This window comes from Trichosurus vulpecula, chromosome 8 (genome assembly GCF_011100635.1).
Source record: "Trichosurus vulpecula isolate mTriVul1 chromosome 8, mTriVul1.pri, whole genome shotgun sequence".
NCBI lineage: Eukaryota > Metazoa > Chordata > Mammalia > Diprotodontia > Phalangeridae > Trichosurus > Trichosurus vulpecula.
The window spans coordinates 114,199,901-114,488,258 of NC_050580.1; the positions used below are offsets into that span (position 1 = coordinate 114,199,901).

The 288,358-nt window shown below is 42.3% G+C and overlaps 7 protein-coding genes and 1 long non-coding RNA gene across 14 annotated transcripts; 4 read left to right on the forward strand and 4 right to left on the reverse strand.

Moving 5' to 3' along the window:
* Window positions 1-49,541: 49,541 nt before the first annotated feature.
* Window positions 49,542-61,170, reverse strand: HIF1AN (hypoxia inducible factor 1 subunit alpha inhibitor). Its single transcript, XM_036735686.1, has 8 exons — window positions 60,960-61,170; window positions 60,079-60,329; window positions 57,577-57,725; window positions 56,000-56,145; window positions 54,924-55,030; window positions 54,430-54,493; window positions 52,101-52,211; window positions 49,542-51,162 (listed from the first exon to the last, which is right to left on the reverse strand). The coding sequence occupies exons 1-8, from the start codon at window positions 61,143-61,145 to the stop codon at window positions 51,118-51,120; spliced, it is 1,059 nt and encodes a 352-aa protein (XP_036591581.1). The 5' UTR covers window positions 61,146-61,170; the 3' UTR covers window positions 49,542-51,117.
* Window positions 61,171-70,672: 9,502 nt separating this feature from the next.
* NDUFB8 (NADH:ubiquinone oxidoreductase subunit B8) lies at window positions 70,673-77,658 on the forward strand. Its single transcript, XM_036737288.1, has 5 exons — window positions 70,673-70,816; window positions 70,986-71,112; window positions 74,340-74,439; window positions 74,926-75,081; window positions 77,475-77,658. The coding sequence occupies exons 1-5, from the start codon at window positions 70,732-70,734 to the stop codon at window positions 77,565-77,567; spliced, it is 561 nt and encodes a 186-aa protein (XP_036593183.1). The 5' UTR covers window positions 70,673-70,731; the 3' UTR covers window positions 77,568-77,658.
* Window positions 77,659-82,765: 5,107 nt separating this feature from the next.
* SEC31B (SEC31 homolog B, COPII coat complex component) lies at window positions 82,766-109,802 on the forward strand. Of its 2 annotated transcripts, XM_036736382.1 has the most exons (27): window positions 82,828-82,918; window positions 84,083-84,169; window positions 84,426-84,549; window positions 90,564-90,759; window positions 90,973-91,068; window positions 91,629-91,637; window positions 92,056-92,199; window positions 95,112-95,254; window positions 95,853-95,952; window positions 96,190-96,351; window positions 97,042-97,194; window positions 99,091-99,315; window positions 102,241-102,315; window positions 102,740-102,835; window positions 103,123-103,222; window positions 103,909-104,087; window positions 104,323-104,449; window positions 104,706-104,851; window positions 105,211-105,384; window positions 105,505-105,672; window positions 106,143-106,314; window positions 106,493-106,819; window positions 107,095-107,153; window positions 107,357-107,503; window positions 107,798-107,917; window positions 108,335-108,406; window positions 108,536-109,802. In XM_036736382.1, the coding sequence occupies exons 2-27, from the start codon at window positions 84,091-84,093 to the stop codon at window positions 108,719-108,721; spliced, it is 3,579 nt and encodes a 1,192-aa protein (XP_036592277.1). In that variant the 5' UTR covers window positions 82,828-82,918; window positions 84,083-84,090; the 3' UTR covers window positions 108,722-109,802. The 2 variants fall into 2 exon arrangements, with proteins under 2 accessions (XP_036592278.1, XP_036592277.1); XM_036736383.1 differs by lacking the exon at window positions 91,629-91,637 and having other exon boundaries at window positions 82,766-82,918; window positions 92,059-92,199.
* Window positions 109,803-112,871: 3,069 nt separating this feature from the next.
* LOC118828151 lies at window positions 112,872-174,626 on the reverse strand. Its single transcript, XR_005008935.1, has 4 exons — window positions 174,504-174,626; window positions 127,843-127,933; window positions 120,426-120,528; window positions 112,872-113,174 (listed from the first exon to the last, which is right to left on the reverse strand). It is a non-coding gene; the product is annotated as an uncharacterized LOC118828151 (long non-coding RNA).
* Window positions 174,627-186,077: 11,451 nt separating this feature from the next.
* On the forward strand, window positions 186,078-229,188 carry ZSCAN2 (zinc finger and SCAN domain containing 2). Of its 6 annotated transcripts, none has more exons than XM_036734570.1 (9): window positions 218,234-218,310; window positions 219,263-219,785; window positions 222,333-222,540; window positions 223,172-223,248; window positions 223,770-223,896; window positions 224,106-224,864; window positions 225,275-225,733; window positions 226,484-226,591; window positions 226,992-229,188. In XM_036734570.1, exons 2-9 carry the CDS (start codon window positions 219,384-219,386, stop codon window positions 227,999-228,001), a joined length of 3,150 nt encoding a protein of 1,049 aa, XP_036590465.1. In that variant the 5' UTR covers window positions 218,234-218,310; window positions 219,263-219,383; the 3' UTR covers window positions 228,002-229,188. The 6 variants fall into 6 exon arrangements, with proteins under 6 accessions (XP_036590467.1, XP_036590469.1, XP_036590468.1 ...); XM_036734571.1 differs by lacking the exon at window positions 218,234-218,310 and having other exon boundaries at window positions 218,523-219,785; window positions 226,992-228,049; window positions 229,040-229,188; XM_036734569.1 differs by lacking the exon at window positions 218,234-218,310 and having other exon boundaries at window positions 218,523-219,785.
* Window positions 229,189-232,938: 3,750 nt separating this feature from the next.
* HYI (hydroxypyruvate isomerase (putative)) lies at window positions 232,939-238,141 on the forward strand. The gene is made up of 2 exons (XM_036734764.1): window positions 232,939-233,025; window positions 234,948-238,141. Exon 2 carries the CDS (start codon window positions 235,106-235,108, stop codon window positions 235,931-235,933), a length of 828 nt encoding a protein of 275 aa, XP_036590659.1. The 5' UTR covers window positions 232,939-233,025; window positions 234,948-235,105; the 3' UTR covers window positions 235,934-238,141.
* A 4,772-nt stretch (window positions 238,142-242,913) lies between these two features.
* On the reverse strand, window positions 242,914-251,373 carry WDR73 (WD repeat domain 73). The gene is made up of 8 exons (XM_036734763.1): window positions 251,282-251,373; window positions 250,688-250,755; window positions 250,280-250,365; window positions 248,197-248,285; window positions 247,052-247,116; window positions 246,122-246,286; window positions 245,141-245,509; window positions 242,914-244,027 (listed from the first exon to the last, which is right to left on the reverse strand). The coding sequence occupies exons 1-8, from the start codon at window positions 251,320-251,322 to the stop codon at window positions 243,792-243,794; spliced, it is 1,119 nt and encodes a 372-aa protein (XP_036590658.1). The 5' UTR covers window positions 251,323-251,373; the 3' UTR covers window positions 242,914-243,791.
* A 1,448-nt stretch (window positions 251,374-252,821) lies between these two features.
* On the reverse strand, window positions 252,822-257,718 carry NMB (neuromedin B). The gene is made up of 3 exons (XM_036734349.1): window positions 257,553-257,718; window positions 255,988-256,160; window positions 252,822-252,857 (listed from the first exon to the last, which is right to left on the reverse strand). Exons 1-3 carry the CDS (start codon window positions 257,716-257,718, stop codon window positions 252,822-252,824), a joined length of 375 nt encoding a protein of 124 aa, XP_036590244.1.
* Window positions 257,719-288,358: the final 30,640 nt, after the last annotated feature.

Genomic DNA, 288,358 nt, shown 5'->3' on the forward strand with positions numbered 1-288,358 from the left:
GAGCTGATGTAGGGGTTTAGGGGGAGGTAGAGAGGTGGAGAGCTTTCTGAGCACTCTCCCTAGGGTGCCAGTGTCAGCATGCCAACCCCCCTACCCCCACCCCTGGCCAGGCCTACAGCGGGAGGGAGTATCGTGTGAAGGGAGAGGCCCCCGCCTGCCGCACTATGACAGATGATTGACTCGAAACAATATCTAAGGCGATCAGGATAAAGTGCCGGCCATTTCAAGGCTCAGCAGAATTCAGATTCTAATTAGACTTCTCACCACATTCCAAATAAAAATGGTTCCCCTGGTATCCTCTTTGCCTATCAGGTGTCTCTCCCTGATCGCTGGAACAAAACGCATAAAGAAAGTGATTAAAGCCATAACAAAGGCATAAAATTGGAATTATCGCTGCCACCACATCTGGGAGCACGGAGTGTCACCACACCGCCCCCTCCCTCCCCTCCTTCCCCTCCCCTCCCCTTCCTAAATACGCACATGCTCAGGAACACGCATACCACCCCATCACCATTTACCCCTTCAAACCACCCCACAATCAAGCTCCCTCTGATCGGACTAGTGGGAGGGGCAAGAGGGCTGGGGGCTGAGGAACTGGAGGTCAGAGACTGGGGGATGAGGGGTTTGGGTGAAGAACAGGGAAGCAAGGAACAGGGAGGTATGAAACTGGGGTGGGGGGATGAGAACCAGAAAGAGAGATGACGGCCAGTGCTGGGTGGTAAGGAGGTGAAAGATGGGCTGAAACCACTGAAGGTAAGGGATAGTGAAGTGAGACATGGGAGTGAAGGGGTAGCAGGCTGCGGGATGAGGATTTGAGGTGAAAGAGAGGGAGGTGAGAAGCTAGGAACTGAGAGAGTTGAGGGTGAGAGTAAGGGAGGTGAGGATCAGGGAGGTGAGGGCAAGGGGTGAGGGCTGGGGGCTGAAAGGTTGGACATTAAGGCATTGGGTGAGGAACAAGGAGGGAGGGGGCAAGTCTTGGAGTGGGCAGGTCTACCAAATAATCCAAAACATTTTTTAGCCACCTACTCTGCACCAGGCACTATGCTAGGCACTGGGAATACAAATGCAAAAAAATAAAACAATCCCTAACAACTATAGGAAGTAGACCTTTTCTTATTTTTTAAATAAAGGTGTTGCTGAGGGACTTTGGTCTGGGCTTCTCCCATTCCTCCCACTAAGAGCACATGAACGCACATATTCCCATGTAGTTAGAACCATAGAATTTAAGGGGTGGAAGGGGCCTTCCAGTCCAGGCCAACCCTCTCATTTATGGATGGCACAGACCTATAACAGGATAATGACTTCTCCAAGGTCAAATGGTGACTTTTTGACAGAGCCAGAATTCAAAACCAGGTTTACTTGATTTAAATCCAATGTTCTTTTCTTTATGTTCCTCTGTTTCTGTAAATATATGTGAGTACACACCTACAATCTGTATCACCAGTGTACAAGACATGCAGCACACATGAGCCACCATCTTGGTGTTGTATCCCCAGCTGAGCGAGGCATGACCCCTGACAGGATCATGTGGTCATTCCTCCATATCCTAATCAGCCAAACAAACCTGCTCATGGACCTTAATTAGGAACTTCATATATCTCTCTTGTCCCCTCAATGCAGAGCATACCCATGGCGAACGCAACATGTTCCCACCATATATGTGCACACAAACCTTCCACCAACATACACTCAGCTGGATATGCCTTTAACCATATACACAGACAGAGACACATTCGGATCCCTATCCGGGCCTTATGAAGGTTGCCCCCACCCCCCACTCCCAACAACCCTTCCCAGTGAGATGCCCTATGGCAGTTTTCCTGGATCTGTCAGGTTGTCCCTCCAAAACTTACTGCCCTCCAATACGAGTCATCGGCTCCTAGCCCTGAACCTTACCTACCTCCCCAACTAGGCCTAAGGCTCGACTCTAGCCCCCCTGGTACCTGAGACCCCAAGAGTTAGTCCTGATTTCCTGATTCGACATCCTGCCCTCCCACTCAGCCTTGGTTCTTTGGTGCCTTGTTCCTCCCCCCATCCTCACTGGACTCAACCCTCTGTCTCCCCCCTCCAAGTTCCGATCCCCAGCTCTCCTGGTATTCTGGGTCTCCTAGCCCCCCCAGCCCCTGATGCAGGGCAGGCTGGCGGGAGGCAGGTCCAGAGGAGGGTGAGAGGGAGTGGGAGCGGGATCAGGAGCGGGGACGATATAAAATTAAAAGGTAAAAAGCAGGAACGCAAATGGAGGGTGCTTTCAGCTTTCACATTATTAATGACTCTTCAAAAAATCGGCGAGTTTTCCAATCTTCTCCGAGAAGCGCTTGAAGGAGCTCACAGATGAAACTGACCTTCAAAATGTTCTTTGGTCTTTAGTTAAGAAATTCGCTCGCCATTATGGCATCATTAGGGAAACAAGGATAAAATTACTCCATGGTTAATGACCTATAGTATCTCCCCACCAAAATTTGTTTCAGATCTAATAAAACTGTGCTTAACACACTCGGATGAGTTATGAGGACTGTTCTGCAGGGTATTAAAATGTGGAAAATAGATTTTCCGAAGCTGGGGGGACTGGACTTTTTGAATCAGATAGCAGAATGGAATTTTCTGGGCAATAAATTCTTCCATGTCTCAATTTCATCTCGCTCTCTCTCCTGCCTGCCTCTCTCTCTCTCTCTCTCTCTCTCTCTCTCTCTCTCTCTCTCTCTCCCTTTCTCTGCCTCACTATCTCTCTCTGTCTCTCTCACTGTCTTCCTCTCTTTTTCTCTCTGATTCTGTCTTTTTCTCCTCTCCTTCTCTCTTCTCATCTCTTCCTGAAATATTGAACCAACAAGAAAATCTTGATAGCCCAGAGTTCCTGTGTTAAACTCTGCCAAGCCTAGACAAAGAGGGTACTAGGTACGTGTCCCCATGTTTCATGAAGGGACCTGAAGAAGAGGTGACATACTCTGGCTCTCTGTCTATATAAGTATCACAGAGAGGTTGAGTGCGGAGGGGGGAACATCAAGGAAGGATTCTATGCTCTGGCCAAGCTATGGTTCAAGAAATAGGGAGGGCACCGGAGTGCTAACTGCACACACACACACACACACACACACACACACACACACACACACAATGGTCTGTGAGTGAATACCCAAGGATGCCAAGCTCCATGTTGGGGTGATGGGACGAGTGCATGACCCCCACAGAGCACTATGGTCATCTTGCCTTGCACACACATGTGTGCACATAGAGCAGAGCACACACAGCTGTCCGGGCCCGGACAGAGCTGAGGCCAGGGGTCTGCGAGGGCCGGATGCTGCCGCTGCCGCGGAGAGAGGTGGCTCTGGAGGTAATGGCATTTTGCTCTCTTTAAACTTTAATCTTTCCTATTAATTCCCTGCAACTGGAGAATGTGTGAGAGTTAATGTTCCGTGAACGTGTTCCGCACTCCGCAGTCTCTTCGAGCTAATTACCTTCAGGTGCTAAATGGAGGGAAATTGCAATCCATTTGGATGTGAAAAAATTTCGCCTTGGCGTCCCCTGTGAGACATCCTTTTTCCTGAGTGCTGCAGAAAGAATGCTCTCTGGGCGGGAGGTTTTTCCTAATGTTTTTGTTCCCCCCCCCACCTTCTCCAAGAGACCAGGTTGTGCAGGACGGAGGTGAGGGTGTATAGTCTGAGAAAGGCCCAGAGTATCAAGCCTGGGGCCTGGAGGCAGAAATGGGGACAGGGATGATGAGGAGGACACAGGGGCCCTGACTTTGGGGGACACTGGGGCAGGGAACCTGCCACATACCCTCCTCCTCTCCCTCAGCCCCTCAGAGGCTCCAGAGTGGAAGTGTATTGACACGCTTAATAACACGCTTATTACCAGCATTTCTCAGCTGCTGGGCTTTGAATACAGATATAATAGAATTTTACAAGCCACATAAATGCTATCCTCTTCCTAGACCCCAAGCTGGGACATCCAAGAGAATGGGGATGAAAATGAAGGATGAAGATGGAAATGAAAAATGGGAAGAGCAAGATAGGGATAAGGATAGACATGAAGATGGGGAATGGAAAATGAAGATAGCCATGGGAATAGAGATGGGATGAAGATAAGGGTGAGGAATAGGGGTAGGAATAAAGATGGGATGAAAATAGGAATTGGGATAGAGATAAAGAACATGGAATAGGCTAGGAATGGGAATAGAATGGGTATGGGAGATGGATAATATTGGTATCAATTAATCAATAATTATGTATTAAGTGCCTACTATGTGCCAAGTATTTTTGTATGTACTGGAAATACAAAGACGAAGTTCAATAGTGTCTCCCTTCAAGAGTTTACTAGCTATTGGGGAAGACAGTGTGTGTGTGTGTGTGTGTGTGTGTGTGTGTGTGTGTGTGTTTGTGTGTGTAACCCAAGTTCCAAAGTCCATTGCTCTGGGATTCTCCTCATGGGTAAAGCTCAATGTTCTATGCCTGCATAAAGGGCAGGATGGAGTTGGTGGCTTCAGTCTCTTTGGGTCTCTTGATTCTATTCAGGCTCTACAGACACTTTGGATGTTTCTGGCTTCCAGCTTCAGATAGAAGATGGAAGGTGCCAACCTCACTTGGTTGCTGAAGTCATCATTTGAGGAGCTGGCAGTCTCTATTATGTCCCTATCCCCAACTTGCTACACTAGAGATTTCGGGGAATTTCATCTGGAATTCTCTCTCTTGGTTGAGCTGAGTTACCTTGTTCCCAGTGGGAGGCTCCTTCCCTCTCTGTTGTCTGGTATATATTCTCCTGTGTCTATTTTCTCTGATTTCTGTTTTCATATCGACTTGAATAAATGGGCTTCTTTTCACCTTGCTATGCATGTTCATTGTGGGACTAGTGTTCTGAAGGAAGGAAGGAAGTCAAGCTTTAGATATAAAACTGTTCCCTGTTAATGAACAATGATCAGAAGGTTAGTTTGAACTTGAAAACTACTTCCCCTAGGCTAATATTCAAGAGAGCAAATAGATATCACTCTAGTCCAGTCTCCTCTCTCTCTGAGGAGAGCAAAGTAGCCAAGCTTCTGTCCCAAGCCTCTACTTCTCTTCTTGGCATAAAGTCTCCCTTGGAGAATGGTGGAGGGAGAAGAGGCTGGGGAGGGAGAAGAGTTTCTTTGAGCTACACAATATCCCCATGTGACATATCTGAGGGATATCCTTGCTATAGAGATAACTGTAAAATAGAAACAAGGTGCTTTTGTTAGGGAAGGTACTGGCAGCTGTGGGATCAAGAAAGAAGGTATAGAATGTGGTGCTTGAGCTGTCTTGAAGGAAACTAGGGATTGCAAGAGGCAAAGGGGAGGGGAGAGGAGAGGTAGTGAATTCTAGGCATGGGGGATGGTCAATGTAAAAAAAACATGGAGATGGGAAAGAGTGCTGTGTATAAGAAACAAAAAGACTAGAATGCCTGAACCTTAGGGTGCATGATATGGTGCGGATCATGGAATCTTAGAAACTGAGAGAACTTAGGAGTCAACTAATCCATCCCCTGTCCCTAACAAATGGTCCCCCAGGCTCTATTTGAAGAACAGGGAGCTCGCTACCTCACAATTTGTAGAAGCTCAAATTATGACAAAGTTCTTCCCTATATTGAATTTATATCTGTCCCTCTATAATAACTTCGCCCTCTGGTTCTGTTCTCTGGAGCCAAATCTAATTCTTCCAGATCTAAATCTATGTGATAGCCTTCTTACATGTCAACCTTGCACACATATATATGCATATATCTATACGCATACTTGTAAGAATTCATATGTGTATTTAATATATGTATAAATATATACGTATGTATTATAATGGATAGCCAGATGGTTCAGTGGATAGAGTGCTGGGCCTGGAGTCAAGGAGACCTGAGTTCAAATCGGATACTTACTAGCTGAGTGACCCTAGACAAATCACTTCACCCTGTTTGCCTCAATTTCCTCATCTGTAAAATGGACTAGAGAAGGACATGGCAAAATTGCTCCAGTATCTGCCAAGAAAGCCCCAAATGGGGTCATGGAGAGTAGAACAACAACTGAACATATTCATGTACATATTGTTTTATATCATTTTAGTATAATTTCCATGTAGGCAATGAGTGCTTCGCTTTTGCCTTTGTACCTCTAGCACCCAACATGTTTTTCAATTGGATAGAATGGAATTTTACAATGGAGAAACCAAGATCTAGAAAAGTCTAAATGATTTCTCATAGGATCATAGATTTGAAACTGAAAAGAACCTAAAACATCATCGAAAACTGATGCAAAGTGAAATGAGCAGAACTGAGAAAACATTGTATACAGTAACAGCAATACTATACTATGATTAACTGTGAATGACTTGGCTGTTTTCAGCAATACAAGGATCCAAGATAATTCCAAAGGACTCATGATGAAAAATGCTATCCCCCTCCAGAGGAAGAACTGATGGAGTCTGAGTGCATATTGAAGCATACTTTTTTTTTACTATATTATTTTTGGATTGGGTATTTTTGTCTACATTTTCTTTTGCAACATGACTAACACGGAAATATTTTGCATGACTGCACATATATAATCTATATCAAATTGCTTGCCTTCTCAATGAGGGGGGAGGGGAGGGAGGGAGAGAATTTGGAACTAAAAAAATTTTTTTGAGGCAATTGGGGTTAAGTGACTTGCCCAGGGTCACATAGCTAGTAAGTGTCTGTGGCTGGATTTGAACTCAAATCATCCTGACTCCATGGCTAGTGCTCTATCCACTGTACAACCTAGCTGCCCAGGAACTCAAAAAAATTTTAAATGAATGATAAAAAATTTTGTTTACATGTAATTGAGAAAAAAACTAAATGTAAAAAAAATAAGTTTTCAAAGGACTTTCATACAAAAAAAGGTCATCAAGTCCAGCTCCTTTATTCCACAGATGAGGCAATCCAAACACAGAAAGTTCAAGTGACTTGTCTAGAGTCACACAGCTGGTAAGCATCCAAGGGAGGATAAGAACCCACGTCTTCCTGATTCCAAGTCCAACACTCTATGTAAGTGAGGAGGCTGAGTCTCAAAGGCCCATCTTCTGACTCCAACTCCAGGGTTCTCTCTAGAAGACCACATTTCCTCCTGTTGTGGGAGGTATTCTCTCCTACAACATAGTTTTCAGTCTCCTGGGTATCCCAGGCTTGTTTTTCTATAGAAACTCCAGCAGGCCAGCATACCTCCTATCATAGAGTGCCCAGAATTGATGGCAGGATTACAGATGTACAGATGTAACCTGACCAAAGCAGAGTGCAGCTGAACTGTCACCTCCTTTATTCTGGACACAGCATTCCTATTAATATAGCCCAACTTCAAATCTGCTTTTTGGACTACCATCACGGTGTTGACTCATAGGGAATTTATCGTCCTCTAAAATCTCCAGGACTTCTTCATGTGTTCTTCTGTCTAGTCAATACCCCTCCATCATTTCCCAGCCCCACCCTCATCCTTGAAACACACAGGTACCCTCCTGGCCTAGGGCACTGAATTTTTTAACCCAGATGCAAGATGTTGCATTGATCCCCATTATATTGCATCTTATCAGATTGGGCCTGTCATTTCAGGCAGCCAAGATTTTTTTGGATTCCATCATCCAACATTATTAGCTATGCCTCCCTATTTTAAGCCATCTGCGTATTTGACAGGCATGCCATCTATTCCTTCCCCCAAGTCACTACTAAGGGTATTATAGAACAGGGTGAAACACAGAGCCTTGTAGCACACCATGAGATAATTCTTTCCAGGTTGATATCAGAACTTGGGATCATCGATTTAGATCTGAGAAGGACTTTAGAAGTCATTGACTCCAATCCCCTCATTTTTTTTCAGATGAAACTGGGCTACAGAGAGGTAAGTGTCTGAGATAGGATTTGAACTCAGGTCTTCCTGATTCCAAACCCAGTGCCATCTCCACTACACCACATTGCTTCTCTAATTAATTCATTAATCACTATTCTATGTCAACCAGCCCTGAGTCTATCTTACTGTACTTGCCTCTTGCTCTCCTGGTAGATCAGCAGAATGCAAGAGTCTATCTTGACTTAGGAAAGCATTTGACAAACTCTTTCATGCTATCCTTGTGGGATAGGGGAGATATTTAGATGAGGGTGGGAATGTAATTGATGGGTTACAGAGTAAGAGCTAAAAGAGTAAATGGGGGAACAAGAGGCCTGATGAAGTAGTAGTAAAAAGACTGCCCCTAAGTCACAGGCGACATGCTCTCTGAGAACACAACAGAGTGGACTGAGGTCAGACATGAGGAGAACTTCTGAAGACAGGATGGATGGGGAGTAAGGCTCCTTGGGAGAGGAGTGGGTGGAGACACTTGGAGTCTCTTTTTCTGGACACCTGTAAGAGCTGATGAGATTTCTCTAGAACAAAATCACTTCAATTATGATGTTGGAAGTGTAGGAACTCAAGCACTACAGTGTCCTGGGCATCACCCAGGACCAAGGAGGATGACTACTCTCAGCCACAATTCCTGACCAGGTGTCTCTGGGGAAAAAGAAAGGGCATTCCTGATCCAAGAAAGGGAGGCAGATCCTTACACATAAATATATATAATATAATATACATGTAATAAATAAATATGATATTATATATAATACAATGTACAAACAAGTACACACTTGTACACTTACACAAATGTATACACATCTTTCTTCTTCCGTGGGTCTCTACCACTTGATAAATACATACATATATACATATGAGCATTCATAAGCATACATATATGTATACATAAAATTCCTTACTCTAACTTATGACTCTATCATTTGACTGAATCTGCTTTCTCCAAGAGCACCTATAGCCAAATCCAGTGTTCTTTTTCTTTGTTGTTAAATTCAATGATATAAAAAGTACATAACAGAGAACAAAAGAAAACCCAGAAGGAAGCAAAGAAAAGCTGGGTTGTAGGATTATGTGTAGGATTTATTACATAGGTTTTTGTGAAATAGAAATTTATAGTTTTATATTGAATCCTTTCCTGTGCTCTGCTGTGTACATGGAAATGCTCTTTTTTTCCTTTTCTGGTTTTGTACTTAAGTTTACAATGAATAGAAAAATGAATTCAATAATATTTCTCGCTCTTATCTTTCGTGACCTCTCTCTAGCATTTGACACTCTTGATCATCTGCTCCTTTTCCATAATCTCTTCTCCCTTTGCTTCTGACACATTACATTCTTCTGGTCCCCTTCCTATGGCAGAGAAAGAAAAGGAAGCCGAACGGTATGATAGGAAGAGCTGAGGTCCTATTTCTCTGTCTTCTTTTTAGTCTCCTTCATTGGTTCTTCTTTTTATCCCCTACCTATACATTTCCTTCAGTATTCTTTCCTCAGTCCTAAATATGCTCTTCCATCTGCAATATTATCCATTCATAAAGACAGAATTATCACCTATCTATATATATGATTCCTAAATCTATATCTCCAGCCCGGACCTCTCCCTCATATCTCCAGGTGCCTGTAGGGCATCTCCATTTGAGTCCCACCCCACCCCCAGTCCCTCAAATTCAATGGATCCAAAGAAGCACATTACTTACCCTGTCAATGGCACTGTCTTCCCCCATCTAGAAAGTATGTGTCATTTACCTCTCTACTTCAGAGGTGTCAAACACAAAACATTCTCATGCGCAGCCAGAACCAGACAAAAATGTTATTGGGAAATATTTAACAGAATAAAGATACGATAGAACATAGATAATGTTAATAGGTGGTTTTCTAAGTCAACATGCTGCCTAAGGGATCCTTATGTGTATGGTTTAGTTTGTATTTGAATTAGACAGCGCTGGTTTTCTGGACTGCATCTCATCTCTCTTTTCATTTCTCCCAATCATTTACCACAATACTTTGTGTATTGTAGGCATTTAATAAATGTCTGTTAAATTCAACTGAAATGAAGTCCATCACACAGGTACACACATATCATCTATGTTGAAATCGCTTTAAACATGTTTTAAAATCTTGTTTGCATTTTTTGTTTTGTTTCGGATTTGTGATTTCATTGGTAGTTGAAATTCCTGGTGAGAAACTCCATCTACAAATGCAAATTAGCACCTATCCTAAGAATGTACAGTTTGAACTGCACTGGAAATGACAAAACAAGAATGGCTTCTAGGGAACTGATACCCAAAAGAAGAATAGAGATCCCATGCTCTAAATCACTACTGATTAGAGAAATGCGAATCAAAACAACTCTTAGGTACCACACCTCTCCTGTCAGATTGGCTAAAATGACAAAACAGGAAAATGATAAATGCTGGAGAGGATGTGGGAAAATTAGAACATTGTTACATTGCTGGTGGAGTTGTGAACTGATCTAGCCATTCTGGAGAGCAATTTGGAACTGTGCCCAAAGGGCTATAAAAATGTTCATACCCTTTGACCCAGCAATGCCACTTCTAGGGCTGCATCCCAAAGAGATCACACAAGTGGGAAAAGGACCCTTTGTACGAAAATATTTATAGTGGCTCTTTTTATAGTAGCAAAGAATTGGAAATCAAGGGGATGCCCATCAATTGGGGAATGACTGAACAAGTTGTGTTACATGAAGGTAATGGAATACTATTGTGCTATAAGAAATGGAGAAGATATGGACTTCATAATAACCTGGAAAAACCTACACGATATAATGCTGAGTGAGTGGAGCAGAACTAGGAGAACATTATACACAACCACAGATATATGGATTCTGTGATGACTGACTCTGATAGACTTCTCTCTTCTCAGCAATACAAGGTGCAAAGACAACTCCAAAGGACTCACAATGGAGAGAGCTATCCACATCCAGAGAAAGAACTATTAAGTATGAATGCAGATTGAGGCACACTGTTTGCTCTCCTTTTCTTTCTTTTGTTTTTCTTTCTCTTTTGTTTTGTTTTTTTTTTGTTCTGTTTCTTCTTTCTCATGATTCATTCCATTGGTCATAATTCTTCTTTACAACTTGACTATTGTGTAAACAAGTTCAATGAGAAGCTATATGCAGAAGATATATCAGATTCCATGCCATCTTGGGGAGGGAGGCGGGGAGAGGGGGAGGAGGAGAAAGAAACTCTGAAACTCAAAATCATGCGGAACTGAGTGCTTAAACTAAAAATAAAAAATCTTAATTTAATAAAAAACAGAAAAAAAGAATAGAGATCCCCCCAAAATTATCCCCCCAAAATGGCAGTCATAATTGCTTAGCCACTATGAAATGAGATATTTATAAAGGATGTAGCACAGTACCTGACACATAGTAGGTGCTTAATAAATGCATGTTCCCTTCCCATTTCCTTTCTCCTATTTGAAAAATCTTAGAGAATGAGAGACATGCTACAGGACTGGAGAAAAGCAAATGTTCCCATTTTTTTTAAAAGGGGAAGAGAATATAGAAAGTAGGCTAATGAGCTTGGCTGATTCTTGAGAAATTTTTTAGAACAGCTCACTAAATGGATGATTGGTGAAAATCTAGAAAAGGAAGCAGTGATTATAAAGATATAGAATAGCATCACCGAGAATGAGAAACTTACTACTTCCTTACCAGACTCACCTTGCCAGACTTACTACTTCTTTTTCTTTAAAGCAAGGTTGAATGCCATAGAAATAGTTTACTAGATTTTAGCAAAGCCTTTGATAAAGTATCTCATATTATTCTCAAGGAAAAGAAGAGGAGATGGAGACAAGAGGGTACTACAATTAGATAGAGTCTTCACTGGTTGATTGGCCACACTCAAGGAGTTAATGGCTCCATGTCAACTTGGTAGGAGTTCTCCAAAGGATTGCCTCAAGGCTTTATGCTTGGCCTTGTGCTGTGTAATATTTTTGTTAATGATTTGGAAAAAAAGCGTGCATTTTCTGCTTATCAAATTCAAAATGACAAAGTTGGGAGGGATAGCTAACACACTAGGATGAAAATTAGGATTTAAAAACATCTTAACTGGGCTTACTCTGATAAGATAAAATTCAATAGGGACAAATGTAAAGACTCATACTTAGGTTCAAAAAATCAACTTCACAAGTACAGGATGGAATAGGCATGGTTATAGAGCAATTTGTCTGAAAAAAATTCTGAGGGTTTCAGTGGACCACAAGTTCAAAAGGAGTTAGCAACATGATAGAGGAGATGAACAAGTTAATTTGATCTTGGACTGCATGAAGATCATAAGATCATAGATTTAGAGCTAGAAGGAACCTTTGAGGCAACTGACTCCCACCCCTTCATTTTACAGATGAGGAACCTGAGGACAAGAGAGTTTAAATGATTTGCTCAGGTTCACACAGCTACAAATGTGAATGGTAGGATTTGAATTTAGGTCTTCCTGACTCTTGACTTCTTGACTGTAGACATAGCTTCCAAAATTATGGAGGCGATAGTCCCTTTGTACTCTGCCCTGGTCAGACCACATCTGTACTATTCTCTTTAGTACTGGGCACCAAAATTTAGGAAAGATTTTGAGGAGTATCCAGAGTAAGGCATTTAAGATGGTAAAGAACCTTGAGTTGATGTCCTATGAAGACTGGTGAAAATACTCAGTATACTTAGCATAGCAAAGAGAAGAACATGAGGAGATAATAGCTATCTTCAAGTGTTTAAAGTGTTCGCACAGAAAAGAGCTTAGACTTATTTTTTGGTTCCATAGAGCAGAACCAGGAACAATGGCCAGAAGTTGCAAAAAGGAAAATTGAGGCTTAATTTCAGTGTAATGGGGACAAATAGAGGACCCCAACCTCACCTTCGATCTGTGGGACCCGGCATCACTTCCAAAAAATCCATCTCTCATGATCATGGTTTGATCGCCTATGCTCAGGAAAAAAAAATATAAAGCAGAAGAGGTAGCCAGGGGCCCAAGGCCTGGGATCAGACTCATCTAGACAGCATAACCCTATTTGCTATGGCTTCTAGCAGTGGAGATCGGGGTGAGGGTGGAAGGATGGGGAGAGGGGTGCTCTCCTTTTCACCATGAGGAGTTTCAGAGAAAGAAATCCATGCCATATGAGCCAGAGAGAGGAAGAAGAGAGAGCAAAAGTTCTTCCTCCTTTTAAAGAGCAGGACAGCTCTTCCTGCCTTAGTGGTCAATAAGGGGATTACTCTGTCATCCCAAAACCCTCAGACTTTCACCACTGAGGCAGGGAGCATGTGGTCACCAGAAGTGACCCAGGGCTTATAGCTCAGGGATACTCCCCTATTTACCTCTATTGCGCTGTCCCCCAGGGAAATATTTGCTGTCCTCAACAAATCACCTGGGGTATATTTAGCACATTAATCCATAACAGCAGTTCTGGAAAGTTCTTGAGGGACCCGGGGAGGCTCAAGTATTGTCCTTTCCAGTGTCTTCCCCAATGGTTGGCACTAAAGAGTCTCAATAAAGTCCATATGGCACAGTTTTTAATGGCCCCCTAAGTGTCACATAAAGAATCCCAATCAGTCTATTCAGCACAGTTTTTAGGCAATCCCCAAATTTACAGTTGTTTGTGAGAGCCCAGGATGACTATAGTTAGTTCAATAGTCAACAAATATTTCTAAAGTGCCTACTGTGTGCCAGATACTATGTTATGTTCTGAAAATACAAAGAATGACAAAAAACAGTCCATGCCTTCAAGAAGCTCATATTCTAACGGGAAAGATAATGTGACAACAATTATGTACATTCAAAATACAGACCGAGTAAATTAGAGGAAATCTCAGAGGAAACCCATTAGTATTGGGGTGACTGGGGAAAGTCTTCCTACAGATGGTAGATTCCAGGCATGGGAGACAATCAGTGAAAATACACCAAATTGGGACAGCCAGGAAATCAGTGTCATTGGATCATAGAGTGCATGGGTGGTAGTAAAGTATAAGAAGATTGAAAATGTAGGAAGGGCCTAGATCTTGCAGGGCTTTAAAAACCAGAATATTTTATATTTAATTCTGGAGGTAATAGGGAGGCATTGACATTTATTGAGTCAGAATGCAGGGTAATATAGTCAAGCCTGTGCTTCAGGAAGATCACTTGGTTAGCTGATGGAGGATGGACTTGAATAGGGACCTGAAGAAAGGAAACCACCCAGAAGGCTGTTGTGATAGGCCAGGTATGAGGTGATGATATTCTGTATCAAGGTGGTGGATGTTTTACAGGAGAAAGGGGGACCTGTATGAGAGATATTGCAAAGGCAAAAATAACAGGACTTAACAACAGATTGGATATGTGATATGAGAGTGAGGACTCAAGAAGAATACCTAGGTTGTGAACTTCTGCTGCGGGAAGGATGGTGGTATCCTCAGCATTAATAAGGCAGTTTGGAAGAAGAGAGGGTTGGGAAAGTGTAAAGATAATGAGTTCAGTTTGGGACATGTGGACTTTTAAGATGTCTATAAGACATCTATTTCAAGATGTCCAATAAGCAGTTGGAGATGCCAGAATAGAAGTCAGAGAGAGGTCAGTGTTGGCTAGATAGATCTGGAAATCATTTGCATGGAGGTGATAATTGAATCCATGTGAGTTGATGAGATTACCAAGCAAAATAATATAGAACAGGGTCCAGGAGAGTCTTGAGGGACACCCATGTGCAACCTGGATGAAGATCCACCCAAAGAGCCAGAGAAGGAGCAATCAGAATGGCAGGAGGAAAAACAGGAGAGGGCAATGTCATGAAAATGTAGAGAGAAGAAAATATCAAGAAGAAGGTGATGAATCCAATTATCTTCTCTATGAGGGTGATCCTCAGATCAATATTCCGGTCACACTGGCCTTCTTGTTCTTCCTCACAAAGGACACTCTTTGAATTTTCACTGGCTGCCCCCCTCCCATTCCTAGAATGCTCTCCCTCCTTATCTCCACTCTGCTAAAATCCCACCTTCTGTAAGAAGGCTTTCCCCAATCACTTCCAATGCTAATAGCTTCCCTTTAAGATGACCTCCTATATATACCCTATATATACCTTACATGTATATTTTTTCACATCTTGTCTTCCCCATTAGAATGTGAGCTCCTTGAGGGAAGCAAATGTTTTTTTTCCCTTTCTTTGTATCCCCAGAACTTAACATAGTGGCTGGCACATTGTTAGCGCTTAATAAATGCTTGTTGACTTGACTGCCACAAAGTATTAACCTACCCTAATTATGGGGGCAGCTAGGTGGTACAGTGGATAAGGCACTGGCCTTGGAATCAGGAAGACCTGAATTCAAATCTAGCCTCAGACACTTACTAAATGTGTGACTTTGGGCAAGTCACTTAACCTGGTTTGTCTCCGTTTCCTCATCTGTATAATGAGCTGGAGAAGGAAATGGCAAACCACTCCAGGATCTCTGCCAAAAAAAAAAAACAAAAAACAACCCAGTCGTATAACTGAAATGACTCAACAACAAGTGTAAGGATACCTGTGGGGAAATACTACATCCTTTTGAGGGCTGGACTTCTAATATAAACATAACTCACACACAAAGTAGCAAATCAATAATTGATGATTTATTTTAATTAGTTAAAAATAAACATAACTCACTGTAACTACATATGTGCTATTGGCCCCACTTAAGAGAGCCCTACCCACTGGAATTTAATTTGTAGGTAGTTTGTGTATATTTTGCATTTGCTTCCCACACCTCTCCCCCAATGGAATGTAAGCTCCTTGAGGCCAGGGAATATTTGGGTTTTGGTTTGGTATTTCCGATACTAGCACAGCATAGCATGTAGTAGCAGGCACTCAATAAATGCTTGTTGATTTCTTTTCTAACAGACTAGAACATGCACACTGATATGAATAGCCCCTCCTTCAAAGGAGTGTCCATTGTATGACACACATTTATTTCATCTCATTCACTGCTTGGAACATTTCTGGAATTTAGTGATTCTTTGGGAACTCTTTGGAGTCTTACTTCACTCACTCTCTTTTGAATATCCTTGATGGTGGCCAATCTTTGTCTTTTGAAAATAGGTTTAACAAGCACATGAATGCACTGTTGCTGGAGCTGTGAATTTGTGCAGCTCTTCAGGAAAGCTATTTGGAACTATGCCCCAAAAGTCACTAAACTGTGCATACCCTGTGAGTTAGTGATACCTCTCATTAGGCCTATACCCCAAAGGGATCACAGAAAGAGAAAAACATATATATGCACAAAAATCTTTATAGTTACTCTTTTGTGGTGGCAGAGTAGAAGCTAAGGGAGTACCCATCACTCAGGGAATGGCTGAACAAATATAGAGGAATAAGATGGAATTCTATTGTGCTGTGAGAAATGATAGATAGGCTCAGAGAAACCTGGGAAGACTTGTATGAACTGATACAAAGTAGAGCAAGCAAAAATAAGAGAACAATTTATGTAAGGGCAAAAATGCTGTAAAGAAAAACACTTTTGAAAGACTTAAGAACTCTGATCAATGAAATGACCAACCATGATTCCAGAAGACTGATGATAAACTATGTTTCCACCTCCTGTTAGAGAGGTGATAGATTTAAGATACAACATGAGATTTTTTTTCTTTTTTAATTGAAATTTATTTTAGTTTCACAAAGATCTGCCTTCTCTACCCCTCCCAAGAAACAAGAAAAAACTAAATCTCTGTTACAAACACATATGGTTAAGCAAAACAAGTTCCTACATTAGTCATGGGAAGAGAGGGAGGGGGAGAGAGACAGAGAGTGGGGGGGGAGAGAGAGAGAGAGAGAGAGAGAGAGAGAGAGAGATTTGAATATAGACAACGTGGAGATTTGTTTTGATTAACCATGTTTTGTTCCATAGTTACAAAGTTTGTTACAAGATCTATTTTTTCTTTTTTTCCTTTCAATGAGAGAGGTGGACAAGAGAGAAAATAAATGCTTATTAATTGAAACATTAAATTAAATAAAAATAAATCATCTAAAGGGTTTTGGAACCAAGGATAGGAAATGAAGTAGAAAATGGATTTGGGCAATGGTGCTTTGGTCAAGAATGTGTTGTGGTTATAAAGTGATGAGACTTCTTTTTCCATCATGATTTCAAAGGTAGTTCCCAATGAGGAGTTAGTCTTTGGAAGTACTCTGGGCTGAAGCAGCTTCGTTGGAAAGATTGCAACTTTCCAAGGTTTCTCCTTCAAAGATTTCTCCTTAGTAGATCTCAACTCTTCTAGAGTTGATGTAGCTGATGTACATGCAATCAGCCTGATGATAAGCCTCTCCAAATTCAGCTAGATCCTCAGATTGAATACAGACATGCTGTCCATATCTGGACTTGGTAGGACCTGCCAGAATTTGTGTTTTATTCACATAGCCTTTGAGAACTCCAGGTCACCTCCATGCCATTATGAGACATTGAAGCGAGACTTTAATGGAGAATTTTATAGTCATACCTAGGGGAAAAAATGATGATAGAAATAAATGTCACACATGACATCTGGCCAAAATGGCTCCCACTGCCTAGTTCCCACAAACTTATTCCAGCAAAAATCTGAAATTCACACAAAATAAAATAATGATCAAGAAATTCAATGAGGAATTACAGCAACTTCTTTGACCCTAGAAATGAGCAAAAAGTCAGCCAGAAATCCAGAAGCAGTAAGAAGGGGGATCACCAGAAAAACTGGCATCAGCCCAGGCAGAAAGCTAGTAGCTTCCCAGCAAAATCAGAGATAGCCAGAGACATAAATAGCCTATAGATGTCTGTCTGGAGGCAGCAAGAGTGGGTAGCTCCCCCTGAGAATACCCCAGGGTGGTCAGAAAGCCCCAGAACAATCAGAAACCCATAGTGTTCCAGAGTGGCAATGACCAGTGCCAGTGTAGCAGCACTCAGATTTGGAAACGCCAGGATTCTGAGGTCTTTTGCATTCTGTCCTGAGATGACAAAGGGGACCCTGAAGATTAAGCATTCTGAACTTCAAAGATATAAGGAGGCTTAACTCAAAGAGGTGTGGGTCACCACAGGAACCCAAGGGACCCAAGGTGAAACCAAGTAGGGCCAACCACTCTATGGAAAAGCACAGTGGAAGGAGTAGAGGAAGGGCTTGGCCCTAGCACAAAGCATCAATTCAAGAACTAAAGCTGGTATGAATCTATTCAGCCATGTTGGAAAGCATTTTGGAATTTTTCAAATTGAGTAACTAATGTGCATTTCCTTTGACCAAGAGATTGTAAAACTAGACTCATACCCCAAAGATTGTAATACTAGACTTATACCCCCAAAGATAAGAAGAAAGACCCCATGTACACCAAAATATTTATAGCAGCTCTTTTTGTGATAGCAAAGAATTGGAAACAAAGTAGATGACCATAGATTGAGGAATGGCTAAACAAAATGAATATAATGTAGGTGAATATGATGAAATATTATTGTGCTGTTAAGAAATGATGCACGTGATGAATACAGAGAAGCATAATATAATAAAAATAAAAGTCAGTTTTACTGATTTTTTTCCTTTTCTAATTGTTTCTAATTGTTATTTGGGTTGGTTCTCTGGGTGGGGGAGGGGGGAATGCTGGGGGAAATTATAGTAATATAAAAATTATTTTAAAAATAACTAAAGCTGGAAATAGGAATAAACCAAAGAAGATAGAGACCAGTATAAACAATTATTGTAGATCTAGAAATGCTCCCCCAAACAAATCCAGCCTAGAAGAACAAACTCCATAATAACTGCAAGCAGAGACTCAAAGGAAAAAACGAATTTTCCACAAAGATTACATAAACCTAGGAGAAATGAAGCAAGAGATAAAAAGTGAAATAAAAGTTCTGGAGGAAAGAATTGGAAAGAGAATAAATAGCTCTGAAGAGAATGTGATAAACTTTATCCACTTAACAAACTCCCTGACAAGTAGAGTAGACCAAAGAGAAATCAATGATTCCATGACACATCAAGAAATATTATAACAAAGTCAAAAGAATAAAAATTAAGGAAGAAAATGTCAACTATCATATCAAAAACAACTAACCTGGAAAACAAGTAAGGAATAGATAATTTAAGAATCACTGGACTCCCTAAAGACATGATTTTGAAAAAAGGTCTGATCTGCGATTTCAATAAATCATAAATGAAAACTTCCCAGATCCTTGACAACCAAAAGGAAAAGGCAAGGCCTTAAGTATCTACAGACCACCTCCTGAAACACCCAAAGGAAAAAATCCAGGAATGTCATCCAAAATCCAGAATTCCACATCAAAGAAGAAATACTGTAAGATCAAGAAAGAAGCTGTCCATATACTAAGGAATGACAGTTGGGATCACATAAGACCTGGCAACTTTTACTATAAAAAGAGAAAAATGTGGGATAAAATTTTTAAAATATAGACATACTACCAACAATAATTTACCCTGCAAAGCTAAGAATAATCCTTCAGGGAGAAATTTCCACTTAATGGAATAGAGGACTTACAAGCATTTATGAAAAAACCCAACAACTTCAAAATAAAGGTAAATTTATTCAAGCATTTGACTTCGTATGAGGGGTTGTATGAAGATATAGTGCTAATATTATAATGGGGAAGAAGGTACAATTATTTCTTGAGAGGCTAAATGTCTTCAAATGATATTAAAGAAAATAAGAAAAGTAGAGGACCCTGGGGTAGTTAGACTCTGTTCTAAGGGTTTTAAGAGGGAGAAGAGAAGGATGCATAAGAGGAATACACTAGTGGTAGAAAAGAGGATGAAAAGAATAGAACTTTCTGTGGCTCATCATTGAAGTGTGTGAAAAGAGCATACAGACTGGGAGGAAAGAGTTGAAAAAGCAGGCATCAGCTGAACCTCACTCTTATCTTAAATTGACAAAGGAAGATTGACTACAAATGCACTCACACAAACAGTTTGGTGTAGAAATACATCAGATTCAACAGGGAAATAAGCAGGGGTGGGACAGGGTTAAGAGGGAGTATAACACCAAGGAGGAAATAGTCACACATACATATACCTTTACCCATCTTCACATCCTTTCTCACTGCAATGTGAGAATACTGGACTTGGAATCAGAAGATTTAGGCTGGGGTCTGTAACAACAATGTTACTAGCAGCTGCTATGTGGGTATAAGACCAGTAACACCAGCACACAGGAGGGCTGTGAGCACAGGTTCCTTGATCTGCTTTTCTAAAGGAAAGCAACTTAAAAGGGGTTGACAATCTTACTTTAATCAAACATACATATGTCATTCACTTATTTCAGGGGAAGAGTCAGCACCCTGAACTTCAGAGAAAATACAAACAGAAATGACAAGCAGAAATTATATAAACAGAGCAAATACAAACAGCAAAGACCAAGAGACAGGGCTTCCAACTGTCTGACCGGAAGCAATACATACATAGTTACCAGAGAGAGAAGCACCAACACCTGGGTTTTTTCTTACCGGCTACCCAGAGTCTCATCTGGCTACATCACATGAACACTTCTCTCATGAGTGAGCCCCAAGGCAAAATGCTAACCTCAGAGCATATATATGCTTCTTCAGGGTCAGAGGGCATCACAACCTTTGTGACCCAGGCTCATGTGACTTAGGCTTCCATGTGACTTAACCAGGTCACATGGGCCTATTAATGGATGGGAAAGAGCTTCCCAATAAGCAAAAATACATTAACAATACAGGGTCCTGGCTCCATCACTTGTCAGTTGTAAGGCCTTGGACAGGTTCCCTCAAATCTGAATTTCAATTTCCTCAACTGTATGTAAAAAGAACAGTGATTTGGGTGGGGCTATAGAAATGCAGAACAAACATCACCAGTACTATTCTGATGCCTCCAGTCTGGGTACATGAAGCACCAAGGTCTTCACTTCACTAATCTGCCTGGACCTGGTGATAGCTGCCAGAGGCATGATGGAATTTTAAAGGAATTTTAGTCATCTTAATTGAAACAGCAGACAGGCCAGAGGAAGTTGATATGGAGACACAGCACAGCAGTTCAAAAGGCAGGTTCTACTTGAGAGGATCTCTGGTATAGAAAAGTCACCACCACCACCCTGCTCCTCTCCTCCAAAAAAAAAAAAAAAAGCTGAAATGGTCCTGAAGCTACGGGCTACACTCGCAAAAAAGAAGCTATCACCACATATCTGCTGAGAAGAGAACAAATAGCTGCTGCAATTCCACAGAGAACCAGCAGGGGCGACAGTGCAACAAAGAAGGTACTCAACATCTGTTGCTGTTTATCCTTCCTTCTCAAAGAGGACCGTGGCATCAGGAAGGTGATGCCATGACTTGCATGTGAATTGGATTTGACTGAGGCAGGACTGTACAAAGTCACCAGCCTCACTTTCTCCTCAACATCAGTAGCTCTTTAAAGAAGGAGCAAGGGGCTACTTTAAAAGCAGGGGGAGTGCTAGCTGGGACCTAGCACTAAGAATGGGAGTTATCTGAATTTAGCTGTGCCCCACACTTGTATTCTCCCTTGCAGTCATTCTCCCCTTCTCAATGGTGATCTGAAAATCTGCAGAGAGCGTCCCCCTGCGTTGAAGGAAGAGATTTTCCTTGTTAGTTACTTTGCTATTCTGTTTAATTAAATGCCTTTGCTTTAAGTTTATGTGTCTTCTGGTTTGTTTGTTTTTTGTTTTTTTTTTAAAAAAAAGAATCGATGGACAGTGGGTTGTGAGCTGTGGTTTCAAATAGTTGCTTACTAAAGCATACCTTGAACCTGGGTATAGCTTTCAGCAGCCCATATTTAAGGGGTTCCAGGATGATATATATATATATATATATATATATATATATATATATATATACATACATATATATACATGTACATATGTATATATTGTATACATATATATACACAAATATACTAATAATATATGCAGTACCTACTACAATAAAGATGTTGTGAGAATAAAATTAAATAACATATGTAGGTTTTTTTATGATCATAAAATTATTATCCTTTTTATCCATAGGTGTATCCCAGGCAAGGGTTTATGGGGAGCAGAAGAGCTCAGCACAAGAGGTTCATTTTGATATGTGTCTCTTGCACGTATCCAGGGCTCCATGTGATCCAGGTCATGAGAAAATGAGGCATTTTGCTGAAGATAACAAATGATGATGTGGATGATTTCTCCATTTTGGGGGTGCTCAGTTTTCTTAATATGTAACTTCTATCCCTGAAACTGAGGTTTTGGGAGAGTGCAGTGAACAGAGCAGTTACCAGCATTTCCACCATGATCCAACTTGAGCTCTTGGCCTCCCCCAGTACCTCACTGTAACTTTTTTCTCCTCCCAGTCTTAAAGGAACAACCTTCCTCTTCACTAAATGAAAATTTTCAGTTATTGCTGATGTGTCTGTGAGGTGTCTTTTTCTTTACTTCAAACTTTTAGTGACAGAATTCCAGTAAGTCATTTCCCTTGGGATAACACCTGAATGAATCATCAGGAAAAGTCGGTGAAAGTGAATAGGAGTGATAACCTAGTTTGGGAAAGTCCTGGATAGGCTCAGAACCTCTAGGTCATCTTTGTTCTGCACATGAGCTGAGAGCCAGAGAGATCTTATAGACCAGAAATAGAGACATAATGGGACGTCTGACAGGGGGGCTTGGACTTTGAGACAAGAAGAGACAACAGTATCCAGCAACTGGAATGGAGTGTATTCAAATGAATTAGAAAATAATACCTGTGATACCTACCTCAAGAAATTGTTGTGAGAAAAGCATTTTGTAAATTGTTAAGGGTGATACAAGCATGAGTTATTATTGCCCTTTACAAATGATTATCCAGAATCTACATGAAGACCTCCACTGATGGGCCACCCATTGCTTCTTTGATCCACTGTTGGACATATCTAATTGCTAGCAAATATTTCCTTATATTAAGTTGTAATCTTCTTTCCTGAAACTTCTAATCCATTGCTGCTGCCTCTGGCTTCAGGCCCTTCAGTAGCCAAGAAAAGCAAGTCCAATCCCTCTTCCATGTGAAAGTCCTTCAAATGAAGAAAGTTATCAGAGCTCCCACTAAATGTTCTCTTCTCCAAGCCAAATATGTCCTGTAAATTCATTCAACAAGCATTTAAGCACCAACCATGTGCTGAGGGCTATTGTTCTGGGTCCTGGGGGTATAAAGACAGAATAAACAGTCTCTGCCCTCAAGGAACTTATATATACAGAGAAGTTCCTTCAATTTGTTGCTGTCTAGTATAGTTTCTAGTCTTTGTTGTTTTTCTCTTAAGGCCCTAGAGCCTGTCAGTTTTAAAATGTGTTGTCCAGAACTGAATAGAGTATATGTAGACATGGATTGTTTAGGACAGTGTGCAGTGGGACTATCACCTCCCTCATACTGGATACTATGACCCTCAGTGAAGCCTAAAAGATGGAGCTCTCTTGGGCTGATATGTTACACAATTGTCTTATTCTGAAATTAAATTTCCACATAGTTTCCACATGAAATCTTGTCTACTCTGCTCCATCTTGTATTTATGAAATTAACTCTTTGATCCCAAATAATGACTTTCTTTTAATTCCTGATAAATTCCATGTTATTAGATTCAACCCATCATTCAAGCCTATCCAGATCTTTGTATCCTGACCTTGCTATCCAGTATGTCAGTTATCTCTCCTCATTTGGTTTCATCTACACATTTCATGAGCATACATTCTATTCTTTTACCAAAGTGGTTGATAAAAATGTTGAACAGCTCAGGACCAAGGACAGATCTCGAGCTATTCTGCTACCAAATTCACCCAACACTAACATTGATCTACTAATGACTGGCTACTCTTTGGGTACAGTTATTCTCCCAGTTCCAAATCTACCTAACTATACTGTCAGCTGATCCATATCTCTGAAGCTATATAAAAGGGTAGCATGAGAGACTTTTGTTAAGTGATTTGCTGAAATCCAGGAATCCTAGATCTCCAATATTTCCTTGATCTACCAGTCTAGTGGCCCTGTCAAATGGGAAATGAGGTTAGTGTGACATGACCTGTCCTTGATGCTAGCTCTTATTGATTACCGAGCTCCCTCTAAATGCTCATAAACCACCATTTTAATAATACATTCTAGAATTTTGCCAGGAATTAATGTCCAGCTCGCTAGCTCTGATTCAAAATCTGTACTCTCCTCCCTTATTTGAAAATCTGCTTACCTCCAGTTTTTTTCTGCACCCCTCCTATTCTCCATGATTTTTCACAGATCATTGATAGTGTATTAGTAATAACTTCCATCCATTCTTTCAGGCAACACTTTTGTATATGTATCCCCAGCAGTTAACACAGTGCTTGGCACATAATAAACCCTTAATAAATGCCTTTTCATTCATTCATATTCTAGGACATAGTTCATCTGGGCCTGGTGATCTGAACTCAAATAGGACAGCTAGGTCAGCACAGGATGGCCTAAAGCCTCAGGGAAGGTGCCAAATAGGGGGAAATGGTCTTTTTCTGAGTGCTGGATCATTCACTTTGATGGACCTCAGTTTCCTCATCTGTAAAATGAGGGGGTTGGGCTATGATCCTGTAATCCTCCAATAAACCATAATAGGACTGAGATGAGGAATGAGAGGGAGTTTTGGGGTCCATCAGTTGAGCTAGCCAGGCCCACTTAGGGCCAGAGTTGCATAAGTACACTTTGTGCTCAGTAACCTTTTCTGATGTTCAGGTTTTCATGGTTGTTTTCTCTCACCTTAGTTCTTAGAAAGGCAGTAATGCTATAGTGAAGCAGATAGAGGGCTGACCTCAGAGAGGAAATGAGCTGGGTTCAAGTTCTTCCTCCAACTAATACTGCCTCTGTGACCCTGGGCAAGTCAGTCAGCCCCACAGTGCTCTCCACCATTCTTTATGATGAGATGGTGTCAGCTTTCAATGACAGGGTTTCCTATATCAGTGAAATCACAGCCCTAATCCATATCCCTAGCTCTTTTTAATAAACTGCCTTTTAAAAAATACAAGTAGAGAACCAGCATGACACATTGGGTAGAGTGCTGGACTTGAAGTTAAGAAGACCGAGGTTCTAGTCCCATCTCCGACACTTACTAGCTATGTGACCCTGGCCAGATCACTTAACCATTCTGAGCCTCACTTTCCTCATATATGAATTGGTGATAATAATAGTGCCTCCCTCAAAGGGTTGTTTTAAGGATCAAATGAGATAATGTTTGTAAAGTATTTTGAACCTGAAAACAGTATATAAATAACTAATTTAAATAATAATAACTAAACAGTACTGTCAAAGTTATTAATAACTAAAATGTGAGGTTTATCTTACACTTCTGACAGGATGGACAAGTGGATCAAGGGCCCAGAGAGACAGGTCTGGGGGTGTTGGTAGTTGTTCCAGCTTGGATCAAGAAGATTGTGTAGAATTGGTACAGAGAGGGAAAGACTGAGAAGGTAAGAGCCAGAGATTGGCACCTGTGGTCACTGCCCTCTTCCTGCCTGAGATTTTCTCTCATATCTACCAAAAGGACACCCACCCATCCTGTATACCACAAGTCCAGAGGGCTGAAGATGAAACATGATACTTACCTCCTGTCAGGGAAGATGGTGGACTTAGCCACAGAATGGAACAAATATTTTTGGCTATGCCAATGTGGGGATTTGTTTGCCTGGATTATGCATATTTCTTGTGAGGGTTTTGTTTTTCTTTTCTTTTTTTTTTCTTTTTCAGTTGTCAGGGGCAATGGGAGGGAGGGATAATAAATACTTACGAAAAATAAAAGAAATGGGGGGAAGGAAAAAAGAAAAAAGAAAGAAGAAAGTTACATAATAACTTTATTATATATTTAAAAGGAATAGCAAGTTATACATAATAGATTTGCAGTTTCATATACAATTATCTTTTTTCCTAATCTAATATGTTGTGGAAATGTTTGTTTTATTTCTTAAGTTTGGAAAAAATAAATAATTTTTTTTTAAAATAAAGAAATGGGTTTTTGTTTGGAAATGTGAAGAAAACAAAATAAACTAACAAAAAGGAGACCCATCCCAGATACTCTCTGCCCAAGCAACACACCTCCACTAAGTCATATTTCTAGGGTAGCTCCAAGAGAAACTATTCTTCTTTAGGGCAGATATTCCCCAAAGATACCTTTGTCAGCCTTAGTAGGGAAAACTCTTACCCTTCTCCCCAACATGCATCTGATCACAACTGTTCCCACATCTGTCTCTAACTCCTCCACTTCTGCTCAGACTCCCCCCACTTCTGTCCCCAACCTTGCAACATTTCCAGAACCTCTCCATATCAAACTCCCATCACACCTGACTATCACCTAAGAACCTGAGAATCTCCCCTGCCTTTATTCTCAGCCCTGGATCAATAGTCTGACTGGAACTCCTGAGGGGTCATGGGGGAACCACATTATGTTTAGGGAGTAATCCTTGAGCCACTCTATCCACATAGCTGCTGCAAGAGGATGAGAGGAGGCAGTCCCATGTCTTGGGGGAGGATCAGTGAGAGGTGCCCAAGGACCCTAGAATCCCCTTAGTAATCATCTCCAATTGTCAGTCTAGAGCTTTGGGATTTATCTTTCTAGCCATGGATTCTTGCCCTCTTGGCATGAATCTTTCAAGACTAAAGGGGCCTCATGGATTTTGTCCATCCCCCCAAACCCTCCACTCTCCCACATTCCCCTCCTTGGTTATCAGGGTTGTATGTGCTCCAGTCAGCGAGTTGTCACTTGAGGTGTGGTACCAGGGGAATCTTACAGGCTGGATTCCAGGTGCTTAAAAGGAACAGAATGTTTTCTGTTTTGTTTCCTATCATTTTCCTGCTGGTGGACCCCACTATGAAGGTCTCTACAGCTGAAGAAGTCCCACCTTCTTATTCTTAGGGCAACAAGGTATTCTTCCTCCTCCTCCCCCCATTACCCTTCCCCCGCCCCAGTCATCGAGAGCTTGAAGGCAATCACTTCTAAGGATAGGTCCAATTTTTTTTTTCCCTAAATGCATCATACTTCCCCCTCACTGCTGTTCATCGAACATGCTGCTCCCCACGCATAGGGCCTCTCCCTGCAGCTCAGCTCCTGAATTTCACCACCTGGAACAGCCTAGTGAATTTCACCACCTGGAACAGCCTAGTGCTGGCTGATTGATTAATCTGCAAACCTGGAGATCTTCCCACTCTTCCTCCTCCACATCAGGCATTCATTCCTTCACTCAACAAACAATTCTTGGGCACTTAATACTTTCATGGAAAGGCCTTATGCTTAGCCTATGGGTGTAGGGATGGGAGCAGGATATAAGGTCCCTGCCCTTGAGAAGCTTACAATTTAGTAGGAGAACTAAGTCAGTTTGGAAAGAAGATTTTAAAAAATAGAATGAAAAGGTACTTTAGAGATAATCTAGTTCCACCCCTGCATATTACAGATAAAAAAAATTGAGGCCCAGAAAAGTAGAGTGATTCTCCCAGAGTTGCTCGGGTAGTACTAAGTAGCAGAACAAAGCAGGATGTGATAAAATGCTACAATATTAGGAAGGAACAAAGATATTTTTTAAATATATTAATTAAATAGAGTATACTTGAAGAATCCTACTATTTATACTTTTTCATCCAGAGAAGTGCTCATTTATCCCCACATTCCACTCAAGGTCACCAAGTCAGTTTCTCACAGAATGACAGAGTTGGAAGAGACCTCAGAGGTCATCTAACATCTCCCACAGGTTTGTGGAGGAAGAGGAAAGGCGTGTGAGGAGGGGAGAAAAGAGGAAGAAGACAGCATCCAGAATGAGGCCCCTCTTCTGCACAAGGCAATAGCCTCAGATACTTCTGTCAATGGCTCCTAGTTAAATACCCAGACATGCATGCAAATCCACCCACAGATACATGAACACATGCGACATACGAGTGCAAACATGTACATGAGCACATTCTTCTGTCTAAAGGGATGATCTCATACTCAAACTTTCACTTCTGGGCCTGGGAGGCCAGGGTGCAGGCAAGTCATTTTCTCATTCAGTATCTTGGTGGTGGCAGAATTGAGCTTCTTAGAGGGGTGATTCAAGGTTGGGGGTACTACTAGAGAAAGACATGCTGCCCCCTAAGTCCCTGGGTGCATCCCTTTTAAATGGAGAGGGGGGAGAAATACATTATAGCACCAACCCCTCTCCTCTCATTCATTGATTTGGTCACAGCTTCTTAACCAGATAATTAATCTCAGAGTGGCCACAGACCCACCACAGGGTCGTTAATATGGTGACTCTTGATCTCCTCTGCTACTGTCGTGACACCCCCCACCTCCATCACCCCGAAAACTGACTCCTTAAGGCTATAACATTGATTTCCAATGGCAGGGGGCTGGGAGAGTGGTATTGACTGGGCATCAGACACCATAACCATATTTATTCTGTAAAAGGAATTGACTTGGCCTCAGAAGATACAGGATTTAGAGCTGGAAGAGACCTTAAAGGTCATCTCAGCTGAACTGTACATTTTATAGATGGGGAAACTGAGGTCCAGAGAGGTTAAGTGACTTGCCCACAAAGGTCTTAAGTGGAAGTGTCAGGATTTGAATGCAGGTCTTACAGTTCCAAATTCAGTGTTCTTTCACTACCTCTTAGGGATAGACCTTGGCTCTTATGCCCCCCCAACCATAAAATTCAAACTTTTGTAATTTAGACCCTCAATTCCTGAATCCCAGACAATGAGCTTTAAGTTCCCAAATCTTGAATTCCTGAACCCCAATCTCAAAGCCTCAGCTCCAGATTCCCAAATTCCAAATATCTGGGACCTGAGAATTAAGCATCAAGTTACAAACCTCTGAACCCCCAGACTCCAAATTCTCAAATTGCAGAAATGTGAACCCTCAAATTCCAAGCCCAAAACCTTGAATCTCCAAACCCGAATCCCTGCAGATCTAAATCCCAGATCCTAGAATTCATGAATTCCAAATCTGGAATCCTCACAGTACTCTAGGGCTGGTGTGCCTTTGAGTGTATGTGTGCACTAGGTAGGGGTGGGGTGAGGCATAGAGACCATTAAGGAGGGCATCCTGAACATAGTAATACTCTTTATCTTAGTGCTAGAAGGGCCCTCAGAGGTCACTTAATCCATTTTTTTAAATGTGGGGAAGTATGTGAGGAGGTGAGGAAAAGCAATAATAGCTCTCATTTAGATAGTCCTTTGTTTACAACTGTGTATTATCTTGTTTGAATCAGATCATCGTATTTGATCGCATGATGTAGGTGATATTATCTACCCCATTCTACATATGGAGAAAATAAGGTTTAAAGAGGTTAAGTTACAGCCAGGAAGTGTTTGAGGTAGGATTTGAATTTTGGTCTTCCTGACTCCAAATTCAGTGCTCTAACCGTGATTCCAAGATGCCTCTTTAGGTCAGGAAGAAGAGAGAGTTGGGGAGAGGCAGGAGCATGGAATCTGTGGGAGCCTAGAACCTAAAGAAGGAAGAAACAGGTGACAGATAGACCTGAGGTTGTTTGTACCATGTTATCCTGAATGACTTTGTAAATATTCTTTAGTCATTTCCTATGTCCGTTCCGTCTGCCACCTTAGATCCAGCTTCAGGATTGCCTATGGGCTAGAACGGCAACACCCCTCCCCAATCCATAGACACCTCTCAGACCAGGGGTTCCTTCACAATGGGAATATGGGTTTCATTGTACCCTCCCCTCCCACCTTCTCCTTGGTGCCCCCCCCCAAAAAAACCCAACACTTACAAAGAAAACTCAGTTCTGAATATTTAAATTGGGGACAAAGAATGAGGATTATAAAGCACAGAAGTTCTTGAACTTTTGGGTCTCAAGACTCTTTTACATTCTCAAAAATTATTGAGGAACCTAAAATATCTTTTATTTATGTGAGCTATATCTATCATTAGAAATTAAAACATCTTAGTATTATTATGAAAATCACTTTGGCCTCGCGACAGGGATCCCTAGGGGTCCCTAGACCACACTTTGAGAATCACTGCTGTAGCAGAAACACCCCCTACCCTGGCCCTCTCCTGCAACTGCCTGTCCCTTTCACAGGATTAAGAGCTGAATGCCTAGGGATGGTCTAATCAAAATGCTCTCATTTCACAGATGAGAAAACCAAGATCTCAAAAAGTAAAGTGAGTAGCCAAGATCAAAGAGGTAAGTAGAGTTAGCATTTGACTCATTTCTCCCATCTTCAAGTCTAACACTGCCCACGACTCTTCTGTCATGAACCATAGAATCTCAGAGGAAGAAGAAACCATCGCATCCCAATGGTTAGGCCACGGAGCCTAACCTATACCTGAAGAGGAATCTCCTTCCCTGACAAGGGATCATCCCACTTCTCCCTGAATACCTTGAGTAAGGGAGCATCCACCGCCTCCTGGAGAAGGAAGCCCAGTGCACTTTTTGGAGAGTTCTATTTGTTACTGAGGTTTTCCTTATTAAGCCAAAATCTGCCTCTGAAACTTCTGCTTTCCGTGGAGGGCTTCATTCCTCTTATAAAGGACAGTCCTTCAACACTTAAGAGACTTGATCTGTGCTAAGAGCTGACATACAAAAAGAGACAAAATAAAGCCCCTGCCTGCAAGGAGGTCACAATCTAGTTGAGGAGACAAAAAGTAAAATCCACACAAATAAGCTGTATGCAGAAAAAATAGAGAATAATTAAAAGACGGAAGGCATGAGAATTAAGAGGGGGGGAAAGGCTTCCTATAGAAGGCGGAATTTTAGTTAAGCTCATATGCTAAGCATCAGAAAATGTTTATTAAATTGAAATATCTTTGTGCATATAGATGCATCTATTGCTCCGTGTGGGTGTCTACATTTGTGTTCATTCATTCAATAAGCATTGATTAAACACCAACTAGGTGCAGAACTCAGCCTTGGGAACTAGGGGGCAGGGCAGATTGTTGATAACCCAGATGACTAAGGCTCAGCGTGGTCCTTAAAAGCACTTAGCACCCAGTTAGGAGGGCTGAGGCAGGGGCAGAAAGAGTGAGAACACAAAGATACCAAAGGAGGGGAATGAAGAACGGGCACAGAAAGTGCCCTGAGATCCGAGGGCCTCATTTAACCGTGGATGTGTCTGTGCATGAGGGTGTAGTGTGGCTCTCTGTGGTTATATGTTTCTGTGTCTATCTTTTCTTGTGTCTCACTGTCTGTCTGTGTCCCCAATCTGTCTGTGCATATGTGCTCCTGTATCTTTGTGTGTGACTGTGCCCCTCTGTGTACATGAGACTGTGTCCCTGTATGTGTGTGTGAGAGAGAGACTGTGGGTGCCTGTGAGAGAGGCTCCCCTAATATGCTGAACGGGCCATTACCCCACTGCAGGCGGGGCTGGGGGAGGGGGAGGCAGCAGGATTCTGTAAGAACATTAAATCCCAAATAAAGTAGAAAATATTTTTTAAAATTACCGACTTCCCGTTTTCTCCGAAATGGAGTGAAACGAGGCTGGTCCCGAGGCGGGCGGGCAGGGGGGGCTCCGGGGCCAGCCACTGGAAAGGGGCAGCAGAGCTTTATTTTTTATTTTTGTAATAAGAGGAACTGAATTAGAAAAAACGGGGAAGGAAGAGCGGAGTCAGATTGTTAAAGGATTCAATGAGGTGTGGCCAATGTATTCCAAAGGTGCTTAAGGCAGCAGAGCCGCTCACCGAGCAGGGGCACACACACACACACACACACACACACACACACACACACACACACTCAGATACACGGACAAACAGACTCATGCATAAACAGTCACAGAAACACACAAACACTCGGAGAGACACAATATATGTAGTTACAGGCAAATACAGATAAAAACACACAGACAAAAAAAATCCGTGCAGAGACACAGAAACGCAGGCACATACATAAACACACACCATACAAAGATGCATACATATACACTCCCATACAGACAACACAGGTGGAAGCACACAAACGGTAAACATACAGACACATAATATAAAGTACTCCAAGAAATACAGAAAGGCACTCCTACAGACACTTAAAGACAGACCCATCAAGATCCACCCAGATACACTGAGACACACAAGAGGTGTGTCTACAGACCCATATACACACAAGCAGAAACACAGACACACCCCAACAGAACTACACAAACAGGCCACACATTAACACAGCTATCCTGACACACCCAAACACTCGCCGTGATAAAATACACTCATTCACGCCGGAGACTCACATAGACTCAGTCACCACCCAAACACTGAGAAGAACGCAGGCCTACACACAACTGCCTCCACTCCTTGTTGCTTCCCGAGACGCCCATAGGCGATCACCTCCCCACCCCACCCCCCGGGAAAGATGATCCCCCTTTACTCTAGACAACCCCCGCCCTCGGGTAACCGATAGGACATTGCAAAGTGCTGACAGGGCACCCCAAGGGGCCAGGCTAGCCACCTGCCCCCCTCCGGGCCCCGCCCCACCAGCCCCTTTCATCTCCAGTTGCCTCCCCCAGGTAGGAACCTTTTGATTAACTCTGACTCGGCCTGGCTGGCCTCCCTCCCCCCACCTAACCCCCTCCCCACCCAACCACCGGCACCTCCCCACGTCATCCTGCTCCGCCTGCCCTAGGTCCCCTCTTCCTCCCCAAGCGCAGCCTGCGGGGGAGACCGCAGCTCCCCAACATCAAGGAGCCGGCGGCGTCTCCACTCCTGGCATCAATCATCCCTTTGGCTGAAAGCAAAGTTCAGAAAAGTCCAGAGAAACTCGTTCTCCCCAGATTTACTGCGGAGACAGAGAAGCTGATCAACCTTCACCCCCACCACCATGCCCAGGCACACAATGACTCAGAGAGAGAGCGCACACGCGCGCACACACACACACACAATCATGGTAGACAGAGCCGTGGTGAGTCCTGAACAAAGTTGGCCGATTAAGCTACCCCTACTCCCAGCAACTGAAAATTCGCTTCCCAGTTCACTGGAAACTTTGAACCTTTACTATAATACACGAAATGAACAGCTAGCTGCCCTTGAAAAGCAGAATTTTCTGGTATCCAAATCCATGCCTTCCCACCCCCTGGTGCCCCTACGCAGCTGCCTTAGCTTGCCTACTCCTAGTTCAGGATTGGAGTCAAACCCTTCACTAGGAGGGACAGCTACTATACACAGCCACGCTGATGCAGAGACACACCCTAGAGCGCAGATAGACCACAAAAAAAAAAGTGGAAAACTAGACGAGCTGTGATTAAAATCTGTAATTCAAATAAGCCCAGATGGGAAATGCGTGGAGCCTTAAATACAATGGGGGGGGGGGGAATCATTCTTTCTGTTGTCCTCCATCAATGTTCATGGAGCCCCCTGATCCCAAGAGTTGAGGGGAGGGCACAGGCCAAGAGGAGGGCACAGAATGACCCTGGGAACCCATAATCAAGCTGAGGAGAGAAGATCCAAGTGCACATCAGGAAGCACCCTGAGAGTCTTGATAGAAATATGACAGCTCCTGAAAGAACATTAGGGTCAGTGTAACCTCCTGGTTCCAGTATGAAGCTGGGACTTGGGAAACCTGGCTTCTAGTCCTGCTTCTGCCTCTCTCACTAACTCAATATATGACATTGGGGAAGTCCCTTTCCTTCTTTATGCCTCGGTTTGCTCATGAATAAAATGAGTGGGTTGGCCATAGATCCCTTCCAAGGTCTCTTCTAGCTCCATATGCATAATAAGATGTGAAAGCATGGTTACAAATGAACAGAATGTAGTGGTACATGTGCCCTTCACAAAGAGGATACTTCATTTGCACATGTACAAAAATGGAAGAGGTATAAATCCCAGAGGTAAAAGGCAAAGAGAAGTCCCACGTAGACCAAAATATTCATAGCCACCTTGTGTGTGTGTGTGTGTGAGATAATGGAGACCTGGAAATGAAGTAAGATTCCATGGGTTGTTGAATGACAAAATAAACTGTGGTACATGAATGTAACGTAATATTTCTTTGCTATAAGAAATGTTTTTGCAATAAAGAATGCTTTTAAAAAAATGGAAAGACTTATATGAACTGATGCAGACTGAAGTAAGCAGAACCAGGAAAACAATGGGTGTGGAATCTTGTACATGGTGTCAGACAGAGTGATGTGTCTGTTTTGCTGAACTGTTTTGTGTGTGTGTGTTTAATCTTTGTTACAAGGGAAGGCTCACAGGATGGGAGAAGGAGGAATATCCTTGGAAATGAATGTGATATAAAAACAAAACGCATCAATAAAAAATTTAAACACTATTAAATGCTGTTCACATCATCTCCAGTGCAGTATTCTTTCAATTGGCTTTTAGAATTTAAACACCAATAAAAGAGAATGTTTAAATGGACAAAAAGTGGCAAAGATAAAAGGAATGATAAGAATTGGAAGGGAAGGAGAGGAGATACTTAAGAGCATCAGAGGGACAGAATTTACAGGGGCCACAAAATAGAACAAGGAGAGGAACTAGACTTGTTATTTCATTAATGTAGAGAATTGTCAGGAAATTCTCCCTATGAGACCACACATGGCCCTCTAGGTCCTCAAGCACAACCCTTTGATTGAATCCAAACTTCACAGAACAAATCATTTTATTAAGGGGGCTCTGTTCTGTGAAGTTTGGATTCAGTCAAAGGGCCACACTTGAGGACTAGAAGACATATGGCCTCAAGGCCAAAGGTTCCCCACCCTATACCAATACAGGTTGGCAACTTCTCTGCAACTTAAAGTCTAAAAGAGTTACCTAGAGCACAGAGAAAATTATGATTTGCCTAGGGTCACACAATCACTGTGTTAGATGTGGGACTAAAACCCAAATTTTTCTGGCTTTGAGGGCATCTCTCTATACTCTTCATACACCAACCATGCTGCTTCTCAAAATCAAGCGTAAGAGCCATTAGGATACATGGAGTTGAAAAAGACTTTGTGGTCACAGTGGTCCACAAATTTGTTTTGGAAACCAACATGATATTTGAGGTCAATAAATAGGGACCCAAACAGTGATGCTCTGCAGAAGGATGCCTAGTTTTTTCTTGAACAAACGAGGGTTTGGGATGGAGATGAGTGTTCTTTCCTTAAGGGATTGGGGTGAGGAAGAGGAGGAGAAAGAGAGCTTAGAGACACCCTTCGTTGTCTACCTTAGAGAGGGAGAATCTGTGAGAATTTCTGCTAGGAGGTACCCTGAGACCCATGCCCTTTCTTTGGGATCATGCCACTCACCTATTCACCTATTGGCTACATTCTCAGGTCTCCCTTTCTTGGGGAGGGGAGAGAGAAGTATTCTTCTTGATTTAGCTGCCCCATTGAGTTACTGTCCCATCTATCTCTCAACCTGTTAGCAGCAAACTTTTAGCATCATCTGCACCAACCAACACCAATCTCTCCATCTACTGACTCCTCAGCCCCTTGGATTCTGGCTCCGTTTGCCATTCCATCATGAGCTTCTGAGAGTAAGGGATTGTCTTTGACTTTCTTCGTATTCCCAGAGCTTAGCGCAGTTCATGAGAGGCATTTAATACTTGTTGACTTGACCTCTCTACCAAAATTCATCCAATAATGACATCTTCATCACCAAACTTCATTTTCTTCCTCTTTGATCTCACTGTGATATTTTACACTGCTATTCACTCTCTCTCCCTCCCTGCTCTCCTCCCCTCCCCTCCCCCACCCCCACTTCCTAGATAAGCTTTTCTCTTGGCTTCTGTGTCTTCATGTTCTCTTGGTTCTCCAGCTCTCTCTACCACCTGTGCTTTACCTCCTCCTTTCTCCTACTCTCTAAATGTGGAAGACCCAGTTCTCAGACCTCTTCTCTCTATGTCCCTCTCTCAGTCATCTCATGCAGTCCCACCACTTCCACTGACCTCTTTGCCAATGATCAGAATATGTCTCCTACCTTGACCTCTTTCCTTAGCATCCATCTGCCTGCCAGGCATTTCTCTATTTTATTTCTTATCCACCACTTCAGCCAGGCCAACCTGCTTGATATTTCTAAACGCAGGAGAGGCTAATTCTTTCTTCTTTCATTCACCTTAACCACCACCAGCTAGACGACACAGTGGATAGAACGCTGGGCCTGGATTCAGAAAGACCTGAGTTCAAATCTAGCTTCAGATTCTTAGTAGCAATGTGTCCCTGGGCACGTCAGTTAACCATTGTCTACCTCAGTTTCCTCCACTGTAAAAGGGGGATAATAATAGCACCTACCTCCATAGTTAAATGAGACAATATTTGTAAAGGGCTTAGCATAGTACCTGGCACGTAGTAGGCGTTATATAAATGTGTATTCCCTTCCCCAGGGTTGTTGTGAGGATCATACACTTAGCCTGGTACATAGTAGGTGTTTAATAAATGCTTCTTCCCTTCCCTTCTATTCCTCTTCTACCTGGAATGCCTCCTTAACTCCCTCCCTTCAGCCTAACCAAATTCTAGCTATCTTTCAAGCTCCACTTCAAATTCCTCTTCCTCCATGAACTTTTCCCTCATCCCCCCAGCCCACACCACTTGTTCCAGCTTATAGTTTTCTTTGACACTTAGCCTACTAGCAAATATTGATATGTGGCTTTAAGGTTTACGAAATGCTTTCCTCACAACTCTGTGAGGTGGGTAGCAAAAGCTTACTATGTGCCAGGCACTGGGCTAAGTGCTTTACAAATACAACTGCCCTGGAGATAGGTGCTATTATTATCACCAATTGACAGATAAGGAAACTGAGGCAAAGGGAGACTAAGCAACTTGCCCAGAGTCACACAGCTAGTAAGTGTCTGAGGGCAAATTTGAACTCAGGTCTTCCTGATGCCAGGCCCAACACTCTACCCACAGCACCACCTAGCTGCAGTATCATCTTCATTTTACAGATTAAGAAATTGAGCAACTAGACGGCAAAGTTGATAGGATGCCAGGGCCCAGAGTCAGGAAGATGTATCCTCCCAATCAGGCCCAGATACTTCCTAGCTGTGTGACCCTAGGTAAGTGGCTTAACCCTATTTGCCTCAGTTTCCTCATCTGTAAAATGAACTGGAGAAGGAAATGGCAAATCACTCCAATATCTTTGCCAAGAAAACCCCAAAAGTGATCTCAAAGAGTAAGACATAACAGAAAATGACTGAACAACAACAAACAGGCTCAGAAAAATTAAGTGATTTGCTCAAAATCCTGCAGAGAGCAAATGAGAATCAGGTTCCCGAACTGTATCTCCTGATTCCAAGTCCAGCACTCTTCTTTCCCTTTACCAAACTTCTAAGCCCCTCAGGACCCTGTCTTGTTCTCTAAACAAGTGTGAGTTCCATCCCTCCACTCCCTGAAAGTGAGTTTCTCAAAGGCTGTCTTCTCCACAGCATAGCCCAGTACAGGACTAATGGAATGTGGTAGGATGAGGATTTTGAAGAGTTGAACCAGAGAACCTTGATGGTCCCTCTAGTTCTAAAGGTCTAGGGTTTTAGTACCTTTTTCTGAGCCTGCGGAAGGGGCTATCTTTGAACCATTTCAGGGGTTCTTTGAAGGGTCTCCTTAAAATAGCCTCAAGGGAGTCTCATAACTTCTCTTTCAAATTCAAATCAACAAACATTTCAATGTTTACTATGTGCAGGGAAATGGGAATACAAAAACAAAAAAGAGAGATACCTAGTCCTATTCAAGGAGCTTATATTCCACTAATTTGCATTTACTTTTTCCTCTCTTCAATTGACCCCTTGGGACCCAGTAAGGGTGGAGGGACAATCCCAGATTTTCATCAGGAAATCAGGCCATAGCCTTTGGGAGTGCTACAACGAGGCTATGTTGCCTCCCACCTTCTTAGAAAAAGAGAAGTTCTGCCGGTACCTCTCAAAGCACACGCATGTGCTCGCACGTGTACACACACACACACACACCACACACCTGCCCATTTCTTCTTTTCTAGAAGAGAGACCTGGATGTTGGACTTCTTCCAAAATGGAAAACATAGCTGTCCTCATAGGGCCCCACTGAGCACAGTGGACTCTGTCAACCATTGCTAACATATGACCATCACCCCATTTTCCACAAGCAGATTGTCCCTCCTATCCAAAAAATAGGAAAACATGGGTCCGGATGGTGCCAGGCTGATGTCCATCTCCAGTTATGGAAAGCCGGCTCAGAGCTGGAATGCTCAAGGGCCACAGGAGTATCTGGAAGAAACCACACATAGCCCTTAGATTTGTACAGGATATATAACCCCCGTGGCTCTGGGCTCCACATGTGCCTGGAGAGCCACATAATTTCTCCTCCCTTGTAATCAATCTGTGGCCAGTCCATTGGGGGCATTAAAATGCTGTCTCCTTAAATGTAAGGATTGCTTCTTTCTTTGTATCCCCAGTGCCTAGCATATATAGGAATAAGGACAAGACCAGAAATTTCATAGGTATAGAAGACTCCCAAGTAAGGAAACTCCTTTTAATAAAGCAGACTGCCAACACATAGTGTTAGAGAGCTGTATAGAGCACTGAGAGGTTAATTGCTTGAGTCAAACAGTATGTCACAAGTGAGACTTGAACCCAGGTCTCTTTGACTGCAAGACTGGCTTGGTTTCCAGTATTCCACTGCTGCCTCTCACCAGGCACATAGTAGAAGTAGGCACTTAATAAATGTTAGCTGGTTAATTAGCTTCTCTATGTGGGCATCTTCTGTGAGTCTAGCCTCTGGGGTGTTTCCTTGAACTTTATAAATTGAATTCTGTATGACCATTTTTATCCTCATGTATTTGGGTATGTACTTGAATCCACTCCTTTTTCTACTGTGGCTTATTCCTAGCTGGACTGGTGGCTGGCTCTGGCTCTGTGCATGGAGCTAGGGCGCCATGATGTGGCCATTATGAGAACCGCAAATCCCTCTGGTAGTGCTTTGAAAAACAGGGTCCTCAACTGTGTCCCACCTACCCCTCACTAAATCCTGAAACCTTAAAACTAGAAGGATCTCAGCTTTCACAATTTTACAGATAAGCAAGTAGGCCCTGACTTGCCCAAAGTACCACAGGTGTAACAAAAGTGGAAGCCACCCATTCTAGTTTGGGGCAGCTTTGAGGACCAGAAAGTTCTTCCTCAGTCATTGGAATATCCAACAAACCTTTGTAGAGTATCTGCTGTGAGCAGAGCACTGTTCTAGGCACTGGAGGGCATATGAGGTTTAGATAATAAGACATGGTCTGGCTCCCCATAGTTCCCCCTCCTCCTTTGTTTTAGTTTGGCCCTCTGGGGCCAATCTAAATAAACAAATATGGTTTCCCCATGAAAGCCCTTCAAATTGTTGAAAACCTTATGCCACCACCTCCTAAGGCTCCTCTTCTCCTGGCTAAGTATTGCCAGGTCCTTTGACCCATGAGACACAGTTCTGAGTGTCCTCTCTATTCCAGTCACTCTTGTCTGAATCCATTCCAGTATGGTGCTTAGAACTGAGTATAATACTACATATGAGGTCTGACAGCAGACAGAGTGCTTCTGACCAGTACAGAACAAAGAAAGGCTCTACCTTGGATATAGGAGACATCTTTGTTCTATACCTCTGTTGAGGCATCTGAGATTGTGTTACTTTCTCCATTTGACACGTGGAGAAACTAAGGTTCAGAGAGATCTGACTTCTTTTTGTTCACATGGCTAGTGTAAGATATGGGATTCAAACTCAAGTTTCTCCAGATTCCAACCCCAAAGTCTTTCTACTGTACTTACCACACTGCTTCAAAGTGCCTCAAATTTAATCAATTAACCAACCAACATTTATTAAGTGCTTCCTGTGTGGGTTGTGTCCCAGGCAGTATTATAGGCCTTGAGGATACAAAAACAAAGAAACGAAAACAATCCTTGCTTCTATACAAAAAGTGGGGGGACTACTTCATCATAGCATCAGCAAGTACTAGGTTTTTAAAGAGGAGGTCAGGAGGGGCATATGTGAAAGCTCTAAAAGGTTGTATCACATTGAGAAGGCGTCAAGCATGGGACTGACAAAAGAACGTCTGCTGTCTGAGGAGCAATCCGTGAAGCAAAGAAAAATACAAAAATGGGTCTCGGTCTTGGGCAGCACCTTTCCCACTTCTGCAACAGTGGTGACAAAGTAGCAAAAAGGAAGCAGAGGGTGCTAAGAATCAAGCTGTTTTTGGAAAGAGTTTCAGACTTGAAATTAAGACACAAGTTCAAATGCTGCTTTAGATTACACAGGGACGGTGTGATCCTGCACAAGTCACAACTTCTGCATGGTTCAGTTTCTTATTTGTGGAATGCCGGCAATAATAGCACCTACCTTACAGGGTTATTGTGAGAATCTAATACAAATAATATATGCGACAGACTTTGCAAACCTTAAATCCCTGTACAAATGAGTTATTATCATTGCTGTTGTTACTGTAAGGCAGTGTGCTATAAAGAGCTGGCCTCCACAAATAGAAACACCTGGATTCAAGCCCTGCCTCTGACACATACTAGCAGTAGGGTTCTGGGCAAATCCCTTAATTTCTCAGCGTGCTAGGCAGTTTTTGAAGATCACAAGTTGCAGAGAAAGTGTCACCCTAGATTGGTAGAGGGAGCTGCTTCTTCTAGGAGTTCCCAAGTTTACTATTAGAAGCATTGATGTGGTATTCTAAATGTTAGACCCTTATCCAATGACCAACTTGATGACATACTACTAGAGAACCTGGATCATATAAACCTTAGTATTAGACCCACTTAATCAAGATCATTTGAGGACAAAACTGAAAGAACAACAAAAAAAATGACAAAGATGTGCCAACATTCTAAAACCAACTATTTTCTTCATCAATGATTCTGAAGCCATCATCATCAGACTCTGACCTCACAATCCCAGATGTGTTGCAGGTGATGGAGGGGTGAGGGAAGAAAGGGAAGTGGGCCTGGATGGGGTGCTACACACGAATAAAAACAAAAACAGGAATAATAGCTAGACCAGGTCAAGTTATACACCAAGGAGTTCTGTACTGAAGGCAATATGGTTTTGAGGATAATGAAGGACTAAAGGTCTCATGATAACTGAAAAAAGAAGATGACACTGAATAATTGGGGGGAAATCGTAGATAGATGTTCAAGAAAAATAGCTAACTACAGATTTATATGCCTACACATTCTCATCTCTGCAAATCTTATACGGTTGGTATGTATGCCTATAAAGAACATCGTTGATGAGACTGAGAACGAAACACTATTACAATGGACAGTCTATGGCAGACAGCATCTTTACCGTGGTATAAATGATTGAAAGTTGCTGAGAATACAAGATCTCTTCGTGATTATCTTTAAAAAAAAAAAAGCACTGACTCTGAGTCAGAAAGGCTCTCTTTCAAGGAGGTGCTTCCCATGCAAATGTTAAGATAATATAAGATTCATTGATTGATGCAACAGGGATCACTTTAATAGCACTATGCAATTGTGAGTTATTTCCTTGATGATTGCCTGATTATTAATGTCAATAAAGGCATAAAACTGGGAAATATATTCTACCCAAAGGTGCTTGTCACTGTCATGGAGGATGTCTGATGAGTGAACATTCCACCTGGAAAAGGGATTTATGGAGAATAAGGTCTTCCAAATGCACCTGTTTCCTGATGAGATTGTACAGATTGCATCAAACCTTGGAATACTACAGAACCTTCTAAATGAGGTTCACCACCACCCAAGAGAGTTCAGCCTGGGAATTCACATATCAAAACCAAGTAAATGAAGAATGAGCATGGTGCAGACTATGAGCTGATCCTTTGGTTTTCTGATATCTTATATTCATCTATATCTATATAGATATATCAGAAACAGTAAGGTGAACAATGAGATGAATTCAGAATTAACTAAGAAAAGAGAAGACTAGAATAAAAAGAAACTCATTTTAAAAAAAAAACTGTCTCCCTGTCTCTGGTGTATCAGCCATTCCCATGGCATTCCACTGAATGGCATGAAGTCTTTGACCAGCTCTTTTCCAGCATGTTCACCCCTCCTTAGGCAGTCTTGTGGGCCCTGGAACTGGAGAGGGGCTCACTGTATTGGTGCTGAATTTACTCTTATAGTAGCTCAGGGACTCCAGAGCTCAAGCAATCCACCAGCTTCAGTGGTAGCAGAGACTGTAGTAAAAACTCACCTTTTTAACACTAATACTTTTCTGATAATGCAAGTCATGATATCACAGACTCCAAAGAATTGCAATTGTGGGTTACCCAAGGGGCAACAGGGAAACATAGCGTGGGTGCGAATAGGCTGCAAGAATATTGCCAACAATAACATACCTGCAAAAAGTGGCATAAAATTACATCTAAGAGGTGCATGCTAAGAAAAGGAGGTGGGTTGTTCCTATATTGAGATCAATGGGTAACAGATGGACAACTCAGGTGCTGCACCAGTACCTACAGGATATTAAAAGATTTAGGGAGCCTGAGGCATGTTAGACTGATAGCCACTGGAGCATTCAGGACTCTGACAAGAGTCACAAAGTACCAAAGGTGGTTGCATTGTGATCTTTGTTCTTGTGAGGAATCCCCAGAGCAATGAGATCACAGGTCTCTTTAAATTGTGAAACACAAAATCACACTGTCTTCACTGGCTGTCATAGCTCACAGTTGACTCATTTTAAGATAATGACTAACTGTTAACCAAGGTCCTTTTTACACAAACTGCTCTCAAGCCACATCCCTCCTGTTCAGTATTTGGGCAATGATTTGCTTTTAAACCCAGAGCAGGCTTCTATAGCTATTTCTATAAAATCTCATCCTTGTAGTCAAAATCTTTTCATATTTCAATTCTGTCATCCAGCTATGCTTCCTAGCTTCATATCATCTTTGGATTTGAGAAGTATGGTTTTTATGTTGAATGCCTTCATCAAAGTAATTGGTAAAAATGTTGACCAGAACATGGAACACAGTGTGAACAGAGTACTGAACTTTGGGGTCAGGTGATCTGAGTTCATGTCCCATTTAGGACAACTGCTGTATACATATAATTATGGTAAAGTCATGTTTCCTCTTAGAGCGTTTTCTCATTTGAAAAATGGGTTCCAGAGGTAGAGAAGTGGGTGATGATTCTTGTTCTGTCACTATGCACAACTCCCAGGACATAATTATAAAAAACAAGCTTGGCCCCAGAGAAGAGTTAAGAAAACGCCCTCTCTTGCTGAAGAGGTTTACTCTTATAGTAGCTCAGGGACTCCAGAGCTCAAGCAATCCACCAGCTTCAGTGGTAGCAGAGACTGTAGTAAAAACTCACCTTTTTAACACTAATATCGGTATGGAATATTGTATTCATTCTCAGACATAAGGTGATGTGCTGGTTTGCCGAATTGCTTTTTCTCTTTTCTTTTTAAATCTTTACTAGAAGGGATGGGGGGGGCGGCGGAGTAAATACTTGGAAGTTTAAGTGAGGTTAAAAGCAAAATATATCAATAAGAAAAAAAGTAAATGTTACATGTAAGCTATTATTAACAGAGTTGAGGCAGAGTCCTGTGATATGCCACTAGGAGCCTCCTTCTAGACCAACATACTCCTTAATCAACACTTCGGGTAAGATCATTCAGGCAACTCTGAATCCACTTCTCTTATCCAGCCTAAGCTTCCTACGAGGAGAAATGGACTTTGTCAAGACAAGTGTGATGGCACACGCTACTGGGGAGGCTGAAGCTGCTGATTTCTTGAGCTCAGTAGTTCTGAGCTGTAGTTAGGGTTAAAGTGTATCTGGTGCCTGCACTGAGACCAGTGTCAATGACAAGTACCTAGAAGATGGGGAGGGGCACACCAGCCTGCCTAAGGAGTGAATTGGCCCAGTCTCAGGTAGAAAATGGAGTACATCAAGATTTTCATGCTGATTAGCAGCAGGATTAGGCCCACGAATGGCCGCTGAACTTTCAATCTGGGCAAGACAAGGAGGAGTTACTTTCATAAAAACAATTTTTAAAAAACTGATCTTGCAACTTCTCTGAGAATGAAATGGTCTGTTCAGGAGTTCCAGGTGGCACAGGACTTGGATTTAACAGCTATATGGTCTTTGTGAACCAGCAGAAATTCACTTGTGGGGTGACAGGCCAATACATTCAATAGTTTAGTCATTCAAGTGACATCACAACCTTTAAGAGAACTGGGACACCACAGTGGGACTTTCAGCCACAAGGTCTGACTGACATGTTAAACAGGATATGAAGCCCCTCCCCAGCTCCCACTACCTAGGCAGCTAAGTAGCACAGTGGACAGAGTGCTGGACCTAGAATTAGGAAGACCTGAGTCCAAACCCACTTTGGACTCTTCCTAGCTGTGTGACCTTACTCAATTTGCTAAACCTGTCTGCCTTGGTTACTTCATCTGTACAATAGAAATGGGGTTGTTGTAAAGATGAAATATTTGTAATTAGCACAGTGCATGACACATAGCAAGCTGTAGGACAAGGGTTGGAAAATGTGATTTCTGGTTTCTGCCCCTAGTTCTTCAATTCATCCCAAGGGCTTCAATATATCCTTTTCCTCTTCCTCATCTCCAGGAATGGGTGCATGCGTGCGTGCATGCATGTGTGTATGTGTGTTGAAACAGAGAGAATCTACAGTTGAAAAAGACTTCTAGCTTCATCTATTCCAAACTGTACCTGAACAGGGACCACCTCTATGGTATCTTCTGACAAGAGGGTCCTCCAGCACCTGGTCTCAAAATGTGCACCTATCAAGCATATTCTGGTCATGTTTCATGCATATGTCCTCTCCCCTACCCACAGTATGGGAATATGTGGGAAAATGTTTGGTAGGGGGAGGGTGTTAGTATCTTTCTTATCCTTTATTTTGATATTCTATTTGATTCTATAGAAAGTTCTAATTGACAGTAAGTTTTACCCCACCAATCCACTCTAGAGCCATGCAGTAGACTAATCCTAAAAAGAAGAAACATCTTACTCTCACAGCGGGTTAAAAAAATTTTTTTTCAAAGGTCATCTACTTTTCTTCCTGACAAAGCATGCACTGGCAAATAAACCTTGGAGCCCCAGACTAGAATGAGGATGACCAAGAGCCAGGTTGTGCTAAGGGAGTCTTGCACTTCACAGGACTTATACCAGGTAACCAGGTGCAGTAGCTTGAGTTCCAGGATGGAGCATGAGCACAGTAGGAGCTGCAAAGAGCCACCCCAACTTCCCAGCTACAGGGAAAAACCTTGGTGATATGGCCATGGATGGCAGAGCTAGTGTGACTTTGCTTGGCCCATCAGCAAGTGGAAATGGAAAGTTGGCCCATTTCAAGGTGACAGTAGGGCTGGGAGGATAAGGTAGGCCATTAACTGGAGTAAATAGAGGCGAGATGGTATCCACAGATATCCTGAGGACAAGTGGTAGCCTTTCCTCCAGATATCACCCAGTTTTTGAGAGGTCTATCTGTAGAAGGAGCAATAAGCTCGAGGGCAGAGATGAACTGGTTCCCTTATGTCTGTCTCCTGAATAAATGTTTGTTGAATTGAGAGGGAATAATCAGAAAAATTCCAGAGATTTCCCCCATAGGACCTGCCTAAACATGTAGCAGGTGAGGCCACTTCTGAGAAGGCAGGAACCACGTCCCATCTTTAAACAAGATGTGACTAAAGTATATCCAGGGGCATATTTGCCAAAGGGCCTCGCAAAGTTTTTATGTGTGAGAATAGACACTACAAAGTGATTGGGCCAAAGTGATCAACAAAGATCTTTCAAGGACCAAGAAAGCAGCCTGGCTCACTAATGATGTAGACTCGGAATTACTTTGTTCAAGACTATCTTGTTTTTATCTTTGTATATCCAGCAGCCTGGACCTGTGATTTCACTGTCCCTGCAACTTATAGTTGCTTAGAGCACGGAGGGGTTAAAAGGCCTACCCAGGGTCACACGGCCAGCATGTCTCAGACATGGGGCTTGAACCCATCTCTTTCTGAAGCTAGCTCTCTCTCAACGTTCATTGAATGTATGTCGGGTGGAGCTGCAACACAATGGGTTGATGGAACATGGGTTGATTTATAAGGCAGTGGGAAAGAGTGGGGGTGAGGCGAATGGTAGGACCATTCTTCCTAAACACCGTAGAATTTGAATGAGTTTATGAACTACAACACTTCTGAGAGATCCTCCAATCTCAGATGAGGAGGGCTCTCTATCAGCCAAGTAGGTACTTGAGTAGCCATTAGACCTCATTAGACCTCTAGCAAGTCCAAAGGAATGAGCAGCTAGCCAAGATGGGTCAAGGATCCTGCACCTGGAATGCCTCCAATGTTTTCTCTACTCTAATGTAGAACTGAAGATGGCCAATTCTACATGTGGAAGGGCTACACAAGTTGGGACCTTGAACTCCAAATCCAGCACCCTTTAAATTTTACCTTGTCTCCAACTTGCGTGACTCTGGATGTCATGTTACTTCTCAATTTCCCATTTTCCTCTTACCTATAAAATGAGATTGGATTACATGCTCTCTAGTCTCCTCTGGTTCTAAATCTTTGATTCTTACTGAGCTACAGAAACCTTTAAAGTTAGAAATCAAACCTCCCTCCCAAATCCCCAAGGATTCATCTTGCTTGTAAGTAGAACAACCTGATATCTAAACTGGAGCTCTGATACTACCTAATGTGACATCAGGGCAAGTCATTTTAACTTTGCCGGGCCTCACTTTTCTCATCTGTAAAATGAAGTTGGGTTGAATGGCCCTTAGGATCCCTACAAGATCTATTAAAGTTACACTAGCTGAAAACAGGGCCTCAATGGCCACTTCTCCAGGAGAGGATCATCATGACAACCATCTTCTTCTTGGCATCATTTAAAAAGAACAACAACTAATATTCATGTAATTGTTTAAAGGTGTGCAAAGTGCCTCTACAAATACCTCATTGATCCTCTCTGTTGGTGATTTGCCCAGGGTCACATTGCTAGTACCTGAAGCCAAATTTGACCTCAGGTCATTCCAGAATCCAGGCATGGAGCACTATCCCAGCTGCCTCTTATTGCAAAAAGAAGACAAATTATGGTCATAGCTGTGGACTGAGGGGAAACCTAGGTTCAAGTCTCAGCTTTACCGCTTACTAGAGGTATGGCCTAAAGCATATTGCTTCACATCTGTCCCTCTGCTTAAAAAGTGACTGTATTTGATTTCAAAGATATCTTCCAGATTATTGAAGTAAATCCCCAAGATACTTAAGACTCTACATGTGTGGTTATAGGCTATTTCTGTAATGTATAGGTCCAAGTTGCTTTCTAGAACAACACATTTGGAAAGAAATATATTCTGCCAAAAATTAACATCCAGGTTTTCTGTAAGCCAGATTTGGGGTACATTCAAATCATTTATAAAGCCCCATCACCTGTGAGGGTTTTTTTTTTCTTTAAATATTTTTTCTAGCAATTACCGCAGAAAACAGGAGAAAGATACTTCAATGATGACAGAAGCACAGTGGCCCATTCAGCCTAGCTTGCTATGGATCCAAAAACTATGTTCTATGCTTAAAGGAATAATTATTGGGGGTGGGTACAGTTAAGTCTGAAAACACTTTCCCTAAGTACTTGAGAAAGGAGATACATCACAGACACTTTCATTTCTTGTGGAAAAGGTGTTATTGCTATGTGTATTTTTCTATGAACTTACAGGCAAAGGATTCTGGAAACCTACTGCCCTAAGGCATCTAGGATAGCCCTTAAAGGTCAGATAAGTTCTTGGATTCAGGAGATGTCAGTCATATATAGTTTGCCAATGAACTGAAAGCAGGAAGGATTTAGGAACTTGAAAATTCTTAAGAGGGCATCAGTTTTGGAAAAAGAGTAAGAACTCAGTTAAGAAATGTGGGAAGAACTACTCCATTGCAGGTAGAAGATTTAACTGTAGGGAGGTCTGAGTCCACCACCCCATTATATGGTTACTAGGTACAGATACAAGCTTTGAACTATAAGTCGTCAAGCTTCTCAGAGGTAAAGAACTAGCTAGCCTGATTATGCTTCAGGCAAACTACTCCAAATAGCCAAGGGAGAGGGTGGCATCTTTGGACCCAGATACAGGACATCTATGATGACAGAGGACAGTGCGGAACCAGTCAAAAACCAGAACCTCTTCTTTGGAGTAGGACAGGGAAGTATCTTCCTCATTTGAGTTCTATATTAGTTTAGGGTGAGAAATAGGAACAGGAGGTTGGGTATCCTAAAAGCTGTACTCATCTAGGAAAGATCAGGATAAAAATTATAATCTCACATCTCTATATAATCCTTTTGTTTCCTTCAAAGGCAAAAAAGGTTTGTGTACCCTCAGTCAGGATAATTCAGGCATATTTAAAGCTGGAAGTAACCATATTGGTTATTTAGTCCAACATGCTCCCTTTATAGATGAGAAAACTGAGTCCAAAAAGACTGACCTGCCCAAAGTTACTGTCAATGACAAGAGGTGGATCTGAACTTGGGTATGACACAGGATATACTCTAGGATGCAGCTTGTACAACAGAACTGAGCCCTACAGAATAGCTGGAGATCCCAGCACAAATATGAAGGAAACGGTCCATATAGGAGACAAATTATATACCTTTGGGTTTTATGTCTTACGAACCATTTCCAATCCTTTTATGTCTATGCCTCCTAGCAAGTAATCAGAGCACTGAGAACACACTCTCCACAGACCACAGATGGCCTTGAGTACAGTGAAGAGACCTGTTTCCAGTCTGAAGAGATACCATGCTTAATGTGGCCAAGCCAACAACCACAAATTGATTGGATATAAAGGGGAAAAAGGTGGCAAAGGATTGAAGGAGAGCTGAATTTCTTAACCTAGCAGGTCTTAATCACTACCTACAAAGTCTTAAGTCTGCTTCATATTTCTCATTTGACTTTTACGTAATCATGTATCAGGAATCCTAACCGGAACATCTACCTCATACTAGGGCTGGACCCATGCCCACCTCCTTTGCTCTCTCAAGTATAGGGGCCCAGATCCCACTTTGGAGGTATATTGCTGCTGCCCCTTGCACAGGGGGCAAGGCCTGCACCTGGGTCAGTCTTGCTTATCGATGAGATCCTTCCCCTCTGTCTCCTAACAGATTCAGATTAATGATTGCTCATTCCTAATTGTCAAATTTCTTTTCCTTCATCCTGTGTCTAATCACCAGTGACAGAAACCATTACGCAAATGAGCAGACGACTTTCCCCAACTGTTCCCGTTGGTAAAAACCTTGTAATTTAGAGCTCTGATTTGTAGGGGAAGCTGCATCTCCCCAAGGCGTCCTGGGCATCTGCTTCACTTTTGTGAAGAGCCACCCACCCCCAATACAGAGCCCCCAACAAATATTTGACTTTGCATAATTAATCATAATTTTTGTTGTATCTGTGGTGGAAGGCAAGACATAAGAGTTCTCACCTGCTGGCCTAACAAACGCCATTTACACTGGCCAAGAACCCTATTTTATACATTCCATTTCCTTGTGTGACCAGTTAGCAGACACCATGAAGAGTACTGCTTTGTGTCAAGTAAGGATTTAGATAGTGGCATCCACAGCATGTGTTTCATACAGGCAACAGAAGGGGATCTGCCCAAGTTCAAACTCTCTGGAGCCAATATAGCTTGGCAATGTCAAGGGAATAGAGCAGTGCTAGCCAGGAGATGGGAAGAGGCTAACACTCAGATCCCAACCCAGTCGTGTTTTATAAAATGCCCTCACAGCTGGGTCCTCAGATCCAAACTGAGCAGCCCTGACAACCAGCTATGTGTCCCTCCTGTCCTAAGGCTTGTGAGGCTTGTAAGGCATGAGCCGCTGCTGACTCATTACTGAGGGTCTGAAAGACTGAGTTAACCCACCAGGCTTGGCTTTCCTTGTCCTTTTTCTCACCATAGTCCCTCGTGTAAGGTGGGAGACCAAGAAGGGACACACACCATAGCACTCAGGTCATTTCCCAACAATGGTTGTTATTGAAAGAACTACACTAGAGAAGGTACCGTGTCTTCCACACTCACACACACCCTGTTCCCATCAGAGAGAACACCAGGGCTGGCAAAGAAAGCACAGGGATTTACAAAAGTAAACACCCCCTCCCCTACACACACCAGTCTATCAGTGCATTATAAGCTGAGCTTCTGGAAACAAAGAGTCACTGCTCAGACACTGAAGTTAAACCTTTGGCAAAAAGGAAAAAAATAAAACACATTTCCTCCCACCTTCCTCCCTCACTCCTTCCAGGGAGACTTCTTGCAGGAGGGCAGTCCTCAAGTCACTCAAGACGACCAAGGAAAGGCCCGTCCCTGGTGGCTGCAACTACCTTGACTGGGGGGTGAGGGTAGGGAGAGCACTTTTCAGAGGTTTGGAGCATCTGTACATTCAGAACTAGGGATGATGGCAAGGGCTCTGGCTCATCTCCCCAAGTGATGGACAAGGGAGCAGCCCCAGTCAGCTGCTCCCATCACTGAACTATTTGTCAGTGGGGGTGAGCAGTTGACTCGGAGCAAGAAAAACAGAAAGCTCAATCCCAAAGGAAGGGGGCTAGAAAGGGGATTCCTGAGCCCCAGAGGCTCTACCTAATAAACCTCAAGCTTGTTGCAACACGGCCCAACCAATATAAATAGGCTAAAAACCAAATTAAAAATCGTCTTGGTTGGCCAGGCGGCAACTTCCCTGCAGTAGTACCCAGTGGAAGTGGACCAAGTCAGCATGTGGAGTGTTGACAGACTTCAGCCACAGTGTGGCCATCTGAAGAGTCACACCCAGGCCAGGAAGCTCCTTCTCCTGTAGCACAGACAGTCTTGGCAATCAGATTGTGGAGAGTGTTGGTAGGCAGATCCTGGCCAGAGTATGGGAACAAAGATGTACACACACAAGCCAGACAGCTCCTTTCTTCTTGTGGTACCCAGGATACACCCACACTGTACAAAAATCAAACTGGACTGTTGGTGTACAGGCAGAGTATCTAGCCAGAATGCGGACAGGAAAGGCTGAAAAAACTCAGGAGTTCAAGAGCCTGGGAGACTAGTCATCAGGTCAACAATCTCCCTTCAAAGATGCCAATATGATCCAGGTAGACTTGGCTCCTTCCCTTACCCAGACAATGGCAGTGAGGCTGTAGGATATCATGCCAAGCGACAAGAGCACCATCACAGCCTCAGGGGCCTGGGAGGAAGGACGCATAGACAGACAGACAAACATACAAACACAATGACACAAAGCTGGAACTCCACACTGAATGCAGGACTTGAGGGCAAAGAGGGAGGGTGAGTAGGAACATAAGTGGAGAAGGAAGAAATCACTCAAGATGGGAGCAGAGGAGAGTGGGTCGCTTAATTGCCCCACCTGACCTCACACTCCTGCCCTGGGAGGCTGGGGCAGGAGCCCACTCTGTTAAGTGCTGCGTGCAATTACTATCACTCTGCATCTTCCAGTCCTCATCAACGAAGCAGCGTGGACCGGACGAGATGGGATGGAAGGGTTGGCAGTCACCCAGAAGGAGGCCTCAGCCTCCAGGCAGGCTAGTTGTATCGACCCTTGATCATCGTGTTCAACAAGGGGCCCACCTGTGCAGAGACAGGAGGATCCAGTCACAGAGTTACCTGCAAAAATCCCACTACCACCTCCCTGGCCTCTACAGTTGGAAAGAAGAAATGTAAGACAAAAGGCAGCTGCAGAAGACAGTGGACAGGTATGGAAAATGAACTATCTTTTAGACAAAACTGAAGTTTTATTTACCCTCTATTCCCTCCCTTCTCCACCGGAAGAATAGGGTGGAGACCACCTAACATTATAGGGAATGGCCAACACCCTCTGGAGTCTATTTTGCATCAACTCTCTCCCACAATGCCCTGAAGCATCATGCTGTGCTGATCTGATAAACAGATGCCATGTTCTCCCCCAGGGGACAGAAGAGCTGATCTCTAAACAGACAACTGACACACATGTGCATATTTCTGCAGGCTCTGCAAAGAACTCTGTGGATGCCATGTGTCCCTATCAGATCATGTGCAATTAAAGCTAACATAAACCTAACACCCACCAAGTGTCCTTGGGGCACTGAATATGGCACTGCCCCCCTCCATAGGTAGGAGACAAGTTTTTCACAACTACTAGACTCCTCTATGCTGTGAGTCACTGAAGCACCTTTCTGAGAATCAGCTCTCAATAATTTCCAGAGCTGCCTTGGCACAGCTGTGAGCATACTGGCAAATGCTTTACTGCTCTCTCCCCAATCTTCAAAAAATCCCCTGGAGGATCCCCCAGACAGCACACTAGCCCCGCAGGGAACATTACTGCCAACACAGAACAGGTTCCATAGATCTGTTGGCCAAGCCTGGCATTCATTAGGTAACAAGGGTTTTCTAAAGATGCCTGTAACCATCATGGAAAATACATTAGTTTCCAAAATAAGTGGAACCAGGGTTGACAATAAATTCTGTCTTTGCCCATCCACACCCCTGCCCACCCAACGGCTAGAGCCTCAACCCAGGGCTAGCCATACCTCTTGTGGGTTTCCTAGGGCCTCTCCCAGCATCTTCTCAATGTTTCTCATTATGGCCACTTTTTGATGAGCCTTGAGAGGATATTCAATCCTCTTAGGGGTGGGGGCCCCCTGTAAAAGAAGCAGCAGTTCAGGAAGTTATCCGTATTGGCTAACCTCCAAGTTAACCTAAGTCCTTGTACAGAGAACAGGCAAAACCAATGGACACTGGGAAATACCTACATTATCAAAGGTATTCATTGGGATGAAAACTTAAGATCCTGTGAGCGCAGATTTGGAGCCAGAAGGGACCTCAGAAGTCACCTATTCCAAACCACTCAATTTATGCTTGAGGAAAATGAGGTCCTTAGAAGTGAAGTGGCTTGCCAACATCACAGAGCTACTAAGCAGCAGCCTGGATTTATAACACAGAGGACCTGGACTCAAAATCTAGTGCTCTCTCCATCTGGGTTTTTTTGTATTTGGGGAGCTGTGCTGTATTCTATTTTTTAAGACAATGCATTATACTTGTATTTCCTTTTGAAAGAATGAAAGGATGGGGTGAGTACAGGTAAGGGAGGCTTCCTGAGGCAGGACACTTAAGCAGGCCTGAGATAGTGACTAACCCAGGGCACTCAGGCTGACAAATCCCCAGTGAACTATAGAGTGTTCTGGGAGGAAAGACAACATTCTCTTGCAGAGGTGAGGAGGGAACTGAAAGCTCCAGAACTAAAAACAAAACCAAACAAAACCAGGTCAAGCCAGGCATAAGGAACTATATGGTGTAGGGGGAAAAGCCCTGGAACTGGAGTAAGAAAACCTGGATTCAGATCTTAGCTCTGCTACTTACCACCTGTGTCACCCTGGGCAAATAATTTAATCTTTATTAGATCTGATTTATATAGATATCCTCATCTGTAAAATGAGGACACTGAATAAGATGATCTCTAAGATCCCTTCTGCCTTGAAATCTTATGATTCTTTGAACTATAAAAAGAAGCTTAGAAAGTTAGGGCACCACCCTTTCAAGGACTGGATAGTTTTGAGGGTTTGGTCTTTTTGGTGTATATACGTACACATATGTGTGTGTATATGTATGTATGTATGTACGTACATACTTTTAATTACTTTATCCTGGCATATTATTTCTGAATTTGTAGTCCTTTCCTCCCTTGAAAATAAAAAACCCCAGAAAATGTACACCCTGCAAAATTAGACTTTAAAAAAACCACTGTGGGAATTTGCTTGACTATGATTACTTTTTGATTTGTTTTCCTTTCCTTTCCTTTCCTTTCCCCCTCCCCCCCTCCCCTGCAATGTGAGCAAGGTATGAAAGAGAGAAAATAGATTGTTAATTAAAAAAAAAAACAAAATTAAAGAATTTTTTAAATGAACTCTTATAAAAAAGAATATATGGTGGCAGAAAAGAAGAAAAGCAGGAGATAGTGAACTTGACAGTGAGTCAGGAGAGGCCTAGGATAAATCTTGACTTGGATGCTAATTAGCCATGTGACCTTGGGCAAAGTCTTATTTTATTTTCTAAGTCTCAGTTTCCTCATCCCTAGATAAATGAAAAAAATATTAGAGTACTTCACAGTGTTGTTGTGAGGCTCAAATTTACTACTTCATATACATAAAGCTCTTCTATAAACCTTAAGTGCTATACAGTTACGATATAAAACAGCTGTCGGTGCCTTAGATAAACCACTGGATCTGCAATCACAAAGACCTGAGTTCAAATATGGCCTCATACGCTTACCAGAGTCGGGCAAGTCATTTAACCTTTGTGCCTCGGTTTTTTCAACTGTTAAAAGAGGACAATGACAGCACCTACCTTTCAGGGTTGTTGGGAGGATGAAATAGGATGTTTATAAAGCATTTTTGCCAACCTTAAATCACTATATGTCAGCTATTATTATTTATAAATGTTTACTATTACTGTTGTAGCAGAAGGAGACAAAAGGGGAAAGGTAATTAGGAAGCAAGAAGACTTGGGTATCAACAAGGTCTAGGAGGCTTAGTGACCTTAGGGTTTGGTCCTTGGCGAAGATTTAGAAAGCCACGAAAGAAGTAGGGGCAAGATTCTCTGGACCTCTTCTAAGAAATAACTAGTACCCAGGGAGCCTCCCTGAGCTCAGCAAAGTCTAAGTCATTCCTTGCCAGGGCACCTGAACCTCCCTCAGACTTGTGCTACTTCACCTCCCTCTGCCCACAAGGAGACCTGAACCATGAAGTCATCTTTTCACTTGTGGAAACCCTTCACTTCACCAGGAAAACTAAGCCCCAGAATAAGCACATCATAACCTGACTTCCTCCCATCACCACCCTTACCCCAGGAAGATATATTCACCTTGTACCAGAAGTTCACAGTGATGGTGGTTCCCCCATTCAGTAATGACTCTATGTGATGCCACCTGCAACAAAATAAACTAACATGCTCCAGTTCTGCCATGAGTATTTTTCAGAGTGGAATGAGAACTACACAGAGCACAGGGTGAAAATACAAAGAAACAGCTAAGTGACTGGTCATCACCTAAAACCACTGAGGTCAAGGGCACTGAGACTTATTTCAATCTCCAAATGTCAAAGAAACAAGATCAACAGACCTTCTGGGATTTTTATTGATAAGAGGAATGAACATTACATTGCCTTTGTCAGAAGAGAGAACTGTCATTCACTTGCCAGGTTTAGTGATCACCCACTGAGGATTTGCTAGCAAAACCAAAGAGGTTTCAGCACCTCCCACAGAACACAGGTACTTCTCACCAGGGAATACAAGGGAAATCACACCAAGTCACAATATGAGGCCACTTTCCTCACCGCCCAACTCCTATCCCTTCTTACCAGTACATAGGGATGTAAAGAACATCACCAGGGCCAACCACCGTCTCATAGCCAACCACATTCTGGAAGTTCGGGAACCTTTCATAGTCAGGATTGTCAAAATCCACCTGGCAGATCCAGTGAGAGAAGAAATTTGTCAGCCAATAAGTATTTACTGATATCTAAGCTAGCTGTTACCTGCATTGACAGAAGAAATTTCCTTAACTAGGAGTTCCCCACACCAATGATATCCTAGGTCTAATCTCTACCCCTGTGCTAGATGTTGGGAATTAAAAGAAGGTAGCACAATATTATGAAATTTATAGCCTACTTGGAAGGCAAAGCTAAACATATGAAACAATTGGCTAATAATAGAACAAATCTAACCATGAAGGATCCTAAGAGCAGGTACTCTGGGAAATTGACTGACACAACCTAAAGGTTTGGGAGCTTATCCTGAAAGTTTGAATGTTGGGAATTTTGGAACATGCTGTTAAAGCACAATCAAAAGTATTCTAGTGGGACAAGAATTCTATATGTGATAGGTCAGAAATCACTTTCTGTAGAAAGCCAATAATACCTCCCTGGCTACCCACAGTCAGTCATGCCCTACTATGCCTAGGACTTCCCAGGATAATGTATACAAGTTATCCTGTTCTATACGGGGCATAATTCAATGACTTAACAGAACAATCTCAAAATCCAGAGAACATGGGAAGGTCTGGATCTGAGTCTAAACTTTTTAGGAGACTGTAAAGATTAGCCCAAGCACACCAGCCCAGTCCAAGACAACATAAGCTATAGTTTAAAAAAAGGGTAATGAAATAGAGGTGAACTTCAATGAAAATGAAATTAAATAGAGGTAGATCTATACAGGCACAATTACCCACAGGCATCAAAAACATCAATACAAAGGTCTTCGGAATTGGTGACAAGTGAGAATTACACAATAATTTTATATGCTAAGATATAACTGACTTATCTGCAAGGTAAGCTACCTTTATTTCAAGATTCAACACAACAGTGCCCACTCCCCCATGAAAGAGAAATATTATGAATGAGTCTGAATTGCCTTCTTCCATAACCTATTAACTCACCTGACTCTGCCTATCACAGGGATGGTGCACAGGGTAAGGATAGAGGCACTCAAACTGATCTGGAGGAAACAGGATGCATCGCTTATAGCCCTTGATCTGAGCAAAGAAGTTTTGTTGTTCATCATAGTGAGCCGGTGTCACATTTCCTGCAAGGGTGAAGCTATTGTCATCCACAGCAGAGCTATATGGAATAGGCCAGAACAGGGGTCTGACAAACTATGGTCCAAGGTCCAAATCTGTCCTGCCACCTGTTTTTGTATATCCCCATGATCTAAGGATGGTTTTTACATCTTTAAATACAATAAGATTTTATTTAAAATGTAAAAATCGTTCTTCATTCAGAGTCTGTAGAAAAACAGGCATCAAATACAAGTGGCTGTAGTTTGCCACCCCTTCAGCTAGAGTACAGAATCCAGGAGAGGCTGCATGAAAGTACTGAAGGGTCAAACATCTTTGATGTTTGGGAATCCCCAATCTTTCCACCCACCCATGGACCCAAAGTCATCAAAATTACAAAAATATATATGAGCTAATTCTAAGCATGTACAATTACAAGTTCCAGTAAAATATCTAAGTAATAGATGTTTAATGTGCAAATAATTCATTAACCATTAAGAGCCAATCATAAAATAACGGACTGTGCTAACAATGGCTCTCTCTTTAAGAGTAAGCTAACGTACCGATGGTTTTGTAATTTTGGCAAAAATGGCAGATTATACTCATTTTTTTTTTGGTTTCCAAAGCTATTAAGAACATTCTAAAAAGTTCATTTGAAGACCTTTAAATAAATCCATTAAGAAACACTGAAAACAAAGGAGCAACACAGGCATTCCACTCTTGGATGAAACCAGACAGTCTGAGCTGTATGAATTGGCACTTGCTCTGCAAAGTTCTTCTGAACAGCTTTTAAACTTCTCACAGTATGTGCTCAAACCCATCCCAATCTTTACCTCCTCCACTCAAGCCAGGTGCCATAACCTTTTCCAGAATCTATACGGAGTATTACATAGAGGACATTACATTTAGTACACATTCCTAAGTGACAGAAATTAAATCTTCTCTGCAGCTTAGAACCGTTTCCTCAATGGTAAGGGTTCATAAATACCTCTGAAGATGAGACGATCTCCACTGCCCACCACTGGCAGGCAACCAGGAAAATAAGAGTCTATGTTAACTCAAATATGAATTTGTTAGGTCAGCAAAGAGCAGGTGTGTGTCAGCTTAAGAAAGAAACTGTTTCAACTAAAACTGACCTGTGACATTAAGTCAGGTCATAAGAAATCAGAACCTGCTAAAGAAGTACCCAGAAGGGCAGGAACTGTTTCAGAGCCCAAATCTAAGAGACCGAAATACTCACTAAGTGACTGAAAAGACACTCTCTCTCCTGAAAGAAACCAAACATCTTGTTCCAGATTAACACTCTTCTGGGCATGACAAAAGCCTGCTAAAGCTTAATAGTACTTCAGAGAAGCTCTTGAGGTCTAGATTGGTATGGCCCACAATCAGCTGGGGAGATTATTCTAGCACTGGGTCACTGAAGTCTACAACCACTTCTAGATTTTTGCTTAGTTTCTTACCTTCCATGCCAATGAGCAGCAGGTTGGAGGTCAACTGCCCCCAGCCACGCTTTCCCTGCTGTTTATTAATCCAGTTCCAGTTAAAACCCAAGAAGTCCATGACAATCTTCCTGCCTACTGTGTCATTGAGAGTCTGCTGCAGATACAACCTATATTTCCCAAGAAGAAAGTCTCATTAGCACACATTCAAGCCACAGCCTCCCCACATCCTGAAATACAAAACCCACACCCAAAGCTGGCACAACCCCCACAGGGAACAGCTGCAACAGCCAATACTAATCTGGGAAATTTAAATTCTTTCCCCTACATCTTTAACATCAAACCTATGCTTTTAGGAACTCCTGAGACTGAAGAAGTCTTATTATGCTTTTCAAAGACTCCAGCTTATAGCAATTTTCTAAAATAAAGCACAAGGCTTTTGTGAAGATTCTCTCTCCCAGTCAGGTGTTACCCACAGGATATGGCATCTCAGATGAACTTGGCCAAATCACACACAAAGCCAAACATGGCAGTGACATTCTAGGAGGAGCCTAGAAGATTATCAGTCACCTTAAGGTTGCGGTAATATTTGAACTATCTCAAAAGTAGAGTCAAACAACAAAACTCATGGAATATGCTTTGTAAACAAAGTGTATGTCAACTATGACTGTCACCAAAAAAATAAAAACACGGTAAAATAGCAAGAAAATTCTATAGGAAACAATTCAATCCTTCAAGGGCCTAAAAGGGATACTTACTCCCATCAGGAAGGCAGTCACATCTCCTGGGCCTTAACAAACATAAAACCTAAAGCTCGAAGGGGCTTGAGAGGTCAACCCAGTCTAGTCCCCACACTTTACAGATTTGAAAAAACTAAGACTGAAAAAGATTAAGTGACTTGGCCAAAGTGAAATTAAGGAGCTGAGCCAGAACTTTAACTCAAGTATTCTAGCTCCAAGTTCTTTCCAATATACCATACTGCCCTTAATGATGGGAAACTACCAAAGTCAAACTAAACACAGAAGTTCTAGGAAGGAGCTAGGAGCCCTGCATCCTGCGCCTCCTACACTGCTCCTGCTACATCTGACAGACATAGTGAACAGGCTCAGAGGAAAAGACCTGTTTTCTCCCAAAACCACAGCACAACAATTAATGGACAGGTCTCCAGAAAACACTCAAGATAACACCAAAGCAAAAATCATGGTAATATTCTATGAAAACCCAACTAGTTTTCTAACCACAAAAAAGAAATTTAAGCTCCTCAGGCAATGAGATTCCTAAGATATCAGAATCCAAAGGGAACAAAGTACCATGAAGAAGAAACTATCCCAAGTCCATGGAACATGGTGCTAGGAAGACCAGGGAAAGGCTGAGGTTGGGAGTGAAGGGCCCAAACAAAGATAATCTAAATGACAAATGATAATTTCCATGAGACAAGAGTTTCTGGGCAATTAATCAATTTATTAATTAGGCTAGCACATAATCAATAAATTGATAAGTCTTGGTCTCTCTTGGTAACCAAAAGATCCCATCTTGGAGAACAATGAATGCCTAAAAACCCTTGGAAAAGTGGGTGCCTCTGAAAGGCAGAGATCAACCCAGACTGGTGAACAATCAATGAAGGAGTAGAAGACAAGGTGGACAGAAAGTCTTTAGCTTCTCCTGCTGAGAGCTTGACTAGATCAGGAGACTCAGCTACCTCCAGCTATCTGGACAAAAGAATCTCTACCCAGACCACTTAAATAGAACTCAATGGACTGGGAATTCACTTGGATTAGACTCTCTTTATATTTTAATCAGAAATAAGCTCTCCTAGGTGGGTAGGGTCCAGCCAACCTCATGGGCAGCCTGGTCCTTCAGAGACTTCAAAGACTGGTCTCTAAATGAGGAAACAGGGGAAAAAAAACCCTGGAAGACCACTTTTTAGTAATTGGCTATTAATAATCATTTCTCTCAGTCACATATCCATGTGCAAAACTACTCAAAGAAAAGATCAACCCTAGGTTAGAACCTAGAAAGAGCTGCTTTAGGAAGAGAAGTGAATTGTGCGAGCCAAAAGCACTAATAAGCTGCCAGACCCACACTAGGCAATGATCAAGTGAGAGATATAAGATGAGGGGTCAAATTCCCACACACATGCACGTACATGACCTAGAGGTGTATGACAATTCAGTGTACGTACAATAATGGTGATCCTCCTCTGGACCAATGGAGACTGTCCAAAAGGTTGCACCTACAATTCACTCTTCCCTTCTAGAAAGAAGGACCATGAATCACAAGCAAAAAGCAACCACCTACCTACCCATCAGCCACTTCTCTGATCCCAAGTTAACTGGACTGGCCTTGGCTGCCACACCAGAAAACTTAAAAATCTAAAGTCATCAGAGTACTAAGGATTAAGTCGGGGGAGTTCTAAGATGGCAATTCCTGCACTGTGGCCTTTGACAGGGTTTCAGAAGGAATAAGAGATGAAGTCTATCTTCTCACTGACCCTCACTCCAGCACAGCTCCTCCTCAGCTTACCTCTCTTCACTGCCCCGTTGCTGTATGTCCTGCAGCTTCTCTACAAACTCATGGAACTTCATCTCTTCCCTGCTGGACCTTGGTTTAAAAGTTTGGAAGTTAGCCATCTTTTTCTCATCATAGTACAGGAATTTGTGGGTACTGGCCCTATACACTGAGAAATCTCCATTGCCAATATTCTCTTGTAGATAATCGAGGTCCCATTTCAGGGCAGGATACACTAAGTTTGTGTCAGTCAATACCACAGGCTCCTGAGGAAAGAGCACCAGGCAAAAAAAAAAAAAGAGTTGGAGAACAGTCCTTCAAGCTCCCCTCCTGCGAGCCACAGCCCAGTACTCTATTTTATTCTTTCCAGTGCCCCCACCGATCCATCCTAGGCGCAGTCCCACGTCACAAATGCTCCTGAGGCAGCTCACCCCCTGGAACCTTATCCCCACTCTTCGCTTCTGTTTCCCGCTCTTAAGACGACTCCTTAACAAACTCCTCTCGAACTGCTCCAATTTCCCTCAGACCCACCACACCACTTCCCTTCATAACACCCCTGCCACTTCACTCTCAAAACATCCCCCTCCGCCCAATCCCCTTTAACTCTGCATCTCAGAAATTCAGAAATCCCGCCTCTTCCAAACCCGAGGGCCGGACTAGAGCCACTCCACTGTCAGTAAGTTCAGGCACACCAGACTTCATCAAATGCTCTTCCCACTTTTCACTCAAAGCCCCGGCCCTTTCTTTACCCCTTTCCCTCCCTTGCCTCCCGCCTTGGTTCCAGGACCTCCCCTCGTATGTTCCCCCGACCCTTCCCCTCTACGAGGTTCTCTCGGAAAGCCCCTAGGGGCCGTCAGACCTCCCAGACTCGGTCTTCCCCCTCCCCCCGCCTCCACCTCACTCTCGATGAGCTCCTCTGCCCGAGGATCGCTCTGGCTCAGGCGCGGGATGGGCTGGGTCCGGAAGCTATAACTGCGGAGCTGGGACTCATCCCAGGGCAGGCTCGGGGCCTCGGGCTCCTCTCGAGGGCCCCCAGACCCCGAGGCTGAGGAGGCCGCCGCCGCTGCCGCCGCCGCCGCCATCTCCGCCGCCAAGCCCGGCTCCACCGGAAGCGGAAGCAACGCCCCCCCCCGCCTCTTCCGGAAAAAACCACAAATGATACCATAGCGATGCGTAGACAAGCCAGAGGGCGCGGCGGGGAAGCAGAGGGCACAGCGCCCCCTGACCTGGGGGAGTGGAATCGTCGCTGGAAGGGCTTTGGGGTTATCTAGGCCCAACCGCTCCACGCTCTACACGTAGGGAACGTGCGCATTGTAGGCTAGCCTTGGAAAAAGACTCGTTTTCCCACAAAGCCATCGCCCCAAGGTACGGGCGCCGATTGGAGGGGAACAGAGCCAAGGCTGCTGAGAGGTGAAAGAGCGGCCGAGGCTGGTTGCTCCTTTAAGAATAAAAGAAGCTGCAGGCCTAGAGGTTCTGAGCCAAGCCGAGAGTTGGACGGCCGCCGACTGGCTGCGGGAGGGGGTGGGGAGAAGACTAAGCAAAGGAGGTGAGACTCCAAGGGAAGAACTCTGTGCAGGAGCGTGGCGTTAGGCGAATATCCTTAGAGTCCTGTCTATCTACTGCTGCCAATAAACAAGCCGGCGTAGGAGAGCGAAGTAAACTGCAGTTTATTCATACACTGAGTATACGCACACGTACATTCATACACGCCACCGGCTGAGGTGGCAGACAGCAATTATGTCCCGTAATTCGGCAGAGAACATTTACATATTCTTCCCCTCCAAAGCTACGCGAGCCCGAGACAGTTACGAGAGTCTCTGACAGCACTTTGGACGGAACTGGTACAGCTGGTGACTAGCTACTTAGTATAACAAAAGAAGACGCTTATATTGTTACAAAGGAAAGAATGTGCCCTGGGGTGGCGGAGCCACTTGCGTTAGACGGGAGAAAACGAAACCTTCTTTATCAGTCAGTAAGTCTTCGCTAAGAGCCTCCTAAGTGGTTTTATCTGAGAGAATTAAGGGGAACCTCCCAAGAACCTTCCCTGTCCCGAGTTCTCTTTTGTTGTGATTAAGAGGGAGATTTTGAAGGACAGCGACGTTTTGTTTTCCTGCAGTACATGCTGGGACATCATATGGCAAAAAGGAGTTACCTTCATCAAAGTTCCCACCTCCACTGCCAGTTGTCAAGTCATTTATTTGTTAAGTACTTATTAACTGTATGCCAGACAATATGTCATGTGCTGGGTACAAAAGGGAAAGCACAGTCCCAGTTCCCAAGGCGTTCACGATCTAATGGAGGAGACAACTACATACTGTAAACAACTACTACGTACAAACAAGAAACTGTTGAAAGTTATGTTGACTCAGCATCCCACGGTTCCCAGCTGTGCTTATCTACCAGTGTTGGGAGAGGCTCAGGTGGGGAAGGAGATACCTAGTCTGCAGCTCTCTGAATCACCTACTTTTTGTCACGTACACAAATTCTCACGTTCTTGGTACCTTAGGAAGTGAGATGCAGGGGCCCAGCCTTTTTGCCGAGGTGGACCCACCTGAATTGTCTTAAAGTTACCTTCAGTGATCAGCCTATCAAAGTGTTGTTACCTTCACGTAGTTGTAATAAAATCCTTTTAATTCTCTTTATCCTAAGTTTTGCCATGTTAATCAGGGTGGAAGCCTAAATGAATAATTTTCATTTCAACAATATATATATAGAATAAATTGGAGATGGTCTCAGAGGGAAGGCACTAGCATTAACAAGTACCAGGAAAGGCTTTTTCTGGCAGAAGATAGGATTTTAGCTGAGACCTCAAGGGAAGTCTGAAGGTGGAGAGGAAGGAAAGCATTCCTGGTACTGGGGATGGCCAGTGAAAATGCACAGATGATGAACTGTCTTGTGGGAGGAACAACTGGTATGCCAGTGCCACTTAGATCCCAGAGGACACAGAGGGAGGGAAGTAAAATGTAAGGTTAGGAAGGGCTCTGAATGCTAGAGAATTTTATATTTGATCTTGGAGATGATAAAAGAGTTTTGAGTTGGGGGTTTAACATGTTCAGACCTATAGTTTAAGAAGATCAACTTGACAGCTGAGTGGAAAATAGACTGGACTAGGCAGAGAGTTGAGAACCAGAAGGCTACTTAAGTAGTTCAAGTATGAGGTAATAAGAATCTGTATCAGGGTGGTGGTAGTGTCAGAAAAGAGAAGGTAGAACCAAATTGTCAAGTCTTAGCAACCAAATGGATACTGGGGGTAAGAGTGAGGAGTCAAGGATAACACCTACATCGTGATCCTGGGTTACTGGGAAGATGATGGTATCCACACTAATAGGGACTTTGGGGAAAGGAGAGGATTTGAGCTAAAAGATGATGAGTTCAGTTTTGTTTATGTTAAATTTGAGATGTCCAGCTGGCAGATGGAAATCCAAGACTGGAGATCTCAGGAGAGGTTAGGACTGGAAAAACATGTGAGAATCATCTGAATAGAGAAGATAACTGAATCCTTGGAAGATGATGAGATTACCAAGCAAAAGAGTATAAAAGAAGAGGGCCCAGAACAGGGGCTTTGGACAGCTAAAAGGAAAACCAGGAGGGAGCAGTGTCTGGAAAAACCTGGAAAGAAGAGAGCAGCATGTGGCAGCTCCATCCAGCACAGCTTCAGGACTCTCTCCAGCTTCCTTCATTAGCACTAGAATAGGAGTGAACCCTGTGGATGGTTGGAATAATCTAAGGCTGAGAGTAGACAAGGAAGGATCTTTGATGTGGCAAGGGGGCAAGGAATTTGAGAGGAAAGAACTGTGCAGTTGGACTGATTCATTAAGGAGTCAAAATGGGGAAGGGAGGAGTATAATTAGGACTAGGGTAGAGGAATTTCTCCTATTGGTGGTATAAATTCATTTATGTCAGAGATTGACCTCTGAAGAGTCTGGGGAAGGATAAAAACCCCATTCCTTTGTCATTGGGGCTTGGAGATAGGCCCCATTTTTTTTAGCCCTTGGAGCCTTTATGTGATATGTGGCCTCAGGTTCTAGAAGGACTGGGTTCAAATTCTGCTGCTGATACATACTGGCTACATGACCCCTATAGATCACTTAACCTTTCAATTGCCCTAGGCAACTCTCTAAGGCTATAAATTGCAAGGCATGTGTAAGTCTACATTTTCTCAAGGGGAGTTCTCTATATCAATGAAATCACAAATCCTATGAAAAAAGTATATGTATACATGTATGTATAATATAACAATATAATTTATGCTGAAATATTTACTAGAAGCTTCTTTTTTTCTTTTTTAGCTTTTATTTAGAATTTTATTTTTCCCTAGTTACATGTAAAAACAATTTTTAACATTAATTTTTAAAATGTTGAGTTCCAAATTCTCTCCCTTCCTCCATCCTCAATGCCCCTCATTAAGAAGGCAAACAATTCAATATAGGTTATACATATGTGGTCGTGCAAAACACATTCACAGTAGTGATGTTGTGAAAGAAAATACAGATGAAAAAAAAACTCAACAAAAATAAAGTAAAAAAGAGTACCCTTCAATCTGTATTCAGACACCATCAGTTCTTTTTCTGGGGATGGATAGCATTTTTCATCATAAGTCCTTCAGAGTTATCTTGGATCGTTGTATTGCTGTGTATAGCTAAGTCATTCACAGCTGATCATCTTACAATATTGCTATTAATTTGTACACAGTACACTTTACTTTGCAACAATCCATGCAAGTCTTTCCAGGGTTTGCTTTGGTTTTTTTTTTTTTGAGAGCATCCTGCTCATCATTTCTTATAGTGCGATAGTAATGTTTAGTACATCATAATCACATACCACAACTTATTCAGCCATTCCCCAAGTGATGGGCTTCCCCTCAACTTCTAATTCTTTACCCCCAGAAAAGAGCTGCTATAAATATTTTTGCATATATATATTTTTTCCCTTTTTCCTTTTTGTTTTTATCTCTTTTGGGATACTGACCTAGTAGTGGTATTGCTAGGTCAAAGGATATGCATGATTTTATAGCCCTTTGGATATAGTCCAAATTGCAGGAGCTTGTTTCTTGTAGGTGAACTGGAATGCCTCAAGGAACATACAAAGAATAAGCCAAATTCAACTGTTCCTGAACTGTTTATCTGGGTGATAGCAACTCCATAATGCCAGATCCCTGACTGGAGAGGGGAGAACAAAAGATCCTCACCTCTCTCCTAGATTATTGCCAAGGCCTCTTAATTGTTCTCTTGGCCTTAAGTATCTTCCTACTCTAGAAGATGTTATAATTACTGCCAACTAATTTTTCTGATGAGTGTGTCACTCTCCTATTCAACAAATTATCCTACTGTCTCTAGGATAAAAGATAAACTCCTCTGTTGAGCTTTTAAAGTCCTTCACAGCCTAGCCCTAATTTATCTTTCCAGTGCACTATTCTCCATCCTACACTCTTCAGACTAGCCACACTGACCTTCTCTCTGATCCTCACTCAAGATACTCCATTTCCATCCCCATGCCTCTCCACCAGCTGTCCCACATGCCTATAATGTACTCACTCCTCACTTTCACCTTATAGAATCTCTCACTTCATGATGTAGCTTAAGCATCACCTTATACATCAAAGGTGTCAAAGACCACTGAAATATTCCAGAGTACAATGGGAACCAGATTAAAATTTAATTGGAAAATAGATAATAATAGTATTGGTTTTCTAAGTCAATATGCCCTGGCAAGGATCCTTATGTATGGGTTTAGTGGCCCTGTTTATATTTAAGTTTGACACCACTATTTTTCATGATTCTTTTCCTGATCGCAACTGTTAGTGCCCTCCCCACCAAATTACCTTGTATGACTATTGATAGCTTTGATTTCTTCTTCTGAGGCTTTCATCAAAGAAACTTTTTGTAAAATTTTTTTCCCAGTTTCCTGCTTTCTTTCTAATTTTGGCTGCATTGGATTTGTTTGTGCAAAATCTTTTTAATTTCATGTAATCAAAATTATACATTTTACTTCACACAACCTTCTCTATTTCTTATTTGATCATAAAAACTTCCTTTATCCATAGATCTGAGAGGTAATTTTTTTTCCATGATCCCTTAATTTGCTTTATTATACTAAATCACATACCCATTTCAACCTTATCATGGTATATGGCATGAGTTTTTGGTCTGTGTTTAATTTCTGCCAGACTACTTTCCTGTTTTCCTAGCAGTTTTTGTTAAATAGTGAGTTTTTGCCCCCAAACTTGAATCTTTAGGTTTATCAAACACTAGGTTACTATAGTGCACCCTAGCACACCCAGGATGGCCTGGTAGCACAGATTCTTTGATCTACTTTTACAAAGGAAAGACAACTTCAAATGGGTTAACAATCCTGCTTTAATTAAACAATGCAGACTTTAGTCTATCTAACCTTCTCACAAGGGTTGCTGAGCACCAACTCCTACAGCATTCCCTAATCACCGAAAGGGGCAGGGCAACTCCCCCTAAGTCTCACATCAAGACAAGCACAACTCCTGCATTCCCCTAAATCCCCTCCAGCCTTAATGAGAGAGCCAGTTGAGGCAAATGCAGATTACCCCCCAAGCCTTGATGGGGGCTGATCAAGGCACACACAGAATCCTAGCTTGTGCATTTCAACCCTAAGGTTCCCCATTCACTAACCAGTGCCCACTTGCTTTATACTCACAGTCCACCCCTCCAGGGTCCTGACCTTTACAATCTAAAGAGGTGACACCTGGCCTTTACAATCTATAGGGATGTGGTGGAGATGTTTTGAACCTCAGAGCTCATATTCAATACCTGGGAATAAGAGATTGTTATGGCTGTGGATTCTGGAAAACCAAACTCCAAGAAATACTAACAAAAATCCACTCTACTTATGCTTACATATCTGTATATTATGTATCTAATCTGTTGAACTGATCAACTACTCTATTTCTTAGCCAGTACTAGACTGTTTTGGTGATTACCACTTTGTAACATATTTTGAAAACTACTGCTAGGCTACCTTTCTTCACATTTTTCGGATTCCCTTGATATTCTTGACTTTTTGTTCTTCCAGATGAAATTTGTTATTATTTTTTCTAGCGCTATAAAATAATTCCTTGGTAATTTGGTATGGCACTAAATAAGTAAGTTAATTTAGGTAGAATTATCATTTTTGTTATATCGGCCCCAGCTACCCATGACCAATGAATATATTTCCAATTATTTAGATGTCTTTATTTTTTTGAAAAGCATTTTGTGATTGTATATGCCATTGTCATATGCTGTGACAGATCTCAAAAACAAGAACTAACTATTTGACAAAAACTGCTGGGAAAACTGGAAAACAGTGTAGTAGAAATAAACCAATATCTTACACCATATACCAAGAAATGCTCAAAATGGGTACATGATTTAGACATAAAGACCATAAGCCAATTAGGAAAAGAAGGAATAGTTTACCTATGAGATCTATGGAGAAGGAAGGAATTTATAACCAAACAAGAGATAGAGAGCATTAGGAGATATAAAATGGATAATTTTGATTATGTTAAGTTTAAAAGGTTTAGCACAAACAAAACCAACACAACCAAGACTAGAAGGAAAGCAGAAAACTGGGGAAAAATTTTTATACCAAGTATCTCTGATAAAGGCCTAATTTCTCAAATATATAGAATACTGAGTCAAATCTATAAGAATATAAGTCATTCCTAATTGACAAATGGTCAAAGAATATGAACAGGCAGTTTCCAGAAGGAGAAATCAAAGCCATCTATAGTCATATAAAAATGCTCTAAATCATTATTGATTAGAGAGATGCAAATGAAAACAACTCTGAGGTACCACGTCACACCTACCAGATTGGCTAATATGACAGAAAAGGAAAATGATAAATGTTGGAGGGGGATGTGGGAAAATTGATAGTGGAATTGTGAACTTATCCAACTATTCCAAAGAGCAATTTGGAACTATGCACAAAGCGCTATAAAATTATGCGTACTCTTCGATCCAGCAATACCACTACTAGGTCTGTATCCCAAAGAAATCAAAGAAAAAGGGGAAAGGATCTATTTGTACAAAGATATTTATAGCAGCTCTTTTTGTGGTGGTAAAGAATTGGAAATTGAGGGGATGCCCATCGATTGGGGAATGTCTGAACAAGTCGTAGTATATGACTGTAATGGAATATTATTGTGCTATAAGAAATAACACGCAGGATGGTTTCAGAAAAACCTGGAAAGGCGTACGTGAACTGATGCAAAGTGAAGTGAGCAGAACCAGAACATTGTACACAATAGCAGCAATGCTGTTCGGTGAACAACTGTGAATGACTTAGCTGTTCTCAGCAATACAATAATCCAAGACAATTCAAAAGGACTCATGATAAAAAAAAAAGTTATCCACCTCCAGAGAAAGAACTGATGGAGTCTGAATGCAGATCAAAGCACACTATTTTTCACTTTTTTTGTCTGTGTTTTCTTTTACAACATGAAAATGTTTTGCATAATTGCACATATATAACCTATATCAAATTGCTTACCATCTCAGGGAGGGGTGAGGGAAAGGAGGGAAAGAATTTGGAAGTCAAATTTTTTTAAAAGGATGTTAAAAAATTGTTTTTTACATGTAATTGGGAAAAAAACAAAATTTTTTTTCAAAAAAATTGTATTCATATAATTATATTCATATAATTTCTGGGTAGATTCCCAAATATGTTATACTCTCTGCAGTTATTTTAAATGGAATGTCTCTTTCTATCCCTTCCTGCTGGGTTTTGTTGTTAATGTATAGAAATGCTTGGCGATTTATGGGAGTTTATTTTATATCCTAAAACTTTGCTAAGGTTGTTAATTGTTCAACTAGTTTTTTAGCTGATTCTCTAAAGTTCTCTAGGTATAGCATCACATAATCTGCAAAGTGATAGTTTTGTTTCCTTGTTGCCTGTTGGTATTCAACTTCTCTTTTTTTGGGTGGGGGGGTCTTATTGCTATAGCTAGCATTTCTAGGACAACATTGAATAGTAATGTTGATAACAAATGTCCTTGCTTCACCTCCGATCTTATTAAGAAGGCATCTAGTTTACCCCCATTAAAGATACAAATTACTTTTAATTATCTATTTTGTATTTGTAGTATTTCCTTTATATTGATTCTGTATATAATTATTTATGCATTTGTCTCTCTTATTAGAATGTAAACTCTTTGCGAACAGGGATTATTTTATTCATTGTATTTATATTCCCTAGCACCTAGAACAGTGCCAGGCACGTAATAGGAGCATAATAAATGATTGATTGATTAATGTGATTACAAGTCCCCTCCCTAAAACTGATCCTCCTCCACTACCATGTATCTGAATACCCCACTTAACACAGGTTATATGCAGATAAGGAAACAGAACCTGAAAGGGGAAATGAGACTCAACTCACCAGGACTTCCACTCCAGGGATCTTTCACAGTTCTCATACAGTGGCAAGCCCGCGTCACTGGTGCAACACTCCCAAGGGTGGCCTGAACCAGAATGTAACTGCGAAATATTTAACAAACTAAAAAACAATATAACGGAGCATCAATAATGTGAATATGTGTGGTTTTTTTCAGTCGTTATGTGGCCAGCAGGGATCAGAGTAGTGGCCCTGTTTCTATTTGAGATCACTAGGCTACACTATGCTGCTTCTCTCAAACTTTGCAAAGATGAGGTGTCTTATTTTCTCTTCCAGTATGGAACAGCAAAAGCTAGAAACAAGAATCAGTCAACTCAAAGATGTTTGCTAAGCCTCCCAGGCAGCCTCTGCTGCCTCCCAGGAAGAGATAGAGCAGTAGATGAGACAGGCTTGCCCTTAGGAACTTACAGTCCGGTTAGGAAAAGAGATTAACCATACACATGATAAGATCATCTTGGGGAGAAGGGAGAAGAAATTGAACGTGACTACAATGTATCTAACCTGAGCAACTGGGAAAATGTTAGCGCTGCTGATAAAGAACCTCAGGTAGAGGAGCAGGAAGGGGAAAAAGGTGGGCATCATGAGTTTTTTCCCTTGGACAATTTTAGTTGGAAAAGGCTTCTGCACCCCCAGGAGAAAAAGAAAACTAGAAATGCATTTCTGGTCCAGCTCGAGAAGGAGGTCCGTTACGGCTGGACAGATGTGGCTCTTCCTTGCAGAGGCGATAACAGAAGCAGGGAGACGGAATGAGAGGGCAGACGGGGAGAGGGGTCGAGAAGATGCTACCCTCGGGTTTTAGGGGCACTGGAGGAGAGGAGCAGGACTGCGGTAGGAATCCGGGAGCGGCGAGAAGGGGAGAAGCACCAGGGCAGCGTGACCACGAGTTTGGGGGCGGCCCGCCTCAGGTCCCTAAAACGGCACCTCCTTGGGGACATTCACCTGCCTCGCCTACAAGAGCCAATGGACCGAGCCCGCCTCGGACTGGCATAAAAGTCCTCGGTCACCTGGCCTCAACCCCTTCCTCAAGTCTTTCAACCCAGGAGTTCAGTAACTGAGGCGAGGTCGGGGGGTGGGGGGCGGCGGGGGGTAGGGGGAATGTGCTTCAGTTCCGCCAGTGTTTGGGTCCCTGAACCTGACGCTCCGCCCTCTGGCACCTGCACCACTTGAGCACAGCCCCCTTCCTCGGGACCCTTTTAGGCTCTTCTCGGCCGCCGTAGAACTGGCCTGCGCCTGCGCGGTTGCATCTTGGAGAAGGTTAAGATGGCAGCCTCCATGGCTATGTCCCGGGGAATCCGGTGGTTGGGGACGGCGGCTCGACGGGTGACCCCTCTGGGGGCCCGAGCAGGTGTGAGGGGATTTGGGGTGTGAGGACGGGGCGGAGCGGAGGAGCGAGGGGTCAACGGGGTGGGGAAGGTTGTGTAGGGCCGGAGTAGGGGGTGGGGGGCGGCAGCGGGGTAGCGCCGGGCCGCCAGCCCCGAGTCTGGGATCTGACTCCCGGCGTCCGCTCTGCACAGCCTCGGGCCTCAGCAAGGACATGCTCCCGGGACCGTATCCCCGCACGCCGGAGGAGCGCGCCGCCGCCGCCAAGAAGTACAACATGCGAGTGGAAGACTACGAGCCCTACCCGGACGACGGCTTCGGGTAAGGGGGCTGCCCGGGGGGCTGCATCCGCCTCCCCAGCCGGAGCTGCCGAGGCTTAGTCTGTCACGGACACTGGTGGCCTTTATCAGCGGACGGCGAAGTTTTCGCTTTATTTGTTGTGGATAAGTAGTCACCGGCCTGGACGGGAGCCGGGGCAGCTGCCGGGCCCTGGGCGCCTTTGGCCTCCACTGTGACCTCAGCTGCCTCCTTGAGCTTGAGCGAGGCTTCCCGAGGATCCTTCGACCCTGATGGGCTCAAACTCACTTATGACCGTGACAGAGCCCCTTCTCCTTCCTCCCAATCCCTCCCCTCTGCCCAGTTTCTCAGTGACTGTCCAGGGGAACTTGGGTGTCACCCTCAACTTCTTACCTCCACTCACCCCCATACCCAGTCTGTTGTTGCCAAATCTTCTTTCTACTTTGACAACAGCGCTCATTCGCGTGTGTAGATATATGTGTAAATATAGGTATATATATCCCTTTCTCTTCATTCACACAGCCAATAGCAACACTGGCACAATCTCCCTTTACTCCATGCCTGGTCTCCTGGGATTTTCCAGGGCCTTCCAGTCTCAAACCTCTCTCTACCCAGCTGCCAAGGTATTTTTCCCAAAACAAAGGTCTGACCCTGTCATTCACCTCCTCAATAAACTTCCATGGTTCCCACATTAAATCTTTTGACTTCTAGCTTTTCAGTCAGCTCACACTTTCCTCCTCTCTGTGTGCTCTGCTGTCTAGCAACACTGACCTACTTGAATTTCCCCTCACACGATACTACATCTCTCCATTCCTTGCCATTTCACAGGCTCTTCCCCTACCTGGAATGCCCTGCCTCTTTCTCTTTCTCCTGTGCTCGGTGTCTTTCCTTAAGCCTTAGCTTAAATCCCACCTTCTGCAAAAGGCTTTTCCTGGCTCCCCCATTGCCTCTTCTCTGAAATTGCTTCCCAGTTACATTATCTATATCTTATATGGACATAATTTTTTGCATGTTGTTTCTCCCATTACCATGTGAGCTCCTTGAGTGCAGGGACTGTGTTTTTTTCCTTCCTTGTATCTCCAGTATTTAACACAGTGCCTGGAACATAGTCGGTGTTTAATAAATGCTTGTTGATCTTTAGTGCTAAGTTCTGTGCTTTGGTAAGGGCTGTTTGAACTGTTCCAGCCCCAATGAGGGAAGGCTTAATATTTATAAGACCAATCCACAGAATCATAGAGCTAGAGTTAGAAAGCTCCTTAGAAGTCATCTAGGTCAACCTCCTCTTTTTACAAGTAAGAAAACAAAGGCCCAAAGACAAGGTTTGCCAAAGGTCACACAGGTTAGTAGCAGAGCTGGAATTTGAACTCAGGTTTTCTAAGTTCAATACTATCACCTAAATACCCCACTGCTTCCTACACAGAGGTGTAGAGATGACATATGCCTCACTTTATGTGGCTTTTGCTGTTCTTCCGACTTTTCTGTGCTTTTCTAGGCTGGGTGGTATCTCTGTGGTCATCATAATAATTGTTGAATAGATCGGATGCAACCAGTATCTTACCCTTACCTGATTGAGTCAGTAATTCAACAGAGATCAGGCACTGTAATCACTAGAGATCCAAAAACAAAACAGTCCTTTACTCCAGGGCACTTACAGTCTAATAGGGAGGGGAAGGATACCTAACGTGGGAAAGAACAGCCAACTCCATTTATTCACATGCCTTGTTTTTCCTATTGTGTCCTATTAGTGGTGACATTAGTTATAGTTACTCCATCCCTTTTTCTCATTTTGTCCTTAGTAGTTTAATGCCAACATCCAACTTCTCACTGTGTTTCCCAATCTATTTTGTATCGTGGCATATCTATAGGATCTGTTTTCTCCTGGTTTAATTAGAATCTCTAGGCTGCAGTGGCCCTGGCAGCCCCTCTGTAAGGATAACTTTATCTTTGAAGACTATGAGATGCACAAATATGTTCCCACCTGGAAAATACAGCTTTCTTAGACTCTGAGGTAGAGTGCAAACCTACCTGAACAGGAACCCCTTCAGCATCACTGACCAGTCCTCAAGCCTCTCCGGGAAGGTTCTTAGTTAAAAGTCCAGAACACTAATAACAGTTGAAACTTTTTAGCACTCTAAGATTTGCAAAGCACTTTATATGCATCATCGCACTGGACAGATGGTCCTATGGTAACTAGAAGCATCTATTCAACATCAGTGGTTATAATGAGAAAGACGAATCTGTCTTTAATGTTTCCTTTTTTGTTTTCTTCTATTTTTGGATTTGACACTAACATTGAAAAATTGCTTTGGAAAAGGCAAGTAACCTGCGCCTCCATTTTCTCATTCATAAAATTAGGGAATCAGATTTGATGGTCTCTTCCAGCTTGTGTGTTCTGTGATGCTATAATTTCTTCCTGTGAATTGAAAGCAAGGAGCAAAATACACGTTTTTGACATTTTCACATGAACAAAGTTAAACTAATTTGAGCTTACATAGCAGTCTCATTCAGTAACTAGAATTTGAGTCGTGGGTCTGGGTCTTTGCTCAACCTGAATATTTATTAAGTGCCTACTATGTACCAGGCACTGTGCCAGGCCCTGGGGATTAAAAAATACAAAGAATGAAGCCATCCCTACTCGATTCGCTCACATTCTAATGAGTGAAACAACAAGTAAATGTGAAAATAAATGCAGCAAAATTATAAAGTTAGTAAATACCGATACATACAAAAAAAATTAAATTCAAGGGTTTGGAAGGAAGAGCACTAACAGAGGAAATTAGGAAAGGCATCATACAGAAGTTGGTATTTGAGCCCTGTCTTCAAGAAAAAGACAGACTCTAAGACAGAGATAAGGGGAGGATGCATTCTGGGCATGGGGGATGGCCAGTCCAAAGTCATGGACGTGAAGATAGAATGTCTCAGGGGTGAGGAACAGAGAAGGCAGTTTGATTACAGTGTAGGAGGAGGAGCAATGTCGAATGAGGCAAGAAAGATGGGTTGGGGGGACATTACGTGGGGCTCTCAGAGCTAGTCAGAGAAGTTTGTTTCGTCTTAAAGCCACTGTTAATTGAGTAGGGAATGCTCAAGACTAGATCTGTACTTAAGGAGCATCACCGTAGCAAGTGTGTGGGACGGTCTGGAGTAGGGTGATGAGTTTCCTTGTGACTTCATTTCTCTAATTCTCAGGTGAGTTATCTCCAGTTTCCCTGGGATGTGTGGGCCTCCACTCAATACTTACTATTATTTCTCAGGTATGGTGACTATCCCAAGCTTCCAGACCGCTCTCAGCATGAACGAGACCCATGGTATGACTGGGACCATTCAGAACTGAGGCTGAATTGGGGTGAACCGGTGAGAAAACAATACTCTTATGACCCCTCCTTTTCTCTTTAAATATTTCATTCACAAAGTTCTCCATGATACTTAAGGCATCTTTATTCCTCTGCTTAGTGAGTCTTTCTTTGAACCCTGGTGGCAACCTAACCCTGTAATGGAGAAGCAGGGTATCTAGTTAGCAGGGAGTTTTTCTGCCTCCTAAGGAACAGGGTACCCCCAAGGTAATACATGGGTCAAATGTCCAGGGATTCCCAAAACTTTGTAATATTAGTGATTGAGCAGATGCTAACCCTACTTCCTAGTTTCTCCTTGGCACCTCTTCACCACCCATCCCCCAATTTTTGAGTTGTCAGTGACATTTGAAAGAGGTACAGTCTCTAAGAACACAGCCTTCAGGAGCCCTACACCCTCTGCCAGGCAGTTTTTTCAGAGCTCTGTTCTATGCTGTCTGCCTGTTGTTAAGCTAATGACATAGTATTCTGATCTCTATATTTGTTGTAGATGCACTTTGACTTTGATATGTACACTCGAAATCGTGTGGATACATCCCCCACACCTGTTTCCTGGAACACTATGTGTAAGCATTTCTTTGGCTTCTGCGGCTTCATGATGTTCATGTTCTGGTTAGGAGAGGTGTTCCCCTCCTATCGGCCTGTGGTGAGTATCTAGGGCAGGTATTCTTAACTTGGGATCCGCAGGTAAATTTCAAGGGGATCTGTGAACTTGGATGGGAAAATAATTTTCTTTATTTCAGCTAAATTTCTGATTGAAATTTAACATTTCCTTCAATTATTTAAAAACATTACTCTGAGAAGGGGTCTGTAGGCTTCACCAGATTGCCAAAGGGGTGGGGTCTGTGACACATAAAAGGATTAGACCCCTGATGTAGGAGAAATACTTCTTCACTACATGACGCTCAGCCTTGTTTCCTATGGAAATGAGGCATCTGAAATGCAAGAATCCAGCTTTGATCTGAAGGGGTGCCACAAATGGCTTTTTTGAGGATTCCCTGCTTAGGACGCTGAATAGCAGGGACAAGCTGATGTATCGGCTTCTTGTTTACCCTGACGCTGGAACCCATACCTTTAGTCAATTCAGCAAGCCCTGTTAAGCACCTGTTATGTGTCATGCGCTGTGATGGGTGCTGGGGGTACAAATTTAAAAGTTAAACAGTCATTGTCCTCTAGATGCTTACATTCTATTGAGGGAAACCAACATCTACACAAGTAAGTAAATAGAAACAGATTTTTTTCCCCCAGGACCCTAACAACTGGAAGAATCAGGAGAGATAGGAGTGTCAAGAGGGTGAAGAGGGCAGACAGCCTATGCAAAGGCACAGAATGGGAGAAGGAATGGAATGTATAGGGAACCACCTGCCAGCGAGACACTTAGCCTGGAACTTAAAATATTTGAGGGAGAATGAAAAAAGTGAAAAACTAGGTGGAAGCTGTATCATGGAGAACATGAAATGCCAAACAGAGGAGTTTGTATTTTATCCTAGGAGCTCTCTAGACCGGGCTGGGAAGTGACAAGGTCAGAACTGCACTTTTAGGAACACACATCTGTCAGCTATTCTCCCACTCACTATAGAAATCAGGACATCTAGTTTGCCCCCAATTGTGATTGTCCTGGACGGTGTGAAGCCATTATTGTGACTAGACAAGGGTTGAGAAGGCAAAGCTATACGTAGTCTTCAGAGACTGGAATACAAAGGGGCTTCCAGGTGCCAGGCTGCTTCTCTGAAAGGACCCTTCTGCTCACTAGGCATTCATCAAGGGACTCCAATGTGCTGGACATTTGGGATACATTTGGGATACAAAGACATATCCCCAGGGAGCTTACATTCTACTCCTCTTTAGTAGGCGACCACATGGACCGTATGTTGTACTTGATGGGCAATTAAATTCATACATAGTCTTGTATTCTAGAGACTATAGAGTAGAAAATAGCCTCTACCTGTAAGTAATTTATAGCTATATTGGGAAGACTGTACCTGAAAAAGCTAGAGGAGATCTCTAAGGTAAGAAAGAAGGAAGTGTCTGGTGGTTTAACAGAAGATTGTACATTATTTGGGGATCTTTTGTTAGGAAATGCCACTCAAGCTGGGCCTTGAAGGCAGTATGGGGTTTAGACGGGAGGTAGAGGGACAAGGTAAGGGAGACCATGAAGGCAAAATGTGCATGGGGACGCTGAGGAAGCATCTGTTGAAGAATCTGGCGAGCCCAGTCGATAAAGGCCCTTCAGTGCCAGGCAGTTCTTGTGGGCGATGACAAGCCTTGTAAGTTTTGGGGCTAGTGAGTCACATGATGAAGTGGTGTTTTAAGAAGATTAATCTGACAGCCTGTGCAGAATGGATTGGAGGAGGCAGGAGACCTATAGTTGTTGCAGTCAGATGCCCCATGCTACCTCTGCAGAGATAATCCATGTCTCCGTGGTAGCTGGTGTGTCTGTGTGCACTGACACGAGCCTTGATCTTGAGCCCCAGGGGCTCCTGGCTGGAGTGTGTGTACAGGGCTGATGTGAGCACTAACTTCACTTCAGGAAACCAGGAAGCACAGTGTAGCTTTTGCATTTTTCAGTTCTGTAAGCACATCACCCTTTTCTCCTCCCCTTGAGCTGCGTGCTCTGACAGCTGGCTGTTGGTAAAGCCAGCAGCCCCTAAAGCACGTCCCAGCCGTGCCTCCTCTGTGCTTCCCCCACTGCTGCTTCTGCACGCCTCATTTGCTAGGCCACTTTAGCAGGGGAACCATTAGAGGCTGAGTGACTTAAAGGAGATTGAGTCTGCCTCGACCCGAGAGAGAGTGGGATGGATGGATGCGCCGTCTCATTTAGAAAGCTTTGATTCTCTTACAATCAGTGCAAGCAGCACTTCGTTTACAATCTAGGCTTTTTCTCTGCCTTGGGCTCAGCACGAAAGAAGGATGTTTCTCCTGCCGTTGCAGCTCAGTTGGGTCTGACGGGGTGGGTGCTGTTTGCTGTGTGTTAGTGTTGGGTAGGGTCACTGCAGATGGGGCATTTACCTGCTTTTTCTGATGTGCTTCCTTCCTCAGGCTCCAAAGCAATATCCTTATAACAACCTGTACCTGGAGCAAGGAGGTGATCCCAGCGTAGAGCCAGAGCCAGTGGTACACTATGAAATCTGAAGGACCTAGCCTGAAGGGCCACTGACTTTCTCCTGTGCAAGCCTACTCGATCAGAAAGATTTAACCTTAATGAAATACCTAATGAAACTCAGTGGCCTGCTGTCTGTGCCTCATTTCTCTTAACACAGGACATCCCTGCTCATATGCCAAGACTAGTCTAGCCTTCTGCCTCTTGCATGGGCCTTTCTGCCCTGGGGCTTCCTGCCTATATCTGGGATCATCCTAGAGCTCAGGTCCTGTTCTTACTAAACATTGTATTTGACCCTTGAGGCAGAATGATTTAGTCCACAAGTATTTAGTGAGCACAGGCCCTTTGTGCCTGGCAGGACAGTGAGAAACAACAGATGACTAAAGCCTAAGGCTCTTAGTACACACTCTCTGACCATTCATTTCACTGATTTTTCTGGATGTTCCCCAAAGCCTTTAACTGATCATTTATGAATCAACAAACCACCCATTCCAATTCCTGATGGCCATTATCTACTGCCATGCTCCCCTCCCTAGGGCTACCACCACCCCCTTTCCTTTCTTAAGGAGTTCAGAACCTGGCTTTTAGTCCTTCGTCACACCAATTGCCATTATTCTAGGGGACTTTAGCATCTATGTTGATGTTCTCTTCCCAGATCTTTATCTCCTGTGATCCATTCCTTTACCCCAAAACACTGCCACACACAGGATGGTTACAGCCCTGATCTCACCATGGCTCATGAGTGTTCCATTTCCATGCCCATTAACTCTGAAATTCTTTTATCCAATCATAACCTATCATGCCATCTTTTTCTATGCTTTAATTTTAAATCTATGTCTTCACTGTCACTTCTAATCTCTCAATACTTCTCAAGCCATCACCCCTGCTCTGACTTCAGCCTTGATCCTGTAGTTAGCCAGTTAAACTCCACATGGTCCTCTACTTCAGAATCCCTTTCCACCCTGTCCTCTCACTTCAGATGCCTTGGCAAACCCCAACCCTATATTACTTCCACCACCAACTTCCACTTCTTACAAGCTGCTAAACAGAACTGGAGACCATACTGAAGAAGTCATTCACTAGGTCCATTCCAAACTTAGGTTATTTGATCTTAACTGTATCCTCGTTACAGCAAGTAAATCTTTTTCGTCTTTCCTGATTGATGATCCTACTTTACACAAAGGCTGCTCTAAGCGTCCTATAACACACCTTTGTCTTTCACAACTCTTTGGCATCCTTTACTCTCTCATGCACTCCAGGCTCTGAATGAAATAGCCCTCCATATACCCTTGTCATGCCCTTCCATTTTATCCAAAAGCTTGCCCCCAAAATCATCCTCCTCTGTTATTTTTAAACTCACTCTACTCTGCTGCCTAGAAACCTGCCCAAGTCTCTCCTTTGGGGAAAAAAACCAAAACAGAAAACCCTACCAATCTCTCCAGCTGTCATCCTATATTTCTCCTCTCTTTAATAAACTTCTAGAAAAAACTTCATTGCTTCTCCTTTCTCTCACTTTAGAACTTTTTGCAGTTTAGTATGTAACCCACCTGCTGGACCAAAACCGTTCTTTCAAAGTTACGATAATCACTTAATGGCCAAAATAATTTTCTCAATCATCCTTGCTTACTTTTGCAGCATCAAATGCTGTTGATTATGTGGATAGCCTCTTCTCTAGAGTTCTGTGATTCTTGGTTCTCTTCCTAGATTCCTAACTCAAGTCTCCTTTGCTCGTTTGTCATACATATACTGCCTAACTAGATGTATCCCAAGAGTCTGTCCTTCAGCCTTCTCTACATTCATGCTTGGTGACCCTATCAACTCCTGGGTTTCTGTTATCATCATGCAAGTGACTCCCAGACCTCCACGTCCAGCCCTAGTCTCTCTTGATCTTTTATTCCTGGTTTTTTTAAAAATTTATTTTTTGTTTTCAACATTCATTTCCACAAGATTTTGAGTCACATATTTTCTCCCCATCTCACCCCTCCCCCACCCCAAAATGGCATGTATTCTGATTGCCCCTTTACCCAGTCTGTCCTCTCTTCTGTCACCCCACTCCCCCCTCCCTTACCCCCTTAACACTTTCATAATAGTCACGTTGTGAAAGACTGTATTTCCCTCCATCCTATCCTGTCCCCCTTTATTCAATTTTCTCCTTTGACCCTGTCCTTTTCAAAAGTGTTCGCTTTTGACTACCTCCTCCCCCAATCTGCCCTCCCTTCTATCATCCCCCCCACTTATCCCCTTCCCCCCTACTTTCCTGTAGGGTAAGATACCCAAGATACCCAATATGTTATTCCCTCCTTAAGCCAAATCTGATGAGAGCAAGGTTCACTCCATTCTATCTCTCCCTTTCTCCTCCCAATGTATTCCTCTCTCACACCTTAATTTTATTTTTTTAGATATCATCCTTTCATGTTCAACTCACCTTGATAAGAATATTTCCTTCAACTACCCTAATACTGAGACAGGTCTCGTGAGTTACAAATATCTTTCCATATAGGAATGTAAACGGTTCAACTTTAGTAAGCCCCTTATGATTTCTCTTTCCTGTTTACCTTTTCATGCTTCTCTTGATTCTTATATTTGAAAGTCAAATTTTCTATTCAGTTCTGGTCTTTTCTTGGAGGCTTTTGATGTAGGCTCTTTGACTTTGTTGACTTCTTCTGGCTGTATGCTTTGATCTTCTTTGTCACCAAAAAAGGAATCTAGAGTTTGAGTTTGAGTCCAAGTTCATTTTTGCTGCCTGTTCACGTTTCCAGCCAACTACTTGACCCTTGAGTTATGTCAGGGTGTGACTGCTTGTAAAGTAGAGAGTACTTTGTCCCAAGCTTTAGGGTCCAAGCGCTGCTGTTTTTTTCAGAGCTACTTCTACATCACCATCACTGCAAGCTCTATCACAGCAGTGCTCCCTCCCCCCCCCCCCCCCACCAAGAACCATCAACCAGGACCACAGTCTGGATCCAAGCAGGGCACAGCAAGAGAAACTGCCTCTGGGCCCACAAAGCGCTCCTTGCACTCCCACTCTGATCTGCTGCTAGATTCCTCCCACCGTGTGAGCCAGGGACTCGGGAAGCAGCCTCAGGAGCTTCCTGCTGCTGCCACCCCTACCTCTGTACCACCTCCTCCACCCCCAGGGATGGGGCCAGACCCATCTAAACTCGATCCGGAAGTTTCCCACTAACCTGCTCTTTGGCGTTTATGGGTTGAGAGGTCTGGTAACTGCCACAGCTCAGTGATTCATCTCCCTAGGGTCTGTTCTAGCCAGGTGACTTCAGGTGTGGTCTGTCCTGGTGCAGCCCATCCTGGACTGTGCTTCGCTCCCAGCATGGTGAGATAGACCCTTCCCAGCTATCATCCAGGCTCTCCTGGGCTGGAGACCTGTTTTCCTCTGCTATTTCGTGGGTTCCACAGCTCTAGAATTTGTTCAGAGCCATTTTTTTACAGGTATTTGGAGGGATTTGGGGGAGAACTTAAGCAAGGCCCTGCTTTCCAGCTGCCATCTTGGCTCCGCCCCCTCTCAGCTCTAGTTTTTTCATCGAGAGTGCTTGAAAGTCCTCTATTGCAAGTCCATATTTTGCTCTGAAGTATTATATTCAGTTTTGCTGGATAGGTGATTCTTGGTTTTAATCCCAGCTCCTTTGACCTTCTGAATATCATATTCCAAGCCCTTTGAGTGTCTGTTGATCTTGAGTCCAGATTATAAACTGCCAGAGCCTCTTCCATCCATAACCCTTTTCTCTGCTCACATTGTCACCTTTCTAGTCCAGACCCTCATCATCAAAGCCCCAAATGATTGCCCTGCCTCCAATCTGCCCCACTCCAATCCATCTGTTACAAAGCTGCCTCTCTTGAGCAGTCTAATATCACTTCCTCAAATCAATTGACTCCAGTGGCTCTGCATTGCCCTTAGGATCCAATTGATTGTCATTTGAAGCCCTTGACCATCTGGCCTAATTTATTTTTCCAACCTTGTTACATACCACTATCTCTCCAGCCTTCTTGTAATCCAGAAAAACAACTCTTTGGTCTTCCTTACACAAAATGCTTTGATTTCTTTGCCTTTGCATTGGCTATGCAGCTTTATGCTCCCTCCTTACCTCCACCTCTTAGAATCTCTTGTTTCCTTGGGGGGGGGAGGGGGTGTTAAGTGGTAGGCTGAAAAATTTCGGGGACCTTTTAGTCCAGTAGGGCTGGGCCTTAGCTTGTATGCGTATTGTGTCCTGGCTCTATGTCCCCTTCCTCCTCCCTCATCCAACATTAGGAGCAATTTATGATGAAGATGTGCATTGCTCCCCTTTTCAAATAAAACCCTTTTGATCAATCGGCCTCCTTTTCACTAGTGACCTCGCCCTCCCTCCCTCCAAGTTAACTGCAAGTTATGTCATCATTTCCCTGATGTCATGGTCCTCTTTGAGAACGAGGGCCACGCACACACACAGGCAAGCGCCTGCTTAAATGAAGTCAAATCAGCTTTCTGTCCTTGCTGCGCTATGACTGTCACCCGTTCAATCCCATGCCTTTATCTCTATGTGAATGACTCAACTCTGTATCTCCATGAAAAGGAACTTTCTAATGAGAATCGTTCCGACGCTAGAGAGGAGCTGCCTACTGGACGTTTTCCACTTGGATGTCACCTCAAACTCAGTACACCATCAGCTTCGTTCCTCCCCCATCCCCAAACCCAGATCCCGTCAGTCCCAAACCCCGCTGATTCCGCCTCCCTGCCGTCGTCTCCCACTGGGTCTCTCTCCCCATCTCAGCCCCTCTGGACGCCCCAGCTCCGGAGCTCCCAAGCTGCTCGCTGTCTGCAAGCCCGGACCCAACTGCAGCCGGGTATTCAAAGACCCTGCTCCTCGTGCTCCCTGGCACCGTCTCCCGGGTCAGCAGAATGTGTCCATCCCAATGCCCGGGCCTTGGCCTGGCCTTGCCCCCTAGTCACCGCGCTCCTTCTGCCCCCTTCCCCGCCCAGGTTTCATCAGCCTCCGTTTCCCGCACGTGGGAATGGGGGTGCTCCCAGCCAGAAGGCAAAGCCCCAGTCCACGGACAAGTGCCCCTCTCAGGAACTCCGAGGCGGCCTAAAAAGCTCAACCTTGCATAAACCGAGGCGGCGTCGGCTTCTGAGAGGGAAATCTCGGAACACGAAGGGGACGCTCAGGTCTCGGCACGGAGGGGTTAAAGACGCTCACGCCTGGACTCTCTACGCATGCGCAAAGGGCAGGGCTCGGTCTTCGCTCTGGGAATATTTTTGGCTCCCAGCGGCTTCCATCGCTCGGGCCCTGCTGACCCGCGAAGGAAACAGTGGCGGTCGAGTGGATAGTCGGCACTTGACCTCTGACCCAGTTCCGCCACTACCTGACCTATGACCTGGTACAGTCGGGCACAGGTGGGTTTAGGGGCTAAGGGCCCCTGAGCCTGTCCTCCAGCCCTCTCTCCCCTTCCCAGCCCCGCCCTCCACCCGTCTTGTCCAGCCCCGGCCATGAGCACCCACCCGCTGCCACCCGGAGCTCCCCCCACCCAAGCAGCCTTCCCTCCCCGCGTCTAGTCCAGCCCCGGCCCTTAGCACACACATCCCCATCATCCTGAGGGTCCCCCTCACCCCTGCCCGGCCCCAGTCCTGAGCACGCCCCTCTGCCACCCTGACTCCCCCCAGCAGCCTCCCCAATCCTGTCCAGCTCTGGCCCAGACCACCCCTCCCTCTTCGTCCTGATTCCCCTCTCCCCCTCCAGTCCTGTCCAGCCCCAGCCCTGAACATCCTCCTCTGCCACCCATAGCCTGAGCTCTTCCTTCCCCCTGCTCTGTCCAGAGTCGTCCCAAGCATGCTGACCCTATGACCTTATAGGTCTAATATCCTGAGTGTCCCCCTCGCCCTCACCCTAATGAGCCTCCTTCCTGTTCTGTCCAGCTCTGGCCCTGAGCACCCCTCTCTGCCACCATGAGCCCCCAGGATCCTTCCCCCCTCTCCCCTCATCCAGGCTATGTCCTTAGCTCCTCAGCATCACCCCCAGCCTCCCCTCCTTTACTGTCAAGCCTGAGCACCCCCATTACCCTGAGTGACCCAACCAAGGAGCTCCGCATCCTGTAGTGTGCAGCCCCAGCTTTGAGCACTGACCACCCCCACCCCTACTCAAGGAGATTCTCCTGCTCTGAGCGCTGCCTCCCCATCCTGTTGCCTTGAAGGTCACCCTTAGTCCTGTCCAATCCCCAGCCCACATGGAGCCTACCTGACTCTTCTGCCCCATCCCACATCTCCACCTCCTGTCCTGAGACCCTTGGTTCCTAGCCTGAATTTTGCGCAGGATGGTCCATGGGACTTGCCGAGTATCACCTATGTTCCTCTGAGAGGGAGTGGGAGCTCCCTGAGAGCCGATGAGCCAGGACATAACTCAGCCATGCATGTTTAGGAACATCATCATCCTGTTTTTCCTACGCTGAAATCCCCATTGAGTTTGGTGTAGGAAAACCTCAGAGGCATTTCAAGCCTTATCCCCAGTCCCACCTGTGTGGGTTCTCAGGGATCTTCAACAGTCTTGTCTTTCATCCTGTGCAGGACATATCATGAAGCTAAAGGAACTTGAGAGGCCTGCTGTCCAGGTGTGGAGTCCAGCCAGCCAGCACCCCATCTATCTGGCAACAGGTGATTCCCTCAGGAACAGGTAGCTGGGTGATTTTTTGTTCTCTAAGGATTCCTAGCATCTCAAACTTTTAGACTCTTTATTGATGAATTGCACTGAAGAGTAACCCTTTTCAGTGATGTAAGTCCCTTTTTCTTCCCTTGCAGGTATGTCAGAGTGTGTTGTGCTGTACAGTACTAACTTTGTGGGAATTTGCCTTCAGCTCACTCTTAATCCTTCCTTCCTTACTTTCTTCTACTTCTTGTGATTGGTGCCTAGGAACATCTGCCCAGCAGCTGGATGCATCCTTCAGCACAAATGCTACCTTGGAAGTCTTTGAGGTTGATTTCAGAGACCCTTCCCTGGACCTGAAGCACAAAGGAGTCCTTTCTGCTTCTAATAGGTATAGTACCAGGTGGTTTTCCTGTTGACAGAGGGGCTCTGTGTAAAGAGGAATAATTCTGGAAGTGTGTGTGTGTGTGTGTGTGTGTGTGCGCGCGTGCGCGCGCGCGAGCAAGCTCTCTGGTGGGATGGGAAAAAAAGGCCACAAAGTGGAGGTGAAGACATAGGATATCGAAGGCATGGGGAACAGCCAGGCAAGGAGACAAAATCTTGTTTGAGGAACTGCAAGTAATCCAATGTGCCTGGACCACAGTGTGTGGGATTAAAATGTTAGGAGGTTGGAAAGATAGGAAGGAACCAGGTTATAAAGTTTAAAATGCCAAACTGAGGATTTTATCTTTGATCCTAGAGGTAATAGGGAGCCACTGGAGTTCACTGAGTAGGAGGTACAATGAGGAGTGAAATTGTCATGCTTTAGAAAAATCACCTTTGCAGCTAACTGAATGAGGCATAACTGGAATGGGGAAAGATTCGAGGAGACTCATCGGAAGACTGTTTTGGTAGTCTGGGTGTGAGATGATGAAGGCCTGACCTGGGGTGGTAGCCAAGTGAATAAACAAAAGGAGGTGAATATAGAAGACATAGTAAAGGTAAAAATGATGAGTATGTTGGATAAGTGTGAATTAAGAGTTGAGGATGACACGTTGAGTGTGAATCTGAATGGGAAAAGGATGGTATCCTTGACGGTAATAGGTAAGTCAGAAGAAAGGATATTTAGAGGTGAAGATAATGAGTTCTGTTTCGAGCATGCCAAGTTCGAGATGCCAGTGTGACACCCAATTAAAGATGTCCAAAAACCAGTTAATGATAATGTTACTAGCTCAAGAGAGAGACCAAAGCTGAGTATAAAATTCTGGGTATCATCTGCATAGAGATGTTGATTGAATTCATGGGAGCTGATCAGATCACCTAGGGAGATAGTATAGAGCAAAAAGAGAAGAAGGAAGGCCTAGGAGAGAGCCTTGGTTAGAGGGTATGCTGTGGATGACGAGTGAGCAGAGAAGACTGAGAATGAGGGGCTAGGCAGATAGGAAGAGGAAAACCAGGGGAGGAAGGGAGGGAGGGAGGAGGAGAGAGAGAGAAATGTCACAAAAACTTATCAATCTAATTTCCTGTCTGTAGATAATTTTTATAAGAATGCATTTTTATAAGAAGGGCATCCTCAATGAGAATATTCATGTGAAATCAGTCAACTTCTTTGCAGGTGATATCTTTACCATCACACAATTGACAGAAAAAATGTAGAGTATACGAGATCCCACTGTACATATTGTCTATTGATTGTTTTTTAAAGTATTTGATTTGGTCACATAAAAATGCTACCTTAAAGGCTATCTTCAAACAAAGCATCTCCTGTCCACCCATTAAAAATATTCAAGGTTCCCTGAAAGATAGAACGATAGAGGAATATCCTTGTTCTGTAACCCTCAGATCGCAAATATCAAGCGAGCCTTATGTCTCAGGGAGACATGAGACTTGCCACAGGTGTTTGTCACCATTGTTGGGAAGGAAAGGAAAGGGAATAAGCATTTATGTATATAGCATCCCATATGTTCCAGGCACTGTGCTAAGTGCTTTACAAAGATCATTTCACTTGATCCTCACAACAACCCTGGAAGGTAAGGGTTTGTGGTTATTATTCTCATTTTACAGTTGAGGAAACTGAGGCAAACAGGTTAAGTGATTTGTGCAGGGTCACACAGGTAGGAAGTATCTGAGATGATCTAGCACAGTCTTGAGTTGAAGAGGAACTCAGTGAGGTCCTACAGATGTTGCTTTGTTAATTGTCTAGACTTAAACTATTGCAGAAGATGTAAATAATACAGATTAAATTTAAAAGTGTATTGTGTGTACATTTTTTTCTCAGAGAGCTGGTTGAACATTTGCCAGCACACTAAGTCAAAATGTGGTCCACAGAGATCCTTACACACATAATTTAGAGGCTTCATTTCTATTCACATTTGACACCACTCTTGTAGAGCTTCCTAGAAGAGATCTGTAACCACTCAAGTGTCTGCCCTAACCATATACATGGGAAAAACCGAGTGGATGAAGAATGTCTACTGCCTAGATTATGACATGCATTTAGGTTTATAGCCTATAGAGCTTGTCCATCTGGAACAGACAGTACAAAAGGATGATGAATTGGACCCAGAGTTAAACAGGAGGAGAATAGTCTCCATTGCCTGGCACATAATAGGCACTTAATAAGTTTTTGTTGGTTGATTGATTGATTGTCTTCAGGAAATTTCAGAGCTCCTTTAATAACTTCATATTTCTCCCAGAAACAAAGGTCTATCTTTTTTTAACATCTATATTCTTCCCTATGTAGTCTCTGAAGAATTCAAAATGAGTTTCGCACAAAGGGCGTTGGAAAAGGTACATAGTGAATATGAGCAGATTGTAACACACAACAAATAAGAAATTTGAAGAATTGTAGTAGAGGATGTCATCAGGGAAGTGTATCATGAAAAAAAGATGGGCTGGTTCCATAGAAAGAATGAGGAATAATAGGTAGATAGCCAAAGTGTGCCAGTGAGATCTTCCTGATATCAGGACAAAATGAGGAAGGCACCTCAGCATCCTGAGTGGATCTTGTTGAGCTGAATTTTTGAGAGGACACCCAGCAAGGAGGGTCTCTTTTGACTCCACTGAAGGCACCGTAGTCCCTAAGACTGAAAATCATTCAGAATTATGGTTAGTGGCTATTTCGTGTCTTATACAAGCCCTTTGAGGGCAGGGCCTGATGCACTTTTTAAATATTTGTATTCTCAGCTCCTAGCTGCTTGGCATATAATGTATACTAAATAAGTAAAAAACAGAATTTTGTCTTAATATAGTCCCTTCTCCTGATAAGCTAGTTCAGTGCTGTGTTTCCTTCCCAGTGATCCTTGATTGAACAGCTTCTTTGATTATTTCCAGCTTTTCATTGTAACTAGCCTCCATGCTGATATTTTGTGTGGTTGCTGGGTTCTTCTCTCATCCTTGGTGTGAAATCCAGGGTCACAGAGCTCATTGGTGTGCCTGATGAAGCCTCCTTAAAAGGCTTCTGTGATTCAGCATGGGCTTCCCAGGGCTAAGGCCTCTGGGCCTCTCTCTTCTTGATTGGGAGAACTATACCCTGCTGGTTCCTTATGAAGCTTAGGTACAATTTAATTCAATTCAGTGAACATTTATTAAGTGTCTGTTAAATTCAGGATACTGTGCTAGGTGTTGAGGGTACGAAAATGAAAACAAAACATTCCTGTCAAGGAGGATACTTCCCAGTAGAGGGCTATGGCAAATATACAAGTAAATCAGTAAAATGTCTGTACAACATAAGAGAAACAAATTTTCAAAGGGGAGAGAATGCTAATAACTGAGGGGATCAGAGAAGGCTTTGTTGTCAGTGTTAGGGCTTGAGTTGTGCTTTGAAGGATTCTGTGAGGTAAAGAGGAAGTGCATTCCTTCTGTGAAGGACCGTGTATATAAAGATGTGAAGGTGAGAGATGAAATATAGTGTGTGGAAATACGGAGGCCAGTTTGCCCCAAACAGCCAGTGTAATATGAGATAAACAGGAAAGGTTGGTGGGAGTCAGCTTGTGGAGGGTTAAAGGCCAGCTGACTGTTTTGTTTTTTATCCTATGGCAATGGGGAACTCTTGAAGATTTTTTTTTTATTAGAACAATGTTTTAGGAATATCATAGATCTGACCATTTTTGATTCTCTGATCTCTGTTGTGATCAGCCCCTGATCCTAGATGTGGTGTCTCAGGAACCATCTGGAGTCATTCACATTTGCTTTCTGCTTCCTAGGAGCCGTTCTGGAACAGTGACTTTGGTCCTTTTTATTCAGAGCTTCCCTGTAGCTGAAAATATAAATGGCATAATGTGTTAAACATGGACCCAACCTTTTCTGTCTTATGCTATTTGTGGGAAAATGCTATCATTCTCTGTGTCATGGAACTCAGAAGGGATGAGACATATTCCAGACGATATCACTGTTTTTTAATGACTTAGGACTGACTTTTTTATGTAGCATTTTATTTCTTTTCCCAGTTACATGTAAAGACAATTCTTAACAATCATTTTTTTAAATGTTGAGTTTAGGACACATTTTTGCTCCATGAATTTCCCTAAACACTATCATGCCTCCTCTTGGGATACTTGGATGCCTTCAGATCGTGAATCTCATTAATATGAAGCCCATCTCTGCCTCATTTATGCAGTCTTTCTCCATGTTCCCCCTTTAATCCGTCATAGGGGTTCCATACAGTGTTTTAGGGGAGTTCCTCAAAATCTCATCTGGAGAGTGAAGGTTGGTGTTCCCAGCTGCTAGAGTCTTCTCCCTCAAGATTATCTTGTATCCATTTTATATTCATTTTGTGTATACCTATATACACATGTTGTCTTTCCTAAACGGCTTATAACCTTCTTGAAAGCAGGGATGGGTTCCCTTTTGTCTTTGTATCTCTAGTGCCTAACATAGAGCCTCTCACAGGGTGGGTACTTGATAAATGCTTGTTGCTTAACTAATCAAAGTACTATATTGTAGTCTTAGAGGATTGGCAGGAAGGCTTCTTAAGAATAAGAAAACCATGTTTGTAGGCAGCTAGGAAGGAGCCGGTAGATAAGGAGGGCTTGTAGGTGAATCTCATGAAGTCTTAACTGTTATCAATTAGTGCTTCATCTAACCCAAGTCTTCCTTCCAGATTTAGAATAGAAGTGAATGGAATAGTTTGTTAGACCTGAAAAGGACCTTAAAGACAATCTGTGTAGTCGAGGCTCCTCATTTTACAGATGTGGAACCTGAGATGTGAAATACTTTTCTCAAGGTCTCACAGTGAGTGAGGTTTTGGCAGAGCTGAGAGTAGAGCCCACATCTCATTACAGCCTGTTGCCTGGTTTTTGCACTGATCTTTTAGAGAACGGGAGCATGCCCTAGGGTATGTTACTAAAGAGGGCTGGATATTCTTTTTTCCTTGTACAGGTTCTGGGAGCCCTGATCAGAAGGGTCCTCAGAAGCCATAATTCTTTTCAGAATGTGTTGTATGTCGTCATGTGGCTTTATCTCTGAGGCTTTTGCAGAAAAAGCCATATGGGCTGGCCTTGGTGGGAGTGGGGTGGGGTGGGGGGGGTGGGAGGGTGGCCTCGGCACATGGCAGGCACACAGAGGCTTTAGACGAATGTTTAGACAAAAGCAGCTTCTCTCCCATAGATGGGACCTTCCTTTGACAAGAGTATTTTCACACAGACTATGATTTGCTCCTGGGTCCCAGGGTACTAGGAAGAGCTCTGATTTTGAATCCAGAAGACTAGGGTTTGAAGCTCAGCCCTGATACTTCCAGGGTCATCAGACTGAGAGTTGGAAGGGACCTGAAAGATCATCTAGTCCAATGCCCTCCTTTTTACAGAGGAAGAAACTGAAGCCCTTCCAGTTAAAGTGACTTGCCCAGGGTTACATAGCTAGTATTTACCTGTGTGCCCCTGAGACAATCAGGTAATCTCTCAGGACTCAGTTTCTTTACTTATAAAATGTATATAATACTTTTGCTGCCTTCCCTTGGAGGGTTATTGTGGGTTAAGTGCTTTACAAATCTCAAAGAAGATGATGATGATGATGATGATGCTGCTGCTGCTGCTGTTGTCTCTGGACAGGAAAGGAGAGGAGAACTTGGTTGTCCTTGAAGGGAACTAGCCCTTCCTTTTCAGTGAATGACAAGCATTTATTATATACTTACTGTGTCCCAGGCAGTCTGCTAAGTACTGGAGAAAAGCTGCCATCTTCTGGCCCAGAGGCCATGACTCTGTACTTCCTCCAATGGTAAGAAAGTGGGCAAAGCCATCTCTTTGGTGCCTGAGAAGGGTGACCATATTGGCAGGACTGGGCAGGGGGTAGAACCACTTTTTATGACTGGAGTATGAGAGTATAAAGATGCCCATGAATGGTGAAAGATGGATGCTTTATTCTGGCTGCTACTTACTGGACCCTGTAGCTGTGAATTTGTGCCAGTATGACCAAGTCTTCTCTTTGTAGGTTTCACAAGTTGATCTGGGGGAGCTTTAGCAGCGCATCTCCTGAAGGTTTAGGAGTCATTGCAGGAGGAGGGGACAATGGCTTGCTCACTCTGTACAGTGTCTCCCAAATCCTAACTTCTGGGAAGGATGCTCTCATTGCTCAGAAGGAGAAGCACACAGGTGCTATCAGAGCCCTTGACTTTAATCCTTTCCAGGTATGTCTGTAACCATTTGTTGTTGAAACCCCATTAGGTTATGTCCTCACCTTTCAACTCATTCACTAGTATCTGACTGAGAAAGGCATTTTCTGCCTGGTGTTCTCAGGCAGGCCTTGGCCACCCCTCAGTATAAGTGCCCTCTATGCTAAGGACCTAGATTTATCTTTCCTGGGAATGGGGAAGCCACTGTGTTTCTGTTTTTTCATATAGAGCAACCTCCTGGCCTCGGGAGCAAATGATTCAGAAATCTACATTTGGGATTTAAATAATTTCAGTGTGCCAATGACTCCAGGATCTAAGTCTCAGGTGAGGTTGCAGTATGTCCAATGTGTGGAAGTGATCTTGGGGGAAGCTGGGAGCCAGGTTGCTCCTGATTATGCCACTGGGGGGCACTGAGGCGCCATAAACTAAGAAAGCTAATGGTCAATAAAATGATGGCAGCTGGGGTGGGGGGTTGGAGGAGGGGGGTGAATCCGCCTGCCAGATGGTGTTTCCTAGAAGGAAGCAGGAAGCCTTCTTTCTTGGGGCCTTTCTTAACTATCTAGGTTGAGTAGGTAGAGAACCAGGGAAAGAGTCTGTGGGAGGGAGAAGGATGGGCTTAGGCAGTAAGTCAAAGGTTAGGGGGTTATCTGTCCAGCCCAGGACTTGTTTTCAAGGGTCCTATGGGACAGGAGGGAGGCACCTAACCCTGCACCAGGTAAGGAGGGAACATGGACATTCTATGGCTTATCTGGGAAGGGGGGAGTTCAGCTTTTCCATTCATAAGTACCCTTTTGCCTGCTTGCCTGTGTCTGTTTGAGTGTGCCTGTCAGTCTGTAATTGTCTTCTCTTTGGTTTTCTGTCCCCTCCCTGCCTTGTGCTTACAGTATCGTGAGGTAAGTTGGGTTTGAATTTATCAGCATTGTCAGCCAAGTGTTTTTTAGCTTGAGTTTCTTCTTGAACATTTCCCAAGGTTTTCTCTCTTTCATTCTCTCTGTGGTGTCAAGATTGGCTCTGTGGCCCTTATCCCCCTCCCCTTCAGGCATGGTCCAAGGGCCATGACTACTGAGGAAGCCTTTTTGTCTGGGGTCCTTGGCTTTCCCTGACATGTCGTCATTGCAAAGTTAATGGTCAGTGACACATTGAGGTGGCGCCAGGATGGCCAAATGAAGAAGCCTAACATAGCCCCTTCCCAGCAGCCCCACACTTCCCAAAAGGCCCCTCCTAAAAGCCCAGTCTGCGTATCCAGAGCGACAGACACCCTTCGGCCTGAGGGGAAGAGTGCTGGGCCCTATACCTGTGCATCTCTGCCAGCAGCCTCCGGAGGATGTTAGTGCACTGTCCTGGAATCAGCAGGTCCAACACATCCTGTCCTCTGCTCACCCCAGCGGCAAGGCTGTGGTGTGGGACCTCAGGAAGAATGAGCCCGTCATCAAGGTCAGCGACCACAGCAACAGGGTGAGTAACAGAGGCCAGGAGGCCCCGAGAGCTTCCACTCCCCTTCACTGGCCCTCTTCCTTAACCTGTAATGGAAAATGGACGGCCCCTCTCTGTGTCTACACCTTTCCCTTAACAATCTCATGACTCTCACCACTTCAGTTATCATAAGTGAGGAAACTGAGGCACGGAGAGTTTGTGGGGTTTGCCCGTAGACAAGGCCTGGGCAGATGACACCTGAACTTCCCACTTTCTGCCTGCCAGGTATGCCCTGAACACTCCCTAGCACCTCAGACAGCATGTCCACAACTAGCTCTTCATCGCAGAAAATCTGCCCTTTCCCCTTACTTCTCCATTTCTGCCGATGTATCTTCCCAGTCCCTAACACTCAAAATTTTGGATAAAATATTGTAATATTTGTTTCCTGTCACCTCCCAAATCCAATTACTTGTCAAGCAGGGCAGTCAGTGAGTATTTATGAAGTGCTTACTTTATGCTGGGATGCAAAGATAAAAAAGAAACCGTCCCTGAGAATGATCCCCTCCCCTCAGTTCTCCTGTGTGTTTGCTCCCCTCCATCTCCTGCCAGTCCAGGCCCTCTTCACCTTTTTTCTCTACTGTTATAGTTTCCTAATTGGTCCTTTTTTGTTTGTTTGTTTGTTTTATATTTATTTATTTATTTTTAATATATTTAGTTTTCAGCATTGATTTTCACAAGAGTTTGAATTACAAATTTTCTCCTCATTGCTACCCCCCCCCACTCCAAGATGGCTTATATTCTGGTTGCCCTGTTCCCCAGTCTGCCCTCCCATCTGTCACCCCACTCCCCTCCCATTCCCTTTTCCCTTCCTTTCTTGTAGGGCAAGATAAATTTCTACGCCCCATTGCCTGTGTATCTTATTTTCTAGTTGCATGCAAAAACTTTTTTGTTTTTGTTTTTGAACATCTGTTTTTTAAAACTTTGAGTTCCAAATTCTCTCCCCTCTTCCCTTCCCACCCACCCTCCCTAAGAAGTCAAGCAATTCAGCATGGGCCACATGCATATCATTATGTATAACCCTTCCACAATACTCATGTTGTGAAAGACTAACTATATTTTGCTTCTTCCTAACCTATCCCCCTTTATTGAATTTTCTCCCTTGACCGTGTCCCTTTTCGAAAGTGTTTGTTTTTGATTACCTCCACCCCCATCTGCCCTCCCTTCTATCATCCCCCCTTTTTTTATCTTCTTCCTCCTTCTTTCCTGTGGGGTAAGATACCCAATTGAGTATGTATGGTATTCCCTCTTCAGGACAAATCTGATGAGAGCAAGATTCACTCATTCCCGCTCACCTGCCTTCTCTTCTCTTCCTACAGAACTGCTTTTTCTTGCCACTTTCATGCGAGATAATTTACCCCATTCTATCTCTCCCTATCTCCCTCTCTCAATATATTCCTCTCTCATCCCTTATTCATCTTCAACCCACCCTGTTCCCGCTCTCTCTCTCTCTGTGTATATATATATATATATATATATATATATATATATATATATATATATATACACATACATGTATACATACATACATACTCACATAAACACATATATACATAAACATACACACACACATACATACATACATACATACATGCATATTCCCTTCAGCTACCCTAATACTAAGGTCTCAGTAATTGGTCTTTTTTAATCTAGCCTTCTTCCCTTGCCAAGCTGCCTTCACACACTGCTGCCCATGTAATCTTCCTGCTCTATTCATGTAATTTCTCTACTCAAAAGTTCTTTCCCATTGTTTTTCAAAAAAATTTTGAGTTCCCAGGCCTATCATTCGAGGCCCTCCACAATCTGGCTCCAACGCACCTTTCCAGCCAAACTGGAGGACTTACAGTTGCTCAGTCTTGTCCTGCCCATTCCCACTTCCATGCCTTGGCCCACACTGTCCTCTGTATCTAGACCAGTTGCTTGTTCCTTATTCTCTACCTGTCAAAATCCCTTCCTCCCTCCCTTCCTCCAAGGCTCAACTTAGAAGTCCCAAGAAGCCTTCCCTGAATTCCCCCACTAAAAGTGATCCCTCCTTTCTCAAATCGATTCTAGCACCTTGTTTGGACCTCTCCTTCACACTTAGCACATTCTGCCCCATAGCAGGCTTCTTTCTGCCCTTCTCCTCTCACCATTACATTTTAAGCTCCTTGGGAGTAGGTTTTGTGTCTTAGTTCTTCTTTGTCCCTCCTTTGGCGATACCAGCTTTTCTTTCATTCTCTTTCTATGTCCCTTATTTACTTTCTGTTCTCCCCCCAACACCCATAACTGCCCCTGAAGCTCTTCTCTGTCTGAGGCCCTTGGCTTTCCCTAACCAATTGTTACTGCAGGATTAATTAATTGTCAGTGGTGCATTGAGGTGGAGCCAGAGTGGCAAAAGCCTAACATAATCCCTTTCCCATTCCTAGCAGCCCCACAACCCAGAAGGATATCTATTCTTGCTTCCTGTGACTCTCCTAGGGACTGGTCTCCCAGCACCCACCTGTTTTTGTACATTTTAGGCACTTAATAAATATTTGAATCAAATGTCCTGGTTGCTGCAGCCCCTTTTCCACCCTGTATTTCTGCTCTCTCCTCTCCCCATCACACCCTCCTGTTTATTCGCTGGGATTGTGGGCCTGCCAGTATCTTCAGCTTTCCTAATGAGAGTTCAAAGTTGAATGAAGCTGAGCCAAACACCTGTGCGTGGCCCACCTCCCTGCTTGGTACTCAGCCTGCACCCTCCTTCAGCATGAGCCAGCAAGGCTTTACTGATGCCTAGCATGTGGTTGGCACCAGGCATGTCTCTGTGGAGGAGACAAAAGAAGCAGAGCACTCACTCATAGCCCGTCTGGGGTTAAACAAGGGTCTCACGTGGAATGGTTGGACACAGTGTAAGGTGGGACCTGTTTGGCCCACAGATGCACTGCTCAGGCCTGGCTTGGCATCCAGAAGTGGCTACCCAGCTGGTGCTGTGCTCTGAGGATGATCGCCTCCCAGTGATCCAAATGTGGGACCTACGGTTTGCCTCATCCCCACTCAAAGTGCTGGACAGCCACAGCAGGTAGTGCCAGACTTTTCCATCTTTGTTGTTTGGAGGTGGCTAAACTGGCCTTCTTGGCCCTGGATAATAGCCTACCTCCTGCATCTCTGAGAGCGTAAGATCCTGAGGGATTGCTGAAGACCCCTGGGTTATGGAAAACAGTCTGAGGCTCCAGCCCTTCACTTCTGTCCTTATGGGTTTTCTGAGTTTCATAGGGCATGGCTGGAACTGACAGTAAAGGCCTTAGCTGTTAGCCTGGCTTGGCCTCCAAGGGCAGGCAGGGCTCTTTGAGAGATGCCTTCAGGCTTCATCTGTGCCAACACTCAGGACATCAGGACTTCGTGAACTTTAGCCAAAGTTTAAATTCCAGCACCCCTCCCCCAACAGCAACTGGTACCTCCGTGACAGCTGTTCTTAAGCTTGGCGGTTGAGCCTTCTTACATAGGATGAAGGTCAGGTCCTCACTGCCTTCCTGGTGATAGAAAGTAGCCTGGGACCTCATTCTAAGTAGATGCCACTTGCTTAAGCAGGTTAATTGATGCTTTTTACACTGGAATTGCTCCTTCAGGATGGAAACAGATAAATTCCTGGAGTGACTTCTGCCTTCTGGACTTTTTAGGGGAGTGCTATCAGTGTCGTGGAGCCAGGCTGACCCAGAGCTGCTGCTCAGTAGTGCCAAAGACAACCAGATTCTGTGCTGGAACCTAGGAAGTGGAGAGGTAGGTAGGAGCTGCTCCCTGCCACCCAGCAGGTAGTGGGGGGCAGGAGATGTAAGTTGGGAGGAGGAAAAAGGTGATGCCTCAGGAGCTAGAGACCTAGAGACCCTGGAGCATTGTGAGACCTTGTCTTTGGGGAGTAAGGGCAATTTGGGGTACAGGGGTATCTCTGATTTTAGGCATGTGCTTCAGATTGCATATGTGGGGCCAGGCCCTGATGACCATATCTCCCTGTATTAGGTGGTATATAAGCTGCCCACACAGAATCGATGGTGCTTTGACGTCCAGTGGTGCCCCCGGAATCCCCCAGTATTCTCAGCCGCCTCCTTCAATGGCTGGATCAGTTTGTACTCAGTAATGGGAGGAAATTGGGAAGCCCAGCAGAAGACCCAGGCTGATAAGGTGAAGGTGAAGGGCGGGGGTGGCAAGCTCTGTGGGGGGAGCTGTGACTGGGGCAGTCAGACAGGGCACAGAGTACAGAGATGAGTTCTCCGATGTCCCCACCTTGAGGAGACAGGCACAGTGTCAGTTGTCATGTGTCTTGATGCTTGATGCACAGTGCTTTGAAGGGCAGGTTGAGCGAGTCAACACCATGAGAAGAGCACAGGCCCAGAAGGCAGACCTGTGGTTCGGCTCCAGCTCTGCTACTGACTCAGCTGTGGCCTGGAGGCTCATCCGGCCTCTCGGGGTCGTCATTTTCTCATCCGTAAAATAAGGAAAAGCTGTTTTTGGTGCCCATCCTTGTGACAGCTGTTATCATTCCGTAAAGCACTCGGTGCGTGTGAGCAGCTGCTGTTCGTGTTTCTATGTAGAGAGTCCGGCAGATTCTAATTCTCCCTTTCTTGAGGCCTATTAAAGAGGTGAAGATGTAGCCTAGCACCTCTGCTCTCACACCTTCTAGGAAGCATCATTTGAGTCAGACCCCAGTGTGTCTTGACGTGCAATGGGCTCCCTACCTCTCGGCTGCAGGTTATAGAAGCCAGAACTCGTAAGGGCAGCTCAGGGCTGCCATGGGTTTGCATTTATGTGACCTGGGGCATTGGCTGAGTCCTCTGCTTCACACTAGTGACACATCCGCACTTCTGCCTTCAGATCTCATCTTCTTTCAGTAGCCTCGATCCTTTTGGCATTGGCTATCCTCTTCCTCCACTGGAGGTACCAGAGCAGGTGGCCCACACCAACTTAATCCCACCACTGAAGAAGCCCCCCAAATGGATTTGCAGGCCAACAGGTGCCTCATTTGCAGTAAGTTCTGTTCCCTTCTTGCCAACAAAGTGTGTGTATGTCTTTGTGTGTATACAAACAAAAAATAAACCACACAGGGATCAATTAACATGAATAAATAACGTCTCTTAGGTGTGATCTTGTGCTCATCACTTCTTTGGGCCTCAGTTTCCTCGTCAGTCTTATGTTCCTGTGAAACCTGGGCTGGGGGTTTTGGAGGAAACAGAGAAGTCTACATGGTTACTCTCCTTAGAGTCCTTGTATTGAAGACAATTTGGTTTAGTGAATGGAGCACTGTTTTGGGAGTCAGGAGACCTAGGTTCGAGACCTGGCTCTTCCATGTACTAGCTGTATGAATGTAGGCAAGTTACCTCACCTTGTTAAGCCAGTTTGCGCATCTGCAAAGTGGAAATAGTAATGTCTGTTGTGCCTGTTCCAGAAAGTCACAGGATCCTAGATTTCAAGCTGGAACAGACTATAGAGGTCTTCTAATTCAGCTTCCTTATTTTGCACATGAGGGAATTGGGACCTAAAAATGTTAAGTGACTTACTTAATGCTCCTCAGGTAGTATATGACAGATCCAGTATTTGAACCCAGGCCCTCTGACTGCATCTCCTATGGTGGCATATGAAGATAAAATGAAATAATGTCTTTTAAAACACTTTGTAATCTGTAAAGAGTAATGTAAATGTATTCCCTTTTAGTCTATGCTGGAATACAAATTTAACAGCTGAGTGTCTAAACTTTGATTCAAACTGAGGACCTGTAGGAATTCAGAGAGAGGGGTTCATTAAAGGCTAAATGGTCAAGGAAAATTTCATGAAGAAGATGGCCCTTAATCTGGGCTTTAAAAAAATGGGTAGGGTTTGAATGGTCAAGGAGAAGCGCAAAGAGCACTCTTTGTGGGGAAAGTCAGTCCAGAGTAAATTTCATGGGTTAGGGGGACAAGAGGCCTGGTAAGCTAGAGCCAAGGGTTCACCTGGAAAAAAGAGGGTGGCACAAAAATATGGAGGGCTTTGATTGGTAGGTAGAGGAGTTTGGCCTTCCTTCTGTAAGCGGTGAGGAAGACTTGTAAGTAGAACTATGTATACTTTAGGGATGTTAATTTGACACTGATGTGGCCTAGGGAGAAAGTGGAGGCAGAGCAGCCAGTTAGGAGACTACTGCAGTGAACAGGAGCGAGGTGATAAGGACCAAAAATAGTGGTGCATTGCAGATTGAGAGGTGGGAAAAGGTGCAGAAGATATCCTGCAAGAAAAAAGAACAGAACTTCATCCATGACAGCTTTTAGAGAAGGGGGTAGAGAAGAACCAAAGGTGACACCAGAGTTTCCAGCCAGGATGACTAGTAGAGTTTGTATTTACAAGCACAAATGCCTATAGTGAAGTCTAGACAGACTTGCGAGGGGGGGAGGGGGGCCACAGTTTAGAAGTACCAGCCTTCTTAGTCCTGTCTGGGGAGCTCTAGTTGAGGAAGGCATGTTCCCTAGGGATCTATCAGCAGCCTGATGCTGGAGGAAACTCTGTTCAGGTCACTTTGTCCAAACACTCGGCTGGCGTGTGATTCCTTCCCTGATGATTCCAGGCTCCCATCAGTATCTAGTCTCTCTTTAGCTGGGGTGAGTGAGCCTGACTGATGCCTCTTACTCATAAGATCATGAGGGAAGCAAACTTAAAGACTGTCTAGTCCAATCCTTCATTTTAAAGGTGTGGAAACTCAGACCTAGAAAGGTAAAGTGGCTGGTCTAGAGTCACAGAAGGGGCAGAGCTGGAATTCAGATCCAGGATGGCACCAACAGTGTTCTCTCCCTTCCCTGTGGTGCTGCTTTCTTTGGTGGCAGTGGGAAGGAGGGGGAAGACACCATGTTCCCTTTTGCCACATAGTTAGAATATGTGTGATTTTTCTTCTTTTTACAGTTTGGGGGGAAGCTGGTTACCTTTGGTCTGCCCAGCCCCCCAAACCAGCAGGTGCCACAGCCCCACCTCATCTTCATCAGTCAAGTTACCACAGAGTCTGAGCTGTTGGCACGCTCCAAGGACCTGCAGGAAGCCTTAGGGTCAGGTAGTCTCCTGAATTACTGTCAAAGCCAGATCCATCGAGCTTCATCGCCCTCTGAGAAGAACATATGGCAGTTCCTAAAGGTATGAGACTCAGTGGATCCTATGCCTCCTCAGAGGCTTTACCCCTGGACTAGCCTCCAAATCATATACTGGGCACACAGTGGTAAGGGAAGCCTGTGGCTACTAAATGTTGCACCTTTGCTGAAGGCTTGAACACAGAGAGGAAAAAGAAAGGAGGGGAAGGAGGAAGGAAGGAAGAAGAGGAGAGTTGAGCTGTGGAGGACTTGTCTAGCTTGTGGGGTGAAAAGGAAGACCACAGAACAGTGTCTGGGAATGAGAACCTGCTAGACTGAGAGGCTAAGGTGCTAAGGGAGATGGTGTGGGGTCAGGGAGAGTCTGGAAAGGTAAATACAAGGCAGAGGACCTGAAAAGGACTCGAGATCTTTCCTTCAGACACAGAATTTTTTTTTTTACACAGTATTTTGATGACTGAAAGGTTGAAAAGCTTGAGGTAGAAAGACCAGAAATAAGTGGTTATAAGAGATGACTAATGTTAAATAGAAACTGAGAGTAGTGAATTTGGGGGAAAGAAACAAGATGAAGAGATTAATCAGTAGACATTTATTAAGTACCTACTATGTGCAAAGTACTAGGGATACAAAAAAAGAGGTAAAAGATGGTCCCTGCCCTTAAGAGCAATCATCTAATGGGGGAGACAAAAGCAAAGAAATATGTACAAAGCAAGCTATATACACAGGATAAACTAGAAAATAATTAACAGAGGGAAGACACTAGAATTAAGAGGGGTTAGAGAAGGATTCCAGTAAAAGAAGGGAGTTTAGTTGGGAGTTAAAGGAAGCAAGAGAAGTCATTAGTCAGAGCAGAAGAGGGAGAGCATTCCAATCATGCAGAAGAGCCAGAAAAATACCCAGAGCCAAGAGATAGGGGGTCTGGTTTGTGAAATAGCCAGGAGGCCGGTGTCATCAGATCACAAAGTATGTGACGAGGAGTAAGGTGTAAGAAGACTGGAAAGGTCGGAAGGGGCTAGGTTGTGAAGGGCTTTGAATGCTAAACTAATATTTGCTCCTGGAGGCAATAGGAAGCCAGTGGAGTTTGTTGAGTAGGGGGTGACATGACTGGATCCCATTAGGATGAAGGATGGATTGGAGTGGAGAGAGACTTGAGGCAAGCAGACCCGTCAGTAGGCTATTGCAATATTCCAAGAGTGAGGTGATGAGGGGGCAGTGTCAAAAGTGAGATACAAGAGATGTTGCAAAGGTGAAATCTTCAAGTCTTGACTACAGATTGGTTATGGGAGAGGAGAGATAGTGAGGAATCTGGGATGGTGCCTAGGTTATGAACCTGAGGGTCTGGGAGGATAATGTTGCCCTCTACAGTATTAGGAAAGGTGGGAAGGGGGGAAGGTTTAGGGAGAAAAATAATGAGTTCTGTTTCAGACATTTTGGATTTAAAATGTATATTAGATAACCCTTTTGAGATGTCTCAAAGGCAGTTTGAGATGTGAGATTGGAGGTCAGCAGAGAATTTGAGTCATATTAAGTAGATTTGAGCATCATCAGAATAGAGATAGATGGTAATTAAATCCATGGAAGCTGATAAGATCACCAAGTGTCATAGTATAGAGGGAGAAGAGAAGATGACAGGACCCTGAGGGACACTTATGGTTAGAGAGCACGATTGGGAAGAGGATCCAGAAAAGGAGACAAAGAAGGAGCGGTCAGATAGGTGAGATGAGAACCCAGAGAGAGAGAGAGAGAGGTGTCCTGAAAACCTGGAGGGCAGAGAGTATAGGGGAGAGAAAGTGATCAACGGTGTCAAGGGCTGCAGAGAGGTCACGGAGAGTGCCCCTGGAGTTTGGCCATTGGATTCGACAACTAAAGAGATCACTGGTAACTTTGGAGAGAGCAGTTTCTGTGGGATGACAAGGTCCAAAGCCAGATTGTAAGGGGTTAAGAAAAGAAAATGGAAACATCTCTTATAGATAGCCTTTTTGAGGAGCTTAGCTATGAAGGGCAGAAGAGATATAGGACGATCGTTAGCGGGGCTGGAAGGATCAAGTGAGGGTTCTTTCAGGAATGGGGGGGGACATGGGCATATTTGTAGGCAGTAGGGAAGGAGCCAATAGACAAGGAGATTGAAAATAAGTAAAAGAATGGGGATGGCAGAAAGGGCGATCTGTTGGAGGAGACAGGATGGAATGGGACTGTTTAACATGTCAAGGGGTCAACCTTAGTAAGACGTAATGCCACTTCATCATGTGAAGCAGAAGTGAAAGAAGAGGAAATAGTAGAAGGTACCAGAGTGATAGGAGGCAAGGAAGAGGGAAGAAGAAGGAGCTCATGGCCAGTGGCCTCAGTTTTTCATAAAAGTTGGGACACTGCCACTCTGAGGTCACCTGAGACAGCAGAGATTGGTTTGGGTGATGACTGATCACTAGCCATCAATCTAGATTGTAATGGAAGCTATGTTACATTTCTAGGGAGAGGGGAGGGAGTGGAGTGGGATTCAGGTCATGGTCTGGTACAAAGAGCAGAACCATCAAACAAGGTGCAGAGAACCCAATTAGGAATGGTTGGAGCATGCCTAGATTGGAAAGAGCACCAGGAAGTTTGGCATCTGTCTTAGGGCAGTAGAAAGGGGGGATTAGTCTCCTGTGTGCAGAACACGAGGTCTAAAGGAGCAGGGAGGGTTTGACTCTGAGTACCAGGCCAGAACGCAGTGGGGCTTGGTGCATTTGGGGTGTCTAGCAGAGCTCAGAGTTTAGTTACTGGGCAGTTAAATGGAAGTCAGCTCCCATGAATTCAGAGCAGAACACTAAGCTGGAGGAGACATAGTCTTTGCCTTTGCTCACTTGAGACCTCAGCCCAAGCCATTTCAGGAATATGAAGAACCTTGACATTCTGGAACAGTCTCTGCTAAGTGGGGTTCAGGAGAGGTGCAATCACTGATTGACTGACTTTGCCTCTGTTTCCCATGGTTCCCTAGGTGGCCTTGGAACAGGAATCCAGGACCAGATTCCTCAAGCTGTTAGGATATAGTAAGGAGGAGCTTTATGAGAAGGTGAGCTGCTCTTCAATTCAGACACCTGTGTGCATTTCAGAGAGCAGGAAAATCTGTCAGGAAAGACACAGAAATTGGGTTCCTTCCTTGTCATTGGGCCTGTAGCCCTGATCGTCTGGGCTTGGGTCCTTTTTCCTCCCTGAGACTCCAGAAGGAGATGGCCAAAAGTTATTAGACTAGACCCTCAAAAGATTCATGGAGCCTTGATGGGCAAGCTGAGGGAGCAAGGCCTTGAGGCAGTGGCGAGTAAACCCATCTGAGAACATAACCTGTAGCCCCATTGTCTCCCCCAGCACACACACACCCAGTGCACACCATGATCTTCCATGTCCTTGTGTGAAGTGGAGGACCTCCCCAGTCCAGACTGAGGGAGGGCAGGTAGAGGGCTCATTCCAAGAGGATGCTCACAGCCTTCTTCCTGCAGATGGCCACATGTTTGGGGAGTGGTTCGGAAGTAGGTGAGAGTCCTCACCCCAAAGGAGGTGACCTCCGCTGGAACAGACAAGCCTTCTGCAGGCAGGTGTGGTGGGAGCCCTTCCTGGATATTCTCAAGGCCCATGGGAGGGCGGTCTTGGGGCTTCAGGCTACCCTCTCTGTCCCAGTACTTGGGTGACTGGAAAGGCCAAGGTGGGGTTGGGCCTTAACTCACTGAACTTTTCAGCCCCTTTCCTTCATTTCCACCCTTACCCTTGAAGTGACAGATGAGGGAGTGGACTCCCACAGGGGCTCCCCTAGCTTGCCAGTAGGCTACCCTTTAATGCAGATCCTAGGTTGTCACCTTTCCCCATCCTCCCCCTCCTGGTGCAGGACTCCAGACGCTCTTCGGAGGAATCTGCTACACCCTCTGCCTTCTTTGATGAGCTTGTCCCTCAGAACATGACCCCGTTGGAGATCCCTGTCACAGAAGGTGCCCCCACCTCAGGGAGAACTCTGTCCAGGCTTGTACAAACCCAGGCAGTAAGCCCCACGCTCCCATATGGAGCAGAGGCCACGTGAGAGGCATTGCCCGGGTACAAATAGTATCTCTCCACTTCCCGTCAATTTCGCTTTTTCTCCTGCTTTGTCTCACTGTCTGAGCTTTTCCTTTGACGTGGTTTTCAGGGGTGCCTTTATCCTGTTGCCTGTTGGGAAAGGCTTAATAGGAGATGCTGTGTAGCAGCCCTGCATGGTGTCTCCCAGTCCTGCCTCTCTGCCTGAAGGACAAAGATTCCAATACCAGCTAAATGCTTGCCTCCACCAGATACACAGTTTTAGTGGTTTCCAGGCTTCTCCCCAGGCTAGAATAGTCCTGGGCAAACTCCAGGGGACGGAGACCTGAGAGTAGAGTCCTAGATGTGTATTGGGCAGAGGATCAAGTAAGGGGAACTTTGAGGGCTGCCATTTATATATATTAGGGGAAATGATGGGAGGCTCAGGTCTCCAGGGGCATGGTGGGGGGTGGGGGGTGGTCCTGTATGTAGTTGTTGAAGGTGTGGGTTACAGGTTCTGGTGGGAAAGGGAACAAGGTCCTATGTTTGTGAAGGGGTTCTTGGGGAAGAAACAAGGTTCGAGGTCTTCAATTTGACTGATGGAGGCAGGGCCCTCTCCTTGCAGACACTGATGGCCTGCTAAGCCAGGCCCTGCTGCTGGGAGAACTAGGCCATGCTGTGGAACTGTGCCTGAAGGAAGAGAGGTTTGCAGATGCCATCATCCTAGCTGGAGTTGGTGGGGAGCAGTTGTTGCGGAAGACTCAGCAGCGCTACTTTGCCCAGAAGAAATCCAGGATTGCCTCAGTACGTGCCAGTCACTGGGGAGGAGAGGACTTACAGCTTCAAACACGGACCTGGGACCTGTGTGTCATGCAGTGCATGTTTAGAACATGACTATATGATGTGGGCATTACACCGGTGTGTGAATGTGGTGCCTACACTCTGCACGTGGTCTTTCCCAGCCACTATGCTGGTGGGGAACCCTTCCTCCCTGTGCCCTCATGCCCCAGTGCTAACTGCCTTCCTCTCCACTCTGCAGCTTCTGGCCTGCATTGTGGAGCAGAAGTGGAGGAATGTGGCATGTTCATGTAGTCTGAAGAGCTGGAAAGAGGCTCTGGCCCTGCTGCTGACACACTGTGGCCACCAAGACTTCCCTGAGCTCTGTGGTGGGTGTGCCCAGCCCTCCCTCTTCCCCGAGCCTCTTCCTTCTCACCTCATCTCCCTGGTCAAATGAGACAAACCATTATCATTGTCTGACAGCCACACCACATCCCAGGTGCCATTGCCACTGAATGGAGCCAGCCTCCCCATGTCACCAGCCATGGAGCCCATGCCACCCTAGGACCAGACATCCTTCTGGAAGAGAGGCACAAGGAGGGAGTTTGGATTTCCAATGTTAGCAACACTTGCTTCTCCCTGTAGATATGCTGGGGACCCGCTTAGAGCAGGAGGGTGGAGGAACACTGTCTGCAGAAGCCTGCCTTTGCTACATCTGCTCAGGAAATGTAGAGCGGCTGGTGGAGTGCTGGCCGAAAATCCACCAGACTTCTTCGCCCATGGCTCTGCAGGTATGGGAACCATATGGATACTGAGATAGTCACTGATGGCTGTGCTCTAAGATCTGCAGAAAAGCTAGGACCACAGACTTTTGGGACTAGTGAGGTCCCTCAGGGTTTGGGGCCTTCTTGAGGGTTGACCTGGTTTGGGTGGATCTGAGCCAGTTGAACAGAAAGGAAGATGAGGATTGTGGACAGAGAGCAAACAACCTTTGTCTGTGGGGTAACCCTCTAACTGGTTTGGTCAGAAGGCTCCCTACCCCCACCATAGTCCCTGGGAAATTGCTCTATATTGAGTTATGGGAAGTTAGTCAGACCAGAGAGGCTTCTCACCCTTGTCCTTGTCCTTTTCCTTTTCCTTGTCACCAAAGGATTTGATGGAGAAGGTGATGGTTCTTAGTAGGAGTCCAGAGCTGCTCCAGCGCCCTGAGGGGGCAGTCCCTGGCCCTGCTATGGCCTACAGAGTTACTCAGTATGTCAGCCTGCTGGCAGGGCAGGGCAGCCTCGCCACTGCTATGAGCTATCTTCCCCAGCACTGTGCTCACGTGAGTAAGCCCCTGGCAGAAGGAGGGCTGAGGCTGGGGCAGAAGAAAGGATGGATGAACCTGTGGGGTCAGGCCAGCTTGGGTCATTTGTTCTATCTCTCTATATTGTTGCTATTGCAGCCCCCCATCCAGCAGCTGAGAGATCGCCTCTTCCATGCCCAAGGGTCCAGGCTCCCAAACCAGCAGCCTCCTCCTTTCCCTTTTCCCCGGGTCCCGGTGGGGTCCTCTCCCCAGCCCAGAGGCCTCGGAGGCCAGCCCCATGCTGCAGGATTCCAGCCTCTTCACCAGGTGAGGCCCACCGTGCATTGGGGTGGGAAGGGTGGGGAAGCACACCTGGCGTGTTCACATATGTGGAAAGGACATTGCATTTTGGGGCACAAGCCATTCAACTATCTCCTGTCCTCTTGGGACCTTAGCAAAAGCATTTCAGCTCTCTAGGCCTCAGTTTTCTCATTTGGGAAATAAGAGTCAGATGAGATCAGTCTGAAGGCCCTTTGAGCTCTAAATCCAGCAAATGACAGATCTCACGTGCTGAGAACATCTACATGAACTGGCCCCTTCTCTTTTGCTCCTTGAGAAAACCTTTCCCCTCCCAAGGCCCATATTAGATTCATAACCACAGCCAAGTCCTGGCTGGCCTTGTCTTGTAACAGCTATAGATAATCTCTACCAATGGGAGACAAGACGTTGTTTCTTTTTGTGTCCCCTCCCTAACCTCCTGGTTTCTGTCACACTCTTGGGTCCTCCTCCCTCCACAGGTCTCCACTCCAGCCCCAGGACCAGGGGTCTTCATGCCTCATCCCTCAGCGACGATGGCCCTCTCCCACCCAAGCACCTATCAAGGTCCCAGAACCCAGACCACAAGGGACTCCAGGGCAGCAGGTGCTCAGCTGGTTCCGCCTCCCCTGCCAGGTCCTAGAGCAGCTCCAGGTGAGCAAGTTGCTAAGGGTAGAGGAACCAGGAAAGGTTGCCCAGGTTCTGGCCTGGTCATGCCAGGTGCCATTTTCCCATTCTTCTCTCTGACCAGTTCCTGGTCTCATGTGCTAATTATCCTTTTTCTGAGTCAGAGAGATAAGGGTCACCCACCTCTTTCCCATTTCCATTTCAGCTCTGCCTCAACCACAGCTGCTGGGAGCTCAGCAGACCCAAGCCTCTGGTCCTGTGGGCTTCCCAGGCACCCAGCCTTTCCCTGGGCCACCTCCCCCGATGACTCCACAGACAGTATCATTTCCTGGCTCCACTTTTCCAGCAGGGGCCCCTGGCTTGTCTCCTTCACTTCCAGCCTGGGCCTCTGGGCCTGGCCTACCACCCCACATTGGCTCCCGACCTCTAGCTCCTCCTGTCAGTTTCCCAATGACATGCTGTCCTCCTGGAGGGCCTGGTGCTCCAGTTTCTAGAACTTTGCCAGCCACTGGCATCCTGGATCCCCACTCAGGTCAGTTTCTTCCTTCGTTCTCCTATCTCCTTCCCACAGGATTCCCTCTTCCTTTCCCCAACAATCAGTATCCCTCAGAAAGCTCCCTTTTGATTTCTCATCTTCCTTCCTTCCATCACTGTCTAGGTCCTCATAGGATTAGAAAATGTCACGAGAAATGGTCGAGGATGAAGAGCAATATGCATTGGGGGTGGGGGGAGTGAGGTTCCTGTTCCCCCTGTTCCACTGACCTCCATCTTTATGCTTCTTTCTGTCTGTCTCTCTGTGCCTCACAGGGCCCCGAGAACCCTGCAGAAATACCTCAGCTTCCAAGGGAGGCCTCCAAAGAACAAAGGTTAACCCCTGTCTTTTCCCCACACTGCCACTCTGCCAACCCCCTCCACAAATACCCTGGCTCTACTCATTGTCCCCCACCACAACCCTATTTACCCACCTCTCCCTCAAGTGCGTCCTCTTCCCCCACTCCTACTCTTTGAACTTCTATAAGAGCCCAAGGAAGCTAACTGGACCTGTGACCCTTTATATTCTTCATTTTAGCTGCCTGAGATGTTTACTCCACCAGCTCCCATCACTGCTCCTATTGGGAACCTGCCCTCTAATCCTCGAGAAGCCCGATCGCCTGGCCCTCCCATCTCTGGCATGGGTCAGGCTCCCCCAGGAGCTCCAGGAGAGCTTACTCTGCACGTAAGATGAATGAAGGGGTGGGGGCTTCTTCCCCCAATGCCCTTGCACACAGAGACCTTGTATTTTAGCTTCCCTCTCTGGTGTGCTATACAGAGTGAGAGCTAGCTCAGACCATAGGGGCCAGAGCCACCTTTTCCCAAGAGGGATCAAGGTGATGCTTTGGGGACCACAGAGTCAGTTCTTAGGGAATGCAAGAAAAACAGCTTATCTGTTTACCCAGTCTGGTCTGTGTGTCTTGCTGTTCTATTCGGACTGACTTAACCATCTGATTGGCCTGTCTGTCTCATTTATTAGCAGCTGCAGCAGCTGCCACCTGAGCAAGTGAAGAAGAAGAAGATGCCCCTGGAGCACCAGCCTCTGAAGGCCAGTTTTGAGGCCCTTCTACAGCGCTGTGCCCTGTCAGCCTCTGACCCTGTGCGTATGACTTTGAGGTTGGGGACCCTGCCCTCTACCCCCTCCCCAAAGGACAGACTCCAGGTTATCCTCACACCCAGCAGCGGGTCCCTGCTCAGCCTCCCTGATTTCCTTTGTCCCAGCCTCCCTGACTTCCTTTGTCCCCACTCTATTAAGTATGTTGGGATATGATGCTCTGGAAGGGTTAATCAATCCCTGAGGGTGAGAGAGGGAGAGTTGTTCACAGTGGGGGGCCTTCCCCTTCTCTTTGACCTTTGGGGAGGGTCTGGAGCGGGGCAGCAGGGATGACTTCCAGCTCAGGCCCTTGGGCTAGCTTATACCCCCCTCCCCCTGACTGACCATGGCAGGGTGAAGGAAAGTGCTGTCCATCACTGGTCCCTGTCCTGGCTCGTGCCCACAGATCTTTCTCCCTTTCAGAAAACAAAACGGAAGCTAGAAGAAGTGGCCCTAAGACTGGAATATCTATATGAGAAGGTGCAGGAGGGAATGGTGGGTACCTTTCCATTTTCCCTTTTTGAGCTGTATCCTCTAGCCACAGTGGGAGGGTTGGTGCTATATGGGTCTCTCCCTAAAAAATCCACTGACCTGGACATATTCTTGCCTTCTTAACCCCCACAGCTCTCTCCCAATGTCCTGGCTGGGCTCCATGAGGTCTCCCGATGTGTGGATGCTGGCAGCTATGAGCAGGCCCTGGCAGTGCACACCCAGGTGGTAGGCAGCAGCAGCTTCAGTGAGGTGTCTGGCTTCATGCCTGCCCTGAAGACCATCCTCACTATTGCCTACAAGCTTCAAGGAGGACACTGAGATGGGCCATCTCGTCCTTCTGACCCTCTGTCTGGGTCTCTCACCCACAGCCTGAGGGTGGGAGACTGACAAGGCGCTGAGATAGATGGGGATGGGCCTGGGAAGGAGGACAGGAAAAATGTCTCCATTGACCCCCAGTGCTAGATTTGCTGCTGCTGTCGACTCACTTTGGCTGTCACTGAGCTCTGCGGGGGGGCCCCCCCCCCACCCCCCCCACCAGCCTGTGTGGGAGCTGACTTGGCTTAGCTGTGTGTTGCAAGGGTGGATCCTCATCCCATCCTTTACCTTCCCCATTCCGTTTGTCCCCTTTATGCCATCCCAGGTTCCTTTAGACTCCACTGTCTCCTGCCTTCTTCCCCTCAGCAGTCTTCAAAGAGGGTGAGAGAAAGGATTCTGCACCCCCCTCCCTATTTCTGCCACCATTCTGGGCACCCACAATGAGCATTCTTTTTTGTGACCCTGTTCTTACCCTTATCCCTCCTCAGGCCTGTGTCCAGTTCCTTTGGAGTTGGACAAGATCTGGCTAGTGCTCAGTCCAGATCCCTAGTCAGTTGGGGTGAGGGGTGGGGGTTGGGGAAGGCACCAGGCTATGGAGAAGAATGGAGAGTAGGACCTCCTCTACTAAGTCTGCTCAACAGTTGGTTTGGCCAAGTTACCTTTTCCCTTTTCCTCCTGTTGGGTGGGTGGGTGCATGTGTGTGTGCCCAGGAATCCAAGAGCTCAGTTCATACTGCCTCCTTTCCCCACTCTGGGTGGATGGCTTGTGATGTAGTCACAAGTGATCATCAGATTGTGTATCCTATGGTCCCAAGTGATTAGACGTTCCATGCTGTGGTCACAGGTGCTGTAGGATAGGGGAGTGAGTGAGGGAAAAGAAGCATTCCCCTTGCTCTGTTCTCCAGGGGTTGGCCCCCAGGAGGGTGGGGCAGACATGGGCAGCTCTTAAGCCCCTCTGTCTCCTCTTCCTCTAAGCTCCTCACCATGTGCCTCAGGCTCCCTTCTTTGGCTGCCTCTCACACCTTTGGATTCTGCTGTTTGATGCACTGAAATACTTGAGGATAAAATAAAGCTCTTTGATTGTATTTCCTCAGTTGTCAAGGGTGTCTGTATGTGTATGTGTCATTCCAGAGCCTCCCTTGTCTCTTCCCCTACAAGTAGTAAGCCCTTCTGAGTGTTTGCCCTAGGTCCCGCATGGTCTCTACTATCTATTAGCTGTGTTACTAAGTTTATAGAATGGACATAAAATGTAAATGATGGCGCACCTAGAACATAATGCTGTTGGAAGAGTAGGGGCTCAAGTTGTCAAGAGAGGCCTTTCTTGAGGAGGCTAGACTCATTTGGGGGGGGGAGGAAGAGGCAAAATCCAACACTGAAGGCTCCCTAAGAAGAAGAAAATCGGGCTGCAAAGGCAAAGCCTTCTGAAGTTTCTTGTGGGAGCCACTGGCACCAAGGAGAGAGCCACGTCAGGACCCTGATAGATCCCTAGAAGCAGCCACTCCCTTCAGAGCCTCACCCCCCAAAAGCCTGGGATCCTGCTCAGTCTTCCTGATAGAGAGATAGACTTCCTTAGGAAACTTACTCACTGACGCAGGCAAGTGTCCATGATGGGAATCTGGGAGGGCTTCAGGCTGGAGATGACCTTTAGTGATGTCGGCTCCAACTTCTGGAGCATTTTAAAGTTCACAAGTTACTCTCCCTGCAGTGCTAGATAGTAATGAATACAAGTGTTAAGCCATTCTATTTTATAAGCAAGGAAACGGAAACTTAGAGAATTGAAATCACTTGACCATGGTTAAGCAGGTACTAAAAGTGGCAAATGGCAGTCTTCTCCGGCTTTGTCTTATGTGTTATCTCCTATGCCATAGGCATGATTTTGAAAAGCATCGGGGTGGGGAGAGGGACGACTCCAGAACATGATGTATAGCCAACAGCTGGACAGCCCTACCCCAGGGCTACAAGTTGTTTACCCAAGACATCCAGGATATACTCCTTCATACTTAAGAGCCAATAAGCTACTCAGACAGGCTTTTCTCAGCCAATCTCAGGGAGCAAAGCCCAGGCCCTTTTGAGTAGTTCATTCATCAGTAAGATCGAGGTAAGAAAGTTTACTACATTGCTGGAATTTCTATGATGCCTATTGTTTACACCTCATGAATTGGTCAGCTATTTCATCTCTTTTTTCCTCTACTTATATTAGGGGTTCTTGAGTTTGCGTCCATGGACTCCCAAGAAATCCATAGAGTGATTTCAGTGATTTGTGAACTTGCATGGAGAAATAATACATCTTTATTTCAATATAAGTTTTATAATTAATATATTAATAATATATAACACAATAATATATACTAAATATAATAATATTAATAATAAATATAACTATATAAAGTATACTTTATCATTCTATCTATTTTATTGTATGCATTTACTCACGTTCTAAGATGGGATTGGTTATTTCATGGAACTTCCAAATGGATTCACGACCAAAAAAAGTTAACCTTTGTTCTAGGGGAAGGGGCCCAGTCTTACCAACTTGCACCAATATAGTCCTGTGCTAGCCACATGGAATATAAGGAGGTTACAACCTACAACTTACAACAAAAAGGGTCATTGTCAGCATTTGATTCTATTCAATTTAACAAACACTTATTAACAATTAGAATGCAAGTTAGAATATGTTAAGTTCATAGGAGAGCTCAAGGGGAAGGCAGGGAATTTTACCCTCTTTGACGGGGAGTGGTGGAGGAAAATGTCAAGGTAGAAGTTGGCGCCTGAGTTAGGTCTTGAAGGAAGAAAAGCGTACGAACAGATGGAGCTGTGATGGGTATGGGTACAAAACCATTCACACCAAAATATGTAGTACAGGTTGTTAGCGATGGGTTATTAGTAGGACGGATCCAAGTGGGCTGGATGAGTAGCATTTGGAGGCACAGATTTACCAATATTTGAATTATTTTTGTGATGGAGATCTCCAAGTTCTTCCCCTTTCTTTTTTAGAGTGAAGCCCACAACTGGCCCAGGTTAATAGGAGTCCACCTTTCTTAAAAAATTGATTTCTTTTGTCTTTACATCAACTTCATTTCCAAATATATCTATCCTTCTCTCATCCTCTACCCTGTGAGTTATCTTTTGTAAGAAAGAATAAAAAAGAAACCAAAAATAGTTTAGTAAAGTTAAGCAACATTTCAACGAAGTCTGGTGGTAAATTCAGTGTTCCCCATCCATAGTTCCCTACCTCTTTGAGGAAGAGAGGGTAGTATACTTTCTCATCTCTAAGGCCAAGCTTTTTCATTATGTTACAGGTAGTGAGTTTTCCATCATTATAGATTTTCTTTTTTTCTAAAGTTTTTTATGTATTTCATATCGCCATAGTTACCCCAAGTATCACTTCTCCTTCTCCTCTTCTTTCTCCCCAAGAGCCATCCCATAGGACAAATATTTTTTTAGGGAGGAAAAAAAAGTCAGCAAAACTGGTTGATACGTTGAAAGAGTCTAAAAGCATGTGTTATGTGTAACACCCGTGAAGGGATAGGCTGGGTACTTCTTCTCATCTCTTGCATCTTCTCATATCTCATATCTTAATTTGAGTTCTGCTTGACCTTTATCATTTTATTACGTTCACTTTTGATTCTTGTGGGTGTCATTCTTTCCAGTTACCCTGTTGTAGTTACCACATATATTGTTTTCTTGGCTCTGCTTACTTCATTCTGCTTCAGTTCATATGCATCTTTCCATTTTTCTCTGTATTCGTCACACAAATCCTTTCTTATGGCACAGTAATATTCCGTTACATCCATGTACCACAATTTGTTTAGCCATTCCAAATTAATGGGCATCTACTTTGTTTCCAATTCCTAGCTATCACAAAAAATTGCTACTATAAATATTTTGGAGGACATGGGAATTTTCTCCTGATTGATGGCTCCTCTGGGGTATGAGCCCAGCAATGGAGTCTCTGGTTCAAAGGGTCTAGATATTTTAGTCACTTCATTTGCATAATTCAAATTGCTTTCCAAAATGGTTGTACCACCGCTCCCAAACTAAAGAGGAGATCCATTGAAGAAGGAACTTTCCATGAACAATAATACACCAAAATGTAATGAAGCTTGAGAAGGTAATTTATTTATCTTCACTTTGCAGATGAAAAATTATAATCCACGGCAACTGAAGAAAACAGGTTATATGGAACCAGGGGACAAGTGGGGAAAATACAATGAATTTGGAGCTAGGGATGAGGGCATTCCATCCAATAGTGTAATTCTTCCTTTTCCAGGTCTCAGTGAATTCCTTCTTTCCTTTATTGGCATGGGAGAGAAATCCAAAGACTTTAACCTGAAGTACTTACACTTTCACACTTCTTACTAGGGTCGGACTTCTTCACAATGTGAAAAGTACAGGACTTCGAGTCAAAAATATCTATACAGTTTTCCTTGTCATATGAAGAGGGAATTACATAGCTTTGGGAGAGAAAAAGCAAAAAAAGACACCAGTTAGACTATTCTCTGAGCCCTCCCAGATTACCCCATTTTATTTGTTTGTTTTTTTTTTGAGGGGGGAAGGCAGGGCAATTGGGGTTAAGTAACTTGCCCAAGGTCACACAGCTGATAAGTGTGTCAAGTGACTGAGGTCAAATTTAAACTCAGGTCCTCCTGACTCCAGGGCCAGATCTCTACTCATTGCCACCTAGCTACCCTTGCTTTCTCACCTTGTAAACTATCAGGCACTTCCATAATAAAGTAGTAAAGGTGGTCTCCATTGCATTCTTTGAGCTTGGGGATTTGCTTCATAATATTTCCTAACATTTCTTCTGACTGACAGCTTCTGTAACAGGAGAGGCTTTGGGCCCTCTCCCTCTGAGGACAAGAAGTGGCCTCTGAATATGTCTTGGTTCTTTGCCTCAGAATTTGTTCTTTCATTTTAGGTGAAGGAAATTGGAGGCTATGACCCTGCAAGTTTTGAAATATCATAACACTCAAGGTCCAGGTGTCTGGAAGTAGGATCTATGCTAGGTTTTGCAGCCAGCCCAGCATTGATCTATTAGATTGAAAATTCCTGGAGGGCAGGTAGGATCTTTTTGTTTGTTTGTTTTTTGCATCCCCGGGACATAGCATGGGGTAGGCACTTAATAAATGTTTACTGATAGATTGATACCTAAGTAGCAACCTTTGGGACCCCATACAGCAGTAGCTGAGACAGAGACTCACATGGCAGCCATGCCACATTGGAACATGAACTTGGTGGGAACCATACTACACTGAAAGTGAAGTCTGAGTCCACTGCCTCTAAAGACCAAGGTATGGAATAAAGTCCGCTACCCCAGAGGTATGAAGGGGAAGTTTTATGTTTTTGTTCTTGCTGTATGTTTGAAGCAAATATCCCTTTATCAAAGGTAATTGATGTTAAGTGGTTAAGTAGACCTGGGATGCCAGAAAAGGGCAGTCAGCAGCGAGGCTAACATACCAGGAATGGGGGCCAGAGCTTTAGAGAAGTGATGCTCTAACCCTTCAGAACTATCCTGGCTCAGAGAGAGTGAGGCCACAGAGTACACACTACACATAGGAAGACCAAAATATTCACAGCAGCCCTTCTTTGTGGTTAAGAGCAAGCTAGAAATAAAATGGGTTGCTTGGGGAATGACTGAACAAACTGTGATACGTAAATGTAATAGAATATTATTGCAGTATAAGAAACAACGGATATGAGGAATTCAGAGAAACATTGGAAGACCTTTATGAATTAATGCACAATGAAGTAAGCAGAGCCAGGAGAAGTGTAGACTAAAAGTCAGACCAGCTCTGATTAATTGTAATAACCAATCTTGGCTCTGGAGAATAGATAATGAAACACACTCTCTTCTCAGGGAGAGGTAGTGGGGTGGAAATAAGGATGCAGAATGTTCTATTCACTGTCAGTAATGTTTGTTGGTCTTGCTTAACTATTTTTGAATGTTACAAGGAAGGGTTCAATATATGTATTGTGTAGTATGGCAGCTACTGGGATATGTCTGTGATGTAAAATCAAAGGCATCAATGAAATCTTGTAAGAAAAAACAATAAATTTTGGTCACGGAAGAGGCTAGTACACAGCTAAGCCACATCGTCCAAACTAGACTCAGTGTTCCTCATATGAAACGTCCCATATGTTGTGCTCTTGGCCATTGCATTTGGTTGACAGTGTTGCCAGCTCTGCCTTATTTAAATCCAGTTCATGAGCAAGTCGAGACATTACCCTCAAGGTGTCATTGGTCCTCTTGGAGAAGGAAGGATCAACAACAATTCGGTATGGGTAGGAGAGGGGTACTCTCCCTGCTCCTAGCTTTCTCTTCTTTTTTTAGACTGCTGAGTGGGTGTTTCTTCTTGGTTTAATCACCCATCATCTTTGGTTTAGACCCCCCCCCCACCTCCACCCCCAATCCCATACACACAGTGATTCTAAAGTGCAAGTTCTTCTAAGCTAGAATACAGGAGCCAGCACCCACACCACCAGTTCCATGGAAAGAGGTCCAATAGACCAGGAAGTTCTCCTGATTATCCCTGTTATATTTGTGTAACTCTGCATCACAGTCACCATGGAGATGGAGATACTTCAACAGAACCACCAGCCCCATGGCTGTGGACCCAAAGGAGGATGGGAGAGTTTTCCCAAGGAATTTGAAAAGAACCACTCTGAAAGAGGAAAAACTGGACTGAGGGTGAGAGTATGGAATTCACCTATTTTGAGAACTTGTGCCAAAGCCTCCTGCATTTTAAGCCCCAGCAACACAAAGAGAAAAAAAGAGAAAGACAGAGAGAGAGACAGAAAGAGAAAGACAGAGAGACAGAGGGAGACAAAGAGACAGAGACTGTTGGTGAAGATGCTGCTACTGAGGCTGACCATGTGTGGACTGTGCTGATTAGATCAGGTTGAGATGAGATGACTGGTGTTGTCCCTTAGAGATAATTTCCTTTTTCTGTGTTTCTGAGTGGGAAAAAGGTGGGCTTAGAGGGAGTGGGCAGTTGTGTTTGTTGCCCCCACCTCTCCAGAGTTTTTGCCTCGGCTATTTTCTGTGAGCAGAAGTAGTGAAAGCAGGAAAGCTCCAGTTTCTGTGAAACCAGAGCTGGCTCTGCTTAGTCAGCGTACACCCACAGCTGTTGACCATAACCCTGAGCCTCCTATGTTTGCCCTTGCTACCTCTTATTCTCGTTGTTATATAAATAAGTTATTGGCTGTTATATCTTGTGTATTTAATGTTATCCTAACTGGTATGGATTTTGGGGAAAGAGCAGTTTGGATAAAAGCACTAAGACACATCCAGAACCTAGCATGAGGCAAGACAGGACACAGCAACAATAGCTAACATCCATATAGCACGTGTCAGATGCTATGCTAAATACATTACAATTATTATCTCATTTCCATTTTGCATTTGAGGAAACTGAGGCAAACAGGGTCACAAGTGTCTGAGGCCAGATCTGACCTCAGGAAGATGAGTCTTGCTCACTCCAGGACCAGCTAGATACCACAGTCTGATGGGCTACCTTGAAGGAAACACTTGCATCATTGTGCCATTGTTTGAGTTGAGAGCTCAGGGTGCTGCCTTTTTTTTTTTTTTTTTTGGTAACAAAGCACCATTTTTACTTGAAAGAATCCTGGCAAACTATGGTTATTCAGACTTAGGTATTTGTTAGACATTGTCTCAGAAATGAGCCAGCAAACCTATCACTTCAAGGAAAATACTTGATGGTATCTGTTGCCAATGATAAATACAAGCTTTCAACCAAAAGCTAGAATTTTGAAAAACAGCCACTGTAGTTTAATAGCTTTTCAATACTTAAAGTCTTTTCTGATGAGATCGGTGGTGATATTAATCAATGTGATTTTTGGATATTGTAGAATGGAAGACCTGCATTAGTTCAACTTAGCAAACCAATGGTTTCCAAAGGAGCAATATATGATATTAATACCAAATCATGCATGAGTGAAAGATTCATTCAAAGTGCAAGATATACCAATGGATTTTAATGTGACAGAGCATGAAAAGGTCAGAGGTAGGCTCAGATTTCACATTGCAACAAACCTTTATCCAACTACTACTGGGTGAGTTTTGTGTTTAGTGTCAAGAATATCCACAATTATCTGAGGTCATTAAAATACTCCTTCCTTTCCTGACTACAAATGTGTAGGAGGCCAGATTTTCTTCATATACTTCAACCAAACCACCAAAATCTCAAAAGATTCAATGGAGAAGCAGATAGGAGAATCCAGCTACTTTCTACTAAGCTAGATATTAAAGATAGTTGCAAAAATATGTAAAATAATACCATTCCTCATTAATTTTTTGTTTTGTAAAATAGTTATTTTCATAAAAAATATGTTATACATGTTAACTTATAATGGGTTTGTCATTGTTGGTTTTTAATTTTTTTATCATTTTTATTTAAAGTTTGAGTTCCAAATTCTATTCCTCCTTCTCCTTCGCCTTCCCTGAGACAGTAAGCAATGAGATATAGATTATATATGTGCAGTTATGTAAAACATTTCCATATTAGTCATTTTGTATAAGAAGACTCAAATGAAAGAAAGAAAAGAAAGAAAGAAAGTGAAAATTGGCATGCTCCAGTCTGTATTCAAATAATATCAGTTCTTTCTCTGGAGGCAGATAGTACACTTCATCATTAGTCCTTTGGGATTGTTTTGGATTATTGTATTGCTGAGAATAGCTAAGTCACTCATAGTTCTTCATCAAACAATATTGCTCTGTGTATAGTGTCCTCCTGGTTCTTGCAAGGATTTTCCATTTTTGTCTTTGTATCTCCAATTGCTAGCACAGGAAATGGTATATAAAAAGTGCTTAATAAATGCTGATTGATTGATTGATTAATTTTATACATGAAGAATTTTGATATTCAAAAGTTAAGTTACTTATCCAAGAATATAGGTGGAGGTTGTGATGCCTTTTATCTCTCTGGGAGTCTGAGGGTCCCACATGGACATGATGTCCATGGGACATCAAAAGTAGGACTAGCCAAGCATAGTTTTGAGACAAGGATGAAGCTATGTAAAGAGATAATGAGAGGTTTTGCATGTGATCACACAATTCAGCTCTTCCCCTTTGTTTGGCCACAAGTTTCACCATGGGAAGAGACTATTCCTAACTGTGCTTTCCATGCTACTGATGGGATAGGTAGCCATTACTGACTGCTTGCAGTTACCATCGGTTGCCAGTTATGGCTATAGACTGAGATGGATACAACAACAGAGGAGCTTGAACAGATCCTGGACAGCTATGGTGACAATGGCAGAGACCTTGAGTGTAGACGGGGCAAGGAACTGGCGGCACAAAGTTGACCGGTGACCAGAAAGGTGAAATCAGAGCATGATGGAACTGAACTGGAACTTTTGAAAATACCAGTGGAAGGTAAGATGGAGTGCTGACCTCATTGTTGTATGCCTGTGAAACCTGGGCAGCCTACCAGCAACATCCCAGGAAACTAGCAATTATTTATTCCTCAGAGGGTCCAACTTCTTTCTCTTCAGAAAGAGCCTCATATCTATTACTTAACTTCAAATGTTCAGTGGTCCTCTTCCTTCTTTATGTCACATTCTTCCACATTTGAACCTCTTCAGATATGTTTGCATACCTCTGTCTCTTCAAATTCTTTTTCCTTGGGGCAGCTAGGTGGCACAATGGATAGAGTGCGAGGCCTGGAGTCAGCAAGACCTGAATTCAAATCCAGACTCAAACACTTACTAGTTGTGTGACCGTGGCCAAGTTATTCACCTCAGTTTCCTCAACTATAAAATGGGGATGATAATAGCAACTACCTCATAGGGTTGTTGTGAGGACTAAATGCTTAGCATACTACCTGGCACATATCAGGCATTTAATAAATGCTTGTTTCCTTCCTTCTTCTTTGTTTTCATGTTGAAGTCTTTCAGTTTTGGAGGAACACTTCATTTTCCATGAAAACATGAAGAAGTGCTTTTTTAGATTCTTCTCTTCTAAGAAAGGAACCACTCTGCATATACTTTGGGCATGGATGACAATCCCCTGGCCATAGTGGAAATAAAAACATGATGCACTATGAAGGCCATTGTAAAATTCTTCCTTGCTCTCCATACTTGCTTGGAATGACATCCTTGTTCCTTTGAAGTTATCTCAAGGTACTCCATCACCTTAAAAATCATAAACGTGCCATCTCTGCCTTCATCAAAGTCACCGATAAGTATGCTGAATACCACAGGGCCAAGAGCAGATCCTCATGGCACTCTATTAGAGACATCGAGCTATTAATTTGAGTGGTCTAGTCATTCAATCAACTTTGAAAGCACCTAACAGTACAATCATCTAGCCCATATTTTTCTGTCTTGTCCACAAGGATGGTGTGAGTGACTTTATCAAATGCTTTAATGAAGTCTGGGTGAACTATAGGTGATACATATCATAGGAACACTGATTCAGAGCTGAAAAGGGCCTTAGAGACCATCTGATCCAACTTTTTCATTTTACAGATATGGGAACTGATGTCCAGTGAGGTTAACTGATTTGCTTAAGGTCCCGTAGTTAGTAAGAGAAAGAACTGGAATTTGAACATAAGACCTCAAATTCCATAGAAGCAAGCAACCTCTGTCAACCTGATCTAGCTAGGTGGAAAGACGGAATGAAAGTGAGAGGTATTGCAAAGGAAGAACTGATAACAACTTACCATCAATTGGATATGGTACAGGGGGGTGGGGAAGAGAAGAGTTAAAGATATCACTGAGGTTTGGAGTCTAATTGTCTGGGAGAATGGTGGTACCATGAAAAGAAGTTGGGAGAGAAGGCAGGTTTGGTTGGTGGGGCAGGGAAGGTGATGAGTTCAGTTATGGACTTGTTGAGTTTAAAAGCCTGTCTTTCACTTCTTTACTCTTTGACTTCCCCAGAACATGGCTAAAACAATGCTTTTTGCAATCATTAGCACTTTTCTCAAGCCTCAAATTATTTTGGACTTTAGTCTTTGTTATGTGCCCCTAATTATATCTTTCATATATATATATATGTATAAAAGTAGATTATCCAAAAATAATTCTGATTCTGTCTTGAGATATATTCTGTGGTGCTTTCAGAAACAGTACATTTCTTAATTCTGCTTTGTTTCAGTTGATACTAAAACACTTTCATATTCCTTAAGAAAATACCAGGAAGTATATCAAATTGTTTATTGTCTCAGGGAGGGGAGAAGTGAGAAAATTTGGAACTCAAAATGCTTTTAAAATGCATGTTAAAAATTATTTTTATGTGTAATTGAGGAAAAAAATATTATTTAAAAAAAAGAAAAGAAACTACCAGGAAGGCAGACAAGAAACATGTTAGATACCAGGAGGAAATCAGCCTAGGATTCCATATTTGCTACCATTAATCATCACAGTGGCTGGCGCACACATGGCTATCCCAGGGAGGCAGCATGGTGTGGTAAAATAGCTCAGTACTTAGAATCAGAAGTCCTGAGTTCTAAGTTCTGCCTCTGTTGGCTATGTGACCCTGGGCAAGCTAGTTGACCTCTCTGAGACTCAGAGTTAAAGTGTGATAGAAATGTGAGCCATAATTGGCTCATAGGAAAATTGTCAATGAAAGAAAATTCATTGAACTGAGGACTTCTTTTATTATTTTGCTATAAAAGCAGAGGGCAGGTTATCATCAATAACTGAGATCATTCTGCTCAGAGTAGTGCTGGTGGCCTGGAACTTACCTGAAGCAGCAAGTCATATGGTGCTCGAAACACGAGCAGTCTTGACAATCTTTAGTCTTCCACCTTTTCCCATGTGCATAGAAATTGTCATCCAAGCGGCAGCCTAAACACGCAAATGTCAAAACAGTTTTCAGTGAAAAGATGGAGAAGCATTACCTTAACACCAAGGGGATCAGTTACTCAGCCACTTACCAAAATGGATTTTGCTTTCTCTAAATGGCACTTTGGCCATGTCTATGTTAAGAAATGGACTGAAGTAGCAAACTAAAGCAAGAAAATGGACAATCTATTTTTATATATGGTATATGCCAAGTTTATTGTTTTAATTATGTAAACAAAGTCATGATTACTAGAAATTCTGGCATCTGAGTCAAGGAAGAGTGGAATGGGGATGAATCTGGGCCAAGAATGTAAGGCCAGACAAGGAAAGACAGCATGGTGGGGTCCTACTGGAGGTGGGGAAGGATTCACCTGGGGACCTAGAAGGTCTTAGGATCTTATCTTATTGGTTTTTTTAAGTTTATAACTTTTAATTTTCAAAATTTTTAGTTCTAAATTTTCTTTCTTCCTGTGGCCCCTCTACCCTCCATTAAGAAGACAATGTGATGCCCATTTTACATGTGAAGACAAGCAAAACATATTTCTATATTAGTCATGTTGCAAAAAGAAAGAAAGAAAGAAAGCAAAGGGAAGAAAAATTTTTAAAAGTTGAAAACAATATCCTTCAATTTACACTCAGAGGTCACCAGTTCTCTTTCTGGAGGTGGATATCATTTTTCCATTACAAGCCCTTTAGAATTGTCTTGGACCATTGTCAGAGTAGCTAAGTCTTTCACAGTTGATCATTTTTACAATATTGCTGTTATGTATAAAATGTTTCCCTGGTCACTTTACTTTGCATCAGTTCATAGAAGTCTTCCCAGGTTTTTCTTGAGAGAAATTATTTTCTATTATGTTAATAACCCATTATTAATTAGAATCCAGGCTTTTATTTCCTCATTCAGGGACCAGCCTTTGTAGGTCATCCAGCTAGTCTCTGAAGGTCATGGCTGATAGAGGAGATTGCCCTAATCTTCATTCGTGGGCAGGACCCTACCTAACTACGAGACTTTACTTCTGTTTGGAGTGTGAACAGAATCCAATCTAGATGAATTCTCGCCCTGAGAGAATAAACCTATGTTCTTACACCCCTCCATTAGAATTTAGGGTGACCTAGCTCATGAAGAAGAAAAACAACCAGAGTGGTCTGGGTAGAGATGGATTGCCCTATCTAGATTGCTGGATGTGGCCAAGTCTCATGGTCAAGCCACATTCTCAGCAGAAGGAGATGAAGACTGCTAACCCATCCCCTCACCAATTGTTTACCAGTCAGGGTTGATTTTCACCTGTCAGGGGCACCCCCTTTTCCAAAGGTACTTAAAGTATTCAGTATCTCCATGGTTTTGTCTTTGGTTATTGAGGGAAGCCACTGACTATCAATTTATTATTTGCTAGCCTAAATAACAAATTAATTATTAATTACCCAGAAATTCTGTCTCTTGGGTTGTGTGTGTGTGTTTTGGAGGGGGGAAGGCAAGGCAATTGGGGTTAAGTGACTTGCCCAAGATCACACAGCTAGTACGTGTGTCAAGTATCTGAGGCTGGATTTGAACTTAGGCCCTCCTGACTCCAGGGCTGGTGCTCTACTCACTGTGCCACCTAGCGGCCGCTTGGGTTTTTAATTCTTAACAATCTGAACCATCCCCCTCATCATTTCCTATGGCACAATAGTATTCTTTTCATAATCATATACCACAATCTGTTCAGCTCTTCCCCAACTGATGGGCATCCCTTCGATTTCCAATTCTTTGCCACCACAACAAGATAATAAATATTTTTCTTCATATAGATTCTTTCGCTTGTTCTTTACTCTCTTTGGAATATTTATCTGATCTTATTGCATAGTCAGGAGAAAGGGTGACTCATCTCCTGGGGAAATTTAGCACTGTTTCTCCTAGCTCAACTGATGATTCGTGCATCCTGGAATGCATGGAGACCGTGCAGTAGACACAGAGCCTGATGGGCAGATGGATCACCAAGACCCAAAGAAGCTCCTGAACACCAGTTGTGGGCAGGCCCAGGCAAGGGAGTAGGGAAGGATAGTTGCTGCAGATGCAGGACCATTGGTGGTACGGCTAGCAGAAGCTGGAAGGGTGGATCCTCAGCTCCTCACTTTTCCCTTTGGAAACCCTAGAGTCCTTTGGACACTCTCCCCTTCAGGTGCTATGGTATCTATATTTTTCCTGAGGAGCTCTTGGGCAAGTTGCCAATGCTGAAGCTTTTGAAACTATTCTGGAAATTATTCCTTGTACGTGTTTTATTTTGGTAGTTTTGTGGAGAACTGTTATTTTTAAATTATTGATATCTTTTGTTTTTACATCACATTTTCCCACCACATTTTACATCGCATTCATTGTCCATCTTGATAAAGGTAAAGGAAATAGGTTGTCCTGTGACAATCACAGGGAGGTCACTCTTAGTCATTGCTGGCAAGATTCTTGCCAGAATCCTCCTTAGTAAGCTGATCCTTCTCCTTGAAGATGGTCATCTACCTGAGAGCCAGCATGGCTTCGGAAAGGGCCAAAGAATGGTCAACATAGTGTCTGCTGTCTGACAACTCCAGGAGAAATAACAAGAGCAGAGCAGAGGTCTGTACACAACATTCGTCGATCTGACCAAGGCCTTTGTTACTGTCAGTCATGAGGGCTTGTGGAAAATCATGGCAAAATGTGGGTGCCTGGAGAAGTTCATTGGTATCGTATGTTATTTTCATGACAGCGTGCTTACAAGAGTTCTGGACAATAATGGACAATGCTCTTGCACTTTCCCAGTCACTAATGGGGTAAAGCAGGGCTGCGTGGTTGCTCCCATACTTTTTAGCATGGTGTTTTCAGCACTATTGTCAACACCTTCAACAAGGAGGAAAACAGCATCAAGGTCAGCTACTGCATCGATAGTAAATTATTTAACTTGAAAAGGTCACAGGCCAAGACTAAAGTAGAGGGAGAACTGGTGCATGATTTTTTGTTCACAGATGATTGTGCACTCAATGCAGTCTCTGAGGCCAAGATGCAACAAAGTATGGATTCTCTGCTGCTTCTCACTGCTAACAACACCAAGAAAACACAGGCTCTCCACCAGCTAGCACCACACCACACACACATATATATATATATATATATATATATATATATATATATATATATATATATATATATATATATATATATATATATATAATTCTATAATATTCAGGATTTTAAGTTTTGCTTTTGTTGTTCTGTCCACTTATATTGTTCCAGTCATTATACATATTGGTTCTCCTTCATTTACTCTAAATCAATTCGTAGGCACATAAGACTTAGGGTTGGAAAGAAGCCATTTCATCCACCCTTCTCAATTTACAAATGAGAGAACTGAAGCCCAGAGAGATTAGGTGATTTATCCAAGGTCACACTGATCATAAGTAGCAGAACTGGGATTTGAACCTGGGTCCCTTTGACTCAAAATCCATCTCTGCTTCCATTGCATCACGCTGTGTTCTAGAAGTTTTCCCATGCTTATATGAATTCTTCACATTCATTGCTTATAGTAACATTACTCTACCTACACCCACACCCCACAATTTGTATAGCCATTCCCCAATCAATGGGCATCTAACTTTGTTTTCAATTCTTTGCCACTATAAGAAGTGCTGTTATACTCTGAATATTTGGGAGGCATATAGGACTTTCATTCCTGCCTTTTACCTCTTCAGTGTATGTTCCTAGTAGTGGAATCACTGGGTCAAAGGGTATGACAGTTTAGTCACTTTTCTAGCAAAATTTCAAATCGCTTTCCAGAATGATTGGACCAATTCACAGCTCCACCAACAGGATAGCAATGTGCCTATCTTTCCAAAGTCTCTCCAACGTTGGCTATTTACAGATTTTTTCATCTTTACTAATTTTCTGGGCATGAGGTAAAACTTCAGTGTTACTGTGATTTGTAACTTTGTCATTATTAGTGATTTGGAACAGTCTTTCGTATGGTTGTTTGCTATTCTTTTTTGAGAACCTTTGATATTCTCTATCTATTGGGGAATGGCTGTTGGTCTTATATATTATATTAAATCTATGCATTGGATAGGAGATCCTTATCAAAGATGTTTGATGCTAAAAAAAATTTCAGTTAACACAGAGGGAATAGTTTTTGCAGATGTGCCTTTCTCAGACATGCTAGAAGCTGTGACAAACAGTGCATTATATTCTTTTTTTTCTTTTTGGAGGGGGAAGGCAGGGCAATTGGGGTTAAGTGACTTGCCCAAGGTCATACAGCTAGTACATGTGTCTAGTGTCTGAGGTGGAATTTGAAATCAGGTCCTCCTGACCCCAGGGCCGGTGCTCTACTCACTGCACCATCTAGCTGCCCCAATGCATTATATTGATGATGGTTTGTACACCCTAGAGGTTTCTCATCTCTTGGTCAATTTATTTGCTAAGGCATAGATACTAAGGCAAACAAGACAATAAGCTTTGATGCAGAATCATGAGAAAAGTTACTGGCAATGCAAATGTGTTGTAGAAAAAAGAGGTTTTCACATTTGCCTAAAATCTACCTTACCTGCCTTCCCGTTTATTTTCCCATTTTATGTTACATATGATAACAAATATTTGCTGTTTTAGAAATAAGAAAGTTCTGTTTGATTTGTTTTAAGCCAAGGAAAAAGAAACCTACGATTTTCTCAGTGATCCAAGTTCACCTATTGTCTCTCTCTTGGTTCCCCAGAGAAGTGCCTTTCAAGCATGGGACCCAGTCTCCCAGATATGAATAACTGTATCCCCTATGATATAAGTGCTAAATTCCCCCTCCCCCACTTCTGATATCACTAAAGCTCTCTTAACTGCCATCTAAGAAGTAGATCTCTAAATCTATGGATTGCATAAAGGTAGCCAGTATTCATTACTGCTTTGGAATTTTGTCCAAATTTCCCAGTTGTACAGCTGAGACAAATAAACTTTGAGCAATCTACCTGCTAATAAGAGTGTGATCTTGTTTGAGCCATGACAGATAGCTTCTAACCTAAATTTTACTTCAGAAACACTCTGCTATGAGATTTTTTTTGTGTAAACGGGAATGCATTTTTAAATGTGCTACTAGAAGAGAAGAGTGAAAGAAAATAAAATTAAGAGTATTAAGAGCAGAAGAAATTAAGGACAAATAGAAGGAAGCATTGTTCATGTTAAACAACTGGTTTGGGAAATAAGACAATACCCTAGGCAGTCTAGCTGCTTTTATATTTGATGCCAGTAACTCAATTATCTGGGACCACCAGCTGGAAGAGAAAAAGGCACCCTCTAAATTTTGGTGCCTAGGGCAAAGCCCCAATTGTCCAGCCCTGGTAATGGCTCTAGGAAACAGAGGTCTAGAAAATAATACTCTCCCCACAACCCCTCCACCCACATGGGGTGGGGAGAAGGGGGGGAGGGGAAAGGTTCCTGAACTATGATTCAGTAACTTGAAATTCAAAGACAGCAGAACACAGGGAAAGCTCAGAAAATATACAGAACAGTGCTTCTTTTGTCAAAGCCCCACCAGTGAGCTGGAACTCAGGGAGTGCCTAAAACAGGAACCTGGTAGAAGTTCCTCCAGAGTCCCTAGTCTGATGGAAAAATGTCCTACTAGGCCTTCCCATCTCCAGTCTTCTTTCTCCTTCCAACATTCCTTTCAAACCACTGCCAGACTAGCATCTTTAGGGATAGAATCTGGTCATGTTTCTCCTCAGCTCAAATCCCTTTTGTTTTGTTCAGTCACTTTTTCAGTCGTGTTTGACTCTCTGTGACCCCATTTGAGGTTTTCCTGGCAGAGATACTAGAGTGGTTTGCCATTTCCTTCTCCACCTCATTTTACAGATGGGGAAACTGAGGCAAACAGGGTTAAGTGACTTGTCCAGGACAAGTAAGTGTCTGAGGCCAGATCTGAACTCAGGAAGATTAATCCTTCCTGACTTCAGGCCTGGCACTCTGTGCACTATGGCACCACCTAGCTGCCCCAAATCCCGTTAGTGTTTCCCTAATGCCTGCCAAGTAAAGTTTGGGCTTCGTAGCTTGCCATTCAGGGTCCTCTATAACCTGGTGCCAACCTATACTCTAGTTCAATTCATGCTGCTGTATTCTCTAGACAAACTAGAATATTCCATCTCCAACATACTTGAGCATATGACCTGTACTTTCCTGCCTCCAAGTGTTTATTCACACAGTTTTCTGTGCCTGGTGTGCCCTCCCCTACCTATCACTACATCTTGAGTTCCTAACTAACCTTTAAAATACAACTTAAGGGGCAGCTAGGTGGTGCAGTGAGTAGAGCACCAGCCCTGGAGTCAGGAGGACCTGAGTTCAAATCTGACCTCAGACACTTGACACATGTACTAGCTGTACTGACATTTATGTAACTCTTTAAGTTTTTACTTAAGTTTAACCCTCTTTAAGGTTTACAGAGCTATTAGGCTTTATGCTACAAGAGTGCTTCACTTTATTGTGCTCAAAAGAGTCTAGCAAAAAACTATTTTTGTTCCAGACTTGATTTCAGCACTGTAGGGAACTCTAATTGTTGAAATGACCTCCACTAATGCAAATCAGCAAATCTTCCATAATTTATAATCCCAAATAATTGCTCAGGCCTCTGAGAGGCTATGACATTTGACTATGGTAACACAACCAGTATGTAGCAGAGTCACAGCTTGAACCCAGGTCCTTCTGGCTCCAAGGTGGCCCAGTAGCCATTCCCCTCCTGGACATAATAAATACCAATAAATGTTTGTAGAATTGCTGTATTTTGAACCCTAGTAGAGCTGTTAACAAGTATGGGAGGGGAGGCTTTATCTTTGGAACCAACATTCAGGAAAGTACCCTCAGGACAGGCCCACCTGCCCATTCCCTAACACCCACCCCTGGGCTAGTATCTCCCAGGGCCCTGAAACCATCACACTCTCAGTCCTGACTATCCACCTGGGCCCATAGGCCTGGCATCCTATACAGAAGGGACCCATAGGATTAGCGTAAGATCAACAGAGCACTGGATCTGGAGTCAGGAAGACCCAAGTTCAAATCTGGCCTCAGACACTTTACTAGCTGCATGACCCTGGGCAAGTCACTTAACCCTGTTTGCCTCAGTTTCCTCATCTGTAAAATTAGTTGGAGAAGGAAATGGTAAACTACTCCAATATCTTTGCCAAGAAAACCCCAGATGTGGTCACAAAGAGTCAGACACGACTGATATGACTGAATAACAAAACAGAGACTGCCCTAGTTTTGATAAGTGGATGGTGCATATTCAACCTAAGTCTGCCTAGCCAGACATGACTATACCCTGTTCAGAGAATTCAATTTATTCCTCTCACCTTTATCATTGAATGGGAAGTCTACTTGAAAACAGCTCGTATCTCCCAGGTCAACTGTGAGGAGGAAGACAAGCAGGATGGCTGGAGGAACCTTCAAAATAAACCAGAGTCAGAATCATCAAAGTCCATTAAAAAGGCATTTGGGGATAGTTAACTTGGAAATATGGGAGGAAAATCAATTATTGACAAAGAAACTAAAATTAAAGGATCATTTTGGATGTAGGGTCACATCAAGTACAAATACAGAAAAGATATCCCTCCCAAATTATATTTGGAAAATGAAAGAAATTCCTGCCATATTATATAGTAATAATAACTAATCCCTCTCCTGCACACTAGGGTTTAGGGTTAGGGTTACGTCAAGGTAGTTATTCAGTTGAATTCATCTATCAAATACCTGATATGTATGCAAGAGCTTATGCTAAGTGATATAAAAAAAAGACATAACCTTTGCCTTCAAGAGGCTTACAGTGTCTCTCTTTTAAAAATGAGTTTTCATTGAATGCTAAATTGAATGCTTTTCCCCCATGTAATTTGGGGGAAAATAAAATATAATTGAATTTGCAGCAAAAAAATTTTCATTGATTACCAAAATTTCCCCCAGCATCCCTTTCCCCTCCTCAAGAGTCATCTCATACAATAATATTTTTAAAGAAAAATTTAAGTTAGCAAAATTGATCAATATAGCAAAAACAAAAGTCTAAAAATATGTACAACGTGCCCTAGCTGAAAATCTCCCACCTCTGCAAAGGGATGGGTTGGAATTGTATTCTCATGTCTCCTCCTTGGAGACATATCGTTCTTCACCATTTTGAAACATTTACGTTTGATATTTCTGGTGACTGATTTTTTTTCTGCTTATATTATTGCAGTCACTCTGTATATTGTTGTTTTCTTGTTTCTGTTTACTTTATTCTGCATCACTTCCTATAGATCTTTCCATCCTTCTCTATAGTCATCACATTCATAATTTTAAAAATTTGTGGTTTTTTTGTTACATTTTAAGTTCCAAACTATCTCCTTCCCTCCCCACTCCACACTAGAGAAGGCCACCATTTGACACAGATACACACACACACTCTTATGTAAAAGCATACTATGCATATTTCTACTTATCAGTTCTTTCTCTGGAGATGGAGAACATCTTCCTTCATGGGTCCTTTGAGTATTTATAATACTCAGAATAACTTGCTCATTCACAGTCACTCTTCAAGCAATATCGTTGTTACTGTATATAATGTTTTCTTGGTTCACATTCATAATTTTTTTACAACACAGAAGTATTCCATTATCTTCAATCAATCCACTAATAAACATTTATTAAGCACCAGCTATGTGCTGAGCACTTCATGTACCACAATTTGTTTGCCTTTCCCCAGTTGATGGGAATATGCTTTGTCTCCTGTTCTTGCTATCACAAAAAATGCTGCCATAAATATTTGGGTGTATATGGGTTCTTTCTTATCGATGACCAAGAAGCTTATAGTCTAATGAAGTATTGTTTTGAGGACCAGATAAGATACTGGGTACAAAATATGCAAAATACTCTACATTGATACTGCAAACATAGGTGATTTCATTCCTGTGAATACCCTTTTCACCACTGCAGATTATAATACCCTCCATGTCTTATTAGAGAATTTTTTTTGTTGTCTAATGACTTCATTGTTACAGGGGATTCCTAGTGAGAAAATTCCCTCTACCAACACAGATCTACACTTATTCTACAATTTATAATCTTGGAGAGATGCCCAAGGCACTGAGAAGTGATCTACTTTGTCTAGGGCCACACAGAAAGTAAGTATCAGGAACTTGGAACCCAGGCTTTTCTACCTCCAAGGCCAAGTCTTTCACTCAATTAGTCTTCCACTAATAATAATAATAATAAAAACTAGCATTTATATAATGCTTTATAATTTGTAAAACGCTTTGCATATGTTATCTGATTTGAAATATATGTCCTCCTAGAGGCACTTCCTGAGTTGCTATGGCTAAAAACGTTTATCACCCAGCAGCCAGCTTTCAGTTGCTGAGCCCCACCAAAGCAGGAAGGAAACTAGCATTAAGTCACTACTTCAAGCCAAGCATTCTGCAGATATTATCAAATTTAATCCTTATACCCACCTTGTAAGTTAGATGCTATTTTACAGTTCAGGAAACTGACATAGGCAGAAGTCAAGTGGCTGTGGTGTTGAAATGGCCAGAGATAGCCGAATGCCGCAGAGAGCGAAAAGAAAAATAGAAAACATGGGCCAGGCGGAAGAGTAAAGAACAGCTCCATTTATTATGCAGAGGAACAGGGCTTATATACCCTTTCGCCAGCAGAACCAACAAATCCACGTGCGAGGCATTTGCATAATGCATGACTTCCTCGTGCTTGGTTCCCCTTTTGCTGTAAACAATATTGTGTTAATAGCCCACAGGTGGTATTTAGCACGTGTGTGCCGTGGGGGTTTTGGAGAGAGCACGTGTATACCAAGGAGGCTTGAAGAGCCTTCATCCTGAGCAGCACGTGTATGCCAAGGGAGGGATGGAGAGCCCACGTGCTGAGTTATCAGCCCAAAGGCAAGAACAGGCCTCTGGCCTGTATCTTGTCCCAGAATGGACTTTCTCAGAGCTGGCCCTCTACATCTCCCCCCTTTTAATTAAGATGGAGCTTAAGCTAATGACGAGTCAAATAATGACTTGTATCAGACAGGGCTTTATGAGACACAATAGTGTTAGGAAGGCAAACAAGGGAAGAAAGTGGCAACAAATGTTACTTAATGGGTTGGCTTGTTTTAGGAGTTGCAATAACTCATTGGTAATGCCTTCAGGATCAATTCCTGGGGCTTTGCTGTATTCAATTAGGTGGGTGATAAATTCTAAGTCACTTATATCTCGTGTCACACTATGATTATGCCATAAATTTGTAGATACAAAGAAATAGGGATATGAGAGACAAGCTTGTACATAATAACCCCCTTTTAAGTAAATATGGAAGGATTGATCGACACATTGACAAATCAAAGGGGGCAGTCCCCTTTGAATATAGATACAGAAAATCAAAAAGCAATCGTCTCTTTAAGATTCACTTATACAGCTGTCTGGCAAGGAACATTGTCAGCGAAATCCTCTGGTCCTTAGCATCTGCTCCAGCATTGCATCCCAGCATCATCATCTTTTCTTCCTGTAGGAACCAGCTTTCTGTCCATTCTCCTACAAGAGTGATCTTAGCACAATGCATAATATTCTCACATTGCTTAAGGAATATTTACAAAGTGAGCCCTAAGTGGCTCACATGTATTTCTACCATTGTTTATAAAGCTTTACTAAGTTGGTAATAACAAAGTTTCTAGTTACTGCAGAATTCCTAGATGTCACAAAGTTTCCTAGTCAAAAAGGTATAATAGAATCTCACATTGGTAACAGTAGGACATCTTAAGGTGAGTCTTAAGCAGGTTGTATAATTTTTTGCACATGTTCTAGTTCTAGATACTGCCTAGTAGGATAACACAAAAAAGCTCATCAGACCTCCACCTGTTAATAGTACAGGATCACATTCCCTCTGAGTAGATTGTGGCACTTCTGTCAGATACTGATTTAATGCAGAGCAAAATTAGTTGTGGTCCCAAGTGCCTTTCGCCCTAAACAGCAAGTTTCACCAATCACAGACTTTCAATAAGCAATAAAGATTTGCCAGGACTCACATACATGTAAGGGATTTAATTAAACATCTTTCCTTCTCAAATTTAAACTTGTCCTGGCACGAAAGCCAATCAGAATCTTTTCTATCTATTGTACATAAACCTGCAATTTCTCAGCAAGCCAAATTTATTGTTAGAATTTACATACTCAAACAAGTTCTTTTCCCAGGGCTGATGACCTTGCCCGTGCTGATAGTTTCCAGGGGCCTTGGTAATTAACATGGACTCCAGGAAGGGGTTAATAGTAGTGCCCTTTGCCTGCTGCCCTCCATATAGGAGGACTGTTCTGAATGGGCAGAACCAACCTTATCCTTTTTTCCTCCCCTCCTCCCCCCTCTTTTGTTTTTCTAAGAGAATTTTAACATCTTTCTTCTTAATATGTTGGATTACATAGACTGCATATTTGCTTATCAGATATAATGTTAAGTGGTTACTTTGATACATCATTAGAAAAACTTGCCAGTCAAGGTCATTAGCTAGTAAAAGTTCGACCTGTTCTTTAGTATATGGCTGATGAACAGCATGTGGTCTATTCCCTGTCAGCAATGTGACTCTTTATGCTTTTCTGAAGGAGTTGATCAACCATTTGAGGGTAAAGAGAAATGTTCTTGAGGCTTGAAATGGCAAATAAATCCATTCTATGATGTCATTTTGTTGGTGTAAAGCCCCAAAAGGAATTTTTGGTGTAGGAAGGATAGTAACTTCTAGCAGGTGCTTGGGATCAATTCTATATGTTTGGCACTTTTGGAGAGCCTCCTCAACTCTTCTCAGTTGCTGTGAGGCTTGTGGGGTCAATTGTTGAGAACTGGGGTGTGGATCTCCCCTTAAGATCTTGAATAGTTCTCCCAACTCTTGGGTACTTATTTGTAGGTGAGGATGAACCCAATTAACATCCCCAAGCAGCTTCTGAAAAATTGAGTGTCTTAAGCTCTTATCCACGAATAGAGATTTTTGTAGGTGTTACTGATGTGGGACTCAGTGTCTTCCCTAAATATAGCAAGTAGTATTTTATCTGGGGCAATAATAAGTCTGTAATTTTTTTAATTGTGCCTCAGTTTCCTGAAAAATGAGGCTCAAAATCTCTGCCTGTGGATATGAGCATAGTATATCATACATGTAATGAATGAGATAAGCTTTGGGATATTTCTCTCTTATAGGCTGTAAAGCTTGTGCAATACGTTGTTGACACATGATGGGACTATTTTTCATCCTTTGTGGCAGGACTGTTCCTTGTAATCTCCTTGAGATTAAACAGAATCTGTGGGATGTAATGGAATAGTATAGAAACAATCTTTTAAATCTATAATCCATAAAGGCCAGTCCCTAGATATCATGTTAGGTGCGGGGAGTCCTGGTTGAAGATTTCCCATAGTTTCCATTCTTTCAATTTCTCAAATCAGTAAGTATTCTCCATTTTCCAGATTTCTTTCTTATAGCGAAAATAGGAGAATTCCAAGGACTGTTGGAGCTTTCAATGTGCCCCACCTTTAACTGTTCATTAACAAGGGCCTGTAGTTTTTCTGATGTTAAAAGCCATTGTTCAACCTGTACTGGGAGCCCATCCTTCCAGGTTATCTTAGGTGTCCTATTCTTAGAATTTATAAGTGGCCCTTCCTAAAAATCTTGGGGGGGTGAGATTGTATAGTGACCTTCATATATCCCAAGGTGTCTCCCCCATAGATTTATAGGTAGATGTGATAAAACTTATGGTCTGAGTTTTCCTTTCTGTTTCTCTACCTCCCAGCTTAACCATCCTGCACTTTGTTTTGGGATGGTGACTGTCCCTACTCCTTGTAGTGACATATCACTTGTTACTAGTGGCCAGGCTTTTGGCCAGAGTCGGTCTGTGATGTTTGATTCGACTTCTCCAGTATCTATCAATCCTTCAAATTCTGTGCTTTCTATTTATTTTCAAAGTTGGTCTTTTTTCTGTAATAACCTCTCTTCCTATGCTTCCAAATCCTTGTGAGCCCTGAACCTTCTGAAAATAATTCCCTGTGGTTTTATATTTATCTATTCTCTCCCCTTATCCTATATGTAATAAAATTTTGATTTCTTCCATGTAATCTGAATCTAACCCGGGGCCTATAATGAGCCCTCTGAGGGAGGAGCTACTGCGTCCTATAAAGAGTCCCATTGGAAGGGTAGGCGGTGGGCCATATAAACTCCAGCAGGTGGAGATAGTGTAGTCATTTGTGTACTGCCTGGGATAGCATGAAGGTGGTCTTTTATGGTGAGGGGTAAAGTGCGTTCATAGTTAGAACCATCTGAGGAGGAGCTAGGGAAAGGGTGGCCCCTATTGTTTGCCGGGGCCAGGGCTGGCCCCGAGGGCAGTTTCCTGAATTTAAACAGCATTCTGAATGCCCAACGATTCCCTTTTCCACACCTAAGGCATGGTATGGTTGGTTGGGAGGCAGAACTTTTCTGTATTCCTTTACGTGGTGCTCTACATTCCTTTTTCATGTGTCCGGGCTTTCCAACATTATAGCATTTTAAAATTGGTTTTGGCTGCTGTTGATTAAAAGCAGCAGCTACTACCTCAGCGTGGTATGCTAGTGTGCCCACTTTTTGGCATCTTTGAATCATCTCAGAGAGTCATACGAGATCCCCCACCTAGCAGGGCTCTCTTACAATCTGCACTACAATTTTCAACTGCCAACTTTTGTAAAATACTGGGCAGCTTCAACGTCCCCTACACGCCTTTGGATGGCTTGTGTGAGTTCATTAAGAAAATCTGGGAATGTTTCTGTTGCCCCTTTTCTTTTGTTATTTCTATGGGAAATTTAATGATTCTAAATTTTTACTCAAGTAAATTTTACCTTTGTGTTCATTCCTTAAAAACTTTGAGAGTGAGAACTTTGAACCTGCCAAAGTGAGTGGGCCCTTCTCCTTGTACTGGGACACTCAAAGTGTCTCTTTTTGAGATCCATGCATTTTCCCAATTTGCCTTAGTGCCAAATAGTATACCCAATTCTGAACACATTTCACTTAAATTCAAGGGAAAAGTTTCCTGCTTTCTTTCTTATCTCTCTTCACATTCCAAATTGGCCAGATTTGGAATGGAAAAAGAAAGAGCATTTTTTCCAACTACTTCCTAAGAGTTTTCAAACCTTATTTCTTTCTAATTTTGACCTGATACTTGTCCAATTTGCCTTTTCCATAACAAAAACTAAACAAGACGTTACAGGGTGTTAGATTACACACTCCACACAGAAACACAAATACAGGACACAGAGACAGGAAACAGAGGATTTTTTGAATGCTATACACAAATTGCTTGGCCCTCAGGAATATGACGGAGGCCAGGTGCCATGCTTTATTGGAGTTTTGAATACCCTGCTTTTTAAGATGACCTGGTGCAGATCCCTGACTGTAGTGAAAATGTGCCTGTCTCTGAAAATTCTTGTAATTTGGGTAGTTATTAAGAGACCTCTTTCCCTTACTAGCTTCTTCAGACCTTTCATATGGTATTCTCGGTCTCTTTTCCTGATTGTGTTTGCCCCATCTCTGCGATCCTCCCATAAGCCTGGTGATTACCCCGGAATAGGAAAGTGAAAGCAAAGGAGAGGAAAGACCATCGCCCTGGCATGTCTCCTTAATCCCCGTATAAGCCTGGTGAAAAAAAGAGAAAGTGAAAATTTTTGGTACCTGAGAAAAGTTTTACTGCCCTTATACCTTAATCAACTGTGTATGCCGACCGGAGTCTCCTTTTTTTTTTTTCCTTCAGGGTGTCTCTACCTCGGGAGACTCAACTCTTTCAGTCTCTGTTCCTCTGAACCTCTCAGCTTCAGGTTCATCTGCTTTGAATCCATGTTCACCTGTTTGCTTTGGGTTTGTTTGTTCCGAGTGTCCCCCTTGGGTCCGTTTGCTTTGTCTGCTTCGGGTGTCCTTGCCTTAGGGTCCCTCATTTGGGTGCCAGTTGCCGCCAGTGGCTGTGGCCTTGAAACGGCCAGTGATGGCCGAGTGCCGTGGAGAGTGAAAAGAAAAACACAAAACACGGGCCAGCCTGAAGAGCAAAGAACAGCTCTATTTATTATGCAGAGGAACAGGGCTTATATACCCTTTTAGGCAAGCAGCATCAACAAATCCACGTGTGAGGCATTTGCATAATGCATGCTTAGTTCCCCTTTTGCCTAAACAATATTGTGTTAATAGCCCACAGGTTGTATTTAGCACATGTGTACTAAGGAGGCTTGAAGAGCCTTCATCCTGAGCAGCACGTGTATGCTGAGGGAGGGATGGAGAGCCCACTCCGAGTTATCCGCCCAAGGGCAAGAACAGGGCTCTGGCCTGTATTTTATCCCAGAATGGACTTTCTCAGATCTGGCCCTCTCTACAAAGTGACTTGTCCAGGGTCACAGGTTTTTAAACTCAGAACTTCCTGACTCTGCTTTATCTGTTGTGCCATCTAGCTGCCAATTAAAAACCTATGATAATGTGTCATGGTTTGGAGGTAACCTATGGTTTTCAAAGGTTAAAGTGGTAAATTTTCCTAACCATAACAACTCATAAAGGATTATGGGAATGGAGCTCAGGAGAATTTGCTTCGCATTTATTTTAATTTTTTTCCTTTGCTCTGCCTTTCTCCCATTAGTTTCATAGATTTAGAGTTAGAGAAAGTGGTGCCTCTAGTAAATGTTTAATAACCACCTCTCCCCAAAGCACAACACACTTTAAAGTCTAATCTGCATCATTAACATTTCCTCCATTGTTTTCTTAAGCCTAAGTAGTCAACAAAAACAATACGTCAAGCTTTGCTTTGTAGTGTTTGCCGATTTTAGAGGTGTAAATGTTCATCAGCTCTCCAATAAACTCGCTCCAGCATACCCCTGCTTAGAGATCAAAAGTCAGTCTAGGGTTTCTTAACTTAATATTCACCAACCCCCATGGATAGATTTCAGGAGGTCCGTGAACTTGGGTGGGAAAACAATTACATTTTTATTTTCACTACCCTTTAACTGCAATTTAGCATTCACTCCAATTATTTAAAAACATTTTTATGAGAAAGAGACCAGAGACTTCACTAAACTCCCCAAAAGGTCCATGACATACATAAAGATTAAGAGCCCTTCTATAGTCTAATCCCCCTCATTTCATGAACTGAGAGTTTAAGAGATTTGTCCAGGATCGCACAGCTGGCAGGTATTTGAGGATTTAAATCCAGATCTTTCTGACTACAATCCAACACTCTATCCATGATGCCCTGATCTTCTATGATGCCCTCTTTTGTAACAGGACAGGACAAGAACCAGTGCATAAGAATAAAAGGACAGCCTCTGCTTTATATCCTATCTCTTCCCTTTCTCTCTCTTCTTCAAAGATGGAAGCACAGGAGGCTGAGACAGAGACAGCAACCTTATGAGCAATGAGTATAACTATCAACAACTCTCCCAACTCCATCTTTGTAGTCTGATCTCCTTTCCCCAACCAAGACTCATTCCCAACTCATCATGAAACTGCACTCCCTTCCCAGCCCCCTCCCCCTTTCATTTCTACCATTTGGAGAAAGGCAATTAAAACAATCAGGTTGATTCTGTATCACCTTTAATTGATCTTATTTATAGCTCATTGATTTTGTCCAGTTATTGCCCAAGTCACGGTCCTTTGTCTTAGAACTCAGTTCAATTGTGCAACTATTGACTAGGGTAGGCTTAGCTCTTTTCAAAAATACATCTGAAACAATTCCAAAAGACTTACGATGAAAAATGCTTTCCAGAGAAAGAACTGATAGAATCTGAGTACAGATCAAAGCATACTATTTTCATTTTCTTTGGAGGTTTTTTTTTTCCTTTTGATCTGTTTCTTTCCCATGACTAATGTGGAAATATGTTTAACATGATTATTGCACTTGTATAACCTATGTCAGATTGCTTGCCATCTCAGGGAGGGGAAGGAGAAAAATGTGGAGCTCAAAATCTTTCAAAAAATGAATGTTGAAAGTTATCTTTCTATGTAATTGGAAAAAATAAAATAATATTTACATTAAAAGAACTTAGTTCAAAAGTTTAGCTGGCCTATAATGAGATGAGTTTAGAAATCTATTTCTCCTGCTAATCACTGTTCTATTCTTGCCTCATGGAAAGCTGTTATCCTTGAGGGATGCAGATGGACACCAGGGAGTTTGGTCTAGTATCTTTACACCACCAACCTATCCTTCAAGGATGTCTGGTTTGTTCTCCAAAGAAATCTGGTCCACTATCTCTGAGCTTGCAGGTGGACTCAAACAACTAACATTTCTTAGTCACAGGAAGGAAGGAGGGCATTGTCACTAGCTCATCATTCCCACTTTCCAACCAGTCATGTTGTCCCCTATACTTTAGCTCTGTAACCAATGATATGGATTTTGCCATTCATGATATCAAACTCTTTTAACAAACCATAACTTGGTGGCACAGGGGCAGCTAAATAGTCCAGTGGATAGAGTGCCTGAAGTCAGGAAGACTGGAGTTCAAATCCAGCCTCAGACACTTACTAGCCATGTGACCCTGGGCAAGTCACTAAACCCTGTTTGCCTCAGTTTCCTCATCTGTAAAATGAGCTGGAGAAAAAATGGCAAACCATTCCAGTATCTTTGCCAAGAAAACCCTAAATGGGGTCACGAAGAGTTGGCCACGATTAAAAATGACTAAATAACTTGTTCTTCTCCTATAAAGTCCTGTTCTTTGTTCTGTACTCTCTAAAACTATAAGAGAGCCATCCTCTTCATTTGGGGTCTTAATTTTGCTGAGGAAGCTGAGATACTATTTATTGGTAAATTTACACTTTACTAATAAATTGATTGTGCTCAGAATTTTGTGCCTTAGTTTACCTTGTTTTAACTGTTACACAACCTTATTCAACTAAAGGAAAACCTTACAGATTTGATCCAATTTGATCTGAGGGAAGCCCACTAGAATTTTAGAATACTTCAAAGTAAAATTTTAAAAATTTTATTAATTTATTTTTAGTTTACAACATTCAGTTCCACAAGCTTTTGAGTTCCAAATTTTCTCCCCTTCCTTCCCCTCCCCCTCTCCTCAAGATGGCGTGCAATCTGATAGAAGCTCTACATACACATTCACATTAAACATATTTTCACATTAGTCATGTTGCAAAGAAGAATTGTAACCAATGGAACGAACCACGAGAAAGAAGAAAGAAAACAAAACAAAAAAAGAGAGAGAGCAAATAATACGCTTCAATCTGCTTTCAGACTCCATAGTTCTTTCTCTGGATATGGACAGCATTTTCCATCATGAGCATTTTGGAGTTTTCTTAGAACCTTGCATTGCTGAGAAGAGCCAAGTCTCTCATCGACTTGGCTCTTCTCAGCAATGCAAAGTAAATATTTTTTTAAAAAACATTTTTGAACATAGTGTTCCAGAGGGTATAAAATATTTTTCTGCTCCTAATCCTTCATTTTATAGATGTGAAAATGGAGACCAAAAGCATTGAAATGATTGCCCAGAGTCAGAAAGCTGCTTTTTTTTTTAAGTTGATGTGTAATTTTAAATCATCCAATGAAAAAGTAATTATGTATGTATAAAGGGAGTAGCAATGCAGAAGGCATAGAGGGAGTCGGCTGGTGGGCATGGTGTACATCCGTAGTTTTTGTGATTAGAGGTGGGCAGGTGGCTCAGCAGACAGAGCATCAGGTCTGGAGTCAAGAACAACTGAGTTCATATTTAGCCTCAGACAATGCCCAGCTGTGTGATCCTGGGCAAGTCACATCACTTTTGTTTGCCTCAGTTTTCCCAACCATAAAATGGGGATAATAACAGCGTCCCACCTCTCAGGGTCATTGTGAGGATCAAATGAGGGAGTATTTGTAACAAGTGCTTCTTAGCACAGTGCCTAGTACAGGGTAAGCATTATGTAAATGCTAGCTGTCCTTATTTGGGAAAGACCACAGGAGCGGGGGTGGGGTGGGGTGGGGGGGAAATCACAGTGTAATAATATTTGTATTGCCCACTACAAAAGATTGTTACAAGAAGAGCGCTCCATGGACTTCAAAGTGCCAAGACTGTGGAGGACTTTACAAGTATTTTTTTTTCTTTTTGGACTGCAATGAGAGACAGCATGGGATCTTTGAGACCAAATTCACATAAGAAACAATATTTTCATACAAAGAGAGAGAGACACACACAGCTAGACAGCACAGTGGATGGACTGTGGGGCTTGGAATCAGGAAAACTCATCTTCCTGAGTTCAAATCTGGCCTCAGGTACTTACTAGACACTTATCCTGGGCAAGTCACTTCACCCAGTTTAACCTCAGTTTCTGTAAAATGAGCTGGAGAAGGAAATGACAAACCACTCCAGTATCTTTGCCAAGAAAACTCCAAATGGAGTCATGAACAGTTGGACATGACTCACCATCATCATCATCATCATCATTAACGACAGAGAGACATACAAAGGGGAAACGAAGGGAAGGGAGCACGGGGAGGGGAATATGCATTTTGTTTTATATAATGCTTACTATGTGCTAGGCACCAGGCTAAGAGCATTTTACAAATATTATCTCATTTGATCCTCACAACAACCTTGTGGGGTAGGTGTTGTTATTTTATCCTCATTTTGCAGTTGAAGAAACAGGCAAGCGAGGTTAAGTGACTTGCCCAGGGTCACACACTAAGTGTCTAAAGATGGATTTGAACTCAGGTCTTCCTGGCTCCAGGCCATTGTGTTATCTCCCTGCCTCAGCTGTCACAGGAGAGATGAAAGAATTAGAGAAGTGGGTAATTAAGAAGGTAGTTATAGGAATTTTCTCTGATAATACTAAATAGATGGCAGAGGGCTTTGGGATCTCTTTCTCTCATCTGTAAATTGAGGAAAAGGACTAGGTAATTGTCAGGGTCCCTTCCTTCTCTATGACTTTGAGATACTCTGTGATAAGTTTCAAGTCCAAAAGTGGCCTCACAGCTGGAGTAAGCAGAAATAGTGAGCCACTAGGAAATTGAGGGCAGGTAAAATCCCACCTGATTCCTTTATGGTATATGTAGGAATCAGACTCCGGACTCTTGACCACCAATCTAATCCATTTTCTTTTATATTAAACTGTCTCTCCAAATTAAAAGATCCTGACAATGTTTGGGTTTGGGGCTTTTTTCTGCATGAGATAGATCACTTGGGAGACAAGTCAATGGAATGCATGGCAAAACTTTTAACCCCTCCCTTCCAATGATCATGCCAAAGGGCACCTTGACCATGGTGCCTGGGACCTCTACAAGAAAGCATTTGCCTTTCATTGTAGCATGCTTCCAAGACTTTTTTTTTTTACTCACAATACTATTTTTCCTCTATCATCAAAAACATACTTGTTACATATGAAAAGGAACCTCTAAAACTTCCATTCATAACTATATTCCAGATTCCTATGGTAGCATGGTGGAAATGATCCTCTCCCATCTTCAAGGAACAGTTGGGAAAACTCAACTGCATTTCCCCAGCCCAGTTTGAATCTTGTGATTTACTCTGTTCTGCAGAGAGACCATCCATGTTGACAAATCTCTCCAGGCCCTCCCCACCTCTAATTCATTTGTAGTTGGGGACGCTTAAAAATTAATTTCATCTCTTTTCTGAAGTTTTATTGCTGTGTTTTGTTTTCTCATCACAGTCATTTATGAATCTACTCCCCCTGTTCCTCATCCCAAACCAGTACACCTTCCCTTGAAACAAAGAAAAGCCATTAATAAAAAAAATAGGAGACTTTTGAAGACACAATCAAATCCCAGTGCTCTTTGCTAGTAAAGGGGCTCAGTGGTAGAAACACCCAAAACTTCAATGTCTGTTCTTGAGGTTTTTAATGAAGCCATACCATATTAATCTTAATTTCCTTAGTACTTAGGCTTATATTCAAACGAGTTGGCATCCCAACTCTGATTTCAGAAAGTGTACTGGCAAGTTAGATTACATCTATTTCAGAAAGGTAAAGGGATAGATCAAAGGAACTAGGCTTGGAGAAGGGAAGGCTGTCTTCTGGAGAGAATGTTGTTATTCAGTCATATTTCAGTTGTATCTGACTCTTCCTGACCCCGTCTTGGGGTTTTCTTGGCAAAGATACTAGAGTGATTTGCCATTTTTTTCTCCAGCTCATTTCACAGATGAGGAAACTGAGGCAAACAGGGTTAAGTGACTTGCCATGGGTAACACAGCTAGTAAGTGTTTGAAGATGGATTTGAACTCATGAAGATGAGTCATCCTGATTCTAAGCCCAATGCACCTCCTAGCTGCCCCTCTGAAGGGAATAGCTGTCTTTAAGTATTTTAAGAGGGTGCCATGTGGAAGAAGATTTAGATTTTTTTTTTCTTGCATGGCCTCAGAGGACAGAACTAAGAACAACAAGTAGAGATTTTAGAGAGATCTGTTTAATCTTGATGTAAGGGAAATGGAATTGACTGCCTCGGAGGTACTGAGATCTCCACTGGAGGAGATGTCCCAGCAAAGGCTGGTGATGTGATAAAGAAGATTCCTATTGTTAGAGGAGTTGGACTAAATGACCTCGGAGACCCCTTTTCACTCCAAAATTCCATGAACCTATGAGGACAATGGCAAAGGCACATTAAGAGGAACAATGGAGATGAAAATTTTGCTGTAGCTACTCAGGAATCAATGCTATATCCAAGAGAGCTATATCCAAGTTTTCTACAGCATTCCCCTATTAATTGACACCATTACCCTGATCAGGTCTACTTACATTAGTGGCAGCTTCAGTCAAGGTCAAGCATTAGAGCATTAAATAACTGGAGAACAAATGGACAGACAGAGTCTCAAGGACACTCACCATCTGGAAATGCTCGGTGATTCTACCAGAGAATGAATTCAGAGAAATTTGGTGCTGGGGAAATTAATGTGTTGTGAACTTTAGGGCTGCTGGTCAACACTGATAAAAAGAAGCTGGGAGAGCCACGTCAGAGGGAGATCCTATCCCAAAGGAAGTTGGAGGGCGTGGAGGCCAAGACTCTGCTTACAGGCACTGTAACTAATTAGCATTTTCCACGCATTCCGGTCAGGGCTTGTGAAGGGAGAGAGAAAGGAACTAAAAGCAAACCATCACATCCTTTGATCCTAGAGTATCTTAGAGATTTGTCTAATTCAACCCTTCATTTTATTGATGATGAAAGTGAGGCACAGAGAGGTAGGGTGACTTATCCAAAGTCAACACCTTGTGAGGACAGAGACAAAACTTAGAATTCAGTGTTTCTGATTCCCAATCTGGTGTACATTCCACCTCTTCATCCTGACCTCCCCTGACTCACACTGCTTGTCCTTATCCTTCCAGACCCTAGCTGTACAAGGGGAAAGAAAATGGGAAAAACCAAAACAGAAGGTATGCCAACCAGAGATGAGAAAGAAGAAAGAAATGAATCCATTTATTCTGGGGTTTCCTCATGTGTGTCCAAGTTACTCATAGGTTACTTTTGGTAATTTTATTAGTAATTTTACTGATAATACTATTGAGAAGCAACTTGGCACAGTGGAATGGACACTGGATTTGGAATCGAAAGACACAGGGATGGAAAGGATTAAGGGAAGGTGAATAAGGACTTTGTCTTCTCAAGGAAACCAAGTCATTTTTTTTGGTGGTGGTGTAAACAAAAAGAGGTGCTACTTATAGATGATGATATAATGTGATAGTTTTATACTAGAACCACTTCATTTTGTGATTCTCTAATGTCCCTATCAGGGTAGCTGGGTGGTGCAGTGGATGGGGCACAGGGCCTGGAGTCTGGAAGACTCACCTTTATGAATTCAAATCTGGCCTCAGACACTTACTAGCTGTGTGACCCTGGGCAAGTCACTCAACCCTGTTTGCCTCAATTTCCTCATCTCTAAAATGAGCCAGAGAAGAAAATGGCAAGCCATTCCAGTATCTTTGCCCAGAAAACCCCAAATGGGGTCAAGAACAGCTAGACACAACTGAACAACAATGTGCTTATCATGTACTAGCGTGCACTAGTTATCTGTGTTTGTGACTGACTTATTCCATCCATTCTATGGCTCCATGAGAACAGGGACCAAATCTAAAACTTTGTCTCCCCCCAGCAGCTAGCACCTATGCTCTACACACTGTAAGTGCTTAATAAATGTTTATTTTTTTGACACTATTGACCCTTATACTATTGGCAAGGTGTTTGCTTTAAGCTGTTTCTCAGTAGTAGTCATGGATTTGCAGAGCCACACATATACAACCTGAGATACCGGTATATAGGGAAAAACACCGGATTTGGAGACAGAGGACCTGAGTTCAAATCTATTGACTACCTATTTGGCATTGGGCAAATCATTTGAACTCTCTGGGTCTGGTTACCTCATATGTAAAATGAGAGAGTCAGAGCAGATATTTTCTGAGGTCCCTTTCAGCTCTAAATCCTATGATCTATGAATGCCGTGCATTTGTGAGTCAGGATTACAGGTGTAGACTATCAATGGGTAACAGAGTTTTCTTTGTGCAGAGCTAACTAACCTCTTTAGGAGTTGAGTTTATACTTTCACAAGCACAGCAACCCTAAGTAAGCTAACAATACAAAATGAAGGATGAAAAACTACAGACCTAAGCACTGAATGGGAAGAGGGGAGGGCGTGCTGGATTATCAGAGCCTAGGGGAACATTCGAGCCAAAGAAAAAAACCTGAAACAAGGGCTTGGGAAGGGAGGTCAGCAGGGAAAAGGGGGAAGAAAGATTCTAAAGTTGTTGGCTTTGCTGTTGGAATATGTTTAAATAATTTTGTTTTACTGTTCTCCCCCCTGGCCGGACCACCTCTGGTACACTGTACTCAGTTCTCAAGACTCTGTTTGAGCAAAGGCATTGATGAACTGGATGAACTGGTTTAAATCCAGAGAAAGATAATACAGGATGATGAAGGGAGCTGAACATCAGAATGTATGAGGATTGGATCTGACCTTTGTATCTCTTCCTTGTCCCCTCAGGCCACCACCCACCCACACAGTACAGAGCTCTGCATGTGCTAGACTTTAATGAGTGTTCATTGATTTGAATTATGGCACAGGTTATTCATGCCGTATTTTAGATGACTTTTGAGTTCACTTCCAACTTTGAAAGTCTAGGGATTCTATTAATATTCCTAATAAGAGAAGCTGGGGTTGACCTTAGTATTTAATCTGATCTTTGGGCATAATTTCCTGACATCTCTTAGAAATTTTCTACATACAGTACTCTGTGTTCCCTATCTGATCAGTCATGAGAGGCCATGTGGTCCAGCAGCCCTGTTCCTCACGTCTCATAAATCTATCCTTTACCCTTAGAATGCCCTCCAGGGGTCCCTTCACCCTTCAATGCTCTACTAGCCCATCACCCATGTTCTGGCTTCACTCTCATCCCTTCCCAAACTTGAGCCTGTAGTTAATCAGTTCAACTCTACAATGTCTTCTAGTCTTGAATACTCTGTCCCCTTGACCTTTCCCTTCTCACATTTTGTTAAACCTCAACCATGGATGATCCCTCCATTTGCTGTTCTTACTTTTACCCGCACATCACTAGAGGAAGTAACAGAGGCATAGTGACTGGATCTACCGTAAATTTGTGTTATCTAATATTAATTGGACCCTAACAGATACTAATCGACCCTCTAGCACATTTTTCCTATTGACTTTTCCAAATCTCTTTCCTCTTTAAGCCTCCCATATCACTCCTGTCCCTCCCCTCACAGAAGAAAACCTTGTTTCCTACATTTTTCAGAAAATAGTAACCATTCCTAGTAAGTTTCCTTTTCTCCTCTATTCTATATCTTAAAACCCCTTAACATTACTCTATTGCACCAGTCTCTGATAAAGAGAAGGTCCTTCTCTTCACTAAAGTCAATTCCTTAACTTGTGCCCTATAACCCTTAGTTATAGGATGATACTATAACCCTTGTGTGGACATATGGCATATGTATCATTTGGGTCACTGCCTAAATCCACCATCTTCCATAAGGCTAGAGAAAGGCAGTGTGTCACTATATTAATTATCCAGCCAGGGAGTATAAATTCCAAGTTGCACTGTCTTTGAGACACCAACCAAGTGATCTCATCACAGTCTCATCCAAGGATTGAGTGTTTCAGTTTCCTGTGTGGAAACTTTCAAATCCATCTCAAGGTCTGCTATTCTCCTGACTCAGGAAACAGCAGCAGCCAGAGCAATCAGCAACCACTGCCACTGGCCCATAAAATGGGAAGTTCCAACTCAAAGGGCAAAAAACTGGAAAGCAGAACTCCAGATCTGTGTACAAGTCCAGATTTTATGCCTGTATAACCTTTCATGATATTTCCTGCTCTAGAGAATATTCTGAGTTTCCCAGTGAATGGAAAATGGCAGCTGTCAGAAACAATCTGCCAGTTGACAATCTCTCCCTCTCTTTGCCCTCAATCCATCATGATACCAGGTGATAAAGTAAACAGTAATCTGGAGCAGAGAAGTGGCTACTAGAACAGCATAAGGCACTGAATGGGCAGAAGTTACTCACCCATCTCTCCTGGCAGCTTACCACCTCAATTGTTCCTACACACACACACTCCACCAAGCTTCAATCTCTCCCTACCTGTTTGTTCCTTCTCTACTACCTACAAGTATGCCCAGGCCTCCCCTTTCTTGAAGATTTTCCCTTGGTCTTACTATCTCCTCAAACTATTTTTCTATATCTCTCCTACCTTTAGTAAGTGAACTCTTAGAAAAAAATTATCTTTATTCATTGCCTCTATTTCCTCTCCTCTCATTCAAGAATTATCTGTATAGATGTCTCTCTCTCTCTCTCTCTCTCTGGGAGGGAGAGAAGAGGACCCAGGGCAGAGCAATGTAGGATGCCCATGGTTAGTTGGCATGACCTGGATGGAAAAAAATATATATATATATACATACACTGTGTGTATACATATATATGTATATATGGCAAAGGAGGCTAAGAAGGAGTGGTCAAGTAGGAGAACTAGGAGAGAGGTTCACTGGTTCTCACAGGAGAATCAGTGTCACTAAAACCTAGAGAGAAAAGTATTAAAAAGAAGAGGGTAAACAACAGTGTTAAAGTCAGTAAAAAGAGGTCAAGATTGAGAATAATTGACCCATCATCCCAGTTCAAGTCCTTATCACCTCTCACCTGGATTGTTGGAATAGTTTCCTCATTGATTGCTATGCCTACAATGTCTTCAGTGGCTCTCTATTGCCTTGAAGATAAAATTCAAACTCCTCTGTTAGCATTTAAAGCCCTTTACAATCTGTTTCCAGCCTATGTTTTGAAGCTCATTGCACATTTCTCCTCTTCACAAACTCTGTGTTCCAGGCAAACTGGCTTCCTTCCTGTTCTCTATATGTACATGATACTGTGTTTCTCTTTGCACACTATCCTCCATGCTTGGAATGGACTCTTTCTTCATCTAGCCTTTTAGAACCTCTAGATTCCAATAGAGAAAATACTCCTCTTTTCCTTTATTATAGGGATACACCTGGTCATTGTTTAGGCCTTGATGGCTCAGAGTGATTGCAAACAGCAACTGTTTCTGTTTTTGGCCAGAAACCCTGAGGGTTTTCCCCTCCCAGATTATTTTTTTTTAACTAGGTAGAAGAAGCCATTCTTCACCTCATTTCTTACCTAGCCTTCATCATGGAATGGGTGTTGTCTTGGTCAAACTGAGACCTGGGAAAGACCTTAGCTTAAAAAGGCCAAGGTCTCCCACTGCATCCACGGCCATCTCCAGTCATCCTGATCTATATCTCACCACTGGGCCCAGATGGCTCTGGAGGAGAAAGTGAGGCTGGTGACTTTGCACAACCCTCCCTCACTTAACTCCAATCCACTTGTAAGTCATGGCATCACCTTTCTGATGCCATGGTCCTCTTTGAAAACAAAGGACAAACAACAGGGGCATGGGGCTGTGGATATGAAATATTGCATAAAATGTTAAATATGGTCAATATATGAGTTGGTTTTACTGGAATAGTTCTTTCTTTTTTTACTCTTTATTATAAGAGATGGCTTCATTACAAAGGTAGAGGAGGGGAGGGCTATATATAAAAATGAATATTGCATAGCAACAAAAGTTATAACCAAAAAAGAGAGAAATAAAAAAAATCCTCCTAAGTTTCCTTTAAGGTTTAGTTCAAGTTCATCCTGGAGGCCTTTTCTACTTCTCTTTCCCTACCCCACCTGATAGTACTTTTTATTTATTTTATGTACACTTTGTATTCTTTGTATTTACTTATTTGTACTTACTTTGATAACCTACCCCACCCCCAGTACAGTGTAAGCTCCTTGATGGCAGGAACTATTTTTTTTTTGTTCCTGACCCAGAGCACAGGGTTGGCATTTCATAAATGTTTATATCAACAAATGAATGAATGAATGAACACCAGACTGGAAATAAGACCTGGTTTATTTCCCCAAACCTATCACTAATTAACATATTACCTTCAGCAAGTCATTTTACCCCCCTAAGCCTCAGTTTCCTCATCTGTAAAATGAGAGGATCTAACGAGGAAGGGGGTCTTTCTGTCTTCCCTACTCCATAGCAGTGATTTTTCATGATTTGTGATCATGAGTGGCTTGGGTCCTCACCCCCCTGAAGCACTCAAAGGACAAGCAGGAGGCGGTGGTTTCATGAGATTGTTGGAAGTGGAAAATTCCATGCAAACATCCTTCATCTTTCTCCTTTCACTTTTGTCATATTTAACAAGCTATGTGAGATTATTAAAGTTCATGAGTTTATGGAGTTAGGGAGAAACAGGATTGACAGTACATCCGAGTGCTTGTCTCCTGTGAATGTAGATTCCACACATGGAGTGTGGTCCCTAGGACTACACATTTCCTATCTTTAATAGTTTTAAGCAATATTTCACATCATCTCCTGTTTAAATTCTAACTCCAGGCATCTTGAGTTTAAAGTGCTTGAAGCTCCGGGCTCCATGGTGAGGGAGTAGCAACTGTATGTGCAGGATTAGTGCCCTCTGGTGGTCAGTAGTGGGGAGGCTACTCCTTGATTAGCCGGAGAGAAATGAAATAGAGGTGGCTACTGGGCAGTGGTTCAAGGATAGCATCCCCTGATGGACAACTTGAATAATGTGCTCCTTTACTGGATAATTCATATGGTGACACATTGCTTTTCTGTAGACTTAAGGAAAACAATGCATGAGCCAATTTGGACTGTTGTTACTATTTATACTTCCTGTCTCACTGTGTATACACAAAGCAACACAAAAAATCCACAATTACATATAAAGGTAGGTTGGTGATGTGGTTAGAGTGCTGGTTATGGAGTTTGGAAGATCTGGGTTCAAATCTCACCTCTAACACTAGTTATGTCATACTGGACAAGTTACTCAATCTCTCTGCTTCAGGCAACTAAGTCTTTGGAAACCAAGAGTTCCTTATGTTGACAAAATTCTAGATCCTGCATTAATCTTAGAATATACTAATATAGGGGATTATATTAATATACTAATATTTATAATAATTATTATTATTATACTAATATAAAAGGGATTGATTCAGCTGATATCTCTCAGAGATTTCTTGCAGGAACATATGGAGGAATCAGACATGTACATGCCCACTTAGCCCAAGAGGGTGATTCATGGACATTGTTTTTCAACACCAAACTCCTGTATGGAGATAAGGGAATTTGATTTCCCTAGTCAGTGTGGTGCTAGAATCTAGCCTACTAGAAAGAAGAAAGGATCAGTGTTGGCAGTGCTGACTTTGTCTGGACTTTCTAGAGAGAGAAAATGATTCTTTGGTGCAACATGCTCCTTGAGGGGGAGGGCATCTTCCACATAGTTCCTGGAACAGCAGTATACTTGGAGGATAAAGCTAGCGAATTGACAGTTCAGGTCTGATAGGATAAAAATAGTTTATTCAGCAGCCTCAAAGTATATCTACCCTCTGGAGGCAATCCACATCAAAGGATGACACCACAAGGCTGGGAAGGACTGTGTAAGATGTTGTGATAATTTTGGGAAGGAAACAAGTATTGATTAAGCACCTGCTATATGCCTGGATCACTGTCTTGTCATAGTGAGCTATGCTGAGCAGGAATGGACAGGCCATAGTAGAGAGTTCTGACTGAAGGTGATCCACTGAAGAAGGAAATGGCAAATCACCCCAGTATCTTTGCCAAGAAAACCTCACAGACAGTATTAAAATTATAAAAGATATGACACCCAAAGATGAGCCCTTCATGTCAGGAGGTATCCCCTACACTACTAGAGAAGAGTGGAAGAGAACTACAAATACCTCCAGTACTAATGGAGCAGCTAGTCCAAAGCCAAAAGAAAGCTTGCCCGTGGATGTGTCTGGTGATGAAAGGAAAATCTGATGCTATAAAGAGCAATATTGCATAGAACCTGGAATGTAAGATCTAGGAACCAAGTAAGCTGGATGTGGTCAAACAAGAGATGGAAAGATTAAACATCAACATCTTGGGTGTCAGTGAACTTACATGGAAGGGAATGGGTGAATTTAATTCAGTTGGTCACTATATCTATTACTATGGATAAGAATCCCTTAGAAGAAATGGAGTAGCCCTCATAGTCAGTAAGAGGATGAGAAAAGCAGTGCTGGGCTATAATATCAAAAATGACAAAATGATAATCTGTTCAAATCCAAGGCAAATCATTTAACATCACAATAATACAAGTCTATGCTTCAACCACTGTTGCTGAAGGGCCAAAGTTGTGCAGTTCTATGAAGACCTATAACACCTTCTGGAAACAACGGCAAAAAGTGATGTCACATTCATCACAGGGGATTAGAATGCTAAAGTAGGCAGTCAAAAATAATTGGAATGACATGTAAGTTTGGCCTTGGAGTACAAAATGAAGGAGGGCAGAGACTAATAGAGCTCTGTCAAGATAACTCACTGGTCATAGCAAATACTATTTTAAAGAATATATATATATGTAATAAACTAATTTATTTTTAATTTTCAACATTCACTTCCATAAGATTTTGAGTTTTAAATTTTTTCCCCTCCTTCTCCTCCTCCCTCCCCAAGATATAGGTTGTACTTATACATTCATATCAAACACATTTTCACATTAGTCATGATGTAAAGAAGAATTAGAACCAATGGGAGGAACCACGAGAAAGAAGAAACAAAACAAAACAACAAAAGAAAAGGAGAATAAATAGTATGCTTCCATCTACATTCAGACTCCAAAGAGCTTTCTCTGGATGTGGATAGCATTCTCCATCATGAGTCTTTTGGAGTTGTCTTAGATCCTTGTATTGCTGAGAAGAGCTAAGTCTACCAAAGTCAGTCATTGCACGATGTGACTGTTACTGTGTACAATGTTCTCTTGGTTCTGCTCACTTCACTCAGCATCAGTTCATATAAGTCTTTCCAGGTTTTTCTGAAGTCCACCTGCTCATCATTTCTTATAGCATAATAGTATTCCATTATATTCATATACTACACTTGTTCAGCCATTCCCCAATTGATGGACATCCCCTCAATTTCCCATTCTTTGCCACCACAAAAAGAGCTACTATAAATATTTTTGTACATGTGAGTCCCTTTCCCGTTTTTATAATCTCTTTAGAATACAGCCCTAGAAATGGTATTGCTGGGTCAAGGGGTATGCACATTTTTATAGCCCTTTGGGTATAGTTCCCAATTGCTCTCTAGAATGGTTGGATCAGTTTACAATTCTACCAACAATGCATTAGTGTCCCAATTTTCCCATATCTTCTCCAACATTTATCATTTTCCTGTTTTGGATTTGGTAGAGAGAACTATGGACGGAGGCTCACAATATTGTACAGGAAGCAACCACCAAAAACATCCCAAAGAAAAAGAAAAGCAAGAAAGCAAAATGGCAATCTGATGAGGCTTTACAAATATCTGAGGAAAGAAAGAAATGCAAAGGGAAAGATATACCCAACTGAATACAGAATTCCAGAGCATAGCAAGGAGAGATAAGAAGGTGCTTTTAAATGAACAATGCAAAGAAATAGAAGAAAACAATAGAATGGGAAAGACAACAGATCGCTTTCAGTTAATTAGAGATGTCAAGGAAACATTTCATGCAAAAATGGGCAAGATAAATGACAAAAGTGGTAGGGACTTAACAGAAGTAAAAGAGATTAAGAAGAGGTGGCAAGAATATACAGAACTTCCTTTTGGCTCTAGCCTAGTTGCTTTATTAGTACTAGAGGTATTTGTAGTTGTCTTCCACTCTTCCCTAGTTCACTGTTGGATACCTTCCAATCCTGAGGAACTTGTCTTCTGCTGTCATATCTTTTATCATTTTAACACTGGTGTGGTTACTAATCCTGATATCCTGGAGGATGGAGTCAGGTGGGCCTTAGGAAGCATTGCTAACAATAAGGCTAGTGAAATGACAGACTTCCAGCTGAACTATTTAAAATCCTAAAAGATGCTGCTGTTAAAGTGCTGTACTCAATAGGCTAGCAATCTTGGAAAACTTAACAGTGGCCACTGGATTGGAAAAGATTACTTTACATCCCAATCCTAAAGAAGAGCAATGCCAAAGACTGTTCAGATTGCTCAACAACTGCACTCATTTCACATGTCAGTAAGGTTATGATTAAGATTCTGCAAGCTAGGCTTTAGCAATATATGCACCTAGAATTACTGGTTTTCAGAGAGGCAGAGGAACTAGAGACCGAATTTCCAACATTCACTATTACGGTGAAAGCAAGGGAGTTCCAGAAAAATATCTACCTCTTCTTCATTGACTACACTAAAGTCTTTGACTATATGGATCACAACAAAAGTGACAAGTCTTGAAAGAGATGGGAGTGACAGATCATCTTACTTGTCTCCTGAGGAATCTTTATGTGGGCCAAGAAGCAGCAGTTAAAACCAAACATCAAACAACTGATTAGTTCAATATTGGGAAAGGATTATGACAAGGCTGTATATTGTCACCTGTTTTAACTTATATGCAGAATAAATCATGCAAAATGCCAGGCTAGATGAATCGAAAGCCAGAATTAAGGTTGCTGGGAGAAATATCAATAATCTTAGATACGTAAACAATGCCACTCTGATGGCAGAAAATGAAGAAGAATAAAGAAGCCTCTTGATAAGGGCGAAAAAAGAGAGTGGAAAAGTTGGCTTGAAGATTAACATTAAAAAAACCACAAAGATTTTGACAACTAGTCCTATCATTTTCTAGCCAATAGAGGGAGAAGAAATGGAAGCAGTGTCAGATTGTATATTCTTGGGCTCAAAGATCATGGCAGATGGTGACTATAGCCCTGAAATTAAAAGACATTTGCACCTTGGAAGGAAAGCTATGGCAAATATGGACAGCATACAAAAAAGTAGAGACATCACCTTCCTGACAAAGGTTCACGTAGTCAAAGCTTTGCTTTTTCCAGTGGTAATATATGGCTGTGAGAGTTGGACTATAAGAAAAGCTGAAAGCTGTAGAATCAATGTTTTTTGAATTGGGGTACGAGAGAAAACTTTTGAGAGTGCCTTGGACAGCAAGGAGGTCCAATCAGGCAATACTTAGAGAAATTAATTCAGACTATTCACTGAAAGGTCAAATTCTGAAGCTGAAGCTTAAATGCTCTGACCACATAATGAGAAGACAGGACTCACTGGAAAAGACACTGATGTTGTGAAAAATTGAAGGCGAAAGGAGAAGGGGATGGTAGAGGATGAGATGGATAGATGGTGTCATAGAAGCAATGAACATGAGCTCGGACCAACTTTGGGAGATAGTGGAGGACAGAAGGGCCTGGTGTGCTATGTTCCATGGCGTCATGAAGAGTTAGTCATGTTTGAACAACCGAACAACAACAACAAATATGCCAGGCACTGTGCTAAGCATTTTACAATTTTTTTTCATTTTACGATTTTATTTTACATTTTACAATTTTTTTACGATTTTACATTTTTTCATTTTACAATTTTACATTTATTGCATTTCACAATTATTATTTCATTTGATCCTCAAGGTGTCTTAATTATCCTCCATTTTACAGTTGAGGAGACTAGAGCAGACAGCAGTTAAGTGCCTTGCCCAGAGTCACACAGCCAGTAAATGTCTGTGGCCAGATTTGAATCCCAACCCCAGGCCAGTTTCTGTACCACCTTAGCTGCCTCTGTGTTTGGAGATGCAGCCCCATGTCCAAGGGTTATACAGAGGGTAGCTCTAAGTTCAGTTTCCTTTGGAAGGGAGTTGATGGGCTATTTGAGTCCTTTATGTGCTCCTGTGTCTATTTATAGATCCCCTGAGGTGTTTGCATTTTCTGCATGGTGAAATAAAGGCGAGGGTACCCATATACATTACTTGCTGGAGTGCCTGTAGAGGGGCTAGGACCCTGCGGGCCATTCTGGGTAGTGGAACAAATGGAGCAAATGTAACCTATATTTAGAAATTTTCCTGGAGTACCTCCAGGTGGGAGAAACCAGCCAAAGAAAGAAAATTACCCTCATGGATCAACCTCAACATTTAGACCTGGTCTGTAAGAGCCTATAATCTGAGAGTGGGGGTGGGGGTGGGGTGGGGGTGGGAGTGTTACAAAGGAAGAGATTTATCAATCTCAAGGCCCTGGATTATGGGATATACTCATATGGGAATGTTCATTTGACCAGAGCATTCATTTAATCAGAACACTCTATTCTTCTATTCCTCATTAGATAAACTGGAGTTAACTGTAATACCATTTCACCCAAAGACCCTCTGTTGGCTTCTTCGGCCAGTGTTCCCCATATATCAATATAGGATTTCAACAAGAATCCATGTTCCTTTCCTGATATATGGACCTTTGTTCTTCTCTAGCTTATATTGCCATTCCTCCAGTTCCTTCTGATTTGCTTAATTTACTCCCAAAAAAAGATTCCACACCTTGCATGACCTGGCTCAGGGTCTGTAAAGTGCTTTAAGTTATCCCTTCAAAGCAAGAGGCCATTAAGTCCAAAATATTAGATTGGTACTTTGTTTGGGAAAGTTGCCATTGGAGAAGAAACACAATAAACTCACATGGTGCAGTCCCACAGGGCTCTTGAAAGAGTGGCCTCAGTTGAAACTATTAATCATTTTTATCAGTCACTTGAACAAAGACAAAAAACTGGCTTTTCATATTTAAGGATACTATAAAGCTAGGAAGAAAAAAAATATGTAACAGATGACAGAATCAGGATCTAAAATAATCTTGACAGGCTGGAATGATGGGGCATAGCTAATCAGAAGAAATCAAGTAAAGCTAAAAACCAAGTCCTACTTTTAAGTTGTTAATAATCTATTGCAAAAATATGGGAGGGACCTATGATTTCACCAGTGGAAGGAATTCTCAGTATGAAGACCACTTCCAGTAATGTGAATCAACAACTCTTCTGTCATTCACAATCTTAGAAAGTTGCAGGGGACATGAAGTTGTTTAGTGGTTTACTCAGAGTAGGACATATAGAGCTTCAACCCCATGGAATGAAACACCACTCTAGGATAAGCTCATCACTACTATTCTTACCATTATGCTGATAAGCCAAGCCTTGGTTGGCATCACCTGTCTCAGCTTTGCTTGCCTACAGCTTTATGAACTTCCCAGAATCCTAGGGCTGTAAGAGACCTTAGGAATCTTCCACTGGAATGTAAATGACCTGAGAGCAGGAATTTTCTCACTCTTGTCTTTCAATTCTTAGGGCCTAGTGTAGCTCCTAATACAGGCCCATAGGAGTCACTTAATAAAATGTTGGTTGACTAATCCAACTAACTCAACTCCATCTTTTTATTGGTGAGAAAAGCAAAGGTCCAGAGAGCAGAAGAGCTTTACCCAAGGTTACATATGTTGTAGTAAACAGGGCAAGATTCCAACACATGTCTTCATATTCCAAGTTTAGCACCACCACATTGCCCTCAGATGGGCCCTTGCACTTGGCCAACTTTAAGCCTGTGTCCTTGACTTCCTTTAGAGCTTTACCTATGTGTATTTACATTCAGGTAACTGTGCCTCCAGATGCATAGCTCTATGGAAGTGACAGGATTCTAGAGCCAGAAGGGACCTTTGAAACCATTTGGTCAATGTTTTCATTGTAGTGATGAAATTAAAGGAGTTAACTATCAGAAGGTGATGTATTATGGACTGCCCCTCTCACTCCCATCACTGCTTTATTGTGGCAGAGGGACTTGATAGCTTTATGAAACTATGAGCTATGCCATGCAGGCTACCCAAGATGGACAGGCCATATTAGAGTTCTGACACAAGGCGATCCACTGAAGAAGGAAATGAAAAACTACTCCACTACCTTTGCCAAGAAAGCCCTATGGACAGTATTAAAATGCTAAAAGATATGACATTGGAAGATGAGCCCCTCAAGTCAGAAGTGTCCAATGCTGTAATAGGGAAGAGTATAGGGCAACTACAAATAGCTCTAGAAAGAGTGAAGAAGCTGGGCCAAAGCCAAAAGGAAGCTCACCTGTGGATGTGTTTGGTTGTGAAAAGAAAGTCCGATGCTATAAGGAGCAATATTGCATAGGAATCTGGCATGTAAGGTCTAGGAACCAATGTAAGCTGGTTGTGGCCAAACCAGAGATGCAATGATTAACTATCAACACCTGGGGTATCAGTAATCTCAAATGGAAGGGAATGAATAGATTTAACTCAGGTTATCACTACATCTGCTAGGGTGGGTAAGAATCCCTTGGAAGAAATGGAGTAGCCCTCATAGCCCATAAAAGTGTGATAAAAGCAGTGCTGGGCTATAATCTCAAAAATGATGGAATAGCAATCTGTTCAAATCTAAGGCAAACCAAACCATTTACCATCACAGTAATACAAGTCTATGCCCTGATGCTGAATATACTGATGCTGAAGAGGCTACTCAGTTCTATGAAGACCTATAGCACCTTCTAGAAACAACAGAAAAAGATGTCACATTCATCACAGGGGATTGAAATGCAAAAGTAGGCAATCAAAAATAACTGGAATAACAGGCAAATTTGGCCTTGGAGTACAAAATAAAGGAGGGCAGAGACTAATAGAGCTCTGTCAAGATAACTCACTGGTCATAGCAAATACTATTTTAAAGAATATATATATATGTAATAAACTAATTTATTTTTAATTTTCAACATTCACTTCCATAAGATTTTGAGTTTTAAATTTTTTCCCCTCCTTCTCCTCCTCCCTCCCCAAGATATAGGTTGTACTTATACATTCATATCAAACACATTTTCACATTAGTCATGATGTAAAGAAGAATTAGAACCAATGGGAGGAACCACGAGAAAGAAGAAACAAAACAAAACAACAAAAGAAAAGGAGAATAAATAGTATGCTTCCATCTACATTCAGACTCCAAAGAGCTTTCTCTGGATGTGGATAGCATTCTCCATCATGAGTCTTTTGGAGTTGTCTTAGATCCTTGTATTGCTGAGAAGAGCTAAGTCTACCAAAGTCAGTCATTGCACGATGTGACTGTTACTGTGTACAATGTTCTCTTGGTTCTGCTCACTTCACTCAGCATCAGTTCATATAAGTCTTTCCAGGTTTTTCTGAAGTCCACCTGCTCATCATTTCTTATAGCATAATAGTATTCCATTATATTCATATACTACACTTGTTCAGCCATTCCCCAATTGATGGACATCCCCTCAATTTCCCATTCTTTGCCACCACAAAAAGAGCTACTATAAATATTTTTGTACATGTGAGTCCCTTTCCCGTTTTTATAATCTCTTTAGAATACAGCCCTAGAAATGGTATTGCTGGGTCAAGGGGTATGCACATTTTTATAGCCCTTTGGGTATAGTTCCCAATTGCTCTCTAGAATGGTTGGATCAGTTTACAATTCTACCAACAATGCATTAGTGTCCCAATTTTCCCATATCTTCTCCAACATTTATCATTTTCCTGTTTTGGATTTGGTAGAGAGAACTATGGACGGAGGCTCACAATATTGTACAGGAAGCAACCACCAAAAACATCCCAAAGAAAAAGAAAAGCAAGAAAGCAAAATGGCAATCTGATGAGGCTTTACAAATATCTGAGGAAAGAAAGAAATGCAAAGGGAAAGATATACCCAACTGAATACAGAATTCCAGAGCATAGCAAGGAGAGATAAGAAGGTGCTTTTAAATGAACAATGCAAAGAAATAGAAGAAAACAATAGAATGGGAAAGACAACAGATCGCTTTCAGTTAATTAGAGATGTCAAGGAAACATTTCATGCAAAAATGGGCAAGATAAATGACAAAAGTGGTAGGGACTTAACAGAAGTAAAAGAGATTAAGAAGAGGTGGCAAGAATATACAGAACTTCCTTTTGGCTCTAGCCTAGTTGCTTTATTAGTACTAGAGGTATTTGTAGTTGTCTTCCACTCTTCCCTAGTTCACTGTTGGATACCTTCCAATCCTGAGGAACTTGTCTTCTGCTGTCATATCTTTTATCATTTTAACACTGGTGTGGTTACTAATCCTGATATCCTGGAGGATGGAGTCAGGTGGGCCTTAGGAAGCATTGCTAACAATAAGGCTAGTGAAATGACAGACTTCCAGCTGAACTATTTAAAATCCTAAAAGATGCTGCTGTTAAAGTGCTGTACTCAATAGGCTAGCAATCTTGGAAAACTTAACAGTGGCCACTGGATTGGAAAAGATTACTTTACATCCCAATCCTAAAGAAGAGCAATGCCAAAGACTGTTCAGATTGCTCAACAACTGCACTCATTTCACATGTCAGTAAGGTTATGATTAAGATTCTGCAAGCTAGGCTTTAGCAATATATGCACCTAGAATTACTGGTTTTCAGAGAGGCAGAGGAACTAGAGACCGAATTTCCAACATTCACTATTACGGTGAAAGCAAGGGAGTTCCAGAAAAATATCTACCTCTTCTTCATTGACTACACTAAAGTCTTTGACTATATGGATCACAACAAAAGTGACAAGTCTTGAAAGAGATGGGAGTGACAGATCATCTTACTTGTCTCCTGAGGAATCTTTATGTGGGCCAAGAAGCAGCAGTTAAAACCAAACATCAAACAACTGATTAGTTCAATATTGGGAAAGGATTATGACAAGGCTGTATATTGTCACCTGTTTTAACTTATATGCAGAATAAATCATGCAAAATGCCAGGCTAGATGAATCGAAAGCCAGAATTAAGGTTGCTGGGAGAAATATCAATAATCTTAGATACGTAAACAATGCCACTCTGATGGCAGAAAATGAAGAAGAATAAAGAAGCCTCTTGATAAGGGCGAAAAAAGAGAGTGGAAAAGTTGGCTTGAAGATTAACATTAAAAAAACCACAAAGATTTTGACAACTAGTCCTATCATTTTCTAGCCAATAGAGGGAGAAGAAATGGAAGCAGTGTCAGATTGTATATTCTTGGGCTCAAAGATCATGGCAGATGGTGACTATAGCCCTGAAATTAAAAGACATTTGCACCTTGGAAGGAAAGCTATGGCAAATATGGACAGCATACAAAAAAGTAGAGACATCACCTTCCTGACAAAGGTTCACGTAGTCAAAGCTTTGCTTTTTCCAGTGGTAATATATGGCTGTGAGAGTTGGACTATAAGAAAAGCTGAAAGCTGTAGAATCAATGTTTTTTGAATTGGGGTACGAGAGAAAACTTTTGAGAGTGCCTTGGACAGCAAGGAGGTCCAATCAGGCAATACTTAGAGAAATTAATTCAGACTATTCACTGAAAGGTCAAATTCTGAAGCTGAAGCTTAAATGCTCTGACCACATAATGAGAAGACAGGACTCACTGGAAAAGACACTGATGTTGTGAAAAATTGAAGGCGAAAGGAGAAGGGGATGGTAGAGGATGAGATGGATAGATGGTGTCATAGAAGCAATGAACATGAGCTCGGACCAACTTTGGGAGATAGTGGAGGACAGAAGGGCCTGGTGTGCTATGTTCCATGGCGTCATGAAGAGTTAGTCATGTTTGAACAACCGAACAACAACAACAAATATGCCAGGCACTGTGCTAAGCATTTTACAATTTTTTTTCATTTTACGATTTTATTTTACATTTTACAATTTTTTTACGATTTTACATTTTTTCATTTTACAATTTTACATTTATTGCATTTCACAATTATTATTTCATTTGATCCTCAAGGTGTCTTAATTATCCTCCATTTTACAGTTGAGGAGACTAGAGCAGACAGCAGTTAAGTGCCTTGCCCAGAGTCACACAGCCAGTAAATGTCTGTGGCCAGATTTGAATCCCAACCCCAGGCCAGTTTCTGTACCACCTTAGCTGCCTCTGTGTTTGGAGATGCAGCCCCATGTCCAAGGGTTATACAGAGGGTAGCTCTAAGTTCAGTTTCCTTTGGAAGGGAGTTGATGGGCTATTTGAGTCCTTTATGTGCTCCTGTGTCTATTTATAGATCCCCTGAGGTGTTTGCATTTTCTGCATGGTGAAATAAAGGCGAGGGTACCCATATACATTACTTGCTGGAGTGCCTGTAGAGGGGCTAGGACCCTGCGGGCCATTCTGGGTAGTGGAACAAATGGAGCAAATGTAACCTATATTTAGAAATTTTCCTGGAGTACCTCCAGGTGGGAGAAACCAGCCAAAGAAAGAAAATTACCCTCATGGATCAACCTCAACATTTAGACCTGGTCTGTAAGAGCCTATAATCTGAGAGTGGGGGTGGGGGTGGGGTGGGGGTGGGAGTGTTACAAAGGAAGAGATTTATCAATCTCAAGGCCCTGGATTATGGGATATACTCATATGGGAATGTTCATTTGACCAGAGCATTCATTTAATCAGAACACTCTATTCTTCTATTCCTCATTAGATAAACTGGAGTTAACTGTAATACCATTTCACCCAAAGACCCTCTGTTGGCTTCTTCGGCCAGTGTTCCCCATATATCAATATAGGATTTCAACAAGAATCCATGTTCCTTTCCTGATATATGGACCTTTGTTCTTCTCTAGCTTATATTGCCATTCCTCCAGTTCCTTCTGATTTGCTTAATTTACTCCCAAAAAAAGATTCCACACCTTGCATGACCTGGCTCAGGGTCTGTAAAGTGCTTTAAGTTATCCCTTCAAAGCAAGAGGCCATTAAGTCCAAAATATTAGATTGGTACTTTGTTTGGGAAAGTTGCCATTGGAGAAGAAACACAATAAACTCACATGGTGCAGTCCCACAGGGCTCTTGAAAGAGTGGCCTCAGTTGAAACTATTAATCATTTTTATCAGTCACTTGAACAAAGACAAAAAACTGGCTTTTCATATTTAAGGATACTATAAAGCTAGGAAGAAAAAAAATATGTAACAGATGACAGAATCAGGATCTAAAATAATCTTGACAGGCTGGAATGATGGGGCATAGCTAATCAGAAGAAATCAAGTAAAGCTAAAAACCAAGTCCTACTTTTAAGTTGTTAATAATCTATTGCAAAAATATGGGAGGGACCTATGATTTCACCAGTGGAAGGAATTCTCAGTATGAAGACCACTTCCAGTAATGTGAATCAACAACTCTTCTGTCATTCACAATCTTAGAAAGTTGCAGGGGACATGAAGTTGTTTAGTGGTTTACTCAGAGTAGGACATATAGAGCTTCAACCCCATGGAATGAAACACCACTCTAGGATAAGCTCATCACTACTATTCTTACCATTATGCTGATAAGCCAAGCCTTGGTTGGCATCACCTGTCTCAGCTTTGCTTGCCTACAGCTTTATGAACTTCCCAGAATCCTAGGGCTGTAAGAGACCTTAGGAATCTTCCACTGGAATGTAAATGACCTGAGAGCAGGAATTTTCTCACTCTTGTCTTTCAATTCTTAGGGCCTAGTGTAGCTCCTAATACAGGCCCATAGGAGTCACTTAATAAAATGTTGGTTGACTAATCCAACTAACTCAACTCCATCTTTTTATTGGTGAGAAAAGCAAAGGTCCAGAGAGCAGAAGAGCTTTACCCAAGGTTACATATGTTGTAGTAAACAGGGCAAGATTCCAACACATGTCTTCATATTCCAAGTTTAGCACCACCACATTGCCCTCAGATGGGCCCTTGCACTTGGCCAACTTTAAGCCTGTGTCCTTGACTTCCTTTAGAGCTTTACCTATGTGTATTTACATTCAGGTAACTGTGCCTCCAGATGCATAGCTCTATGGAAGTGACAGGATTCTAGAGCCAGAAGGGACCTTTGAAACCATTTGGTCAATGTTTTCATTGTAGTGATGAAATTAAAGGAGTTAACTATCAGAAGGTGATGTATTATGGACTGCCCCTCTCACTCCCATCACTGCTTTATTGTGGCAGAGGGACTTGATAGCTTTATGAAACTATGAGCTATGCCATGCAGGCTACCCAAGATGGACAGGCCATATTAGAGTTCTGACACAAGGCGATCCACTGAAGAAGGAAATGAAAAACTACTCCACTACCTTTGCCAAGAAAGCCCTATGGACAGTATTAAAATGCTAAAAGATATGACATTGGAAGATGAGCCCCTCAAGTCAGAAGTGTCCAATGCTGTAATAGGGAAGAGTATAGGGCAACTACAAATAGCTCTAGAAAGAGTGAAGAAGCTGGGCCAAAGCCAAAAGGAAGCTCACCTGTGGATGTGTTTGGTTGTGAAAAGAAAGTCCGATGCTATAAGGAGCAATATTGCATAGGAATCTGGCATGTAAGGTCTAGGAACCAATGTAAGCTGGTTGTGGCCAAACCAGAGATGCAATGATTAACTATCAACACCTGGGGTATCAGTAATCTCAAATGGAAGGGAATGAATAGATTTAACTCAGGTTATCACTACATCTGCTAGGGTGGGTAAGAATCCCTTGGAAGAAATGGAGTAGCCCTCATAGCCCATAAAAGTGTGATAAAAGCAGTGCTGGGCTATAATCTCAAAAATGATGGAATAGCAATCTGTTCAAATCTAAGGCAAACCAAACCATTTACCATCACAGTAATACAAGTCTATGCCCTGATGCTGAATATACTGATGCTGAAGAGGCTACTCAGTTCTATGAAGACCTATAGCACCTTCTAGAAACAACAGAAAAAGATGTCACATTCATCACAGGGGATTGAAATGCAAAAGTAGGCAATCAAAAATAACTGGAATAACAGGCAAATTTGGCCTTGGAGTACAAAATAAAGGAGGGCAGAGACTAATAGAGCTCTGTCAAGATAACTCACTGGTCATAGCAAACACTTTTTCAGCAACCCAAGAGGTGACTCTACGCACGGACATCACCAGATGTTCAATATCAAAATCAAATTATGTACTTTGCAGCCAAAAGTGGAGAAGCTCTATGCAATCAGTTAGAACAAGCCCTGGAGGTGACTGTGGCTCAAATCATGAGCTTCTTTTTGCAAAATTCAGACTTAAATTGAAGAAAGTAGGGAAAACCATCAGATCATGTAGGTATGACTAAATAACACCCCTTATGAATACGAAGTGGAGGTGATGAATAGATTTAAGAGATTGGATTTGGTAGAGAGAACTTTGGACAGATGCTCACAATATTGTACAGGAGGCAACCATCATAAACATCCCAAAGAAAAAGAAGATCAAGAAAGCAAAATGGCAATCTGATGAAGCTTTACAAATAGCTGAAGAAAGAAAGAAATGGAAAGGGAAAGATATACGCAACTGAATACAGAATTCCAGAGCATAGCAAGGAGAGATGAGAAAGTGTTCTTAAATGGGCAACGCCAAGAAATAGAAGAAAACAACAAAAAGGGCATGACAAGAAATCTCTTCAGGAAAATCAGAGAGGTCAAGGGAACATTTAATGCAAAAATGGGCATGATAAAAGACAAAAATGGTAGGAACTTTACAGAAGTAGAAGAGATTAAGAAGAGGTGGCAAGAATATACGGAAGAACTGTACAAGAAAGATCTTAACATCACTGATAACCATGATGGTGTGGTTACTGATCCTGACATCCTGGAGAATGAAGTTAAGTGAACCTTAGGAAGCACAACTAACAATAAAGCTAATAGAAGTGACTGAATTCCAGCTGAGCTATTTAAAAACCTAAAAGATGATGCTGTTAAAGTGCCGTATTCACTATGCTAGCAGTTTTGGGAACTTAACAGTGGCCACTGGGTTGGAAAAGGTCACTTTACATCCTAAGCTTAATAAAGAAGGGGGATGCCAAAGAATATTCAAATTACTGAACAATTGCATTCATTTCACATGCCAGCAAAGTTATGATTAAGATTCTGCAAGCTAGGCTTCAGCAATATATGCACCAAGAATTACCAAAAGAGCAGGCTGGTTTTCAAAGAGGCAGAGGAACTAGAGAATAAAATTGCCAACATTCACTAGATTATGGAGAAAGCAAGGGAGTTCCAGAAAAAAAAATCTACTTTTGGCTTTTGACTACACTAAAGCCTCTGACTGTGTGGATCACAACAAAATGTGACAAGTCCTCAAAGAGATGGGAGTGATAAATCACCTTACTTGTCTCCTGAGGAATCTGTGTGTGGGCCAAGAAGCAACAGTTAGAACCAAACATCAAACAACTGATTGATTCAAGACTGGGAAAGGATTATGATAAGGCTGTATTTTGTCATCTTTTTTATTTAACTTATATGCAGAGTACATCATGCAAAATGCCAGTCTGGATGAATCAAAAGCCAGAATTAAGGTTGCCAGGAGAAATACCAACAATCTCAGATATGCAGATAATACCACTCTGATGGCAGAAAGTGAAGAAGAATTAAGAAGCCTCTTGATGAAGGTGAAAGACAAGAGTATAAAAGCTGGCTTGAAGATTAACATTAAAAAAACCACAAAGATTTTGACAACTAATCCTATCCTTTTCTAGCTAATAGAGGGAGAAGAAATGGAAACAGTGTCAGATTGTATATTCTTGGGCTCAGGGATCGTGGCAGATGGTGACTACAGCCATGAAATTAAAAGATACTTGCACCTTGGAAGGAAAGCTATGACAAATATGGATGGCATACTTAAAAGCAGACATATCACCTTGTCAATAAAGTTTCATATAGTCAAAACTATGGTTTTTCCAGTAGCTGTGAGAGTTGAACTATAAGGGAAGCTGAATGCTGCAGAATCAATGTTTTTGAATTGTGGTGCTAGGGAAGACTTTAGAGACTTCCCCAGACAGCAAGGAGATTAAATCAGTCAATACTTAAAAGAAATTAATTCTAACTATTCATTGGAAGGACAAAAACTGAAGCTAAAGCTCAAATACTTTGGTCACATAATGAGAAAACAGGACTCATTGAAAAAGACCCTGATGTTGTGAAAGACTGAAGGCAAAAGGAGAAGGGGATGGCAGAGAATGAAATGGATATTGTCATGGAAGCAAAGAGCATAAGCTTGGACAGACCTCAGGAGACAGTAGAGGACAGAAGTACCTGGCATACTATGGTCCCATGGAGTAACAAAGGGTTGGACATGACTGAATAACAGTGATCACAGTCCAGGGAAGAGGAAAGAAAGTGCTAGATTTACAGTCAGAAAGACATGGGTTCAAATCCCATTTCTAGCATTTCTAACTGTGTGATCATAGGCACTCAAACTTTCTGAGTTTGTTTCCATATCTGTAACATGGAGATGATAACACCTGTAATAACCTCTTTGAGGGTTGTTGTGAGGCACAAATGGAGATGTTTGCTAAATGCTTTGCAAACTTGAAATGTGATATGTCAGTTTTCATTACTATTGACCAAGGTCAGCCAACTAGTTAGGACAAGAACAATTTCTTTCAGCCCCTGTGGCCATGGTCATAACTATGTGTTTCTTCTCTTGGATGAACTAAGCATGGCTCAGTGAGTCAAGCCTCAAGCCAAGCCCCAGAGCATGTTCTAAGCTGTCATTCTTGTCCTGGGCCAGAGTGGACAATACCTAGTTACAGAACCTGCTGTTCCTCAACTCATGTTTCTCTGAATAGCTCTTATGTCATATAGTAGGCTTGACTAGTCAGCCTTACTGGGCAGAAGAAGACAAGCAGGAAAGAGAAGGAATAGTTCTGCATGTATGAGAGACAGACAAACAAATAGAGAGAAAGAAAGGGGGAAAAAGAGAGAGAGAGAAGAAAAGGGATGTCTCCTTCCAGGAGGTCTACCTGAGATCATTAGGTTCCAGGGAGGAGGAAAGAAAGATCTCATGGTCTTGGCCAAACTGGAAACAGAGATATTTTCAATTTCAATTAAATTCAACATACAACATTTATTGAAAATCTACCGTGAGTCTTTTAAGGCACTATGCAAGTGGGAGTACCTTGTGGGAGGACATGGTTGATAATCAAACAATAAACATTTGTTAAGTATCTGCACTGTGTTCAGTACTGGATAAGAAAAGGGGGTCCCAGATCTGAAAGACCTTCCAATCTATTAAGGGAAGTGACAAATTACTAATAAGGATAATGTAAAATTATAATGAGTGATATTTCCATAGCACCTTAGTTTGCAAAGCATTCCACAAATATCTTGCTCAAGCCTCACAAAAACCCTGTGGGGCCGGTACTGTTCGTTCTTGGTTTTGTATTTGCAGATAGATCTTTATTGATATCTTTTGTTTTTACATCATCTAGATTTCTCCCTGGGTCCCTCTCTTGCCCTTTCTCAGAGAGCCATCTTGTGTTAAAAATAATTAAAAAAAAAGAAACAGAAAAAAATTAAAAAGCAAAACAAACCAACACAATGAAAAATATCTGACATTATATGCAATGTTCCAAACCTAGCTATGCAAATGGAATGGAAGGGGACATGGTAACTTCTCATATCTTTTCTTTAGGGCCAAGCTTATTCTTAAGGATTTTGAAACATTCATTTTTAATGACTTTGTGGTGTTGGTTCTCTCCATTTACATTTTTGTAGTCATTTTGTGTATTGTTTTCTTGGCTTTGCTTACGTAATTTTGCAGTTCATGTATATCTTTCCATTCTTCTCTATACTCATCATCATTACTTCTTATAACATTACATTCGCATACCTCAATTTGTTTAGCCATTCCTCAATTTATGGTTATTTACTTTGTTTATAATTCTTTGCTAGCATAAAAATGGTGGGATAAGTATTCTGGTCTACATGGGACCTTTCTTTTTGTCAGTGACCTTCTTGGTATAGCATATGCCTTGCAGTGGACACCCTGGGTCAAAAGGTAGAAATATTTTAGTCCCCTTATTTGCATAATTCCAAATTGTTTTCCAAAATGTTTGTACCAATTCACAGCTCTAACAAGAATGAGTTAGTGTGTCTACCTCTCTACAGCACCTCCAACACTGACCATTCCCTCCTTTTGCCATCTTTTCTAATTTGCTAAGTATAGTGTAAAACTTTAGGTTGTTGTGATTCGCATTTTTATTATTAATAGTGATTTGTAGAAATATGTGGTAGCATAAAAGCATTGATTGGAGTGGGGAGAGAGTGGAGGTGTCTACTGCAGTAGTCTTATCATCAGAACCCTTCTCTGAGGCAAAGTCAGTCTTAGGGCTGGGGTGAAAGTCAAGTAGCAGAGCTCCCAACAACAATTTGGCATGAAATATTGAGAATTCTCCAAACAAAATATACTCTCGCAAGAAGAGAAAACAAAAGACACTTCTCTTCCATCTTTGCAAAGGTAAGGGACTGCATATGATGTCAAACATGGTTGTAATATTATTGCTAAGATGGTGGCATACATGTGGAAGACATTCGGAGAATCATGAGTTGGATAATATATGAACATTGGATCATGTGTAGCTGTTCTGCATTGGACTACCACATAGTTGGAAGGAGCCTTTTCCCATTAGCATTGTGGCATCATCAAAAGTGCATGAGTCAACTTTTGTGGCATTCATGTCTGAGGAATCAAAGTGACTCCTTCATTTACAGCTTCCTGTGAGAAAACTCTTCTATAAGGAGAAGATTTGTAGACCCTTGCCTCTCTTACTCTCTCAAGGCCATTTTCCTTGAGAGAAATAGGGTTAGGGATCTTAGAATCCCTAGAAACTTAGAAATAGAGCACCAGGGATCCAGGAGTTGATGAATCCAGGCTGAATGATGCAGCCATCCCAGTAGTGATGCCCTAAAGAGCATGGGTTTTGGGCTCTAAGCAAGCAAAGAATGTCATCAAAGCTGACTTTGGATGTGAACTTGGCAGAAACAATTCTGTGTACTAGCATTCAATTGAATGCAGTTGTGAACCTAATCCCACCCACCCACCCATAAACCAAAGTGGTGTAGGAAGGAATTATGCCCCTATAGAACTGGGGGAAATGTTTGAGTGTTTGTTCTTGTCATATCTTTAAAGTAAATATTCCTTTTGAAAAGAATCTATATGATCTAAAATATTTATAGTAGCTGTCTATGTGGTGGCAAAGAACTGGAAATTGTGGGGATGCCCATCAATTGGGGAATGTCTGGACAAGTTGTGGCATATGATTATGATGGAATATTACTGTGCCATGAGAAATTATGAGCTTGATGATCTTAGAAAAACATAGATAGACTTGCATAAAATAATGAAGAGAGAAAAGGCAGAAGCAAGAGAACACCGTATACAGTAACAGCAATATTGTTTTAACAACAACTTTGAGAGACTAAGTCATTTTGACTATTATAAATACCCAGATTAACTATAAAGAACCGGTGAAGGAGGACACTATCTGCATAGAGAAAGATCTGATAAATAGAAGTATGCAAAGAATGGTTTTACATATATATGTATATATATATATACATATACATATTTGTGTCTAATGGTAGCCATCACTAGGATGGGGTGGGGGAAAGGGAAGAAAAAAGGGAAAAAAGTTACATGACAACTTTGTTACATATTTAAAAGGAATAGCAAGTTTCACATAATAGATCTGCAGTTTCATATAAATCATCTTTTTTTTCTACTCTACTATGTTTCAGAAATGTTTGTTTTATTTCTTAAGCTCAGAATAAAGTAAATAAAATTTTAAAAGTAAATATTTCCTTGAAAAGCCATCCAATGTCAAGTGGCTAAATGGAATTGGGGTGCTAGTCACTGAACCCTCAATAATGGAATGGAACATAGTTAGTGGAGGGGTTGAGGCAATGATAGATAAAAGAGACACCTACAACCCTTCTCAGGACACCTGAGAACCCTGTGTTTGAGGTAGAACTGGCCAGGCCATTAGAGAGTAGGGCCATAGTCAACCATGTTATATAGTTGATATGTTAGTTTATTATGATGAACTGCTTTCCCCCACTCTCTTTTGCTATAAGAAATTACTCTGGTGGTGGGCTAGAGGGAGGAATATGATTGGAAATGAAGGCAATTTAAAAACAATAGATAATATATTTTTTTAAAAGATACACTCAGGTTGAAGGATATGAACAGTTCTCAAAAAGAGAATTGTAAACTATTAACAACCATGTGAAAAGATGCTACAAATCACTAAGAGAAGCATAAATCAAAACAACTATAAGATTTTATCTCATACCCAGAAAATTGGCAAAAGTTACAAAAGAAGAGAATAATAAATGTCAGAGACATTTTAGGAAGACACGTTGTTGATGGAGTTGTGAATTGGTTTGACCATTTTGGAAATCAACCTGTAATTATGTGAAGAGAGTAGTTAAAATGTCCATACTTTCAATCTAGAGATTCCATTGCTAGGCATATATACTCAAAGGAGGCCGACGGTCAAAAAAAAAAAGCCCCATATACTCCAAAATATTTATAGCAGCACTTTTTGTAGTAGTAAAGAACTAGAAATTCAAAACAAAGATACCCATTGATTGAGGAGTCAAAGCAATAATCACTTATTAAATTTATTGGGAAAAGCTAAAGAAGGTGTAGCACATATGATCATTCCTCTCCGGGATGTATTCTGTACTTTCTCTACCATGCCCCAGAAGCCTCTTCATTCTGGAAGCTCACACTAGCCCAGTAATTCGCACATTAGAAGTATCTTTTGCCCCTGAAGCCTCTTCCCTCTGATTGGGTGGCTTCTCCTAGAAAGAACCTCCATTTGAGGAGGGCATCCAGGCTAGCCAAGTATACATTCCTTTCCAGGCTGCATTCCTTATTCTCCAGATTTTCTCTACCATGCCTCTGCCCCAGGTACCTTCATCTTTTGCTACCACCTGCTTTTCAGCTTCTTTCTATGTGGTGTCTTTCCCCATTAGAATATAAGCTCCATGAAGGCAGGAACTGTTTTTCTTTCTGCTTGTATTTATGTTCTCAGCCCTTAACACAGTGTCTTGCACATAGTAAGCACTTAATAAATGCTTGTTGACTTGGCTAGCTTTGACTTGATATAAATTCATCTTGGGATTATCTACTGTTTTGAATGATAACAAATGTTTAATAAATCAAATTGAATCAAATCTGTGCAGTATGCCACTACCTTTACTAAAAATTTACTAAATTTACTAAAAAATTTACTAAAAAGTTGAAAGTTTGTTTTATGAGTAAAAGAATGAAAAAGCATTTTAAATTTCATATGGGTCCTGTAATTGCTAAAAGGTATAAAACTTCTTACTAGCTATAAAACCCTTGAAATTTTCTCAGGATATTGGAGGATGCATTCAAAGCAGTTTCCTTCAAATTTCCTGATTACTTAAAGTAACCAGAAAATAACATGAGAATGTCCGGTCTGGTTCAGACCTTTGGTCCACCAGCCAAGTATAATTATAACAATGATACTAGTGGCCATCAAGTTTTAAAAGTCAGTTAGGAATGTACCCATATCTTTCACTACCTTAGTGACCTGATGTCATTTCAAAACATGGCACAGACTGAAAATGTAAATAAATTCAAGAAAGGCTTAGAAGACTTCGTGGGTAAAAATAATCTAGAGCATAGACTGAACACTGGTCTTGGAGTCAGAAGACTTGGGTTTGAGCCCCAGATGCTTACTAGTTGTGTGTAGGGCAAGTTACTTCATCTCTCTGGGCCTCAGTTTCCCTATTTGTAAAATAGGACTATTAATATTTGGCACCCAGAGTTGTGAGAAGAGCTTCTAAATCTAAAGTAGTATAGAAATGTGAATGATTATTCTTTCTCATTCAAATGCCCGATGGTATTGTGTACTCACCATGGCAAGTATTCCCTCCACCAATCACCCATGGAGATTATAACCAATGCCTGCCCACTCTATGTGATTCTTGTCCTTCTCCTCCAATATGTTCACCACAGGGATCCACCCAATATGCCAAAGGCCTTCTTTGTGAAATAATATAAAATGTTTTGGAAACTCTGAAGAGCTGTATAAATGTTAGTTACTTCTCTTGACTTTAAGAGGACACTAAGGGCTATCTAACAATTATCCCTCATCCTAAGACCAACCCATTTCCTTTCCTTTTTCTTTCATTCATTTCTTGGATGGCATCAATATTGTCATAACTGTCATCTTGTTCTTCTCATCGTTTTTGGATGTAAATGGTCTTGGGACAAGTTGCTATCCTACCATTATTATTTAATAATTAATGGTCTGTGAACTCTTACCCAGGCAGACAAAATGCTGCTTTTTGCATTGGAAGGAAAAAGCATTCAAAGGTTAACATCTTCTATAGGTTTACTTTGAGTATCCACAGTACAAGTCTAGTAGCAGAACAGACAGCAGAGATAATAGGCACCTCATCTTGTTTCATCATAATTTTGGTCTGTTCTAGGCCTCTATATTTTGAAAGCTTTTTGTTTTTGTACTTTGGAAATTACAAATATTTGGCACGGAGACATTTATTGAAAACGTTGTTCTTAAGATATATGGATCAATGTTATGTCCAAGTGATTTGTGGCGATAGTCATTATTAATGGCAGATCTACTATTATTATTACTGTTGTCATTATTAATGGCAGATCCCTAAATTCCATTAGTTTGCCACCTACCGTGTGAAGGAATATTTCATTTTAATTTGGCTTGACGCTGCCTCCTTCAAAATATGGGACTTAGAGTTGACTGTGTGGTGCTATCTAGACCATCCCCACTAATCCAAATAATTGATGCTATTATTTAATTGGTTGCCCAATATTTGATCATGTAGAAACAGTCTACAAGCTAAGTGGTAATTATTACTGAAGCCTCATGCAACTTCGCTTTTTCTATCTCCTCTCTCCATAAGAGTCTCAGAAATTATTAAATATGAAGAGAAGGGAAATTGCCATGGGGTTTTATCTTTTCAATTAATAATGTCTGACCTCCTCACTCTCCATCCTCCTGCCCCTCCCCTTCCTTTCTACCAAACCTATAGGAAAAAAAATCACTTACCCTCTTCTCTCAACTTTTTGTCAGCTCTAATTAGAAGCTACATTTTGTTAAGCAAATTAGGAGTTAAAATGAAGTGGAAGGAACGTGTGAAATGAATAATTAACATTGTATAGACTTCAGCATCATAATTAAGATTAAACACTACATGTATTCAAACTAGATTAAGGCAACCATCAAAAACTACAGTGCGCTCAGAGGAGTCTGTTCATTTGTTAAACAATGTTTTATGAAGAATGTTCTAAAAGCATCAAACATAAGGTTGTCATATATACAGTGATTAAAGTTTATACAAAGATGCTTTAATTCCAGCAAATGACATTCTCTGTAGTTCTCTACTGTCTTCACCTTTAGAAATATACTGTAAATGGAAAGTGGCTCAGTGCGAATTGCTTATTAAAGAGGATGCGGAAAAAAAAAAACCGAATAGTACCTCCTTCAAACTTCAAGAAGCATCTCTATTCTAGGATTTGTTGAAAAAGTCTAAGTTCAACGTTAATTTAGGCTAGAAATATTTCAGTCAGTTTCACAGGCTCACAAAAAGTTCAAGCTGAAAGTACCCTGAAGAAACCATATAGTCCAGCTCCTTCATTTTACAAACGAGAGAATTAAGATCCAGAAATATTCATTGACTTTTCCAAGGTCACACTCCCACTTAGTAATGGAGCCAGCATCTGAAGCCAGTCTGAATTCTCTGGATCATCTTAGTTAATAGAAACCAACTGCGGATGGTTTCTAGCTCTGTTATGTGATTCTGAAGGTTTATCAAGCAGGATGGCAAGCACTAGGTACAAATAATTATCTTCAGAAAGTGTGCTTTATTTGAGCTTCTGTCAATGACGAGTAACGGATATATGTAAACTGTGGGTTGCTTTCCTTCATAGAGGAGAATATGGGACATGTTTCTGTTCTTCAGGTTATCCCAGGTAATGAAATAGAAGTGTTCCTTGAAAAAACTGACAAAGGGGCAGCTAGGTGGTGCAGTGAGTAGAGCACCGGCCCTAGAGTCAGGAGGACCTGAGTTCAAATCCAGCCTCAGACACTTGACACATTTACTAGCTGTGTGACCTTGGGCAAGTCACTTAAACCCAATTTTCCTGCCTTCTCCCCTCCAAAAAAAAAGAACTGAAGAAGGACTTCAAGAGACATAGCACCGGTCTCCGTTGCCATAGCCCCCTTCTCTGCTGCTCCCAGGGCATTGGTATTACTAGGCTGTTTATCTATTCCGATCCATAGTTCATTAGCCCCCATTGATGCTTCTCTTCTCGCCAGATAACCAGGGATTCAAAACAAAGATTTTTAATGAAACAGAATAACACAATAATGGGGAACTGAACCAGGTACTAATCACTCTCAACACCCATTCCCTAGTGGCTGCACTTCCAAAATATGTCTACTACTGCTATTCTTGGCTTCTAATTAGCTACTCTCTCTCTTCCCAACCCAAAGAGAAAGATGTACATTCATGGAAAGATGCTGAGAGAATACCACTCAGCTGCAGGGTACTCTGACCTTCCCAGTAAAACTGTAGGGAGTACTAGCCTTCTAGTGATGGGAATGGCAAGCCAGGAAAAGTCCAACTTCAGATTTAGAATCCCAGGCTCCGCCATGTACTATTTGTGTGACCTTGTGCAAGTCACTTAACTTCTCTGGGCCTCAGTTTCCTCATTTGTAAAATAAGGGAAATGGACTAGATGGCCTATAAAGTCCTTTCCAGTTCTAAATCTATGATCCTACGATAAAACATGACATTTGTCATGTTGGATTATGATCTTTCCAAACTTGAAATCAGGTTCTATATGCATTGTCTCAGAACTTAACAGTGACAACCCACTCTTATTGTTGGATGAGGCAACTGGTCCCACTGTCAGTGAGTTCTTGACTGGAAAATGTAATAGGGTCCTGGTATAAAGCAGCCACTATGTCCTCTAGGGAGTCCCTTGTGTACAAAGGCTTACTTAGATCTGCAAAAGCCAACCTGGGTATAAGTATGAGGCACTTAACCAAGTTCTTAAAGGCCTGATCACACTTCTCATTCAGCAATCTCTACATGCTGGCAGATGGCACATTCCAGATTTTACCCCCTCTTTCTCATTCTTCTTTCAGTTCATCTTACCACATGTCCATAAACCAGATTGTTGAGAGGCTTAGTAATGTTGGCATCATTCCTCACAGTTTTCAGAAGTAGTTATAGAATCCTAGAAGAGTCATCTCTCAAAGATGCTTCTGACATAGTCAAGTAAGTAGGGTTTCTCTCTTCTTAGGATTCATACTTATAACCTGATGAGACTCTACATGACCCAAATCTTTGATGAAGGCTGTACAGAATGGACCCTCTTTGATGGATAGATTCTGACCATTGGCTTCTAGGTGATGTGATACTTTCAATAGCTTTTCTTTCTGCTCTTCCGTTATCTTTCAAATCCAATAAACATATAGATACATGAATATTTCCAAGTAAGTCATGTTACCAATCGCTTGTTGAGGTATATCATATAAATATCCTTCATGAGGAGACTGGAAAATAATTGTCACTTGAGACACTGACCAATAAAGCAAGACATGATGATTCTTCAAACCTCACTGTCTCTGTTGCCCAGGGTTATATGAGTCCGGAAAGGAAGCACACAGGAAAGGTTTGTAAAAATGGGTTACAATGTTAGTGATACATCCAGACAGAAGAATCCAATAGAGAATTAGAACTCAAAAGAATGATTGGAGTTATAGATGTAGATATGAGAAACATCTACATAAGAGTTATTATTAAAGACCTAATAGTACATGAGATCATCAAAGGAGGAAGTATAAAAAGGGAAGTGAATAGAGTCAAGAATAGAACCTTGGAGTATACCTATTACTAAGCTCTGACAGATTAAAATTACACTGAGGTTTTGGGGGATACCTGGCATGGGAAGAGAAAGTAACTGCCTCCACTTTGTAAGCCTGAATCTTTTGCGAAGGTGCAGAGAAGACTTCCTTGCCTGGAATCCTCGGATCTCAGCACATCTAAAATCAGCCCGGATTCTATTTTGTCTCATTTAATCTCTGGAATAAAATAAAAAGGCTATCATAATTTATTTGGTTCACACCTTTATTACCATTAAGGTTCTAATCTTTCCAAAATGCAAGCTGTCAAGAGCCATATGAAAAACTGAGCCAAATCACTAATAATCAGATAAGTGCGCATCAAAAGAACTCTAAGATTCTACTTTACATCATCAGATAGGCAAAAATGACTTTTTTAGGAAAGTAAAATGACAATTGTGGGGAGAAATGTATGAGGACAGCTACACCGATGTATTGTTGGTGGATCTATGTCCAGCCTTTCTGGAAAGCAGTTTGGATCTATGCTGGAACACTAACTAATTTTTAATCCAACACAACTAATTCTAGAACTATACCTCGAAGAGATCAAAGAAGGAGGGGAAAGACCCATATATGCAAAGTATTTATAGTAATTCTATTTGTTGTAGGAAAGAACTAGAAACTAAGGAGATGTCCATCAATTAGGGAACGACTGAATAAATTATGGTCTATGAATGTAACAGGATACTACTGTTCCATAAGAAATGACAAAAATGAACCTGCGAAGATGTTTGTGAGGTGATGCGAAACGAAGTGGGCAAAACCACTGGAATTATTTATACAAAAACAACAACACTGTAAGGAAAAACAACTTCGACAGGCTTAAATCCGATAATGAAATGACCAGCAATGACTATGGAGAACTGATGACAAGCATGTTTCCTGCCCCTGATACAGGGGGATAGACTCAAGATACAGAAAGAGTCCTACATTTTCCAACCTGGTCAGCGTAAGAATTTGTTTTGCTTGATTATGAATATTTGTTACAAGAATTTTGTTTTTCCTTTTTTTCCAACTTGAGGGTTAGGTGGGTGGGGAAAAGGAAACTAGTAATAGTATTATCAAAAAAAAAAAGAAAGACAAAAAGAAGAAAACAGGTTAATTATTTAAAAGTTTTTTATAAAAGATTGTAATTTTCAACGATTATCCAATTGATAAATAGTCAAGGGATAGAAACAGGCAATTTCAGAAGAAAAAATCAAAGGTATTAATAGTCATATTTTTAAAACATTCTTAATCACTATTGATTAGAGAAATGCTAATTTTTAAAAGTCTGAGCTACCACCACATGCTTATCAGATTGGCTAATATGACAGAAAAGGAAAATGACAAATGTGGGAGGGGATGTAGAAAAATAGAGACAGAAATGCACTGTTGGTGGAAATGTGAACTGATTCAACCATTCTGGAGAGCAATTTGGAACTATGCCTAAAGGACTATAAAACTGTGCATACCTTCTGACCCAGTAATACTGCTACTAAGTCTGTATTCAAAAGAGAGCAAAGAAAAAGGGAAATGACCTCTATATACGAAAATATTTATAACCACTCTTTTGTGGTGACAAAGAATTGGAGGAGATGCCCGTCAACTGGGGAATAGCTGAACAAGCTGTGGTACATGATTGTGTTGGAATACTATTGTGCTGTAAGAAATGATGATGGGGATGGGTTCAGAAAACCCTGGGAAGACTTTATACGAACTGATGCAAGGTGAACAGAACCAGGAGAACATTCTACACAGTAACAGCAATATTGTACAATGATCAACTGTGAATGATTTAATTATTCTCATCAATATAATGATCCAAGATAATCCCTAAGGTCTCATGATGAAAAAATGCTATTCACCTCCAGAGAGAGAACTGGTGAACTCTGTTTTTGTTTTTTTTTTTTTTGCAGGGAGGAAGGCAGGGCAATTAGGGTTAAGGGACTTGCCCAAGGTCACACAGCTAGTAAGTGTGTCAAGTGTCTGAGGCCAGATTTGAACTCAGGTCCGGTGCTCTACTCACTGTGCCACCTAGCTGCCCCAAACTGGTGAACTCTGAATGCAGATTGAAGCATTTTTTTCCACTTTACTTTTCTTGCTTTTTTTTTTCAATTTTTGGCTAATATGGAAATATGTTTTGCGTGACTTCACTTGTATAATAGACATCATATTGCTCACCTTCTCAAAGGAAGGAGAGGGCCTAGAAAGAGAGAGAATTTGGAACTCAAAATTAAAAAGAATGTACAAAAAAAAAAAAAGATTTCAATCTTCCCAACTTTGTGTGATCCAAGACTACACACTCACATTAGAGAATGCATGTACTGAATGAAATAAAAAATAAAAGATACATGAAAACTCCCAAGATGCTGAGCTAAAAGTTTGACATCTCACCTTCCTTTCAGCAGTTACAGCTGCTTCTGTTAAGATCTGAGGTCTCACCTCTCCTTTTGCCTACAGAACAGCCCCACCCAGAGGCTGCCGGTAGAAGAGAGTTCTGAGCGCCTCCCAAATCAAAACAACGAAGGTAGGTGGCAATTCTCTCCCCAGCTCCTACCAAGACAGCACTCACTTCCTGGTGAATTGACAGGGGACACTTGGAGCCTGGTGGTTCTCTCCCCATGGCTCCACGTTTCAGAGCCACTCTCCCCACACTGCCGTCTCAATGTCCATTTTAAAGCCCAGCCATGTTTTCCATGGATCCTCCTTTGGCTTCTATCCAACATTTCTATGTAAAGTACAAAGCGCTCCACACGTATCATCTCCTTTGATTCTAACATTCCTGCAAAGTCAGCACTATTATTACACTCATTTTGCCGATGAGGAAATTGAGGCTGAGAGAGGTTAGGTGATTTACCCAGGGTCATACACAGGATTACTGGCATACAGTGAAAAAGATAGGGGTCACACGTATCTCCCTGGGTCCTCCACTCTCTCATCTTCTGTGAACCAAGTGACCATCTTTTAAAAAATATTCTGCTATTTTATAAATGTCATTGCATGACCCTTTTGGAGATTCCATTTATGCTCATTTCCCCGAGGTTATATGAACCACATAATTTCTATTTTTTGGCATCTTCAGGATAGAAATGATGCAATGGAATGCTAAGAAAAAGAAAATCTGGAAGAAAACCAAGCTTATTATACTACTTCTAGAATGTTGGCAATGAAAGGGGAAAAATGGAATGACAGCCTAAGCAGGACAGAAGGAAGGGAATGAAAAGAACTTGCCATGTGTTCAAACAGAAAGGAAGGAGCCAGCGGGGAGGAGAAAAGGGTAGGAAAATAATGCTGAGTGAGTAACAATGATCCTTTCAGGAATATAGGAAGTCAGGGGGAAAAAGTGGCAAGCCTAATGAATGGAGTGACCAGGGAAGCCTTCAGGCCCAGGGGGACAAATGGTAATCATTGTCTCCAAGTAAGTTTGGCCTCCCCCACAAAGGGGCTCCTTAGTTTCAGGAGAAGAGAACCAAGGCCATGAGGAATTCAGAGAAACATGAGAAAATTTGTATGAACTAACACAGGGTGAAATACAGAGAAGTAGGGGAAGAAACATACATAATAATTACAATAAAACGAATGGAAAGAAAATACACTAGAAGGAACCCAACAATTCTAATTGACCAACCTTGGCCCTGGAAAAGAAAAGGGAAAATGCATCTCCCTCCTTTCAAGAGAAAGGACTATGGTTACAGGATGCTTTAGTGGCTATGCCCATTGGTTTTGCTTAACTGTTTTAATTTGTTACAAGTGAGTGGAGAGAGAGGTGGGTATATCTAGAAATAATTGTGATATAAAAACAAAATGCTCGAATAAAACTTACTATTTTTAAAAATGAGTCGGTTATGGTGGCACACAGCCTTGTAAGTCTTGCTAATGGGGAGACTGAGGCTGGTAAATTGCTTGAGTTCAGGACATTCTGAGCTGTAGTAGGGTAAGGTGATACAAATTTGACACCAATATGAGTACCCACCAGGCCACTGAAGGAGGCGGGAGCAGTACAGACTAGCCCAGGTCAGAAATAGAGCGTGGTCCAAAGCTTCCAAGAGAATCAGCAGTGGAGTCAGGCCAGTGAGTGACCATTCTTCTAGCCTGAGTGAGATAGGAAGAGCCAATCCAAAATAAACAAATCAATAAGAAAGCAAATAAATAAATGGATAAATAAAAAATGAATGAATGAATAGATATATTAAATAAAGGAGGGAACCAAGGTGGCAGTGATGAAATTTACTACAAAACACATTTGAGGCTGGAGCAGCATTTAGCAAAGCCATTTCTGCCACTAGCCTTTTCCTTTCTTTAGCCTCTTACCTCCTCAAAGCCCAAAGAGATATTTTTTTGTCTTTGCAGACTAGAAAAACAGTGACTCACCTAAAATCTCTTGCCTGGACAATTGTAGTCACCTCATAATTTGTCTCCCTGCCTCCAGTCTCTCTCCTATCCAATTCATTCTTTACACAGCTCCCAAATTTATATTCCTAATGTACAGGTCTGACCACGTCAATGCCTTTCTCAAGAAGCTCCGTTGCTCCTTGTTTCCTAAAAATGCCTGTTTTTGACATTTAAAGCCCTTCGCAGTCTGGCTCCAGTCTATCTGCCTAAGATTAGTGCTAAATAACTCCCCTCCATGCACTTTATGTTCCAGTCAAACTAACCTACTTGCTATTCCCTGTAGAGGACATTTTATTCCCCACCTCCACACCTTTGTACAAGCCATCTCCCATGCTTGGAATATGCTCCCTCCTCACCTCCACCCCTTTAAATCCCTAGCTTCTACCAAGTCTCAGCTCAAGTACATCAAAACCTTTCCTGATCCCTCCAGTTGTTATTGTCCCCTACCCCCCATACACACATATACTCAAGACACATGTATGTGTGTGATTGTACATGATATATACATATGCGAAAATGCATGTGCATGTATGCATCTATTTACACACATATGTGCAAGGATAGATAGACAGAGAGGCAGTTAGATAGCATCCCTGGAGGAGCCACAACTCCCATGGTTCATACAGGTATATGTTCAGTGGCAAATGTATTTATTTTGTATTTACTTATACATATAGTGTATTGTAGACTATCTACATATTTAGTCCCCAAATAGAATATAAGTTCTTCTAGGACAGATAGTTACCTTTTTTTGTCTTTGTGTCCCCCAGAATCCAATACAGGGCCCTGACCTGGTAGGTGCTTTATAAATGTTTATTAAATGAATGAGTTAATGTCCAGGGAGACCTATAATCAGGCTGTTAGTGTCCTGGAAAAAGCACAAGTTTTGGAGTCAGAGAATGTGGATTAAAATTCTGGCTCTGCCACTTAGTATCTGTGTGACTGAAACTGCAAGTGACATGCACAATTTATAACCTCTTGGGCCTGTCTCCTCACTTGCAAGTAGGAGGTGGTACTTCTCCAAAGGTTCTTAATCTTTTGGGCGTCATGGGTCCCTTCGGCAGTCTGGAGAAGCCTATGGACCCCTCAGAATTATGTTTTTAAATGCACTTAAGAAAAAAAAACACCACAGGATTACCAAGGAAACCAAACATTAGTAATCATGAAGGTCAAATGTTTTTGCCATCTAAGCTCATGGACCCCTGAAGTCAAAGCACAGAACCCTTGTCTGTGGATCTACGTGAATTAGGTGATTTCTAAAGGCCCTTCCAACTCTATGTAATCCTATGGCATCACACAGAATTCACCCATAGATGCTGCAGCCTCAGTACAATAGGAGAAAGTGCAATGATACCACCTAGTGCTTCCACCCGGTGGCCACAATAGAGATTGCATGCCCCTGGAGAATAGTGCTGTTTGTACCTAGCAATTGTCCAGATGCTCGTGCACCCTAATTTCTAACCCAGGGACACTCTCCTTCTGTTCTCATTCCTGCCCTTCAGTCCAGTGTCCTGCTGCTTAGGGACTGTGCAAATTGTAAAGCAGTTGGAACTCGGAGGGTCAGGCACTCTATCAAATTTCATAACTTGAGGTTCTTCACTCAGAGCCCTGTCATAGGCACAGAAGGGAAAGTTTACAAGAACTGTGGACCCTGATGCTCTTGGCCTCCAAGATCTCTTGCTTTAATAGGCAATATAAACCCAACTCCATCTGTGAGCAGCATGATGTGGTGCTAAGTACACTGAACTTGGACCTAGGTTTGAATACTGCCCCTAATACTTACTTCTTACATACTTGCATACTTACATCTATGTGGTCTAGAATGAATTTCTTTCCTTTTGTCCTCTTTCTTCTCACTTTGTGCCTTTCTCATCTATAAAATGACAGGTTGAACTATGTATTTATTCCCCACCCCCAACATTCTGTGATCTTAAACAGCCAACAACCAAAAGATACAATTCATCCACCTTTACATAATAAATCACTCAGAAATCCAACTAGGCCCTGTTATCAAAGACTACACAAAATTTGCTTAATTTATTCAATTTATTTCAAGGGTCTAAATGGGGAAACTGCATCCTTCTTCACTCAGCAACAAAAATTGGTCCAATGGCATCCATGCTGCCACTCTCAGATTCAGCTGAAACTAGACCTTTCCTGCAACTGGAAGACCAATACAGGATACGATCAATTTCATTTGATTCTGCAAGAGTATACAGTACCTAACTTGGGCATAGACCTGTGATAGATACTGAGGCAAATAAGAAGGTGTAAAATATAGGGTCTATACTCTATAAACTTACTCTTTTGAGTAGAATGGGGAAAATGAGACATTGATGTATAGAACAGGGTAAGGGAAAAGAGATTTAGCCATTCCTCTGACACTATCCCACCCCACCCCAGCTTGGATTCAGAGGTTCCCTTGGGGCACAACCACCTCAGGTTCAGAGTACCTATGAATCTATATTCCTGAAACTATAGCCCCCAGCAGCACATTCATATGTTATAGCCAGTTGATACAATGAGTTCAAAGCAAAGATATTTACTGAAATACTTATAACAACAATGTTGCTAGCAGCTGCTGTGGGGGTGTAAGACCAATAACATCAGCACACAGGAAGGTTGATAGAACAGGTTCTTTGATTTGCTTTTCTAAGGAAAGCAACTTTAAGGGGGTTACAATCTCACTTTAATTAAACATGCATATGTCATTCGCTTAGTTCAGGGGGAAAAGTCAGCACCTTGAACTTCAGAAAAAGCACAAACAGAAACTACAAGCAGAAATGATATAAACAGAGCAAAATAACACAAATCAACAGAAAGGCTTCTAGCTATCTGACCGAGACATTACATACATAGTTACCAGAGAGAGAAGCACCAACATCTGGGTTTTTCAAAGTTGGTGGGGCCTCTTAATGGATACCAAGGGTCTAGTCTGGCCAAATCACAGGAACACTCTTCCCATGAGTAAGTCCCCAAAGGAAAATGCTAACCTCAGAGCATATATACCCTGTTGAGGGCCCTGGAGTTTAGCACCTACTTAGCAAAAGGGTGTAGGCCTGAGGCTTAGAATCTACTTAGCTAAAGGGTGTGGGAAAGATCTCTAATCAGGACTAGCACCACTTCATATATATTGTTTCCAATCAATGACTCTTGATTCAGACAAAGGCAAGACTCAAAGGCACTTGATTGCCCTAGTGCTGAGAAGCACTCCAAAACAAAAGACAACAAAAAGTCTCACTTTGCTTGCCATTGCAATACATCCCTCACCCCCACCATCAGCCTAGAGAACATTCCTCCAAAATACATATAGCATCAGTGGGAAGAATAAAATCAGTAGGAATATAGAATCAGTGGAAGGGTAGGCATAGATATAGATTACACAAGTAGAGATATACACCTATGGGGAATTATACTTGTAGACATACACATTTATGAGTTACCAGGGTAACACTTTTCTAGCACTGCAGGGCCCCGATGCCTCTTCTCTTCTTGAATTGTTTTGGGCTAGGCTTGAATCAGTACATTCCCCTGGTAGTTTAGTTTCAATACAAGAACAAAATGAGACCCCCATCCCCCATCTGTGGCCTAAGAGGTCCAGAAGGAAATCACTTCCACAGATTCAGCCACACCAAGGCCTGCTGCTAGCTTACTAGGGAGTGGCCTGAATTGGACTTCATTCCACTCTCATCTCAGGGAGACAGACCTTTTCCGCCAACCTTCTAAGTTGTCTTGGGCTGGAAAATTGCTCCACTACATCCTTTTGTTGGTTCTGTTGCTTCAGAATTCATTTCGAGGAATTATTTTAATGTTGTTTGAGTGGAATTTGGGAGAGCTCATCTGAGTCCCTGCCTTTACTCTACCATCTTGACTCTGCCCAGTCCACTATGCCTTTCTTAATGAAAATTAAGATTTTAGCTTTTGGAGGCCATGTCACATTTCCCCCCTTTCCCTTGGGGGCTAGAAATGAGGGGAGGTGGAATAAAGGATGGGATATTCAGAAATCAGGACCTATAGGAAGCCAGGCAAAGAGCTACTTCCCTAGGAGCTACCTGGAGCAATTCAAGAAATGTACACTTTTTTGGGCGGGTGGATTTGGGAGGATAGAGGGGATTTAGTACAACTGGTGAAATTTGCTACAAAAGCAGTGGTAGACACGTGGTAGCATCTGGGTAAAGATCAACGGAAGGAGAAATAAAATTAGTACTGTTGCCAAAATATAGTACAGCTACCTGGGCAGAAGGTAACAGAAGAGGAATTCTGGAAATATTACCTAGCTTGACGTGGGGGTGGGGTATAGAGAGAAGGATGATATGGTGGCCTAAGAACAGCCTGTGCAAAGACACGGAGGTGAGAGATTGAACGGACTCTACAGGGAACAGTGAGTTCAATTTGATTAGTATGGAGAATACATGAGGACGAGTAATACAAGAAATCAGTCTGAAAAGATAAGTTAGAAGCAGTTTATGAAGGGCTTTAAATGACAAATAGAAGAGTCAGTATTTTATCCTAGAGACAAAAGGGAGCTGGTCAAAGTTCTTGCACAGCAGAATGTCAGAGTTGAGTTAAGTAAAATCATTTTGGCAGCTATTTGGAGGACGAATTGGAAAGAAGAGAGACTAGAGGGAGGGAGACAGTAAGGAGGCTATTGTAGTAGTCTGGATGAGAGGTGATGCAAACAAGCTTATATTGTAGAGACAAAGGACATGAATCAAGACTGAAAAAGACGGGGTAACTCTGATTGGACACCAGTGTGAGGGAGATTGAAGAGTCAAGGATACTTCAAGGTTACAAGCCAAAGTGATAGAAAGGGTGGTGATGCCCTTAACAGAAATGGAGAGTTTATGGAAAGGAGTGATTTTTAGGGGAAAAAGGTAAAGAGCTTCTTCTGGCCATGGTGGCTGCCTGATCAGGAGTCAGACTTCCTAATTCCTACCTATCACCTTCAGCAAAACCCTGAAGTTTGTACTGGATCAAATAATGATCACAAAATCCATTTAGATAATACAGTGACTTTTTCCACTCTGGGAGTACAGAAAATCTCAAAATAAGAAGGGATCTTAGAAGTCTTTTGTAAAATGGGCATAATCCCCTTTGTCCTGCCTACTTCACAGGGTTGTTAGGAAAGTGCTGTTGGAGCCTATCCCAAAAGTCTTAGTGTGATTTTAAGCTTTAAAAATTAAAACTTTTGGGACACCCTGAATTGAACACCACCTGAATCTTAGGTGGGAGTTCTCATGTGAGAAGTAGAAAACAAACAAACAAACAAACAAACAAAAAAACTCCATCTTCTAGTCAAGATTTGAATCACAGGAATCTAAACTGATGATGCGACCTAAAGTGGGGGCAGAAGGAAGTCTTAGAGAAGAGAGGACATGGCCATTGACATCAGGTCTATACCGATGATAAATATGTCTTATAGTCAAGGTTTCTCAAGGACCATCCATCCTCTTGCACAGACTTTGGAGTTCTTTCCATGGGCATCATCTTTACTCTACGAGCAGGGGGAGAGGTGACCAGGGTTCCAGCCTTTCTCTTAGTACCATTGGATCATCAATCTTCACATTCATATACCTATTGCATCCCTGACTAGACTGTAAGTTTCTTGAAGCCAGGGATTCTCACTTTTGTATTTGTGTCCTCAACATCTAGCACAGTTCCTTGACACACAGCAAGTGCTTAATAAATGCTTGTTGATTGATTTATTCCAACACGATTATTTTATAGATTAACAAACAGACCCAGAGTGGCTAGGTCCGCTTAGCAAGGGTCACGTGGGTAGCACAAACAATCACAATGAACATTTATATGGGCTTTAAGGTTCACAAAGTCTTCTACATATGTAATTTCATTTCAGCGTCATAACAACCTTTTCAGGTAGGCACTACAAGCATCATTGTCTTCATTTTACAGGTGATGAAACTTAGGCTTGGGAAGGTTGTATATGCCATCTAGGTGCCATAGGAGGTATGGTATCGAAATCAAGAAGGTCTCAGTTCTAATTCTGCCTCAGTCGCTTACCAGCTGTGTGACCGAGGACAATAATTTAACTTCTCCTCCTCTGTAAAATGGGGACAATAGTTGCATCTATTTCAAAGGGTTGTTGTGAAGGTCCAATTAGGTGACTTATTTAAAGCACTTTACAAACCTTAAAGAACAATATAAATGCGAGTGATGATGATGATGCTGGCCACACAACTAGTAATTATCAAACACGGGAAGAATCCATCTCTCAACCTGACTCCCAGTCCAAAAGGCTGTCCCCAAGTGGCAGAGCTGTTCTTTAACCAGCCTGTCACTATTTCTGGGTCTCCATACATGAAGGAATTTCAGGAATTAGCTAGCAGGTGGAGGAGAAAAGGGGCCTCTGAAATTACAACGCTAGACAGCTGGCCCTGCCAATGAGGCAGTCAGAGCCTGGGATTGGATCCCGGTTTCTTAAAGAAGCCCCATCTCAATCACCAGGCCTCTCTAGTTACTGAGCTTTTCAGGCAGCTGCTCCCTTATTTTCATAAAGAGTGAGGGGACCCCAGGGAAAGAAAAGGTTTGGTCTTTCTATCCACTGCATGTCCAAGACAGTCTGAACTGACAGTCTGAGTTGAGGTATCTTTCATTAGCTTACTTCTCTGATGCTGTGGTGTGGTCTAACAATATTGCCTGGAATTGCTTAACCCAGCATTCATAGATATTGGGGAATTGAAAAGGTGTTTAGGGATAACCCATGACTCCAATCCATTCGTCTCATTTTAGGATCATTACATTTAGGTCTGGGAGGGACTTTAAGGATCATCTAGTTCAATCTTCTCATTTTACGGAGGAGGAAACGGAGATCCAGGGAAGCGATGTTAACTTGCCCCTCATCACAGAGGTACAAGTGTTGGGATTTGAACTCAGGTCTGCATCCTAGAGCCAGCACTCTTTCCTTTACATCAAACCGATGTGGAGCCTGAAACATAACTAGGGGCAATGTTTTGCCTCAGGAAAGTAACTGCTGGATCGAGTATTCCGTAAAACCCGGGTCTTCCAGTTCCCGTGTCTGTCATTCAAAGCCCACAGCGAGCTTCAGCCTCAGAGCTCTGACTACGACTCCCATAATACCTTAGCACTACGCGAGTCAATTCCCTCCCTACCCCAGACCACCTGACAGTTGCTGCTGCCAGTAGCCGGGGAGAATTCCCAGGGCCGCATTCACGAAGACCAATTGCGGGAGGAGAGGGGCGGGCTTTTCCTGTCCATTGTTCTCGGCGCCCGAGCGTCCAGCCGAGCTGGCCCGGGAGCTCTGCTGAGCCCGGGGGCGCGCGCCGCCTCCGTGTCCGCGTACCGGGCGCCCTTCGCGGGGAAGCGCCGCCAGTCCCTCGGCCCGCCGACCCCTCTAGCCACGGTGAGTTCCGAGGCACCGCGAGCGGAGGAAAGAGCGGGTCCCTGCGGGGGAGGTGCGGGGGGGTGGAGGAATAACGGGCCCGGCAGTCCACCAGGGGGCCGGGGTCCTGCGGCGCCGCTGCCCACCCCTCGCCGGACCGCTTCTCTTTGCGTGACTGCCCTCTGCACCCCGTGCTGCTCCCGTTTCCAAACCTCTTCTCACTCCCCTTTCCTGCAGCCTCGCTTTATGTAACTGCTCCCCCGGACCCTGGTGGTACCCCAGCACCCGCACCATCGCAGCTTCCTGACCATTCCCATAATAATCGGGATGAGTTTGTGCCGAGGCAGGCGGCACACGCACAAACCCCCAGGGGACTGGAAGGTGCACCGAAGTTTGGAGCTAAGGGGTTTGGAACGTTGGCCCGGCCAATCCCCAGCCTTCCCTTCTTTTTACAGGTGGTGAAATTGAGTTAACAGGTTAAGTGACTTACCCAAGTCAATTAATGGCAGAGATACCTGGTAGACACACACCTGGTCTCTTGTTCTACTACTAGCTACCCTTTATTCTTAGCAGTTAATCCTCTGGTGGGGGAATCTGCTTGAGGTTTCCTCTGTTCTGATTTTCTTTTGGCTCCTTGATGATGATGCAGTATTCTGTGGGTTTGTAGAGCAGCTAAAGCACTTGGATGTTTGATCTCTCTCTCTCTCTCTCTTTTTTTTTTTTGTTCTGATTCCCATGCTTGTAAGTGTTAATCATTTATCTATTTAAGAGGTCTAGAAATGAAGTCACAGAAGTTTGAGGGAGGTGAGCCACAGTAACTGGTCCAAGGTCACAGACTCCTGTGAGCGGTAGAGCAAAGACTAGGAAGCTCAGCCTTGCTGCCCTTAGAACTGCCAGAGAATGTATGATCATGGCTGCTTTCCACAGGAACCATCCTTTGGCCTTGAGGGAAGAAATATGGTCTGGAGTGCTGGTTGTGGTGGTGATGGGAGTTTTACACTTGACTCTCCACAGGGAAATGAATTTGAGCTCAGGAATAGATTATTCTTTTACTAGTGAGAGGGTGCTGTTAGCTTGGTGATATACAGATTATTTTGTGGCCTGATGTGGGACCCCAGTTGTCATTGCCTTTACCCCTAAGGTTTACCTTGGATCAACTTTATATCTTGCATATTCATCTATATGTTCATGTTGTCTTGCTTATTAGAATGTAAGCTTCTTGAGGGCAGAGTTCTTGTTTTCCCAGTGCTTAGCATAGTGCCAGGCATGTAGTGCTCCATAAGTACTTACTAACTGATTGACTGTGTAAGTGAAATTATTTTATAGTGCTGCTGTTAACAGACTCATTCTGTCAAATCTCTCTTAGAAGTGACTCCCCAGAGAAGGTCAAGGTTTGAGCCTTCAAGTGCAAGCAGCAGTTAGAGGGACATCTTCCTCCAGAGTTGGACAATGGCTGGAGAAGTCCCAGGAATGACTGCCGCCTTGGATTCTTTGGCTCAGACGACAGAAGAAGAAGAGGAGGAAGAGGAAGAGGCCTCAACAATGATACTGGAAGATGAGGACTCCTCCTGGAAGCCTGGCTTAGCCCTGCAGGGGGACAGCTGCGACCCTGAATCCTTCCATCAGATTAAAAGTAAAGTTGAGTATCAGGAGGCCGCTGAGCCCAGGGAATCTCTTAGCAGACTCAGGGAACTCTGTCAGCGATGGTTAAGGCCAGAACTGCATACAAAGGAGCAGATGCTGACTCTGCTGCCTGGGGAGATTCAGGCTTGGTTAAGGGAGCATCGGCCAGAGAGCAGCAAGGAGGCGGTGGCTCTGGTGGAGAACTTGACTGAAACTCTTCGGGAGAGTGGTGAGAACCAGAAGTTTATTGGGAGAGGGAAGGAGGCCTCCTTAAAATTGGAAGCCAAGTAACTAAGAGGGAGAGGAGTAACTAAAACCCTTTCCTTGGCATCAGCAGGGTGGGTTGAGGGCTGAACACTGAATAGTAAACTCCAAAGGGAGCTCACATACCAAGCAGAAAACTCCAGCCCATTTTCATCCTTGTATTCTGCTTGAATGAGACAGAAAGCAGATAACAAGTGACCTAGGAGAGGCAATGGGATCAGTGGGTTGTAGTAGAATGAGCACTGTATTTGGAATCAATGGGCCTGCCACTTATGGAGGAGTAAGGGGTGGGGCGATAGAGGAAGGATGGAAAGCAGTGGAAGGTGTTTGCTAACCTTTTTTGTTCTCAGTTTTCTTCTGAAAAATGAAGAGATTTGACTAGATAATCCCCCAACTCCTCCCAGCTCTTAAGCCTCTAATCTTCAATGATCTAATTTGATAATCAGGTTTTCTAAAGTATATATTCAGCCCTCTAGTTATTCGTAACCTGTTCTTGATGGGCTCTAAAATGGGTACCAGTGAGGTTTTGTGACCCCACTCATATTTTAAATCCATGGAATTCACATTCTAGAAAGGACTTGTTTTCATATGAAAGTAACCTTTTAGCCTTTAGGATATGCTGTGCATAAGGTCTAAGGTAGCACATGCTCCTGCGCCCAGCTTCCCCGTGGCCAGGCAGGAAGCCTGTGTGGCCAGGGCTGCCTCAGAAGAGCTACTGATCAGTACATATGTTGGGGTATCTTCAGTGTGATGTTGTTGGTAACTGGATTGTAGCAATTTAGTAAGCATTTATTAAGCACCTGTTATGTGCAAAGCACTGCTGGGTACTGGGAGAGACACTAAATTGAGATATCCCTGGTCACTATACTCAAGGAATTTGCGGTTTAGCAAAGGGATGACACCATTTAGAGGCAGCTAGGTGGCACAGTAGATAGAGCCTTGGGCCTGGAAGCAGGAAGACCTGCCTGAGTTCAAATCCAGCAATAGACACTTCCTAGCTGTGTGACCCTGGACTTAACCTAGTTTGCCTCAGTTTCCTCATCTATAATATGAGCTGGAAAAGGAAATGACCAACCTCTCCAGTATCTTTGCCAGGGAAATCCTAAATGGGGGTCATGAGGAGTCAGACATGACTGAAAATGACTGAACAATAACAACCCAGGGTTGTTGTGAGGCTCAAATGAGATCATATCGGTTAAACATACTTGGTGCAGTGCCTGGCACATTGTAGGCATTACATCCATCCAATTTGGATGGATATAATGCACAGTGTCACACATAAGTACAAAACAAAGTGCTTCATGAAGTCCAAGGGAGAAGAAAGGCTGGTAGTGACCTGGAGGATCAGAGAAGCCTCTTATTTTATGTTAAACTTTTGTGTCCACTGTTGTAGGAAATACAGATGGAGTCAAATCAGGAGGTATGGGTCCTGCCCTTTAGGAGTTTAGAGTCAGACTGGGGAGGAGAAATTCCAACAAATGAAACAGAATAATTAAGTGCCTAGCTATGTGATAATAGTGGGACACCATTCAAAGAACCAAGACTTTTAATGGGAGCTGTAGTTTTTAGCGAACGTTTCAGGGCAGAGGTACTGCTTGAATTGGGCCTTGAAGGCTGGTTAGGATATGGACAGCAAGAGTTTTCTTAATAGCATGAGCCAAGACACAGAAGCAGGAAGGAACAGTTGGATGTCACTTCCACCTTCTCCTTGACTGCTTGATCCAGCTTTCATTTGGGTTTGTATGCCCAGTAGATAGAACAAGTTGGCTTTATACATGATGGGCACTTAATAAGTGCTAGTTGGGTTGGATTAGAGCAGATAGGTGAAGACACTGAGGTTACTGGCCTGATTGGAGTATAAGGTATATATTAGCTGTAAAGTTAGAGAACTGGAATGCGATGTTGAATAAGATCCCTTCTGGCTTAGGAAATCTGTGATTTAAAAAAGAGTAATAGGAAATAAAATTGGATAGGGAAGGGCAGGACCAGATTCTTATGTCAAGTCTTGCAAACCATATAGAGTTCAACAAGGAGCCATTGTTAGAGGATTGTTTTATTATTTAACCAGGGATAAAAGATATATTTTAGGAAAATTAGTTTGGAAACGAATACAGGAGGAATTTCAGTCGTGGGAAAGGAGAGCATAAGGCATGAAGGGTTAGCATCTAGATGAGTGGTAGCAGTAGGAAGAGAGAAGAATTTGTAATGTTGAGACATACTTAAGGAAGAAATGATAGGATGTGTGGTGACAAATGAAAGAATAGAGGAGAAAGTCAGAGGTGATCTTCCAGGTCTAGTTCGGGAAACGATAATGATGGTGGTAGTCCTCACACAAGTCACAGAGTTAGTTTGGTAATAAAGATGAGTTCAGTTTTAGACAGGTTGAATTTGAATTCATGGCGAGAGGAGGAATTCTCTAAGCAGTTGGAAAATCCCAAAGTGGAGTCAAAATGAGAAGATAGAGGGTAATCTCTAAGGCTGTGTGAGGGCCCCAAGAAAATCACAGCGTGTGAGTCCCTGTGACCTTCTTCTATATACATGAGAAACAGCCGTTTATACACCTGAATCATAAGAACACTCGGTTTACACACATGTAGGAGAAAGTGGAGAAGCAGCCACTCTTGGGAATCAGTATATAGTCCTTGAGACCCTGACTCTAGGGAGGAGAAAAGAAAGGGGTCAGGGAAGCCTCTTCATTTTCCTTCTGTGTCTATTTCTGCCTGGCTCACACTCTCATTCAGCTGGGCCAGGGAGAGCCATGGGGATCATTGATTCTTCTTCCTTGATGGGGAGGAGCAGTTGTGGTAATGTGTTTTACTGAACCCAGAGACTTTCTGCTCCCTGGGTTCAGTGAAACATGTAGATGAATAGTCTGGCAAGGGGCTGGAGCAAGGAGAGGCATGGTCTGAGATCTTTCACGTGAACATTTAGTGGTCCAGGCCCAGGGGACTTTTGGGTGTGCCCCTTCAACTTCTTTGGCATCATTTGTTAAGCAGAAACGCTTCACTTCCTTTTCAAGGTTTTTCAAACTTGTAACTGCAGCTGAGCTTATTTCCCAAGGGTTTTTCGCTACCTTTTTTTTTTTTTTCTGTAAAGGTCAAAAGGGAAAAATAAAAAGACATTTAAAAAACAGGAGAGTGCTTATTCTCCCTGGTGTAATATCAGCCAGCATTTCGGAACAGGGCCTCCTTTTTTCATCCTTTTCCCAGTGATCAGCCAGGTTTGCCTCCTCCTTTGGTCTCATTTGTAGTTCTCTTTCAGACTTCCCTGCCTCCCCAAGCTCCTGGTGGCTGAAGAAAGGGGAGGGAACCAGACTGGGCTCAGAGGGAAGCAGCTCTGGGAGAGACTTGGATGTAACCTGGGGTGGGTAGGAGTGGATTTGTGAAAGCTGAAGGAGTGTGGGGGTGGGGAGGGCATCCAGCTTTGTTGTAGGTCCAAAGTTCTCCATGTACTGAGTATATAACATGTGTATTTCTTACTCTGGAATCAGAGGACCTTGGCTTAAATCCTGACCCAGACTCAGTAGTCTGTGTGACCCTGAGAAAGTCACATAACTTCCCAGGGCCACAATCTCCTCACCAGTAAAGTGAGTTGATTGGACTAAATGGCCTCTGGGATCTCTTCTAGCCGGATGATCTATCTACCTCCAGGCGAGTCTCATATCATCCTAAGTTTCCCCTGTACTTCACTAACAGTTTTCTGTTCATTCCTTGATTCCCTTGACCTTTTCATCAGGAACATTTAAAAACCACCTTTAATTCATCACAAAGCATTGAGCTGTCTCCGGCATTGGATGAAATAAATGAACTTGAGTCTTTTTTTTTTTTTACTCACTCTGCCTAGAAGCAGCTAGGTGGCACAGGGGATAAAGTGGTGGAAATGGAGTCAGGAAATCAGAGCTCAAATCTAGCCTCAGACACTAGCTGTGTGAACCTGGGCAAGCCATTTGACCTCTGTTTCACTTTCTTCAACTTTAAATTGGGGTCATAATAGCACCTACCTCCCAGAGTTGTGAGGATGAGATATTATTGTGTCTGCCTCATTTTCCCTAATTGTAAGATGGAATAATAAGAGCACCCCCCTTGAAGGTTGTTGTGAGGATCAAATGGGATATTTGTAAAGGGCTTAGCACAGTCCCCGACACATAACAGGCATTTAATAAATGCTTGTTTCCTTCCTTTTTCCCTTTGGAACCTCCTCCCTCCAGTCTAATCAGTTCCCAGGTCCTGTCCCTCCTTTCTCAGTGTTGCTTCCGTTCCCTTTATGCCGTTGCCGCTGCTACCACTCTTGCTCAGGCCCTCATATCTTCTTTTCTGGACTACTTCATAGTCTTCTGTCTGACCAATCAATCATCCATGAGCAGGTATTTGCGGAATATCTGCTGAATGCCAGCCATGGTGCTGGGACTTGGGATAACAAATCTAGAGAATGAAGCAGTTTCTATTCCCAAGGAGATTGCTTTTTACTGAGGAAGACAACATATATGTCTATACAGAATAAATGATAATATTTAGCATTTACACAGGATAGTAAGGTTTTCAAAGCTGCTTCACAGGTTGGGTTTTCTTTTTTCTGAAGAGGAACACTGTAGAGCCGGTGTTATTATCATCCCCATCTTTACTGATGAAGAAACTAAGGCAGACTGAGATGAAGCGACCATCCCAGGAGAATCACCATGTGGAGAATGGATTGGAATGGGGAAAGAATTGAGGCAAGGAGACCCATTAGGAGACTATAGCAATAGTCTAGGTCAGAGGTGATGAGTGCCTGAATTATGGTGGTGATCACAAGACCAGAGAGAATGAGGAATTGATGTGTTAGTAAAAATGGCAAGACGTAGCAACTGGTTGGATGTGTGGGCTGGGGGAAAATGAAGAGTTGAGGGAAAAGCTAAGTTTACAAATCTGGAAAATGGGAAGAATTTCTGCTTTCCACAGAAATAGGGAGGTTTGGAAGAGGGTCACTCCCCATCCCCTGACCCCATCCTATATGATTGTCCAGTTAAATCTTCTTCAGCTTTGGCTGTGTTACTTCTGTATCGAAAACCTTCATGGCTGTCCCATCAGTTTCACTCATTGTTATCACAAAACTAGACTGTTTGGTGTTCTTACATGCCCCAGGTCTGTGGCTTCATTTGGTGTTTCCCTGAAGTGTGCTCTCCCAATCTCTTCCTGTTGAAATCTTATCCATTCTTTAAGGCCCAACTCAGATGCCACTTCCATAAATCCTTCCTCACTTCTGCTCCATCCTCCCATAGCCATCCCACCCCCAGTGGCAAAAGCCTTGGATGTGGAGTCAGAGAACCTCATTTCAGATATCCGCTCTTTGGTCAAGTGACTCGACTTCTCTGAGTCTCAGTCTTCTTGTCTATAAAAATAAGAGACTGGACCAGAGCTCTCAGGGCCCTTCCTGTTCCGAATAGCTGTGTTCCTATAACTGAGTTTGGCCGACTCTGAGCTCCCCTTGTACTTTGTACCTCTCTTTTATTTGCTTTAATAAGTTTTATCTCCCCTACTGGACTTAAAAGTCCTTGAGGACAGTGATTATTTTATCCATTTTTTTCTCCCCTACAGAACCTTGTATTTAGTAGGCCCTTAATGACTATCCATTGGCCAGATTAATGAAGTAATGAAGAAAACATGTTGGGAAAGGGAAAAGATGAGCTTTTCTGTCTGGTTTCCAGAAGGAAGCGAGCAGATAGTTGCCTGCTTATTTAGCCAAGCTGAGAAGCTATATTGGCACTTTTGCTCTGATAGAGGCAAACTGGCTACTTAAAAGCCTACTTATTTTCCTCCCCGGCAGTGGATGGCAAGGTCAGACCCAGAAGCATGGCGGGGATAAGCATGAGTAGTTTTTGAATCAAGGATGTGTAACTTAGCCCTGGGGAAATAATAAATTTGGGCTAAATCCCAGCTCAACTAATTCAGTCTAAAGAGAGCAGGTCCTTCAGTTTGTACCTAGGTATTTGTAGTTTTAACTTGTGTGGTTTACTGGATTGCTGTGTTTGGTAACTTTAATGGATCCATAATTTTACTCCATCTACAAACCGAAGTCACAACCCTTCCGTGCCTCACCATCCAGCTTTAGTTTGACACCTAGCAAGCAAAATGAATCATTCAGTATTTCTGTTGTTTTACTTTTATAGAGAATGCACAGTTAGGAGTGGAATGATGTGTTATTCCTTCTTCTCATATTTAACCAATGCTTATCCGTTAGGCCTATAGACTTTTTACAGCACAATTGAGTATAGGTATGCTGTTTAGTTAGGAAATAATTCTCCATGGAACTGACCTTGTACTTTTAAGCATATTAACTTACAGCAAATATTACAGTCTCAGTAGCTGGAAATTTACCTATTTGTATTGTGAAATTCACTCTGTTGTAAGGAATTGTGTAATTACACTGACTGTGTATGCTGAATTACAGTGTTAGGTGAACAAAAGGGTACCGCCAAAGAAGAGGAAAAACTGGACAAAGGTTGTGCAAATCTAGGGGCACATGGCCTTTAGTGAAGAAATCTTACTCTATTTCTGTTCTTTGTTGGTAACTGTGGAAGGTTAATCCAAGAGCCACAGAAAGACAAGGAACCTTGCTTGGGAAGTCTTCGGTGTGAATTGAGGCTGCCCCTATTGGGTACAACACTCCATTTCATCACAAGGAGAGAAAAGGTTGCTTGTGCTTGTAAAAATAATTTAGAATTCGGGGTTCTTTGGTGTTATGTTTAGTTGTTTTAGTGAAGAAATTTTTTATTTAAAAATGGCTAAAAGTAAGAAGTTAATCTCTTTGTTAACCATGCCCATCACTAAAGCCCTGTTGTTTGCACCATGTGGCCAAAAGTAAGACCACCGAACATCTTGAAGCTTAACCAAATTGCCAACTAAGTGCTCTTAGGTAATGGGAGAACAGATCAATATCCCTTTGTGTATCAATCTTAGAAACTTAAAAATAAAGTGGCAATAGTGCGCCCTTATAGGTTCAACCTGACACTGGTTCCTGTTCTTGGGAACACTTACCGTTTGTACTGTGTTGGACTTCTGTTATTGTTGTTGAGTAATTTTTCAATTGTGTCCAACTCTTTATGACCATTTGGGTTTTTTTGGGCAAAGATACTGGAATGGCTTGCTGTTTCCTTCTCCAGCTCATTTTATAGATGAGAAAACTGAGGCAAACAGGGTTAAGTGACTTGCCAAGGGTCACACAGCTAGCAAGTGTCTGGAGCCAGATTTGAACTCCGGAAGATGAGTCTTCCTGACTCCAGGCCCACCACTCTATCTACTGCACCATCTAGCTGCCTGCCATGTCAGACTTACAGGGGACAAAGCAAATAGAAACTTTGACCAGCAACCTTATTTTCATTGTGCAACTGACCATATAAAATGATTTGATTAACAAGAGCATCAATCAACAGCTTTATCAGATAAAGATTAATAATCCTTTAATAGTTTTGTCCACAACTGTGACTTTATTGGTGTAAGGAAATGCTGGTTAGGAAACTCCCTCTACCAATGCAGATGCCCAGCTCTTGTGTAAATGGTAGCTTTAGAAAGTTGCCTAGGGCACTGAGATTAAGTGACTTGATCTGATTCACACATTGAGTATGTATCAAGAGATACCAGACCTGAACTTAGATCTGCTTGACTTCAGGGGGTGGGAGAGTATCTCTATCTACTATGCCCCACAGTTTTAGTAAAACAAAAAATTTTGGTCACTTCAAGGGATGGGGGTGCCATTTAGGGGTAGCAGCACTCAGATCTTTTTCTGTGTACTAGAGCTGTTCAGAGATTTGAGGCACAGAGATTTGCATGTGCCTACACACTTGTGCCTTGACCCAGAGCTAATGCAATTATGCTTTCTCTTGGTGTGGAGATGAACCTAGGTTCCCAAAGTCCATGGTTGCAGAACACAAGCTCTGGCAAGTTCTACCATGCCAAAAAGGCTTTTTGCTGCCCAACCCAGCTGAGTCTGGAGAAGCTTCAGTAGGTTGACCACTAGGTGATGAATTTTTTGGGCACAGTAACCCAAGGAACAATAAAAAATGGGCCTTAGTCCTGTGTATCTCCTTTTTGCTTCCATGGTAACAGTAGTGGAGTGGTAGACAAGGGAGCAGAGGGTGCTGGGAAGCATACGGTATTTCACTGACCCATGAATTAATATACCATTGGAAGAACTGAACTGTATCAGTATTGCCTTTCTTCTGATTAAGCAATAAGACAAAGGAAGTTACAACTAAATAGTAGGATGACTCAGAGATTCTGCTTGGAGAGGCAAAAGAATTATCTGAATTGGTTTTATCCTATAGCCAAAGGCAATAATAAATGTCATTTTAATGGGATACTGGGTCATCTTATCTTGAAGTGCTTATAATGAGTATCAGCTAAAAGAACATTGTAAAGATATTTGCAATTAGTATACCAATTTCTATTGGAAGGGATGAAAAAGTAGACCAGTTTCATAAAGAACTCTACAAGATCCTTTAAACCTAGTCATCCCATACTTTGATACTTGGTGACTTCAGTACAGGGGTGATCACAAGAGAGTATGGCAAAAGTATGTCAGAATATATGGTTCAGGTTCAGCAAATTAGGTCAAAAGTTTTTAGACTCCTCAAAAGCCTTTATGTCATGAATACTTTCCTCAAGAAGAGTCAGTAGACATTGGATGTCATGAGCACCAAAGCAACACTTTTCTGGAACCTGTCCAGAAAAGGGGACCATTATGATTAGAAAACTGGAGAACATGCCATAGAAGAATCAGCTGAAAGAACTGAAATTATTTGGCCTGGAGCAGATAAGATTAAGAAGGGGAAATGATGGCCATTTTTCGGGTCAGAACAGAATTGTTCTCTTTGGCATGAGAAGTAAGAACTAGGAGTCATAGTTGGCAGTTATAGAAGGGTAGACTTGACTTTGATATAAAGAAAAACTTTACAGGATTTTTTAAAAATGATTAGAAGATATATCTGATAATTAGAGTGGAATATGCTGACTTGGAAGGAGATGAGTTTCCTTCTGGCTGAAGGTTCTCAAGCAGAGGCTGGATGACCACTTGTTGGGGATATTGTAGAAGAAATTTTTGGGTACAGATTAGACTAGGTGGGCCTTTCAGCTCTTTTGCAATTCCGGACAAGTCATAGAAAATAGAATTAGTTGGTTTCCGTTTCTTGGTTTTTTTTGTTTGTTTGTTTTTGTTTTTGTTTTTTTTGCAGGGGGGAAGGCAGGGCAATTGGGGTTAAGTGACTTGCCCAAGGTCACACAGCTAGAAAATGTGTCAAGTGTCTGAGGTCAGATTTGAACTCAGGTCCTCCTGACTCCAGGGCTGGTGCTCTACTCACTGTGCCACCTAGCTGCTGCTGGTTTCTGTTTCTTAAGCAATAGTCATGCAATAACAACAACAACTAGCCTTTATATAGTACCTACTATGTGCCAGGCACTATGCTAAGCACTTTGTAAGCATTCTCTCATTTAATTGTTACAACAGCCCTGGGAGGTAGGTGCTGTTATTATCTCCATTTTACAGTTGAGGAAACTGAGGCAAATAGAGGTTAGGTGACTTGCCCAAGGTCACATAGCTGATTAAGTGTCTGAGGTCAGATTTGAACTCAGGTCTTCCTGACTTTACCCATAGTGCCAGCTAATTGCTTCTAATCACTGATATGGTAGTTATTTCAGAATCAGCTGAATGTGTAATTAGATCATTAACCAGTAAGAACAAGAATCCCAAATCAGATGGTACATTGCAGCAGTTTTTACCTGACCTAGCCAAACTAGCTATAAAGGGGGAGATGGGAGAAGACAAAGATTAACCTTGACTTTCACTATTTCTTCAAAAGTTTGATCTCTATAAAGCAGGCACTACAATGAGGAAGCCAAAGTTGTCTTAGCTAGCAAACCCTTGACATCCTTGCCAAGTGGAGAGAGACAGCAGCCAAGGTTAATACCAGTTAAGAATACAAATTCATGTGTTGTAAAACACTGTAGGGGGAGTAGGAGGAGGCAGGAGATTATAAGAAGTATTACCTCTTAAAATAGCATAAAGCTGTAGAGGTGAAGACAAGCCGATAGCTTGATGTGAGACCCTACTAAGCCATATCCCAAGAGCATAGGTGAAGCAGGCAGGATGCTAGAAAATAAACAGATTTATCAGCATTTCAGTAATTCTCTCCAAAGCAAGATGAAATCCACCAGAGCAGCTGGGCCAGACCAAGTTCACACTAAGGATAACCAGGCCAGAGGTAAGACAACCTTGACAATGTTAAAGAATATCTCTCAAGGCATAAGAAACATAACAGGAATTGGAAAAACCTCACCGTTAATCTCTGTAAAGAATGGTAGCCGAGATATCAGTAACTGCTTGCCCATGTGCCTCCTTTCTCATCTTTATAAAATCGTTGTAAAAATGATCTGCACACAAATTGAGGAATATCCTCGATGAAATATGAGATGGGAATAGGTATGTTTTCACAAACAAATTTCTAGAGTAGATCATATCTTTACAATCATACAGCTAACTGAAAGTTTCAGAGAAACAAAATCCCACTGTTTGATTACCAAAACAAAACCCATTTCATTTGGCATAGCAAATCATAGCCTTCAAAATTCTTCCTCCAACAAGGAATCTCTCCAGCGCATGTTAAGATAATACAAGATTCCTTAATAAATGCATCCACAAAGACTGACCCTCTGATTATCAACATGAAATGAGACATTAAACAAGAAGAACTAAGCTCACCAAAGATGTTCATTACTGTCATGCAGGGTGTCCTGCACAAGGTCCAAATAGAAGAGGGCTTCCCCAAGGAAGGAAGGAAACACGCATTTATTAAACACCTACTGTGTGCCAGGCACCGTGCTAAACGCCTCACAGATATTTCATTTGAGACCCCATGACAACCCTGGGAGGTAGGTGCAATTATCCCTGTTTTACCGTTGAGAGAACTGAGGCAGATACAAGTTAAGTTACTTGCTTGGGGTAGTAGTAAGTGTCTGAGGCTGGATTAGACAGGTTGTCCGTGCGTTTCTGTTTGCAGATAATATTGTGCCATTTGTATTGAGCATTCAGGTATCTTCCATGAGATGACAGAATCACCGGTTTAGAGTTGGAGGATACTTTAAAGATCATCCAGGGGTGGGAAACTTGTGGCCTTCTAGGTCCTTGGATGCGGCCTTTTGACTGAATACAAGTTTTACAAAACAAATCCTTTTATTAAGGAGATTTGTTCTGTAAAGTTTGGATTCAGTCAAAGGGCTGTACTTGAGGACCTAGAAGGCCACATCTGGCCTGGAGGCTGCAGGTTCCCCACCCCTGATCTAGCCCAACTCTCTCATGTTCCATGACTACTCAGAAGAAATCAACCTTAGAGTCAAAACTAAAGGGATTATTGTTCAGACTAGGACATGTAGTGGGAAGGCCAGGCCATGGAGTTCAGTACAGATGTCTGGGACAGGCACTGCACAAGTCAAGTCAAGAAGCATTTATTAAGTGCCTGTTACGTACCTGGCTCTGTGCTAAGCTCTGAGGATACAGAGAAAGGTAAAGACAGTCCTTGCTCTCAAAGGGTTCGCTCCCAATCTTAATGGGGGAAACAACATGCAAACTACTATGTACAAACAAGATGTGTGTGTACACATATATACATATACATACATATGCACATGTGTGTATATATACATACAGACACACATATACGCAGTATTAGAGGAGCTATCAGAAAGAAGACATTAACCTTAAGGAGGACCAGGAAAGAGTTTTTACGAAAGGTGGGATTTTAGCTGAGACTTGAAGCCACAGGAGCCAAGCAGTAGAAGAGAGTACATTCTAGGCATTTTCATTCCAGCCCATGAAAATGCAGAGTCAGGCAATGAAGTGTCTTGTGCAAGCCATGGGAAGGAGTCAATAGAGAGGAGTCAAGTGTAAGAAGACTGTAAAGGTAAGAAAGTGTTTATGAAGGACTTTAAAAGCCAAACAGAAGATTTTATATTTGATCCTGCAAGTAATAAGGAGCCCCTGGAGTTTATTGAATAAGGGGTGATGTGGTCAGACTTTCACTTTAGGAAGATCACATTGATAGCTTTATGGAAGATATAGTGTAGTGGGGAGAGACTTGAGACAGGGAGATCAAATAGGCTGTTGAAATAGTCCACTGATGAGGTGATAAGGGCTTGCACTGGGGTCTTGGCAGTATCAGAGAAGAGAAGCAGGATAGGATAGAAGCCAGGTGGGGGGTGGAAGTTTATGAGATATTCTGAAGGTAGAATTAACAGGACTTGGCAACAGATCGGATGTAGAGGATGAGAGTGAGGAGTTGAAGAAGACACACCTACATTGTGATCCTGGGTGATTAAAAGGAAAGTGGCGTCAAGGTAAAGTCATTGCTGACTTTACTGAGAGCTGTTTCAGTTGAATGAATGATTTAGTCAGAAGCCAGAATTCTGAGAGTTAAAAAGAGAGAAAAAAGGAAGTGGAGACACCACATTGTAGAAGGCCTTCTCAAGGAGTTTAGCCACAAAAGGGAGGAGAGATAGAGGGCTACAGCTGTCAGGGATGGGCAGATCAAGGGGTGGTTTTTGAGGATGAGGGAGACATAAGCATATCTGTAGGCAGTAGGTAAGCAGCTAGTATACAGGAAGAGATTAAAGATAAGTGAGAGTAGGGTCTGATAAAGAGGACTACCTGCTGGAGAAGATATAATGGAATGGGATCATTTGTGGATATAGAGGGGTTTGGCTCAACACCTCTTCATATGAGACAGGAAAGAAGGCATCCAAGTGATGTGTGCTAAGGAGAAGAAAAGGGAGCTCTCAGCAAATGACCTCAATTTTTTTCAGTGAAATATGAGACAGGGTTTTCAGCTGATAGGGTGGAGGGAGGAGGATCCATGGGAGGCTTAAGGAGGGATGGAAACATCTTGGAAAACTACTGTGGTGAGATAGTGAATTGAGTGGGGATTTGTAGGATTGCTTTGCTGCAGTGAACACTCAGTTGAAATTATGTAATATAAATTTGTAGTGGACCTGGTCAGCACAGTTTCATGATTTTCTCCAGCTTCATTTAGCAGTAAGGAAGAGAGAAGCTGCAGATGGTGGGAGCAATCTAAGACCAGGGCTTGACAGGACAGGATTGGTGACAGGCTAAGGGGGCAAGGGCCTCCCTCGAGAGAAGAGAGTAATTAATTGAGTAGGAAGAAGGCAAGCAGGCTAGCTTGCTTTGTGAAATTTTTCAGTGCTTTTAACAATTCTCAGCCAGGCCTTAATTTTTTTAGATTTTTTTTCTTTTAAATACAGACGTTCTCTCATGTTCTATGGCTAGGAATCTTAGAATGAGATTTTGATTCTGAAGAGTCAAAGTTGTAGGTGAATTTCATTTGCAGCATAGGTGGTCAGAAGCCTACCTGTTCCCTTCTCCTCCTTTCCCCAAGGATGTCCTTGATGTACGTCTGGATTATTTTCACCAAGTTTCCATAGAGAGAAGAAAGTAAACATAGGAGTCTGTAGTTATTGCTGTTGTCTTGGTTGACCTCTTTTCCCTACATCTGTGGTGTATTCCCCTCTTTCATGGACCTTGAAGTCTGATCCCTCCTTCATATTCCCTTAAACATGGACCTTCTCTGTGTATCTTTAATCTTGCCTAGCTGTCTTTGCTATTTTTGTTTCCTACACGGTTTCCATTTCCTCAGATAGCACACTGTGTATCATGATGGTAGAGTTCATACATCATGACTCCATTCTTTTTTTTGGGGGGGGGCAGGGCAATTGGGGTTAAGTGACTTGCCCAAGGTCACACAGCCAGTAAATGTGTCAAGTGTCTGAGGTCAGATTTGAACTCAGGTCCTCCTGACTCCAGGGCCGGTGCTCCACTCACTGCGCCACCTAGCTGCCCCAATGGCTCCATTCTTCTTGATGGTGAAAAGAGTTTATGACAAGCATCATTATCCATCTTTACATTTTTTCATCTATTTGCTGTCCATCTAGTTATATCCTTACATGTTCTTGGGGATGACTTTGGTAAAGGGGAGCAAGAGCTTCTTGGCCAAGGCAGTTTTTAGGCTTCTTTTTAATCTTCTCATAACGGCAGTTGACTTACATTGCGGAAACTTTTTTATGAAATAGTTCTAATCTGTGTGCCTGTCTTTTCCTCTCTCTCTGCTTCCTCTTTTTTTGGTCTTATGGTTTCATTTATAGAAAGACTGTCAAGATCAATGTGACTCAGTTCCTCCTGTATCATGTTGATTGGTCATTGGACCAGAATTTCACATAGAGGGGACTAATGGCTAAGTTAATATTTAATGGTGGTCTAAAAGCCAAGATACGTAGTAACCTTAGTTCCTTTTTCCTTCACTTGGACCCCATCACTGCAGAAGCAGGAGGGAGGCCCACAGGACTAAGGGGCATTTGGTATTCATCACCAAGTGACCAGCCTGCTGGGGACGAGACTCTGTACTTAGTCTAGTCCTTGGAAAGTTAACACAGTTGTTGCCTAGACCATGTTCAGAATCTCTCCATCATGGTAAAAAGCCTGCCAGAACTTGTGTTTTGCTGGCATCGATTTGAGAATCCAAGGTTACCACCCTCTTACCGCAGTAAGGCACTGGAATAAAACTCTGTAGATATTGTAGGTGCTTATTAAATATTGGTTTAAATGAACATAATTACTTATTGCTTCTTTGGGGGCCATGAGATCAGGCTTAAAGTTCCAAAGTGTGGGATACCAGATGCTAGGCCCTGTCTTTATTTTGATTTCTCTTGTGCCTGAATCTAATGGACTTTTAGGGTTAAAAACAACTTCAGACTTATTGCCGCTGCCGCTCAAGTGGCTTTCCTGACTAGGAGGACCCCCCAAACAAGTGGGTAACCTGAAGACCCTTTATGTTCCTTCCCTAGGCAGTATGGTTATAATGATTACAGCATTTCCTACTTTCCTATCCTCACTGGGAATATTACTAGCCCTTTTCCATGGTCAAAACATCTCTACTTATGTCTGGATGCAACCACTTAAATGATTTGTAATTTCTTAATGGGCTCCTGAGACAGGAGGAATGGGACAGGCCTGTTTCTCTAACGCCCTCCCTTTCTCCTCTTCTAGCTCTCTCTATTGAACATGTTCCAGCCTTTTCTGAGGAGGATAGTACCGAAGACCAGGTTATGGAGGATGTACTCCTTATGGCCAGGGCTCCGGTGAGTTTGGGGTCCTTCTGTCCCATTAGTATTGCTGCTGCTTACATGTGGCTTACCCATTATCTGCTCTGATAAAGCTACATTTTTCACACTAAAAGAATCCCATCAAAACAGTTTTATTTGGAAAACCTTTAGATTTCTGTTCAAGGGGAATGAGTATCTTTCCCAGGTGCTATTCTATTTCCCAGGCCTCTCCCTTGCCATCACTGGAATTCCATTACTGCAGAATAGCTGACTTTGGGGGTAGAGGAGCTTTACTTGAATATTGTTTGCAAGCTTTGATATCTTTGCAAGTGGGTTGTCCTTGAGGCAGCAGATAATAGTGAAAGGTGTTCTTGTTTCAGGGACCTCGGACATTTAAGGATGGGGAAGTTTCTCCCTCCCAAGACAAGCAAAAATGTCTAGATGCTGTTCCGAAGGACCTCTGTGGTGGTGTGATGCAGGAGAATTATGGGAATGACATGTCACATGGTAAAGATTTATTTTTTTCTGGAAATATTTAGTATCTTTCTTTTTTCAAAATTGTGCCCCTGTATGAAAATTATCCCTGGATAGAGTAAAAAATGACAGCTAACATGTTCAGAATAGCAGTATTTAAAATAAGTATGTGTTGCATATGCATATTGCTGATAACCAGCCCTGGCTGTTGAGTCCTACCGGGAAAGAAATACATTCTTGAATCAGAATTTGTTTTATATTCCTATTGTCATTTCATTTTGTTAATCTGGGTAAGATCTTGTATTCACTAAAGGTGTAAGCTGTACCTGGATCCCTACTGTGCCTTACTATAAGATATGTCAAATTTTAATATATGGGAATCAAACACCTTTTCATTTAATTATGGACCCCAGTGGAATTTCACCACAACAAAACATCTTACCTAAAACCAGCAAACAGTGAGTCTTGATATTAGAAGTCTATCATCAGGGCTTTAATGATTTTGCTAATTGCTCTTCTTAGCTAAGAAAAGGTACTGCTTATTCAGAAGTCTAATTTTACAGAGCTCTTGAGCTTAATCAGACCATCTTCATTCTGATCATTAAAAGTATTCATCAAGGGACATTTGGTATTAGGTATTCTGCAAAGCAATAGAACTAACTTTTCTAGTCACTACTGTAGACGTAAGTGATAAGACAACTCAGCAGACAATTGAACACAGTGTAAAGGTGTGTAAGTAAAGGGTTAAGTGCAGTCCTGGTGAGGGGAAAAGGGTTCTTGAAATGACGTATTTAGACAGACTAGATTCCCTATGAGAGCAAAGGGTAAAAATCATGGAGTCAAAGATTTAAGACTGGAAGGAACCCCAAAAGTTATCTAGTCCAACCCCCCCCCTCATTTTACAGATGAGGAAACTGAACTTCACATTGAAATCAAGTGCCTTATGGGACTCAAACCCACTTCCCTTGACTCTTCTTCTATTACACCAGCATCTTGGTTCCCCTTTGGGAGGATGGAAAGGCAAAGAAAATAGGTTAACAATAGTAGCAGAGCTAAGTAGCTCCAATTAAATCAGGGGAGCTAGAGCTAGGCAAGGTAGTTGGCCACCGACAACACAGCACAGAATGACACACTTGATTTTTTAAAAAGATTATTTTTACAATGCGCATATTTTTAATGGCCAATGCTTGTACCTGTTGTGGTACATTCATCTTATTTTACGATGTCAAGTTGAGACAGAGGACCTGGTTGCAAATCCTAGCTCTGCTACCTACTGTGTGAAGTTGGGCACACCTCTCCCTCTCTGCAGCCCCTTAGCTTTCTCATTTGAAACAGTAAGTTTAGACTAGACAGTCAACCAAATCCCTTTTAGTTCCAAATCTGTGGTCCTATGATGTGTTACAATGAAGGCTCAAAGACTGAAGTAGATAGTAATTTTCGGAGGGTACAATTTCCAGACTTTGTCTGTGGCACACAAAAACCTTTTCCCTGTTCTTGGCTTCAAGAGGGTAGGTTTGAGGGCAGTGTTATATGTCAGTCAGTCAGTGAGCATTAAGCACTTATTCTGTGTGTCTGTATTTCTCTTTGCTGCCTTTGTAGCTATAAACAATGTGGAACGCACACAAAGAAACCAAAAAGATCATGTAGGACAGACTGGGGCTTAAAATATGGATAAAAAGTTGCCCAGAAAATTTCTTAATAACCATTTTTTATGAAATGTAACTGCTTTGTAAGGAGATAGATAAGTTTCCTTCCTTCCCTAATGTCCCATCTTTTGAGTACAAGAAGCTAATTTTTTGGGTCACTGTGGAAAGTGGCGAAAGGGAAAAAAAAACACTCTATTGGTAAGATCAGTATTTTCCTACAGAGCCACTGTGGTGAACAGATCTAGAAGAAGGTAGTAAGGGCCTATGAATGGCTGAGAGGAGGCAATAAACACAGGGATGGATGAGAGATTTCTGCCTCCAGAGGAAGTTGATGGTGCTCTGTCAGGGAAGACTTGAGCAATATTGAGATACATATTTAGTGGAAACCAAAAAAAAGTTATAGATGCTTGTCTTGGTTTTTGCTAGTGCTAGATATTAACTTGAAGTCTGGAGCTGTTAAATTCCTAAATTTACATTTTTATATTTTAACCTTTATTTTTTCAATTAAAGGCTTAGAGTTAAAATTTAGTTTTTTAAGAACATTTTATACTATTTGCTACTCAGATAAGACAATATTCCTTAAAAATAAAAACTGACCAAGAAAAAATAAATATGAAATAATTTAATGAGATGACCCAAATGATATCTCATTGTGCAGCAGAGAGGTTTGTGGATCTCAGGGAGCTAGACTTAAGCCCAGTTTAGGCAGGAACCAGTAGAAAAGGAGTATCAGTTACTAAAAATTGTTTGTTTTTTTTTTTAATACAGGAGAATAGTATTTTTATGACTCCCAAGTTTGGCCCTTGTGTTAATTTTGCCTTAGAGCTAATGTTCCTTTAGATTCAGCCCGTGGTATTAACTTTTGAAGAGTGCTGATTAAATACAACAGATTACCATACATAGCCACAGGATGATTCACTTTCCCTCCTTTTGTTCTGGGTTGCACATTTATTAAAGTTGAATGAATGACAGCCTCCCCTCCTTGACTTTGCTCATCTCCATCTCCACTTGACTCCCAAGTGGCACAGAAACACGAGCATGTTCGGGCCTGAATTATCACAAGGTGTCATTTCACCTCTGAGATCTCTCAATCCAGTACTTTCTTCTCTCACCATGTTCTTGTCTGGATATTAGCCTCCTCCTGAATCACACTGGACTCCTCTGCCCCAAATTTATTCCACTGCTAGCTATTTGAGTGCTGCCCCCTCTAGGATTAAACTTTTCCCCTCTGACTTTCCTTAGACCCTGACTAATCCCTAACATGGCATCACCTTGGCTTTCTCTCTTCTTTCTCTGAGACCTGCAGTACTACTGAAGAAAATTATGTAACTCTAAAACTAGACTACCACAAATTTAACTTGGTCCTTCCTAGTTGTTTAATAGTCTGTTTGACCTTCATTTTCTCCTTAGCACAAGCTCCTATTACTGTAACTGATGACCTAGTCTTTTATTTCCTAACATACCTGTCTCTCCATCTACCCTCTCTTTCTTACTTTCATTCGTTATCATGGACTTAGATGGTATCTACACAAAAAAGAACCTAATTATTTACTTCACTGCAAATTCTCTTCCAATCCTTAACAGTATATATATGCACTTCCTTCCATAGTTGTGTAATTAGTAATCTATGTCCCTACAATTTTGTTCTGCTTTTAAAAAACTTAGTGCTATTTCCTCCATGTATACCTGATCCACATAATTGCCATTTTAATAGTCATTTTTTTTATTTTCATAATTTTTTAAATGTTTCCTGCATTTCCCAGAGGAAGACCCATTCCTCTGCCTTTCTAAAGCCAAGTCCTTCACCTGTGCTTATAGTTCTGTCCCTTCCTCTCCTGTTTCTTCCCTCCTGTTAGGGCCTTCAATTGTAGAGGCAACGCTTATTAACCTTTCAAGAAAAACCTATCATTTCACTTCTCCCCTTTTGCTACCAAACTCTTGCAGGGAGTAATCTCCATATATTATTTTCAGTTCTTCATTAACCTACTGTAATCTTGCATCTGGCTTCACTACTGTAATGAAATGGTTTTTTTCCCCTCTGATCCCAAGATCTCCTATTCAGATTCACCAGCCCTTTCTCATAATTCGCTCTTCTTGACCTCACAACTACATAGCACTGTGGACCATATTCATTTTTTAAAATGTTTTGCTGTTTTCTGCTAGTAAATATTTAATTTTTTTTGATTCTTAACAACAGTTCATCTCTCAAAGACTGATTCAGAAAGCAACAGTCACTATAGGTTCATCATCTGAGGCAGCAAACTTGTATGTAGTTTTTTATAAAAATGTGATTTGGCAGTACTCATATTCCTATTTTTAAAAAGTCAGATATTATTGTCCCTTTCAATTTTTACCATTTTAGGAGAAAGAAATTGCATATTTGAGACAGCTCAGTTTTGTTTACAGTAAGTAGCTTCCTAGAGAATTGAGAAAGCCCTAGTTCAAGAAACTGCTTTGTGATTACTTTTGTTGTTTCTCATTCTCTGTGTAATTTTCTCTCAGATCACTTCATTTTCCAAATATTATTTTGCCAATTGGCAGACAAAACTTTTGTAGAAACTAGGAAATGTCTCTTAGAAGTCTTCAAATTTTCGAAGACTTTGAAAAAGAGACATCAGGGAAAATGGCTAGAATACTAAATATGTAATTACAGACATTTCTTCTAGAAATAATAACTTTCCCTCTAATAAAACTGTAGACAAAATTAACCCTATTTACAATAGTTCAGAAGCCTAGAAGCTCAGAGTTGGAAGGGAGTTCAGAGGCCTTTTAGTCCAGCCTGTACCTCAACAAGACTCTCCTCTGTAAGACACAACTACTCAGGGAAAGGCTGGATAGCCAGTTGTTGTATAAGTTGTAGAGGGCACTCCACTGCTTGAAGCATCTTCTCTTACCTCCTATGATTACTTCTTTCCTTATTCTCCTATTCTGACTCTGCTTAATTCTTTTGTCCTATGCCCATTGGTGTCCACCATCTTTCAGTCCTTAGTTTTTCTGTTCTCTTACTCCCTTAGAGAACTCAAGTGTTATGCTTTAATTTTGAGATCTTTGTAGATAACTCCTAATTACATATATCTAGCACTGACCTCTCCCATCCAACTCCAAGTCACACAGTCTTGGCTTCTTATAGGACATCTCCCTCTATATGGATGTCACTGTTAGCTCATATCTAATATGTCTGGAATCAAATTCATCTCCCCTCTCCAAATCTGTCTCGCCTTCCAACTTTCCTTTCTTGGTCAATGGCCATACCATTCTACCACTTATATGGGTTAAAAATGTTTTTGACCCTGTCTAGTTAGTCACCAAAATCCTACTCTGAAATGTCTCTAAGATTTTTCCATTTTTTCTCCATAATCCCTGCCACCACCTTAGATTAACCTAACTGGTCTTCTTGGCTTCAGTTTCTGGTTACTGCTACCAAATTAGTTTAATTAAAAACTTTCAACACATTCCTACAGAATATTATTACTTAACAAATTAAAATTAAGCTTTGCTGCTCAGCCTGAAATTAAAATTATTTGTGTATTTATACTTCCCATAGTCGCCCTGCTGGATTAAAAACTTGTTTATGTATCTTATATATCCCTCTATCCCTAAAGTGCTGAATGCAGTGCTCAGTAATATTCAGCGGCTTGGTGGAAGTACATAGTTTAGTCTTACCCTACCTGTGTAACTTTATCTCCCATTGTTTTCCAGCATGAACCTTCTATTCCTATTTATTACTCCAACCCTCCCTCTCATTGTGGCCTGCCAGGTTCACAGAATAACATAAAGCAAACCTGAATTTATCTAAGTACTTTATTAAGCCTGCATGGTTCCAGCTAAAAGATGTTGGGAATGCAATTGTTATGCATGCATTCAAGTCCCACATCTCCTCTGGATACGGGACCATACTCATTAAGCCACATCTTATTTTCCTCCCATTCCCATGACATTCACAGACGTCACTTCTCCCTTACCATTCCCCAAATGTCATTCAAGCATCAGTCCCAGATATTGGAGGTCTGTTATTTTCTACAATTTCCATAACCTTGTACATGGCCAGTCCAAGACCCAGTGGGGGTGAGGGGTTCCTCTGCTGTCCTGGTAGCTGTCCTATTGCACCTTCAGATCATTGCCTCAGTTCATTCTCTGGTTTTCTTATCCAGGCTTCTTCCTGATTACCCTGCATTCTTGGGGTCTTCCATGTGGCTCTCTTTCCCTGTTGTGTCTTCCCTTAGATGTCTTGTATATCTCATGTGTCAACTTCAAGGATAAAGAACTCCCATTTGTCCTTTGTATGTCATATCCTCTTTATCCTTGAGATAGCATGCTTACAATAATACAATATTAACATGGAGCAAGCAAGGTTATTGCACATTCCATTGAGAGGCCCTCTCCCTTACATCTTGAGCCTGGACTGGCTTCTTTCTCAGGTCATGTTTACCCCCAGCCCCTAGCCAACTTATTCCCCTTAGGCACAGTAACACTATTTATCTTAATTTCCATACATTTCCCCCACTTTTATGGTGTTCATTTCCAACTCTTTTCTATGTTCCTGCCGTCCCTGTCACTTGTAATGTCTCTTCCCCTCCCCAGGAGTCCATATAACATTTACTTCCTTCAAGACCCAACTCAAATCCTACCTCTTCTAAAACCTTCTTTCACTCCTCCAGCCCAAATTGAGATCACGATCTTTCTTTGAATTCCCAATTCATGAGCTGTATCAGCATTACACTAGATACTACAGTGTCCCCTATTTAATATAATAATATGATTTTAAAAGTGTGTGTGTATACATACATACACAGACACATATATGTATGTATACACACACACACACACACATATTTGTGCATAGTTTCCTCTTTTCTACTCAACCAGATTATAAGATATGGCAGGGACTGTATCTTCTGTATTCTTTGCATCTCCTATAGCAGAGTTGTCAGACACTCAGCCACATGTGGTCCACAATACTCCCAAGTGCAGCCTGAACCAAATTAAAATGTGATCAGGAAATATTTTTAAAAATAAATAAGAATACAATGAAACATAGATAATACTACATTTTAAAACTAAGTCAATATGTGATCCACAGGTAAATTTATGTAGGGATTAGTGGCCCCTATTTCTATTTGAGTTTGACAGCACTACCCTAAGTATGGGGTTCACAAGTACTTTATTACTTTTTGACCTTTTCATGAGTCTTCCGATAACTATGTGCTTCTGAGTAGTTCTGTCCAGCACTGTGCTGTAACCTAGACACCATCAGCAAAATAAGCCCCAAACCTCTAGCTTTATGAAGAGGACCATAATTGCAATTCTGGTTAAGGAACTGCCTGCTCTGTATCTTGAACCCCAGTGAATGCTGTGGTTCTCAGAGGCTTAATGTTTTCAAAGCAGTAGCCAGGGTTTCCTGCCCTTGATTTATCTCAGGACTGCAGAAACTGAAAGAAGATTTCCCTCTACTCCATCATAATCTGTGGTCATGGGACCAAGATACTTCTTGAAGTTTTTTACTTGTACTGCAGATGGAATTTTTTTAAAAAAAATTTTAACCATGAACCTAGTAAGCTATGAAAATGCTTAGAGATGTGGTTTTAATGACTTGATCGTTACATATGCTGTTAAAATGCCAAGTAATATGATGGTGGACCCTAGACAGATACCAAATGAAAGTGATAACTATACCTACTACTCCAGTGGAGCAGAGACTGACCTTAGGATTTTATCTATGGGACCAGTGAAAGGCATCATCTGTGTACCCTGTTTGCTTCCTGGTGATCATATTTCCAAATTCTAAATGTGACTTCACCTTTCAACTGAAGCAAAAATTAGAGCCATGTACCGACATTCTAAGCTCTGGGGGAAAAAAGGAAGATGGTGAGACATTCATTCCTCCTCAGATGAAATGGTTGTGAGGTTAGTTGGGATATCACCTTGAAGGAAGTAAAGTGGGAATTAAACCCTCTTGAACTCTCAAACCTCTTTATTATCACCAAAAACTTAATTTTAACTTTTCTTTCTTTCCTTTATCTATATTTTCTTTTCATTGAAAGAAATTATTTATAAACATGTTTTTTTCTTGATCCTTTCAGATTTTGAGATCCAGAGTGATAATGAAGAGAATTCAAATCAGGAAATGTTTGAAGCAGTGGAAGAAAATTTGATGTTATCAGGAAGGCCTGAAGGGGAAGGCATTCACCATTCTGATTGGGGAAGTGACTTTGAGAGAGACTATGGGATAGAGAGGCCTCAGGGAAATTCCCAAGCAGAGGAATATGGGGAAACTACTTCACAGAACAGGGAAATAGGGCAATTCATAGGCCTTCAGGGAACCTATTTAGGTGAGAAGCCCTACGAATGCCCTCAATGTGGGAAAACCTTCAGTCGGAAATCACACCTTATTACACATGAGAGGACACATACAGGAGAGAAATATTATAAATGTGATGAATGTGGCAAAAGCTTTAGTGATGGCTCAAACTTTAGTAGACACCAAACAACTCATACTGGGGAGAAACCTTATAAATGCAGAGATTGTGGGAAAAGCTTTAGCCGGAGTGCAAACCTAATAACACACCAGAGAATCCACACAGGGGAAAAACCCTTCCAGTGTGCTGAGTGTGGGAAAAGTTTCAGCAGGAGTCCCAACCTCATTGCTCATCAGCGAACCCACACAGGAGAAAAACCATATTCATGCCTGGAGTGTGGAAAGAGCTTTGGTAACCGTTCTAGCCTTAATACACACCAGGGAATTCATACTGGAGAGAAACCCTATGAATGTAAAGAGTGTGGCGAAAGCTTTAGTTACAACTCTAACTTAATTAGGCACCAGAGAATCCACACAGGAGAGAAACCATATAAATGTACTGACTGTGGACAAAGATTCAGTCAGAGCTCAGCCCTTATTACACACCGAAGAACTCATACAGGAGAAAAGCCCTATCAGTGCAACGAATGTGGAAAAAGCTTTAGCCGGAGCTCAAACCTGGCAACACATCGAAGAACCCACATGGTGGAGAAACCCTATAAATGTGGTGAGTGTGGGAAAAGTTTCAGCCAGAGTTCTAGTTTGATTGCCCATCAAGGAATGCACACAGGAGAGAAACCCTATGAATGTCTGACATGTGGGGAAAGCTTTAGTTGGAGTTCCAACCTTATTAAACACCAGAGAATTCACACAGGAGAGAAGCCCTATAAGTGCTCTGAGTGTGGGAAATGTTTCAGCCAGCGATCACAACTTGTGGTCCATCAGAGAACTCACACAGGAGAGAAGCCATATAAATGCCTCATGTGTGGAAAAAGCTTCAGCCGGGGATCAATCCTTGTCATGCACCAGAGAGCTCATCTAGGGGACAAACCTTATAGATGTCCTGAATGTGGGAAAGGCTTTAGTTGGAATTCCGTTCTTATTATACATCAAAGAATACACACAGGAGAAAGGCCCTACAAATGCCCAGAATGTGGGAAAGGCTTTAGTAATAGTTCCAACTTTATTACACATCAGAGAACTCACATGAAAGAAAAGCTCTGTTGATGTAGCAAGTATGGGAAAAGTTTGCTACCAGGAAACTGGTAGGAGAGGAAAGCTACAAGCATCCTGAAGGCAGTAGTTCTACCAAAAAAAAATTATCTGATGCCCCATTTAAAGGTCCATTCACTTTAATGTTCTATAGAACTTTTTGCCAAAATCTTACCATTGCCCATCCTGTTATTTGGAATGCTATCTTGTAGTCTGAATTGCTCAAAAGAAACAGGAAAGGAATGGAAGGTCAGGCAATGTGGATCATGTATTTGGTTCTGCCAGCAATTCACTGCTTAATTCCCTGTCCCCTTGTGCCTAAGATTTCCCCTGGTAAAATAGGGAGAATATTTCCGGTTGTGAGGAGGAAAACAACATCTGCAAAATGGGTCAGAAAAAGGCCAGAGATCCATATGAATGCTTGTTCTTTTCCCCAGCTTGGTTGTTGCTATGGTGCCTTCATTCCATTCTGTTGTGCTGACACTAAATATTTTCATCTTGGATTAAGTATATTAGACTACACCTCTAAAGTCAAGGACAGAGATTGGGCAAGACAGCCCTGTAATGAAAAGAAGAGGGATAGACATCAAGGTAAAGCCATTTTCTGTTTCTGGAATATGCCAGGAGCACAGAGAAGGCAAGTGGAGCCTAAAACTGGGCTGTACTCCACTGAGAAGGGCTGAGTCTCCCTGGTCTGGAAATTGATGAACTGAAGTGAATTTAACAGTTGCCCATTAAGCTAACCATGTAGTAGCTCTGCCAGAGTAAAGGAGGCTACATTGGGGAGTGGAATTTGTTGTTGAGAATATGTATCTGAAGGGGTGGGGGCCCATTTGAGACCCAGTGACTTCTACAACTGGTGGTTAATAATTTTCCTCATATAGTGGGAGACAGTTGATACTTCCCTCACTGCTGGAGGAAACTTTTTTTTTTCACTTACACCACACACAGATATGTAGCCCTATAATCATTTTATAGTAACTCATTCTATGCACTTGTATTTCCCTATAGATTATTTCTCTTGTATACCCAGCTCTAGAATTCTATCAAGTGGTTTACTGCATACTAAAAACTTATTTCTAAGGAAGTGCTGGTGTTCATGTCATCTGGTCTGAGTTTAGACCTCTGTGAGAGGTCACCCTGTGGCTTGTGCCCATTTTTGTGTGACACTGCTATGGCTTTGTGCCTGTGGTCCCTGATTCTTGCAGCAATGAAGACAGTGGAAGGAGAACAGCTGAAGGGGGTTATTAGTGGGGCAGAGGGCAGGCAGAGAAGGCATTTCTGGGAAATATGAAGCTGTCTCCTCCCTCTGCACATGGAACCTGGACTCAAGATGAGTCCTCAGGTCCCATGGTCCTTCATTCTTTTAATAAAGTATTCCTGTCCCTCTGCTGACTTGGTCCTTTAACTCGTGTGGTTCAAAATCATGTGTTTCTATATCAGGAAGCCCCAGTCAGTGGATTAGGATTATGAAAGCCTACCTAATAAACTAAGCCAGTTGTTGCTGCTGCCAGTCACAACTCTCCAACCTGGGATGGTTTGCCAGCAGTCCTGATAGGGTGAGGAAGACAGCTGGTATTTATCTCCTTCATTATTCGGGGACTTGAATTGTCCAACTGCTTCACCCCACTCCCCAGTTTAGAATCTTTACCATCATTCTTCAACCTCCTTTCCTGTCCCTTCCCCTTCCCCCCCAGTGATCTCACTAATACTTCAGAGAAATGAAAAATAGGTCCAGTTCTCAGAAAGTTTTGGGACCCTTGTATGTAGGATTTGCCACCAGGCCTATTGTAGCCCCAACCCATGGAACTAGCTGACTAGTTGGAACAGAGAGAGAATGTATTCAGTCATTAACTATTCCAGAGCCCTACATATAGTGCCTTGCACAAAGTAAGTGATCAATAAATATTTGTTGGTTGATTGTTCTCTTAATAGCCTTTGAGCAGAGGGGGAAAAAATCTTAAAAGGACAGGACACCAGTTTTCCTTAGCTGTCTGATCATGTAACAGAAGTGTTCATTCTCTTAGATAATGCATAGTCTGTTGGTCATTGCTTCATTTTCAGCTACAGTTTAGAATTATGACTTGGAAATTGATTTGGGTTCTTTTTTTTTTTAAATACTCTCTCTTTGGTGTAAGTGTGATTTATTTGGCTTTTGTAAGACAGAGCTGGCCCTCGATATTTGTTCATCTGATTGACTTTAATATTTCATTCTTTGTAACTGGCCTTAGTGAATGTATTCAGAGCTAAATACACTAACCAAATAAAGGCATGTTGAAACAATGTTATTTTAAAGTCACCCTACAGTTCTATCATATCCTTAATGGCCAGTATAAACCATTTACCAGTTTTAAAATGTAACTGACAGTATAAGCACATAGCATTCATTTCTTTTCTACCTCCTCATTTAAATAACCAAAGTCCTCAGATGACAAGAGTTGGACTAGATGATCTCTAAGCTTTAGCTCTAAATCCTATAAGGGTAATATAATCCTAATAGCTATATAGAAATGTACTAAGAAAGTCTGCCCTCATTTTTATTAGTTTTTAGGGTTTGAGGTAAGTCCTAATGAGAGTGTTATTGTAAGTCATTTTATATTACCCCAGATTGATTCTGTCAGGTGAAAGATATTGCCAAGAATTGGTGATGGTGGCTTGCTGACTTGGATATTTTACATATAATTGGACATAGAGATTTCTCAAAATGAAACACTGCATGTTTATAAACAAATTATAAAACAATTGCATATAAAAACAAATCATATTACTAAATCAGTGAGAAATAGCATGAAGTACTAACTGAAGCATGTCTGCTTAATTTAATATGTCGATTTTAGTTTTCTGAGATGTTTTTACAGGTTTACCCATAGTTCTGTCAAAACTGTGCTCCATAGCTTATGCTTAGTTGCACTTTTATGTTTTATCTTCATTAGCACATTTTAAACTCAGATACAGTTCTTCCCAAGGATTGTTCTTTGACAATGAATCTATTGCTCTCGTAATGGAGGAACATCCTAACAGTCCCTCTTAAAGAACTGCATATATACCCAACTACTTTAATAACAAAAGCATTAAATCTAAACAAATTGAGTTTTCCATACTTTTTTACATATTGCTATATATAATGTTTCTTGTGATCCTAATGAATCTGAATTCCCGTCATTCACACAACCCCTTCTTGACCCTATTAAATTTTTTTGTTGAATCTGCCCTCCTAGTTGCCTCCTACTGCTTCTGCTGCCCTTAGTGAAGGGGCAGATGAACTAGCTAGATGTTTTCTTCCAAATGATCCTGTGCTGGCAATCAGTGATCATTGGGGGACCTGGTGACCATAGCAACTGGCAGCTGTAAGCAGGTAAGTTATGTTCTACAAGGATGAACTGTCAAGATTTTGTTGAGAAGCATCCTCTGAGATGCTCCACTGATTAAGGTAGAACCAGCTTTTTTCCGTTGGAAAAGTCCAATCTGAATGGAACACAGAAGGTACCCAATGTCAGCCCTCAGGTGTTACACTTCAAAACATAATAATTCCAAAAATGGTATCTATTGTTTCTCCTGAAGATATGGGATAAAGTGCATACATGAGTTGTGTGTGATCCTATAGTCTCCATGTTTGACTTTGTTCCCTACCACAATTTCTACTTTCTTTAAAAGACATTGGAAGACCTGAGGAGGTGCCCATGGACTGAAAAAGTCTGAATGGCTGGGGAAAGAAAAACCCAGCACTAGTTTCTTCAATTAGACATATTCTGCAGAAATCGGATCTATGTAGGAGACATCTTAGAATTCAAAGGTTACATCCCATTCATCCATCTAAAGGTTCTGAATGTATAGAAATCTTAGTCGAAAGTTCCAAAATGATAAAAATGAACTAGTCAGAGGAAGTATTGTGTCTTGGTTTCCTCTGGTAGGGGTGGGAACGTTGATTGACCAGGTGACTATCACTGGATTGCTTAGCACCTGATGTTCCGTCCAGTGTCCCCCCTACATAAAGATGGACTCCACAAGATTACAGGATTCAGAATTGGAGGAGATCTTAGGGACCACCAAATCCAACCCTTCACATACCAGTGAAGAAGGAAGGCTGCAGGACAACTACAGTTCAGTCCTAGGTTCGAAGGAAAGTAATGATAATTACAAGCCTTAGTGAGCACCTGTCCTTTGCCTTGCCCCTCTGCTACTCCTCTTCTTTAAGTAAGTAGAAACGATGGGGGTGGGAGGCTGACGGCCCAAAAGAGAGGAGCCCAGGGCATGCAACGAGAAAAGGAGGGAAAAAAAAAAAAAAACAAAAACCCAGTCCAGCTCATCTAATAATTTTGTCTTCATTTGTTTAACACTAGTTTTTAAACCATTTCACATACAGTATCTCTAACACCTCACCACTGCTGCCCCGCGAGGTAGAAGGGGCAGGGCTCAGTGTGCCCACCGCGTGAATGAGGAAACTGAGGCTCAGAGAGGTGAAAATATCTGGTCAAGGTGACAAGTTAAAGGCAGCCAGGATTAGAGCTCAGGTCTCCTGGGTCCCAGCCTAGTGCTCTTGGCACCTGGCCCACCTGTCACTCTCTGCGACGCCCTGTTATATGTACCCCACCTGCCCCCTTTTTTCACTGTCCGAGACACTCGGAGAGGGCCGGAGAGGGCGGCCTCTTTCCTCAATCATTTAACCCGGGATCCTAGGATTCGGACACCTCAGCGATCATTTAATCCAACCCTCACATTTTACAGACGAGGAAACGGAGGCCCAAGAAGTGGAGCGACTTGCCCATGGTCACCCAGCGACTTCGTGGCGGAGACGACGTTCGAACGCAGCTGTCCTGTCTCCAATTCCGGGTCACATCCTCCTCGGCAGGTGGCTGCCTCATACACACATCTCGGGCCGGGGCCGGCCGGGGTTGCCTCACTTGTTGCTGGCGCCGAACCGCAGCCGGTCTGGTGAATGAATGAAATCGTTACTGGGCGGGACTCTCGCTCGCCTGGCCGGCGCTTTCAGGCGGGGACTCATCTAGGAGGGGCAGAGCTGGGCGGGGCCGACCTCGTCCCCTACAAGGCCCCGCCCCGCGAGCGCTGCTTTTGACTTTGGCGGGCCCGCTGGGAGAAGAGCCGCGGAGTGGCAGACGACTCTAACGGCCCAGTCAGCGAAACGGCCTCCAAGCACCTGGGAACCGTGACGTAAGAAGTGCCCACCCTTCTCCTCCGGTGATAGGTCCTTGTGAAACCGCACCCGAACTCACTCTTTTCCCATTGGCTAATCTTGCGGAGCGCGCAGAGCGCGAGGAGGCTTCTGGGAGACGTAGTTGCTTTGACTCCGCCTGGGTCCCTAAGTCGCAGGGTCTGCACTTCCGCTTCCTGTGTTGCTGCGGTTGTGTCTGTCGGCTTGGAGCCTTAAGCTGAGGCTGCTTGAGGGGCAGGCGAGGAGGCGGCAGGGAACGCGGGCTCCCCGAAGAGCTGGCGATCCCTCGGGAGTGAGCAGACCTCCCCGCGTGGTGCGGGGCTCCGGCAGCAGCATGGGGAGGGGGCCGGGTCAATGAGGGCTGGACGCTGCCCGGGCCGCTCGGACACTGCCCCGGGCCCTCAGGCCTGCGAAGGGAGGGGAGGGGAGGTGGGCTTCTCCGGCGGCAGGCTCCGAGAGTTGCCGGCCCCAGGCAGGGAGGGTCCCAGGGGGTAGCACCCCTCCTGACCGTTACTTCTCGGCTCCCGAGAGGACCGCCCCCCCCTTTTTTTCTCTTTTTCCCGTAGTTTTCCTCTGCTGTGACCGAGGCATGTCCATAGTCCGGGGAGTGTTTTGCGTGCGCTCCCCGCTTCACCAAAGTTAGCTGGCTGGCTCAGAAAGAGCCTAGAACTTCCAGTGAAAGACTGCACACATTAACCCAAGGAACCTTTCTCTGTTAAAATTCTTGAGTTTGAATCACAAGTTGAAACCTTGAGCCCTTTTTCCGCCACTAATTTATTTGCGGGACCTTAGGCAAGTCACTTGACTTCTCTTGACAAACTTTTCTCGTATGTTAAAGGAGGAGATTGTACTCTATTTCCAAAAATCCTTTCCAACACTAAAAATCTATGATTCGTTGGCCCAGTCAGAGAACCTGGGACCCAGGGAGAACAGGGTATGGAGAAGGGGCAAATAATCAACCTACCAGTTTCCTAAAATCCCATGTCCCGCTCAGGTGCTGCTCTCCATGGTGCTGTCTAGTATGTGATTTCCACGTTGCTCTAGGTTCCATTTTGTATTATGGGGACAAACATAACTTGGTATCATAATGGAGGGCTAGATAGGGACTGACCTTTCTCTGTTGAAGAGGCCTGGGAAAGGAAGAAACAAGGAGGTATTTTACGCTGCTCTACAAGGATCTGGGATGGGTTAATCTCCATCAGTTAATATCTATTGATACTGTTGTTGTGTCTCTCTGTACCTAGAGCCCTCTGGAAGAGTCCCACTCAGTGGTGCCTAGCCAGAGGCAAGAGTTAGCTTGCCAGGAAAAAAAAATAAAAGGAAGAGATCCTACCATAAGAACAAACGCTCTTCTTGAACTGGACAATGGCTGTAGCTTTGGACCCTCAGGTCCAGGCTCCTCAAATGCAAGATGGATTTCTAATAGTGAAACTGGAAGATGATTCCTCCTGGCATCAGGAATCTTTCCTTCATGGAAATGACCAAGGTCCTGAGGCTTCCTGTCAGCGTTTCTGGCAGTTCCAATACCAGGAGGCAGCAGGACCACGTGAAGCTTTGAACCAGCTCCGTGAACTCTGTCGTCAGTGGTTGAGGCCAGAAAAATGCACCAAAGAGCAGATTCTAGAGCTGCTGGTGCTGGAGCAGTTCCTGACTGTTCTTCCTAGAGAAATCCAGACCTGGGTTAGAGAACAACATCCAGAGAGTGGAGAGGAGGCAGTGACCCTGGTGGAAAATTTGCAAAAAGAACCTGGCAGGTCAGAGCTGAAGGTGAGAATGGGATACCTTTGTTTCATGAAAATAGAGGTACAGCCTTCAGCTGGAGGCAACGTGGGTAAAACATGGCACCTTACTGTTCATGCTCATTAGGATGATTTTGATGCTTAGGTGAAATAAAATTTCCCTTGCAGTGTTCAGGGAATATGTCCAGGGAATATATAGCACTTTCCTTAATCTTACTTGTTGTCTGCCATAGAATGGAAAAATAGCTTGAAAGGTCTCACATCCCATTGTTACCAGTGAAAATATAAGTTCCTTGAAGCAGGAGGTTGTTTCATTTTTTATCATCAGTGCCTAGAAATGTCTTTCAAATAATTCAGTAAATCTGTGGTCTTATAGATGTATTCCCCTCAGTAGTGCAGATCACAACCTAACCCTGCCTTACTCTGTGCTACCCTTGTTCATGTTTTCCACAAAGGGGTCAACCCAGTGGGTAGTGTGGGGGACCTTTTGCTAGATCTCTTGACATTGCGGGCACACCACACTTACTACATGACTGGCTCACCTCGTCTTCTAGTAACACATTTCTCTGATGACATCTTTTTAAGTGCTTCTCTTGAACAATTCTTCACTTTCTAATATGTTACAGAATACTTAATGTCTACCATGTCTCTCCATGTCTTTGTGGGATTTGCAACTTTAATTCTTCGGAGACTGATACTCCATGACTGATACATACAACAACACCAGAAGAATATATGTCTTTAAAAGAAGGGTCTTTTTTTTTCAGGAAAGATCATGGGTTCATTAAAAGCATTGCCCAATTTTCCAGATGCAATCCAACCCATTCTTCCTCTTGTTCAATTCTAGGACCATCTCCCTGTCCATCTTTAGTGTCTTTTAAGATGTACAGCACTGATGGACCACTTATATTGTTGTCCATTTGGCTGCGTGTCATTATCTGGACAATGGGTATTCTTCATCCATTTCGTTTTTCTTGTATTAGGCCAAACACTTTTTAGTGATTATGGATCTCATTTAAGAGGCTCTGCAGTGTTCCTAGGTTTGATATAATGGTCCACAAACAGGAACATATGGATCCCTCTTTCATTTGGACTCTGTACTAGACATCCTCCATGATAATGGCAACACATTTGGCAAACATACATCTAGCTTTTTATGCTTCACTAAATATCAGTAATCAGTGTCTGAATAAATTTACCTTTCCTCTCCCTTCTCATCCTTTGCAATAGATGTTGGGACATAAGCTGCAATTGTTGTGGTGGTCTTTTTACAAATACTTATAATGAATGTTGCAAAAATGAATGGCCAAATGCTCCATGAAATGATGTTTCTTGTTTCCTTTGGATGCATGATAAAACCAATTCTGCCACCTTCTTTACTTATCTTTCTAAGGAAAACCTAATCACAATCCTTCTGTTTAATTACAACTTCCTTTTGTCTTCTTGTTTCTTTGATACTGAGGATGTTAAGATTGGCATGATTGAGTTCCTCCACAAATATGACCTTTCACTGATCAATGGACAAAGATGTTACATTTAGAGTATCAGTAGCTAAGTTGATGTTTATAATTTAAAAACTATGTGATTCTTAGTATTCCCTCCCTGCTCCCTTTTACACCACTCTGCTACCATCATTGCTGAAGGAGAGCACCATATAGAAGTGGGGCCCTTTTGTTTCTTTGTTTCATAGGTAGTTATGGAAAAAATAATTTATTTCCAAATGGCCAGTCTGTTGGCAATAAGCCTTTACACATTTAGCTGATTTGGTCCTGGGAAAGTAGAAGGGCTATTACAGGGATCATCTGTCAAGCTTTATAGTCTGGTAGAACCTGCCAGAACTTGTTCTTCACTACCATAATCTTTAGGAATCTAGAGTCACTTCCTTGGAACAAATGAAACATCACAATAGAATTTTATAGAAGGTCTTGTACTTTGTAGACACTTCCTAAATATTAAACGGAATTGAAGGAGAACTTTGTAAATGGCAAAGAGTTCATTTCTTCTACAAGTAACAGTTTCTGCCACACGTAGCCTGAAGGAAAAAGCTTAAAAGGGCAGCTAGGTGCCTTAGTAGATAGAGCCCTGGACCTGGACTCAGGAAGACCTCGGTTCAAATTCTGCTTCAGACACTTACTAGCTATGACCCTGGGCAAGTCACTTAACCTCTGGTCTGCATCAGTTTCCCCATCTATAAAATGGGAATAATAATAGCGCCTAAGTACAGGGAAAACACTGAATCCCCCTAACATTCCTATCCATCACTTTACTATTATTGGCATGGCTGTTTAAGGGATACTTAGTAGGGATGGTCAGTGTTTCAAGGCAGTAGGAATGGAGGTCAGGAAGGCTGGGTAGGCAAGTTGTATGGCACCTGATTCTGGGAGAAGTGCTTGCAGCCACTCTTGGATGTCTCTATATTATTCACTGATAACGTAAAGAATTTCAGTAAGCCTGGTTTTCTCTTTTTATCCTAGGGGAGCCAACCTAGAATAGTTTGGATGGTTATATTTTAACTTACAAGATTCTGCCCACTTTTAGCAGGCTTTGCATGACAGGAATTGTGGGCTTTTCCTAGGTCCCAGTCGTTATGAAAGGGCAGGAAGTACTCACAGAGATGGTAACAGCTGCAGGATCAGTACCCAATTCACTAAGTATCCATCCGAAGCAAACACAGACAAAATCCAAATGTACATTCCAGGAGAACGCAGAGAGATTACACCTAGAACCAGAGAAAGAGCTGAGCTGTGATCCTAAGGTAGAGCCCCATTCCCTTCAGGAAAGTGGTAAGTAACTAGAAGAAAAGAGGGAACACTTTTAGAGTTTTATGGAGTTGTGAGAACCTGGACAGCTTTGAGAACAGAAAATGTGTGTTGGGGACATTTTCCTGTCTTTGGAAAGAATTGTGCACAAAACTAGTACCTTTATTTGAACCTTTAGAAATCCAATTTGTAGACCTCTGGTAGTCTCTGTAAGTAGTTAAAGAGAAGGGCTATTCTTTAATCTTGTGAAGTCATTGTATAGATCCCAGATTGGGAGAGGGAAGTGGGTGTTGGAAGGGGAAAGAGAAGGGTGGCAAAGGTTATATAGTCCCAATACATGAGGGTGGGCAGGGAACCCTGGCCTGGTTAGTGGCAGAGCCACAGGATAAGCTTGCAATAATTCTTCTCAGTCATGTGTTACAGAACTATTCAAGTGACAAGTGTGTCACAAAACTAGGGGGAAAATGGTTGGAAATGACAAAATCTGTATTGCATCCCTTAGATATTTCTCATTTCACTTTTTCACGAAATCCCTTTGACAGAAAGAGACAGTAACAGAAATAGGTTATCTCCTCCTTTTTAAAGTCATCTGGAAATATTGCTACACAAAAGGGGTTAGAAACAGTTGTAATCTAATGATTCTTTTTTCCTTTAGCTCTACCTACTTCTCAGGTGCTTGATCTTCCTGTTGAAGCAAGTAGTGGTAACCAGGAGATGGTGGGCAAGTCCCAGGTAAGCTGCTATTTCCTCTTTGTCTTATCACTGCTATTTGAGTATGGTCCTATGCCATTCCTTCCACCTAGAACGGTTTACCCCATGAAGAATATTGCTCCAGCTTCCCGCTCTCCACCTTTTCCAGCCCCAACCTACCCAGTGATTATACCTAGCAGACAATCCTGACTGTCCTGGAAAATAGATTTTAAAATTTCATTAGCCTACAAAATGTGTCCTGAACCTTCTTACATAGACACTAGTATCCTGAAAAAAAAAACAGCCCAGAATCAGGGCTAAGGAACATGTTCTTACTTCTTATGAAAATTCTTATTTTCCCACATTGCTTAGGTTTTGGGCTTATGCAAATTTGCATGATTGCTTTAAACTACTGGATGTTTCTTCATTTCTTGTGTGTTTCTTTCACCTAAGAGGCTTGCCATCCTCAGAATTGGAAATAAATTCCTTTGCTTTTGGACAAAGCAATTGTACTTTTCTAGAGTCAGTCATTTCAGAGTGGGACAATTTTTTCATTATTTCAGGAGCTGGTGACTTTTGGAGATGTGGCCATATACTTCTCTCAGGAGGCACAGGGACAGTTGGACCCGACTCCACAGGACCTCTGCCAAGATCAAACTCAGGAGAATTATGAGAATGGTGTCTCACAGAGTAAGAACACTCTTCCCTGTTCCACAATAACTCCTAAGTTATTGTGCTTCAGTAGGACTTATCTCCTTCGAACTTTGACAGTGTTTTCTTTTAGTCACAAATACAGAGACATTCATTCCCTCCCCTTCCCTTGGCACAGAGGAAATTAAAAAACCCAATAAGTTCTTGATCAGCACAAACCACTATATTCTCTGTTTCTTTGTGAACAGGATTTCCCAGATCCAATATGATTTCCCAATTAGAGCGAGAGGAGAAACTGCAGAACACAGATCTTCAAAGCTCTAAGGAGAAGGAAAATTTGAAAGATTCTCGAATGGGTGGAGAACAAGCAAAACTTGTTCAAGCACCAGTAATGAAAAAAATCAAACACTGGGAAGATCTGGAGCGTCAGGGCTTGGAAGATGAGAAGGTGGCAGGTGTACACTGGGGCTATGAAGAAACCAAAATTTTCCTAGGGATTCTCAGTGAGTCTTGGATTTATGAAAAACTCCGAACTTGTCACCGGAACCGTCAGGTGTACCGCATTGTGGCCGAGCGACTACGTGAACGAGGCTTCCTCCGGACTCTGGAACAATGTCGATATAGATTTAAAAACCTTCAAACAAACTACCGCAAGGCAAAAAGCACCCACACCCCAGGAACCTGCCCCTTCTATGAGGAGATGGATGCTCTGATGAGCCCCCGTGTCACTGTCACTGCTCCAGAGGTGGAAGGGGATCTCCTTGGGCAGGGGGACCATGATGTTGAAACTGAAGAACTCGAGAGGGATAGTTGGGAACATGAGGAGATAGCAATGGCAGGGGTTTTGTTAGAGGGTGGATCCAGGGAATTGGACCTGGGCCATCCAGTAGCATCTTTGGAAGAACTGCATTCAGGGGCTGTAACAGAGGATTCTGATGGTGACGAATTGGGTAATGATGAAACATCTGAAAGCCCTGGTACCCCAACCCTGTTTCGGAGTGCCACAGGTAAGAAGACTATCAGGAGCAAAGTTGAGAATGCCTGGGTTTTCATGGAATTTGATGATATATTCTTGTCCTAACCTCACATTTCAGAAGTGTCATAGATTCAGGGCATTATAATAGTAGGTAGTAGGAAAGCATGTGGGCCAGAGTTATGTACATGAACAAAAGTTCTCATTTATAGGACTAGTCAGAGTACCTATTACATCAGAATAATTTATGTAAGTAAAAACAAATTCAAGTTTTAGATGGACTACCAAAAATCTAATCTTAGGAAATCACTCTAATCTGATTTTTTTTAGGAAGTTGCTACTAAAAAAGATTAGAGGGGAATTGAGGTGAGGGGAGGATTCTGAAAACTTCTACTGACCACACAATGAACAGCCCTTGTTTGACAGATCTAAACTTTTCTCTAGGAGTGCACTGGGGATATGAAGAAACCAAAATTTTTCTGGGGATTCTTGGTGAGCCTCGTATTTATGAAAAACTCCGGACCTGTCATCGGAACCGTCAAGTGTACAGAATTGTGGCTGAACGGCTTCGTGAATGTGGCTTCCTCCGGACTTTGGAGCAATGTCGTTACAGATTTAAAAACCTTCAGACACACTACCGAAAAGCAAGAAGTGGCCATGCCCCAGGGACCTGCCCATTCTATGAGGAGATGGATGCCCTGATGAGTCCATGGACCACCATTACTCCCTTTGATGTCCTAGAGATGGCAGGGGGTCTTCTAAAGGGGAAAGCAGAATCCAAGGAGAGCATCGACTGGGAGAACCAAGAGACAGTAACAGAAGATGGCAACCAAGTGGAAGTGGAGGCATCACCAAAGGAGCTCAAGAGCTTTAAGTCACAGGATCTATTTCAGAATCCTAGTGGTAAGCAACTCTTTCTATGGGACCCTGTATCCATTTCCTAATGGTAGTTTTAATGCAGAGAGTCATGGTCTAGACATTAGGAAACATTGGTTGTAGTCCTGACCCTGCTGCTGATCTCTGTCAAGAACACTATCTGCTTATTGGGAAACTAGTCACTTTTTTAGTATAGTTTAGTTTAGTATAGTATAGTTGTTGACCTCCTGTCATCAAAATGTTCCATATGCAAATTTTTTATTGCCTCAGGAGCTATCCTAGGTGACTCACTAAGATTCCTAGGTGCTGGGGCTGTGAGCAGTCTGATAGTGGGGACAAACAAGATTTGCTTTTCTCAGCTCAAGAGCATGCCATCATACCTCCTATTGATAGACATGAAAACTACAAAAGCAATGGGGAATGGGTTAAGAGGGTCATTTTATTGAGTAGAGATAGAAATTTTGCAGTTCCTTGTTTCCAAAGTATCTGACAAGCACTGGTATAGGTACTTTATTGCACAAATATATAATTTTCCTCCATCCCTTAAACCATAAACTCTGTCCACATGCCCATTTGCCTTCAGAATGCAAATTTTTATTATGCCTTTAATCATAGAGTCTATGAACTTTCTATATATACTTTCCAAACTTAACTAAATTTTCCTAGATTTTTTTTATGCTTTTTCATACTTTCTATGGAGAGGAAACTTCAGAATAAGTTCTAGAGAAATTTCATGGGACTCATTTTCTTTTTTTTAATTTGCTTTTTCTTGATCAGAGCTCCCCATTCCCAAGCCAGATTCAAACTCCAAGCCAGCAAGGGGGGAAGAGCTATGGAATGTCAATCTCCCTGATTCCAAGGAAATTCAGAGAACTTCCCATACAGGTAAGAACAAAGAAACAATCAAACCTGTGGTTGTGAACACAAGAGAGTTAGGACATGTTGGGAACAAGAGAATTCACAAAGGAGATTTATTTTATAGATAGGCAACAGCTGCACTTGCTTTACCCCATCAGTGCCAAAGTGGCACAGAGAAGAAGAATAATACAGGAGAAAGGAGTGCCCAAGAAGGACCTATTCCACTATTCTTGAGGCTTGTACCTAGGAACATGGCTGTTTATAGAACTGGGCTGAATTTGTAATCTTCTTCTCGTCATTGAGCACTTACTGAACACTCACTGAATCCATGCCAGTGTTTTAAATAGTACATGCTTCATCCCCAGACTGTTTTTATTCCCTTCCGTTTAGGAGATCAGTAATATCTATTTTTTGCTCATTTTTTCAGATTTGGAAATGAGCAATGAGAACGAGGAGAATCCGAGCCGGGAAATAGAACTCCATGCAACATTACTGGGAAGCTCCAAAGGAAATGTTTCCCATTATCTTAATTGGAGGAAAGCCTGGGAAAGTGAATACAGAACTGAAAGGCAATGGGAAATGCTCCCAGGGGAGGCACAAGGGCCACCATCTCTTCAGGAAAGAAATTTGGGCAATTTTATAGGTCTTCAGGGAACCTACGTTGGAGAAAACCCAAACACATGTTCTGAATGTGGAAAAAACTTCAGTCAGAGCTCACACCTTGCTGTACATCGATTAGCTCACATTGGGGAAAAGAAATCATATAATTGTGATGAGTGTGGCAAGACCTTTGGTCGAAGTTCACATCTTATTTGCCACCAGAGAATCCACACAGGAGAGAAGCCTTACAAATGTCCTGAATGTGGAAAAGGCTTCAGCGATCATTCTAACCTCACAGCACATCAAAGAATCCATACAGGAGAAAAACCCTATAAATGTGGTGAGTGCTGGAAAAGCTTCAATCAGAGCTCAAGCCTTATTATGCATCAGAGAATTCACACAGGAGAAAAACCCCACAAGTGCAGTGAATGTGGAAAAAGCTTCACTAATAGCTCACATTTCAATGCTCACTGGAGGACTCACACGGGTGAAAAACCCTACCAGTGTCCTGAATGTGGGAAAAGATTCAGTAAGAGTTCTACCCTCACCAGCCATCAGAGAATACATACAGGAGAAAAGCCCTATGAATGTCTTGAATGTGGGAAAAGTTTCAGTGATCGCTCAAATCTCATTACACATCGACGAATTCATACAGGAGAGAGACCCTATAAGTGTGGTGAGTGTGGGAAAAGCTTCAATCAGAGTTCAAGCCTTATTATACACCAGAGAATACACACAGGAGAAAAACCCTATGAATGTAGTGAATGTGGTAGACGGTTTAATAACAGTTCACACTTTAGTGCACACCGGAGAACTCATATGGGAGAGAAACGCTGACTGGCACCAAATGGGGAAGTATCAGTAAAGCTTCGTTTCACATACCAGGTAATCAACCCCAAAAGAAAAGTTTCTATTGTATTTAATTCTGTACCACATCTGAAAAAGACTATCGTAGTTAAGGTTCACCACCCAACAGACATAATGTTTCTGTTTTATTAAAATGTGCACTTGTCTTAGAAAATATTCTTCAGGATTCTCTTTTAAACGATTTTGAAGCTGAAGCCATGTTTCCAAAGCCATTAGAGACCAGAATTCTTTTCTGGCTCAGTCACCATCTCACTGTATGGCTCTTGTATGACTGTGCCTTAGCTTCCACATCTCAGAAATAGGAAGAGGGCAGTTCTGTCCTTGAACACCCTCCGTGCTTGGAGAGAGGAGTGGCATCAGAATAGTGACAATAACAGTCATATAACCTAGCTGCAGAGCAGGACTGTGGACCTACATTGAGTGTGCAGTTATCACAGGCATCATTTGAGGACATGAAAAAGAGACCACATCTCAGAGTCTCTTCCAGGGAAGGGTGGAAGCAAAGATCAGTGCCAAAGGTTGGTGTTCTCTAACTACTACAAACACCACCTGCCAGCTTGGTTTTTTTTTTTAATTTAATGAGGTAATGGCTATGGGTAATATATTTAATTCAAGTCAGTAGCCATCATATTAAGTGCCTACTACATACAAACCACTGCACTATGTACTATAGGTAGGGAGTGGAAGAAATACAAAAATAATTGTTCCAAATTGCAGCTATGCTTCCAGAGGGTTGAAGAATTACAGTCTTTTGTTTGAAGCCTGGTGTTGTGTCTAAGATAATGTAATTAGCTGGGTTATGAAGGAGAGACAAAGTGGATGGTTTCTTGAAATGTGGGAAAGAGTTTCCTGGAATGTGTCCTGAGCAATAACTAAAAAGTACAGTGTCTTTAAGAATTGACTTAATTTTAGGACAGGCCTCTGAGTCCCCTGGACTATAGATAGGCTGAATACTCCTTTTCCTGCCCCCATCAAATCTCATGATTGCTAACTGTGCCTCATTGCTAGTCCCACCAAGCATCAAGATGAAAGGAATCAGGATGGGCTCAGCGTGCAAGATCAGGTGTCACTTCCAGAAAGATGGAAAATTCTGAAGGTGAAGCTGTTTCCATACCCTGCCTCTGGGAATCTGAAAATTTTAGGAAGCTTCAGAATCAACAACAATTTCCTTTCTCTTAATAAAACAATTCTATTTTCTTCTTGATTCATTTCTCTGTTCCATTGCTGCCTCAGTCAGCTGTAAAAATCAAATTTTTGTCCATACCTATCAGTATAGTGAGGCAGCTAGGTGGCATAGTGGATAGAGCACTGGGCCTGGAGTCAGCATCCTAGACCTGAGTTCAAATATGGCCTCAGACACTACTAGTTGTGTGACCATGAGCAAGTCACTTAACCTTGTCTAAAAAATGAGTTGGAGAAGGAAATGGCAAATCACTCCAGTATCTTTGCCAAGAAAACTCCAAATGGGGTCATCAAGAATCAGACACAACTGAGCAACAACAAATGAAATCAGTGTATCCCCTGCCATTCTTCTCCCAGTATATTACTCTTCATTTCACAAACCTAAAAGAGTGCAGTATCTGTGAATACTTGTACTCTCCCCAGTTATCAATTTCTTTTAGGCCCCAGGCATATTTGGACAAGTGCTTGCTTTTTTTTTTGCCTTGAGAAATCTTAAAATGTCTCCTTTGGTTATACCTCCACCTGGGATGTGAGAAATCAGGAGGTCTGGGGATCCCAGGATATGTGTGTATGTTTTCCAACTTTTCTACTATTGTAGAAGCAATAGTCCTATGTGGTCAGAGAAATTCTATAGAGGCCACTAACATTCTTATCTTCTTTGCGACTAAATTAAATGGCCTTCCTTTGTGATGGTGACATGAAAAAACAAACCACATTCTCAAAGGAACTCTATCTGGGGATGCTGACCAAAGTTAACTGTAGAAAAGACATGGGGAAAAAAATCATCTGTGAAGAGTTACTTATCCCAAAGATGTTATACGCTAACCTGACTGAAGATGAAGGAGGGACTAACCTGAAAGGGCTGTAGTCTGCAAAAGTAGGTGTGATAGGTTCCCTTTTAGCAAGGTAGATAGATACCAGCTGTCCTTACTTATGGGAAACCTAGAGTGCCTGGGGAATTAAGTAATAACTTCCTGGTTTGTTAAGTTTTATTCAATTCTCAAGCTGTTCTTGCTTCACCACAGTTCTGTGATAGGGACGGACGGCTTGGCCTACACTCCAGATCTTACTCTTAATTCTGTTTCTGTGATTCTTTCCTGGTAGGGTACCTATGAAGCCAAGACACAAAGGTTTAGAGGGGAAACAGTTTTGTTAGATCAGTGTCCCTACATACCCAGGATCCGAGGAAGGGTCAGAAACTAACTAAAAGTCCTCTAAGTGCAACAACTAAGCAGTCATTATCATATAGCACTAATAATGCTTCCGCCTAACTTCCCAAGTCTTTTCTACCCTGGTGAGGTAAAAATTTTTCATTCTCAGAATTTCCTTGGTGCTTCTTAATGATATTAGAATTTTAGCTCCCTCCAAAATAAGAATAAAAGGCTAAATGAGGTCTCCCCATAAAACACTGGTAACTGAGGGGCTTAAGTTGTGGGAATCAACCTACTTGCCTCAAACAATGTCTGACCAGTTATTTTTGCCTGAGGTCACTGAGTGATTTCACGAAGGCTATCTGTTGGGAAAAGACATACTTATGTACAAAAACAAGGTCATAATGCTTTTCTACTATTAGAAATACAGTATGTAAATTATATCCTTAGGTGTTTCATGTTGAATTATATCCATAACCAAAATAGACAGCCTCTGCTATGAATAATTGAGTATTTGAAGATCTTCCTCAAAACCTACTGAGGACTGAGGTGTCCTTTAAAAAATTAAACATAGTTAAAAAGAGCTACCATGTTTTACTACAGAGCATCTCTTGGTCAGAAATACGAGGCAGGGTAGACCAATATGACAGATAAGAATTAAGAAGACAAAACTATTAAAGTATTTCTGAGCCTACCACCTGACTTATTTTCACAGAACCTTGAAGTATAAAGGGACTTTAAAAGTTATTCAGTAGTCCAACCCAATACTAGAATCTTCTGGTGGCACAATTCATTGTTAGCTTTTTTTGGAGGCGGGGAGGGTGGACCTAAATTTACCTCCCTTTGACTCCACCACTGGTCTCAGTTCTCTATAAAGACAAAATAATTCCGTTTTCACATGACAACCAAATATTTGAAGGCTTATCAGTTCACCTGGGCAGCTAGATGGCGCTGTGGATGGAATACTGGGCCTAAAGTCAGGAAGACCCGAGTTCAAATATGACCACAGACACTAGTTGTGTGACCCTGGGAAAATCACTTAACCCTGTTTTGCCTCAGTTTCCTTATCTGCAAAATGAGCTGGAAAAGGAAATGCCAAACCACTCCAGTATCTTTGCCAAGAAAGCCCCAAATGGGGTCGCAAAGAGTTGGACCCCACTGAACAAGATCCTACGTCCTTGGACACTAAGGCAAATAACTTAAACTTGATTTGGCACTGTATATACACCTTCCAGAATTAAGATATCCTTGGCTTTCAGAGCACTCCCATCCATGCAACGTTAAAGGGGTGATCTATACTCAGGGACTCTGTAGGGAAGCTGGAATAAGGGGTTAGTAAAGTGTGTCTATTGGCTGACAGCCACAAGCTGCCACCACGTGTGCTTAATTTTTTTTAATGCCCAGTGCTTAGCACAGTGCCTGGAATATAAGAAGCATTTTATATATGTTTTGTCCGTATCAGATCCATGTCAACTGACAAAGCCTGACTTGAAGCCTTGCTTATCAGTAGTGATACTAGAATAGCTATTTCACTCAAAAAATATCAAGCATGTTCAAGGCACTGTGCCAAGGCAATCGTACCATTGCGCCATTTGTATTATGGGCGTTAGGTTCAAGTTTCTGAGCATACTGATTAAGCAATACGTGCCAACTGCTCAACAAACCAGGACCGTGCTCCTCAGCTTTGGCACTGTGTAGGTTCGGAGCAGAGCCTGGACAAAGCCGTGGAAATAGGAGACAAAAAGCTCCCTGTACGTGAACAGCAAGGAGCCCCGTTTCACCGGAGTGTAGAGGAAGGGGTGCAATGTGAAAGTAAGAAATCTGGCAAGACTGGAGGCTAATTGTCCAGGTTTTCTTTTCTTTTTTCTAACATTAAAAAAAGTTACACTTCATTTTAACATTCATTTTTTTTAAATTTTATTTCCAAACTCCCTCCTTTCAGCCCCTCCCTCACCCACTGAGAAGCCAAGCAATATGCCCATTATACATGTGAAAGCACGCAAAACCTATGTGGGGAAAAAAGAAAATAAAGGAAGTGAACAAAGTTTTCTTTTAAAAGGCTAACCAGATGAGTGGTTTATTCCAGCGGCGGTAGGGAGTTACTGAAACTTTCACGAATTTCACGAGGTTTCCCTGGCTAGACCTGTATTTTACGACTGTCACCATTTTGGCCACGGCAAGAGGAGATGCGGAGGATGACGAAGCGAGGGACGCGGGCGCAAGATGTCCGAGCGGCGAAAAAGGGCTGCAGAAGGGCGCTGTCGTGGGGACAGAAACGAAACCCAACAAGGTTCCGACACCACTCAGGGATTTGCCCCCCAAGCCCGTCCGCAAAGCGCCGCGACTTCCGCTTCCGCTGAAGCTTCGAAGAGAGGAGGCGGGACTTCCGCCACCTAAGTCACGTAAGAGTTTCCGGGGCGGTGGCTTGGCCGGCCAATCCGAGGTTGTTTTGCACAGTTCTGATTTCCCGCTGCCCCGTGCTTCACCCCGCCCCACCCCAAGCCTCCAACTCCTCCCCCCCCCCCCCCCCCCGGGCTTTAGGGCGGTGCTAGGGGAAAGACGATTCGGGAGTGACTCTCGCGTTATCTGGGCCTCTACGGCTGGGGTACTCTGCGAATCGGCGGGGCAGGGTAGCGGTCAGCGCGCGGCACCTGGAGTCAGGTTAGAGTCCCGTCTCACCCACGTGGTAGTACGTGTCCCTGGCAAGCCACTTACCCTTTCTGAGCCTCTACCCCAGCTTTCTCACGTATAAAATCAAACCTAATGAGATAGCGTACTTGCTCCACCGGCTGCCCTAGGACATTTCGACTTCCTTGTAGACCTGTGAGCATCTCAGCCAGAGTATCCACAGTGAAACTCCTCTTTTCCCCCAAACCCACTCCTCGCCCGGACTTCAATCAACTTCCGCACATTAAACGGTGATCTTGTGTCAGGCGCTGTGATAAGTGATGGAGAGTCAAAGAAAGGCAAAAACAGCCCTTGACTCAAGGAGCTTCCATTCTAATGGGGGAAGCCATGTATAAATAAAATAAGTATATACTAGTATATTTACAGAGCAGCTAGAAGGCAGCCTTAGAGGGGAAGGCCCTAGAAGCCGGTGGAATAAATGAACAAGAAACAATTATTAGGTGCTTACTATGTACAAATCACTGTGATTTTGGGGATACGCATAGAAAAGGAAGATCGCCCTTGCTATCAAGTAGCTTACGTTCTGACCGGGGAGACAACGCTTAATGATTTCAGCTTCGAGTCTTGAATGGGATGGGGAGAAGCCCCCTGAAGAAGCAGGTCCAGTCTTTAAGGCAACCAGGGACATCCCTATTAATCTTTGTGATTATAGCTAATAGGGAACCACTGGAGTTTATTGAATAGCAGAGTTAATCATGGTTAATGATTAATTAAAATAATCACTTTGGAAGCTGTGTGGACTGGAGTGGGGGTAGGGAGGGAAAGGCAGTGAGACCAGTGAGGATCAATATCTGTGATACAGGCCTGAACGAGAATGGTGTTTATGTATTGAGGAAAGTGAACATGACAACATTTGGCAACTAAGTAGATATGTGAGGTGACTGTGAAGTTAAAGATGACCCCAAGCTTGTAAACAGGTAACTGCAAAGACCATTATGTCCTTGACATAAATAAGAAGGTTAAAAAGGGATAGGTTTGAGCTAAACACCAATGACCTCTAATATGAATATGTTGAGTTCAAGATGTTTAAGATGGAAGCATCCAATTTGAAATGTGCAATAAGCAACTGATGACCTAAGTTCTGGTCTGAAAGGTCATTCAAGTAAGCTCCTTTTTACCTCCAGAATCAAACCTAAACTCCTCTGTTGGCATTTAAAGCCCTTCACAGCCTGGTTACAATTTACCTCTCTAACCTTACTATATATTACTCCTCTTCACACACTTTTTGATACAGCAAAAATGGTGGCTTTCTTGACATCCCTCACACACAACTTTCAGCACCTCCCCTTCTGCACCTTTGCCTAGGCTCTTCTTCATGCCTGGAATACACTCCCTTCTCACCACAATATTCAATACAAATGCCACCTTTTGGCTGAGATCCTTGCTGATTTTCCTCACTCCCTTAGCATCTCCCCCATTACCTCGTATTTATTTTATATATCCTTATTTTCTATAAACTGGTATGTGCACTTATTTTCTCTTAGAAGAGAAGGCAGGGGCTGTCCAGTTTTTGCCTTTGTATCTCCAGAACCTAGCATGGTTGCCTGGCCCATATGATAGGTGCTCAATACACTCTTGTGGGATGATTGCAAACTTTAAAATGTTCTCTCCATTTCAGCTATTATTACTTACAGATCTGCTCAAATGACTGCTCAAAAAAATGTCAGTTTGAAATTACAAATCACTTGTGTGACCCTAGGTCTGTTCCCGTGTCTCCGCAAAACCTTCTTGGCTGCCCCTTACTGCAAATTGAATTGTTTTAAATTCCTGACTTCTTGTGTGACCCCCTGCCAAGTAATTTCATCTCTCCTTAGTTTCCTCATGTGTTTGAAAAAAAAAAATTAAAGGGGCCTGACTTGAGTTCCCTTCCATCTCTAAATCTGCGGTCTTTCCAGGCACCGGCTCCTCTTCACCCTCCCCCACGTTCTACCGGAGACTCGGGCAAAGGCCGGCCTAGAGAGGGGTCCAGAGGGCGCGAGACAAGGAGGGAAAGGCGGAGCAGAGCTCGGGCGAGCGTGGACCTTGGCCGGGGGCTGCGGAACCCAATACAGCCATGGCTCCTCTGCGCTTCGCAGCCAACCTGTCGTGGTTGTTCACGGAGCAGGGCCCAGCGCTGAGCGCTCGCCTCGAAGCCGCAGCCCGGGCTGGCTTCAAGGTGGCCGAGGTGGCCTGGCCGTACGCCGAGCCCGCGGCGCAGCTGGCGGCGGCGGCGCGGGAAGCCGAGCTGCAGCTGGTGTTGCTCAACACTCCGCCGGGGGCCACGGACCTCGGCGAGCTGGGGCTGGGCGCCGTGCCCGGGCGCCAGGACGCCTTCCGCGAGGGGCTGGAGCTGGCGGTCGCATACGCGCGGGAGCTCGGCTGCCCCCAGGTGCACCTGATGGCCGGCCGCGTCCCGCAGGGCGCTGAGCGCGCCGCAGTGGCCCGGGACATGGAGGCCGTGTTCGTGGAGAATCTGCGGCACGCCGCCGACGTGCTGGCCCGCGAGAACCTCGTGGGGCTCGTGGAGCCCATCAACAGTCGGCTTACGGACCCGCGCTACTTCCTGGACACTCCCGAGCAGGCAGCGGCCATCCTGCGCCGGGTGGACCGGCCCAACCTGCGGCTGCAGCTGGACATGTTCCACTGGCAGATCATGGGTGGGAACCTGACTGCCAATATCCGTACCTTCCTGCCCCTGATCGGGCATGTGCAGGTGGCCCAAGTCCCCGACCGCGGCGAGCCTGACAGCCCCGGAGAGCTCAACTTCCCCTACTTGTTCCAGCTGTTGGAGGAGCTGGGCTACACAGGCTACGTGGGCTGCGAGTACCGGCCCCGAGGGGACACCAATGAAGGTCTTGGCTGGCTGCGGGCCTATTGGGAGAGCCGGGGCGGGCAATGCTGAGAGCCTTGCAGATGACCCAGGTTATCAATGACCCTTCCATCTCCTACCTGCCCTACCACCCTACCCCCTAAGAAAGACACTACCCCACAAAACATATGTATGCGTCATCTCTTCTGAAAGAATGTTAAACTCCTCGATAACTGTTAATCTTAGTATCCCCTGTGCCCAGCCATGTGTGTGGCCTAATAAATACTGTTTGATTTGAAGAGCTTTTATAAAGCCTCTTAGCCATCTAGAATCTTAGAATTTTAGGGCTGGAGGGATCATAGAAAGGCCAGCCCCCTAACAGGTCCAGAATCAGAAATCATCTTCCAATCCAGTATCCCTTCAGCTGGAATTTCGAGAACTCAGGACTCCTAGGCCCAAGGGCAGTGATTTACAAATGCAAGGGGTACTACAGTGATTTACAAAACTTCAAGGGAAGGAGAGTGCTTTTTCTCCTAACTGCTCACTGTGGCTGAGCAGGAGTGGCTCTTCTTCAGGAGCTTGGAGAAGACTAACTGAATGAAGCTGCTGCTTGCTTCCTTGTAGGTGTCAGCAATCTAGGAGCTTGGTTGGATTTGTCCTCTTTCCCACACAGATTCAGGCTCTCTCTTATGGCATGACTTAGCTAATTATTTTGTCCTGTGGGTATGAATACTTTGCCCTACATTCTTTAGGCTACCTACTTACTCCACTACTGTGCAATCCCTGTACTGTTTTCAACCATGTTGACAGATTGTTGATCCTGTCCTGGGGTTGGGAAGCATTGACTGCCATGGAGAGGTCCATTCCTGGTTTGGATATTTGAAATTCTATTTCCAATGATTGAGGAATATCCACCTACCTAATTTTAGATTCTGTCTAGATCTCTACTAGAGTGAAGAATAAAAGGATAATGATGTACAGCTTACAGTCCTGTATGTAGGGAGCTTTGAACATTTCTACAAGCTAACTAATTTCAAAAGGCTCTTTTCTCCTTTATCAGCTTTGCTATCTAAGCATTTGCCTTTTCAAGAAAAAGCAGCACAAAACACCAGAAAATGATGGATACTCCTTGCATGGCTGAGACTTGGGTACACCCATTTAAATTTAATTTTCTGATTCCTGAATAATCATCCCTGAAGCACTTTCTGTATTTTCCCTTTCCTCTACTACCAGAACTTCTGCATCCTACAGTCCCTATCCAGGTGCATTCCTTATGAAGTCTGGCCTGCCTGGATGCTGTTGTCCTTCATGTCCCACGTGTATAAAAAATTTTGAGGAAGTTGGAGCACTTGCCATGATCTTGCTGCAGTACTTCACATAGCCTCCCAGTAACCCTAGGACCATTTATAATACAGGCATATTTGATACTTAGGTCCCTTCCATCCCTTAGAGCTCTTTGGTCAGGAACAAAGAGCAGCAGGGCACAGGGAAGGCAGCACTTACCTTGATGACAGAACTAAGCTTGAGATCTATTTCTGTAATTTACTAGCTCTGTAACTTGGAAAAATTCACAACTTCACATCAGGAAACCAGGATATTTGTCCTTTCTTCTTCATGGGTATTGTCAGGATCCAATCAAATAAATGTGAGAGTGTTTTTGCCAATAGTACATGCTATTAGAAAAGCAGCAGCAGATATGCTTCTCACAGCTATGAATTTGGGATGGATTCCCAACCAAAAAGGGGGTGTGTCAATTACAAAAGACAAAAGAAATAATTCTGATTTTGTAAGATTGAAAAGCTTTTTGTACACCCAATTAGCACATAGGATAAGAAGAGAAGTAATTGACTGGGGGTGGGGAACGGGGAATCTTTATTTCAAATATCTCCATTAAGATTTTGGTGAACAAAATATAAACAGACCACTAACATATGTATAACCAAAAGACATTCCCAAGAGATCACTAGTTAAAAAAAAATGGAAAAGTAGTTCCCAAAAGAATTGCAAACTATGAACAAGCACATGTTAAGAAAAATCTGAGCTTAACCTCATGCCCAGCAAATTGGCAAAGATAACAAAAGAAGGGAATAGTCAAAGTTGGGAAGCCTGTGGAAAGAAAAGCACGCTGAGGCATTCGTTGCTGGCAAAACTGTGAAGCCATGAAGTGGAACAATTATTCTGGGGAACAATTTGTAATTATGCAAATAAAAGGCTAATATGTCCAAACCACTGAACCCAGAGTTTCCACTGCTGGGCAATATATGTCAATAAAGACTGACCCCCCAAAAAGGGCTCCAAATACACCCAAATATTTTTAGCATCATTTTTTTGTGTAGCAACGACTTCGAAACAAAGGAGATGTCCACTCATTAGGGAATTTGGCTAGTCAAACTGTGGTACATGAATGCAATGGAGTATTATCGTGCTGAAAATTACAATTAGCATGAAGAATACAGAAAAAGCATGGAAAAGCTGATGATATGAACTGATACAAAGTGAAGAACCAGGAATACAATATTGCAATGACTGCAACAATGTAAATGGAAAGAACAACTACAAAGCAAGGCCCCAAAGAGATTTAAGGCACTTTCTCTACTCTTTTCCAGAAGCCTGGGTCCATAGTTATGGAATATTACATTGTGACGATTAAAAAGATTTGAGAGAGATAGTTTCTGGGTAATTTAACAATTTTATTAATAAGGCCAGCAGGTCAATAATAAAAGGATGGTCATTTAGCCCTCTCTCTCAGACCAACGACAATCGTGGTAGCAGGCTCAGTTTACCTACCCTTCCAAGAGTAGGTGCAAAATGGGCTGAGAGTGACATCATGGCATCCTTAGAGAAACTATCTCTATACTCAGACCACCTCCAGCCTCTGGCTACCTAGACAAAAGGCTCTATCTCCACCCAAGCTTGATTGGAACACAATGGGATTCCCCACCTTAGATGAAATTCCTTATAAGGTTTGGGGATCAGACCAAGATTAAGAAAGTTAATTCAATCTCATTATCAGTAATGTTTTTCAAAAGACTGAACTTAAAATCAGGACTTTGGAAGAAGAGGAGAGCTCTGAATCTCCCCAAAATATTGGCTATTAATAATCGTTCTCCCAACATGTAACAACATTTTTTCAGTGTGTTGATCAGACTTAATTCTTTTCCTCTTTTTCTTTAAAAAAAAAGTATTTGTTACAAGGAATGGCTCTCTAGAATTAAGGAAGTAGAAATCCTAGGTAATATAAAGATCTATTTTTAAAAATTGCAAATGCTATTAAATGAAGGTATTATGATTGTTACTGGACACGCTTCATTTTGCAGATGAGGAGACAAAAGTTCAAAACCATACAGTAAGTGCTAGAGTTGGGCCTTGAACCCAGGTCCTGATAATCCCATCACACCATAATGCTTCTCTTTTATCTCTGGGTAGCAGAAATGAGATGATTCTAGTGAGATGGCAGAGTAAGTGGTGTTAACTATGCCCAGCCCTCCTTTATCATCTCAAGACAAAAATGAATGTGCCAAATAAAGTCAAACACCACACGAGAAAAAGGAGGGAGCATAGGATAATAGATTTAGAATTGGAAGGGTCCTTAAAGGCCATTTAGTTCAACCATCATATTTTAGAAATGAGCTAACTGAAGTTCAAAGAAGGTATCTTGCCTAGGGTCACATAGCTAGTAAGTATCTGAGGCAGAATTTGTACTTACATCCAGCGTCCTATCCACTGGGTGCATGGAAATGCATGGAAAGGAAATTAATCACAATGCCCAAATGTAAGCGAAGAAATCAGGAGGCATGTCCAAAAACCCGGAGGAAAAAAGTAATTCAGCACACCCTTGAAATATCCTTCCATGTCAGGATGAGCAGAAACAAACACAAGAAAGTAAGCTTCTAAAGAGATTAACTGCCCTCTATCTAATGCAAGGGGGCCAGTATTTCTTTTTTTTTTTAATTATTTTTCCCAATTACATGTAAAGACAATTTTTATATTCATTTTTTAAAATTCTGAGTTCCAAATTCCTTTCCTCCCCACCAAATGGTAAGCAGTTTGATATAGGTTATACATGTCTAGTCATGCAAAAATCAGTCTTATTGTGAAAGACACAGACCCCCCCTCAAAAAAAATAAAGAGGGACCAGTATTTCCCAGAGGGATTAGAATCCTTCACCATTCATACTGAAGGCCATGGGCAGAAAGGAGAACCCATCAAAAATTAAGTGTCTAGCAACATAGCAACTTGAGTTGTGACCTATAAAGAAATTCTGCAGAGAAAGTAACATGAACTTGAGATAAAAGGAATTGCCAAAATGAATAGGAAAATCCATAGCCCAGAAAGCAAGCTTCTTCTCTGGCAAACAATTACGTCTGACACATTCACACAGAATTGTCAGAGGTTTAAGGCTAGTTAGAACCGTGACCAGTATGCCATTATCTCCCTGAAAGTTTTGCCTTGGTATTTTTTGGGGGGTTGGTTCTGCTTATAGATTATTCCCATTAGGAGTCATCTAGAACAAAAAACGAGATGAGGGGAAGCTTAGGAGAATGAAATAAATGCAGATTCCCAAGTTTAACCTTAAAGACTAGGGAATTAAGCAATCTGAATTCCTCAAAAAACAAAAATCTTTTGGGACTACTTGCAAATTCACAAATACTTTAAGAATTTGAAAATGGGGGAGCTAGGTGGCACAGAAGCTAGAGCACTGCTCCTGGGTCAGGAAGACTGGAGTTCAAATCCGGCCTCAGACACTTGACACAACCTGTGTAACCCTGGGCAAGTCACTTAACACTGATTTCCTTGTGGAAAAAAAAAAAAACCCATACACAAAAAATTTGAAAGTGAAATTTCCGGAGGAAGAGTAAGCTCTAACTTGGATTTTTTCAGGTTTAGAATGGAGACAGGGATGACTACTCAGATTGCAAAAGTGAATATATCATAAAGAAGAAGCATAAGTTCTAAGTGAACTTTAACACCTGACTCAAAATCGATATCATCGTCACATGCAACCATGATCTCGTTGCATGATATATTAAAAGTAGGACTGAACATCCAAACAAAATATGCAGAAGTTAGAGAATTAATCTTCTACGCCACCAAAGATCTAGATCCCCTAGGCTGTCAAATCATCAATGTAATAGAAGCAGGCATGAACCTTGGGGATCGCTTAGACAATTGTTTATTAACTTTGTTAACAAACAATTACTATGAGGGTGATGGACAGTGATAGCCTGGTGGCTCAATACCTTTCTGAGCACAGATACTCAATCCACCAGCTGAGTCAGGATGGCACAGCGGACCTCAGTCAATTTCTGGACGCTAGTAATTACAATCCCCTGCTTACAACAGGCAATACAAGCAGTTCCACAGGGGGAACTCACCAAAGGGAGAATTGGCCTCTTTGTTGCTTTCTGCAGTCTATTTCTCCCAAAGCTCATTGTGGGAGAGCTTGCATGTAATTGAAAAAGTAATGGGCCAAATTTAGGTCCATTCGGACCCAAGGCCTCACAGAGTTCCAACAAGCCTGGATATCCACAGCCACTATGAAAATTTATTCACCATAAGGCAGCAGGGTTTTCTCTTAAAGTTTGTTCTTATACACCAGGGCATTCAGCAGCAGGCAGGTCACGATGTTGCAGATTCAATTATCACCACATCAGTGGCTCAGGCCCACTTTGCTGGTTTATTAATCGTTAAAACTGTGCTAGATCACATTTTACTCCTCACTAAAGATGGAGTTGAGCTACATCCATTGGCATGAGACAGGGGCCTGCAGAATGAACTAGATGGCTTCAGGCATCCTATCAAAGAAACATTCTGGGACAGAATCTATTCCCCTTATGCCAGACTTCTAAATCTGGCTGGGGCAAACCAACTTGACCACAGATTTTAGACGCAACTTTCTGTAACTGCAATAGGTGTAGCTTCCACCCATGGGAGCACACTTATCAGAGTAAACCTGGATGAGAGATACCAAGCTCTCAGGGAGTCAGCACATGAAGCTAAGAGCAAGCTCAGGTGATGCTGAGAAATGCTAGAAGTCAAACATCTCAAGCTTGCAAAGGAAGATGAAGAGATCATCTCAGAGTTCCACCAGCAGAAGAATGAGATCAGCATACATCAGTGAAGGGAGGTTGCCAAAGCTAGACAAGACTTACTTGAAAAACTTAAAGTGCAACTGGCCCCCAAACACACAGGAGAACAAAAAAAGAGCCCCTTATTGGTTCAACAAAGAACTGAGTTACTAGGGGAGACCGTGACTCACCCTAGAACAGAATTACAATTAGTCGGACCCACAAGCTTTAAAACATCAACCTCTCTGGTGATACCACCTAGGCCACCACCCACCAATCTTCAATTATTACCACCTTTATTCCAGAAAAGTTACTCTACCCTCCCAATAGCTGGAAGTGAAGATAAAGGAACAACCCCTGAGCCCTGCTGACTTAGATGAGTATTTTAAGGATGAAACCCTCCAATTGGCAGGCACACCATAAGAATGAAAGGAACTCACTGGTTCTGGATGCAAGAAGACACCCATCCCCAATGCAGACATTGAAGATTCTGAAGGTGCCCAACCACCTAAAGTACCTCCTGAATCCAAAGGTCTACACACCCCTTATTAACAGCATCTTCAAACACCCCTATCTTCTCCAAGACCAACCAGCCAATCTCTACTTAAGCTGGAATCCACAAAAAAAATTCCCAAGCTATGTAGCTTTATGCCACTGCAATGAAACTGGCAAAGACTTATACCTGACCACCTTCACTTCGGTTTTTCCAGACATGATGATTTCAGATGAGCTTTGGAAGGAGGTCTACCCAGCCAAGGATGGTACCCCAGCAGGGCATGTGCCAACAGCCAAAGAACTTGTAACATGGACTGACCTTTCTAATGACCTGCGTTACAAAGCCCTCACGGAAGGCCCCAAAACATTTGATTAAGGAAAAAAAAAAAGCAAAAGAAATTTCCTTCCCGCAGAAAAAATTTCTCAAGACCAAGGGGACAGAAACTTTGCAGACTGAAAAAAAAAAACACCTTAGAATAACTACAATTAAGAAAACAGAAAGACACATGGTAGAAATAAGCTTCAGTTACTTACTAACAATAATTTGTATACAAAACACATCATGCGAGTTATGATCAAGAGCAAGTATAACTGGAGGTGGGCTGATCACATAGCGAAAATCAAGAAAAGAGTTGAACAGTGCCAAATGGCATATATAAATGGCAATATAAAACGGAAGGCCTTCAAGATGTTAGATCCTCTGTGGGACACACTAAGGAAAATATGGTCAAGAATTACAAAGAATAAAAGGCCAAGAGAGATATGATCAGTGGCAGGAGTACCCATACCAATGAAACCACAGAGCTTTCAAAGTAACAAAAGTCATGTGACGAGCAGCTTATTACTGAAAGCACCATCCAAGCAAATACCAGATGGGTAAAATGGTAAGTACCTGCCTGACCTAGGCAGGGGAATCCTGGCAAGCCATAGAAGGGGCATATGGTGAAGAGAGGGTATTGTAGGGTAGTACCTACCAGGGGAGGGGGGAGAAACGGTGGCACCTGACAGCTGGATGAGACCACTACTTTTCCAGATCCACTAACATATTATAATTCTCCTACCACAGACCTTTGATGTACAAGGATTTACATTCAATTACTGTATATTTCCCAAGGCATGCTACTGTTCTTGGTTAGGTCAAAGGACAGGGATAGACAGATGGGTTTTGAGCCTTTACCTTCCTGGCAGTGCCACGTATACCACTGTCATCTTAATTTCAAGAAAATAAACCAATTCCCTCATAACTGCCAAACAGGATATTAAAATCCTTGCTCCTTACATGCAGAGATGAGATTTACAGCCCTTCCCTTTCAATCTTTACAACACAGGAAGTGAGCTCAGACTAGTAACATGGGAACGTCTGGGCCTCTTCCTTCCTTTAACTGGGATCAACGGGCATTGCAAGGATCCATCCAATCCCACACATGCAAAGATGCATCAACTGCTGCAGACAACAACGTCCTTGGTTTACTGGGGTGCCAGGAATGTGTGGTGACCAGTGGAAGCACATCCTTCTCAGTCCCATCCATGAAAAGATGTCCTTTATGAATGAAGACTGGTTCGACACAGCTCCCATTTCTCTCCCAGGACGTGGTATCATAGATCTCGACAGTCCCATCAAAACCTAATGAGCACAGAAAAGATTTAATAAACAAACCAGGTAAAACAATATTAGGCTTTCTTTAAAGTTTTCCATGACATAGAGCTAGCCACAAGATGCTGAATCTACAAATGAAAGATTTCCTAAAATGCATGTTATCATCTTCCCTAAATCAAGGTAGTCAGTAACCTCACCAAGTACATCAAAGTTGTCTGAAAACTCTTTCAGCCGTTAGCCCAACAAAAGGCCAGGGCTGGAAAGGACATCTAATGCAACCTCCTCCTCTTACACAGAACAGGCCTAATGCTCAAATATTCACTGATAGGGCTAAAGTTATCCAGTAAGATGGTGGCAGGACCAGGACCAAAATCAGGTCTCCTGACTCCTTATTCAGTGTTCCTTCCACTACATCAAGCTGCCTTTTATGACTAAAACATGGACCATAAGAAAACTGGATGGGAAAAACAATGATGGCCCAATAAATACTCAGGTATCAACTTCAGGGCATCTATGCCTTTAAGACTGGATTATTTTAAAACTGGAAAAGCCACTGACCACATCCATGACTCAGAATGTTATGTACAGCAGAGAACAGAATGAACTGGGAGTCAAGATATCTGTTAGTCTCTAACTCTTCTCTAGCAGTTAAGAAAATTAAGGACCCTTGTGGAAGAAACAAAAACAAACAAAACTCCAGAGTGTAAAGAGAAAAGACATGAACCTACCTCCCAGAGATTAGAACAATCCTCACAGCCCAGTCATACACACATACAGACTGCGCCAAAAGCCTTAGTGCAACTTGAAGCTGTTAAATCTTAAGAGCCTAAAAGTTTTACTAGCTTAAGACCACAACAAGGCTTCTGGAGCAGACACACACACACACCCCGTCATCTCTAGCACCTAGCAGACCTAGGACCCCAGAGATCACAAAGCTGAGGACAATCCTCCTGCCACTTCCATGTTTCCTAGTTCCCTTGTAGGCTGCCTATTTTTTTAAAAAATGGTTGGTGGGTGGGTTAATTGGAGAGTTTGTGGTAGGTAAATTTTAACTCTTGGGGGCAAACAGAGTGTGAAACCAAAAGCTTAAGGAATCACCTAGAAAGTAAAGGTAAGCCAGATATGCAGCCTCAGAAGTACCTGAAATGGCTAAGTAGCCATCTAGAGAAGGAGCCCAGGTTACCCTCAGCAAATCCCAGTCTGTGCTGGGTGCAGAAACTGGGCACTGCACTGTTGTCACCGGATGGTCAAGGTCCCTTAGGTCTGTGAGCTGAAGCTGCCCAGTTGAGGACAGACTGGCAATGGTGGGGGCTGGCCTCTGCCCACTGGTTTGAAGTGCAGCACACCACCACTCCCCACTAGGTCCAGGATTTGAGGCAGCCCGCTTTGTATCACCCAGCTTCTGGCGGATGTCCACAAGCCCCAGTTGTCCCGAAGCACAGCAGAAGATAAATGTATCTGCATCCAATACTTGCAAACTGCTTATCTCATCTTCACTATCACTCCCACCTGGAAGGTCAAAATGAGAAAAGAAACTCAGTGGATATGCTGTTGAACGGCAGCAAATCAAGTGCCCATCTCAATTCTGACAGCCAAGAGCTGAGGGGGTAAAGACAGATTCTCCCTCCTAGTACTCCTACAAAATACAGACCTGGTGTCTAGGATAAGAAGGTGCCTCAGTACTAGCCTCTCATAAAAAGAACAGCCAGGCAGCGGGCACACTTTCTCTGGCAAGGATGGATCAAAAAATCTTTGGGGGCAAAGTGGAAGGAAAGTAGCAGGATCATAGATTTAAAATTGGAAGAGACTTTGGAAGATCAATTCATCCATCTAGTTAATTTTGCAGATTAAGAAAGAGAAGGGAATTTAAGTGACTTGACCAAAGTAAGGAGTAAGAAGCAGAGCCCCAGGATTTGAATCCAGGTTCTCTGACTCCAAATCCAGAATTCTTTCCTCTGTACTACATTGCATTTCCTTCTATAATTGGTCAAGCATGAAGGACATCGGTTTCATGAAGTGCTTTGAGCACTATGAAGGAGACATGCCATAGAAAGTCAGGGATTAAGGCACTGGTAGCTCTCTCTGGGAGACAGATGCAGGGTGAGAGTATCATTTCAGTACCTGACACGTAGAGAGTGTTCTGGGACTCCAGCTCAGTAATGTGCAGATCACTGACCCTGGCCCCATGAAGGACTCTGGGAACCTTAGAGCCAAGGACTGCAATCTTGGGACAGAGGCTACTTTTTGCCCCATGAGTAGCAATGGTACTCACAGCTTTAATCATATCTGGAGGAAGAAAAGCAAAATATCAACAAAGATTACTCTACTGGCACACTTCCACATGCTAAAGGAAAAAATGGAGTGAATTTTTAACAGAAATCGTTTAGATAAAAATAAAGTGTAAGGAAGGTCTTGACAGAGATGATAAACAATGGAATAGATTGCCAAGGAAGGGTATGCTGGCTGTCTCCCTCTCTGGAGATATATATACATGTTCAAGGAACCCTCATACATCTGAGCTGCATTAGGTATCAATCTTTCGGGAGGCAGCACAACCTTCTTTTTCCCTGTGACTGTGGAAGCTCTGGGCAAAGCCTAATAGTTTCGGAAAGCATGCGAAGGGCAGGGCAAGTATACGCCTACTTAGTGATCTGAATTGAATCCTAGCAATAAAATAAAAAAGGGTTGAAATACAACAGCTAGAATAACGGGCACAGAAACTGACGGTAGCAAGGAAGATTGAGGAAAAAAATGGAAATCATCCACGTTGGGAAGACAAGGTGGCGTGGTAGCCTCCTGGTCAAAATAAAACAAAGCAAGGAACAACAAAAACCTGGGTTCCAGCCCTGGCTCTACCGCTTCCTGTGTGACTGGAGCACGTCACTTACCATCTCAGAGCTTCGGTTTCCTTATCTATTAAATGGAAATAATATTTGTACTAGCTACTCCATAGGGATGTTATAAGATGCTTTGTAAAATTGTAAAGTGTTATATCAATGAGCCCTAATTTTCCATGATCTTATTTGGAAAAAATCTCCTGAAATCACTTACCACTGTCTTCTGCAACCTGCCACACCTGTAGAGAATCACCGGGTGGGCCACTTGTTACCAGCAGCCTATGGAAACAAGTGGAGATATTATGCCAGGCTCTACAGCCTGCCCCTTTCATGGTTTTTGACTTCTTGACCCATATAATCCATGTTTGCTCCTAATGCACCTCTTGGAATCTCAAAATTTTAGACAGTAGATATTGTTGTCCAGTTGTGTCTGCCTCTTCATGACTCCATTTGGGGTTTTCTTGGCAGAGATATTGGAGTGGTTTGCCATTTTCTTCTCCAGTTCATTTTACAGATGAGGAAACTGAGGCAAACAGGATTAAGTGACTTGTCCAGGGTCACACAGATAGTGTCTGAGGCCAGATTCAAACTCAGAAGGATGAGTCTTCCTGACTTCAAGCCCTGCACTCTATCCCTTGTGCCATCTAGCTGCCCCAAGACATTAGTGATCAATTCTTTTTTGTAGAGGTAAAGAAACTTTACTACTAAAGTGACCTGCCTAAGGTCCCATAGCCAGTTAGGGACAGTGCTGGGACTAGAAGCATAACCTCCAGTCCACTGCTCTTTCCATATTAACTTCTCTAAAAAAAGTAAAAACCCATATGCACAATAAAATCACCAAAGTGGAATTTGAACGTGACCAAGAAAATCTTTTAATCTACAAAATGAGCTAGTCAGACAAACCTTGCTATAAATATTTTCTCAATCCTGTCTCCAACAGCCTACCATGGCTCTCTCTTCTGCTCCTTAGGTACATCTTTGTAGTCTTTCATTCCCTTCTGTCCTGCATTCATTCTCTAAGGCACATCTAGATTCTATTAAATGAGTCAAATAAGAGGGTGTATTGGGGGAGGGGCATAGGGAAAGGAGTAGCAAAAGCGGAGAGGAGATATACACACAAACACCTCCTCATATTTTCAAGCTCTACTCTGACAAGAACTATGCTGTCACCTCTGTCCCTTCCCTTCTTTTGATATAGAGGTAGGGAATTATAAGCGATGAATGCTGTATGTGTTGTCAAAGGTGTCAGTTGGCTTTACTTAACTGTTTTTCTTTGTTTCAAGGATATAAAAAACAATATGCATCAATAAACCATTTTTAGAAGAATTAAATTATGTGGGGCACAGAGCTGATTTATACCTGGTCTCTGGCACATGCTTCAGGTTGTAGACAGGCTTGTCTGAAAATCCCCCGTGTGTCATCCTGAAATCTCTTTCTGGGCATAAGCCCTAAAACACAAATAAAAAGTCAATTAGCTGCTCCCTGACTTTTGGATGCTTCTTACAGATGACTTCCATGACACCAATAACCTCACACAAACAAGGAGAAGGTGCACACCTGGAGGAAGATTACTGCCTTTTTGCTGCCTTTTCCCCAAGGTGTCTTACCAGAGGTTCCTGCCGGTAGGTAGGGAAACCCTTAAGTCTCAGAGTGGAATGCTTAACAAAAGTTAGAAGTGGGGAGGGTTATGGCTAGAAGGAGAAGGTCAGTATAACAGATAAATGCAGCTAGAGGAGTTAAGGGTTGGGGAACCTAGGAGAGGCAAGGTCGGATTTTGTGACCTCATCTCGCATTGAGAAATGTAACCCAGCCCAGCATTTCAGAAGTCAAAGGGAGCTAAGAGAGTTGCCCGGGTGATAGTAAATAGCTAATTAGTATGAAAACATTCTCCAAGGTTTTAAGTATGCTGTAATTTGTACTGTTTGTCTCTCTTGTCCTAGGAAAAAAACACATCAAGAGAGTTCTTTGTTTCACATCCAGCTAAACCGTTTCCCCAGCCCTTTCTGCTGTAGTGTAAACCTTATATTCCAAATCCCTCTCGACAGCCATGAAGAAAGTGAGCTACTTGCTGTTAATCATAGAAAAATGGTACATATAGGCAAGCTAGTATGAACAGCTCTACCTTATCCATATCAGTGTAAAAGCTTACAGCCCAACCTAGGCTGAAACATTTGGGGACAATCCATAACGCTACCTGTTACTTGGGAATCAATCAATAAGAAACTGAAAAATATAGTCTCTGACCTCAAGGAACTCACATTCTAATGTGGGACTCAACACGCAAACAACTACGTACATACAAGAGCTATCTATCTATCTATCTATCTATCTATCTATCTGTCTGTCTGTCTATAGAGAAAGAGACAGACAGAGAGAGATGAGGGAAGAGAGAGAGAGATGTAATTTCAGAGGGAATTTCACTGTTATGTGTGAAGCGGAAGGGATAAAGAAGAGTAAGAAAGGCCTCCTGCAAAAGAAGGGGTTTGAGTTGAGTCTTGAAGGAAGCCAGAAGCTGGAAATAGGGAGAGAGAACGTTCCAGGCATAGGGGAAAGGTAGTAAAAAGGCACAGAGCCAGGGGATGGGGAGTCACATATAAGAAATAACAATAAGGTCACTGTCATCAGATCACAGAATGCATGGAGCTAATCATTTCGGATTGTTGCTGTTGTTTGTACCAGTTGTCTAGAATTAGAGATGCCTTCACTACTACTGAAAAGGCAGAATATACACACATCAGTACTATTTCCCAAAGTTGGAGGAGAAGCAACTGGTTAACTGGATAAAAAGACAGTTATACCCCATTCTCCCCACAAGTGGGTCCTTCCAAGATGCGAAGGGGAGATACTCGAGAATGCCATGAGGAAGAAAATCTGGGTCTGTAGGCCCACTTCAGAAGGATTTCATTATTAGGCCTAGACCGGGATGATGAATGGACATTTAGGACAGGACGGATGGAATTTGGAAACAAATATCCCCCAGGACTTCATATACACTTAATGACCATCCCTGTTCACATCCATCTTCATTCCATGCCTCCTTGCTGTAGCTTTCACCCTGGAGCCTTTGGCTCCTAAGTAGAGAGAGTTCTTTATCTCTAGGCTGAACTGAACCTGGCTCACCAACATATTCATGCTTTGTGACCCTGCTTTCCCCCCTCCTACTTTAAGCTCTCCTAAGGACTTTCAATTAATTATCCTTTCAATTTCCCAGACCAAAACACCTCTCCCCTATACTATATACTGTCTTCCCCAATTAGAATATAAGTTACTTAAGGGCAGAAACTCATTTGCTTTCTATATTTGTATATCTAGCATTCAGCAGAGTGCCTAGTACATCCTAAACCACTTAATAATGACTTTTTCGTTCATTCAGGCCCTAAAGGCTGCCCTCTACTTCTACAATAACTTTGGAGGTGAAGAAGCAGTTCAATTTCCAATATACCTGGTTTTCAGCACAGAGTTTGGGGGGTAAAAGAAGGTGCAGTACTTCATTTCTTTTCTGACTTTCACAGCCCGCAACATATACTCCTATAAGGGAAGCAAAAAACGTCAGCAAATATATCTTGAAGACCAAAGCTAAGTACAGAAACACCCTCCACACCCTGAAAATTCTGAGTAGGGGCAGCCACTCCATCATAACATTAGCCAGCAAGACATACAGTAGCCAGGGATGGAAAACACAGGTATCATAAAAGCAATGGCATGAAACTGTTTCCAGGACATGCCAATGGTCAGGAAACTGGGTCTGCAGAACCCTGTGCGCCAGCTGGTGAGCAGCACCAACCTGTTCCTTTAGGAGGGTACCTAAGGGGCATTTATTCCCACGGTGGGCAATGGGGAGTTAGGTCACCTTGGTTATCAGTCCACTCCAAGACTCTGGTGGGACCCGGCAGCTCAAATGCATGGAGATCTCGGTACCTAAATGAAAACAAACAGCAGCACGATGCTGTGAAAAGCACTGTGTGCAGTCAAAACACCTGGGATCGTTGGAGCGCCAGGTCTGCCTTTTCTTTGCTTTGTGCCCAATAACAGGCCCTTTCAACTGAGTCTGGTTTCCTCCCAGGATAAGCCCGAGGGAAGCACTTACAAACCTCATTATAAATACGAACTACTGTTTCTGTGGTTATCATTAGCTTTATGCAATTTCACCACCATTAACCTCGTGTCTACAAAGTGCTTTTTCTCCCGTCTACGCCCGGCAGGATTTTATTTTATGCCCATCGTACAGATGGGGACGTTGAGGCTTCAGGGCTACTTGGTGAAGAGTAACTGACCCCACGCGCCGGCTCACGGACCCGAGGCCGGGGCTGTCTGGCCTCTCGGCCCCAGCGCACGGAAGGCGGCCAGAGTTCGCCCGGACTTCCCCTAGGGCCGCTAGGCCGGCCCCCGGACGCAGCTGTCCTACCCTCCCGCCCCGCTTCGCCCGCTCCCCCGCCCGCTTTACAAGCGTAGAGAGTCCACGAGCCAATCTGCAGCCTCATCCATGCTCCCCGCAGCCTCCAGAAGCTTCCTGCCCGCACACGCGAAAGCCGATCGCTCAGGCGGAGACGTAGGAACATGGGCGGGCCCCGCCAACTGACCGTAACCCCGCCCCCCCTCGTCCTCTAGCCCCGGACCCTAGGAGCGTGGTGAAAGGACGCCGACGTGGGAAGAGGAAAAGAGGCCCGCGAAGCCAAGGGGTGTGGCCTCCGAGTGGGTCCTCCCCCGGAGAAATCAAATGAGCTGGGGGAGGGGACCTGGCCCTCTCTGGACTGCAAAAGTCCCAGCATTTAGAACGTTAGCGGTCCCCTAGACGTCCAACCCCATCGTACAACCTGAATCAACTGAGAAGGTGACGAAATGATTAAGGCGGCAGAGCCATCGGCACCCTTGATTAGGATTGGATCACTTTCCACTTTGGAATACTAAGACTCACAAAATCTTGGAATGTTAAAGGGACTTTAGGGATCACCTTATTTTTCAGGTGGGGAATCTGAGGCTTGGGGAGGAGAAGTATATATACACAGTCAGTGACGGGAAATGGCTTGCTCACCAACGCACAATTTGGGTCAGAGCAAGGATGAAAACTCAGACCCATGACTCCCAGTGGGGCAGCCCTTCTTTGCTGTTCAGTCGTGTCCAACTCTTTATGACCCTGTGGAGCAACTGTTCATGGGGTTTTCCTGGCAAAGATACCAGAGAGGTTTGCCATTTCCTTCTCCAATTTTATGCTGGCAGTGGGTGCCGGGAGATTGGATGGCCAGAACCCTTCCTCTCCTGCCCGAGGGGCTGTCACAATCTCTACTTTTCTGAAGACCTATCCCTCTATGCAGGCCGAACCTGATTGCTGAGGGGAGAGCGTGCTGGCCAGTAAGGTCCTACAAGGGTGGGATGGAGCATATCAGAGCACAGCAAAGGCCTTGGTGCATGGTGTGAATGCTTATTGGCTGACTGACACCACCCTTGGTTCCTCATCAGAAAGACCACTCTGGTTGCCATGGAGCCTGTAGGACACAGGAGAGCAGCATTCTTCTATGGGGAACTTCCTAGCTGGGGAGAGTCAAAGACAGAGTTTCCTAGCAAGCCATAGTTGGGAGGGTGAAGAAGTAGGAAACACAGGAGCCAATTTGTCTTTAAAAAGCCATGGCCTGATTTGGAGCCCACCTCTTCTTATCTCACACCCTCTCTTCCTCACCCCATTGGTGAGATTTCCACAGGAATGGCTAAAAGGAGAGGTCCACACATTCTGTGCAAAGAATAAGGTTTTATTCACAACCTCAGGAAGGATGCAGAAAAAAAAATATACAGGGAGACATCATTTGTGTCTTGAAGAACAGTGATAACAGTGAGTGACCTCAATCAAAGATTATGGTAATGATGTAGCAACAACAAAACACTGAAATTACTCTTCATCAGACTGTGGCAGTAGCTCCTAAGGGCCATGCTCTGAACTCTGGACAGCTGCATGGTCTGTACAGTCCAAACCATAGCTTCTGGTGACTTGACTACTTCTCCAGCTGCTGAACCACCATCCGTAGGTCCTAGAGAGGGGAAAATGATATCAAGAATTGTGCCTGGAGCACTCTACCAGCCCCACTTATCAGTCATCAGGAGGGGACCAGGATGGATAAACAACTCTGTAGGGGAGAATTGTGTCCCTCAAACTAAAGAGGCTCAGGCAGAGGTAGGAAACCTTTGGCTTCCAGGCCACATGTGGCTCTCTAGGTCCTCAAGTGTGGCCCTTTGACTGAGTCTATGTTTTACAGAACAAATCCTTTTATTAAGGGGATTTGTTCTATGAAGTTTGGATTTGGTCAAAGGGCCACACCTGAGGACCTAGAGGGCCACATGTAGCCTGGAGGCTGCAGGTTCCCCACCCCTAGGCTAGAGTCTTGAAAGGAGACACAGGAAAGAGATGGGACCACTTTGCTGGGAACTTTTTTCTTGAAGCCCTCCTGAGTTTTATCCAGAATTCTCACTTCTACAGTCCCAAGAGGAATTGAGTGATGTGTTTCTCTCCTTGCTCTTATTTGCGAAGTGGGCAAAAGGAATGATTAAGAAGAATAGACAACTAATCTCTATTCAGTCTTCTATAGAGGGATGGACCTAGGCTGTAGAAAGTCTGTGGACCATTCATGCCATAGACCATGGCATTCAGTATAATAACATCACCCTGCATATCCAAACTAACCCAAGCCTCACTTCCCAACACTTCCTTCCCCTCACTCCCCAGTAAGGCGTTGTGGGGAGAGAGAGAGAGAGAGAGAGAGAGAGAGAGAGAGAGAGAGAGAGAGAGAGAGAGTTAGTATCCCAAGCATAAAATCTCAAGGAGCACAGGGCCAGTATAGACATTGCTGGTGTAAGGAGGACATTGGGTAGGCTTGAGAATTTCATGTACAATCAAAGGTTCCAATTGTGCCTTTGCCACTAATTCATTGTGTGATCTCAAGCAAGTCACCTAAACATCCTGAGCCTCAGTTTCCTCATCTGTAAAATCTAGGGATTGGAATAGATGATCCCTATAGCTCTTTCTAGTTATAGCAGCCTACGATTTGATGATCTATGGAAGGTGGAGGCAATGTCTAATTCACATTTATATTCCTCACAATGTCTAGTACCTTACATAGTAGCATAGTACCTTACACATAGTAGGTCCTCAATAATTAATTGTAGATTTGAAAGGAAATTGAATATGTTCCAAAGAACATAAGCTGTTTGAGGGGAAAGGCTGGTTAATTCTATCATTGTATCCTCAGCACCCAGCACCTAGTAAAATACTTGATAAATGCTTGTTGAGTTGAATTTATAAATTACTTTTATTGATGAATGGAAATATTGGAGTGATTACTCAAAAAAGTATTGATATTTGGTTTTAGAATTAATGTTCTAGGATTATTTTAGAATTTTAATTTAGATTATTTCAATTTATTTAATTACTTAATTTAGAATTTTAGAATTAATTTTTGGTAGCAAAAGAAGAAGCAAATGTAATCTTCCCAATTATACCTTATGCAGGCCAATATTAAAATTGGTTATATGTTACAGGCTTAAGCAGCATTAGATATTGCCTCTAGCTTTCACAGTAGGTAACAGGTTTTCTAAAACAACAGATACAATTTTAGAAAGGCAAAGTGATGTAATAGGAAGATCACCGGATTTGCAATCAGAGGACCTAGGTCACCCCACTCAGCTTGTTTCCTCCTCTCCAAAATGAGAATAACAATATTTGAACTACCTACCTCAGAGAGTTGTCCTAAGGCTCAAATAATAATAGTTCATATGTATATAGGGTGTCCCAAAAGTCTTAGTGCAGTTTAAAGTTATTAAAGCTCAAAACTTCCCTAGGCTATTAAAGCTTAAATGGTAATAAAACAACACTAAGACTTTTGGGACACCCTGCATGCCATTTTAAGGTTAGCATGGTGCTTTACATATATGACCTCCTTTGGTTCTTACAGCAATCCTGCTATTATCACCATTTTACAGATGAGGAAACCAAGGCTCAGAGAGATTAAATGATTTCACCAGGGTCACACAGATAATGAGTATCTGAGTTAGGATTCAAACTCAGTTCATCCTGATTCCAAGTCCAGGGCTCTGCTAACATTTATAAAGTGCTCTGTAAATCGTGACATGTCATAGTAACATGAGTTATTAATATTAGTGGTAGAATGTTGGGCAAAAAATGAGAATGCCAGGATTTAGGTTCTAGCTCCACCACTTACTAACCTTTTCAAGCCACAGGTTCCTCATCTGGAAAATGGGAATAAATAATACTTGTGCCATCTACTTCCCAGAGTTGTCGAGATGGAGTGGGAATGGGAAACAATCATTTATTAAGAACCAAGCATTGTGCCAAGTGCCAAGCTCTGTGCTAAGCATTGTACAAACATTATGTCATTTGATCTCCACAACAACCCTCGGAGGTAGATGCTATAATTATCCCCATTTTCAGCTGAAGAGACTGAAACAGAGATTACAGTCACATCTAGATTTGAACTCAGGTCTTCCTAACTCTAGACCCAGTGCCCTATCCATTGTGTTACCTAGCTGCCTCTAAACAAAGAAGTAATGTCCGTGTAGTGGTTAAGTGCTGCATAGATGTGAGGTATTCTCAAATAGTAGCTACGGGTAGATTGGAATGGGGTGGGGAAGGCTAAAGAGCATAGCCCTGGCATAGGCTCAAGGGTGGGAGATATTGGGCAAGGACAGACCGAGCTCCCCATTGCGATCTCCAAGTGCTTTGCTGCTGATGCCTATCTTTTATATCTTTTTGCCCTGCCTTAGCAGCAGCATCCCTACTAGGGTGCTCAGCTCACCCTGAGAGGGCAATAAATATTAAATGACTTTCCTTCCCGTGAGCTAGATTCTCACAGTGAGCCCAGAGTAACTGAAGTATGGGAAGGGAAAGAGATGACTATGTTTACAGCAATGAACTCATCACAGCAAAGCCTCCAGCTCTGGGAGCCTGAGGATGGAGTTAACCAAGGGTTGGGGTGACTGAGACCTTACATCAGGGAGCACTTTCATCCCTCCTTCCCTGGTTCAGGAAAGACACCCAGGAATATAGGTCTGAGTCTTCCATGTCCTCACGAGATATTTGCCCTCCTCCCTGACCACGCTTCTCCTCTGTCCCTTAGGGCTGTGAGCAGGGTGGTAGGGATAAATCACCTGGGCACTCACTGTGGGAATCCCTCGCCTCATGCCCAGGGATTTCTTCAGCCAGAGGATCCTAACCAACTCATGACTCAGCCGATCTTTCATTTCCTCCAGGGTGATGCGGGAGGCTCTCCCAGGAGATGAGAGGGCTAGGGGCTCCACACTCTTCTTGCCCATGAAGTGGCCTGGAAATGAGATGATAGAGATCATGGAGAGAGGTCAAGGGATTCAAGGGAGCGAGTTGGGAAAGGGAAAATGAGAGCAGTGACCTGAGGCAAGGTGGTTTTGGGGAAGAAATGCTGACCTGAGGATCAGAAGATCTCAGTTCCTCAGCTAACCTTTCAAACTTCTCAGTGGTTTTGCTTTCTTGACTATAAAATGGACTAATTGAGTTCTAAGATCCCTCAGAGCTCTGAGATGCTATGATTTCCACCCTCTCACCCCTACATATACATATCTCTATAGCCTCATTCCCTCCCACCCCTGCTTTTCAGCACCCGGGGGATGAATGACCAAAGGATCATAGGATGTAAAAGTAAAGTGCCTTTAGAGGTCATCTAGTCTAACCCCCTCATTTTACAGAAGAAAAACAAAACGCAAAAACTTCTGAGTTCCAGAGAGGTTAAGAGACTGACCTAAGGTCATGCAGGTGAGCAGGCAGCAGAGTTGGGTTTCCAATGGCTGTCCTCTAACTCCAAGCCTGGTGAGTGCTCTTTCTACTATACGGCAAGATACCCCAAGAAACCTCAGCCAATTCTTCATGCCCTCCACCTCCTCACAGTGTATAGGGGAATGGGAATGTATTTGCTAATCTCTCCCTAAATCTGTACACACTTGATTTGTGTATGCAAGTGGCTCTGGGTATTAAAGCTAGATGGGGGAAAGGATAGAGGTCCAAGCTATATTTCTTTTCTGTCTATTCAGGGCCTGGGGAGAAGAGAAACTGATGAATAAGATACTGAAGGATAAGAAAGGGATAGGCAGATGGAACCAAGCATCAAGGAACTGGTCCTTCCTTGCAAGCTGTGTCTTCTGGGGCAAGTCATTCAAGCTGCGTCCTAGTTTCTTCCCCTATGTAATGGTAGTGACCGGGAGTCACAGGAACTGGGTTTGAATCAATCCCCAGTCCAGCAAGTCATTTACGCTCTGTGAGTCTGTTTTCTCATCTGTAAAATGAAAGGTTGAACCAGATGACCTCTAAGGTTCCTTCCAGCTCCGAATCGATGATCCCATGATCCTCTTCCTGGGGATATTATAAAGATCAAATGAAAGAACAGATTTGAAGGCATTTATGAGTGAGCCAGAATTATTATTGAAGTGGAGAAAAGAGGGAGCAGAAAGGGAAGACAAAAATGGGTGCTCTGAGAGCAAATAGCAGAGGGACAGATGAAGGGAAGAAGGAGGAAAACTAGCAAAGGGAGGAGGGGAAAGAGAGACTCGTAGAGAGAAAATGGGAAGAGGGGTCAATGGGAAGGGGAAGACAGGGAATTATCATTTGGAGGTTCACAGAGCCTTCACCCCTGCCCCACCTACAAAACTGACACCCCAGATTATCTCCTCAAACCCAATGGGTGTACCTGTGGCCCAGAGGTTGCCTCTGGGGTGGATTTTGATCTTGGCTGCTTTATTCCGATGTTCCGCAAAGTCCAGGCTGAGTGTGGAAGTGCTGGAGAGGAAAGCAAGGAACACCAGGCAACTCAGGAGCCGAGGGCGCAGGGGTCGACGGGTCAGCTCAGAGGTCATGCTTGGCTTGGACCCAAATCCCACCATATACCACTTGTAGGACTTGTCCCTGTCTAGTTGCTTCCCCAGCTCCCTCTCTTGCTCTGGGATTTTTCTCCAGCTCCCCTCCCTGCTTCCCTCAGCTCCCTTTAAGTCCCCTGGCCCTGGGGGTGGAGTCTTCCCTATGAATAATGCACAGATCTCTATCTACACTCTCACAGCCTCTGCAGTTCTTCTAGGCATCTGCGTTAACCTGTCCCTGACTAAGCAGCTCTGTCTGAATGAAAGGCAGTGAGAAGCAAAGCTGACTGATGGCTCTGGAGTCAAGAAGTCCTGGATTCAAATCCACACTCTCATAGCTGTGAGAAACCTAGTCCAAGTTGCTTTACTTCCCTGCGATTCCCTGTCTTTAGCTGTGAAGAGAATCAATAGATCAACAGAATTCAGGGGTTCTTAATCTGGGGTCTGTGAGGCTATAAAGAGAGTTTGTATGTATGTGAGTGTGTTGGGAATATGTGGAAATCACAACATCTCAGAGCTCCAAGGGATCTTAGGACTTAATTCTACGTAGAATGTATATTTAATAACTGTGTTTCCATTAAACTGTATTTAATATGGTGCATTTTATTTTATGCATTTAAAAACATGATCTGAGAGGGGAACCATAGGTTTCATCAGACTACTCTATCAGACTGTGGTCCACCCCACAAACATCTTGCACTAGAGGATGCCTAAGGTCCATTTTTATTTGTGATCCTGTGACACCCCCACGCCCACCCCAGGAAGTCTGATGTCTCTTGAGACTGCAAGGGGATCACAAGGTCCTCTCTGCTTCAGGAATCTCAGGCTCATTAACACAGTGGTTTGAATAGGAGACACTTAATAAGTGCTTATTAATTGATTGACGCCCAGTAGTAAAACTCCCTCTCTTTCCCTAATCTCCAGGCTGTTTCCTGAGATGGACAAGCTCATTCATTCAACAAATATTTCCAGATTTCCTAGACACTGTTAGGGTGTCTGGCCTCAAAGAATTTCCAATCTAGTTGAGGAGACGATATTTGTACAAATAATGATAATCCAAGGTAGGATATGGTAGCCACAAGAAAAGTGAAAAAAGTCCTATCGAGCGTTAAAGGAGGGAGAGACTATGTCTAGTTGGGAGGTGATCATGGAATGAAGAAATTTCTCTTCAATAATTTTTATCATAGACTTAGATGAAGATGACATATTTGATTATTAAATGACATCATGTATGTGAAGTAGTTTTGTAAATTTTAAAGCACCATATCAATATCAGCTGTTTGTTTTAAGCTATTTAAGTTTGCAAATTACCAGGTGAAATTAATGGCAGAAATACAGGATGGGGAAGACATGACTATGCAGCAGTTCATGGGAAAAGATCTAGGAGTTTTATTTGGCTCTAAGTTCAATGTGAGTTAAAAGTGTGACGCGAAAAAATTTTAAAAAGAATATTAAAATCGTTTTTATGTGTAATTGGGGAAAATAATAAATTTTTAAAAAGTGAAATGTGAAAAAAAATTTTTTAAGTGTGATGTGACAAACAAGAGAAGCTAACACAGTCTTAGGCCCAATTAAAGTAAACCTAGCATCTTCATTAAAGCAGACTATGATCTGCTATATTCTTTCCAGTCAGACAACACTTGAAGTATGGAGTTCAGTTCTAAGTGCCTCATTGAGAAACTAGAGTAGATTCAAAGGAAGGTAATCAGGATTGGCAAATGGGAAGAGGAACAGAGGAAGGGAACAAACATTTATTAAGCACCTACTATATGTACTATGCTAAGCGCTTTACATATATCTCATTTGGTAAGCAGTCCCAAGAACATGGCATACCTAAATCAGTTGAAGGAAGTAAAGTTTAGCCTGGAGAAGAGATGATTTGGGGGGCAGAGTCAGGTTTTGGGATTTCACTAAGTATAGGAAATTCCTAGTAAAGAAACTTCCTCTAACAATGTAAAATCTGCAAATGTTTTTTGACTAGCAATCTTAGAGAGTTGACTGGGCCCTAAGAAGTTAAATGACTTGGCCAGGATCACACAGCCAGTATATGTCAAGAGATGGGAGTTAAACTCTGATCTTCTTAGCTCTGAGATTGTCTTTCTATCCATTACAGCAAAGGTGTCAAATAGACAACACTCCTGAGTATAGCTAAACCAGATTAAAATGTAATTGGGAACTATTTAACAAAATAAATTAAAATACAATAAAACAGATAATATTACATTTTAAAACAGTCAATATTCCGCCTGCAGGGATCTTTCTGTACAGATTAATGCCCCCTATTTCTATTTCAGTTGCATAGCACAGCATCAGCCAGCCAAGTAGGGTGTGGGTAGGAGGGCAAGTTAGCAGCTTTCAAATAGGACCAGACTCAATTCAGGATGGCTCCATTGATCAGAATTAGAACCAATGGGTGTAAATTACAGGAAGCCAAGCTTCCCCTCCAGGCAAGCAAGATCTTCTTAATGCTTAGAGCTGTCAAAAAATGTCATGAGTTGCCTCAAGAAGTTGTGAGTTCTCTGTCTTAGAAAGGGTCTGAAAGGAATCTGGATGACTCCTTACTCTCGGGGATACTGTAGAGGGGATTTGTGCACTGAATAGGAACATGTACTATGATCTCTAAGGTTCTTTTCAACACTAATATTATTATATTAATTTTAGTGGCATTTGGTGGGCCTGGGAGTTGTAGGGAAGTAGGGAGAAGGGAAGGACGTTATAAATGGAGGAGATGTCACAAGAAAACTGAATTTCTTTGTTATAAGGGAGGGTTCAAATGGGGGAGGGAGAGAGGGAATATATATTGGGAAAGGACTGTAAAAACAAAAGTCATAAATAAAATTTATTTTAGGAAAGAAAAGAAAAGGTACTGAAGTGGGAGAGTGTGGAATATTTGCATGAAACGATTACTAGTCTAATTTAGCTGGTACAAAGGGTGTTTGTACGGCAACAGTAGGAGATAAATCAAGAAAGACAGGCTGAAGACAGAGCATGGGGGTCCTTGGGTACAAGGCTATCACATTCAGTGAATTTTATTCTGTAAACAGTGAGAAGCCACTGAAGGCTTTTGATCAGAAGAGTGATATGGGCAGATGAATACTGGTCACAATACTAAGAAGGATTATTGAGTGAAACCCGAAGCAGAGAGATTGGCTGAGAGGTTATTGCGACTATCTAGGCATAAGGTAAGCAGCACCTAAATTAGGGTGAAGGCAATGGAAATAAAAAGTCTTTTTTATGGAAGCTGATCCCAAGTATCTGGTGGGTGGGAAGGAGGAAGCTATTCCTAATTAACTCTAACCTTGGACGCTCATTCCATCCTTTCCATAGTTATTCTTTGGAATGAACTAGCCAGTAATTAAAATGATCTCTTGGAGGTACTGAGGTCACCAAGAGACAAAGGAAAGGAACAAACAGGCATATTGCCACTCTGGCCTTGACCTCTATACTTACCAGCAAAGTGCCAATAATTTCGAATTACTCATTTTGGCCAAAAACATGTGGAATCACCATAGGATCTAGAGGAATTCTTCAAAATGGACCAGAAATTCAATTCATTTCAACAAATATATTTAAATATCTTTTATGTGCAAGACTTTACTCTAGGCACGGGGAGTAGAAAGATGAAATAACAACAATCGTACCTTCAAAGAATTTACAGTCTGATAGAGGCATACAAAATATACACAGAATGTGTACAAAACGTACACAGACAAGTGTAACAGAAGGTGGGGAAGCCAAAGTGCAATAAGAAGATCTGAGGAAGGAGAGAAGATTTTCAGCTGGGAGTAGTTGGTCAGTCAGTAAATAAGCACTTATTAACTCCATTGGGCATACAAAGAAAGGCAAAATACAGGCCCTGATCTCCAGGACTTCGAAGTCTAATGGGGAGGCAACCTATAAACAAGTTATAGACAGAAAAATGGGAGATAATAGACAGAGGGCAGGCTCTAGCATGAAGGGGGACCAGGAAAGGCTTGTTGTAGAAGATCTGGCTTTAGCTGGGATTTGAAGGAAGCTAGGGAAGCCAGGAGATGGGAATGAGGAGGGAGAGAATTCCAGGCATGGGGGACAGCCAGTGAAAATGCCTGGAGCTGGGAGACTGAGAGTCTTGATTGAGGGACAGCAAGGAGACCAGTACATTGGATTGCAGAGTACATACAGGGGATTAAGGTATCAGACAACTGGAAAGGTAAGAAGGGGCCAAGTCATGAAGGGCTTTCAATGTCAAACAAAGGATTTTATATTTTATCATGTAGGTGATAGGGAGCCATTGCAGTTTTTTGAGGGAGAGGAACGGTGACATGGTCAGAATTGAACTTTAGGAAAATCACTTTGGCAGTTGAGTGGAGGATGGACTTGCAGTGGAGAGAGACTTGAGGCAGGGAGAACAACCAGTGGGTTATTAGGATAGTTAAGGCATGAGATGATGAGAGCTTATACCAGGATGGTGACAGTATTAGAGGAGAAATGAGGGCAAAAATGAGAGATACCATTTTTTGTTTATTTGTTTCTCTTTTAATTAAAAATTTTAAGTTAATTTACTTATTTTTAGTTTTCAGCATTCACTTGCTTAAGTTTTAAGTTTTCTCCCTCTCCCTTCCCTCCTCCTTCCCCAAGACAGCATGCAATCTGATATAGGCTCTACATACATATTCCTATTAAACATATTTTCACATTAGCCATATTGTATAGAAGAATTAGAACCAATGGAAGGCACCACAAGAAAGAAAAAAAAACAAACAGAAAAAAAGAAAGTAGTCTGCTTCGCTCCGTATTCAGACTCCATAGTTCCTTCTCTGGACGTGGATGGCATTTTCCATCATGAGTCCTTTGGAATTGTTTTAGGTCCTTGTATTGCTGAGAAGGGCTAAGTCTATTAAAGTTAGTCATCGCATACCTTTGCTGTTACTGTGTGCAATATTTTCCTGGTTCTGCTCACTTCACTCAGCATCAGTTCATATAAGTCTTTCCAGGTTTCTCTGAAGTCCACTTATTCATCATTTCTTAAAGCACGATAATATTCCATTACATTCATATACCACAACTTGTTCAGCCATTCCCCAATTGATGGGCACCCCCTCAATTTCCAGTTCCTGGCCACCACAAAAAGAGCTGCTATAAATATTTTTGTACATGTGGGGCCTTTTCCCATTTTTATGATCTCTTTGGGATACAGCCCTAGAAGTGGTATTGATGGGTCAAAGGGTATGCACAAAAAATGACAGATATTATGAAGGTAGAAATGACAGGACTTGGCAACAGTTTGGACACAATTGGGGGTGGGGTTGTTGTCGTTTATCCTATGTTCTCAAAAGAGGACCATGACATCAGGGAGGTGATGCTTTGACATGCAGGTGAATTGGATTTAAGTAAGGAAGGACTACGCAAAGTCACCAGCCTCACTTTCTCCTCTGGAGACATCTGGGTCCAGTGGCCAGATATAGATCAGGACGACTAGAAATGGCCCTGGATGCAGTGGGAGACCTTGATCTTTTTAAGCTAAGGTCTTAAACAGGTCTTGGTTTGACTGAAGCAATGCCCATTCAATGGGAGAGTAAGAATAAAGAGTTGAGGATGATATCTAGTTTGGGAGTCTGGATGATGGGAAAGATTGTGGTACTCTCAACAGTAATAGGGAAATTAAGAAGAGGATAGGGCTTGAAGAGAAAGATGAGTTCACTTTTTAAACAAGTTGAGTTTAAGATGTATAGAGGACATCCATTTTATTTGTTTTTCTTTTTTTGAGGGGAGAAGGCAGGGCAATTGGGGTTAAGTGACTTGCCCAAGGTCACACAGCTAGTAAGTATGCCAAGCATCTGAGGCTGAATTTGAACTCAGGTCCTCCTGACTCCAGGGCCGGTGCTCTACTCACTGTGCCACCTAGCTACCCCAAGGACAACCATTTTAAGATATCCAATAGGCAGTTGGAGATTTGAGTCAGCAGAGAAGTTAGGGCTGGCTGAGTAGATTTGAGAATCATGAGCATAGTGGAAGCTAAGATCACCAAGCAAAATAGGAAGAAGGGAAAAGGGCCTAGGATAGCGCCCTATGGGATCCCCACAGTTAGTGGGTATGACTTAGACAAAGATCCCACAAAAGAGACTGAGAAGGAAAAGTTAGATGGGTAGGAGGGGAACCAGGAGAGAGTTGTTGTGTCATGCAAACCTAGAGAGAAGAGGGTATCAAGGAGAAGGTGATCAGTGGTGTAAAAGGCTGCAGAGAGAGCAAGGCATGAGGATGAAGAAAAGACTATTAGACTTGGCAATTAAAAGATCACGGGCAACTTAGAGAGAGCAGTTTGGGTGGAATGACAATGTTGGAAGCCAGGTTTCAGAGATTTAAAAAGAGAGTGAGAGGAATGGAAGCAGAGGTACCACTTGGAGACAGCCTTCTCAGAGGGTTCAGCCACAACAAGGAGGCGAGATATGGGATTTTAGCTAGCAGTGACAAATGAATTGAGTGAGTTTTTTCTTTTTTTTTTTCAAATTTTTAAAAAATTTTTATTCAGTATTTTATTTTCCCCAGTTACATATAAAAACGATTTTAATATTAATTTTTAAAACTTTGAGCTCCAAATTCTCTCTCTTCCTCCCTCCCTACAACCCCCCATTGAGAAGCCAAGCAATTTGATATAGGTTATACATGTGTAAGTCATGCAAAACACTTTCATAATAGTCATGTTGCAAAAGACTAACTATATTTCCCTCCATCCTAACCCTCTCCCTGTTTATTCTATTTTCTTCCTCGTTTCACCCCATCCTTCCTCAAAAGTGTTTTGCTTCTGACTACCCAATCAAGTGAGATTTTTGGGAATGGGGGAGACCAGGCCATGTCTGTGGGCAGTGGTGTATCAGATAGACTTCACAGAGGAAGTGGTCCTGGAGCTAGTAATCCTCGAAGAAAGCTCAGAGAGAGAAATGAAAATGTTAGGGATTATTGGTTTTAGAACTGGAAGACCCCTTTGAAGGGCCCTTAGAGATCAGCTAGTTCATGCCCCTCATTCTACAGGTGAAGAAACTGAGGCCCAGGGAGGTTAAGGTGACTTTCTGGAGGTGATACAAATAGTAAGTTAAAGATGGAGGATTTGACCCCAAATCCAGTACTCTTTCCACTAGCCCCCCACTACTTTGCCCTTTGCACCATACTTTGGATTCAAGCTATTTGGAGCACCTACTATGCCAGTGCTGACTTTCTACAGCACCTGGGGGCTTGTTTAAAAAGAGCTTTTCATACCTTGTTTCTTTCAAGCCTCACAACATCCTGCATACCGGCACTGTGTTGGGCCCCATGGGGGATTCAGATGTTTAAGGCATGAGCTACATCTGCCTTTCAAGGATTTACAATCTCATGGGGAATAAGTGACTCATATACACGGACGGGGAGAAAAGTCAAGACGACTGTCCTAGCCAGGGTCTAGCAAAGGCGGGCGGTTCTCCCTGATTTTGGCCTCAGTGAACTGTCTCTGGCTGATCTCCCAGCCTCCCGCAAGTTCTTCTCATTCCTCCCCCTCCTCCGCATTGACACCTCCTTGCTTTGCTGTCAGCCCCGCTGGGCAGATTTAGCTTCTTTTCTATCACCCTCCCTGTCGCAGTCCCTCGCTCTGCACACAGTATCTCTCCCATCCCCCAGCACCGAGTTTATCTCCTCCAGTCTCAGTCTCTATGACCATTAACCCTCTAGTGACAGGATGCTTCTCTTTGAACAGAGGGGGCTCCGAGGAAATGGGAAAGACGCACTGTGCAGAGCTGGGTGGCTCTTAACAATGTTGTCTGACCTCAACAATGTTGCTCTTTCCTACAGATGTTTCACTCTCTATTCCTTTCTCTCAGACTTCCTTGTGAGGCTACTCACACCAAGGGCAGTCGGGATATCAACTGAGTCTCAATTTCGGCATTGGCAAAATGAAGATAAATAGTCCCATGGGAAAATGGAACTTAGCACGCCTGAATGGAACTCGTCACTTTCTCCCCAAACCCACCTTTCTTCCAAACTTCTCTCTTTTTTTTTTGTTAGCCCCACTGTCCTCTCAGCCGCTTTAGGTTGGTATCTTTCCTGACTCTCACTTTCCAACAACTACAGTTATTTATACAAACAGACCTAGAGCTGGAAGGTCGACCTTGGAGGCAGACTTATCCAGACCCCTCACTTTACAAATGAGGAAACTGAGACCAACGGAAATGAAGGGACCGGTTCAAAGTCATACCGTTAGTGAGTATCAGAGGCAGGATTTAAACTTTGGTCCTCTGACTGCAAAACAAGTGTCCTTTACCCTGTACTGACCATATTGCCTCAAATCACCGCTGAGTCCTATTGATTGGACCTCCAAAGTGTCTCCCATATATCTCTTTCTCTCTCTTACACTGCTACTACCCTAGATTAGACCAGAATTACTTTTCACCTGGATTATTATAATAATTTCCTATTTTGTTTCGCTGCTTCCAAGCTCCTCTCTCCAATCCATTTTCACACCCCTGCTAAAACAACCTTCCTAAGGGATGATGGTCCAATGATTCCTGCTTAAAAACAGTCTGTAGCTCCCTATTGCCTCTAGGATAAAGTACTAGCATGTCTTCCCCTCCCCCACTCCTATTCTGGCTCCAACGTTCCTTTCTTATTTTATATTCTTCTTCTTCATACACTCCACATTCTACCAGGGGGGTGGTGGAGCCAGCTCAAACTGACTTGTGAGAACAGATTATTGAATTTTCACTGTTAACATTCGCACTTCAAAAATGGGCAAAGCTACAAATGAGAGCTTGATATATTGCTTTGTTAATTGTTGAGACATAAGAAAGAAATGGAGAAAATGTCCACAGTGTAGATTAAACTTAAGTATGTCTTACATATGTTGTTTGGTTTTGATTTTTTTTTTTTGAGACCTGGTTGTTAAACATTTATTAGCACACCACTGAACCTTGCCACAACTACTAGCTGTCCTTTCTCCTACCTCTCTATATATTCTCAGTAGTTGTCTGTGTCTGGAAGATAATACTTTCTTTTCCTTCAAGGCTTAGCTAAGGCGCCACCTCCTCTGGGTAGACTTCCCTCATTCCCCAAGCTGAAAGTGTTTCCTCCTACTTTAAATATTCCTAGAGCATGTTGTTCTTTTCTTTGTCTCCATCATTCATTATGGTGTATTCTACTTATCCATGCCTAATTTTAGTTTTTTCCTCTCATATTTTCTACTCCTTCATTAGAAAGTAAACTCCTAAGAAACTATAATTTATAGACTTTTATCATTTTTAGCATATCTCCAGTGCCTAGCACAGTGCTGTGCATGTTTGGTACAGAATCTTGATTCACTAGTGTAGGGAGCTTTTGGTGAGTAATCTCCTTTCTACCAAGGCAGATCTGCAACTCTTCTGACATTTATCTTCTTGGAGAATGGCATGGGGATGTTACTGAAAGGTTAAGCCACTTGTTCAGGGTCACATAGCTAATGTGTATTTAAACTCAGGTCTTCTGAATGCCTAGGCTGTCTCTCTAACCACTAATCTAGACTTTTCTCTCATCTTGCCCATAGTAGGTGATTAATAATAAATGTTTGTCAAATTGACCTGTAGGGGAAGAGCAAACTATTCTCTCTCTGGGATATCTGCCTCTCTGAGAGCAACAGAAACAATCCGAGCCCAGGAGAGGAAAGTGGAAAAGATAAAGCACTAATAAGGCCTAAGATTCCTCTGAGACTCTATTATTGGGACTACCAAGGCATGAAAGCAACTTCACAATTGATTGTAGGCTCCCAGGCTGAGTTCCAGAGGCTTTGGGGATTACCCAAGAAGAACAGAATGAAGTAGATTAGGCCCTCTTGTTACAGCTGTTTAGGGCAAAGGGGAAAAGAAGGAATATAGTTAAAGTACCCACAGTACATCACATAGATCGGACTGAGGGGCAAGCTAGATTTTACAAAGCACTTCATCCCTCTACCTACCATATTTTATTTTGTATCATAGTTATTTGTGTACATATTTCATCTCCCCACTGGAATGCAGGCTTCTCAAGGACAAAGATTGTTTGCAACCCTCAACATTCAGCACAGTCCCTTGTTCGTAGTAAGGCTTCAACTTGATAAGCATTTTTATTTTATTCATTTCTTGATGGTTAATAGTTTTAATTTTTTTTGACATCTTTTGTTTTTATATCACTTTCACCTTCCTCCCCTATATAGCGAACCACCCCTAAAAGCAAAGAACAACAGTCCTCATCTTTCTTTTCTGATTTTAACTCTGTGGGCTGCCCTTTCTGGCTTTCTGTAATTTCTCCTCGTTAGTTCTGATTCTGCTCTCTGGAGCCATGCTGAGCAGGTCTAGTCTTTCGTAAAGATGACAAGAATGTGAAGAGCACCATCATGCCTTCCCGTCCACACTCTAGTGGCAGCCTGGTGAGGGGGAGAGAGAGTTGGCTATAGAGTCAAGAAGACTCAAGCTGAAGTCCTGCCTCTGACACAGAGTGGCTGTGTATCCCTGGGCATGTCATTTAGCTGCCTAAGGCTCAGCCACCTCTCTAAGACTATTGCAGATTTATATTGGATCAGAAAGCTTCCTCATTGGAATTTCCCTAGACCAGTGACATCACAGATCTTGATCAAAAATTGTCTTCTTCTTCTTCTGCAGGCTAAACATCCCCAGTTCCTTCAACTGATCCTTGTCTGACACAGTTTTGGATCCGCTTACCGATCCTTCTTGCCTTCCTCTGGACATGTTCCAGTGCATTCTGTGGAGGGAGGCACCATTCAAACGCCTAAATAAATATGATTTGAAGAGGGAGCATTAACTAGGGAGAATATTGAGATGATGAAGATAAAAAGACTTTGGAAAATATCAAGCACCATCCAGTTGTGGGATGATGATGAAATGGTAAGTAACTCCAGAGCCGCAGCTCCAGATTTGGACAGATGATGTTCAATCTTGAGGGCATCCCACTGATGATTCCCTTTGGCTTGTGCCCAGGGATGTGCTGAAGCCAGCTCAACCCCTGCTTGCGCCTCTGCTTAGAATCTTCTTGGAAAACAGCAGAACATGGCTTGTGTTTAGGCAAAGCAAGGTATGGGTATGCTCATTTATACCATGGCTCTTTGTCTCTTGCTACTCCTCAGTTGTCGCTCCTACCCGGTCCAGGAAGCTCTCCTCTTTTCTCCGGGAGGCTTGGTTCAAGAACTTCCCTGCTAGGTGTTTCCCTTCCAGGAACTCTTTTGCTACTCTTCTGCTGCCTTTTTTCTGGGATTATGGCCCCTTTGGACTTATGAGGATGTGGAGGTGGGGTAAGGATGGCGCATGGGTAAGTAAGCTTTCCCTATTCCATCCCTGCCTGCCCTGGGACCCAAGCATGCTCTCCAATGCTGCACCTCTCCTAGCTTAACCAAATATTTGTTTCTGGCGAAATGAGTGAGTTGAATGGCCTGAGGAAGTCTACTACAGCTAACTGAAAATGGAAAGGCTGCCTTGGAAAGGTAGTGTTTCCTTTCACTGGAGGTCTTTAAAAGCAAAGGCAAAATGACCACTTACCAGGGATATTGCAGCAGAGATCCTCAGTCAGGGACAGGATGGGTTAGATGGACTCCCAGGTTGGAACTCTGGAATTCTGTGAATTAAGGGGGAGACATTACTCTTAAGCATCTAAGTGATGCTTATTCCAGCTGTGTGTCTTCTTAGGGCAGCCAGGTGGTGTAGTGGATAGAGCACCAGGCCTGGAATCAGGAAGACTTGAGTTCAAATATGACTTCAGATGCTTACCAGCTGTGTGGCCTTAGGCAAGTCACTTAATCCTGTTTGCCTTAGTTTCCTCATCTGGAAAAGGACATGGTAAACAACTTCAAGAAATTTTTTTTTTGGTCAGGAAAATCCCAAATAGGGTCACAAAGAGTCAGACATAACTGAAACAAATAAACAACAAAAATGCGTCTTCTAGCAAGGCCCAAAATCATGGTGCACAACTCTCAGTTTGAATAATAATATTCAAATGAATGTGGAATTTAGTCAATTCAGAAGTTCCCTCCAACATTGCAGATTGCAACCCATTCATGCCTGTCCATCCTATATAACCTGTCCAGGTCTTCACCTACATTTACCAGAGTGGGCTGCTGGAAACCATACTTTCTCCCAACATGCTGATGCTGTGTTTATTTGTGGGACAGTGTATCCTTGGTTTAAGGAGATTTTTTGTTGTTATTCTTACTGTGCTATTTCAGGAAGTATCTTTGCTTTTAACTGTGTGTCCTTACTCTGGATTGTAAGACTGTCTTACAGTCATGGCTGACTAGAGTCAAAGTGAGCACACTGGTGGGGGCTCATTAACTATAATTTTTGGAATGCAGATGCACAGAGCACCGTGAACCTGAGGCAGTAGTCCCATGGGGTTTCTAATCTTTAAATGTGAGCTAATGGGATAGGTGCTACATTGAAGTCAGTCCTTTATCACTAATGCCCCCTTTCTTCAAGTGGTCTTGAAGATTTATGAGCACTCATTCAGGTTGCACATACCTGAGCTTAGAGCTAATTGACAAAGGCCCACAAGCATAGCTTAAGCAGTATCTTCCACACGTAGACTGGTGTTTGAGGCAATTTAGACTGAACATATATACAGCATCCACAGCTGTTGGGGGCTGGGAGGATGGGGGTAGGGAGGGATCTAAAATGGTCTGGTACTCATAATTAACTTACAGATGATATACAGTCAGTGACATTGGGAGGTGGCTATTATCTCAGGATAGGTAGTCTGCTCAGCTTAGAGAGCAATAAATATCCTGAGAATAACCTTCACAGAAGCTACTGTTATCTTTCTGTAGGGGGAAGACACTTTTTACAGAAGTTACAGGAAATAAAAAAAATCTGTTGAACTTTAAGCATGTAAACTTCTGAGGTTGCAGGCACCTATGATTCAGAAAAGAAAAAAACATTAATTCTTGCTTTAAAAATTTAATTTTCTTTTCTTTTCTTTATTACATGTGAAAAATTATATCTTTATTTCAACATAATTGGATTCCTTTGTATCTCTATGTATTTTGGTTTTTTTTAAACTAGATTTTTTATTTTTAGTTTACAATACTTAGTTCTGCATGTTCTTGAGTTTCAAATCTTCTTCACTTTCTTCCCCTCCCGCCTTCCCCCACAAGACGGCATGCAGTCCGATATAGATTCTACATAAACCTTCACATTAAACTTATTTACATAATAGTCCAGTTGCAAAGAAGAATTATGACCAATGGAATGAATCATGAGAGAGAAGAAACAAAACCAAAAAAAAAAAAAGAGAAAAAAAGAGACAAATAGTTTGCCTCAATCTGCATTCAGACTCCACAGTTCTTTCTCTGAATGTAGCTAGCTTTTTCCATCATGAGACCTTTGGAGCTGTCTTCGAGTCTTGTATTGCTGAGGAGAGCCGGGTCCATCAAAGTCAGTCATTACAGAATTAGTGTGTCTGTGGTTGTGTGCAATGTTCTCCTGGTTCTGCTCCTCTCATTCAGCGTCATATCGTGTAGGTCTTTCCAGGTTATTATGAAATTCATATCTTCCCCATTTCTTATAGCACGATGGTATTCTATTACATTCATATGCCTCAACTTGTTTAGCCATTCCGCAATTGATGGGCATCCCCTTGATTTCCAATTCTTTGCCACCACAAAAAGAACTGCTATAAATATTTTTGTACATACAGGTCCTTTTCCAACTTGTGTGATCTCTTTGGGATATAGCCCTAGGAGTGGTATTGCTGGATCAAAGGGTATTTTTATATTTTTATAGCCCTTTGGGCATAGTTCCAAATTGCTCTCCAAAATGGCAGGATCTGTTCACAACTCCACCAACAAGGTATTAATGTTCCAATTTTCCCATATCTTCTCCAGCATTTATCATTTTCCTGTTTGGTCATTCAACCAATCTGACGGGAGAGATGAGGTACCTAAGAGTGGTTTTGATTTGCATTTCTCTAATCAATACTGATTTAGAGCATTTTTCATATGCCTATAGATATCTTTAATTTCTTCCTCTGAAAATTGTCTGTTCATATCCTTTGACCATTTCTCAATTGGGGAATGGCTTTTATTCCTATAAATTTGGCTCAGTTCCCTGTATATTTTAGATATGAGGCCTTTATCAGAGACATTGGTTATAAAGATTTTCTCCCAATTTTCTGCTTCCCTCCTAATCTCTGTTGCATTCACTTTGTTTATACAAAATCTTTTCAGTTTAACATAATCAAAATTATCCATTTTGCATTTTGCAATGCTCTCTGTCTCTTGTTGGATTGTGAATTCTTCCCTTTCCCGTAGATCTGATAGGTAAACTATTCCCTGCTCTCCCAAATTGCTTATAGTATCAGCCTTTATTTCTAAATCATGAACCCATTTTGACTTTACTTTGGTATACAGTGTAAGATACTGGTTGATGTCCAGTTTCTGCCATACCGTTTTCCACTTTTCCCAGCAGTTTCTGTGGAATAGTGAATTCTTGGCCCAGAAGCTGGATTCTTTGGGTTTATCAAAGAGTAGATTGCTATAGTCATTCACTTCTGTGTCTTGTGTACTGAACCTATTCCACTGATCTACCACTCTGTTTCTTAGCCAGTACAAGGTAGTTTTGATGACTGCTGCTTTGCAGTACAGTTTAAGATCTGGTATGGCTAGGCCACCTTCCCTAGCATTCCTTTTCATTAATTCCCTTGATATTCTGGACTTTTTGTTCTTCCAGATGAATTTTGTTATTATTTTATCCAGCTCTGTAAAATAATTTTTTGGTAGTTCAATGGATATGGCATTGAATAAGTAAATTAATTTAGGTAAAATTATCATTTTTATTATATTAGCTCAGACTAACCATGAGCAACTGATGTTATTCTATTTATTTAGATCTGACTTTATTTGTGTGAGAAGTGTTTTGTAATTGTGTTCATACAGGCCCTGGGTTTGTCTTGGCAGGTAGACTCCCAAATATTTTATAGTGTCTACAGTAACTTTAAATTGAATTTCTCTTTCTATCTCTTGCTATTGAGTTTTGTTAGGAATATATAGGAATGTCGAGGATTTATGTGGGTTTATTTTATATCCTGCAACTTTGCTAAAGTTGTTTATTATTTCAAGTCATTTTTTACTTGAATCCCTAGGATTCTCTAAGTAAATCATCATATAATCTGCAAAAAGTGATAATTTAGTTTCTTCTTTGCGTCTTCTAATTCCTTCAATTTCTTTTTCTTCTCTTAACTCTAAAGCTAACATTTCTAGTACCAATTTGAATAATAGGGGTGATAATGGACATCCTTGTTTCACCCTGGATCTTATTGGGAATGCATCTAGCTTAACCCCATTACATATAATGCTTGCTGATGGTTTTAGGTAGATGCTATTTGTAATTTTAAGGAAGACTCTGTTTATTCCTATGCTTTCTAGTGTTTTTAATAGGAATGGGTGTTGTATTTTGTCAAAAGCTTTTTCTGCATCTATTGAGATAATCATATGGTTTCTGCTAGTTTTATTATTGATATGATCAATTATGCTAATAGTTTTCTTAATATTGAACCAGCCTTGCATTCCTGGAGTAAATCCTATCTGGTTGTAGCATATTATTCTCCTGATAAGTTGCTGCAATCTTTTGCTAATATTTTATTTAAAATTTTTGCGTCAATATTCATTAGGGAAATTGGTCTATAATTTTCTTTCTCTGTTTTGACTCTTCCTGGTTTATGTATTAGTACCATATTTGTGTCATAAAAAGAATTTGGTAGGATAAATTTTCTTTTATTTTCACAAAGATCTACCTTCTCTTGCTTTCCTTTCTCCCCTTCTCTCATTGATAAAGCAAGAAAAACAAACCCCTCATTATATAAAAGTATAGTTGAGCAAAATAAATGACCCATATTGGACATGTCCAAGAAAAAAATACATACACACATATACATATGTGTAGATGCAAACATATGTATATGCATGTGTATAAATACATGCACATATACATATATATACACACATACTGAGTTTGGTCTAGAAATAAATTCATTTCTTTTTTTCCTTTTTTTTGTATTTTATTCTTTTCAATATGAAAAACCATTATACAGAAGTGCTCTTAAAGCACATGAAATACACAAGAGTCACACATCCAGGGAGTAGCATTGGATGGAACAATAGTCTGTACATCTTTAATATTGTGTCTCCTTTTTTTAACAACGTGAAACAATGAGGTTTGTTACAAACAAGTTACAAAATGCTGCATTGTGTTTGTACAGACTGCAACCTAAAAACCATGCTGTAAGTAGGGAATTATTGTAATAAAGATCGAAATGATACCAAAGTTCAAAAAACATCACAATGGGGCTGAAGAGTTTTCGTTAAAAGATGTTCATAATTGGATTACTCATCTCAAAATCGTTAGAACTTTTTTTCTATTAAAAATTGGGGAAAAGTTTCTTTTGACTAAAAACAAATTAAAACGAATAAAAAAAACACTTGTACTGATAACCATAGAATTTCTATAGCAATAGAAAACAAGCACTTAGAGACCTCTTCATCTTCTTTGATCCCACTAGTATTTTAAGATTAAAACAAATTATTACAAGGGCATCATCTGTCATTTGTTTTTGTTTTATGTTCTCTGAAATAAGAGTATCATCAGGCAGAGCCAGAAACATGAAACATATAAACCCGTTACCTCTTCTTTTACGTTCTTCTCTTCTTCTTAGCCATTGTCTTATTGAAAAAATACATTCATTTCAACAAAGCAGCAGGAGAGGACAGGGAGAGGGGGAAGGAAGAAATTAGAGGAAGGGTAGATAGGGAAGGATCAGTCATAAGTGAAACAAACCTTCAGCCCAGAAAGAGGATCATGAAGAGAGATTTAAAATAATATTAATAGCTAGAATTTATGTAGCACTTTAAGGTTTGCAAAGGGCTTCACACATCCTTACAGTAACTTTGGGAGAAAGGTGCTATTTTTATCCTCATTGCTCAGATGTGGAAACTGAGGCAAACTGAAGTTAAGTGACATACCCATGGTAACACAGCCAGTAAGTGTCTGAGGCTAGATTTGAACTTAGGGCTTCCTGACTCCAGGTCCAGGGCTCTATCCAATCTCTACCTAGCTTCCCACCTAAAAAGAAAGCAAATTTTATTTTACAAAATGTTTTGCATGCAAGAAAAAGTAATAAAAATAATGGCTAACATCTATATAGAACTTATATGTGCCAAGTACTGTGCTAAATGTTTTACAATTATTACCTCATTATATCTTCACAACAACCCTGATAGCTAGGTAGGTGCTGTTATCTCCATTTTATAGATGAGGAAACTGAGGCAAACAAGGTTAAGTGGCCTGCCCAGGGTCACACAGCTAGGAAGTGTCTGAGACTAGATTTGAACTCAGGTCTTACTGATTCCAGACCCAGCGCTCTATTCATTGTGACAAAAATTTCTCCTACTTATAAGTATTCCAGACATGGAGGTATTCCGAGAGAGGAGAAAGACAGAAAGGAGGGAATACCAGGTAGCAGGACAGGTGTAGCTAGGGCAATAACAGTTTGCTGGAAAGAGAAACACTAGTTTCACCTCAAACAGAGGGGGATTATCTACCAAGTCTAGACTCTACAACATTTAATTTAGCTATAGGAAGACTATAGACGACAGTGTCCAAAATGGTAGTCACCTTTATAGGGGGAACTTACATGAAATCCGAGGAAGAGTCTACAGGAAGAAAATGTCATTAAATGCTAGAACAGATGACTACAAGAGGTTGTCAAATCCCTTCCTGGGAGATCCTTTGATCTCTATGTAAATAATAGATGGCATGTAACTTTTTTTTGGACCTTAAACTACTTGCACATAAACAAAAACCTAGTGCTAATTCACAAGGCCTTTGCATCTCTCTAGTTCTCTTCTCATCTCTGTTAAAATGGGCATAAAACTTTTTTTTACAGAGTTGTAATCAGTGTGTACAAATGAGTTCATCTTTGGCTTTTGTGGATCACCATTATTTCCTAAGCAAATTACCATGTAGTGATGTAGTGCCCAGTTGTTGTTGCTGAGTCATTTTTAATCATGTCAGACTCTTTGTGACCCCATTTGGCGTTTTCTTGGCAAAGATACTGGAGTGGTTCACCATTTCCTTCTCTAGCTCATTTTACAAATGAGGAAACTGAGGCAAACAGGGTTAAGTGACTTGTCCAGGGTTACACAGCTAGCAAGTATCTGAGGCCAGATTTGACTCAAGGTCTTTCTGACTCCAGGCCCAGAGCTCTATCCACTGCACCACCTAGTGCAATTTATGGGATTTATAGCTAAAATAGACTTTTAGACTTCATCTTCTCCAACACCGTCATTTTATGGACAAAGAAACTGAGGCCCAGAGAAGTTATATCACTTTTCCAAAGTCACACCAGCCTCAAGTGACAATCCTAGAATCCATCTCTCAAGCCAGTGTTCTTCCATTGTGCTATATTGCCTTACCAATTATTTGCGATTATAAATTGTGCTTGGCAGATCATTAAGAATAAGCTGTTTTCTTTATCTGCCTAGGCTGGGCACAGTCAACCTAGAGGCAAGGCAAGGAGGAAAGCTTAGAGAGAGGATTTGATCCCAAATGTCAAGCTCTGGAATGGTAGAAGATGCAGTAGCATTCGGCCTACCCTGGAAAGTAGGCACTGGAATGAATACAGATTTGTTGCACTGATTGCACTTATTGATCCTGATCCTTCCAGAAGAAGTAGAACAAGGGATAGCTCACAGCATTTCCCAAAGGCTATTATGACAGAAAATCACCTCTTGGCAGCATACAAGAATGGCATATCAATGTAATGGAATACAACTTTGCTCCCCCAAAATGACACATATAAATAATACAAAGAAATATAGAAAGATGTAAATAGTGCCACAAAGAGAGGAGTGAAATTAGATCCATATACACATTGATTAGGACTGTATTAAACAAAAACCCCAATCAACTAACAAAAATCACGGAATTTTATAAGCACCAGATGGAAAGGATGGTGGGTATGGCACAGTGCCGATCAAATGTTATTTTTGGTTTGTTTTACTTCAGTTCGATTCAATCCAATTCAACAAACATTTGCTAAGCACCTGCCCAGGGCAAGGCATGAGGCTGAGCAGTCAGGATCCAAAACAGTCCCTACCTTAAAGGGATTTCACCTTCAGGGTGATACAAAGAATAGTGTAGGCCCTTCGATTGAGTCTTCCCCACCCTCCAACCCAGCTAGTGAAATTACAGAAGGTAAGGTGGCAGGTAAGATATTTTTTCAGTCAAGCTTGATGGAATCAGAAGGCGGCTTTTCATTGACTGTCTGAAAGATCAGGTACGTCCTCTGTGGCTCTTTAAAAAGCAAGACAAACTCTTGGAGAATTTTGAAGTCAGCAGGAGTGTGACTTTTGTCATCAGAGAAGAGAGCTGGCTATGGAGGAGGGGACCTATGAATCTAGAGGAAATGGCTTCTACCACTTGGTTGTGGGGAGAGGATTTCTCTCTCTTCTCTCACCCTCCAATTAGCCATGATACCTTGCAGCAAAGCCACTCTCCCAGAAGGGAATGCCATGTCTAGCAGGGCATAGGCCTAGCAAATCAAGACCCAAGACAGGAAGAGCTTGGAGCTGAGCTGTGTAGAGGAATGGGCCCAGTGAGACCAGCTGAGCAACCTGTGTGGGAGAGGAAGCATAAGAACACCAAAAGAAAATAAAAGACATTCAGACCCTGTGGTGTTTGTGTGAATTGCCTGAGCCACGTATATTCCCTTGAATGCATGCCTTTCTATTTACATACTTGAAGTATGTGTCCTCTCTTCCTACTGAAGCAGTGTGTAGTATTGGAAGGGTGTGCCCCGGGTTTATGGGTGGAATTTTTTGTTATTATTATTCTTAAAATGCCATCTCAGTAAGTCAGCTTGCTTTGATCTAATTGTGTCTCCTGGCCAACTATTAAAGGTAAGTGTGTGGGTGGGGGTTCTACAAAGGTATATATAAAGTTGGGGATTGGGACTGTACCTACGATTTCATTAGAATAGGGAAAGTCCTTCCTCTAAAGGAAGTCAGCACTATTCATGCAATTTATATTACTATATATATGCATACATATATAATATGTATGTATACACATATATATACAATACAATATAAAATACTAATAATACTAGCGATGCCTAGAGAGGTGGTGTCAAACTCAAGTAGAGATGGATTGGGGCTGACCCACATTGACTTAGAAAACCACAAATTAACATTAACTGTTATACCGTATTTAAAAATTTATTTTATTAAACCTTTCCTGTCGTTCAGTCATATCAGACTCCTTGTGATCTTATTTCACTTGGGTTTGTCTTGGCAAAGATAGCGGAGTGGTTTGCCATTTCCTTCTCTAGCTCATCTTAGAGATAAGGAAACTGAGGCAAACAGAGTTAAGTGACTTGTCCAGGGTAACACAGCAAGTAAGTGTCTAAGGCCAGATTTCAACTCAGCAAGATGAGTCCTCCTGACGTTAGACCTGGCACTCTATCCATTGTGCCTGTGCCTTCTGTCCTTTGATGTGTATGCCAAGTAACTGGCCTTGAACTTTATACCCTGCTGGTGGGGAATAAGAGTATGCTGGTAAATGTTTAAGGGGTGGGGAGAAATATTCGGCACATACACGTAAAGTGATTTGCCCAGGGTCACACTGCTAGTAAGTCTCTGGGGTTAGATTTGAACTCAGGTCCTCCAGACTCCAGGGCTGTGCTCTATCCACTGTATCTAGCTGCCCAAACCTTTCCTCCTTACATTTTAATCTGGTTCAGTCTACACTCAAGAGTGCAAATACTCCTTTCGCTTTTGTACCTGGCCTACCCCAGGCTATTTACCACTCCTCCATCCCATCCAGATCTTTTCACTGCCCCTTTTTTGTATGTAAGTATCAATCTCATTCCTATTAAGTTGCAGATTCCCTAAGAATCTCACCAGCTCCTACTGGTGTTAAAATAAACCTTGGAACTTTGACTGGAAGAAGGTTTGAGTGCATGACTTCATTCCAGGTGGAAGCCACTCTGTTCCCTGAAATTTTGGAGTTCCCAGAAACCCCAAACCGCATCACATCCATAATTAGTCATAGTTAATCATAGTTAAACATCTATGACTTTGATAAAGATCTAGAAAAGAAGACTGAGAAGAACTGATCAAACAGGTAAGAGGAAAACCCAGAGAGAACAGGGTCAAGAAAATTTTAAGTGACTTGCCCTTGGTCACATATCCAATATGTGTCAGACCTGGAAAATGAGCCCAGATGTTCCTAGTTTCAAGGCCACCACACTGCTTCTCACATATGAACAAAATACAACATAACTTCAGGAGTGTAGGTATGGGTTGGAGAGCACCAATACCTGGGGAGGTTAAGAAAGACCTCTTGTACATTATACTTTTGTTTAATTGTATTATTATCATCATTTTTTACCTGGAGAGTCATCTACATTTCACTTGTTTACTTGCACTAAATAGAATCTCAGAGCTGGAAAGTACTAAGAGACCATCCAGCCCAACACATACCTGTACGGGAATTTGCCCTACCAGTGGTAAAATACCCATTTCTTGAAGACTTCCAGTAGTAGGGGGAGACCACGATTTATAGTCACTGTTCATTCCACATTGAGCTGGCTCTCTTAAGGAAGTTTGCTCCTTACAACAATCTTAAATCTCCTTTTCTGAAGCTTCCCTCCACCCCCCCCACCAACCCCTTCCTCATTGCTCAGGTTTCTGCACTCTGGGGCCAACCAGAAATCTAAGCTCTGTTGGAGCTTTCTCCTCCTTTGGCTTGAATGTGTCTCTCTCTTAACAGACCATCTTCTGGAGCAGAAAGGAAGCATGTTTGATTATCTGTTGTATTTAATAATGTTTATGGTCCCCCTTCATAATTTTAAAAGTTTGACCTCTTTCAATTTCTTTCTCCCTTTAAAACAATCTAAATCACCCTAAGCTAATACAGTTACTTTAGTTTCTTTTTTATTAAGCATATAACAGCCTTCTCAAAGGGGGAAAGACAGATACAGATGTTTTATTAGAAAACATCATTGAGAATCAATACAAATAACAATACTTGTTTAAAAACTATTTACATCTAAATCAATCAGATGCAGCAAATCTTCTGTAAAGCCAATAGTCGTATTGGATTAATCTGTATGTGGTATGCATATAGATTTTTCAACTAGTGAGTTTGCTTAAAAATGGAACCCATCCATTCCCATCACAAGACCAAGAAGGTACATCAGTTTCCTATTTCTACAAAGGGTCTCTTTCTTCTCTACAGCTAACACTGGAAAGAAAGGAAGAAGAAACATTTGCCAATGGCCTTTGTGCTGCTTTTGAAGCTCCACCACCCTGGTCTTTGTAAATAGCATTAAGTAGAGGACCAAGTATGGAGTTGGAGTCAAGAAGACATGAGTTCTAATCCTTTCTCTGACACTAACTGTAATAGCCTTCTAATCAGTCTTCCTGCTTCAAGTCTCTCCCTACTCCAATCCATCCTTCACTCAGTTACCCAGGTGGTTTTCCTTAACATTGGTCTGATCTCCATAGTTCAATGAATGACAGAGGCTCTCTATTGATTTGATTTGATATGACATGATTCAGCATAGCATAATATTTATTATATTACAATATAAACTCCCCAGTTTGGCATTTAATGATCTTTATAACTTGGTTTCTTCCTATCTTTGCAGTATTCTTACACTTTACTCCCTTCCACACACTTTCCATATTGACACCAGCATTGACATTGGGCTACTTATAGTTTCTATAACACAACATTCCATTTTTTATCTCTCAGCCTTTGTACTGGCAGTGCCCCATGCCTAGAATAGTCTCCCTTCTCATCCTTGCCTCTTAGTTTCTCTGATTCTCATATCATGAAGGAAGCCTTTCCTGGTCTCCCCAGTAGTTACTACCTTCTCTTCTCAGATTACCTTCCATTTATTTTGTTTATATTTGGTATGACCATTTAATATGTGTGCATGATGAATATCCACAAGAAGAAGACATAAAGATAATTTCAGTTATGCCCCAATATCCTTTGTAAAGAATGAGAATGTAGGGAATTTATGCTAGGAACCTGATAAGACCCTCGAAATAAACCAATATGTATGTTTAAAAAATATTTTTATTCCCCCCTAATTACATGTTAAAACAATTTTTTAACATTTGGGTTTTTTTTAAAGTTTTGAGTTCACCATGCCATCCCTCTCTTTTCCCTCTCCTTCCCCCTCCCTGAGATCGTAAGCAGACATGGGTTATATATGTACAATCATGTAAAACATTTCCATATCAGTCATTTTATACAAGAAGGCTTGAGTAAAAGAAAAAGAATGAAAAATAAAGTGAAAATAGCATGATTCAGTCTGTATTCAAACAATATCAGTTCTTTCTCTGGAGGCAGATAAAATGCTTCATCATTAGTTCTTTGGGATTTTCTTAGATCACTGTATTGCTGAGAATAGCTAATTAATTCACAGTTCTTTATCAAACAATGTTGCTGTTACTGTGTACAATGTCCTCTTGGTTCTCTTTACTTCATGTGGCATCAGTTCATGTAAGTCTTTCCAGGTTTTTCTGAAATCATCCTGCTTGTTATTATTACAATATTCCATTACAATCATATGCCACAGCTTCTTTAGCCATTTCCCAATTGATGGGCATTCCTTCAATTCCCAATTCTTTGCCACCACAAAAAGAGCTGCTATAAATATTTTTGTACATGTGGGTCCTTTTCCTATTTGTATGATCTCTTTGGGATAGAGACCTAAAAGTGGTATTGCTGGGTCAAAGGGTATGCACAATTTTATAGCCCTTTGAGCACAGTTCCAAATTGCTCTCTAGAATAGTTGGATTGATTCATAAGTCCACTAACAATGCAAGCCAATATATATGTTTATATTCAGTGACTTCAATGCAAAGGTGAGAAAAGGGAATAAATAAAATTATATTGGAAAATGTGGCTCAGGAATAAAAAATGAAGGTGGTCAAGGGCTTATTGACTACACATGGAGGATGTTTGGTACAGAGTCCAAATCATATAGTGATTCTTTAGCTAGCATTCCCTACTTCCCTCCCTCTCTGTTCATTATCCTCTGAATCACACTTGCATTTGAAAGTTGGGGTTCCCAAAGGGGCAGCTATCATTTAGGATTCTAAGGGATAACGTTCCTAATACTATAACTCTTCAGCCTCCTCTGGTATGCTTCCCACTAACATTCAGCCTATAGACTCGATTAGTTCTTAACAAAGTCATTTTACTCAAATAGTATACCAAGAACAATAGATTACAAAATATTTCTCTTACAAACTTTCTATGTGTTCAGCATAGAGTCCAAATAGAGGTTCCTTATGAATGATGAGGTTGTCCAGATTTTCTTATTTGTAGACAACATTGTTTTGATCATATCAAGCTCTGCAACATTATGGTGCTTCCTAAATGAGATCCATAATTACTCAAAGGGGGAAAAATAACCAAAAAAAAGTAGATGAAGAATATTTACTGTCCAGACTCTTCTATGCAGCTGAATGTATATCTTGGACAGACACTGCAGATAGATAATGAGTTGATCCCAAAATTGAATAGGAGGAGAGTAGTCCTATCTTTTTAAAAACCATGTTCTTCCAGTGATGCTGTATGGCTGGAAATCCTAGAATATGAGTTTCTAGAGTATTAAAATTGCCGTTTACCCAAGGAGCAATGGAAAGATATATGGTTGGAATAAGCAGACAGCAGCATATTACCAAATAAGAATTGATGGGAGTCTACACTTCAAGAACACAGAGCTATTGACATATTAAAGTCTTTGCATGCAGCTAGGAAATAAGATATATAGGGAATGGGGCATAGAAATCTATCCTGCTCTACAAGAAAGTAAGGGGAAAGGGGATTGGGGCGGGGGAAGTGGGGTGACAGAAGGGAGGGCTGACTGGGGAACGAGGCAATCAGAACATATGCCATTTTGGGGTGGGGGAGGGTAGAAATAGGGAGAAAATTTGTAACTCAAAATATTGTGGAAATCAGTGTTGAAAACTAAAATATTAAATAAAAATGATATGAAGTTTAAAAAAAGAAATGGAAAGAACAGCAAAACAATCAACAAATGCTTCAAAATACATTGACCAAGGTCGGCCCCAAAGGAAAAATATGATAATACGTTTGCCCTTACATTTTTGCAGACCGTGAGTGTGAAATACCACATATAATGTTGAACTTTTTGATATGAAAATTAAAAAAAGTCTTTGATCATTTACCTTTGTTAATTATTAATATCTTATCTGTTTCTCACTAAGTCTCAACTCAGACTTAAGTGAACTGGATTCAGTCCTGGGGGAGCCTGGCCCCAAAGAAGGAAGTCAAACTCTTCTCATACTTTCTGGCCCATCAGACTCCCATCTCAGAGATCCTAGGAAAAACTTCTTAAAGTTTACATTTGGGTCTCCTTAAAATTAGAGATTAAAAGAGTCACTTCTAGAAAGATTCTCAGGGTACAAATTAGATCAGGTATGGGACAGTCATTTATTTCTTCCACCAAAAAAATATTTAAAACATAAAGGACTCATAAATATGATTTAGCAAATACTTAAAGCATGATACAGTAACCTTAACTTCATACCTGATACTTGAAACATGAAATATATCAAACTAGCATATGACCACCGCAGCTCTGCGCAGTTTGAGCAAGTCATTCAAGATCCATCCTTCTGGCAAGCCAAGGCATGGCTTGATCACATCCTCCTAGTATGGATCACTTCCTCCTTAGAGAAGTACATATGTGAAGAAAGTCTCTCTTGCTGCCAGTCCCTTGGACCTTTTAATAACTTCAGGGCTCTTTAGATAACAAGGTAGTTGCCAAGGATGGAAAAACTATCCTGGGATCTATGTTCAATTACCTATACTTAAGGAAAGAAACATAAAGTACACAGGACAGATGGAACCCTGAAGTCCAAGCTCAGCTCTATCTGGGCAAACACATATTCTCTCACTGCCAAGAGTAAGCAGCTGCCATTGTACTGGAGGGGTGGCATCTCTTCCTGCTTCTTCTTGATGGAAGTCTGAAAGAGAATCCCATAAGCTTAATATACGGAAAGAGTGAGAGAGTGAAAAGATGAAGTCATTCCTTTTAAAATCTTCTGAATGTGCAGCGCTTCCTGGCTCAGTAGCCGATCCACTTTGACGCAACCCGCAGTTTTGGAGCATGGTGAACATGAGGACCAACCAGAAACTTCTGGTTGCACATGTCTTTTAGCAGGAACCTAAAATCCCTGATCCGTCTCCCAATAAGCTAAAGCACATGCTGCAACAGGTTTGGTTGACTGCTACATAATTTTTAAAATTTAAAGAAAATTTAAAAGGGTAGCTATGGACATTCTGGGATAAAAGTGAAGCAAAAACTATCAGGAAAGGAAATAATTCTGAAACTAAAAAACCTCAAATGTTGACTTCTGTTTTAAAATGGATCCCTATCCCCTCCCACCTTTTTTTTTTTTTAAAGAAATGAGTTATGTTTAATGAGGAAATGATGAAACCAAGGAATAGCAACTGCTATGAAAATTGAGAAACATCACAAAGCTTTAGACTCTGTTCAGCTAAACATAAACTAGCTTTTAAGGAAGTCATGGAAGGACTCCAGGAGTCAGCTGCTGTGGGCATTGGGTGTAAAGGGACTCTGATTGTCAAGGAAGAGCAAATATCTAGTTACCTGAGAGAAAACTGTGACAATTGAGGAGAGACTCCACGTCACGAAGCAGTCAATGAGACACTGATTTTCAAATTCCAAAGAGCAGTGATCCTGGAGTGGGAGAGCAGGAGGGAGGAGGAAATGCACAGGAAATCTCACTAGCATGACTAGCTTTCCCTGATCCTTTAAGAGGAAAGCCATCTCTCCCTCCTCAAAATTTATGTACACGTACACACACACACACACACACACACATGAGCGAGTCTCTGTGTGTGTATGGGTATATGTAAATGTATAATACATAAATACGCATGTATATGTGTGTGTATGTATTTGTATATATATATATATATGCATGTATATATGTACATATATATAACTTGTTTTTGTGTCCCTTTTATTTCAAACTATATTCCTTCTTCCTGTCCTACCCAGTAAGCTACCTTTTGAATCAAAATTTTGAAAAAGAGGAATAGAAGCAATTTTGGAAAGGAACCAACTGATTGAAACACAATATATACAATATTCTATCCCCAGAGTCCTCCACCTTTGCAAAGAAAAGAGGAAAATACATTTTCTCATCTTTTTTCCTAGGGCCAAGTTTGGTCATTATAATTGCACAACATTCAGTTTGGGGATTTTTTTGGGTCTTATTTAAATTGTTTTAGTCTTTATATCTAGGGTATTCCAAAAGACTTAGTAAGGTTTTAAGCTTTTTTAGCTTAAATAGTCACAACTATTTAATAAATAACAATTTAGCTGTGGTTATAGCTATTTAGGGTAGCTAAGTGCCGCTGTGGATAGAATACCAGACCTAGAGTCAGGAAGACCTGAATTCCAATATAGCCTCAGACACTTGTGTGACCCTGGGCAAGTCACTTAACCCTATTTGCCTCAGTTTCCTCATGTGTAAAATGAGCTGGGGAAGGAAATGGCAAACCACTCTAGCATCTTTGCTAAGAAAACCCCAACAACAAACAACAAATAACTATTTAAACTATGAAAGCTTAAAGCTGCAGTAAGACTTTTGGAACGTCTTGTACACTGTTTCCTTGTTTGGCTTATTTTACTCCTCATCCATTCTCATCTCAAACAGAGGAAGACCTTAGTTCTCTAGATAAGCAAGGAGAAGATTTATGGAATAGGAGTCAGAACATTCTAAGGCATGTTTCCCTCTCACCTTTCTTTGATCTACTCTTCTGGTTGCCTATAAACCTTGGCAGCATTCTCCGTTCTGCCCTCCCTGGTCTGATATTTCTTTTCTTTATTTGCCTTGCCCTCTACCTTGGCATTCGACTTGTAACTCACTTATTCTTACATAAAATTAAAATCATGTTTCAAATGAATGTTCCTCATTGGCCTTCAAGGGTCATTCTGACCTTTACGGCCAAAAAGAGGGAATGAGAAGGGAATCATGATTTTTATACTGATTGATATGATATGTGTAATGAATATACTAATAGACTCTTCAGAATTGCCTTTTCTAGCTTGAGTCAGACTTGCCACGCAGCCTGAAATGATCAATCAGATTTTGACAATGCTTACAATCACTGGCATCACTGGCTGTGTACCTTAAGTGAAGCAAATCGAAGATTGTAGAGCCTGTTCCCATCACAGAACTCTGGTCCCGTGACCCACCAAGTGAACACTTGAACAATGCTGTTCCCACAGAACTTCAGGACACCCTTACCTCAGTATTGTGGGATTTGTGGGCTGGTAGTGGGAAACCATTATGGCCCTAGAAACGATTATCATCCACCTTCCTCCTTCCCTTCCCGCTTGTGATTTATGTATATAATCTCTGTCTTCACTTCAGCAAGGTAGAATTCTGATCAGGAGAATTCCTAATTTGCAAAGCTGTTCCTCATAATGAAACTAATTAATTAAACGGCTACCTGATTACTGGTACTTTGTCTCTGGCCTGTTGTTTCATCATCCTCAGGTTAGAGATTGGCTCAGTAATATCCTGTTAACACAGGATTGTTGTGAAGATCAAATGAGAGGACATTTGCAAAACACTTTGCAAACCTCGAAGCTTCACAGAAATGTTAACTACTTATATTAAAGTGGGAAATGGAGTGACTCCCAGGGTGGAGGACTGCCAAGGAAGTGGTATATTCAGGGGAGAGCTAGATTTCTGTTTAAGTGAGGGAATGGGAGAAATGCTGGCTGAAAAGATTGAGATTAATGAGAATTGAGTGAGGGTTCCTAAGAGCACAGTGGAATTAGTGAGGGGTGGGTAAATTGGGTTGGAGTATGTCTGGAGCAGTATTGATTAACATAGGAATGAGGCGTTGGGAGGCTACATCTAGGGTAGTGAGACTGGATGGCTGAGATTAGGGCACCATCATGTTAGGAGGTAGGTTGGTGCAAGGTTAATGGGGAATAAGATCTTCCTTGCCAGTCAGTAGGCCTCATGTGGAGCCCATTAAGGGAAGCTTGCTTATAGGAAGGCTTACACACCTTTTGTTAATTTCTAATTAGGCACTGAGTCTATTAGCTGGAAGGTATATACTCTGAGAGGTGAACTTTTGCTTTGGGTGCTCACTTATGAGAAAGATGTTGTGATTCCCTGGTCAAGACTCTTAAGTGGCTGTATGTTCAGAGCTTTTCGACTCCTCAGAGGTAAAGGCTCTCTCGATTCAGTAGTGGATGTAAAGCTTTGATTTGGGCAGTAGAGCCCTGTCTGTTGGTCTTTGTTTGTCTTCTCTATATTTTTTCTGTTTTATTAAAGAAGATTGTTGACCCCTGAAACAGCTGTTTTTCCTTAGTAAAGCAGATAAAAGAACTTGCTCTAGCAGCCATCCTGGGTGTGCCAATGTAGTTGCTGTTATAGTTGGTAAGGCTTACTACAGCAGCAAAACTTAAGAGGTGACTTGTCTCCAAACTCCATGCAGTCTAGAGTTCTGGCATTTGGGAGTGCCTGTGCCAAGCCTCATCCTAAGTGATCTTCTGGCCCCAGATAGCACTGTGAGGCTTCTAGTGTTGGATTATGGGAAGGAAATGATTGGTCAGTGGGAGCCATGGGAGCTCTGCCTCTGGACTCTGTGCTGGGAACTGGCTGGGAAAGCATAACTTCTATCTTGGTTGTGATTGGACCTGTGATAGAATTCCTTCGCTGTGCCCCTCTTCACCCCTCTATTCCAACAAAGCTACCTCTGGGACTTGATTGGCCCTAGTGTTTTTCTGACATAGCCTCCTGATCGTTTAGGGGCAAAAAATAATTCTGGCTATAAGGAGTCTGGGCCCTTTAAACTTGATGGGTGCCTAAGACCATGCAAATCACCATACCCTGATGACTAATGGACTGGATGCATTTCCAGTTGGAGATGAGAGTGGACAATGACTGAAGAAGCTAAGAGCCATTCTATTCTTGTTGCATGTCCTCACTGTATTAGGGCAATTAAACCTTTTTTAAATATTCAATGACTTTCGGGTGCCTCATTTTGCCCTAACATGAGCCAGCCTATAACACTGGCCAAAGCTGGTCAGAGTAATTTGTAAATCCTAGCTTGTCAAATCAGTAGGAAAAAAAAAGGGCATTGTTTTCTTCTATCTCCTATCCTGCTGTTCTTTGTACTTAATCTTATTCTGCCTTTTATCAGTCATTTGCCCATGTTTGATTTCCCCACCCCCCACTCCCTGAGAGTCTACTTTATCTATCCTTGCATCCCCTGTTCTTCGCACAGGATCATGCATGCAGCAGGGACTTAATAAATGTCCTTTGAATTGAACCTGAACAGATATTAGGAAAGAAAACTCACAGCCTCTGGAGAAGAAAGAAATTCCAGAGACTTTGAAACTTTAAGGGTTTATGTTAAAGAAAGCACTCCAGCCAAACTTGGCAGCAGTAAAAGGATAATGGATAATACACCAGAACTTCCATGGAGATTACCTTATATCTCCTACCAGCTTCACAAGGATATGACTTCACAATTCCACTATTGATGGCAACCAGAGGATAATTGTCAGGGACCTCGGTACTGGG

What these genes read in the sequence shown, in the direction of transcription:
- HIF1AN (XM_036735686.1), bottom strand. Translation starts at nt 61,145, where the DNA reads ATGGCGGCGGCGGCGGCAGCGGCGGCGGCCTCCTCAGCCTCGGGGTCT. An exon ending in CAACGGGGCAGTGAAGAGAG is followed by an intron (nt 57,726 to 60,078) that starts GTAAGCTGAGGA and finishes TGGGAAATATAG; the next exon opens with GTTGTATCTGCAGCAGACTC. An exon ending in CTGTGAACTTCTGGTACAAG is followed by an intron (nt 52,212 to 54,429) that starts GTGAATATATCT and finishes CTTCTTTTACAG; the next exon opens with GGGGCCCCCACCCCTAAGAG.
- NDUFB8 (XM_036737288.1), top strand. Translation starts at nt 70,732, where the DNA reads ATGGCAGCCTCCATGGCTATGTCCCGGGGAATCCGGTGGTTGGGGACG. An exon ending in TACCCGGACGACGGCTTCGG is followed by an intron (nt 71,113 to 74,339) that starts GTAAGGGGGCTG and finishes ATTATTTCTCAG; the next exon opens with GTATGGTGACTATCCCAAGC. An exon ending in GGCTGAATTGGGGTGAACCG is followed by an intron (nt 74,440 to 74,925) that starts GTGAGAAAACAA and finishes TATTTGTTGTAG; the next exon opens with ATGCACTTTGACTTTGATAT.
- SEC31B (XM_036736382.1), top strand. Translation starts at nt 84,091, where the DNA reads ATGAAGCTAAAGGAACTTGAGAGGCCTGCTGTCCAGGTGTGGAGTCCA. An exon ending in GTCCTTTCTGCTTCTAATAG is followed by an intron (nt 84,550 to 90,563) that starts GTATAGTACCAG and finishes TTCTCTTTGTAG; the next exon opens with GTTTCACAAGTTGATCTGGG. An exon ending in CTTCGCCCATGGCTCTGCAG is followed by an intron (nt 104,852 to 105,210) that starts GTATGGGAACCA and finishes TTGTCACCAAAG; the next exon opens with GATTTGATGGAGAAGGTGAT.
- ZSCAN2 (XM_036734570.1), top strand. Translation starts at nt 219,384, where the DNA reads ATGGCTGTAGCTTTGGACCCTCAGGTCCAGGCTCCTCAAATGCAAGAT. An exon ending in AGATGGTGGGCAAGTCCCAG is followed by an intron (nt 223,249 to 223,769) that starts GTAAGCTGCTAT and finishes TCATTATTTCAG; the next exon opens with GAGCTGGTGACTTTTGGAGA. An exon ending in TCAGAGAACTTCCCATACAG is followed by an intron (nt 226,592 to 226,991) that starts GTAAGAACAAAG and finishes TCATTTTTTCAG; the next exon opens with ATTTGGAAATGAGCAATGAG.
- HYI (XM_036734764.1), top strand. Translation starts at nt 235,106, where the DNA reads ATGGCTCCTCTGCGCTTCGCAGCCAACCTGTCGTGGTTGTTCACGGAG.
- WDR73 (XM_036734763.1), bottom strand. Translation starts at nt 251,322, where the DNA reads ATGGATGAGGCTGCAGATTGGCTCGTGGACTCTCTACGCTT. An exon ending in GCAGGTTGCAGAAGACAGTG is followed by an intron (nt 246,287 to 247,051) that starts GTAAGTGATTTC and finishes TTCTTCCTCCAG; the next exon opens with ATATGATTAAAGCTGTGAGT. An exon ending in GAACACTCTCTACGTGTCAG is followed by an intron (nt 245,510 to 246,121) that starts GTACTGAAATGA and finishes TTGACCTTCCAG; the next exon opens with GTGGGAGTGATAGTGAAGAT.
- NMB (XM_036734349.1), bottom strand. Translation starts at nt 257,718, where the DNA reads ATGACCTCTGAGCTGACCCGTCGACCCCTGCGCCCTCGGCTCCTGAGT. An exon ending in AGGCAACCTCTGGGCCACAG is followed by an intron (nt 256,161 to 257,552) that starts GTACACCCATTG and finishes TCTCATTTCCAG; the next exon opens with GCCACTTCATGGGCAAGAAG. An exon ending in TTCCCACAGTGAGTGCCCAG is followed by an intron (nt 252,858 to 255,987) that starts GTGATTTATCCC and finishes TCCCCTCTCTAG; the next exon opens with GACCTACGGATGGTGGTTCA.